This window comes from Anolis carolinensis, chromosome 2 (genome assembly GCF_035594765.1).
Source record: "Anolis carolinensis isolate JA03-04 chromosome 2, rAnoCar3.1.pri, whole genome shotgun sequence".
NCBI classification, from domain to species: Eukaryota; Metazoa; Chordata; class Lepidosauria; order Squamata; family Dactyloidae; genus Anolis; species Anolis carolinensis.
This window is the reverse complement of record NC_085842.1, coordinates 105,805,733-106,082,350: the sequence shown is the minus strand read 5'-3', so window position 1 is coordinate 106,082,350 and position 276,618 is coordinate 105,805,733. Positions and strand designations below refer to the sequence as shown.

At 39.7% G+C, this 276,618-nt stretch overlaps 3 protein-coding genes and 1 non-coding gene across 15 annotated transcripts; 2 read left to right on the top strand and 2 right to left on the bottom strand.

The window, feature by feature from the left end:
* The first annotated feature begins 33,303 nt into the window (after positions 1-33,303).
* On the top strand, positions 33,304-165,601 carry tcf7 (transcription factor 7). Of its 10 annotated transcripts, none has more exons than XM_008104758.2 (13): positions 33,304-34,007; positions 34,138-34,204; positions 35,867-35,973; positions 125,691-125,823; positions 131,044-131,134; positions 138,446-138,532; positions 141,276-141,383; positions 142,182-142,344; positions 144,498-144,605; positions 150,418-150,510; positions 155,537-155,585; positions 156,980-157,052; positions 161,186-161,312. In XM_008104758.2, the coding sequence occupies exons 1-13, from the start codon at positions 33,786-33,788 to the stop codon at positions 161,187-161,189; spliced, it is 1,305 nt and encodes a 434-aa protein (XP_008102965.1). In that variant the 5' UTR covers positions 33,304-33,785; the 3' UTR covers positions 161,190-161,312. The 10 variants fall into 10 exon arrangements, with proteins under 10 accessions (XP_008102965.1, XP_008102967.1, XP_008102966.1 ...); XM_008104754.2 differs by having other exon boundaries at positions 33,309-34,007; positions 161,209-165,601; XM_008104760.3 differs by lacking the exon at positions 156,980-157,052 and having other exon boundaries at positions 33,307-34,007; positions 161,186-161,351.
* LOC134297250 (small nucleolar RNA SNORA64/SNORA10 family) lies at positions 33,700-33,834 on the top strand. The gene has a single exon (XR_010003979.1). It is a non-coding gene; the product is annotated as a small nucleolar RNA SNORA64/SNORA10 family (small nucleolar RNA).
* Positions 140,277-189,391, bottom strand: skp1 (S-phase kinase associated protein 1). 3 transcript variants are annotated; one of them, XM_062970365.1, is made up of 7 exons: positions 189,124-189,391; positions 185,448-185,544; positions 178,924-178,997; positions 177,094-177,237; positions 176,319-176,459; positions 171,398-171,461; positions 140,277-141,346 (listed from the first exon to the last, which is right to left on the bottom strand). In XM_062970365.1, exons 2-6 carry the CDS (start codon positions 185,542-185,544, stop codon positions 171,426-171,428), a joined length of 492 nt encoding a protein of 163 aa, XP_062826435.1. In that variant the 5' UTR covers positions 189,124-189,391; the 3' UTR covers positions 140,277-141,346; positions 171,398-171,425. The 3 variants fall into 3 exon arrangements, with proteins under 3 accessions (XP_062826435.1, XP_008102969.1, XP_003217442.1); XM_008104762.2 differs by lacking the exon at positions 140,277-141,346 and adding an exon at positions 170,401-171,022; XM_003217394.4 differs by lacking the exon at positions 140,277-141,346 and having other exon boundaries at positions 170,401-171,461; positions 189,124-189,281.
* An 11,039-nt stretch (positions 189,392-200,430) lies between these two features.
* LOC100551662 (cyclin-dependent kinase-like 3) lies at positions 200,431-276,232 on the bottom strand. The gene is made up of 19 exons (XM_062969373.1): positions 276,053-276,232; positions 273,464-273,658; positions 272,349-272,527; positions 270,951-271,063; positions 268,899-269,038; positions 263,997-264,085; positions 262,577-262,730; positions 262,174-262,250; positions 261,660-261,858; positions 260,045-260,412; positions 259,698-259,791; positions 256,556-256,718; positions 254,669-254,766; positions 205,213-205,422; positions 203,855-204,028; positions 203,592-203,681; positions 202,671-202,832; positions 201,910-202,028; positions 200,431-201,172 (listed from the first exon to the last, which is right to left on the bottom strand). Exons 1-19 carry the CDS (start codon positions 276,215-276,217, stop codon positions 201,100-201,102), a joined length of 2,862 nt encoding a protein of 953 aa, XP_062825443.1. The 5' UTR covers positions 276,218-276,232; the 3' UTR covers positions 200,431-201,099.
* Positions 276,233-276,618: the final 386 nt, after the last annotated feature.

Genomic DNA, 276,618 nt, shown 5'->3' with positions numbered 1-276,618 from the left:
TGAAAGCTTATGGTATAAACTTCTTTCTCTCAGTCTCAAAGGTACTACATTTCTTTGCATACTGATCCAGATTAACACAGTGATATCTTTGAGTTCATTGAGATGTGAAAATAGGTTCATGACTCTACCATTCTCAAGGGAAAATGCTTGCATGATTGGTCCCTACACATCTTATCTAAAGCCACCAATAAACGCTTAAAAGCATCTTGAATGAAATATTTAGTTTTACATTCTATCAGTATTTGGCAGTGGAATAGGTAGGTCTTCTGATTGAGAGGAAGCAATACTATCTGCACTACTTGTGCCTGCATGTTACAATCCTGTGTGTACTGTATACCATATTTATTCAATTGTTACATGTGCTAAAGTTTTTGCCAGGTAAGGAGTCTAATTTGTGCAAAAAAGAAAGATGATATTATAATTGAATTAAATTAGGAAAAACTTTAAAAGATGCAAGTAATGGTTTCTGACCTCACATCCACACTGCAGAAGTATAGCAATTTAAAACAACCTTAACAGCCATAACTCCATCCTATGGAATCCTAGGATTTGAAATTTGTTGGGGCATCAGCCCTATCTGACTGAGAAAGCTGATGATGATGATGATGATGATGATGATGATGATGATGATGATGATGATGATGATGATGATGAATATCCTGTTTTATCTCCCCAAAGGGGACTCAACATGGCTGTATAGCTCATAAAACTATAAATCCCATAAATCTATATTATTGAGTGATAGCACTCTTCACCACTAAGCTCACTATATTCTCCACAACAACTTTCCCCATTTATTTACAGTATTTATATTCCACCTTTCTCACCCCAAAGGGGACTCTGGGCGGATTACAATACACATATATGTGGCAAACATTCAGTGCCATTAGACATACAACATAAAGACAGACACAGAGGCAATTTAAAATTTTCCAGCTTCCGGCTTCATGAGGGTATGCTTGATTCCGGCCACAGGGGAGCTGCCGCTTCATCGTCCACTTGTGACACTGAGTCCTTGATGGTAGTACTTCCTCATTCCTTTCCGCACACTGCTGGCAGTTTTATGGTGTCATAAATTAGTTAAATTAGCCTCCCCACATAAAGCGGTACCTACAATTTTCTACTCAACAGATGCAACTGTTTTTCGAGCTGCTTAGGTGGGCAGCAAGCTAGGCTATTAATGGTCGAGAACTCAATCTGACCCGGGCTTCGATCCCATGACCTCTCGGTTAGTAGTGAGTTATTGCAGCTGACTACTAACCAACTGTGCCACAGCCCTGCCATAGAAACTGATCCAGTGGCTTGCTACATTTGGAGATGTGATAACCGGTTTCCTTTTCTCTGGTCTTTTTTCAGGGATGGGTGACTCATGTCTGCTTGACACCGTGAAGGACTAGAGAAAACAAAGCAATAGTTCAGATGTTCCTTAAAGTTCAGAAAAGTACACTCCATTTGTGTGTTTGGGGGGTGGGGGGCTCAATTTGTATTTTCAGTATTTGTTGTTGTTGCTATGTGCCCTCAAGTCAACTCTGATTTAACAGTGTCCCTAATGTAAAATGTTAGTGGCAAGATTGCTTCACAAGAGATTTAACATTGACTTCCTCGGAGGCTGAGAGATTTGCCCAAGGTCACTCTGTAACTGAGCAGGGATTTGAACCCTGGTCTCTAGAGTCTTAAGGGGCATCAAAACTATAGAATCAATGCAGCTTGACACCATTTTACTGACATAGCTCAAAACTATGAAATGATGGGAGCTGTAGTTTGGTGGGACAGCAGCATCTTTTGGCAGAAAAGGCTAAAGTGGTGCCAAAGTACACTAATTCTAGTGTAGACGCACCCCAGTCCAAAACGCACTACCCTGTTCTCTCTCCATACTTTCATGATAATTTTATGCCAAGTCCGGCTAAGTACAACATCTTGCCACATCTTCCCAACATCCTCCCAAGGGTGTCTCACAATCAAAACTTTCTTTTCCCCCAACCACTTCTTCATCCGCCATTCACATGGAGATTTTACATGCATAAAGGATTGGTTAGAAACTCCTCTAGTAAAACTGTGTATAACACTACCTGTTTAAATCTATTTTTATGTCCACACCAAAAATCACCACTACCAACATTTCACAATTTGCAATGGGAAACATGCTGGGTTTTGTCTGTGTAGACAAACACATTGGACTGATTACCAAATGGGACTTCAGCACTGCCGACAGAAGAGTTTGGTCTTTAAATGAATTTTTGGGAGGGGTGGAGGAATCAAAAAGCTGAATAATCCCTTTAATTATATGTTTAAGGTCCTGAATGGAAGAAATTAGGGGATACGAAGGAACAAATGTATACTAATTATTCCTTGTTTTGCAGGAAATATATTTCTATAGCAACCACTGTGGTCTTAGGAGAAATTAAATGACTTTTAAAAAAATCAGATCATCAGCAAAGTTACCCAGTAGAGCCACAAACCAATACTCTTCCAAATAAGCCTTTAGATGATGAAGGAGAAACGCATTCATTTTTCCCAGCTGTTGGCCATTAAAGTGATGAAATGGCTTTTTTTCATTCAAAACCACCAAGTAGGGGCTTTCTTATTTGTTATGGGAGAAGGGTATACATTTGAAACAAATAGATGGCTTCTAGGAATGTAATACACTTCATGTCACAATGTAATAAGGTATATGGCAGATCTCGAGTACTAACCCCCACAGAGCCAACAGACTTTGATATTCTCACACAGTTCGGTGTATCTGAAAAGACAGCACATCTTTTAGCTTTGCTATTTGGTCTGCAAGCTGAGCTGGGCATGTAGACCAAAAGGTCCCAGGTTCAAATCCAGGGAGCGGCTTGAGCACCCGCTGTTAGCTCCAGCTCCTGCCAACCTAGCAGTTCGAAAACATGCAAATGTGAGTAGATACCTAGGTACTGCTCCAGCGGGAAGGTAATGGCGCTCCATGCAGTCATGCCAGCCACATGACCTGGAGTTGTCTATGGACAACGCCGCTGTTCGGCTTAGAAATGGAGATGAGCACCAACCCCCAGAGTCGGTCACGACTGGACTTAACATCAGGGGAAACCTTTACCTTTATGTGGAGTACAGCATAGGAATATACATAATGATACCTAGGGCACTTCCAGACAGGGCTTAAACCTGATTCAGAGAGGGTTAAAGAAATCCACTCCAAAGCAGGTTTAAGCCCCCATGGGCACCCAAAACAACCGGGCTTTTCCAGGGGTTGTCCCCATGCCAGCACGGTAGCTTCTGCATTAGCATTGGGCCACCACAAAAACACCCCCAAAGTCCTTAAAATAAAAATAAAATCTTACTGGGCACCATGAGGCCTCTCCTGCAGGCCTCCTGTCATATAGAAATGATGTGTCAGGAGCAGGGGGGCAGGAGCCATTTTTCTCCTCCTTCCCCCTCCACTGCCTTCTAGCGCATCATTTCTATGTACAGGAGGCCTGCAGGAGAGGCCTCATGGTGCCCAGTAATTTTTTATTTTTATTTTAAGGGCTTTTGGGGCAGTTTTGGGAGGGAGTAGACACCCTCCTTGCATCTCCAAGCTTTTGGTAGCCCAAAGAAGCAAGGTGGGTGTGGGGACTGGCCCCTGGGAGCATCTGGGAGGCAGTCCCCCACAGGGCCCATGCCCCATTAGACCCAAGCCTTTCAAGAATGCCCAGGTCTAATGGGGTATTTGATTAATTTGGGACAAAGCAGGGTTTTCCTGCTTTGTCCCGAATTAATCCTCTTTTACCTGAGACATCATTTGGACACCTCAGGTAAAAATCTAACAGAGCCTGCATTTTGGGCCCTGTCTGGAAGGGCCTCTAGTATGTATAACTGACGCTGCTTTGACACACACAACAATAAATAATACAGCTTTCCTTCTCAGGATGCTTAAATATACCTGATACCTCCTCTCCTATGGTACTGCACACATAGTACAAGTTTGAAAGTATCACTGGTTTTGTTTGAAGCAAACACCTGCAGATTGTATTACTAAGGAAGTGGTTGGCTTCAAGACTGCAGTGCTTACTTTTCAGGGTCTTAAGGGGAGATTTAATTTCAATTTTAATTTCAGAAGGCTAAAGGATTAATTTGTTGGGAAAATAAAATGTTGGATGAACTAAAACTACATGATAGCAGAGAAGGCTTCAATGAAGATTGAAGCACTGGAGAGCTAACTTGAAACAAAATGTCTTGAAAGTTCAGCATCAGCTGCATTCATTAAAGCATATTAAGGATTTTGCTGAAAACATTGGTCAAGAAATAAGACATGTGTGCAAAGCTCTACATACACAGATCCATGTTTTACCAGGCTCCTGGGGCTGTCACTTAGGGCCCATCCAGACAGTCCCAAAATGTGGACCTCTCTCGGTTTTTACCAGAGGCATCCAAATGATGCCCCTGGTAAAAATGAATTAATTTGGAATAAACCAAGGTTTCCTTGGTTTGTTCTGAATTAATTAAATACCTCATTAGATCCAGGCCCTCCTGAAAGGCCCGAGTCTAATAAGGTATTGGGCCTGTGAGGACTGACTTCCGGGGTCATGTTCCACGACCCCAGGGCTCTGTCTCCACTGCCATTCTGCACCTTTTGGTCCTGGAGCATAAAGGTGCATGAGTGTACCCACCCTCTCCCCTCCAGCCTCTCAGAACTTAAAAGATCCCTTGCTGCCATAAAGCATCTTATCACATCCTCCTTGCACAAGAAAATGATGCGTAAGGAGACGGGGGAGGCGAGGTGGAATTTTCCTCCTCACACCTCTCATCTTCTAGGGCATCATTTTCTTGTGCTAGGAAAACATGAGAAGAGGATTTATGGTGGAAAGGTAAAGTAAAGTAAGTTTTATAGAGGAAATGGAGAGCTTCGGGGTGGCTTCATGCCATCCTTATTTCAGTCGGGATGACATGTAGCCACACACCCCACACACAAGGTTTGGGTGTGTGGGTGAAGCCAAGAACCCATGCCAAAGTGTGTTATTTTAACTTGCTTAAGCACAGGTTTTAGGGGTGTGTTGAAGTGCCCTTACTGGTATGGAAGAGAAATGAAAATGAGCTGTCAAATGAAGGGCATCCACATTTTCCTTCTTTGAAATCCAAGAGAAAATGGACCTTCATGGTCTGAACCACTGGTTTACATTATTAACAGGGTTTGTCTAATTACAATAAGATAACCAGTAATTATTCTAGAACTTATTGCAGAGTTAAAATATATTCCATATGATGTTAGGAATGCATTATTAGGAACATAAAAGGGATAATTGAAACATGTGCTCTAGGCTCTGTGGCCACCCCCAAATGGAGATATATCAATTATCTTTTTTATTATTTTAATGGTTTAATAAAGATAGTTTCATTATCAGAACTGACACTCATTAATTGGGTGTTTAAAGGAAGAAAATTGTTTGATTTTGTGTTTTAATATGTATAATTTATCATTTTTAATGGAACCTGTTTAATTATCTTAGAAGCTGCCTAGGGAGAAAGGTGGGGCACGAACCAGACAAAAAGATAAATGCAGTCAATTCAATCATTCATGAGTGTTAAGTAAGAGAAGTCCAGTCACTCCATAGTGGAGCCAATGCCTTGCATGTGTAAAGTCTCAGGTTCAATTCTAAGCATTTTCAGGTAGAGCTAGAATAAAGCAACCTGAGACCACAAAGAGAAGCTGCTGGTCAGTGTCAACAGTACTGAACCACATGGCATAAAATGACCTGTTTCAGAAAAGAGCAGTTTTCTAGGTGTGATCTTGGACAATACAATGTCTTTCACATTGAGTATAATTGGTGGGTTATTTTCTCAGCCATTGTTAATAACAGTGTAGAAGTCCTGTTACATACACTGTAGAAACAGGTAATAAGATCTTTGAGGCAGACAGGAAGTCAGTGGTGCGTTCCTATCTCCAGATTTTGTGGTATGTATGCATGAGGAAAGGCCGCAAGAGAAAATGTCCCACAAAGACCTGTGTGCTGTATCTTCTTTCCATGAAGAAAGTGATTTCTCAGTACAATGGCACTAAAGATATTTCAAATTCAAGTACAATAGCTCATAAGCAACAGGAAGCCTCAGTACAAATACTATTTCATCTTTCTGCACATACATGATACTTTTCTAGCCTATTCAAAGAAAAAAGGAGCTTGTTATTGTTCTCTGGCCATACTGTCACCATCCACGAGGGGGTGCAGGAAGCCTAGAACACCTTCTCCTGGCAAGCGACTCTGATTGAGATGTTCTGGGTATCTCTTAGCTGGTGCTATAGGTGGTGTAGTGCGTGCTCATGTGTAGCAGCCACTGGAGCCTGTAGAAAACAGGATAAATGTCAAGAACTCACGTTCTCAGTACTCCATCTCTTCAAATGCCATGCCCGTGCCATACTATTGCTACCAACATTGAGCGCAATGTTAAAACAATTGCAGTGCAATATAAAACTTGAAAATATCTGGAAGTAGAGGCAACAGGCAGGAAACAAGTCTGTTGCCAGGCTGAAATCTTTTACAGTTGTGTAAAAAAGAGAGTTTCAACAGCCTCTAATCTTAAGCAATAACTTGCTTACAACAGAATACATAACATGGACAATAGTACACTGACAAAAGCCTGCCACAAACACATAAAATATGATATAATATAAAATAAAAAATATGAGTTTGTTCATTTTTCCTATGTATGGCAACTTTGGGAACATCTTGTATTATGGGGCAATAACATTAACAACTAAATGAAAAGTACATTTATTATTTGCTCTTCTTCTAAGATTATACATGCAGTCCTAGGCCAGCAATGCCCCTCTACATTCTACACTGCAAAAATGGGATCGTTTCTAAATACATTTCTATGAACTTACAAAAAAAGACTAGTAAAAGAAACCTTCTCATCATAATTATATTCAAAAAATCCAATCCATTAGTGGATATATAAATAAAGAAAATGGCTTCATGGTACACTACATACATTAATACTGCACATATAACAAAAAGAATCTTGTCAGAGAGAGTTTTGAACTCAGAGAAAATGACTTTTGGTAAGCAGATTTATTACTTTCACGTATCAACACTACCTGACTACTGTAAACATTTGAAAGATCTATATCACCTTATGCAGCCCTTTGAAAATTGAGGACAAGGGTCACAATTTGCATCTTTCCAGGTCCTATTACATTTTATCCCACTCCTAGAGTTGAAAAAATATCCTTCATGTCTGAGGTCTAATGCCACTTGGTATTTCATCTAATGTTATCCACGAAAGCTTATATAAAATAAAAATTTAATTATCTTACATACCCGAAGATAAGCCAAGTATTTCAGCCCGTTTTTTTGAGCTGAAAAAGCCTCCCTCAGCTTATAATGGAGTCAAGGCCTGGCAGCGGAGCCTGGAGGCCATTGCTTGCAATATATGATATATTTCTCTTCTCTTCCCCTCGCTTATCGCTCCTAACACACACACAAGAAACGTGTGTTTTTTCCCGTCAAAAGGGAAAGAAGGAGGGAAAGGATCTATATTTCATGTCCTCCTTGTTTGTATGGCTTTCTTTCAAACCCACCCAATTTCCTGGCTTTTTTGTGTGTATCTAAATATATTAACTTTATATGTGCATTTTTGTTGCCTTGGAAGTGTTCACTGGCCTTTGTAAGCCCTACAGATTCATAAATATGTTTCTATATATGCATGTTTCTCCTGAAGTCTTTGCAAATCATATATATCCATTAATCTTATAAAAGCATTTTCCTCTAAAATATTTGTTATGTCTGACAGAGCTACCACACTTTACTCCCCTTTTCTCCATATGGTGGGGGAAAGGGTTGCGGGGCAATGCGTGTTGCAGCCCATTGCCGCTCCTTCTCCCATGTGATAGGGACAGGGTGCCATATGCCCTGTCCCATTCCCACCATGTGATGGTGGAAGGAGGGAAGGCGCATGGGGCGCCATGAAGCATCCCACACGCCTTCCCTTTTGCCAGCAACTGCCTGCGCCACAACATGGCCCCCATGGGCCAAGTGAAGAGGCCCATCATCATCATCATCATCATCATCATCATCATCATCATCATCATAATTTCTATCCCACCCTATCTCCCCATGGGGACTCAGGGCGGTTATCAAGAAACACCCCAAAGCACAAGGGAAAAGGCAATAAGACTGTTTTAATTTATATTGCATTTATATTTCTGCAAGGTGGCAACTGTATGTACACATATGTGCACATAGAGATGTGTGCTAAACTAAGAAATGAGGCAGGGATAATGTCTTGGAAGAGTTAGTGGGTGATACTGGATAGGCAGTCCCAAATGAAGTGTGTGATATGCTTTTATTGCAAGCAAACACTGTAATCTTTTAAAGGTTCCCAGGGTGCAATAAGAAACAGAGTAATCTTAATTGCACAGCATTTTTAGAAATAATACTATTGTAGCAGAATAGCCTCATGTGATAAAGCACTTGATATACTTGCTCATAGTTATACTTTATAATAACTAAAGGGAAAGCAATGCAGTATAATTTAAAATAGTACAGATAATATCTTCAGTTTTTTCAAGCCATGGGTGATATAATAAACTCCAGAGGGTTTAATTATTCCATATCCTGTAATGTCATCTCATAACCCACAATGCCCTTAGATTTCTGAAGCAAATTAGTCCTTTTGGGCTAGCAAAGTATGTGTAATACAGTTAGTTATAACCAAAGGACATCCGCTGAATCAATTATTAAATAGTGGGTCAGCACATAGGTGCAGTTGAGAGTAACAAGAGTCAAGCCAGTGTAATTTGTATTCAAAGACAAAATCAACAGCAACTTTACATCTCATGCTGTTCGGGGTTCTGCATAAAAGCAATGGTTAGAGAGCCGCTTTGAAGAATGCAAATATGTGAGGGGAAGTCATAGGGAGGAGGGAGCAAGCTTGTTTTCTGCTGCCCTGCAGACTAGGACACGGAACAATGGCTTCAAACTACAGGAAAGGAGATTCCACCTGAACATCAGGAAGAACTTCCTCACTGTGAGGGCTGTTCCCCAAACTGTGGTGGAGGTTCCTTCTTTGGAGGCTTTTAAGCAGAGGCTGGATGGCCATCTGTCGGGGGTGCTTTGAATGCGATTTCCTGCTTCTTGGCAGGGGGTTGGACTGGATGGCCCATGAGGTCTCTTCCAACTCTATGATTCTATGATTCTATGAATGCAGCAAGGTTTGAGCAGGGAAAAAGCAATTATGGTGATCCCCAGGTAAACATATCCCAAAGGTTTCTGGGACTGAAATTTTGGAACTTGACCAGGGTTGCCCAGAATAGGGAAGAGAAATTCCAGGAGTATATAATCAATGTCTTGAAATATATGAAGGGAGATGTAACACAGACAATGGAACAGATTTGTTCTTTATAATGTCAGAATGCAATCCTTGCTAATCCAGGATGGATTAGATCCAAAGGTTAGAAATGTTCCTTTTTAAAAATTTACCTCTCTGAATGAGAGTTAACTATGCTGACCAGGGGAGTCCAGATATGGCCATCCAAATAGAAAAAGAAAACTTTCCAAGTTATGCATCTGGAATATCCTGGCCACGTTGTTCAAATGCCCAATCGTCATCTCCCATGGCAGTTACTTTACTCTCTACTCAAAAATGGAAAACAGAATGTCAGTGGACAGCAAAAAGATTTAAAGATGGGCTTAAAGCAAACCTTTAAAAATGTGGAATAAACACCGAGAAATGGGAAGCCTTGGCCCTCAAGTGTTTAACTGGAGATCAGCTGATATCAACAGTGCTATGGGTTGAAGAGGCACAAATAGAGAACAAAAAGGAGAAATGGGTCAAGAGGAAGATGCATCAAGCAAACCTTTGTCAGGGCTGCCTTCCATCTGGAAACCTATATCCTTAATGCGAAAGACCATGCAGATCCAGAATAGGTCTCTAAAGTTACTTACGGGCCCTCTGCCAAACCTCTACCCTTGGAAGACAATCATACTCAGGCACGAGTGATCGTTTATAGTAGTAGAAGTATAGTAGGCACTCAGGAGAGAAGTGTCATTATTACCCAATTACAGTGCCCCCTTGGATCATGCTCTGGGAGAAAGGTGACATATGATTTAATGAATAATCTAACATAATACAATATAATACAATAATAATTCAATTCACATGGTTTCATCTACATGCACCACAAGCACACGGTTAATTTTGTTGCTGCTGGGTTTTTTATTGTCACCAATTTTGTTAATTTTTTCTAATATTTTAACTACCATATACAATATACTCTAGTACAAGCTGAGTTTTTCAGCCCTTTTGGGGGGCTGAAAAAGCCCCCCCCCCCCTCGGCTTATACTTGAGGGTCCTGGCAGGCTTATATTCGGGTCAGCTTATACTCGAGTATATACGGTATATTATATATAGTTTGGTATGAGAGGAGGTTCATTGATGTGACATCATATGTTACTATGTTGGATGACACCAAGCCTAGTAACAGCAATGCAATGAATTTATTATACACTGTAGCCATTCCACAGTACCTTAATATCTTGACAGAGATTCTTTCAGACTCTGTTCTGCTGTGGTTGTATTTAGATATTGTAAGCATGTTACTTTGCAACTCCTGCTGAACTGTATGTATGCTTTTTAATTGGGTATGATTGTTACACATTAAAGTGTGTCTTTTAGACACAGCTTTCTTTTCACACTTTTATTTACAACTAGCTTGGGCACCTGGCGATGCTTGTGTTATTTGAAAAGGGCTTTATTTGTTTTTGGATGTTAGGTAATATCAGTTTGGTCATATATTATGGTTAATCACTCAAAAAGCCTGCCAGTACTTACAGTTAGCCATGTTGGGTCTATGTGCCAGATCCAGATCACGTTGGTCCAGATCACAGATCCATCACTTGCTGGGTTCCGTGTTCTCTGAATATGGGTGAACTATAACTTTCTGATGCCAAGGTCAATCACCCCAAGTTGGCAGCATTAGGTCTGAGTGCCAAGTTTGGTCCAGATCCGTCATTGGTGGGGTTCAGAGGACTCACAGAATACAGGTATAGAGTTAAAGGTCAATCGTCCCCCAAAGTCCACCAGTATTCCCAGGTGGCCATGTTGAATTTGTGTGCCAAGTTTGGTCCAGATCCGTCATCAGATGGGTTCAGTGTTCTCTGAATACGGGTGAACTATAACTCCTGAATGTCAAGGTCAATCACCCCCAAACCCTGCCAGTATGCAAATTTGACCATGTTGGGTTTGTGGGCCAAGTTAGTTCCAGGTTCATCGTTGGTGGGGTTCAGGGTGCTCTTAGATTGCAGGTGAACTATACAACCCAGTCCCTTTGTTGTTGTTGTTTATTCATTCAGTCGCTTCCAACTCTTCGTGACCTCATGGACCAGCCCACTCCAGAGTTTCCTGTCGGCCATCGCCACCCCCAGTTCCTTCAAGGTCAAGCCAGTCACTTCAAGGATATCATCCATCCATCTTGCCCTTGGTTGGCCTCTCTTCCTTTTTCGTTCCATTTTCCCCAGCATCATGATCATTTCCAAGCTTTCCTGTTTTCTCATTACTTCAATTACTTCATCCGTAGTCCCTACAACTCCTCTAAATCATGGTGAGTTCTCCCCAAATCTCTCTAGTATGTTTAGTTGTTGATCAATTCCTCTGTTTGCTGTGTGCCATAGAAAAGGGTAGGAAAGGGTTAAGGGAGAGGCAGTGGGCAGGAGCCCCGGTGGCGAAGTGTGTTAAAGCGCTGAGCTGCTGAACTTGCAGACCGAAAGGTCTCAGGTTCAAATCCCGGGAGCGGAGTGAGCGCCTGCTGTTAGCTCCAGCTTCTGCCAACCTAGCAGTTCGAAAACATGCCAACGTGAGTAGATCAATAGGTACCGCTCCGGCGGGAAGGTAACAGCACTCCATGCAGTCATGCCGGCCACATGACCTTGGAGGTATCTAGGGACAACGCCAGCTCTTTGGCTTAGAAATGGAGATGAGCACCAACCCCCAGAGTCAAACATGACTGGACTTAACGTCAGGGAAAACCTTTACCTTTACCTTATGGGCAGGGTCATGCAAATGGAGAGAGAAAAGAACACTAGGATGTGCTCGCTGTAACCTGCAATGTCCTGGGAAGGAATGACTTGGTGGTTCCTCAGCACTGGGAACTATAGTCTGTTTGTGGAGGCCAGAGGCTGTCTGTGTGAGCTGACACCCGGGCCATAAACACACATACAGATTTTCACTTTTATTATGTGTATAGATAATGTTGTTGATTATGATGATTATGATGTTACAGTAACAAAACCATGCTACATTTTATCAGCTTGGGCCAATTACTTGCTGTGTGCAATATTAAATGGAGGACTGCCACTCTGTGTGTGGGTTTTGAAACTAGATATTCAAGGAAGCACAGAGCTTGTGAGGCCTAGAATGTTTATCTCAACACTGTGCCCTGAGGTGACATTTCCTCTGTTAACATGACAATAATTACCATTGTTCCTTATCATCATGTTTTTTAATCTCATGGCTGACAGTGAGTTTCACTATTCTGATCAAATGAGTAATACGGTATTGAAGCTACCAAGGCTAATTCAATATCTTTCAATAAAAACCACTGTGGTGCCATTTGAAACACTGCTGAATATTAGACTCAATGATTCAGTACATCGGATCTGATCTTCATAAATGCTTACTGAGAGATAAACCTCAATGAATTAAAAGGAAACATGTGCAGGATTACAACCTTTTCCAAAACCAGCCCTATGAAGGTGACTGCTTTCATTCAACCCACTTTCTGAGCAGTTTATTCCAGCAATAACCATATTGAGCATGTCAATTGTGCTTGACATAGAATTACTTCTTTCCAGAGCTACAAAATCCAAACATTTCTTCTTCATTGATTATATTAAAAAATGACTGTTTCTGTTTTTATTAACTGACACAGACATAATTCCTTCCCTTTACAAGAGGTGAAGAGTGCTACAGCTGAAGTCTGAATCTAATTGTTGTTATTGTGTGCCTTCAAGTCATTTCTGACTTAAAATGAGCTCAAGGTGAACATATCATGAGATTTCCTTGCTATGGCAAGAATATTGGCAGAGAAAGATCGGAGAAGAGGAACTTTTATAAAGGGTGACATGGGTACAGACATTCTAGAGGAGATATAGTAACCTCTGCTCAAAATTTGTAAAATCTTAGATATTCTTTATGCTTTCTAAAGTTTCCATGGACTGAGCTCCACGGCCTGGACTAATTAACTGTTTAACTGGTTGATACGCTGAATTCCCATTTTCTTCTTCTGGTCACTTAAGATATTCCCAGGCCAAACTAACAATTATACAATTGATCTGTCTCTTTGATGGGATTTTATTACAGAGGAATTCAAATGTCTTCCATTCATAATCTTCCTTCATATTATACAATCTCACTTTTCCTTTACTATACTAAACTTATTAAAGAAGGGAAATTGGAGTAGCTGCACATGTGTTTTGACTGGTACCTCTTGAAGCTGTCTTTCTCTAGAAGCACTCTCTATCTCTTCAGGACACACTGCTGCCCGTACTTCCTCTCTTCTGCTATCTACACCTAGGTTAAGGCAAGGACATCAAGGCTGCCCAGCAGCATCAGCATCCCAGTCTTTTTTTCTTCCCAGGCTGCCATTTTTTCCATGCCTGGATTATTACATTTTTCTAAGTACCCGTGGCAAGTGGTTATGCTAAGTAGGGAATCTGAGGACACATATGATTATTACTTTCCGAAGACTGGGACCCCAGGTGGTGTACAAATTAAAATGATTATAATATAATTAAAAACATGCAAAAAGCCAATATTACAATAAAATTAAACTATTATTGTTGTGTGACTTCAACTTGTCACTTAAGGTGAACCTAGCTGTGTTGAAACAATTTAAAACATATGCTTTTTAAAATATATGTAAAGTTTACAAAAACAGTATGATTTAAAACTATTCTGCACATTCTTACAGTTATTTCCTTCTATTCTAAAGGCTTATGAGAATAAAAATGTCTTTACTGGCTGACAAAAGGTTCTCTGGAGAACCTTCTCCCCAGCCATCCAGCATAATAGGTAACATATCAAAAGGAAACAAGGGGGCTAAATAATATATAGTAGCTCAGGTAAATGATGGCAATAAAGAAGGTTATCTTGTGTTTGTCTCTGGAAGTGAATGTTCAACATTCTGTCCAAGAAAATGAAGAATCCATTTTAGAAAGCATGTCAGTGTCATGTAATCCCATACTCTATCTTAACTCTGCTGTCAGTACCATTTCCTCTACAGGTTGTAATTTAGTAAATCCATCTTCTGCCTTTTGAAAAAGTTTCCTTCTAAGGGCCTGATATATCACAGAAGGTCAAAGGAGCAGTGTAAGCCTTTTCATTTTAAAGTGACTTGAAAGACAAGAAGAAGGAAGAAACATGATTAACTAGGGGGAAAACGTATTAGGACATTCCATTAAATTGAATGGAATAGCTTTTACCTCCAATTAATTTGACTGTGCTTCGAGGAATAAATATTTATATCCAAATATAAAAAAATGGGAAAATGCTAAGCTTCCCAAAGATGAAAGGCTTCTGACACATAATTTATGTTTTGTTTTTAGCATGGTAAGAAATGCCTCCATAAATGAATGGGTGATCACAGTTTTCCCTCCCCCCAGCTTCCTTTGTTTTGCCCCCAGTGTTTTTAACAAACCCATAATTGATCAGGTTTGTTAAAAATACAACGGGGGAGGGGGGACAGTAAGGCACAGGGAGAAAAGAAAAAGCCTGATCACTCATTCATCTAAGTGTTATTTCTATGTATGATTTTAAAAAACATAAAGCTATAATTGATTAGAGAGCCAAAATAGCCTTAAGGCACGAGATGCCAGCTAATCTTGGAAGCTATGCAGGATCACTCCTAGTACTTGGATGGGAGATCACCAACCAATACTAGGAGATCAAAGCTGTATTTCAGAAGAAGGAAGAAGTCATTATTGAATACATTGGATCTCCATGTGACTTGAAGACACATAGCAATTTGTCACGCTCACTTCAAACGACCAGCATGAACGCAGATCAAAGACAGCTGCTATCAAAACCAATCTTTATTGAAGAACACACGACTTGGAAAAAGTCGAGAATGACATAATGTTTACATACAAGCAATTTTATCACCTTGGTTGCAACGTAACATCACACGTAAATATCATCACCAAACCCCACCCCCTGTATCACATTTCTACTATTCCCACACAAACTACTCATTATAATTGTTATGATTTTCACCCCCGAGTTCCCATGCTCTGCTGCCAGGTGTTTTCATGAGACATTCAGGAGTGTTGATGTTATGGCTCCAATTCCAGGGCTTGCAAATTTAGCCCTGGGAATTGGTCCCATGACATGGCGCCCCCCTTTTCTCCGTCCTCCTCTTCTGTGCTTCCTCCATCACGACTCTGAAATAAATCAAACAAGAACACTAGGTATCCATTTTGTCCAAAGTACCCATATACTTTTTTAATAAACTGCGATGGAATACTGGATGTATTTTCCCCAAACTTTTTGGCAAGGACAATTGGAAAGTCACTTCGTTTATCACATCCTGTATCCTGAAAGGTCCAATAAATTTGGGGCCCAGTTTTCTTGAAGGTAGCCCCAATTTGATGTTTTGTGTGCTTAACCACACTAAGTCCCCTTTTTCCAATTTATCGCCTTCCACCCTTTTCCTGTCTGCGAATGTTTTATACTTTTTGTGTGCTTCTTTTAAGGATGCAGTCACCTGACTCCAACATTCTAGCATTTGGGTTTTCCATTTCCCTGCCCCTGTTTCTTCATTCTCTGCCCACCTTGGCAATTGGGGCAGAGGCTGAATCTCATACCCGTAAACTACTTCAAAGGGGGTTTTATTTGTTGCGGAATGTATGGTAGAATTAAAAGCTAGTTCAGCGAAGGCTAGCCACTTAGACCAATCATTTTGTCTCATATTAGAGTACATGTGAAGGAACTGCCCAAGCATCTGTTGAGTACGTTCTACCGCCCCGTTTGTCATGGGGTGAAAAGCAGAACTTAGGCTCCTTTCTGCTCCTAGCATTTCCAAGAATTTTTCCCAGAATTTTGCTGTGAATTGAACACCCCTATCACTGACCACTCTACTGGGACATCCATGAAGTTTGTAAATGTGGTTTATGTATAATTCAGCCAGTTTCTCTGCCGATGGTAGTTTAGTCAGTGCTATAAAGTGGGCCTGTTTAGAAAACAGGTCTAATACTGTCCATATGTAGCGATGTCCCCTGCTAACAGGCAGTTCTCCCACAAAGTCCATGGCTACACATTCCCAAGGCCTGGTAGGTTCTGCTACCGTTTGTAATAGTCCCATTGGCTTCCCTCCTCTCGATTTATTTCTGGCACAATCATCACATTGGATAACATAATTTTTTATGTCCTTTCTCATCCCTGGCCACCAACAGTGTTTTGCTGTCGCCTTCGTCGTTTTTGTAATCCCCATATGACCAGCGCTCTGGTTATTATGAAAACGATGCAAAATCTTAATCCTCAATATCGCTGGGATGTACAGTTTCTTTTTCACAAACCAAAATCCCCCCTTCTGCTCCCCTTTTTCCGCGTTGGATAAGATCCACTGATCTCCTTCATATGACTGCCTCAGTTCTTTTTCCCAACTATCTTCTTCGTCAAATTTGACAGTAGCAGTGCTCTCCCTTTGAGCCTGCGCTCTCGTACTGACAGCTAAACCCCATTGTCTTTCGGAAAATAACGTTCCCTCTTTTGCTGTGGTTATGTCCTCGTGCTGAGGCATGCATGAAAGAGCATCTGCCAAAACATTCTGTTTCCCTTGGAAAAACTTTAATTGGAAATCGAACCTGCTAAAGTATTGTGCCCATCTAATTTGTTTGGGGGATAATTTTCGAGGAGATTTTAAGTACTGGAGGTTCTTATGATCAGACCAAATTTCAAATGGGATTCCACTCCCTTCGAGGAAGTGTCGCCAGCATTCCAAGGCCTTTAATATAGCTAATGCTTCCTTTTCCCATATGGGCCAACATTTCTCAGTTTCACTGAACTTCCGAGACAAATATCCGCAAGGTTTTAGGTTCCCATTTTGATCTTTTTGCAATAGTACTGCTCCGTATGCACAATCCGAAGCATCACAATGTATTATGAAAGGGCTTTGAATGTCGGGGTGCTTTAGGACAGGTTCTTCTGTAAAGCGTTCTTTTAGGGTTTCAAAAGCCTTTTGGCATTCTGGTGTCCAGCTCAACTTGGCGCCAGGGGCTTTCACTTTCGCCGTCTCCCCTTTCCCCTTTGTTTTCAAAAGTTCTGTGAGGGGTGCGGTTATTTGTGCAAAGCCTTTTATGAATGATCTATAGAAATTTGCAAATCCTAGGAACGATTGCAATTGTCTCCTGGTTTGAGGCACTCCCCATTCTCTTACGTCCGACACTTTGGATGGGTCCATAGCTAACCCCTCCGGAGATATTCGATACCCCAAGAAGTCAATTTGCGTTTTGTTAAATTCACATTTGGAAAGTTTCGCATACAGTTTTGCTTCCCTCAGTTTTTGCAAAACTTCCCGGACTAGTTCAATGTGTTGCTCTCTGTCCTCGCTTACGATAAGGATATCATCCAAAAATATGAATACTCCTCGATATAATAGTGGATGTAAGATTTCATTTATAAGCTGCATAAAGCAAGCGCCGCCGTTTTTTAAACCAAAAGGCAAAATTTGATATTCAAAATGTCCGAATGCGCAGGAAAATGCAGTTTTCCAAGTATCCTCGGGTTTGATTCTTAATTTATGATAAGCTTCAATTAAATCAAGTTTGGTAAACATGCTCCCTTTCTTTAACACGGTAATCAGATCCTTTACTAAGGGCATAGGGTATTTATTATCCTTAGTAATTGCATTTAAATTTCGATAGTCAATGCACAGTCTTAAAGAGTTGTCTTTCTTTCTCCTAAATAACACTGGGGCTCCCAAAGGGGAGCTGGACGGCTTAATGAAGCCTCGTGCCAGATTCTTATCAATGTATTTCCTCAATTCCTCCTTCTCCTGAACAGACATGGGATACACTTTTGGTTTTGGTAAGTTTGCTCCTGGGGTTATTTCGATTTCTACTTCTATATTCCTTTTGGGAGGTAATTTACTTGCCTCTTTCTGATTGAACACATCCACAAAGTCCCTGTATTCAGGGGGCAATAGTTCTTGGTCTATTTCCCCCGCTTCATCTCCCTCGCTCTCTTCTTCTGCTATTTTGCTTATCTCCCATTGCGTTTGTTGCTCTTTAAATGCCAGGCTCTTTCCCCTCCAATCCACTTCGGGGTTTGCCTGTTCTAGCCATGGAATCCCTAGTATGATATTGTATGTGGCAATAGGGGCTATCACAAAGGATATTCTTCCTTCCCATTTGCCTATTTTACATGGGATTCCCTGTATTTCTTTCGTGGATACTTCCCCAGCAGCAACTGATCCATCTAGCTGCGAAAATGCAATTGGGGCGTCAAGCAGCGTTTGCTGGCATTTTAGCGCCCCTGCTAATTCCGGAGTTATAATGTTCCTAGAGCAACCACAATCCACGAATGCTCTACAGGTGGCCCGATTCTCTAACCCCGACAAGCAGATCGGCACTACCAGCATGCGTTTGTCTTGACTCACCAGCCTCTCCGGAGGTTCTGGGGCTCGCACCTCCTCCTCCGCTCGTCTCCCGGCTGCTGGCGTGGGCTTTGAGGCTTTGGGCGGTTCTCCCTTTCGGGCCCAACATTCTGCCGCCCGATGGCCCGTCTTCCCACATACAAAGCATCCCGGCTTAGGTCTGTTGTCGTCTCCTTTGAAGGGGATCCCCGGCCTCCCTCCGGGTCTTTCCTGCTTCCTCATTTCTCCCCGACCCCTCGCCACCGGTCTCTGCTGGCCGCCGCCGCCCCGGAAGCGCTTTACTTGGGACAGGGTGGATTCGACGCGCCCTGCCAGTTGAATCCAACCCTGTAGTGTCTCTGGGTCATCTCTGTGCGCCGCCCAACTAAATACCTCGGGGCGCAGTCCCTCTTTGAATATCTCCACTTTGGTCACTTCGGACCACTCTGGTACCCTTTCCGCGAGATGGAGGAATTCTTCTGCGTACTCGGGTACCGTCTTGTCCCTCTGCTTTATTCCTTTTAGTTGGTCTCGAGCCCTCAATTGCTCCAGCGGGTCTCTAAATCGGTTTTCCAGTGCGGCGAGGAATTGGGGCACTGACCTCAAGCACGGGTCGCGTCTGGCATGTAATTGTACATACCAGCTGGCCGCTCCCCTCTTAAGAGTATTACCAATGGCCTGAACCATGCTTCCTTCGGAGGGGAATGTGTGTGCATTGTCCTCCATGTATCCTCTGATGCCAATGAGGAAAAAGTTCAGTTCGGATGATTCCCCTCCGTATTCCAGTTTGAGCTCCTCTCTCCTAGGCATCCATTCTGCGGCCCGCTGCCTTTGCATGGGTGGTCTGGGGAGGGGTTGCATCAGGTTCCCCTGAGCTGGCCCTTTGATCACTCCGCGTCCCAGCCCAGCGGTCGTTCCCCGCGGCCCTCGGAATTCCGCTGCTGCTGTCGGCCCTTCCACCCATCTGAACGCAGGTCCTGCTGTAGCCCCCGCACTTCGCACTCCTTCGCCGTACGGTGCATCCTCCCCGTCTCCATGGATCTCCGGCTCCTCCTCGCCTTCCTCCACCAACCCGCTGGACCCGATCCCTGGTCCCAGCGGTCTTTCAACCCCGACACCCATTCGGGGGGTTGGGAGTACTGTTGGAGTTGGCGGTCTCAGAGTCTCCAAGGCTCGCTGGCGATCCTCCTCGCACGCCATCCTTTCTCGGAACTCCAGCTCCTGCCAATACTCCTCATCTCCACCGCCGCCTGTTGCCGTTGGGCTCTGCGTCGATGCGCGCTGGCCCCTCTGGCTCCAAGCCTCGTCCTTACTCGGCTCTCTTTCGGCACCGTATCGAGTGGGCTCCCTCTGGAGATTCTCCTCCAACAGCGGCACCAATCTTCCCACGGTTTCCGACAGCCTGGACAGGTTGGTCTCCAAGATAGACAACCGTAGGGCCACGGTCTCCGGCATGCTCCCTCCAGACCCCCAACTGGTCTCTGCAGCTGCTGAGACACCTCTTCCTCCTCTGGGGATCCTCTGGGTAATTCCGTTCGGTCTGGGGTATCCGGTAGAGGAAGCGATGGCTTGTAGCGTTTCCTCTCCCAGCGGCCGAGCCTCTGGCAAGGGCCCCTCTGCTCCTTTCGGGCTTTGATCGCCCCCTCCACTCATTTTCACTTCACTGCGACTCCGCAGGAGGGTGAGAATGGGATTCTCGACTTAAATGTCACGCTCACTTCAAACGACCAGCATGAACGCAGATCAAAGACAGCTGCTATCAAAACCAATCTTTATTGAAGAACACACGACTTGGAAAAAGTCGAGAATGACATAATGTTTACATACAAGCAATTTTATCACCTTGGTTGCAACGTAACATCACACGTAAATATCATCACCAAACCCCACCCCCTGTATCACATTTCTACTATTCCCACACAAACTACTCATTATAATTGTTATGATTTTCACCCCCGAGTTCCCATGCTCTGCTGCCAGGTGTTTTCATGAGACATTCAGGAGTGTTGATGTTATGGCTCCAATTCCAGGGCTTGCAAATTTAGCCCTGGGAATTGGTCCCATGACAGCAATTAATAGCTTTCTTACAACTGATCGTCCATCACTTTTTTATTTCTACTAGAAATGCCATGCTTCCTGTTATATACTTGATTTCTAGACTATATACTAATGCTGCAGCTTCAATAGGCTTATTATTTTCAGTTACAACTCTCAATTTAGATGCAGGGTCAAGGCATTCAATGTCTGTGTGTGTGTGTGTGTGTGTGTGTGTGTGTGAGAGAGAGAGAGAGAGAGAGAGAGAGAGAGAGAGAACAGAAAATAGTTTAATCTTTCGTAGGTAACAAAAGCCTATGATCAACTATTTTCATAACTCTTATTCAAGTAGCAAGAGATCTGTTGACCTCCAATGGTTTCATTCGCTCCTTCCTTTCACCCTTTCCTTAAAAAGATTAATAGAAATCACCTTAAGCCAGGTGTAAGAAAGGTATTGAGGTGTAACTGACCATTTACAAGCAGGCTGCACTGTTTTTATTTCTTACCTTTTTTTAATAGCCGTGTTTTACATTACTCTTTATTCTATCAATTAATTCTATAAAACAAGGCTGCACATGTTTTATTATTCAATATTATTTTAAATTGTCAGTGTTTAAATTGAGAAACTGTTTTTGTAATTGTTTATTGTCTGAAGATGACTTTACTGAGATCCATAGTCTACTTTCATGCAGCTTTACCATCACAAAGAGTTGGGGGGTGCTATTAAATAGATCCCTTAATGCACATCAGCGCACTCTAGTATAAATCTTTGGTTGGCAAAATCAGCTCCATAGAATGTGAATCACCGTGCAGACATGAAAAGCACATCAACATGGCAGGGCAGAGGGGGCACTGCATTCTGCAGATCTTGCAAGTCGCTTGAGGCCACCCTCTGTGGCTCTGAATCACTCTCCGGGTCTCATAAAGGTCAACCTAACTAGCAACACAGTGAAACTGGTTTCTGCTATTCCAGTTCAGAATCAACCTACAGGATCAGTGTAGATGTGCCCCTAATCTCCAGAACAGCAGAAAACAAACTGAATCCATCTTCAATATGAAATTAATTCAAATATTTTAAAATGGCGTTCATATCATCTTTTAGCTTTCTCTGCTCAAGGCTAAATAAATAAAATGCTTTAATGATTTAATCATAATATTTTGTTTGCCTATGTTTTTATTTGTTTTAATTATTTTTTTTTAATTTTTGTAAGGTGCCTTAAGTCTAATTTTGGTGGGAAAGTGTGATACAAATAAATAGAAATACTAGTAATATAAAGAGGGAGATTGTGGATGGAAGGAGGAAGGAGAGAGATAGAGATGATGATGATGATGATGATGATGATGATGATGATGATTTTTAAAAGGCCAGGGCAGTTGTGGTGCTAATTCCTGTTATGTTTCACCCATCTGCAGTTCATAGAGTCATGATGACACAAAAAATAGCAGCTACTTCTGTTTTTTTATGTTTATTTGCCTCTAGTGGTGCAGTGGGTCAGCAGTTCGAATCCAGGGAGCAGGGTGAGTGCCCGCTGTTAGCCCCAGCTTCTGCCAACCTAGCAGTTCAAAAACATGCAAATGTGAGCAGATGAATAGGTACCTCTCCAGCAAGAAGGTAACGGCACTCCATGCAGTCATGCTGGCCACATGACCTTGGAGGTGCCTATGGACAACACTGGCTCTTCGGCTTAGAAATAGAGATGAGCACCAACCCCCAGAGTCGGACACGACTAGACTTAATGTCAGGAGGAAACCTTTACCTTTAATAAATTTCCAGATAATAAAGACAAACCTGTCCACAACCAGAGTTGCTGATAAACCAGGGATGGCCTTCCTCCTATGTTTCAGAGACAATGTGTCTTCCTTTATTTCTCTTGATAACTGCTGAAGAACACCATGAATTGCCCTTAATAATATCTGGTTGTGTGTTTGTATGAGTTATACAGACCTAAAGAATGTCTGCTTCAAGAATAGCTGCTTGACTAAGCAGAGTACATATGTCTGTACAAACACAGGCACACAATTCTGATATATACATGTAAGGATAGTTAAAATTGTACGATGGGAAGGGAAAATCCAGTGATGACACATGCATTTAGCATAGCAAATCTTCTTCCCACTTAACCAAAAAAAAAAAAGCAGAGCTGGCAAGTAGCCCTGGGCCTCCACGCTTGGCAACGACAGATGTCTCTACGTACACAACACTTTTTGGAACAGCATACTGTTGAGACAATTAAGTTTCAAAGCTTCCTTTCTTTCTTTCTGCCTCAAAGCAATTGCTTTCATGACCAGTGTCTCAACATTGTATGTGGATTTTACAGCTTCCTTCATTCAGGTTCTTTTAAAATCCATTTGGCCTTTTCATAAATGACTGCAGAGTGTAGGCACACCCTAGTTAAGTGTATCTACTTTCGGCACATCAAATAAACAAAATCTCCTAAGGCATTTTTATTCACAGACTCCTTTGGAAATGCTGACTCACACTTTCCCTAGGTTTGAGGTCTTTTTCTGCTATATACATAGGTGTATGGAGACTCTGGGTTCAAATTACTTTCTACTTCTGTCAAGCATTTCTTCCCCAAATTCTGTTGTGATCATTTCAAAATGAGGCAGTCAGATTGCTTACCTATGAGCCAAATGGGCCCTTCACAACCATGGATTCTGTATCCATGGATTTAACCATCCACAATTTGAATTTTTAAAAAACTTGATCTTGCTATTTTATATAAAGGATACCATTTTACCACATAACTATATATAATAGGTCTTAAGCATAGGAGTTCGATATCCATGAGAGGTCCTAGAACCAAACCACAGCAAATACAAAGGGCCCAGTCAGGGCTGTAGCCAGAAAAAAAATTCGGGAGGGGTTTTGAAAATTTCGGGGGGGGGGTTGAACCCCTGACCCACCCACCCCCTGGGTTCAGACCTGTCAATATCTGCTTGAGATAGTGCCTGGAGGGACTCTTAATGTTTTACATCTCATAGACTTAGCATGGGGATTTGGTTAACCAGTTAAAATTCATGAGTAAACCAGGTTTTTTTTTAACCTGAAAAATTTCGGGGAGGGGGGTTTGAACCCCTAACCCACCCACCCCCCTTTGCTACAGGCCTGGGCCCAGTCTACTTAGTTCAGATCTTACCTCTTCTAGGAATTCATCAATTTGTCATAAGCAAGTCATTCCTCTCACATTCTTCATTTACATGTTCAGTAGGTACTAGGTAATCAACCTTACAAGGATGTTGTGCAAATATCTATCATACAATGCACACCTACCTCGAAGATGTTACATAAAGACATGTGTAAGACAGGAGTGTAGCCTTTGGACATTCTTGGACTGAACATCCCAGCAGCTGTAACCAGCATAGTCAACAGTTAATAGTGTTGGGAATAGCTGGTCAGCAACATCATTCTGCACAGTGGTGTAGGGTGCCAATTAGTACTATCAACCCAGATACTGAAAATACTTACATTTAGAGGGCTAAAATACCCAGTATCACCTAGCCAGCAAGGATAATGGCCATGTTGTCAAGAGAATTCTGGGAGGTGTAGTAAAATTTTCAAACTCTATATAAGACCACAAGCAACTGAAGCTGACACTAGAAAACGAATAAGGTCATCCCTTGCCCAATCTTTGTGGTGAGTCCAGGCTTAGTGATGCCTAAAGAAGACTTAATAAAGTAAGTGGGACTTAAATTAATAATAATTGATGCTACCCATCCATTTCCCTTTCCATCCAGGCCTCCATTTGAGATTCAGCCATGCCACTGCCCCATCCTGTCCCCTTTCTCCTATCACTGTAGTCGTAATTGGAGGCAACAGTTGGAATATAACCTGCCAGAATGGCATCCAGTCTAGGCATATACATCTCCCTGAGTAAATGCTTATTTGTCTGCTGGAAATGGAATATTTGAAAGTTTGTACTTCAAAGGCTCTCTACAGGGAACTGGAGAAAAAGAGCCACAATGCCCAATCCACTTGGGTGTCATTTGCTTGCTCTCTTCCCCAGCATAAAACTACTTGCTCAGCATAAAAGAAGTCTGCATGTTTGTGGCAGCGATACAATTTGGCCTCTATTGCAAGTCAATTCTGTAGGGAGGTCCCATCTGCAAAAGACCTCAGACAGGGCAGGCACAGATTGGTGAATGCCTCTGTTGAAAGGGAGTCCAGGTTTGAATTTTAAAATTAATCCTATAAAAATGTGGAAAATGTCTGGTTCACTTAAAGAGGTTTTGTTGACATGCAGCAGGGATATAATTAACTAGGAGTTATTTTAGTTTTTTGTACAACTTAAAGTTTTTCTTGTTTTTTGTTGGACAGCAAATTCAAGATCATGCTAATGAGATTCAATGGACAAAACATAAGTGAGCAAAAGTTCCAGGCACTTGTAACTTTATCAACTTTCCTGATTATTGCTTCTATCTTTTTCTTTTTTAAAAAAAACCCCTATATTTCCAAGCTTCCTGCTGCTTTTCATCACAACTGTACTACAGGTCTCTTCACCACTTTTCTAACCTCTTGCCAAGTCTTGCTCAATCAGAGATGCAAGTTCTACCATCCTTAGCAGTTTAATATCAACGTCTAAATATTCCTTATCTTGCATGTTTCACCAAATCCAATATAACTTAAACAAACAAACTTTTGCAAAGTTAATAAATATACTACTCTGAAAAAATCTCTCTTTACATTAAATTGGTCCAAATTATCCCATAGCTGTAATTTTTTTTCATGTTTGCCACCTGTGGGCACTCAATAATTTTTTTGCTTGCTTTCATGTCAATTGTCCATGTATAAAACTAAAGTTGAGATTATGGGTGCATCTATACTACAGAATTAATGCAGTTTGACACCACTTTATCTGCTATAGTTCAACGCAGTGGAATCATGAGAGTGGTAGTTTTACAGGGTCTTTGGCCTTCTCTGACAAAGAATGCTTGTGCTTCCCTCATTAAACCATAAATCATAGTAATCCATGGCATTGACCCATGGCAGTTAAAGTGATGTCAAACTGCATTACTTCTACAGTGCAAATGCACCCATGTATCTAATTCCTAAAGGTGAGTCTGCAATGTCACTTTCTTGTATACATTATTTGTGATTAATCTGCATTCAAGTGGTCCCAATGCTTGGTTGTTAACAGTGCAATCTTATGCATAACTATAGGAAAGTCTTTTAGAGATTGATGGGGCTCATCCATTGGTAGTTGTGTATAACAGCCTGGGCAAGATGTGTTTCTCCAGATGTGGTTGGACTGAACACCAGAAGTCCTAGCCAGGAAAATTAATTGTGAAGAATACTGGCACTTGCAATCCACCAAGATTTGAAGGGCCATGTGATTCCCATGCTGATTTAGAACACTACTCAGTACTAGGTACATAAGCCAGACCAGTTGGCACTGTTTTAGCCACCCCTTGCAAAAGAATATTATTATCCTCATAGAAGGAGTCTTGATGGACCAGAACAAAGGTCTGCTTGTTCTAGCATTCTGCTTCCCACGGAGGTCAACCAGGTACACTGAAGGCAAAAACATCCTGCTCTTCTTGCTGACCAGCAACTGCCAGTCAGCAGCATACTTGCTTCCAAACCTGGAAGTTCCATACAACAGCCACAGCTATCTGAAACTGGAAGGATAATGTTTGGGGAGTGGTATATAGCTCTCAAAGCCCTCAACCAACAGAGAATCTGAAAGTTATAATCCTATCAAGTAAAAGTTCCAAGATTTGAAGATTACCAGAAATTGGTCCTCTTACATGAATTTGCCTCCTCCCTTTGTTGAAGCTATCTAAATTTATAGCCATCACTACATATCTTGTGGCAGAAAAGAACTTAAAAGGAAACCCCTCTTTTCATTATACAACAAACCCCAAAATCAGTGCCAAATACATACCTTTCAAATACATAAAACACATTTAAAACAGTCCAAATGCAATAAAATCAATCTAGATTCCTAAAATCAATTTCATTCAAGGCATGAAAAAGTTATTTCAATGGAACTTAAAGGAAATCACAGTTGCAGTTTAACAAGTGCAGGATACAAAAACACAGGGAGCCTAAAATTACATTTAAGATGAATGAATATAATGACATGCTGAAATTGTCCATGACTAAGCAGTGGAGAGGATGGGACTCTTGGGAAATGCTAAATTAATTTAAATCACCTCTGTAAGTCAGTGAAACAACATAATGAACAAGTTTAGTGCCAGACTAGTTCTTGGGGACTTTTTCCATGCAAATAATACAAATCAGCCCATGACGTTCCATGCAGATAGGATCTGGCAAATGTGCCAAGCTCCCTGTTTTACTTTGATGTTGCTCCAATAAGATAGCTAAGGGTTGTTTTTCTTCTACCCCCCCTTAAAGTATAACCATTTTTATTTTAGACTCTTTGTATGAAAAATCAGTCATTTCACAAATCTGACTTCTGTGTCTAGAGGAACACACTCCCCAACCTTCCCATAATACAGTTACTCTTTTCCTCCCCCTCAATACACTTTTAAATTTGGCTAGAAAGGCATGGAGTAATCCACAAATCCACTGCTCCAATGTAGTCCTGTTGAAATCAACAAGTATTTATAAAGTGCCATTACATCAAGAGAATGTTATCACAGTCAGGGATAGATTAATTTGTTGGACTCTGGTTGTTCAGACCTACGTCCCATATTAAAATCAAGTCTCTGGAACATCATAAGTTCAGAAATGCAACAATTGTTTCTGCTCCACAGCCTTTGGAGATTGTGGATCACAGAGCCCTTTAAGAATCTGATGAAAGCCAAAGCCCCAAATGCATATAAGCATATGTAAACAAAAAAGTATGTACAGTTTCTATTATTATACTGGAAATATATTTCTTATAAGAATGAAAACAAAATTCTCGATGAACTGTCGAAAGGACTGAATTTGTATCTTAAAAATCACAATGTCAGGAAAAATTCAAAAAAGGGAATTGAAAGAAGGGTCTTTTTGGGGGGGTTTTTATGCCTCCCATTCCCACCTTCAGAAACCCATCTATAGTTTTCCCCAGATTCCAGTTTAAGAACCCCTGATCTAGTATCACATAGCTTTCCCACTGTAATTTTCTTTTGAATGATGGGAGTGACTTACAGAGGCACTCCCATATTATTAATTCACTAACAGAAGTAGCCCTCAAGGATAGCACTGCATTTATTCAAACAAGCATAAAGCGTTCAAACTAATAAAGCAGACAATTTATTTTATTATTCTTGCGTCTTAATTCCCAGTGTTGCTGTATGCTTTCTTTCCTAATATAGAAGGTTAGCTGTGCAAACAGAACAATAAAATGTACAAATTGTATCTATAAAATTGACTGGCAACCTATCTATGCAGTAAGGCTGTGGCTTGGCATCCCATCCCACTCTCCTATAGCCAACCACAGTGAAACTTACTTCCAAATAAACATGTTTCGCCTACATTGTCAAATCACTCAAGGCAAGGAGCCATATTATGAAAGGATGCAGCACTGACTCAATCCCTTGTACTTTTCTCCTTCTTGATTCTCCAGTATCTTCAGTCTCCCTTTCCCTTCCTGAAACCACCTCTTTAGGTTCCCAGCAATTGTTTCTTTTGTGCCACATAGATGGAACAAATATCCTAAGTGTCCAACAAATGAGTCCGTCCTACTTCTGCTTTGGCAAAACTTTCAGACACCTTCCATGATCTACCAGCAAATCCAGATTATAGTCCTCCACTTTTCTTATCCTTGTATTGAGGGTTTTTGGTGGTCTTCAGGTGCCTGCAGTGCCCGGTTTGGAAATCAAAACTTTTGGGATGTTTTATTGTATTGTATTTTGCTTGCCAATAAGTCTGTTTTCTTGTATGTCGTGTCAGGATAAACATTTTGCAATTCAAGACCTATACCACAAAGGCCTCATGGTGACAATGGGTGCCTCATTTGAAGAACTGCATGTGATTGTTACAACTTTCATCTACTCATACTTGTAAACACGTCTAACCTAATCCACAAATCCCATGAAATGTAAGAATCAGAGCTAGGAAAAGGGGCTTTTTGGAAGCACAATCCCCACAGCAGTGTGGCTGAACTGCCTATGGGGATTCTGGTATTTGTAGTCCAAAACATAACACACCCATAATGTGGTGTGTCTGGGAGCATCTACACTGGAGAACGAATGTGGTTTGACACCACTTGAACTGCCTTGGCTCAATGTTTTGGAATCCTGAAAGTTGTAGTTTGCTGTGGCAGCAGCACTCTTTGGCAAAGAAGGCTTGGAAAAGGACAACTCTCATGATTCCATAGCATTGAGCCAAGGCAATTAAACTGGCATCAAACTGAATTGATTCTGCAGTGTGGGCACATGCTCTGTGTACATACATGTTCGGCATAGGGCTGCTCTGGATCCTTTTCTCTTTGTCTCTTTTTGAATATAAGTTGTCTTTTATCTGTGCCACTCCGGGTCTTCTGCCTATCAGATGTGTGTCCACTAGTCTTTCAGGAGAAAATATTTGCTCTGTCGGAAGATTATGTGATATTTGTATTCTAAGCCTCACCACAGTGGGTTTCTTTAAATAGAAGCTATACTTTACTCCTAAATTGCTTAAGGCAAAGGAAGCAGAGATGATGTTTATGAATGTTTAAATGCAAATGGCACTGAGAGTGAATGCTATGCTAGCGAACATCAAAGGCTCGCCAAAGACTCTGCATTAATGAGCCTCTTTGTTTCCTGGATCACAGATTACAACAGGTTTCCAACTCATTGCCAAGGTTTTATCTCCATTTGGGAGGGCTGGAAATGGCAGACGACTCTGTGTGTGTGTGTGTGTGTCGCCGCTGTTTTTCACCTTCGAAAACGAGGAGAGAAGAAAAGATTTGGGGTTTTTTTTAAACTAGCAAATATTTATGATTCCTTCCCCCTCCTTTTTCACTTCTTTTCCCGTTTTATTTGCGTATGAAAAGAGGGAAAAAAACACGCTTTCAAACTGTTTAATTTCACAACCTCTGAGGATGCCTACCATAGATGTGGGCGAAACGTCAGGAAAGAATACTTCTGGAACATGGCCATACAGCCCGGAAAACATACAACAACCCTGTTTAATTTCACCCAGAGAAGAATATCTCGCATCGTCTCTGGGCTGGTTTTGGCCAAGAGCTCTCTAGACATCCAGGCAAAAGTAACTTCGCGTTGTTCTGTCCCAGGGAGATCAAAGGGAGTTGCTACGAAGGACTCGAACAGAAGCAAACAAACACAAACCCCGCCTCTTTATTTCGTGTGTTTCCATAAGTGTCATTAATCCGATGTAAATATACTTAGTTTAAAACCAAGACGAGAGTTGTTTCTGAGCGACCAGAAAATAGAGCTTCCTCCCTCGAAGAAGCAAAATCTTTTTTTAAAAAAACCAAAAAACTGGAGATGCTAAAATCAATTGAAATGCTTGAAAGTGACAATTAGGCGCCGGGCTGAGAGTTGAGAAGAAGGAATGAAGGAGGAGGGAGCCCTTTGTGTGTAGCGAGAGCCAGCTTGGTGCCTTGAACGACGGGGTGCATCCACACCAGGCAGGGGCAAAATTCAGCCCAACAGGAGTTTTGGACTTCAACTCCCACAAGTCCTAACAGCTCACTGGCTGTTAGGAATTGTGGGAGTTGAAGTCCAAAACACCTGGAGGGACAAAGTTTACCCATGACTGGTCTACACTGCATTTTGACACCACTTTAACTGCCATGGCCCACTGCTATGGAATCCTGGGAATTGTAGTTTCGCAAAGTCTTTAACCTTCTCTGCCAAAGAGCATTGGTGCTTCTCAAACTACAACTCCTATGATTCCATAGCATTGAGAAATGGCAATTAAAGTGGTGCCAGACTGCATCTAATGTGTAGATGTGCCCCAAGACTCCCATGTAGCTGAGCCTCCTCATCAAGGAGAAATGGATGATATGATCCAGCAGGAAGAAATATCAATGGAACGAGTGTAGTCGAGCCTCCTCAAATTAGAAAGGCTGCAATCATTTCTTATTGATAGAAGTTTCGGAGAGAAAGGGTGGGGAAATCTCCTTGCAAGTACCTTCAAGGAGGCAACGCTAATAACAACCTGCCGGTGTCCAGACCTTCGCCTTAAAACTCTTCTGGGGACAATTTCAATGAACCAAATCTGACGACCAGTATTAAAAAAACTCTAAAATCAGGACAGTAAATAAGGAACAACACTCAAAAACAGAGGAATTCCAGACAAGAAACGATCAGGGCCAGCTAATCACCTCCCAACAAAGGATTCCCCCAGGCAGGAAACAAACAAGCTTTGAGGCTGAAAGGCTATTCAATGTCAATCAAGGTGGTCAATTGCACCATGCACACTTGCCTCAAACATACAAGAGTTCTTTCTCCCACCCTGGACCTTCCACAGATATATAAACCCCGCTTGCACAGACCTCACAACCTCTGAGGATGCCTGCCATCGATGTGGGTGAAACGTCAGGAGAGAATGCTTCTGGAGCATGGCCATACAGCCCGGAAAATTCACAACAACCCAGTTCTGAGAACGCTGAGGTCCTCTTTCCCATTTTCCCATCGCCCCGACGTTAGATTCCTTGGCTTTTTGGAAGTGTGTGAATGCCCTGTTTGTTGACCTTGCAAGGCAAGTTGGAGCAACTCACTGTTCTCTAAAATCCCTTGTCAATTAAGATGCAAGGCTCTGTCTGCGCTATCCAGTTACGTCCGTTCAACATCACTTTGACTGCAGTGGCTTCGTCCTCTAGGTTATACTAATATTTGGCATTTGTCAAAGTGCTTTAATTCTAGACAAGTGTAGAAGATGCACCCTTTCACGTGGATCCCTTTAGAAGTTATGAATGAAGAAAGGCGATCCTGCAAAAGCCATGGAAGGCTCCCTCCCCAGCCTTTGCGCCTCTTCCTCAAGTTGGTGCCCTGAGAGCCTGACTTTCGAGGCGCTGGCGCTTAAGATCCGTTGCTGTGTGCTCGACGCCTGAAGAAAGCCATTCCGCGCTGGGCTCCTGCCACAGGAGGGAAAAAAAGGACACGCCGGACATCCCACCTGAGGCGTGCAGACTCTTTTGGTGGGGCTTCCTTGCTCTTTGCGTGCCTTCAAGCCGTTTCGGGTTTAGGTTAGAAGTGTGGCTGGGATTCCGAAAGGGAGGCCCGTCTTTATGTCGAATGGGTGTTAATGACCATGGCCATCGTTCCCTTGAATGGGTCAGTGTCATTCCTGGAGGGCCAGTGATTCAGTGACTCCCTTGCCTGATTCAGAACAAGGGGCCCATCCTTAAGGCAAGAAGAAGCACTTTCATCCACGCCAATAAATAGGAATCCCTGGGTTGCCGTGAGTTTTCCGGGCGGATAGCCAAGTTCCAGAAGCATTCTCTTCTGATCTTTCGCCCACTTCTATGACAGGCATCCTCAGAGGTTGTGAGGTCTGTTAGAAACTAGGCAGGTGGGGGTTATCTATCTGTGGAGAGCCCAGGGTGGGAGAAAGAACTCTTGTCTGCTTGAGGCAAATGCGAATGTTGCAATTGGCCAACTTGATTAGCATTGAATGGCCTTGCAGCTTCAAAGCCTGGTTGCTTCCTGCCTGGGGGAAATCTTTTGTTTGGAAGTGTTAGCTGGCCCTGATTGATTCATGTCTGGAATTACTCTTTTTTCTGAGTGTTCTTTATCTACTGTCCTGATATTAGAGTTTTTTTTAATACTGGCAGCCAAATTTTGTTTATTTTCATGGTTTCCTCCTTTCTGTTGAAATTGTCCACATGCTTGTGGATTTCAGTGGCTTCTCTGTGTAGTCTGACATGGCGGTTGTTAGAGTGGTCCAGCATTTCTGTGTTCTCAAATAATACACTGTGTCCAGGTTGGTTCATGAGGTGCTCTGCTCTGGCTGACTTCTCTGGGTGAGTGAGTCCGCAAGTGCCTTTCATGTTCCTTGATCCGTGTCTGGACGATGCTCTGTTTGGTGGTCCCTGTATAGACTTGGAGAAGAGAATGATGATGGGGAAAATGGAAGGAAAAGGGAAGAGGGGCCGACTAAGGGCAAGATGCATCCTGTGACTGGCTTGACCTTGAAAGAGCTGGGGGCGGCGACGGCCGACAGGGAGCTCTGGCGTGGGCTGGTCCAGGAGGTCACGAAGAGTCGGAAGCGACTGAACGAACAAACAACATGTAGACTTGTTCGGAGTCGGCTACATCTCTGCTCTCCAAAAGGGATCTCTATTGAAACGCCAGGAGAGATTGCTTCTGGAACATGGCTATACAGCCTGGAAAATGCACAGCAACTTAGATCTCTATTGAGTTTAGTAATGGGACTTCGTTTTCACAGTATATGTATTCCACGAATTCAACCACTAGCGGCTTTTTAGGAACATTCCAAAAAGATTCCCAAAAGTTCGGCTTGACTTTGCCATTTTATATCATAGACTTCTGTTTTGCACTGTGTATCATGGGACTTGGGTATCCGTGGGTTTTGGTATCCACGGAGGTCCCGGAACCAAACCGCAACGGAGACCAGAAACCCATTGCACTAGGTCTTTATAAAAAGCGGTAATTTCAAGGCTTTTCCTCCCTCCTCCCTCCCGCTTTGAGCAGAGCCCAAATGCTAAATTGCCTATAGGTGGATTGCTTGCTTACTCGCTCTTCCAAGCGGGCGAAAGCGAGGGAGTGCGCTGTCTCTTTAAGGCAGGAGCGCGTCGCGGGAGAAAGAATCCTCCGGCCCCACCCCTCGGCTGCCAATCACCCGGCGGCGCCTTTGATCTTGGGGAGGGAGGCGCGGGGCCGGCTCTCCCCGGCGCGCGCACACGCTGCTCTCCCCGGCGCGCGCTTGATTGCTGGCTCCTTTTTTTCCTCCCCAGCAAAAACCCCTCGGGCGCTGCTGCTGCTGCTGCTGCTGTCTCACTCAGAGCTAGTTAGTTAGTCAAACTTTCCTGAGGCGGGAGAAGGAGGAGGAGGAGGGCCAAGCGAGGGGGCGGGTTTCCCTCTCTGCCTGGGTCCCCCTACCTAACTGCCGCCTTTGAGGGGCAGGAGGTGCAGGCGAGCTCGAGTCCCTCGTTCCTCTCGGAAGGCGCAGGAGGGAGAGAGAGAGAGAGAGAGAGAGAGGGAAGAGGGAGGAGAGGAAGACCCCCAGGCTCCCCGCTCTCCTCTTGGCCGCCCCGGCCCAGAAGTTGGCTGGAGAGAGAGAGAGAGGGAGAGGGAGGGTGCCCCCGACACCATGCCTCAGCTCAACAGCGGCGTCGGCGACGACTTGGGCGCCAACGACGAGATGCTGGCCTTCAAGGACGAGGGCGAGCAGGAGGAGAAGAGCCAGGCCAGCGTCTTCCCCGAGGGGGGCGACCTGGCCGACCTCAAGTCCTCCCTGGTCAACGAGTCCGAGGGCGCCCCCAACGCCAGCGCCAACCCCGGCGCCTCCGCGGCCCCGGCAGCCCCCAGCGAGGTGAGCCCCGCCAACGCCGCCACAAAGGCCGCGCTCTCCGCCCCTCTCTGCCTCACCTTCCCCGCTGCCACGCTTCTCGTATTGTTACTGTTGTTGTCATTCCTCTCATGCCCCTTCTCTCTCCCCACAGGCCATCCGGCGCTTGCAAGATCCTCAGCGGGTCTACGCGGAGAAGCTCCCGGATCACATGGAAGAGGGTCAGTTTCGGCATCCCTCCCTCCATGCATTCTCCCCTTTCCACTCCCCGCCCGCCCCCATTTTTCAGTGAGGGACGTGGAGAAGTCTGGGTTTATATTTTTGTTTCGAGGGAGGACAGCTTGGCCTGGGAGGAGGAGAGTCGTGGGTTTGCAAAGTGCATGCAACTGGGGAAGAAGGGTCAGGTGGAGGAGCTTCTTCCACTTTGCAAACCCTTCTCCGTGTTCTCGAAAGCTTCCATGGGTTGTTGTGAGTTTTCCAGGCTGTTTGGCCATGTTCCAGAAGCATTCTCTCCTGAAGTTTTGCCCACATCTATGACAGGCATCCTCGGGGGTTGTGAGGTCTCTTGGAAACTAGACAGTTGGGGTTTGCATATCTGTGGAATGTTCAGGGTGGGAGAAAGGACTCTTGTCTGCTTGAAGCAGGTGCAAATGTTTTAGTTGGTCACTTTGGCTGACATTGAATAGCCTTTCAGCTTCCAGGTCTGGCTGCTTACTGCCTGGGGGAGTCCTTTGTTGGGAAGTGTTACCTGGCCCTGATTGATTCAAAGTCTTTGCTGCCCTTCCTTTCCCTCCCTGACATGAGTTTAATGGGGTGTTTTTCATCGGGATGGAGGAAAGAAGGCAGGAGGGAGGCAGCCAGGTAGAGGTGGCCTCAGGAACTGCAGAGCAGGGATTGTCTGGGAGAGTGATCCGCTTTAGCCCTGGAGCACCTGAGCGGGAGTTCAGGTACCTGGAGCAGTGCAAAGCCAGGGACTGAAGAAAACAAGCCATGGTCTGAATGGTGTTGCTCCTCTCTCCTAGAGTGGACCCATTCAATCAGTTGTATATCCCATACATTCACAAACCATTCAACAGTTGGATGGGTCTGTTGTAGCTGGAACTCCCCAGGAGGGGATAATAACAGCCCAACTTTAAAAAAAAAATCTTGGTGTCTTTAAATTTAGGCTTGTTCATGGGGTTATTTGCGGTGCTGATTCAGAAAATTGCATTGCAGTGCTGATTCAGAAAATCAGCTCTAGATTATTAAATATGGTTTTCTGGGGGTGAGCAGATGGCGACTACAGGATGGCATATGTTCTGTATTGGAAACTAGAGCTGGTGTGGTCTATCCAGTGCAATTTTCTGAATCAGCACCCCAAATAACCAAACAGACTCTGAAGTTGACCCAAACTTGATTTGTAACCTTTATGGTATTAATGTTGGAGAGTGGTCCCTGTTCAAAAAAAGGTTGGGAACTGCTGGTATAGGTGCTCCCAGGGTCAGTTATGTACTTGGGTGGGAGATGCCAACAAATATCAGGTACTGTAGGTTACATTTCAAAGGAAAAAATTGGCAAAACAATTTTTTGAGTATGCCTTGCTTTAAAAAAAAATCTGAAATCCCCATGGTTGCCTGTGAGTCAACAGGCATTTTTAAGGCAGAGACACATACAAGGAACCCATAGCTCAGTTTTTTTGTGGGCAGATTGTCTGTGATGTCTGGCAGTCACCAAGAAATTAATTTCAGGCGAGGGAGTGTGATCTTGTTTGTGGTCCATTTAAACACACGACTGTGAGATGAATAAATGATGCTCAAATGATGTTCCTCTTTTATATTAAGTGAAGGAGGGAGGTGGAAATGCTCATAAGGAGAAGTCCTCATGTCAAACTTGAATCACAACAGGTTTAAAACATCAAGATCCAGGGATGTACAAAGGATCTGCTTACTCTGGGTACCCTTTCGTCATGCTGTCTGATCCTTACCTGCCAAATGGATCTATGTCACCTTTGGTGAGTTGATTTCATAGATATTCTAATATGCCAACTATTTCATATCATGGTACTTAACATTCAGCAACAAGAATGGCCAGTCCTTAATACATACCTTCTCTGTCTCAGAGTCAGGTCTTTTTTGAAATAGAGTAGAAACAGAATGACTTTTCTGTAGAACTTTTCTGTTGGTGAACCAGAATCTCACAAAGCCATCTTGTTGGAGCCGGGATGCAACATAGTTTTGTCAATTCCTCCTCCTGTGGATCACTCCCAGCACCTGCACTCTCATCTACACTCATTTGTGTGTGCGGGGGGGGGGGGGGGGGCTTCAGGTATCAGCTCCCGATACAATATTTGAAGGGCATTTGCAGGGTGAGAGGGAAATGGCAACATCTTGTTTATTCAAGTAAAATAGGAGATGATGAAAATATCATCTAAAAGCAATGCAACAAGACTGGCTCAATTAAAAATAATGTTCTCCTTCTTGGATATATTTTCTTCACTTTCCTCTGTCAGCTTCTGAACTTTTTGTATTGAACCTTAAGCTAAACAGACTTTAGCATTACTTTCAGAATTGTAGCTTTGTGGAAGGGGGCACAATGAGAGCACACACACCCCAAATAAGAATTCTCTCCCCCCAATGAAGTTTTCCTTTAGGCCCCCAATTTTAGCATAGCAGTAACTTAAAAATCCAATGTATCATTTAGAGATATAGTTTAGGCTTCTGAAGAAAAAAGACAGACCAAGTTGCCCAGGAAATGCAAACATAGCAAATGTAAGAGTTCTTGGTAAACATGATTTTCAGTGTCCTCCTCTTTTTAATGCTAGGAATTTGGGGAAGGGAAATTTCAAGGGGGAAGCAAAATCCTTTGGAAGAGAATGCCCTCATTTTGCAACCTCCAGTTGCTATATTTCTTGGTGCCTGTGAAATTAGTGGGATTTACTTCCTGGCAAAAATGCCTAGGGTTAAGGTATTAAAGATTTGTTTACATGCATGCGTATAGATACCAGAGTGACAGCTATTCAGAGAATTTACAGGATCATTCTTAAGCATATTTATTCAGAAGTAAATCTCACTGAATCTGACAGGACTTACTCCCTTGTTAGTGTGTTTAGAGGATTGTCGCTTCATACATCACTAGTCATTTCCCTGTCCCCTTTGAACTATAGGATAATTTTGAATTCTGTTCCAAAGAAGGCAAGTATTTTGTTGGGATTTTCAGAGAGATTGTCTCAATTTTAAGGACTCACTGTCATGTTAGAAATTTGTTTAGTATTTTTTTGCCATGAGATTGTTTCAGATAGGCACACCGCATAAAGTAGCCTTTTGTCTTTATATGCATTGTAACAAATCAGCATTATAGACAATGCTGCCTTGCGTATACAAGCAAAATAAGAATATATAACTAGTTAATGACCAATAGGTGTGAAACAGATTGATATTGTTATGAACAAGTGGGAGCCCATTAAGTTCCTTTTATCTGCTTTATAATTGATATTTGGAACTTGGCTATGGATAGTGGTGATTAAAAGATTACACAGTTCCTTCCTCTCAAATGTATTTTTCCTTAATATTAACCTTAAAAAAGGATTCGTCTGAAAAGTAACTCTTTATCAGTTATTTATAGTCATTTTAAAGGAAATACTTATATTTTTGGTCTACTGTGAAACAACGGCACTAAGTATGGTCAGCATTTGGTTTTGTGTCCATCCTCTCAAATTATAATGCTCTGATCTTGTGCTCACTCATCTGGGAGGAATTGCTTTGGACATCAGAGATTTGTCTCCATGTCTTTGGGGTTGGTGTATTTTGAGTATCTAAAGTTAACTGCAGAAAGGTGGCTGCAGAGTTTTTGCATTTTACTTGTTTCCACAGTAAAAAGTAATCAACCAAGTAAAACATCTTCTCCTGCCCAGTGATGCATAATGCAATCCTATGAATGTTTACATGAAAGTAAATCATGTTTATATGTAGGCAGAGCTTGCTCTCAGGAAAATGTGTTGAACTGCAATATCATTTGGAAATTGCAGTTCTGTGTTCACTTACTTAGGAGTAAATCCCATGGTGAAAATTAGATACAAGTAAACATGTGATGTAGTGGTTTGAGTGTTGAACTATAACTCTGGAGACCAGGATTTGAATCCTCCTTGGCCATGGAAACCCACTGAGTTACTTTGGGCAAATCACACACTCAGCCTCAGAAGGAGGCAAAGGCAAAACCCACTCCAAACAAGTCTTGCTAAACAAAACCTTATCATAGTTTTGCTTTAGGGTCGCCATAAATCAGAAATGACTTGAAGGGATACACAAAATACCTATCTATCTGTAATTGTGCTGTCAAAAACAGTTTTGTCTACTTGAAATATCACTTTCCTGTGCTCAAAATAGGCATTGGATTTTGTTACCGTTTTACTCCCTGGATTCTGTATGAGGTTCCTGCATTATACCATCAAAGGGCAGATACCAAAACTAGCCCTGTTGCCTAGTTTCAAAAGAAATATGATTGCGTGTATTAGTTTGAGTTGGGTTGAAAAATGCAGTGACAACAACTGACAATTTTTTGGGGCAACTGATTTCGGGTAGTGGCATATGAGTTAAAATTGGATATCTGTTGAGCAATAATGTAGATACAGCAATATTTTGATACAAAGTAAAGTAGAATTTTAGATGACTGCAGTGAAATGGTATACAAAGCACCAGTGGTAACAAATGTATTTAAGATGGATTGCCAGAGCAAAAAACAAAACAGTGAGAATGCATTGGACACATTCTAATCTGAAAGTAAAACCTTGTCGGTTCAGGCTGCAGATGTATCGACATTTATCAGAGCTTGGAAAACAGCCATGCTGAGTATGGGATTTTGGAAGTTATAGCCTTCAGAAACAGATATTTTTTCAATACAATGTAGAGTCATTTCCCGAGAGATGTGTTTGAGAAGCCCATGAGTCAGGGCTGAACCCAACAGCTCTCCTACATTGTTTGTCTCCTGCCAGAGTAGTAGGGAAAGGTAGACTGCTTCTGACAAAAGAGGTTTCGTGTGATGTTCTTGGTTAATAGCTGTTGTTAGATCAAAGCAATGCAGGACTGTACAATTGTGACTATCCAGAAGTTGGTATACCATAACTTTCTTTAGCTGTAGACTTTTTAACCTATGATATAACAAATCTGGAGGGCAACAACATGCCCTTCCATGTTCTAGATCTGTCTTAGTCTCTAACCATTTTCTTCCTGTTCTGAGAAATTCTTTAAAAACTACACAATTTTAAAATGCTATTTGTAGTTTGGGACTTATTCTGAACAAAATTTGCACATGGTTGTTTTGCACTGAAAACAGCATTTTATGCTTAGGAAATTATTTTCGGTGCAAAAACATTTTTTCTTCAAATAAATTTTTGTATTCATGTGAATCAATCATATAAAATTGTGAGAAAAAATATATTTTACTTATTTATTTATTTATTTACATACATTCAAGGGGGATCTCTGTTACATATAGTAATGTTCCGGTATAACAAAAAATATATGTCAGTAACAAAGTATTTTCTAACAGTCAAAGGGATGCCAAAAAATCCTCTTCAGCCAGTCATTTGTTAATTTCCAAGAAACAAGTAAATAATTTGAAAGAACATGCACATTCCTGAATATCAAGGAACTTCCTAAAATCGAATTTATTTATGTGACTACTTTTTCCCAATATGTGGCTGCTATGGGACAACTCCAAAATCTATTCATTAAAGAAGTATTAGGAATATCACATCTATAACAATTTACTGATTTAGAAAAACACTTTCTTGAATAGACATTGTGGCCGCAAATATAACCAAAAGAGCTATTTCTGTTGTGGAAAACGTAATGAGAGATACGAGCCATACTAGTTATAGATGTTAAAACCAAGGCCATTGATTAGTCAGATTTGTATTTTTAAATTCTCTATTCAATTCTTGTTGTAAACCTTGCATGTCATATTTATGTATAGATATAAATATATTGTTGGTCTGGACATGGGTTAGCCTCAATTAATATCTCTAATATTAAAGGAACCCTGGATACAATCTGGATTGTAGCAAATGTTTCAGTTTTAGATTTTGCCTTTCACTGATAAAGTACTTTAAACTGTCCTTGCAAAACTGAACAATGCAAAAGCAACATCAAGTATTTGATTTAAGGTAACAATCCCATTATCAGCCCCTAATTTCCATAAAAATTGTGTCATACCAATGTATAGGTTTTCCCATAAAGTCAATTTGACATGAACATATGGGTCAATTTACAGTTGATGTGACAATATTTGCCACATAGTTCTAATTGCTAAAGTTATAAGCAAAACACTGCCTTTTAAAATAAAATGAGAACCAAGAACTATCCATCTAAATAAGAGGGGGCAGAAATGAAGACTGGAAATCTGATCACAGGGGATTGCTTTTAAGTGGATATGCCCAAAAAATAATAAAAGGTAAAATATATGTCCAGAGGATCTGGAATGTGGAGCCTTCCCTCTTCAGTGGGAATTTACATACTTTTCATTGACATTTGAGGGGGAAACGAGCCCTCCCCTCACCATCTCCTGAACGATGCATTTAGTTTTTTAATACTTGCAGGTTATAAGTAGAGAAATTCTATGAATAACATAAACAGTTCTAGACATAACATTCATTTTAATCATGTTTACCTTACCCCACAGATGCATCCTCATTCCCACCCATCTCTCTAAATCTTGTGAAATACAGTATCTTTTGTATCAACTTCCTTACTTTAAGGTTACTCATCTGAGATAAATCTTGAGGTACTTATTATACCTCAATAAGTAATAGAATTTGGGCAGTATTGGAAACTGCTATACTTTAAATGCACTAGAGTCTATCTTTTACTGCCCACTGGCAATATTTCTGACTTAAACCAATCAACTGAATGCCCAATGCTCTGATGACTGAGATGTAGTAGAAAATATATGTATTACTTTATCGTTTATTTCAAGTCTTCATATGTAAGTCTGATTACCTATTAATGAAACATCTCAAACTGTAGTCATGGAAATTAAATCAGCGTCTCTGCTCAAATAGTTGGAATCTTCTTATTTATGAGAGAAGGGTAAAAAGTAGACTTGTCCGGTAAAAACAGCTTATGTGGGGTTTTTTTTTTTTTACATTAGTCTCAATTTAATTTTGAAGTTGTCTGTTCTTGTGCAAAGCCCATAAACAAAAAATAGCACTTTCATGCTATTTATTCAGTTGCTATCAAAGTCATAAAATAGTTTCATAACATCAAAGATTTTGCAAATACTTTTTCTAAGGATCAAGTACAGCCTTTTCCGGCACACAGCTTCCAGATCATAGAAGCAGTCTATGTCTGCAGGGTTTCCTTCAAAATCTCATACCACGAACATATTCTAGCATGATTTGATTTAAACTACAGTTTCTTATAGGCCCTGTAGTCAAACTAATAGCAGCCAAAGGGTTACCAGTGCTTTATCCTCCCTTAAACTTAGCTTTGGGGAATATACTGATAACCCACATACAAGAACAGCACAAAGTCATTAGGAGTACATCAGACAAGAACATCAACATAGTCCTAGCTATGGATGATTGAGCTGACTGTGGCCTTAATCCAGTTGTTAATCTTGAGTAGAGTAGACCTGTTTAATGAATAAAGCCTTACATCAGTGTTGATTAAGTTACCACTGAGTAAGTGGGTCTAGACTGCCGGAACTAACAATTAGATTTTGGTCCTTTTTTAAACAAACTAAATGTCACCTACCTGAGCATGAACCCAATGGGTTGAGGTGGTTCAAAAATCACCAAACTTGTTAGATTCGCTTGTAAACCTTAAGTTAAAGAATGTACTATAGTTGAACAGCTTTGGTTCAGAACACAAATGAACCAGAACACAACAGGTGTGTAGAGAAATGAACTTTTAAAGTTTTATGATGGTTTAATCATTAAAAGTGGCTTGAAACAAAAATATTTGTTCTATTTAGATCTATGTTCAAAAATGTTCCCATTATTTGAAGGGATGAAAATTCAAAGACTCCTCCTTGTAAGGAAATGATTACCACAACTTTGGTTAAGTATGTGTAAGTTCACAAAATGTCCTGCTGAAGCAAACTTGGAGAATTCTGAGGCGAAAGAAAGAGATAATTGATCTGATTGGGGTGCCAATTAGGAGACACATTTACAGCTGGGACCCAGTCAGGATTTGATAAGAAATACACCTGAGTAGAGACATTCAGAACAATGATGAGGAGAGAAAGGTGTCTCTTTCTGATGTACTTATCTGTCCTCCTAACATGTGGGAGCGGACAGAAGAGACAGAGGCAGGATACAAGACATTAGTGAGGACTGATGGATTATTCAAGCCTGGTGAGTATCCTCCAAGTTGTAGGTATTGCCTATGATTGGCTAATTCTCATTCAAGCACCATAGAAAGGGAATCATATCCTATGCACTGCCATTTATTTTATTATTGTCATCTTAAATGAGCTGAAGAGCCCATGCAGCTCCCCTACAAGGCCATATGGGACTCTGGCGTGGGTGGGTGAGATCACCAGATATTAGTGGGAGCATCAAAACTGTTGGAAAGGATGGAATAGTTGACAGTTTATATAATGCAGCTAAAATAGCCTTTGGATACATTACATTCCTTTCCTCTACCTGAAGGGCAGATAGTTGGATCCTCCATATGTTTATGAATTGCATCTTCCATTAATCCTAGTCAACATAGTGGTGAGGAAGGGTGAGAGGTCATAAAACTACAGCTTCCAAGCATTCCTGCCCTAATGCCTCCCCCCTTCGTCCTTTTCATTTTCCACATTTTCCATAGTTAAAATTTGGAACAGAGTGTCACGTTTGCATCTCTCTCAAATGAGATTAGCATGCTTTACTGTAGCGAACCTACATGTTAGCAAAGAGCTTATTCTCTCTTGTCAGGGTTTTCCTGTAAACATATGTAGGAGATCGGGATTAATTTTGTAATCCTTCCTCCTTGCTCCCCTTCATGCCTGCCACCCCATGGAGTGCTTTTTCAAACTGTCGTGGATTCTCTTCTGTTCAACTGCCAAACAAAACATCACTTACAATAATGTTCTAGGCAAGATCAAGGGCATTCAAGTTAGAAGACTGGCAGCACTGTCCTAAGCAGTTTTACTCAGGAGTAAGCCCCACCAAGTCTGCAGGTAAGGGCATGAATGCTGAACATTGTGTATTAGAAAGGTTTCTGAACCATTCTGTTGGGATTTTATGAGACAATCCATTTATGAAGCAACAGATCTTGCCCTGTTGTTAGTTCGGTACATTTTCAACAGTGTTCCATTTTTCCCAGTATGAATCCTGGATTAAATTTTCAGTCAACAGAAAAATCTTATTCATTTCTGAGGTAATATGTTGATATCACATTTAGGATTGCAGGGGAAGGGGGAGGTTTCAAGCAAGAATAAAGGCTGCTGTGCATGTATGCAATATTAAATGTTTAATAGTGTAACTGAAGAGGATTCATTATAGTTGTTTTTTCTTTTACCTTCACTCTTAATTATGGACAACACTGTGAAACACATAGGCTCAATTTATTTTTATAGCAATTCACCCATTGGGTTCCACTTAGTGAAAGGACTGAAATCATAGGTGTCCCAAGGAAATTCCCATGTTGTCCCTGGCTAATTGATTTTACTGGACAGACTACTGAAATTTTTACTGTTGTGTATCCTATAATAATAATTAATCTACTTGAGTGTTCAGAGTCTTTCTTGCAATACTTCTATAAGGGGAAGAGTTTTGTGTTCTTCCACATTGCAAAGGTGTGAGATTGGAGGTCTTTTCCTAATATGTAATTACATAATTATGGTTGCACTTTTACCATTCATGTCTCCCTCATAAAGAATCCAGGGATTTCCAGTTTAGGGAAGGAGCTTTAGAAGTCTCAGCCAGGGAGTGTGTCTGGTGCCTTTAACCCCTGGTGCCTTTAACCCTAAACCCCAGGATAAAGCCATGGCAGTTAAAGTGCAATCATAGCTCTGTATCTATGTCGTGTGATGGGTTTGCGGCTTGCTGAAGACCTCCTAGTAGGAACATGGCACTTCAACCTATAGCAGCGCTTTGAATGAGAGATCTCAAAGAGACCATATTATGAACAGCCTTGGTAAGTTCTTGCAAGCTTTATCTACCTATATCAATAGCCTTCTTTTCCTTACTAAGCAGTAATGTTTTCTCATGATATGCCCGAAATATGATTTTTTTTTAGCTTATTCGTTTTGGCTTTGAGGCCTGATTTGCTCTTCCCATTTGTTTACCTTTTTGGCTGGCTTTGATATCCATAGAATTCTCCTCTATCACTACATTTCAGATGAATTAATTATCTTCCTGGCAGTTTTTTTTTTCATTGTCCAGCTTTCAAACAATTTTAACAGATTAGAAATATGGACAATCTTGACTTTAGTATTCAATTATATATCTTTGCACTTGAGCTGCCCTTCCAAGTCCTAGTCATCTTCTTATTTCATGAGTCCAGTTTCCATTCTGATTTATGACTGAACCAAGGTGTGAAAAAGCTCATTTCAGTATCTTGATCGTCTACTTTGAAGTTGTATAAATCATCTGTTGCTTGGGGTGGGAAAGCAACATTGCTGGATTTTGCAGTAGTTTTGAACCATTTATTTTTAATTACCATCAAGTCAGCTTCAACCTATAGTCGCCCTATGGATGAGAGACATCCAGAAGACAATGTCAATGTCAATTTTGCTAAAGTCTTACAAAAATCAGAATCATGGCTTCTTTAATTTGAATCTATTCATCTGCAGTTCTGTATTTCTCTTTTCTTTCTACTTTCGACCATCCAAGCATTTTAATATTTTTGGAGTCATCTTATGTCCACTTGTTTACTTTACTTTACTTTGTCTGGATCACTGAACCCTCACATTGTGAGAGCTTCAAAATGAGTTGTTCTATGTATATTTGTGATGTTTTTATCTCACCTGCCTTTTCCTGTGGGAGCTTTATCTACCCTTGCACGGATTTCACCTTGAAAAGGGATCAGAGAAGTCTGTTGTAAATGTAGGTAACATGCATCATAAGAATGCTAAATTCTCTTCCCTGCCCCCACCCCAAATGAACTGCAAATTATTAAAGTATATTGTTTTTTAAATGGTACAAATGACTTTAAAACCAAGTTGAGGAATTTCTTCAGTAGGCAGGTCTCCCTTTTAGGTGGTTACAAACCTTAGGGGTCAGACATGTTGAAACCTTCGTCAGATTAAACTATTCTCCTTGGTATAGTGATATAATTAAGTTGAGACCTGAGGGAGTTTTCTGAACATTGTTGCATCTTGTAGCATGTCAGTAGTATACAGTAGCAAAAAGCTTGAAGAAACACTTCTACATTTCTTAATTTTGGAACTGGGCATGTGAGCTACAGAAATGATCCAGGGTTTCCTATAGGTATTTGCTCAACAAAAGTAAACACGAAGACTCGCTTTGGCTTCAGAAGGCAGAGGTCAAATACATTCAGTTTTTATGTTTCTTTTAAAATAAACATTTATGATACAATGTTAGATTGTGGCTTTGTAGAAGCTGGTCTGGATTTTCTTTCTGTTTTGTCTGTTCAGCAGAAGCAAATTTTACATCTTTATTTTATCAAAATCTGCCATCATTCCCCACTGCAACCAATTTAACATGTTAAATTCCAGAATCTCTATCAGGGGTAATACCTTTGTTATAGCAACAAAAGGACAGTCAAATGTGTATAAGCTTTTGGTTGTTCTACCAAAAATATTACAAAAATATCTCCTTTTTGTCTTCACATGTTATAAAAGTAATGGGACACTTTGCTACTCTTTATGAGAAGCAGCTATTTTTCTATAAGAAAAACATGTCAGAGAATAACAGTCTATAAAACTCATCACATAGAGTGTCTGCAAAGAAAGAAAATTGGCGTGAGGCTCTTCATACCCTGGAGTAGAGGAGGATGGTTGATATTCATTTTCCACACTTATTCCACTTCTACTTTCTCATGCAAAATATTTCATACCATATTGCAAGAAAAGCTGTTATGTTCATTTTACCTGAGTCACAACACACTTCAATCCCATTTATTTCAATTAGTAAACCTTTGATAGCTGTAATATTGAATGTAGCCTATAGGTCCTTTTGTTTCTTCCAATTGATTTATCTTAACTTGAAGGCATTATTCACCTTTATAAATCACACCACAGTCTGCTGTCCACCCTTCTTATAGCCACAAAACTGGAATTATTCTTTATTACAAGGCAGTTTCATTTATCCAAATGCCCTGTGAAATATTTAAAACATATAGTGGGAAGATTGGATATAATTTTCTTTACAAAGGTTACAGTGACATGGATCTATGAATAATACAAAATTAATGTGAATTACAGTAAGCACTGAATAATAAGTCTGAGTAATGGCACTCTTATTGCACTTTTTGTATCTCAAATTAAAGAGTGTCCTCTAGCACCGGGCTGTGGCGCAGGCTGGAGAGCAAGCCAGCTGCAACCAGCTGCAATGAATCACTCTGACCAGGAGGTCATGAGTTCGAGGCCTGCTCGGAGCCTATGTTTGTCTTGTCTTTGTTCTATGTTAAAAGGCATTGAATGTTTGCCTATATGTGTAATGTGATCTGCCCTGAGTCCCCTTCGGGGTGAGAAGGGCGGAATATAAATGCTGTAAATAAATAAAAAGCAAGTTACTTTCTATCTTCCTCAGTTTCCCCTTTGTAAAATAAGAATGAGAATGATAAAAGCAACTCATAGAATGCTGCACAGATGAATGTAAACCATTTTCCATATAGAATAGTACTAAAAGTGTGATTAATTGTATTTCTGTTACTGTTGGTCAATTAAGCCAATTATGCAAAGCAGGGCCTGGTTTGATGACTTTATTCAAGTTCCTTTAAGATGCAGTGTTTTGTTTCTTGTCTTTCTTTCATTTTTTCGGCCTAAAAATTTTGTTTGTTAACTACAGTACATATCTGCCTGACTTTCCCTCCCAAGAGGAACATCAATGGGATTTTCCCACTTTCCCCCCATAAAAATTGTGTGAGGGAGGTTATGCTGGGAAATGATAACTTGCCCAAGGCTTAATTGCATTACATTAGGGATGATTAAAATGTGGCCCTGAAACTGCATCCAAATAGGTAAAATAGCTTCCACACACTGTTCAACATTATAAAATTCCCATTTTTTAAAAAAAAAATGTAGGCTTCTTGGTTGGTTTTCTTTCCTTTTTTTTTTTTTGGCATTTCTAGCACTCCTCTATCTACTCCTTGAAGGAGCCCGAACCTGCCACAGCCGCCCACTCCTGCTTTAAATCCACTCTAGTCATGATATTACATCGTATCCCTAAATGTTATTTCTGTTCAGGAACATTTGACATGATGAAAGACTGATTTTCATTCTTGATATTGTAACCAAGAGATTCCCATGAGCCCTCTTTCTTCCCATCCAGTCATATTTGCACATCGCATTAAACATGGTTTATTGAAATATGCAGAAGATCAAATGAGCCTGTGGCTCATGAATCCTCCCTGTCCTCTCCTTACATGCTTTCCTCTCCTCTACTTTCATTTTTGCTTCTTATTACCTATATTTTGTGTAGTCACATAATTCCTATACTGGGGAAAAGGTGGGGTGGTGGTTAACCCCAGCAATTGATAATTTCAACAAGCCAGCATTAGAAGTTCATGGAAGGGAGCCAAATCACTGTCAAGCATTTAAGTGAATGTTTGTATCGTCTATCGCCATAACATGGAAAATATTTCACATGCTTGGAACACATTTTATCTAGCTTGCTCTGCAAGCTTTTATTTTTTAATGATGTGCACTTTGATCTGGATCCATTTTAAATTTTGTAAGCCAATTTGAGTCCTAGAACTAGGAAAACAGTGGGGAGATAGGATGTGGCAGCTAGAACGTAAAGAAAAGATAGCTTAATTATACAGAGCCCCATCAGCTTTGTTGTTTTTTCCCCCCCATGGGTATCTGAACTGTATGTAAGGGGTGAGGCACTTGTCTCCCCTGGAATCGTAAATCTATTTAGAGATTTAGGCCCTTTCCACACTGCCTCATATACTAGGATCTGATTCCAGATTATCTGTTTATCCCAGGTTATCTGGCAGTGGGGACTCATATAATCCAGTTTAAAGCAAATAATCTGGGATGAGATCCTGGGATATAGGTAGTGTGGAAGTGGCTATAGAGAAACCTCTGAAACCACTTCTATTGAGAGGCCAGCTGATATAACCAAACTCCCTGTATTATATTCTCTGCAAATCTTCCAAGATTTGGACAACATAGAAATAGAAGCATAAAGCTACCCTCATAGCATATAGCTTTGCCAAGATCTTAGTTTCAGTGAGGATTTTATAGCAGTAAGTTTGCTTGCAATAATTTGTAAACTAGATATATGAATTATGCAGCCCTTTGGATATAGTTAAATTGCAAGTTTATTTATTTATTTATTTACAGTATTTATATTCTGTCCTTCTCACCCCGAAGGGGACTCAGGGCGGATCACATTATACACACACAGGGCAAACATTCAATGCCCATAAACACATCGAACCGAGACAGAGACAGACAGACAGACGCAGAGGCAATTTAACTTTCTCCTGAGGGGATATTCGATTCTGGCCACAGGGCGGAGCAGCTGCTTCATCATCCACTCTGATGGCATTTCCTCACTTCCTCATTCCAATGTTGTAAATTAGTTAAACTTGCCTCCGCACTTTTATAAGTGGTACCTTATTTCCTACTTGATAGATGCAACTATCTTTCGGGTTGCTAGGTCAGCAATGAGCAGGGGCTATATTTTATTTTTAATTGATGCGTGCTCACCCCGCCACGGGCTGGCCTCGAACTCATGACCTCATGGTCAGAGTGATTTATTACAGCAGCTGCTCACCAGCCTGCACCACAGCCTGGCCCCAAATGTTCTAGGCAACATAGTCAGTGTTGGGTAATGCTGAGAATTGCAATCCAGCTACATTTGCAGGACTGCTCTAGGTTTTCCATATTACAGTATATTCCTCCTTCTTTGCAATCTAGAAACTGCAGTACATTTGCTTACAATATTTTGACCAATGTATTTATTGTATGGAGCCCTTGTTAGCTCAGCGGGTTAAACTTCTGAGTTGCTGAACTTGCTGACCGAAAAGTCAGTGGTTCGAATCCGGGGAGTGGGGTGAGCTCCCATTGTTAGCCCCATCTTCTGCCAACCTAGCAGTTCAAAAACATGCAAATGTGGGTAGATCAATAGGTACTGCTCTGGCGGGAAGGTAAAAGCGCTCCATGTAGTCATGCGGCCACATGATCTTGGAGGTGTCTACGGACAAAACCGGGTCTTTGGCTTATAAATGGAGATGAGCACCAACCCCCGACTTAATGTTAGGGGAAAATCTTTACCTTTAACTATATATTGAATATGTTATCACAGCAACTATGCATATCTGTAGTGAAGGGGACATATAAGCAGTCTCCCCATTCTTAATTTCGTTTTTCTAAAATTCCAGATTTCTGGCTTTCATTTGAAAAAAAAATATTTCTAGCTCTTGTAGAACTTGGGATATGTGGTAAAAATTTGTAGCTAGCTACTGTACTTTGCATTTGTTTTGTAGACATCTAGTCCAGTTCTACAATGTTTCATTATTTCTAGTAAGTGAGTTAGCTGGAGCAATGAATGATACTCCTTTTCTCTGGAGAAAAACATGCTTTTGTTCAGTTTAGAACCATTGTTTCAATCTTTCAGGGAGAGAAGTTATTGCTACACCATTAAAAATTCAAATCTAAGATTTTAGTATGTATAACTATGAGTGGGCAATGTTCATTTATCCCATTCCTCAAAAAGGTAGTAGCAAAGGCAACAAACAAAAACATTTATCCTGATGCTGCCAAAATACCGATTGCAGATCCCACTACTATTATCCACAAAATGTTCACCAAACTTTTTATTATTCTAGTATGCAGACCCTTTTCCTGTCAATGTCTTGTGAAGCTGTAAATAAGGGCATCACTGCCAGAAAGTACCAGATAAATTATTAAAAGCATTTTATATCTTTATTACCTCCATATGCACCTCCTTAAGTTGTTTAAAGCCCCTCACTCCATATAAACACTGGAGTTCATGATTCATCTTGTATTCTGCATTAGTGCTGCCAAATTCCAAGCTTTGAGGATTTTCTTCCCATTGTTCATAGCCTTCTAAATGTCATTGAATATGACACTCAGAATCAAAAGAAGTGTGAACATATTCAGGGAAAACACACAACAGTGTTGGAGCAGCACATGCAAATGAAGGTCATATACCAATATGGGATTTGCCTTCCTTCCCATCCAAATCCCTGCAGGCAGCCTAGTGTGCCTTCATGTTTGTGTTGCTGCTTCAAATGAAGTAGTAAATTCAATCCAGCCGTTGTTCCTGGCCAAAGCAAAGGCATAGTCAGAACATCTTTAGCAATTCTCTTTTGAAGAGCCACCAGCCCTACAGAACAGGCTTTCAAGAGATAAAGGAAAATGCAATGCACATGAATAATTTTAAATCCCCAACCCATATCTTCTTCCTTGAGCAAGAGCAGAACTCCATCAGTGTGAATATGTATCAATGCAGTGTGAATTCTGAGTTAAATTTATCTATTCGAAGTTGAGATATATAGGACAATTTGTAGCCACTATACTTTCAATTTGTTTTGTAAAGACAGCTAGCTATTTCTCCATCTTATGGGAATATAGCACAGTGTGTATTCTCAGCCATGGCCCTCCAAATGTTTATGACTTCAACTGCCAGAATCAGGGACCAATGTCCTTGCTGGCTGGCATTTCTAGAAGTTGAAGCCCAAAAAGATCTGAACCATTGATTTTGTCCCTTCCATCTAGATAGAGGAGCAAACTCCTAAAAACTAATAAAATCCGTGCCCCTCTATTTGCTGGTCATGGACCATAATAAAGTCTTGATTGATTGAAAAACTACTAGTATAAATTATTTAATTACATTATATCCCACATTTCTACTGTTGTCCAAATATATGGCAAGGTTAGGACCACAGGATGAAAATGGGAAAACAAAAAATTAAAAAACGTTATTTTTTAAATCTTTCCAAGAATCTCTAGGGCCCCTTCCACACAGCTGAAAAAATACCACATTTTCTGCTTTGAACTGGAATTTATGGCAGTGTGGACACAGATAATCCAGTTCAAAGTAGATATTGTGGGATTTTCTACCTTGATATTCTGGGATATAGGGCTGTGTGGAAAGGCCTTAAGTCTTCCTGTGCAACTCTATAAGGCAGTCCCCAGGTTTTAAAAAAGCATTTCTACTGTGATTGCACCCAAGGCAGCTTTCAACAAATTAAAACAAAGTACTGCTATAGCATATTTGATACAAAAGTATGAGATGGTTAAATAGTTTTGTTAAAAACACTAAACTGAAACCATTTAAGATGCATTAAAACGTAGTGAAAAGGATAAAGGCATAACATATACCATTCAAAGATCCTACCAACAGAGTAAGTTAAGGGCTAAAGCCATGCCTAAATGAAAAAAAGTATTTTCATGCCAGGGGAAAGAGGTTGGAAAATGGGGGTCAACTGAGCCTCCCATTGAAGGAAACTCTACAACTGGGGAGCAGCTACTGAGAAGATTCTCTCTCCCCCTTGTGTTCCCCAAACATACTTGTGATGGAGGTGGGATGGAGAAAAAGCCTTCCCTTGAATATTTTAAAAGTTGGATAGTCTCATAGAATTCTTCTAAATAACCTCTCTCTCCAGTATGAAGCATGAAAATAAATGGGGAACCATTCATTATGTTTGTCCTGCCTATGCTGTGTGAGTTGATCCGTTTCTGTATAATGTTTGATCACTGCTCCAGTAAGGTGCTGGAATACTTCTAAGGTTGTTTACTTGAAATGATATAAAATCAGATGTTTGCATTCTTATTTACTGTTGTTGTTTTTTACTTTCAATAAAGGAAACAAAACCAAAACCCACAAAGTGTATCCACATTACAGATTAACAAGCTAGAAACTTTCACTTTGAAGAACAAAGTGATTTCTAAACTAAATGAGTTCACAGTGTATCTGGGAAATGGCAACATTTTTGTTCAGCTTAATAGCCCAACTTGAAAAGAACTGAACAGATATTTCATAGTGGGGGAGGGAGTTATTTCAAATAAGATTGCCTCAAGCTGAAGGTCTTGCGTTTTGAATGTGCATGTTTCCAGACAGACTTTTACAGGCAGTGTTTTGTCATTGTGCCCAAATGACGGCAGAACTTGATCTTATAAGAGAACCAAGCCAAAATCTGGTTCTCCATCCCAGTCCACCTTCTCGCCACATCTGATGGAACTCAGGATGTGATGTCATAACATTGTGCCTTTCCACCATCATCAAGTGATGTTAACTTAGAAGGATGCATAAAATCCAGTGACTTCCCAGCCATATGGCCTACTGGTCATCAGCAAGAATTTGACAAGAAAATGGGTGGAGCAAGATTATAAGCAGGACAGATCCTCCCTTTATCCAGAGGGTCGTATCTCACTATACTGTTATGGTGCTATATTCCTCTTTAACTGCAATGGCAATATCCTATGGAATCTGGAATTTGAAGTCTAGGGGGACATTTAGAATTTTCAGTCAGCGAGCTCTTGGACAAAACTTCAGATCCTAGATGTTTCCATGGCAGTTAAAGTAGAATATAGCACTGTAACAGTGTAGTATGATAGGGCTATGGTGAAGTGCCAACCTAGCATGGAGTCACCTAGAAAGGGCTTTCCTGATCTATATATATAAAAGAGTGATGGCATCAGGGCAGCGGACAAAACAACAAAACTACAGGTCCCCCAACCTCGAAATTTGACAACACAACCCATCATTCATGGCTCTAGGTTGATACAACAAAAAGAAAAGAAAAATAAAGTCCTAATTACAGGGAGAGGAATAATAGTTTTTATCCAATTGCTGCCAGTTTGAAGGCTAAGCTCTACCCACTTGGTCTCCTAGCAACCTCCTCAGACCAGGGGACAGGCACAGTTAGGCCTCACTTAGGCCTCTTCCACAGATTATCAGATTTTAACTGGATTATATGGAAGTGTAGACTCAAGGCCCTTCCACACAGCTATATAACCCATCTTATACTATCTGCTTTGAACTGGATTATCTTGACTCCACACTGCCATATAATCCACTTCAGTGTGCATACTAAACATAAAGACAACCATACAACAAACATTCAATGCCACCACTACCTCAACAATTTCTCACCAACACCACCAGACAACGCCACAGCAACGCGTGGCCGGGCACAGCTAGTATTCTATAAATCTGTTACTCTTTGAGAGGAAGGCAGACTCCTGAATGTCTAGCCCTCATGGAATACTCATTGTTAAGGTTTGCCCTGACTATGCTTGTTCCCCTCTTCTGAGGAGAATTACATCTTAGCTTTGTTCAACCACTAGTGTACTCCACAGAAGCTGGGCGGGGAAAAGAGCACAGTGGGAAGCACCCCTCTCTTCTGTTCTGAGACAATGGGATCACTTTGGCCACTGCTACCTTTCCAATGAAATAGCCCCATATTTGTATTTCTGAAATAAATTTTCCAGGTTGCAAAGCTAGATGCACCTATGACTTTCTATCAATTCCTTGCATAGCAGGAATATGTATCCCAGGTATCTGCACTTCTTGTGTAAGGTGAGGATTCTGTATACAGTGTTCCCTCACTAATTGCAGGGGTTACATTCCAGGACCACCCACTATAAGTGAAAATCTATGAAGTAGGGATACTAGACTTCTCCATAGGAAGGAAATAGAAAGAGGGAGGGAAGAAAGAGGCAGGAAAACATGGCACCATCTCCTTCTCTTCCCGCTGCAGTTTGGGCTCCTTCTCCGCCCCACCGCCTGCACCCGATTGAGACCACCGCCACTGTAATCATAATTTTTATGATTTATAACATTTTAGTGTTCATTAAAAACTGCGAAACAGCGAGTCCGTGAAAAACGAACTGCGAAGTAGTGAGGGAACACTGTACTCTTCCTGCAAAAGGTCCTTGAGTGCATACTGGCTGATCAGTTCCCATTGCCTTTGAATGAGACTGTTTTCATTAATTTCAGTGGGGGTTCAGGCCTGGTTATAATACTGTGACTGCCTTGGTCACTGGGTTAATGAGCATGACTGGGTTAAAAAAAATTAAGGAACATTTTTCTGAACTGGTTGTGAACAGTAATAGGTTCATTCATATGGTAATTTTCAGATGAGTGGCATTCACTTTTTGCTCCCACAAGTAGACATCTGTCAACCATGCTCTTGTAAACTGTTGAGTGATGCTATTCAGGGATATGGACCAAGTGGAGTGTTTTGGGGTGGGGAAAATGCCTTATTGAAAAAGAATGAAGGGTTCACGTGCTCGTGCATTTTCCAGGTCTCCTGGGCTATAGGATTGTATGAACTAATGTTCCCCTTTTTGTTATTTCAATATTTCCTCTTCTAAAATAAATCCTGTTTCCTTTTCTATAATAAATTCCATAAAGAAATAGATATATACCATCCAGTATGTCTGTTCTTAACTTTTTTATAATTCTGAATTCAGGATGTATAGTTTTGTGGGAACAGTAAATGGTGTTCTTGATGACAGTATGCCCTATGTACACAGCTGTTTAAATAAACTCTTTGCAGTTACACTTTAATTATAATTCTGAGTTCATTCTTAGTCACTTCCTTTCTGTGAAATTCTCCAGAGCACCCTACCATAACATGCTACCCTATAAATGTGTGGTACTACAAATATCATCATCCCCAGTAAGCACCTTTACTTTGGCTAAGGATGATGAAAGTTGGTACCATGTTGGGATGGGCTACCTTAAGGATCTCTCAGTGACAGATATTTCCACATCTGAACAGTTGGTTGAGTTAAAACTGGGTATCAGTGAAAGTCAGAGCAGATTGTTCATAAGGTAGAAATGTTCAAAAGGGTTTTTGGCATTCTTTTAAGAATTATGCAATATAAATGTTGGTACAATTTTCCCCCTGCAATTTACGTATTGTCCAGTCCTTTCAACTTCCCCTTTTCTATCAGTTTTTATTTTTATTCTCTTTCTTGTTGTTTGTATTGTTTGGCATCAAAGATGCTAAGTAACAGGTCCACATGTTGCTGCCATCTTCCTCTGAGTGCCAGTTCATAACCATTTCATATATGTCAATAAAGCTTAGTAGTGACTTGCAAAGGATCATATGGATGAGTTATTTATGGTTTCCAGGAAGATGAAATGGCCATATCAAGCATCAAATGACATTATGCCATACTGAAAGGGTACATGAAAACCACTATAAGGGTCTGTCTATTAAGTTTTCTCGTGTCCTTTGAAAACCCTGTGTAATACACCCCTCCACTTGTTGTAAGTGCTATTCTAATACTAGCAACACTGCATTCTATTCCTACCACAACCCCACCAAACGATTAATAACTCTTCTGACATCTACAGCATACATTTTGAAATGTCTAAATATTTAACCCCCATGTGAGTCCTGAATGGGAAATACTTGTACAATATGTGTGTGTGTGTGTATCTGGGAGGTAGGAGGAGGATGACCTTTTTGCACTACACAATTATAGCCTTATGAGTCCACTTTAACTGCTGTGGCCACATCTTATGGAAGCCTGGGATTTGCAGTTTACATATTTAGAATTCCCAACCAAAGAATTTGGTGTCTCACCAAACTACTGAGTTAAATGTAGACTACAGCAGGGCTAGACCAGTTTAAGTGAGCAGTAGGTCGGCTTATCAGGGGAAATCTATTTGAGTAGCCAAACAAAGAAAATACCAATGGTTGAGACCTTCCAGCAACCTTGATTTTAAAAAAAAAAACAGACAAGAGGGGACTTGAGCCACTTGTATTTTTATATATTTCAATAGCTTTCTATTTGCTCTTCAGTATATTCCATCAAGTTGAGAGCCAGCATGATGTCATGGTTTGGCCATTGGGCTATGACTTTTGAGACCAGGGTTCAAATTCCTGCTGAGCATAGAAACGTGCTGGGTGATCTGGAACAAGTCACATCCTCAGAGGTAGGAAAAGGAAATCCCTCTCTGAACTAATATTGTCAAGCAAATCCCATGAAAGTTTCCCCTAAGAGTCAATGTAAGTCAGAAACAACTTGAAGACACATAAGAATAACAATTTTCCATCAAATAATAAGACTTTTAAGAAATAGTGTTAAGAAAGATTCACCAGGTAAGAAATAGAAATTAACCAATTACTTTGAAAGCTTTGAAAAGTTAATTTTGAGCATATCTTACATTCTAAAACATGCAGACCAAACAGATAACTTCTCAGGTTAAGGAGATAAGAAGCCCTGGCTAGGTTTTGTATGAACATGACAAATGGAGGTCAGGTAGGTAAATTTCTGACAAACTTATAGGTTTACATACATTATTTCTCCTACCAGAAGTTCTTTTCCCAATAAGATATTCTCTTATCAGGAAGAGAGGTTCCTAGAATTGTTAAGAATTGTTGGAAAATACTTAGAAGAAATTATTTACCTACAGAAGGAAGGAAAAGTCAGTAGGAGTTTATTATATTTAAAACACCTCCCTAATGTGCAGCAGATTTAAGGACAAATTTAACAGGTGCTGATGAGTACTGAAATGCTAGAGGATCTCTAGCTAGCTACTCATTGTAATTATCGTCTTAAAAGTTAAATCCATCCTGACTCTTATTATCTAGTAATTTTATTGTTAAGAGTAACACTGACGTGAAAAGCAACTCAGCAATGACTGCAGGCATATTTCTTGTTATATTGTTTACATGTCTTGTTTCCTTGCTGTGAAAATGTTTTAAGAATGTTTTTAATGGGAGATGGGTAAATAAACATCGTTGGCAATTCTGCATCAAAATTGCTGTTCTGATCAATTCATTTTCAGGTGGTTAAAAATCGTTGGCATTTCTACAATGTCCATTCTAATGTATTCTGAATCTGCAACAAGAATTGACTGCAGAATATTTTAGGTGATTTATGGAGTTATTACTTATTTTTTTCTGTGATACGTTGATCTTTTGCATATTTACATGAGGTTACATTGCTTTTTTAAGGAGCCCCAGTGGCGAAGTGCATTAAAGCACTGAGCTGGAAACTGAAAGGTCCCAGGTTCAAACCCCGGGAGCGGAATGAGCGCCCGCTGTTAGCTCCAGCTCCTGCCAACCTAGCAGTTCGAAAACATGCCAATGTGAGTAGATCAATAGGTACCGCTCCGGCGGGAAGGTAACGGTGCTCCATGCAGTCATGCCGGCCACATGACCTTGGAGGTGTCTACGGACAATGCCGGCTGTTCAGCTTAGAAGTGGAGATGAGCACCAACCCCCAGAGTCAGACATGACTGGACTTAATGTCAGGGGGAAACCTTTACCTTTTTACAGTGCTTTTAGTGGGATGTATTCCAATGTGACCATACATATGACTGCAGTTATTTTTGATATCAAAACCATGACTTTTCCAGCAAAAGTTAAAGAAAGATTATAGATCTGAGAAATTATTTATTTATTTATTTATTTACAGTATTTATATTCCACCTTTCTCATTCCGAAGGGGACTCAGGGCGGATCACAATGTACATATATATGGCAAACATTCAATGCTATTAGACAAACAACACACAGACACAGGGGCTATTTAACTTCCCAGTTTTCTGGCTTTGTGAGGGTATGCTCGATTTCGGCCACAGGAGGACACACACACATAATGCATTTATAATCAACTGGATTTTAATAAGTTGAAATGTCAGCCATACGTCTTTAGAATTTCTTAAAAGTTCATTGTTTCGCTAACATCCCAAAGAAATCTTCCTATGAAAATTGTTTACTCTTCAATATATGTATTTGTACTCTGCAATCTTTTACAAATCTATTCTGAAGAAGGTTCCATTCAGTATGTATAGAATTGCAACCATAACATTTCAAAGCATGTTTATTTTTATATGCTTACTTAATACAATAAAACTCAAAGGTAATTGTGTCCATCTTGCCAATACAAAAGTGAAATAGTGATGACAAAATATCTTACTCGACTATTTCATTTTATCTTGGGGAAAAGTAAATAAATACCATTTGTTTTAATTTTAGATCTAAATGGAGTGTTTTTGCCCATACAGGAAAATTGTATCTATTACGAATGCTTTTATCATTTCAAATCCATAGAATCAAGGCCAGATAATTTTATAATTAAAATTACTTCTCAATGGCAAAATAAGGTTTTTCTTTAGCACACACCACTGCCCTTTCTGTTCCCTGCTAAAGTAAAGCTCTTTAGGTTTAAATTGTTCACCCTCTACATATTTACTCGGGACCACATTCTGTCGTGGTTGCATCTGATGGAATCCTGGGTGTTGTCGTCTGGGGAGGCACTAGAGAGGCTGTCTAGCTGAGAATTCTAAACTCCCAGGATTTCATAGGATGCTTTCATGTTAGATAAAGTACAATGTGGAAGGAGCTTTATTGTCAGGTGAAGAGACCTATGAAAATAACCTCATCAAACACTTTGCTGTTCTTCAACATAACGAATCCCATCTTTCCCTACTCCTGTTACTTATTGCAGCCTGTTCCAGAAAATTAGCAGGTTCATACATTGCTTTGCTGACTCCTAACAATTAATTGCTTGAGTGAGTCATCTAACACTATGAACAATATTCTGTTCATTACACTGGAGGAACGCACTAATGGGACATTGCAGATCCACTTCTGTGAGCAGGAATTTCCAGTTTCAGCATTTGCAATCCATTTTCTCTCTCAGTGCTTGTCTCTCCCTCCCTTTTTCTGTCATTGAAGTTGCACTGGGAGCTTCTTTAACTTTCCTCAGCCCAGATTCTGATGCTTACATATGGTACATTGATTTGTATAGTGTTAACTAAGTAATTTGGCTTACTAAGACAAATTGAGTGATTGTTGAGCTTGATTACTTGTAAAAACTGGTAGTAACTTTCTTAACTTTAGCACTTCAGGCACTGGGAGTTATAGATTACCACTTCAAAAATATAACAAGACACACAGTAATTATAGCACCAATAGAGTAAGTCATTTTTTTCCTAATAAAGTTGAGCCAACTCTGTTATGCTTATAATATTCTGTTCCAGTTCTCTTTCTAGAAAGACACTCATTAGGTTAAGAAGAAAAAATAACAACGTTCTTAATGTAAATTTTGCAGAGGGAAGTAGACAAAAAGAGGCTGGCATCCCAAACAAGAAAAAAAGAGAATTGTTTTACAAATATCAGACATGAAACCACTGGGCGTGCTTAATCAGAAGTATAATTTTTACTCTTTTTGGTGGGAAAATCAAGCATGTGCCCATGGCTGCAATCCTACACATTTCTATCTGACACTAAGTCCCAAACAACTCAGTAAAATTTACTTCCCAATAAAACATGCACAGGATTTCCTTGTGAAATCTCTTGCATCCCAACTGTTTCTGAGGGGAAAGCACTAATATTCAGTTGGATTGTCATAGAAATACTTTTCACACAAGGAAGATGAAATTGTAGGCAAGATCTCTGAAGACGAGATTGATGGACTGAGATTTCAGAGAGCAGAATCCTTCTACTTGCCAGGATGGACCCAGAGGTATTTTCAGGGCCTATATCTTATTATTATTGTTTTGATGGAAAGGAACCTGAAGAGAACCCAAATTAAGAAATGATTAGCTCTAAGTAGCAGCACAAAGGGAGAATGGAAAGCACAAAGAAGCAATTTTTGCCTAGCTTTCTCTCAAGCAGCAATTTCACCAGGATTCTGAACCATATGAAACCCATTATAAATGCTCTTGTAAAATCTACTTCATTCTACCACATGAAAGACAAAATCCTAAAAATAGCCATTCAGAGAGTATTCAAGTCAGTCGTAATTTCAGTGATCATGAAATAGTTGCATAGACATCCATTTACCAACCAATAATTCCATATGTTTGCTATATGCAGCAACAGTAATTTCTTGCATTTTTAAATATTCTGTAAAGATCCTGATAACTCTGCACATTATCACCAATCTTATTCAAAAGCATTTCTTCTTTATAATGACATTTTCCTCAGGAGTTGTTTTTTTCTCTCCTCCTCGAACAATTTTATAAAGATTTCCACATTGTACAATGGTGCCCAATTGCTTTTGTCTTCTTGATACACAGATATCACAAAACTAATTGTCAGCACATGTACCAAAGAGGCAGACGCAGAGTGGAGATAAAAGAATATTTGTCACAAGGATGTACAGCACTCATCTTGTGAACTACCATATGTGTGGATCCCTGAGACAGTTTCTGTGTTCCAACCCCCCCCCCCCCATCCAGTGGAGTATATTTTTGTGAAGCAGGCTGCTGATAAACCTGGAGTGAAGGAAGTGAATATAACATTTCCTACACAAATGGAATGACAAGAGCATGATTCTGTTAAGAACCACACCCCATGCTTCCTATATACCATGTTTCCCAGCAGAATTGCTGAAAATTCTGTGACTGCCGAAATCCTGAGAGGTGGGAACAGATTTTCAGTGGCAATGAAAAGGCAGCTCAGATTCATCCTATGTACACCAATGTGCCCACCACCCACACCACATCCTGGGACATTTGCTACATCCCACCATTCTCCATATCCAATGTCAAACATCAAAGGGAAAAATTCCCTAAGCCTGGTATCCAGAGATGTCCAAACCTTACCCTCAATTGGGTGGAATTATTACTATTACCACTGCTGTCATCTCAGCCCTTTGTTCATGAGCAGATCTCATGTGGCTGAGAGTGAACGATCAACTGCGTAGATGGAGGCAATTTTGTATGGGCCTCTCTCAAGAGGGTTGTTGATTCTCATGCATACACCAGTCCCAAAGCAAACATCCCCTGCCCAGCGATGAAGCCATTATTGAGATGAGATTACCATGATCATGATGAAGGAAGGAAGTTGGACTCCTCTTCCTGCACATCACAGGATTGTTCAGCAAAACTAGGAGGTAGTGGTGCAGTGGTTATTAAATGAGAAGGCAAATGCAGCTTCACACAGTTTTTTATTTTGAAAAGATCTGCACAGCTGAATGCCTGATTACATATATTTTGAAAGATTCATGACTAGAGAAGCATTGGGAAGGTGGATAGCGAGCAGTGACAGTTGTCAACCTCCATGTCAGCAGGACAATGACTCCGCTCCACATTTTGGTCTAAACTTTAAAGAATCTGTCCAAGGTGCTAAACCTATTGGGGCAGGATAAAAATCAGCACCTCAGAGAGGTCCTTTGAACTTCTGAACTAAACCCTGTGTAGGTTCACTCCCCCACAGACATGGAAACCACAGCTGATGTTGACCCCTAACTGCAGGTGAAAGCAAAGACTTTTGGATGTGTTGTGATTTCTAAAGTGTTACATCCTTGTGTGATACAGTGGTAAATGCATAGGTTCAATAGTTCCAGATAAGGTTGTCTCTTTGCTATTGTCACCTATGGCCATCTTGCTTGTCTTCCCTACTTGCACCACTGTCAAGATTAAGACCAGGAAATATCTTTGCCCTGCAGCTCTCCATTGAGTTTAGCCAATGGATATGATTTAGACACTGTAGATGATAAAGTTGATAAAAGTAATCTTGATTCGTGCTTGCCTTGCAGTGTTGGGTGTGTTTGAATACGTTTCAGTTTGTGCAGCTTGAGAATGTAAATAGAATCCTTGGAAAAGTGAGAACCCCTAACATACTGGGTTATTGAAGCAGCCCAAGGGGGACTAGCCTAGTGGGTAAGGGGACTGATGCATGCCTGCCTATTGTAAGGCAGGTTGCAATGATGCCTCAAAGAGACTGCGATGAGGTCATTACTGGGGAAAATTCTCCTTAAACACTACCATATTAGAAAATTATCACCTAATGTCTAATATCCCATTGTTGATCAGTTCTGTGTGTGGTGTCCTCCCAGCTCTAGGGATGTCAGTCTGGCTGCAGGCCTGGCTATAGGACTGAGACGGATTCGGTCAATTTGAGGGATGGCTTACATTGAGGACTGGACAGGAAAAAGTGAACCTCTGCTGGTTCTGATTATCTTAGATTAAGACTAACTGAAATATTGTATCTCATTATGCAATCCTTATTTGAGCCTTAAGATCTAAAGAGAGGGCTTTCTCACAATCCCACTTTTGTTACAGGCCCATTTGATGAGAATACATGACAGGGCTTTTTAGTAAATTTGTTATAAGCTGTCATTGTTCCATTGTTAGGAGAAAGGTTGGATATAAATTAAATAAATAAAATGGTATGGAATTATGGAAAGTGCAGTACAAAAATATTTGGAGGAACATAGCTGCCCATCAAGCCTAAACTAGTGTCTCTCAAAGTGGTGCTTTGAAGGCCTGTGCCTGCCTGCTATCTACAAGAAGTTTTCAGGAAAAAAGGTAACAGTTGTAGCCAATGGCCACAAATATAACAACAGTCCCTGGTACAAGGGGAGTGGGATTGGAACCTACCAGTTCTGCACTTCAAACAACTTAAGAAGCACTGACGCAGAAGAAATATGTATAGTAAGAGGAAACTATTCATTCGTGTGCATAAGAGACAGATGAAATGGTAGCAACGTGGAAAAAGAGGATTGGAAGCAGAGGTTATATTTTATTGGGGTTTGGTGCTCCAGAGTGGCCTGACCCAGACTGCAGTCTCCAGTACTATGTGATCAAGAGAGGATAAGCTGTAAATTATACCTGAATATATTTATAGACACTTATTTCCCTGCCTGTGTATTTGTGCTGGCCAGATTTTGTGGGATTTGCTGAGGTCGGTTGAAAGCAATGTTAGAACAGTCTCAAGCACCATTGTGAATGCTAGTACTCATGGCTCATCCCAAGCCCAGTGACCTTCTGTAGAATGGAAAGAACATGCTTGTACACTTCAACTTGTGAGATGGACATCACTGGTTTCCTTTAATCTGCAAGGCCTGTCATATCAAAAACTGCAAATTCCAGAACGTTTGTATATAAGCAAGAAGGAGGAACTCCTGGTGAGTAGGACAAAGCAATGAATTAGAAGGCAGTGGTAGCCAATGCTGCTCATTTTGCTTCTGGGAGGATTTACCCCCCCCCCCCCCGAGTAAGTATCTAATTCACTCCCAGTCTCAATACAACTTCAGACAAAGTCACCCATATATTAGAGTACAGATACAAAGCAACCAATTACATTTGTTTTACATTCTCTTCAATCCTAAAATATATGACACTAGAGCCTGGGGACTGAATGAAGCTTCTAATTAGTCACTTTGCAATTATGTTACAGATGCTAATTTTTCCTTGTGAATATTGCACCTGGGAAAAAATATTCAAATCTAGTTAGGCCGGTGGGGGGGAGGGGGTTAACTACTTCTCCCTCCATATTCATTATGAAATGAGATTTACAAGAAACAATGAGAACCAATTTTCAGTGAGATATGCATAGCCTTATGGCCTTTTTTGCACACTTCCAGTGACCTTGGGATATAGAGTTCTGCCTTAGCCAATGATTTCCATCGATTGCATTTCAAACAGATAATCTGGGAAAACTCCAACAACCTCTTGGCCTGGCCGCACATAGAACCACATTGTTTCGTATACAACCTCTTATTTTTTTCATCCTTGATATATGTGGCTGGGGCATGCGTTTTTCCACCTTTGATACATGAGGGTATGCTCTAGCTTATTTTTTAAAAAGTCTAATTATTGGTGTTTGCTTTGGCAGCACAGTTTTAATTTATACATGGGGGACCCGTTTAAGTAGAGATTGAATTTAAAATATCCAAATATCCAGACAACCTCTACTCTCTGTAAGTATGGAATGCATTAGCACTTCAATATTAAGAGCATGAGCCATTTACTTTAAATGAAAATGTTTTATTTCCATACCAATTCATGTCATATGGGAATAGAAAGAAAAGTTGGCAGTTGTCTAATGAAATAACAGGATTCGCAAAGAAAACTGCACAGTGTTTTAATAGCAGACATAAAACTCACAACATCCAGAACTTCATTCAGTTCAGATGTAGTGGTGGTGTGCAAAGTCTGTGGGAAATAATGTGGCATTAAGCGATTTGCTGTGGCTGTTTTTATCTTTTTCCAAGTTTATGTTTTAATTTAAATCTTTGCTGAAATCTAGGGTTTTTTTTCAAAAGGCATTGTTCTCTCCTCAAGCATTTTAATCAAGCTGTTGAACTTTTATTGATTTTAGTACCACTGATATATTGATTGAGTCATAAATGACATCACAACAGTGTGTTTACAAGCCTGTTAAAAGAACAGGGGACAAATGGAATCATTTGAGAGAATTGTATGATCTAGTTAGAGTTCTCTCTGTCTGCATGTGTGTCAATAGCACTGTAAAGATTTCAAAGTAAAGTCTTAATTTATACATTTGTTTGTAATAATTTGATGTGACTGAATCTATTGATCCATTCAAGTGGATTTGTTAAGACCACCCAGAAACAAATCCCTGCAGGTTTCCTTTTTAACGAACATTTATTGCCTTCACTGTTCACAAATGAAATCTCAGGGAGAACTTTCAGAATGGTTGCCATATTGTTATAGACTGCTGTGATGTCTGATATTGCCTCACCTTGTTCTCCACAAGTGTTTTGCTGGCTTGACTATTGATGAAGGAGGTGATTTTGCTACCTAGAGCTATTCCAGTAGCTAGGAGGAACATATTGCATTACCATAATACTCTAAAGCAGGGCTTGGCCATCAATGTTTAACATTTACACAAATGACCTGCCACTGCCAGAAGGCACAGAGAGTTTCATCTATGCTGATGATCATGCCATCACCACTCAAGCAGGGAGCTTTGAAATGGTTGAAAAGAAGCTCTCCGAATATTTAGGTGCTCTTACTGCCTATTACAGGGAAAACCAGCTGATCCCTAATCCATCTAAAACACAGACGTGTGCTTTCACCTTAAGAACCGACAAGCATCTCTAGCTCTGAGGATTACCTGGGAAGGAATCCCACTGGAGCATTGCAGCACACCAAAATACTTGGGAGTTACCCTGGACCATGCTCTGACTTACAAGAAGCACAAGCAAAATGTAGGTGCTAGAAATAACATTGTACGAAGGCTGACTGGCACAACTTGGGATCCCAACCAGACACAGTGAAGACCTCTGCCCTTGCACTTTGCTACCCTGCTGCTGAATACGCATGCCCACTGTGGAATACATCCCACCATGCTAAAATAGTGGATGTGGCTCTTAATGAGACATGCCGCATTATCACAGAATGCCTACACCCCACACCACTGGAGAAATTATACTGTTTAGCTGGCATTGTACAACCTGACATCCACCAGGAAGTAGCAGCCAGCAACAAAAGGACCAGGGCATTGACATCTCCGGCCCATCCTCTCCTCAGATATCAGCCAGCACACCAATGCATTAAATCAAGAAATAGTTTTTTAAGATCTACAGAGATACTTGCAGGAACACCACAGCAAGCAAGAATCCAAAAGTGGCAGGCTAAAACCCAGAATCTCAATCAGTGGCTGATGCCAGATATGAGACTCCCCCTGGGCACACAGAAGACTGGGCAACTTGGAAGGTCCTGAACAGACTGCGCTCTGGCACCACAAGATGCAGAGTCAACCTTAAGAAATGGAGCTACAAAGTGGAGTCCACGACATGCGAGTGTGGAGAAGAGCAAACCACAGACCACCTATTACAATGCAGTCTGAGCCCTGCCACATGTACAATGGAGGATTTTCTTATAGCAACACCAGAGGCACTCCAAGTGGCCAGCTACTGGTCAAAGGATATTTAGCATAATGCCAAGATTTCGTTTAATTTTGTGTTTTCAAATACATTACAACTTGTACCCTCAGTTAGCTTCTGACATGATAAATAAATAGGGCTTGGCCAAGAGATTTGGCCACCTTAGGCAAAGAACAAAACAGCGCCCACATCCTTTCACCCTCACATTCCAAATATGAAATCCAATAGCAGCCAAAGCTGAGCTGAAAGCTGTTTCTTCCACATTACCTGAAATCAGCAGGGTAGCTTATGTGGTATGGGGCCTTGTGTCTCACACATACAGCTCTTCCCACTCTTCAGCTTCTACCACTTGAAAAAGTAGGAATGCTTTGTTTCATTTGGAACCGTGCTGTTTAAATCCATACCCTGTTCTTTTTCAAAGTTTATTGAGTTTATTTATTTATTTACCATATTTATATCCTGCCTTTCTCAACCCCTTGGGGGGGGGGGACTCAAGGCAGCTTACAAACAGCATTACATAGTGCCTACAGCATAAAACATGAGAAAAGTACATTAACATTAAAATAAGCATACATAAAAACATATTTAAATGCAACCCAATGTTAAGACATAGCATCCAAAAAGCAAGGTCTAAGGCCAACCCAGAGTCAATTGCAATTTCAAGTAAACTTATTGCACAACTACTTCTCAAAGGCCTGCTCCCAAAGCCAGGTTTTAGCTCTCTTTCTGTAAGCCAGGAGGGAGGGGGCTGACCTGACATCACTTGGAAGGGAGTTCCATAACTGAGGGGCCACCACTGAGAAGGCCCTATCTCCCATCCCCACCAACCTCACCTACAAAGGAGGTCGGACCGAGAGCAGGGCCTCCCCAGACAGTCTTAGACTCCGAGGTGGTTCGTAGGCGGAGATATATTTGAACAGTAGACTGGGCCGGAACCATTTAGGGCTTTGTAGGCTAAGGCCAGCACTTTGACTTGAGCTTGGAAGCAAATTATCAGCCAGTGGAGCTGACATAGCAGGGGGGTGGTATGTTCCCTGTGCTCTGCTCTGGTGAGCAACCTGGCTGCCGCCCATTGGACCAGCTGAAGCTTCCGGACTGTTTTCAAAGGCAGCCCCATGTAGAGGGCATTGCAGTAATCTATGCGGGATGTAACCAGAGTGTGTGCCACTGTGGCCAAGTCAGACTTTCCAAGGTACAGGCGCAACTGGCGCACAGTTTTTAGTTGTGCGAAAGCTCTCTTGGCCACCACCGAGACTTGGGGTTCCAGACTCAACGGTGAATCCAGGATCCAGATAATCAGTGTCTTCCTAGAATACCTGGAGTTGTGAGGCAACCACATGTTCCAGAACCTTGCCCAAAAAGGGGAGATTGGAAATGGGCCTGAAGCTGTCGAATTGAGTGGGATCCAGTTAGGGTTTTTTCAACAGCGGTTTTATTACAGCCTGTTTTAGGCTGGCTGGAATCTTTCCTTCCCGAAGGAACCCCTTCTGGATTGCTTTACAAGCCAGGATGGGCAGGGGTCTAGGATGCATGTGGGCAGGGAGTTAGGATGCCACTAAACAGAAATTCAGTTCAGATAAGACCCAGAGTGCTGCTGCATGGAGATGTAAATCACCCTGGACTGACTTGATTTCTGCTTTCACTTGTGGACTAATAGGGCTGGTGCCCACTCATTAGGTCCATGCTATGAAAGAGGCAGCCCTGATAAACTTCTCTACATATGTATTCTATGTGTGTTCTTTGCATGTCCTCAGCTGAGGTGAAGAATGCTGCCCCATCACCAATGTTGAAGTAAAATTGCATTGCTAGGTCAGATAACTTCTGTAGGTGGAAGAAAAAACCAATTTGTCCTTTTATTTAGCTGGCAAAATGTAATGTACTAGCCTTGTAAATCACATCTCAAGTGTTATTCAAGCCACCATTCTGTGTTATCATACATAACTTGAAGTATCTCTTAGGTAACTTAGATAAATATACCAGCTGCGTCATTTAAATAAATCATTTTTACAATTATTAGATCATTATAATGATCTTTAGTGTAGAGCCACCTTTGTTAATCCTCTGGAAATATCCTCCATCTTAGAAGTTAGCAGCAAGGCTGCTACTTGATAATCCAAAAATTAACGTATTTACCTGCGTTCAGTTATATTGGCTGTCATTTTGTTGCTGGTTTATTTTCAGACTATTATATAATTGTGACAATTATGGTGCAACCATGCAATCTATGTATCTGCAAGCTTAGACTGAGCCATTATGCAGATTGAAGTTTCTATTCCAGGTTTCCCCTTGAGGAGAAGGAACAAATCATTGGCTATCTAGTAGATTATCAAGATGAAGATGATGATTATAATAGCATCTTTAGGCACAATATGAGGACAAGTGCAATTGTCTGGCACTCTCTTTTATGATGTCTTGCTTTTAAATGATATGGTGGGTACTTTGGATATGACAGGTGGAGTTCAGATCTTCAAGCAGGGAAAAGAAAACTGCAAAGATGGCACCCTTTTGCTGAATCTACCCAACCCTGCCCTCTTCATCTTGAAATCATAGACTTCAGGGGCAATCAGGATGCACACATGTGCTTGTGAATATCTCCTCTTGTTTTAGCAATAAGGGGTCTTCACTTTTTAAAAAGGCCTCAGGACTTTTCTTGCAGTGTTCAACAGTGAAAAGAGTTCATTTTTTTAAACTAGAAGTGAACTCCCTTCCCACTTTCTGGTTTTGCTAGCAATGTGTGTGCCCCTTGGAGGGGTATCAAGGAGATTTTTTAAAATGGCTCCCAGGCCCCCTGAAATGGCCCACTGGTGGCTAAGAGTAAAGGTAAAGGCTTCCCCTGACGTTAAGTCGAGTCATGTCTGACTCTGGGGGTTGCTGCTCATCTCAATTTCTAAGCCGAAGAGCTGGCGTCCGTAGACACCTCCAAGGTCATGTGGCCAGCATGACTGCATGGAGCGCCGTTACCTTCCCACCGGAGCGGTACCTATTGATCTACTCACATTGGCATGTTTTCGAACTGCTAGGTTGGCAGGAGCTGGAGCTAACGGCGGCCGCTCATGCCGCTCCCGGGGCTTGAACCTGGAACCTTTCGGTCTCCAGCTCAGTGCTTTAACGCACTTCGCCACCGGTGGCTAAGAGACATATGTTATTTAACAGAAGTTTGAAATCAATTCTTGGGTAATGTCTTTATTAAGACCAAACAAGCCTGACACAGCAAGAACGTTCCTTTAAAAGTTTGAATATAATTATGAAGATTGAGGTTGGCAATTCCATATTCTTCATTAGTACTCCCTGTATGTTTAAATTGTGTCAGGAAATGACTAAATTTTAAGTACAGAAATATGGTGCAAGGAAAAGTTACACTGAACACAGTTCTGCCATCCTCCAAATTTTATAAGCACACATTTCACTCATAGGAGAAAACAATAGGCTCTTAGTTCATTACAAAATTTTTCAAAGAAAATCTGTTTTCATGGGGACAAGCATAACTGGTTTCCATGAAAACAGACATCAGGCTGAAACTGACGTCTGTTCTCCCCAGTCTGCTCTCACACCACCACACTGGATCATGCTTTTTGGTTTCCCAAGAATTGCTATTTGGGTTACATTTATGTTCTTCCTGCCTTCTTTCTAAAACTGGGAAACATGGTGGTTTATAAATTAAAACAAGTACAGAAGTGATAAATATACAGAAAGCAGCTATTTAAATGTGATTAAAGCTTAGGTAAAATTTAAATTTAAATTGCAATTGAAAATATACAAAAACAATTTTTAAAATAATAAAATAGAGCAACCTGTTAAAACATCTTTTCCTCAACATTTCAGTTCTTGAAAATCTGTCCAAATGGAATGAAAGGACAGGAAGAAAGGGGACCTTGTCTGAAAAACACATTGTTATTAATAGCTGTTAATAATAGGTGTTGGAGGAAAATTCTGAGAGTGCCTTGGACCGTGAGAAGATCAAACCAGCCCATCCTCCAGGAAATAAATCCTGACTGGTCACTGGAGGGAAGGATATTCAAGGCAAAGATGAAGTACTTTGGCCACATCGTGAGAAGACAGGAAAGCTTGGAGAAGATAATGATGAGGAAAATGGAAGGGAAAAGGAAGAGAGGCCGACCAAGGTCAAGATGGATGGATGGTATCCTTGAAGTGACTGGCTTGACCTTGAAGGAGCTGGGGGTGGCAACAGCGGACAGGGAGCGCTGGCGTAGGCTGGTCCATGAGATCACGAAGAGTTGGAAGCGACTGAACGAATAAACAACAAAAAATTAATAGCTAGCAGGTAGTCTGTCAACTGTCTGCTTGAATACCCTAAAGACCAGATCCTGTCTGATCTTTAAAGCTAAGTAGAGGTCAGCTCTGGTTAGTATTTGAATGGGAGACTCCCCAAAAATACTAGCTGCCGTTAGCTAGAATTCTGAGGAAGTAACTGGTAAAACTGCCGCCAAATATTCCTTATCTAAGACAACTCTATGAAATTAACAGGTCAGCATAAGACAGCAGACGCCCAGTCTGTCAACTAATAGCCTGAGGAGAGAAATAAGAAACAAGGAAGTTTTTTCAAGGGACTGGCCCCAAAAAACTCAATGGGCTTCTTAACCACTGGAGTCTTGGTTGTGAAGACAAGAAGAAGCTGGGAACTATTTGGCTGCAGCAGGACTGCTTGTTAGCACATCCATTTATAAAAAATATCAAAGCTGCCAGTCATGCGTGTGCTTCTTGGCTTTGAAGTCTTCCCACAGTAAACAGAGGGCACTGGGTGTGGGCATGCAAACAGCAAAGCTACACAAGATAGTTCTCACCATCTGCGCATGTGACCTGCCTGCTCTCTCATGTTCTCTCTTTCTAGGTCCAGGTCTACAAAGGCACAGCAGTAAGCCATAACTGTCATTGTGTTTTTTCTTATCTTGACTCTAATACTGGCCAGTAGCATACATTTGCTTTTCTTTCTAAATAAAATGGTATTTTTCCATTTGAAACTAACCCCTGCTGTCCCCTTTGTTGGTTGCTCTCTTTTTCTCTCTCAGTAACATTTCAGAACATCCTGGATGCAATTATACCCTCAAATTACTGTTTACATTAAGCCAGTTGCTGTGAGGGGAGGCTACAGAAAAGCCCCACATTTACGGGAAGGAGGAGTGCTGCAAACTGTGGATTTGCTGTAAAGTCCTTTTTGCCATTTAGAGGGAGGGAAAAGGTTTTCTGAAAAGTTTTGAGGAAAAGACTTATTTTAACTCATTTCCAGCATGACTCTTATCTTTAACAAGTTTATCACAAACAGAAGATCAGGAGAAGTTTTGTATAAGTATGCAAAAAGTAAAGGCATAAGAGCCCCACTGGTATTGGGGGGGGGGGGGAGGGGGGTAGACAACTCTAAGCTGCTCCTTTTGCAGGATTGATTTCCATTGCCATACCATCCAATATTGTAGATATGAAATCTGGGACAAACATGGCCAAGTCAGAAGCTTGCCAAGATAGCAAGAGTTATTAATAAGGAAGAACACACAAGCCAGAAAAGTTTGTAGCAGTTTGCTTATTGAATCTATTAAGAACTTAAAAGTCTAAGTTATCTTCTCCCATCTTTTCCCCACCACCCCAAGTATATTGAGTGCAAACAACACTGTTAGCTGCAGTTGAAGTTGACTGAGAACAAAGGGAGGAAGAAAGAAAAACTTGTAATATTTTAAAAGTAGCTGAAAGAAATGTGACAGCAGATATAATTAAATGGGATTTTCCCTGCCAAACTGAGACTTTTGGTGGGTACGCATTTCATATCAGCACTGCTGTGTGTAAGAAGAGATTGGTAGTGAGAATAGGGAGCCATTTACCCCAAAGAGAGTTCAGTACTCCATCTCCTTCATATGCCCTCAAGACTTGTGTATCTGAGACCAGATGTTCTCACCAAATCTTTGCTTCAAAGGAACTCCTTCTGCAGTTATAGTCCCACTCTTTTTCTGCTTTCCCCGAGAGAGAGAACATGGTATAAACTGGGAGCTGTGTTCCCTTGGTGGTTTATGTGCCCCACAGTGGGAGGGGAAGATCTGGTTGCCAGGAGCAGAGTTGGAAGACAGAGATAATTGGCTGGAAGCAAATGGAGCCAGCTTATATTAAACTAGGGTTGTTGTTTTTTTATTAACTTGGGGATGCAATTTTTATGAATGAAAGTGTTTGTCTCTTCATCTTGATAAAGGACAGACTGTTTTGCACCATCAAATTTTTCAGCATGTGGTGTATGATATTTAAAGTCTATCAAAGATAACTTATGCAGCCTGAAATTTTTACTTGAAATATGTCTCATACCTGATATACATTTTACAGGCGAATGCAGAGACATTCAAGCAAACTATTGAAACACCTTGTTCTGCTGAATACTTATGAAATATATTGACCTAAGAGAATTGTAAATCATGTTTTCGTTTAGTTGCCTTGATCGTCTTGGCATCATTTTAACATTTATTTAATTTTAATGAATCTTGTCGCCCTTTAAATAGTTGTTATGTGCCTTCACATCATTTCTGACCATCACAACCCTGAAGCAAATCTATCACAGGGTTTTGTGGCAAGATTTGTTCAGAAGAGATTTGCCATTGTCTTCCTCTGAGGCTGAGAGGTTATGATTTTTTGTCCAAGGTCACCCAGAGGTTTCATGAAGGAACAGGGATTTAAACCCTGATAAATCTCATTAAAAGAATATGCCAATTTCAATAATATTATATAGATATTAGCTTGTGTTTAATAAGGAAAAAAATACTGCATCAAAGTTGGAGAACTGTCGCTTCCCCAGAGTTATTACACTACCAATTCTGTGTCTAGAACTTAAGAACATGGCTTTTAAGAATTTTAAAAAAATCCTTTTTAAACACTTAAAGCTGTATTAGGTTGTTCAATTCTTCAGTGGTTTAGTCTGTTTAAATTATTTATACTATTTTAAATTGTGAACTGCTTTAAATTAAACATATATTTTATTATATCACCATATGGAATGCTATATAAGTATTTAAACAGTCAGTTTGTGGAGTTACTCTGTAACCTGACACCTAAAGGAATCTGATCCTTCATATCAACTGAAGCATGGAAATGTCTTCCTCACACTGTGCAAATGCTCTTGAGTATCTCAAGCATAGAGGACAGTCCCACCTCATCAGTACCAGCTAAGAGAGAAGGTGAAAGGCATATGGAGAAAATGCCACAGAATCTAGTGCATCTCTAACTTAGGTCAGCCAATTCCACATCCAGCAAGATCCTTGGTGAGGTGGAAATGTGGAGGCAGCCTATCTTTATCACCATCCACATAATGTGCAGCAAACCACCACTTTCCAAAGTAGTCTGTTCCACTGTTGAATAGCTGTTAGCATAGGTAGCACAGGAAGAGTTATCTCAATGTAAACTCGAAATCTATCATAGAGTTATAGTCTGAAAACATCTGGAGAGCCATAGTTGCCCATCCCTGCTATACACACCCATGCTATTTAAAACCTGTTTAAAACCTGCTTACTGTTCTATTCATGAATAGGCAGCTATGAGTACTACTGTATAGATATTCTGCTATAATGTTCATACTCACAGAAATTACAATATGGTGTGTTCTTCAACAAGTCACACCTGAATGCACATCATCTAACATTTTATCCCTTGATGACCCAAACTGAATGTTCATACTTACTCCAGTGAAAATCATTGCACTCGTCGTAAGGTAAAGTTCTTGCAGAGATAATTCTCTCATCCACACAAGATGAAGTAAAGAAGTAAAATGCATACGTGAACCAGACATTTGTAAACCATATATGGAGACAGCCATGAAGAATTGTACAGAAGAAAACATTTTGTGTACTGATGTGAACTAATGTATATATTTGTAAAGTAGTTATTCCACATGATACTGATTTGGCATAAAGGCATATGTAAGTCATAACCATTGGGAACCATGCATTACGACTTTGAGTACATTCAAATTACATACCTCTATATCTCTATATTATGTTCAAGGTTTTGTTTTACCTGGTGGAGTAATTTAGTTGTATTTTCCCCCTCAGAGGCCCATTCCTACCTTTGTATTTAGGACTGCCAAAAATTTAACCATTCTCCATGCCGAAACTTGCAGCAGTGTTGGCAGTCTCACAACACATTCATTCTACCAAAACCCTCATCTGTTATGAGATGGCTACTCAAGTGAATACAATGCATAAAGTCAACACTAAGAATATGGAGCCAGTATGGTCTACTGCAGTGGTGTCAAATTTGTGGCCCTCCAGATGTTTTGGTCTCCAGTTCCCAGAATTCCTTGCCATTTGATAAGCTGGCTAAAGTTTCTGGGAGTTGGAGGCCTAAACATTTGGACGGCCACAGGTTTGACACCACTTGTCTATTTCTTTACTGTATTTATACCTGCCCTTCTCACCCCAAAGGGGACTCAGAGTGGCCTTACGAAAGGCAGCAATTCAATGCCACATAAAACAGAAATATAATAAAATAAACATATTCGTTAAAACAAATATAAACATTAAAACTAATTATAAAAAGCACACTATCTGAAATCATAGTCAAAGGCTGTTCTAGTTGTGATTGCACACATTCTATCTTCATTTATTGCACTACATTACTGTCCCACAACCATGATTTTAATTGTCTAATGGTTGAATGCTGGTTTAATATTCTGAGAGGCTCAGGTTTGAACCGCCAACTCAGCCTTGGAAATTCACTGGTTGAACTTGGTCAAGTCATACTCTTTCAACATCTGAGAAAGTCAATGGCAAACTCCTTCTGAATCCATCTTGCCAAGAAGACTCTGTGATAGATTTGTCTTAGGGTCACCATGAGTCAGAAACAACTTGAAAGTACACAACAAGAATATAAGCAAAACATGAGCAAAGCTGTTGATAACAGAGTAACCTGAAGGTCTTGCTTCATAGGGTCACATGAGTCAGAATCAACTTGATGGTAGTTAACACCAATAAAGGGAACATTAAAGGACTGAATTAGTTCAAGACTTAACCAATCCTTTCCACACTTATGTGGAAATAAGAGTCCACTGAAAGCAACTGAAAGCAATATGTGTATAGAACTTTGCTACGAGGCTGCCATCCTATGCACTCTTAATTCAGATCAAGTCTTATTGACTTCAGTAAGTCTTACTTCCAATTGTGCACATCAAGATTTAGGCTATTGACTGGTTCTTAGTCAGCACTAAATGTTGTATTTCATTTAACCAACATTCCCTGACGTACATTAGATTTCAAAATTGTGCTCCTCTGTTCTGTATTTGTCAGTAATAGCATTCCTGAGTAAACAAAGCATTTCTTCTGAAGAAAATCTCAGGCTTCACTTTATTAGTAATACTTTATTAAAAGGATAGTGGTAATTAGCAAATGCTTAAACTTTTCTTAATCTCGTGATCATGGGTGGCAAACTAGCTTTTTTGCCAGGTTTGCATGTGCTCAGCCATTTTAAGGTTCTAATTACAAATACTCTAATGCCAGTTCATTTGCCTATGGTAACAATGAGAAAATTAAAAGCCTTGGACATGGCTCAGTGAGTGGGTTTCAGTTCAGACATTAATTTCTGCTGTTAGGCTATATGAAAACTAATATTGGGGTTGGTATAGAAGCATATATTCTTCTGTGTTTTCTTTTCCCCTTTGGCATCTTCCCAAAATCTATCTTTGATACAACTTATTCTTATACTAAAAATCATGGATACATCCTATTCTTAGACTAATATAGTGACACCATTGCTTTCTGATGGTTCAGTGTACACAAATGTGCACAACATCACATTGCATGTAATTATCTTCAGGTTATATGGTTAAGGTGTATATGAAACAAGTTAATTTTGTGTTTAGAGTTGGGACCCGTCTTCAAGATATCTCATTATGTAGGTATGTGGAAATACAGATATCCCAAAAATTTAAAAAAATCTAAAATCCAAAACAGTTCTGTTCCCAAGCATTTTATATAAGTAATAATGAAGCTATATACAATTCTTTCTTAAGATAAAAATATGGAGCCTTTGGTTTACTTTATTTCATTTTACACTTATTCTATGGCATCCTATCCTTTTTTATCTATACAGGCAGTCTCTGAGTTACAAACATCCAACTTAGAAAGGACTCACAGTTAAGAACAGGGGTGAGGCAACAGGAAGTAAGAGAAATCTACTCCTAAGAAGGGAAATTCATTCCTGAATGAGTTATTATGGGGGAAAGGTGTCTCCACTGAAGCTTTCTCACAAGTTCTTGTTTCCACAAAAAGCCATATTTTTCAAAATCCAATTATCACAGGGACAGAAAGTGAGGTAAAATCTTCTGAACAGGGGCACAGACAGCAAAACAAACACCACAAGTGTGTTAACCCTTCCCTATGCTATCCAAACTAATACAGGTAGTCACCAAGTTATGAACAAGATAGGTTCTATAGGTTTGTCCTTAAGTTGAACTTGTATGTATGGTTACATTTTTAAATATAAATCCAGTCATACATACATTTGAGAGAGAGAGAGAGAGAGAGAGAGAGAGAGAGAGAACAAGCGAGCGCTTTGGATAGCACGGGGAAGGGTTAACACCCCTGTGGTGTTTGTTTTGCTGTCTGTGCCCCTGTTCGAAAGATTTCATCACAATTCCTGTCTCTGTGATAATTGGATTTTGAAAAATTTGGCTTGTTGTGGAATTGAAGATGAAGCTTCCATGGGGACACCTTTTCCTCCATGATAACTCTTTCAGGAGTAGATTTCCCTTCCTATGAGTAGATTTCTCTCACTTCCTGTTGTGTCACCCCTCATTCTTGACTATGGGTCATTTGTAAGACGGATGTTTGTAAATTGAGGACTGCTTGTGTGTGTCTGTGTGTTTGTGTCTGTCTGTCTGTCTGTCTGGCTATCTGTCTGTCAGTGTGTGCGTATGGCGTTACCCTTTAAAATGTACTTGTTCCAGCTTACAAACAAATTCAACTTAAGAACAAACCTACAGAACCCATCTTGTTTGTAAATTGGAGACTGCCTATATATGAATCTGTACAGATCTCAGGTAAAATGAGGAAAAGGTTAAAAGCAATTTTGGCTGTTAATATTCTTTCAGTCTGCCTTAATAGCTAATACTTTTTTGTTTTGATTCCACTTTCAGAATAGTTTTGTTTACACAACACATCAAGCCAGGGATGAAAACTCTGGCTTGTCATCAACATGCAGGCTAAATAAACCATAAACAAACTTTGCAGTTGGTTTATTGTGTTTTCTGGCAGCAGCCAGCTTTCTTTCTATGGTTTGTCCCCCACGCACCCTCAATAAGCAGGAGAAAGAATCCGAGAACAAACCCAATATTCTTCCTTTGGTTTGTTGGGAGCAGGGGAAAAGTAGAGAAAAGTCAACACGCTAAACCATCCACAAAATGACATGTGTTTTGCTGCTCCCATTGACGGGCAGTCTCTCTGATTGCCAGGGAAAACTCATTCATGACTAGCCAAGATTCCTGTGGACCTTTGGTTTATGACATCCTCTGAAAGTATCCATTACATCAGTGGACATTTATTACTATGAGAGCTTGCAGTGATAAAGAACTAAATCAGAACCTCTGTCAGGGAAACCATCCTGGATTGCACATTCTTAGGTCAAGCATTTAGAAAAACTGGTTATATTTATTTTATTATTTTATTTATTACATCACTTCTACCCCGCCCTTCTCACCCATCGGGGGACTCAGGGCGGCTTACAGTATAACCATACACATTAAAAACAGTTTTCATCAAATTTAAAAATCCATCAAGATTAAAAATTACAATAAAATTAAGAATAGCCATTAAAATATACATAATTATACATTTAAATATACATTTAAGGCGCTTATAATTAATAAACCAGTTACTTCTAATTAATTCCTTTACCAATAGCAAAGGTATATGGAAAGATCACTCACTAACTTTGTAGTATAACAATAGATTTTCAGTGACCTCTACTTACAGTGATGTACCGCTATTAATGTTGGAGGAGGAATAGCACATGGTTCAAGTTCTATCTCCTTCTGAAATATCTCATCCTGAAATGTAATTATTTGTTATTTTCTGTTGTATTTAAGTCCTGAATGAAGTGAACATGCCAGACTTTCATTTGTAGCGCAGGTTGTAGCATCAAGATTAAAAGTATCTACTACTGTTATTTTACAGAAACAGAGAAAAATGTTGCTACAATGCGTTAGTGCATAGGGTGACACTCCCCACCCCGATCTGTAACTGTGTAAAAGATGCAGAAAAAGCAGTCTGAAGACTCAAACCAAGAATAGGCACTAGAGCAGCATTTTCCAGTTGCTCCCCTGCAGTCGTTTACTTCTGCTGTCCATTTTTCTCTATTGCACAGTCCTTTTCCCCATTTTTATTTACAGAAGCTATATTTCTGAGCTGCATCAACAAGATAGTATCCAGATCGAAGGAAGTACTCTCTAGTCTTCTTTGGTCAAATCTCACCTGGAGTACTTTGTCCAGTTCTGACCACAATTCAAGATGGATGTTGACATATCCGGAAAAGGGCAACCAAGATTATTAAAGCTCTGAAAACTAAGTTTTATGAGTTACCACTGAAGGAGCTGCATATGTTTAGATTGGAGAAGAGAAGACATGACAGCTATCTTATTACTAATAATATTGCAATATAGCCATATAATATAATATACTGTATGTAAACTGCCCTGAGTCCCCTTCGGGGTGAGAAGGGCGGGATATAAATGTCGCTAATAAATAATAAATAAATCTTTAAATATATAAAGAGATGTCATGTAGAACCAGGGACTAGAACACGAACAAGCTGTTTGAAAGAAGAATTGAGTTCATCAATGTGTGTTGGACTTTTCATCTTTAGAAGTCTTTAAATTGGTTGGATGAGCATCTCACAAATACTGTTTCTAGTCCACAAGGAATACAGAAGAAAGGAAGGGAAGGAATGTGGTCCTGCTCTTGCTTGTGGGGAGAAATGGACCTTCATTCCTTGGTGCATCTGAACATCTTTGCTCATGACAGAGTTTGATCCAGTTCATGGTGAAACCAGTCATCTGATGAAAAACTGTTTCTCTAGTTCTGAAGAGTTAGTGCGGATTAGCTCTGAAAACTGGTCAAAAAATGGAAAGGTAAGAGGATCATGATGTGCAAGTTGCTGCCATGAGATCTTTCCAGAATTGGGGTAGTCAAGCAGGCAGAATGTATTTTTCTCTGCTTTTAAAAACAATGGAGGACTTATGGTTCCCCTGCAGACACAAACAAAACAAAACATGAAGCATACTTGAATTCATATTTGTTCTAATTATCAAAGAGCAATGTTGTTGAATACATTGTGCCGCCCTTCCGTTATATAGCAAAACACCTCATTGCTTCCGGTAGATTTTTGGGAAACTATGCAGAGTGTATTTTTACAGCATACCACCCCCTGTATGAGAGTCTTCGCACTGTGATGTTTTGGCTAAGAAATGTGACTTCAATTGTTCTGTAGATATATCTTTACATGCATCAGACTCGTGTTTAGCCACCAGAAAGTCACAGGAAGTAAGCCTACAGCTACAGTGAGATCAAAGCTCCAGGATGCTGCGCATGTGCTAAAAACTTACGAAAGCAAAATCAAATGAGTATTCTCTTTTTGTAAGGACTGAGAAATTTGCCAGCAAAAGAAAGCTGTGGGTTCATAACATCCATGTGTGTGTGTGTGTGTGTGTGTGTGTGTGTGTGTGTGTGTGTAGTTCACTAAGAATATTCTACTTGAGCCACATCCTTTAATACTTGTGTAGTTCTAAAATGCAAACCTCATGCTTGCTCTGATCAAGGTACCCTTTATCTTGTTTTTTTTAAGCAAAACTTTATTTAAGAGAGAGAGTCTGTGACAACAGTACACAGAAGGCAGATTGGGGTAAACTGTCATTTAACAGTAGTAACCACAGTAACACCTGGTATGCTAGAGATTTTTTTTAAAGTCTACAAATAGCATCAGATATGAGGTTACAACAAGACTGAGTATAACTGGTGACATTTAACGGTTTTAAACTGTCCAGACAAGTTCCACAGTAGAAAAAGGGGGGGGGGGGGAATCTATAGAATGAGCAACTGTTGTTGTTGTTGTTGTTGTGGTGTGGAAAAAAACATTTAGTGGCCCATCTCCATAATATAAGCTTGAAATGGCTTTACATCCGCTCCCCCATCCCAAGGAATTTTAGGAAAAGTTTTAGGGGCTCAGCAGAGGGTCTTGACACCCTGATATTGTACGTTGTATCCACACTATACAGTTGTATCAGTTAACAGCCATGTCTTACAAAATTCTAAACTTCGTAATTGGGAGATCAGTCCTATATACTACATCTTCCAGCATACCATTATTTAATCCTTTGATCCCACCATTAATTTCTGAATCCAGGGAAGTTATGCTACCCCTCTATTCTGCCTTGGTCAGACCACACCTGGAATCATACTGTGTCTAATTCTGGCCACCACAATTGAAGGGAGATGTTGACAAGCTGGAATGTGTCTAGAGAAGGGTGACTAAAATGATCAAGGATCTGGAGAACAAGCCCTATGAGAAGTGGCTTAAAGAGCTGGGTATGTTTAGCCTAGAGAAGAGAAGGCTGAGATGAGACATGATAGCCATGTATAAATATGTGGGGGAAGTCATAGGAAGGAGGGAGCAAGCTTGTTCTCTGCTGCCCTGGAGACTAGGACGCGGAACAAGGCTTCGAACTACAGGAAAGGAGATTCCACCTGAACATCAGGAAGAACTTCCTCACTGTGAGAGCTGTTCGGCAGTGGAACTCTCTCCCATGTAGTGCAGTGGCACCTTTTTTGGAGGCTTTTAAACAGAGGCTGGATGGCTATCTGTCGGGGATGCTTTGAATGCTATTTTCCTGCTTCTTGGCAGGGGGTTGGACTGGATGGCCCATGAGGTCTCTTCCAGCTCTATGATTCTATTATTCTAATATCATCTTGAAAGAAAAAAAGGAAACACTTGCATGATTTTTGGACTAGCCTCCCCCCAAATAAAATATTCAGGCTATTTTGCAGCCAATGTTAACGTTAACACATTAAAAGTACTTCCCCCTATATAAACATCTCTGTAAATGGAATGTATCTTAGAATCACATGTTACTTTTTGAAAAAAAGTAATAAGGAGCAATGTCAGAGCATACTTTGATAGAAAAAAACTGCAAATAGTTTTGAGATCCTTGAGTAATGTGCGATGTTTACCCATTGATGCAGTGGTGTCACAAGAAGGCAGCGGGGAGTTGAGGTCAGTTTGTACTATTACAAATAAAAGTAATCTCTTAGGTATTTACACCACTGTAAACTGAATTAAAGTCACATAAAGGTGAATTGTAATGTTGCACAATGCTCAGATATTCAGGAGAGGAGCACAGATGCAGCCAAATCTCTGTGGCCATTGAAGAAACGGAGCCAGTAGTGGAGCTATTGCAAAATAGATCCCATTGTTCAATGGGCATCAGAGGTCTATGGAACTTTGTGTGCAGCAGCATCTCCCAATATGCAAAAGGACACCAGCCAGGATGCAATTCTCTAAGACTGGTACACATCCTGTCAGAATTGTTGCCTTTGAAGAAAAACTTCAGTGATCATTGTTAGCTACAGTTTCATAATAAACAATGTAATGTAAAACACATTACTCACAACGTGGCATGAGCATCTGTAGACTCCAACCTGCTGAGGTATATCTGAGTATATTCCAAATAAAATATTTTAGTCTTTCAGGTGCTGAAATTATCTTTCTTCACATATAGCTAGATATTTTTTTAAAAAAATAACAAATAAGAGAAAAGCTGTTCACTTCTGTCCTAAATATTGCATGAGAGTAGTATCTTACAAATCCATCCAATGCGCTGGGTCTGACCTTTACATGGAGCATGTATTAAAGTTAGGTTAAAGTCCACCCATTTCTGCATGATCTTGCTCTCATATCCTTGTCTGAAATGTGGCTGATAATGTGACTAGATTAAGATAAAGTGAGTCTTTAATATACAGTGCAACCACCTTATCCACAAATTCTATATCCATGGTTTGACTTGCCCATGCTCCAAAACAATACTCCTGGTAAGTGTTTATGGGTGTCTCAAAGTCCTCTAGTGCAATTTTATGATAATGTGTCTACTGTTATTATCTACAGTTTCAAATATCTCCCACAAATACAGGGGTCCTGCTGTAGATCAAGTTTAAAAGAGCTTGTAGGATTATTCACAAATGTTTTATAGTAATTGTATAAGATATTCCCTTTGTTTGTTGGTTTGTTTGTATATTTAAAGCCCTCCTCCTTGAATTCTAGAGGTCCTAAACCATACCCTATTTAGCTGCTGTGTAAATCTGGCACTGGGTAGCGTTTACACATAGCAAAAAGACCCTGATTATACTATTCTCTCTTGAGAAATCCTACTAGCCTTTCCACCTTCTTACTTTTTACCTCTAATGAAGAGCACACTATTTAATTGTTCATTTAGTTTAATATACAGTACAATCCTTTATATCCATGTTTATACATTCCAAACTTCACAAAAGCATGGATAATAGTAAACCCTTTGAACTGAGAACTCTCAGCTCAAGACCAGAGTCACACTGGAGGACCCAGAAAATGCCTAGAAAGGACATTGTATTTATCAGAAGTGGACAAATAAACCCACAGGTACCCATCTTGCAGGTACAAAAGTTGTACTGTAATTTGTTGAATGTAGAGCATTTTATCATTCTGTCTGCTGCTATGTGGCTGCCATGTTTTCTTTGTTGTTGTTGTTGTTGTTTCTAACATTAGGGCCTTTAGTGCAAAGTCTCCTTTACATGTAAAAATAATTAAGCACAAGTGAAGGTTTTTGTCTCCTGCTATTAATGTAGATCTGTTGTGGAAATATCAACCAAGAGTTAAAATGCATTTGTGGAGTCATGAGCAAGGAGTGCTTTACAGTCAAAACAGATTTTGGTTGAAGCACTCAAACCTAAGGGTTAACAGTCACAATTTCCCATCTTGTCTAGGAATCGTAGGAGTTGCTTGTGTGATGGTTTCATAACTTGCTGTGCTCTGTATTCATTGTTTTTTCTATTTCTTTTAATTATTTTTTTCCATTGGGACTAATCTGCAATCTACCAATTATAAGGGACAGTCATGTTCTCATCATAAAATGCTCACAGATCATCATTCTAATTAAAACATGCATTAACAATATTATTTAACTGGCTGATTCTCTGAATTATTAATCCCTAGTGTCCATTTTATCACTTTTCAGATGCAGAGTTTCCATTAAGATAAGAAGACACTAATACACTCTGCTTACTTATTATAGCTGGGAGCTCCTGTATACCTTTTATTCTGCACATTGTGACTGCTCTCTATCTTCCACTGACAACCTCAAATTTAACTGGAATCTCTGGAGACAAATGGCATATTGATTTATGTTTTTTCTAAATTTTCTTTAAAAAAAAATTGCATAAGCATAATGGTAGTGAAAGTGAAAACACTGTTCACCAAACTTTTTTTGCTATGTAAAACCACATTGCTGCTTTTGAAAAAAATGTTTTAATGCTATTGTATGCCTTCAAGTCATTTCCAGTTTATGGCAACCCCAAAACAGATCTGTCATGCAATTTCTTGGCAACATTGTTCCTTTGAGGCAGAACAAAGGCCCAAAATCACCTGGGGAGTTTCCACTCTGAAGTGGGATTCAAATAGTGATCTTTCAGAGCCGTAATCCAGCTCACAAATTAAAATACTTGATTAAAATGAAAATACCAGTAGTTCTCCCAATAAGACCTGCTTGCCATGCTGGTGGCAGGTTGGAGATTGAGGCAAATTCTTTTGAGATATAAGGAGAAGGAGAAACTGTTCTATATAGAAAACTGTTGTCCATGTCAGGTGGCAGCATGGCTCCAGTTTTTGGCATTGTTGTGAAGTTGTCAAGTCCATCAGGATGCCCACCACCATCATTTCCTTGCTATTGCTGACTCTACATTCTTTCCAATCATGAACATTAACAAGAGCAAGGAAAACTAATGACAGCCCCAATTTACCTTACTGGCTGTGAGGCAGATTGTGCTCAGAAGGAGAGGGGAATCACATGTCAAGTGGTGCCCTATTGTGGATATATTTCTCTGTTTAACTGGGTCTGTCCTTCTTCACTGAAGATTTTTGAAGTTAGTTTTCAACATTCATTCAGGCAACACCATCTTCCACATGTTCTTGCAGTCAGGTAGCACCTGGTTGTGTTAGGTGGTTGTAGGCCCCCAAAATTAATTTTTCCAAGTTCATCCCAGTTATGGAACGCCTTCCCCAGGCAGATGGAGCTGGCACAAATGTTTCCACAGAGGCAAGAAGTCAGTATTCTTGATCTCCAAGGTTTGAGATGGATGATTGATGGTTTTATTGTTCCATTCTCTGGATTTGGATGATGTTGTGACTTTAGACTACTTTTAACTGCTGACAGTTGCTTTTTTTGTCTTGAATTGTTTCATATTGCTGTTAGGATTGAATTTATAAAAACAACAGTCAGGATATTATTTTCTAATGGAAAATTAGTATTTAAAGTAAAGGTTTTTCTGACATTAAGTCTAGTCATGTCCAACTCTAGGGGTTGGTGTTCATCTCCATTTCTAAGTCGAAAAGCCGATGTTGTCCGTAGACACCTCCAAAATCATGACTGCATGGAGTGCCGTTACCTTCTCAACGGAGCGGTACCTACTGATCTACTCATATTTGCATGTTTTCAAACTGCTAGGTTGGCAAAAGCTGGAGATAACACTGGGAGCTCACCCCACTCCCCGGATTCGAACTACCGACCTTTCGGTCAGCAAGTTCAGCATCTTAGCAGTTTAATCTGCTGCACCACCAGGGACAGTATTTCAGGACTCCTTAAAGACAACGATCTTAAGCCCACTAATTTGGGAGGATGTCTCATTGAGCTAGGAAATTTACTTCTACAATCTTAGGAGTTTATGGTGAATTGTTGTATTTATTCTCCTTATTGCACATCACATTTGAGTTTTGGGTAGATGAATATTTGATAAATGAGCAAACATCAGACTAGTGTGACATGAGTTTTCAGTAAAATAGGAAGAATTTGTCTACATGCTTTGTAGTAAGGTGAAAAAAAGAATATTTGCTATTACTGTTCAGGAAATCTATAAAGAAATGCAAGTGAAGACAAACAAAATAATTAAAGTAGGCCTGATTACCTGAGCCCCTAAAGCTAGCTTGTCTGCCAAGGGGTAGGTTGTCAGCCATAATTGAGGAAGGGATACGTGAAACAAAAGAAACAATGAAACGGAAAAAAGTGACTTTGGTAAGTAAAAAGGAAGCAAAAGACCTTAGTGCAGAGTTCTAAGAAAACAAGGAAGGGAAAACAGAGACTATTTATCTGCTCCTTGCCTCTTCCACTGTTTACTGGCCAAATGCATTAATGCATTTTACCTCCTACACTGAGATAGATAGTTCCAAGTGTGTCATGGTTATCCACTCAAGTGGCTTATTAGTGGCAACCTGACTGGCATTGTCTAACACTTTGCTGCTCTGGGAATAGTAAAACTACTGGAAGATAATTATCCAAGTTTGGGGGGGAGTGGGTGTTATCCCACCATTTTCACACAAGCTATCATTTCTCTTTTCATAGAATTATAGAATTAAAAAAGACCGCAGTAGTGACCCAGTTCTGCTATGCAGGAACACACAATCAAAGCGTTCTTGAAAACACATTCAGCCTCTGTTTAAAAACCTCCAAGAAGGAGACGGCACCATGATCTGAGGCACCCTATTCCACTCCCAAGCAGCTCTTACCACGAGGAAGTTCTTCCTAATGTTTAGGCAAAATCTTGTTTCCTGTAGTTTTTAGGCTATAGGCCTAAAAGCCCTTTTTAGGAAAGCATTTCCTATGATATGGTGTATATACCTTATATAAACATTTAAAAATGAACTGCTCTCTGTTGATGTGACTTTTATCCAGAGTAGTCTTGACATGTTTTTGTTATTTTAAGTTTTTCAAGGGCCTTCCTGTCACACATACCATACATAATAAGTGGTATAGGTGAAAAAATGTTTACATCGCTGTCAACATTTCAAATGTATAATATCTAGATTCTTTAAAGTGAGAGAGAGAGAGAGAGAGAGAGCACCCGTCATAGACCCTCTCCCCTTTTCACAGAATAATACCCCCAAGACTTCTTTGGGATAAAGGAATACCACTGAAGAAATCTAGTGCTGTGCATATTTACTATCAAAACCCAGTAAATACATTAGGATGTTAATTAGATATGTTTAAGGTCAGGATGCATCTTTGTGGTGTAAGTACACCCTTCAATTCACACAATTGCCTTGGAAATGAAATCTGTGATAGACTCGACTACAGAGGGTTGGATTATACTTAAATCCTGGTGCAGTGGAACTGCTGAGGACTAATTTAAAACTCTGTTCTAATAAGACTACTATTAACAATGACTAAGACTGGATCCAACCCACTGAATTCCACCTTATTCATTATTTTTCCTAAGACAGCTGTGTTGACTACAGGGCATATTCACATCATATTTTCATGTATATATATACATGTCATACCTTGCTGAAGGGGGAAATTGTAGAGACATTTTAATAGTATAGTGCAGCATTAATGGAATAATAGGGATCAGTGGATAGGCGAGATCAGAGAGATAACTACAGAACTTCCTCTTACATCTTTTAAGTGGTATTTTTGAAGGAGGTAGCAAATTCAATTGTACAATGCACCAGTTGACCAGATTCTGGCTTCTTGGCTTGTGTAGGTTGTTTCTTTCTAGCTGTTTAAGTCTCCCATGTTAAGAAAGTAATACACACTTTTAAACGGGGACTTTTAATGTGCTTGGGAAGCAGCCATAATGAGCTGGATTGTAGTGTATCTTTATAAGTTATACATTTGACAACTGTGTTGATGGAAAGGGTTTTCTTCAGGTAAACTTGACTACACAGCCCAGTTCTTTTGCCCAAAGAAATTATTCAGGATATGTTACATCTATAGGATTAAGATATGTGATATGCATCTCTGTGAGCATGTTTTGTCTGCATCCTTATTCAAAGGTGCAGATGCCAAAGTGTTCATACCCAAATCTCATTTAAGAGTATGTGAATTGCTTGATGCAACGTGGCATCAAACAAGAGCTTCCAGTGGTGTTTCCAATAACCTATTGGCTTGTTGACAGAGCACAGATTTTATGTGAATATTCAAGGGCTTGAAGTCTGGTTCTTTCCCTCCCTCTTAAAATAAATACTTTTTGTAAAAATGGATGTGATCTGAATTCAGGGACAAAGCAGACAGAGATGCAATCATTTGTGTCTTTCTGCTTCTTCCTTATCTTGTAGCCAGTCTGTGTTCACAATAGTATGCTTTGCCTTTGCTCTATCATGACAATTAATCATCATAATCAACAATCACTTGTGGCCAAGTACGATTGTCTTTCAAAGGTAGAGTCTTGGCAAGAAGTCTGTGACTATGAAGACCTATTCTGAATCCACGTCGTCTTTCACAGTGTGGATATAGATTTCCAGGTGGAAGGAAATTATGACAAGAGTTTTCTTAATGTACCTTCCTCTCAGCAAGTTGCTTCCTTTTGTCCTATATTTCAGCCCATCTTTAAATCTCCTTTCCTGCCTACTGATATTCCTTTTCTGTTCTTAAGTTAAGAATAAAGTAACTGGGAGATGGTGATCAAACATTTAGACAACATGGCTGGTCCAGAAAAGTTGATGGTGGGGGACAAAAGCCTTGGACCTTGAGTTAGAATGACTGAATGGGCTGGTCCTTAGCTAGGCGCTTCCAGCAGTTCTGCCCCCATCACCGCTCACCTATTGCCATGGGCCTTTTGTTGGTTTGCTTAGATGATGGCTGCATGAATTTGTTTTATGTGGAGATCAGTGCACAACAACTATTACACAGTCTTCACAGAAAAAGGTTATAATCCAATGGCATGGATTGGTGGCATCTTTATTTGCCTTCACAACTGTTATAACATGCACCATGTTATCATCTGCCTGTTTTGCTGGTGTGGACCTCTCTGGCTCATTCTTTGTCTGGTTCCTCCCCTGTGACCTAGCCGCCATGGGCTACCCTGCTGGGAGTACATGACTCACTACAGTCTCACTCATAGGATCATCAAACCCCATAAGCCCATTTAACATGACAAGGTGATGATCCGGCAGTGCATCACTTACTCATAAGGTCTGCAAAGTTTGACATTTTATTGTCTTGATGAAAAAAATATTTACTATGACATTTAAATGCTGTCTCTACCACCTTTTACCTTCCTGCTGCTAATAACAGCTCTTAGACCAATCCAACTGTTTTCACAGTAATGTATTTCTTCCTTCTGTATAGCTGGCAGTGCTTTAGATACTACAGGTATTGCAAAAGATGTTTCCTTTAGGGGTGAAAATAAATTTTGTTGCACTCAACATAGTCTTTATCCATGAAGCATTTTCTCACCTCCTGAAAATTGTTCCATCCCTCGCTTTGAGCAAATATGCACAAAAGAGGGTGTATATTATAAAACGTGTATGACATGTTAATAAGATATGACAGTATGCTACTAGAAGGAGAGCAAATATTATTATTTATGAGGAGGAAAACAATTCTATAAGGTACACCTTAGGGTGCTGAATATATTCAGCTTAGAGAAGAGAAGAACAAGAGGATAGATAAATAAATATAAAAGTCATCCTTAAATGTTTGAAAGAGTGTCATGTGACAGATGGATGAAGTTTTATTTTTAATATAATCCCTAGTTATACCAATAGCAGCAAAATTAGACACTTATTGATTAGAACCAAAATCTGAATTCCACTGTTTCCAACACTTTAATATTCTTAATTTTCCTGGACATTCCTGAGTTTTGGCTGATTTTACTATCTCAGACATCTCATTTGTACTGGTGAGGTCAGGATATGTAGATCAACATGGGGCATGGATGCCCTCTCAATTGCTACATCAGATGCTTCCACTTCTCCCCCTTCCACCATTGTCCGCTGACCCTTTCTCATTCTCTCCTTCCAGCACACATCATCCAAAGATAGAGGAAACTTGTTTTCTGCTACTCCAGAAACTAGGACATGAAAAAATGGATTCTAACTACAAGAAAAGAGATTCCACTAAATATTAGGAAGAACTTGCTGATAGTACAAACTGTTTGAATCTCCCTGTGAAGAGAAAAACTGGGATATAAATAAGTATAATCATAAAAATAATAATTACTCTTGGTTAAAATATTCTGGGATAAGATCATTGCATGGTAAGCACTGTTGGTTTAATCTCATTATCTTCCAACATCTCTATGGTTGCAACCATGAATCACCACCTTTCTTTCCTTCTAACTATAGGCCAGGCACCTTACAAAACATGTTGAATATCCCATAGTGAGTCAGAAGACAAAGAATACTCAAGTCTTTGAGGCTGAATCCTAGTTCCTTCTAAGAAGATGATAACATTGTGTCCCAGCTCTTCTGTGTCAAACCACAGGTGGGGACTGTCCATGAAGAAATACTTCCATAGGGCAATACATTCCTATATGTTAAAAAATCTAGCAATCTCGGGAAAAAAACCAGGCTTGGGTCTTTCTACCTGAGAAGAGTTTTCCACATGTGAGGATTTCTACTAGATTTTCTGCTAATGAGATCAAGGTGTGAGGTAATAGTAGCAGAATATATCCATGGATTCTTTCAACATGCCTAAGTGCCATCTCATTCATGCAATTTGTTTCCTTGGAATTGACTCCTGACTTCTGTTAAACCAAATACATAGTTATTGTGGGTTGGTATTACTGTATAGAGGGATGTTGCCACAGTTGTTTGGCTTATTTATGAACCACTTTAGATTGACTACAACGCAGTGACCAACTGTCAGGTTTTACAGATCTTTTCTTGAACTCTTGGCACCGTAAAAGCCTTGGGTTTTGGATGTCATTGTGAGTGTTCCAGCTCACCCATATTCCGTGTGCCTCTTCCAGGTAGATTCATGTCTGAGTAGAAATGTGCTATTTCCAGGTAGCAAAGGCACTATGTTTATCTGGTGTGTTGGCATTCTGATTTTTGAAAATTCTGCACATCACTCAGATATGCAGCAGAATTCTGCTCATTCTCAAGGTTTTATTGTTTTCAATCTGGGGGTTTTCTCCACATATGTGTATGAACAGCTCACAAGAATTCTGTCTGCGTGGCAAGGTGCAAGCAAATTTACACAGAGACTCTTCCTTTTTGCATGTCCGCTCTTGTGAAGATTACTTATTGATGCCCCAGCCTTTGCTCATCTTTCTTGTTACCTTCTGACTTGATGTTATATATTTCCCGTTGTGTCCACACAATCTGCTTTCACTTCTAATTGCAGAAGGTGCTTTCTGGGATTCAACCACTCCTTGTCCCTGATAAGTATTATCTTCAAACTGAATCCAAGCAAGGCCATTTTGTCACAGAGTTATACAATTCGTATTTTTAAACTGCTGATCCTGCTCTAACCAAGGTCTTCAATATCATGGCTTCCTGATACTTAATGAACAGAACAGATACTAAAGTGCAGCTGTGTTTTGTAGCTGCCACTGTTGTTAATAGTATACATTTTTCATCTAAGATTAAAGTGAGACATGAATAATACAGGTAATTGTTGATTTTCAAGAAGATCTGCCATGAACAAGTGGACTCATTAATAGAATGGATACACATTTTATTCCTCTAGCTCTGTGGCTGCTCTCCAATTTACAGTAGATCAAGGAAGCTTCAGAACAAACTGTGAGGGAGGAAGAAGTCTCATTGTTCAAGTGGCCATTAAGTTGAATGGAGCCTACTGACTTCTCATGGACATATAAGTAATTCTGTAATCTGGATCTAGAAATATGTAACAACTTTCTAATAATGCCTCCATTATAATCTCCTGCTATTCCTATTCAGGTTGATATTAGAACCCTGTATAAGAATGAAATATAGATAAAATGTCTAAAATAAGATAATAAAACCAATTCATGCCACCAAATTACAAAGTCTGGAATAATAGTATAAGCTTCTTGGTCATCCAGGGGAATGCTGCCATACAACACCAGATATTGTGTCTGTTAGAAATTGCACTGGTTGTGGTGTGAGAAATTTGAGATAATGAGTAAACTGGCTACATGGAGGTGCAATCATTGCAGTGCCAAAATCTGCATGAGAGTTTGACTTTGCAATATGAAATTTTGCTTCTGAAGTTATTTGTTTTATTTTAAAAATGGTGTTTTTAAATATGTTCCAGCAAAACTTAAAGGCACTTCTAAATGTCAGAGTGTGTACATATCTGCTCAAGACCCCATTAACCTAAATAGAATATGCCTCTAGGTGACAAGTGTATAGAACTGCAACCTTAATTAATGAAACTTCACTATTCTGTACTCCTCTTCCGTTTGCTATTTTAGTTGTTTGAATTGTCTCTTGGCCCACAATGATTCATTTTGATCTATTCAGTATTTTTTCTTTCTTCAATATTAATTGTATAGCTCATATGTAATTTTATAGATGGCAGCTGTGAAGAATTTGACGTGTATGCTCTATAATGACTTAAGAGAATTTCCATAATAAAAATTCCTTTGCTCCTATTGTTTGACGTACTTATCCCTGAGATACCTACACAGATTACAGGTTACTGACAGATTACGAATCCTAACATACTTTTAATGTCGTGACAGTTTCTTGGTGTCTGTGTGTTTGTCTTTTGGTGGGTGGATGTTAATACATAAAAATAAAGAACTAAAGTCTTAATATTCTTTTCACAAACTGCTGGTGGCAGATTTACTCATTGGGCACAGTACAATAATGTACTGCAGTAAAAATAGGCCTTCTGAAAGCAGGGGAGAAATTAGCTATGCAACCCAATTCTATTCATATTTTATCCAGAGTTCAGAAAAGCTTACTCTCAAATAAGATCACATAGGATTGCAGCCCTAATCACTTTAAATCTAATTTATTCACATAAAGTTAAGACACAAACCTTAATACAGCTAGGGCTTATATCAATTTTGGTGTCAATGGATTGTGGCCATTTGGTGCAGTATAAGACAAACATAAATCTATACAATGCCCTGCTCACTTCTGATATAGTCTCAAATTGTCCCTATTTCAATCCAATTGGGCATGCCACCTAAAACCAATACTATGGGAAATGGGTTGTAAACTATTATGTCTTAAGTAGCTTCTTGAAAATCTCATCTCTTCCATGAAATGGCAATCCTTTAAAAATAACTTCAGATTGAGCTGGTAGTTCTAATATTTCTGGCTTGCCTAGCTCTCATTGCTTGTCGTAGTGTATAATCATTTGTACCAACGAAATGATAATGATGTGGAGTCAGCCAGAAACACCTTTTTATATGAGAATTACATTACTAACCAAGAATGTAGGAGAGCCTGATTACGTGATGCCACTTTGTTGTAGGCTGCCTGTGTAAACTGCCTTATTTTTACATTCTTTCCTCCACTATTGCTAGTTTATGGCTGATGTGTAAAGCATCTTTTAAAAATTATATCCTATTTTTTATGAAATCAAAAGGTCCTGTGGAAGCACCCCTCCTTTTCAAGTCATGATTGCCTGAAAATTATCCATCACCTCATGGAAGGTCTGTTATTTAAAATATTGGCTGAATTTTATTGCTCAACCCAACTGGAGTTAGAAACAGTCAGTTGTACCTTTGTGTTGACTCACCTTTCAACAGTTGATTCCACAGGTCTGATCTGGTTGGGATTAACCAATAGGATTGAGGGTAAATTCAGATAATGTATTGTGACTAATAATGGAAAAAAGGGGGTTAGTGCTCATATCCATTTATAAGCCAAAGAGCCGGCGTTGTCCGTAGACACCTCCAAGGTCATGTGGCTGGCATGACTGCATGGAGCGCCATTACTAATAATGTAGTTATAAGTAATAATCTATATATATATATATATAAATGTACTGTTTGTTTGTAGGACCGAGTTAACAACAAAGCCACTGGGCCAAATCACACCAAATTTGGCCACAAAACTAAACACTTTCCAAGGAGTGACCATCAAAGAAAAAAACATAGACAAGGCCAGAAAAATCCAATTAAAAAAAAGCTATGTGCGTACGCAAGAACTCTCCCACTTATGGCGGCAACTCCATCTGCCATCTTGAAAGCAGTTACTATCGACCAAACTCCCAGGCCAGCCAAGGTGAAGAGGTAATGGGGACAACACAGAGAAAAGGGTGTTCTGTTTGCTATGGGGCAGACACAGGTGGAGGATCTGTTCCAGCAAGAGGAAGACTCCAGGTCCTCGCCAGGCTTCTCCCCCATGGAGTCAGGGTCCTCCTTACCGGGCTCCATCCTCACTGCCTCGGCCTGCCTCCTCCAGGTCGCGTCCACCTCCTTTTCTTTCCCCATTTCCCCCCTTTTCCTCCTCCTCCTCTTCGCCTCCTTCACTGCGTGGCTCCTAGGAACACATCCTCCACCCACGCCGTCCGCAGCAAAGAGAACATGCCTCCCTCCTCGACTCTGCTGCCCTGAGAGAAGAGGGACAATTACCATTATGTTGGGTCAGTCCCCCCCCCTCTCAAAACCCACCACTATTCAAAGTTGGTCGTATTAGGTATTTGTGCAGGGAGAACTACAATTACCATCGTATTGGTCAATCCCTCCCAAACCCCACCAGTTTTCAAAGTTGGTCATATTGGGTATTTGTGCAGGGAGAACTAAGATTACCATCATGTTGGGTCAGTCCCTCCTCAAAACCCACCAGTATTCAATTTGATCATATTGGGTATTTGTGGAGAGAGAACTACAATTACCATCATGTTGGGTCAGTCCCCCTCAACCGTCACCAATATTCAAAGTTGGTCACATTGGGTATTTGGGCAGAGAGAACTACAATTACGATCATCTTGGGTCAGTTCCCCCTCAAATCCCACCAGTATTCAAAATTGGTAACATAAACCACAGGAAAAAAAATAAGGAGAAGGCAGAAAGCAGCCAGGCTTCCAAGCAGCCAGGCTATTGAATGCAAATCAAGCTGACCAAACAAGGATTCCCCTGGAAAGAAAGTAGCTGCGCTTCAAAGCAGCAAGGCTATTCAGTTGTATTCCAGATCACCAAACAAGGAATCCCCCTAGGTAGGAAACAGCAAGGCTTTGAAGCTTCAAGGCTATTCAGAGCTACTCCAGTGGCCAGACTTTGAAGCACTATTAATTACTATTCAATCTGGCCAACCAAGCATTCCACAAGGTAGAAAGTGGCCAGGCTTGCAAGCAACAAGGCTATTCAGTGCTATTCAACCTGGACAACCAAGATTTCCCCTAGATAGAAAGCACCCAGGCTTTGAAATCACAAGGCTACTCTGTCCCATTCAACCAGGCCAACCAAGGATGCCCGTATGTAGAAAGTGGCCAGGCTTTTAAGCTGCAAGACTATTCAGTGCAATTCAAGCTGGTCAAACAGGGATTCTCCTACAAAGGAAGTAGCCAGGCTTCAAAGTGGCTCTGATTGAACGTCCTACTCCAGCTCACCAAACAAGGACTCCCCTAGGTATAACACAGCCAGGCACTGAAGCTGCAAGGCTATTCAGTGCAATTCAACCAAACCAACAAAGGGTTAACCTTGGTAAAAGGCAGCCTGGCTTTGAAGCAGCGGTACTACTCTGTACTATTGAAGTTAACCAAACAAAGATTCCCCTAGGTAGCAAGCAGCCAGACTTTGAAGCAGCGAGGCTATTCATTACAATTCTAGCAGCCCAAAAAACAATTCCCCTAGAACCCAGCAAGTACCCAGGCTTCCAAGCAGCAAACCTATTCTCTTGCATCCTGGCTCACCAAACAAGGATTCCCATAAGAAGAAAACAGCCAGGCTTTGAGGCTATTCATTGTTATTCCACCTGACCAACAAAGTATTCCCATATGCCACAGCAACGCGTGACCGGGCACAGCTAATGTAGTTATAAAATTTGTGATAAAAATATGCATTACTGTGAAATCTTTTTGTTCAGAATTTAATATGCTCTTTATGCCATCGTCAGTTTAAAAGACAAATCACTGAAACTGCTTCTAATATAATTGAAACACCCACCCCTTTAAAGTTTAAAGAATTTATCTGATAAAGGAAAGGAAAGTTGTTTGCATTTTTGGACCTAGATGATCATCAGAAAGGGAATGGAACCTGGGGAAAGAAAATTAGATCTGAATTAAAAAAAAAACCATGGAAGGAAGTTGACTTACAAAGCTCTTCTGTAACAGCCTCAATTCATGTACTGAATATTTTTGTTGCACTCAATGTAAAGAGAGCCATTGTGGCTTAGTGTTTTGAGTTCTAAACTAAGAATCTGAGAGGCCCTGTTCAGTTAAGGAAACCCATTGGGTGACCTTAGGCAATTCTCACTTTCTCAGCCTCAGAAGAAGACAATGGCAAATCACATTTGAAGAAAAAACCTTGCCAGGTAAAAGCTACCACATGATGACCATGATAGGATTTGACTTAAAGGCACACAACAACTCTGTAAATGGAAATAATATCTCAAAAATTATTGACAGATTCAACGTAAACATAGAGCAGGAAAGAGCATTCCACATACCCTGATTAGAGCAGTATGGCCTCCATGTGCTGAGCAGTATGGCCTCAAGTTGTGGTATGGTTGTTGCTCAGTTCAGATCCCCAATAGAGTGGGAAATGGGGAAGGATGGCAGCAGATCTTCCATCATCCAGTAGGAAATCAGCGCTCTTAAAACTGCAGTGCTTTCTCAATTGTTTGGCAGAGTCAGATACATATACCAGTGTGCCTCACATTATCTCTTTGAACAGCTCAAACTACAGCATATTTTTAAAAAGATGGACCCAAATTGAAACTGCTATATCTCTGCAACCATGAACTGCCCATGAATAAAACCCATATGCCTTGAAAGGGTGTAGCATAGAGTTCCAAATGATTGCCGCTGGATGCCTCTCCCAAAGCACAAACTGCCCCTGGCCTCAGCCATTCACAAGATGGCGACCCCACAACATACAATGTAATGAGATACTCTCAATTCATGGGAGTTCTTTTTTAGATTTGTTTTTGGCTCAAAATGCTTAGTAAAAACATAATATCTTGATGACGTATTAAACTGTAACTTTTTGTTTAACCTTTTGTGTAATTGTAACATGTTGCTGTCAGAAATATCGTGCTTTGAAGTTAGCTCCATCATTTTGAAACACCCTGTACATCAACATGCCAGGCTAGGCAAAAGAGGATTTCTGTATCCAGATCACCCTTAGTAGATCAACATTTCTTAACTATAAAAATCTCAGTCTAAATTTATACAGAGCAATTCTCTATGCAATTAGTTTGCCCAGCAAAAAAAATAGCTCTAATTTGATCCCAGAGATTCTCTAAATGCCAAAAATTGCAGACTCTCAGTGTCATGTGGAGGAGAGAAGGAAAGAGAGAAGGGGGGTCAGTTTCCAATGGTCAAACCATATGCTTGCTTGTATCTTGATATAATTTTGAAATCTACAGATTACTCCACAATATCTTCCTCAGCCTTTTCCTTCAATTAAAAAGAAAATACAGTAAAGACAATCAAGACAGTTGAAGGTCCTCAGACTGCGATGCACAGATTTTGCCCTCACCTCCTTGGTTGCCACCCAGCAGGAACAGGCTCAGAGATGTTCCTTGATGGTAGTACCCCATTGGGTGGTTTTAAACCAAAGTAGACTTTTCAAGGGTGCAGAGATAGATTCTTCCTTATTCCACATGCACACACATAAAAGTCCATATGCCCCCACACGCACACCAGGGAATGCAAAGAGTGAAGGGCATGAGATTGTTCTCTGTGCATAACAATGCAATCAAGAACTCCACTGCAGCAACAGCCCTGTTAGTCAGTGCATTAGAAATCTATATTCCATACCTTTGTTGTGGATCTCCAATTTGAAATTAAGAAGGGTTGGGAAGTTGTTTTTTGTTTTGTTTTGTTTTTTTGCCCTGTTGCTGTGGACCATCTCACATCTGGAAGTAGAAGTAACAGATACAGGTGGCCACATCTTTAAAACTTCCAAACTTGGCTGTGGCATGTATTTGTGATGAGAAGAGAGTTATCAGAAACTACAGTTAGTTCAAAGAGTAGTGGCCAGGTTATTAACAGGCGCTGATTACAGGGAGCATACCACCCCCTGTTAAAACATCTCCAGCTGTGTGTTTCTGGGCCCAATTCAAAATACAGGTTATTACCTATAAAGCCCTATACAGTTCAGGTCCAGTCTATTTGTGTGATTGTGTCTCCCCCTATGAACCTTTCCAGGCCTTGAGGTTCCCAAGGGAAGCCCTTCTCACATCCCTAACTCCATCACATTGGTGGGGACAAGGGAAAGGGCCTTCACGGTAGAGGCCCCTTGGCTCTGGAATGCCCTCCCCAAGGAGATTAGGCTGGCTTCCACATTAATGACCTTTAGGAAAGAATGAAAAACATGGCTCTGGAAGCAGGCTTTTGAAAATGGCTAACTGTAATCCAGTGACGTAGGTTTTAAATGGGACTAATATTAATTAGATTTTATTGCTTTTATTGCTTTTACCAACAAGAGTAGGTTTTGTGATTTTTTTTACTGCATTACATATTTTAAGTATTATATAGTCCTATATTTATTATTGTTGTTTTTGAGTTGTAACTAACATGTTTATTGTTTTTGATTTGCTTTATGTATAATGATTTGTTCTCTTGACTCATTTTTTTCCTGAATTGTTTTGTGTGACTATTATTATTTATTGTGTTCTTCCTTGTTGTAAGCCACCCGAGACCCCTTGGGGAGAGGGGCCAGGATATAAATAAAGAATTATTATTATTATTATTATTATTATTATTATTATTATTATTATTATTATTATCCTCATGGGAGCTCCTTGAATTTCCTTGCTAGGAAACGCAGGGAGATTGCCACACTGATTGTTTTCTTTCCTCATTCTGTCTGTCAGCTTTCTGGAATTTAGGAGTAAGAAGAGTCATAAAAGAAAAGCAGCCATTTCAAGGAGAACAAGGAACAATAGAGGAAGTTTGTCCTTGTTTTCTGTAACTGGGGAAAATTAGGGACTCTTGTGAGAAGGAGACAGTGACACTGTGTTCCTAGGTAAGAAAAGGCAAGTGCAGGTGGAAGGAAATTCTACCTGCATCTTGCCTACAATAGTTATCAGAACTGAAGGCCATTACAAGAGCAGAGGAGGGCCAAAGTCTGACAATTCCTACTGTAATTTGGATATACTGAACATTGTCAGAGGCAGACATTTTAACCATCTACTTTATTCAAACCCAGGATTCGTCTTCACACAAAGTCCCTGGGCTCCACAGATAAATTTAAAGTTCACAAACTTTATCAAGTGAGTTCACAAGTCTGTTCTAATGAGCTTCGTTTCTGAGAAATGAAGCTCATTAGACTCAGTGAAGGCTCAAACTATGTTGTGCTTTCACTGTTTAGCTAAAGCAAAATCATGATGTACTTAGCCAAATATGCTCATTTGCATTTTAGATGTTCAAGCAGACAGGTTATTGAAAGGAGTGAATACAGAAAAATGAAGTCATAATCATATTTTCAGTCCTTTGATAGCAGGTGCCTACTTAAACTAAATTCAGAGGCAAAAATCACCATTACACCCAAAATGGATTCCACTGAGAACTTAAAAGGATAATAATAAGAGAAGGGAGATTTCAAACCAAGAACCATAGTTGGTGCTGCAGAAGATCTCTATCTGAGATCTTGAACAGCTGCTGTAGGCATTACAGTAGGCATTACAGTAGACTACTAATAAGCAATGGGTTGATCCAATATGAGTGTTCTTATTTTACGTATAAAAATACAATAATTGTTGTTGTTATTGTTACTGTATTATATCAGTTCTAAGATGCACCCCCTCTGCCCCATATAAACATTTCTAAAAATGGGGTGTGCCTTAGAATCACAGATGTTTCTTTATATAAATCAATAGAGCTTTTTTCTGCTGGTGGTACTGAAATTAATGTGCCTCTTATGATCAAGGGTGTCTTCGAATTTAAAAAAAAAATGGTATCATTAGTGCTGTCTCCCTATGGATCAAATTGCAGAACAACAGATTTCAATACAACACTTAACATTAGTTAAAAGAATATATTATACCAATACATATTAAATCAATGAGTCCAAATTTAACATTCATAATTTAACACTCGTAATTTATAATCTCATTTGGATATCCCTGCTGGAAGAGACTGCTCTTTAATGAAGTTTTAAATTCAGATACCATATTCAACTGGTGAATATCCTCCAACAGGTCATTCCACAATCTAGGGCTGGCTGGAAAAAAAGTGCTCTGGGCGACAACTGCCAACATAGTTCTGATTAGAGTAAATGTCCCCCAGAGAACCTGTGTGTACAGAGCAGATTGTACAAAAGTAGGCAATCCCGTAGGTAACCTGGACCCAAGCCATGCAGGGTTTTAAAGGTAATAGCCAACACTTTTGTTCTTTGCCCAGAAATAAATTGGTAGCCAGTGGAGTGATTTCAATATTGGTGTACTATGATAACTCCTAGATATACCAGTAACCAATCTGGCTGATATGTTTTGAATTAACTGAAGTTTCTGAACTTGATACAGATGTAGCCTAATGTATAGAGCTTTACAGAAATCCAGCCTTGAGGTTACCAGCATATATACTGCCATATTTGGATAAATACTACAGCTTGATATATGAAAATCATATTTATTGCCAAGGCAGGTAGTTGAACATGCTGTCAGCTGGCTGCAGATTAAACAAAAGCCAGAGGATTACTCAGGTATGTGTTGTTACTGATTTGTTGTTGTTGTTTCTGAAGAAAGTCCCATAGATGCCTCAATCCCATTATCAACTAGAGTTAACCCATTGAATCAGTTGTTGAAAAGGGAGTCAACACTTGATTCAATAGCTCTACTATAGTTGGGACTAACCATAGAATTCAGCCAGAGTGCATATACACCCCCCCCCCCCAAAAAAAACCCTGCAAGTTTTTCTTCATATTCTGTTGAAGGGAAGGGGAATTTTCTGACAGAGTATGTGTCTTCTTGCTTCCTTACCTTGCACACATACATGCGCATATATCCTATATCTTTCATAGTAGCTTCGATATAATCAGATACAATGTTTTTCATTTCAGCAGGTTTCGATTGTCAGTAACTGTGTTGGGCTGCTGTGTTAGAAGCACAATAGATCCTTGCCTGCCTTTTACTGAAGCCATTTGAAACATAAGGATCTTGACTAATTGAAAATCAAATCTGCTTTACTCTTCTGAAATAACAGGAAATACGTAGTTAAGGAAATGTTTGAATCTATCTTCACTATTTTCCCAGAAGGAAAGATGTTTCTCAGTACAGTGAGAGAACATGGCCGATGTGCCAAAACACAGCAGTTAACACATTATTCTTTATTTTTAACATGGTACACAACACCAAAGCAAGAGTTTATTATCCTTCTTGAGAATCATATATTTAATCATCTTGCTTGCATAAACTGAGAGACAGCATTCCAGTCTAAAGATTTATTTTCATGGAAGCTGAAGACATATTTATTTTTACATACAAATGAAGACTTGCTGGGAATTATTCACAAAATAGCCAGGTATTATTGATTATTATCATATATTGTCATTCTGTGGTACCTTAAATACAAGAGGTATTTTATATATGACAATATATGGAAGGGGCAAGAAAGATAATCCAAAGAACTTTGTAATTACAGAGTTTGAAGCCCCCCCCCCCTCCACCCCCGGAAATCTGAAGCTGTTCTGTTTCCAACAGATGGCTGTCCAGCCTCAGGACTTTTAGTGAGGGATATACTTATCAGCCCCATAGGTAAATGGTTCCATGGTCAAAATACTCTAATTTTTGCAAATAGAGAGAGAATGCTCACACATACTCAGCAAAAAATGAGAAGAAAGAATGGAAGTAGATAAAGAAACAAGAAACTAATACAGTAGAGTCTCACTTATCCAAGACTCGCTTATCCAACGTTCTGGATTATCCAATGCATTTTTGTAGTCAATGTTTTCAATACATCGTGATATTTTGGTGCTAAATTTGTAAATACAGTAATTACTACATAGCATTACTGCGTATTGAACTACGTTTTCTGTCAAATTTGTTGTCTAACATGATGTTTTGGTGCTTAATTTGTAAAATCATAACCTAATTTGATGTTTCCTTAATCTCTCCTTATTATCTAACATATTCGCTTATCCAACGTTCTGCTGGCCCGTTTACGTTGGATAAGTGAGACTCTACTGTATAAGCAAATTAAATCATACTTCACTAACTATAGATTGGCTGCTCCATTTGGGTGGAGATTATCTTTTAATACAATGAACTAAAATGTTACAAAGGGATTTTTTTTATTTGAGGAAGAAGGACAAAGTTTGGGAGTGAGTCCCATTGAATAAATGTTGCCCAGTGTCCTGTAACATGTATGCGACCAAGCTATAAGGTTTAAGCTAGGTGTGGGAACAGTGTGGCCCACGAGATGTTGTTGGTCTGCAATGCACAACAGTTCTTGCCAGCAAAGACAGTGTTGAAGAATACTGGGAGATGCAGTTCAAGAACATCTAGAGAGCCACACCTGGCTTAAACTTTATAACCTTATCATGTACAAATTGAAGGGGGAGATGCAGCTCCTGTTTTATTCAATGAGACCTATAATTTTCACCATCTGTTAAAGTAATTTCTTTCACAGAAGAGGTAACGTTAAGGAGCTAGTTGGAAAGAGGGCAGTATCCTCATTTAAACATCTCTGCACATGTTCTCAGAATGTATGGAGTGATGAGAGAAGTCGTATACATTAGTCCCACATCTTGCTTGCTATAGCATCAGACTTTTATATGTTGAATGAAAAGCCTGAATGAGGGTTCTTCATGCCTTTGGCTGAATGTACAGTAGAGTCTCACTTATCCAAGCTAAACGGGCTGGCAGAAGCTTGGATAAGCAAATATCTTGGATTATAAGGACTGATCAAGGAAAAGCCTATTAAACATCAAATTAGGTTATGATTTTACAAATTAGGCACCAAAACTTCATGTTATACAACAAATTTGACAGAAAAAGTAGTTCAACACGCAGTAATGTTATGTTGTAATTACTGTATTTACGAATTTAGCACCAAAATATCTCGATATATTGGAAACATTGACTACAAAATGGCTTGGATTATCCAGAGGCTTGGATAAGCGAGGCTTGGATAAGTGACACTCTACTGTATAGAGAATCAGCCCTGCAATAATGGAAAGTCCCTGATCATGTGGAGGATTCCAAATTAATTCAGCTGATATGAGAACAATTCCCCTTTCTGACCCTCCATTCATCACATAGAGGTCTATGGCTGCAGTTGGTGGTGATGAAGATTTTGGGGGCAGAGTCTGCATGCTCAGCTCCATTCTCCCTCTAAACATTCTTGGAACACCTGGATGTGGTGGGAGTGGGAAGGTATGTGCTGAAGCAATCCAACAAACAATTCTCCACATGCCCAGACAAGCAAAAGAAAGATATACAAAGAAGCACATTTGATTGGTTTATTTCCTCTCAAAATCATAGCATAAAGGTTCTGAATGCACCTAGTTTTAGCCAAAGAGCACACCAAGAAAAGGAATCTTTCTATAACATTTCAACGTAGTGAAATCTATTACATGATAGTCTGTTGCAAGTATCCAGACCGACTTCTTGTAGAAAGTAATAACTGTTCATGATGCTTGCAGCTTGACAGTGAAAAGCCAACATTATCATATTTGTCTTGAAGCCTATAAATACTGCAACAAAATACATGTGCTAAAGCAGATACCTTTAGAAACGGAGGCATGATTTTTCTAGTGATGTCCCTTGTTCCTGTTCTTTCTGTGAGCACTACTGAAAATGAAGAATTGCATACCTACAGATTATTTGGGAGAATCTTTAAATTTATATTTCAAGTACCATAGGTAAAACCACAGGCTCTTGGCAAGTGGCCTGTAAGGGCCTTCATCCTGCCGAGGGTTTTATACCACTGATGGGGAAGATAAACCTGTCTCTGTTGCTGGAGTCTGAGCATCATTTGTGTAACCGCTTGGAGGTATGAGCTGAGAAATGCTATTTTGATTAGTTGGGCTTGTGGCTGGTAACACTAGATGCAGAGTTACACATCATGTGAATGTGTCTCTTTTGGATGCCTTCTAATTCCTGGGGCTTTGAATGGAAAAGCATTCAGATCCAGAATGAAGATAAAATAATTAACTTTAATAAGCTCCTGCCCGGGGTGGAAACATCTTAGATGTGTAGTCTGTCTGCTCCTGTGGATATGTAAGCCTGTGTTAATGTTCCTTTACAAAAGCTTGAATCACACTATATTAAGAACCATGCAGACATTATTTTGAGGGTAGAAACACAACAAAAACATCAACAACTCCCTCCCCAGACCTATCTTAATCATTAGGCACCTGCTTGTTATTCTCTTTTGTTTTACAAATGGAGAAATGTTTGGCAGAATACATCATGCAACGTACAGAGCTTTATGAATCCAAGGTTGGAGTTAAAATTGCTGGAAGAAACATTAACAGCCTTAGATATGAAGATGATACCACTTTGATGGCTGAAAGTGAGGAGGAGCTGAGGAGCTTTATCACCAAGGTGAAAGAAGAAAGTGCAAAAGCTGGGCTGCAGTTAAACATCAAGAAAACGAAGGTTATGGCAACCAGACTGATTGGTAAATGGCAAATAGAGGGAGAAAATGTGGAAGCAGTGACAGACTTTGTATTTCTAGGCGCGAAGATCACTGCAGATGCCGACTACAGCCAGGAAATTAGAAGACGTTTACTTCTTGGGAGGAGAGCAATGACCAATCTCGATAAAAAAGTGAAGAGTAGAGACATCACACTGGCAATAATGGTCCGCATAGTTAAAGCAATGGTATTCCCCGTAGTAACCTATGGATGTGAGAGCTGGACCATAAGGAAGGCTCAGCAAAGGAAGATAGATGCTTTTGAACTCTGGTGTTGGAAGAAAATCCTGAGAGTGCCTTGGACTGCAAGAAGATCCAACCAGTCCATACTCCAGGAAATAAAGCCCGGCTGCTCACTGGAGAGAAGGATATTAAAGGCAAAGATGAAGTACTTTGACCACATAATGAGAAGACAGGAAAGCTTGGAGAAGATACTGATGCCTGGGAAAATGGAAGGAAAAAGGAAGAGGGGTCAACCAAGAGCAAGATGGATGGGTGGTATCCTTGAAGTGACTGGCTTGACCTTGAAGGAGCTGGGGGTGGCCACAGCCAACAGGGAACTCTGGCATGGGCTGGTCCATGAGGTCATGAAAAGTCGGAAGCGACTGAACGAATAAACAACAACAACATATATATCAATCACTTAATAGAACTGGATACTATAAGAGGCTATTGCAAGGGGGATGGCATTTCACGGTGAATTTGTAATGTACTCCACTAAATCTGACCACACCACCATGGAGTTTGTGCATGTGTGTATAAGTCACAGTGCTTGATAGGAGGCATCTATGGAGGAACAAGTTAACATATTCATGTTTATAACTGTTTTGAGGCATTGAATGTTTGCCTCTATGTTTTTTGTTTGTTGGAATCCACTTTGAGTCTCCAAGGGGAGATAGGGTGGAATACAACTACTACTACTACTACTACTACTACTTATTATTATTATTATTATTATTATTATTATTAGTATTATTATTATTATTATGTCCACCATAGGATCCATCTGCATACATTTAGGGCCTGCATATGCTCCCTGTTTCTCAGGCATAGAGCATGTACTTGCAGTAATGGAGCATCTCTTTCTATACAGGAATATATATGCTTGTTTTTCTTTATGAGTTAACCAAATAACTTATAAGGAGGACACATAAAAGTATGAGAGGTTAAATGCGCAACAGGTGTCACAGCAGGCGGCACTGAGCAGCCATTTGCCCACCATTTTTGCACTCAGTGCAGATGAGAGAGGCCACGTGTGTACGCGTGCACTCAAAGAGCTCCTGTGAGCCTAGGAGGTCTTTCATGTGGGTATGCCTATAGGGCCCTTGCTCTGGCATCAGACGTACAACTGAAGAACGGCACAACCAGTACATGTAGTGGAAGGATTAAAACTAGCTGTAGTACCCTTCTCTCTGTGCCAATGGCACATTGCTATTGTATCACTTGCAAGTAATATTACAAACATACTTTATGATCATAAAATTATATATTTTTATTGAGGGAGTTCTCACCATCAAATATTCTTACTTGCCTTCCGGGTTCTTTTTCCCCACAGCCCAACAATATGAAATACCAACTCATGGAGACTTTACAGGAAAATGGAAATTCAATTTAATTCCTGCTGTAGTGAAATAACTGGTTTAAGTTCCTAAGGGATGTTGCAGCACTTGACAGGATTACTGTACTTTTTGTTAAACATGATAGGCTTGATAAAATGCCCATGTGTGTATGGTTGGAATAATTCCAGTTCACTTTAATAATTCAGTCTCCTGGTTAGAGATAAGCCTTGTGCATTCTTAGGCTGAAGTTAAGTAGTAAAATGTCCTTCATATTACTGGAGGATGCAGTAAATTGAGGAGAAAGCAGAAGCTAATATTTATTTCTCTTGGCGAGAGTTCTTTGGCCTTTGAAAAAAATAATAATGCATATTTATTTTTATACCTCTAAGTTCTAGTCGTTTTTAGAACACTACTAAATCTGTCGGCACGGGTCATATTGTATCTTTGCTATTTAAAAAACCACCTAGCCGACCAAATTTTATTACAGTACAATATCAGGTCAGGCTGCCCAAGCAATGGCAGCAGTTCTAACCTCCAGTGAAATGTTTACCCATATGTGTGATACTCCCTGGGCTTTGATGGAGTTTTGATGTGTTTTTGTTTATTATTTTACTTTTTTTGCATTTGTCAATCTGCATTTTGCAAAATAAACGTATTGAGTGAGGCATTCTTCATCCAGGAAAAGAAACAGCTACATATCCACTGCATAAGTGAAAATACTTGCCCTGTACTATGCAAAATGTTGAATTTAGCAGTGCATCCTCCTTTCACTTCTCTCAGTATTCTGTCTGGCACTGGCAGGTCAGTGGTGTTGTCACAAATGAACCATTGATACAAGACATTATGGAGGGATATGTAATCTCTCAATCTCCAACCTGAAGTAGTTCAGTCCCAAGATTGCTGTTCTGTATGATTATTCTAAATGTGTAGATGAACTTTCAGAAATGTAATAATCATTGGATCTGTTAACTAGCAATTGTTAGGTATATGATAGATGGATTGTATGATACATACATGGATGTATGAAGGGAAGACTTTTAGTACTATCCTACCAAGTGCTCCAGTAGTGGAGCTGAAGGCAATTGATCTTTGTTTTTTCAAAATACATATGGATCATTAAGGATTATATCTTCTAGGATGGGCCTGTTGAATAGCTGTTCTGTTATTTAAGCCCTCACTTAAGCTTTTGCATAACTTCATCAGTGGATAACTGGATAGTTCACTCACACACTCCCATAGAATGGAGGAATTATAGTGTCCATCTCAGTGTGGAATGGCTAGGAACTTATAAAAAGAATGGATTTTTAAGAAAGAACTCCTAAAAGAGAGATGGTAAATGACGCACCAGCTGCTTCAAGACTGCAGCTCCCATAGCACTTACTATTGGGGAAGGCTTATGGGAATTGTAGGCTAAAACATCTGGAGGATCCGTGGTTTTCCCACCCAGTCTGGAGACATTTCTATAAAAAGCAGGGGGGGGGGTTCCTTTTTTTCCTTTTCTTTAAATAAAATCAGAAAATGGGAGAGTTCTTTTTAGAAACACAGCTTCTAGAATACCATAGCCACTGTGGCCAGTAGCCATACTGCTTGGTGGATCTTGGAGCTGTAATAAAAAGTATATTTTTTGTACAAAACAAATTGCTGAAAGTTCTTGAGTTCGGATGCAAATACAAACCACAATGAAGAATTGCAAAAGTTTTTTCCCCCTGCTGGATGAGATATTTTCCCCCTTTCGCTCACATCTTTCAACTATTTTTGCACTTCATTGTTTTGGAGACACATTTTTTGTATGCAGGAACAATAATTTTTCCATCCAAATATTGGTTTTTGTGCAAAGAAATTAAAATTAATACAAAGTTTTGCACAAATATGTTGGTTTTATTTTTGCATGAACTGATATTTAAAATTCAATTATTTACTCTTTGAAAAGAAAATCAGAATTTCTACTTCTGCTTAAATCACCCCTTGCTTTCAATTATTTGCCTTCCAAGTCAGCCACATTGTAGTATCAACATAAGTAGTTTTAAAAAAAAAACCAAAGCTGTTCCCATGGATAAGCTTCTCTGAACATAAGAATATAAGCCACAGGATTAGTGTAAAAAGAATCCAAATAAAGATGGTAAAGGTGTTTGTTCATAAACATTATGTGTAAATGAAAAATTGTACTTGTGTTGTTTGTGTGCCTTCAAGTAATTTCCGACCTATGGAGATCCTAAGGCGAACTTATCACTTTGGGAGGTGAGGGGATAACATTTGTTCAGAAGAGGTTTGCCATTGCCTTTCTCTGAGGCAGAAAGAGTGTGACTTGCCCAAGGCCACCCAGTAGGTGACAACAACTTAATTAGGAATGAAATTATGAAAATGATGGCATCTTAGAAATTATTCCTTATTCCCTCTTAGAGAGATACTTGGTGTAATCAGTAGTGAATCTTTGTAGACTGAACTTGATGAGAAACATGGAAGCATTTAAAATGTGTGTGATGGCAAGTATTCCAAATGAAGGAGTTAGGAAGTGAAATGAGGATGGGTGGAGTAGGTGCAGTCTGCTGCATGATTAATGTTTTGTGTGAGCTTGCCTTCTTTGCTCAGCAGTTCTCCCACCAATTACTTTAATAAAAAGAGCCAGGCACAAAATGTTTAAGCTCAGGTTGCCTGTGGCTCCATCCAACCAATTTTATTGGAATGCTCACTTAAATGGGGTTTCCAGTGAGCAACACAAAACATGCTTGTTTAATGGGATGAGCTTTTGGTGCTTAGAGGAGCTATCTCCTCTATGGACATGCATTCAAAATATAAGATCCTTGAGCTGAAATATTAAATGGGGAACTGAATCGAAGACCATAACTTACTTGCTTTTGCATATGAGGTGCCCAGCTGTCTTCCATTCATAGTGCAAATCAGACCTTACATTATCAAACCTGTGTTCCATCACATCCAGAGGGTCCCAGGTTGGATAAGGCACATACTTATTAAGGGACCCCAGAACTGGGTGGGGTTTTTTTTTGGGGGGGGGGGGGGCTGCTGACATTAATTTTACCTGCTTACATTTACATATAGGGGGAGGGCAAATCACTCTTCCCATCTGCTATCACGTGCTTAAATATGAAGAGTCTCAGAGGTTCAATGTGTATGTAGAAGCTGTTCACTGTTGCTTACTCCCAAGTAAGTGTGCACATAATAGATTGCAAACAGCCTTTAACATTAATAGAATTGTGATGTTGTATTTCTTGGTGTTGGGTCATTTGGTGCACTTCCTGTTGATAATTCCCAACTATGTGGGGGTGTTGATGGTGCAATTTTGCCAGATCGTTTTAGAGAGACTCAATCCAGTATCCTAGTCTTGGGGGGCTCAAGCATCTCCCTGTCCCTCTTGTTCTAGGGTTATGTACCCATTAGAAAGAGAAGCATGCAAAGGAGAGGCAGATCTTTGCTAGAAGCCAGGGTCTCCAGTCCCATGAGAAGTGCTTGCAGAGTAGATTAGCAGGCAAGAGAGTCTCCAAAGTAAGGTAACGTTTCAGAAAATGTAAAAGGTCTGGTAGCAAAACTGGATTAATTAAGAACCTTTTTTAATCCACATAATATTGGCATTTGCCTTTCACTGCAGGAATCCTTTATTAACATATGCATAAGTTTATGCTTCATTTTATCCTGCTGCTGTCTTGACAGTTAGGTTAAGTGATGTTGAATACATACTTTAAAAAAATTAAATCTTCCCTAATCTGGAAAAAAAAAAGCATCACAGACAAGAGAGGCAAAATTCATTCAATTTCCTATTAATTTCCCTGGTTGTCTAATTTTATGTAAATCCATAGAGCACAGGTTTTATTTCACCCACTCTCATCAGGAGATCAGGATGATGTGCGGAATAAGGGATGAAAATAGGATTTATCATTTTGGAGGGAAATGATAAAAGAATTTGGCAACAAGAGTCATTTTACATTTTAATTAAAATGTTTGTTTTGCTCTGCACAATAAATCTTGCTTTCACTGGAAAAGAAGGCAAGGAGAGAGCATTAGATGCTGAAGAACTAATTCTGCATCTCAGGATAATGACATTCTTCTTCCAGGCAGACCTATGGTATCATGTGGGATTAGTAATGGTGGCATTCTTTGTCAACATGTCATCCTTGAAAGTGAAGAACAAGGGGAGAGCCTATCCTTTTCCCCACTGCAGGATGTCAGTAAAAGATTCATTTCACTCTAAAAGGGATTATCCCTTCTTCTATACCCTGGAGAAGTAGAGAGGGGAAGAGAGAGAATTTATTACAAAAGCTTGGGAAAGGGGGGTTAGCACAGATAAGTATTATTGCCTGGGCTGGGATGAAACAAAACATTGCCCCTCCAAAAAAAAAACCACACTTCTTCCCACGTTCAAGTTGTTATTTCTCAGACAGTATTTCTTCTTCTGGTATTTTGGGTGTATTTTCAGTGTCAATTTTGGGGGCTTCAGGAGTATATGAACTAAAATAATCTACACATGTGACACTAGATGCAATAGCCAAAGGAAACACTGACCTTGCAGTAGGTCTGAACTGCAGGCTGTGTTGTTACAGAGTGCAGAGAAAACTTTAAATGAGCATGAGGCAGAACTTTAAACAAGATATGTGTGTTGTGCTTTTCCTTTGTCCTAGTTAAGTGGTAATATCAAAGTTGTTGCTGGCAAGGAATGTAACTATTGTAGTCTGTAGGAGATTTCTTTTTGTGACCAAAGGTAACCTTTCATTCTATTAGAGATGTTCCATGATAGGCACCGATTCTTAACATAGCCAAAAGAGCATTGCCCACACATGCAAGTGGAAGTATTAGCAGGCACTGAGCAACTTTGAAGTTTACAGAAATAGATTTTCAAAAAACTTAAAGGGTTGAGGAACAGAAAATGCATATATCGGTATATGTGTGTATGTAGCTGTTGGCATTCACAGCTAGGAAATGGGAGTAGAAAGGAGCAGGGATCAAATGAGTGCAGCCATAAGTTTCGGCCAGAGCATGGGACATCACTGCAAGTCCACCCACCTCATGTCAACACCTCCAACCTTCCTTTGCAGGATCCATAAAATGGCTACAAAACACACTAACATGATCCCCATTTTGCTATGGATCCTGCACAGCTCTACTTGTATCTGCACTACATACTTATCAGCTTGTGTCAAAGCTTTATCCTTTGGAATCCTGGGATGTATAATTTCGTGATGTACTTAGCATTCTCTGATACAGAGCTCCAGCCCCTTTCCACAAACTACCAATTTCCAAGATGCCTTGAAAAGACTGGGAATGTGGGCTAATTAAGGATATGTACATTCAGAGGAGGAGACCAGACCTTTCTAGCAGAAATAGTCACCAAACTATAAATCCCAGGATGGAAACAGCAATTATGTGGCATATTAACAGGGTAATGCATACATTATTTCTGCCTATGTGTATTGAAAAGGGGCAGAACAATATTCCCAGTGGTAAGGCACTGAGGAGCAAAAGTGGGGGAAGTAGGGGAGCTCCACTCCCCAAAATAGACATTGGCAGTGATAATGAGCATTTTAGTATGGGCCCTACTCATCACCTGCTAGTGTTATACCATTACCTCCAGTGTTTTGGTAACCGTGAAAATATCTAAAAGAAAAAACTGTACCACATAATGGACTACATTAAAGTTCCAACTAGAATAGATTCATAAGTCAACTTTTAAATAAAATTGACTCAGTGTGTCTCCTCTATTTGAGACTAGCAATTAGGTTTACACCATTGTCAGAGTTATCATAGTAAGTTGAATTCTGTTTGACTCCTCAGGAAATGTGCATATGCAATCACTGAATAGAAAAGTCAGCTTCCCACTATACTTCACGGTGCATTGTTATCATTGTAACATTTGGTTGTCAATGATATCAAAATATGACAGTAACGGAACTGCAACATGAGTGGGAGTAATAAAGTTACATTTGCGTTTTACATAAGCCAATGTAAGCAACATTCCTTGCAGCAGTTGCACTTATTTAAATAAGTAGTGAATCCAGTATGTAACAACCAAGTATCTTATTTGCTTGCCAAGGATGCATTTTAAGAACCTACCCAAGGCAGCAACCCCTCACCTCACTTGGACTTCTATATAATTGATCCAACAGAAACTAGGTGTTAGACATATCAGAGCAATTTGCCATGAGAACATTCAAATAAATAGCTATGTTAGTATGTATCAGTGTACAAAAAGGATCTTGTAGAACCTTTGAGACCACCTGAAAGCTATGTGTAGCATAAGTTTTCATGGGATCAGTCTACTTCTTCATCTTATGAAGTAGACCGAGTCGATGAAAGCTTATGCAACAAATATTGTTTTCATGTGCTATAATGGTGTGAGCATTAGGGAAACACGTGGTCAAAATCAGTTTTAAGTAGTTTTGCAACTACTGTGCAAAAATGTATTAAATGTATCAAACTTTGATTTATTTAGATCATTCCCTCATTTCAAAGAAACAACATGGTTCATTTTTTGAAAAACTTCCTACATCTCTGATTAATTTGATGGAAGCAAACAAAGTAATGTACATTAATAATTTTTTAAGCCATCACACAGTACAAGAATGAGATCTTGAAGAAAGGAGATGCTACAAGTTGCCTGGGAAATTTTTAATACATTCACACACACACACCAATAAAAGAAAAATGCATACATCTAATTTAGAAATCAGGCTCCATCGATAAACTCCATTGGACACTCAAGACAGATGAACTCATGGGGATTTGGTTAACCACTTAAGATTCATGAGTAAACTAGTTTTTTAACCTGAAAATTTGGGGGGGGGGGGGGGTTGAACCGGCTATAGCCCTGATCTGTGGCAAATACAACTCATCTGGATATAATGACAAAATCTGATAATATTTTAGGTCATCCAAATTGTAGAGGTGAGTGAGTCTTAAGTCAAACTCTCAAACTAGGAGAAGGGGGTTCTAGAAGTAGAAAGACTTCAATGATATATGTAATGCAATTCCACTTCCACTTCCAAATTTAACGAATACATTTGTGTTAATGTGTGCATCTGAATTGGGATAATTGAATTAGGGAAATAATTGCTGTATTTTCATAAACTTTAATCATTTGTACTGGAAATTTTTCTATAAACCTCACTGGTGCTACCCCTGCCCCAAATTTGTATTAATTACTACCTGAAGGGTAGCAGGCACTGCCCATGTTCATACCATTAGGCATTTGCCACTGGAGTGTATGTAGATCTATGTTGTATTCTGCATTACACTTTGTAATACAGTATAGTCTCACTTATCCAACACTCGCTTATCCAACGTTCTGGATTATCCAATGCATTTTTGTAGTCAGTGTTTTCAATATATCATGATATTTTGGTGCTAAATTTGTAAATACTGTACAGTAATTACTACATAGCATTACTGCATATTGAACTACTTTTTCTGTCAAATTTGTTGTATAACATGATGTTTTGGTGCTTAATTTGTAAAATCATAACCTAATTTGATGTTTAATAGGCTTTTCCTTAATCTCTCCTTATTATCCAACATATTCGCTTATCCAACGTTCTGCCGGCCCGTTTACGTTGGATAAGTGAGACTCTACTGTATATTGTAAGTTTGCAAACTTGCCCCATTTTTGTTGAACCTATCATTAGGCTTTTTTGGTCACTGTGGAGTTGTGGTTGTAAAAGTCATGTTCTAAAATTATCCAATTTATATCTAGACTGCAAATCAACCAATTTTTATCAGGTTATGTGAGATCTATTATGTGTGCTCCTGAAAACAGATTGTTGGGTGGTTTCAGGGAAATGTGGGCTAGATTTGGCTGAATAGCAGTGTGTTACATAAATGCATGGTTACATAATAAATCGTGTAGTGTTTTTAATTGTATTTGAAAGTGTTTCATTTTTGCGTAAAGCTTTAATTAAGATTTGATTGTATTCTTCATTCAGTGATGACTTAATCTGTGTTCCATTATTGCTTGGTGCCTCAAGCACATATTGATTGGAAAGGTAGATCCCGGAATGAACTAAACAAATAAGTAAATGCTACCACACATCACAACCTAGAAAAACTGCAGCCTGCAAATGCCTTTAAATCATTAACGTTTTGTAGAAGCAGGAGTTCATATTTCCTCCTTCATAGTCACTGTCCATCTTACTTTGCCATTTGATATAGCAAACAAGTGGAACAGAAGAAATGATGACTTCCTTGTCTCACACTGCATTGCTTGTTTGGAAAGTGTATTAGCTTAATCTCAATGTGCTTCTGGTGTAAATTATGGTTGGCAGACTGTGGGGCCGGGCTGTGGCGCAGCTGTTGAGCAGCTGCCTTAAATCACTCTGACCATGAGGTCATGAGTTCGAGGCCAGCCCGTGGCGGGGTGAGCACCCGTCAATAAAAAATAAAAAATAGCCCCTGCTCGTTGCTGACCTAGCAACCCGAAAGATAGTTGCATCTATCAAGTAGGAGATAAGGTACCACTAATAAAAGTGGGGAGGCAAGATTAACTAATTTACGACCTGGTATGAGGAAGTGCCGTCAGTGTGGATGATGAAGCAGCTGCTCCCCCCTGTGGCCAGAATCGAACATCCCCTCAGAAGAAAGTTAACTTGCCTCTGCGTGTGTGTCTCTCAGTCTCTGTTTGATGTGTTTATGGGCATTGAATGTTTGCCCTATGTGTGTTATAATGTGATCCGCCCTGAGTCCCCTTCGGGGTGAGAAGGGCGGAATATAAATACTGTAAATAAATAAATAAATAGAGCACTAGGAAATAAAAGTCTTGCTTCAATTAATTGTAAAACTTCTGGAAGAATATCATTGCAGCTTTAGCATGTCAGATATAGTGTTGAAAGCCAGGTGGCCTAAAATAAAACTGTATGCTTTCACACATAGTAAAATGAGTATGAGCGATCCAAATACCCTGAAGGCACCAGGTCCTGTCTGATCTTGGAAGCCAAGCAAGGTCAGCCCTGGTTAGTACTTGGATGTGAGACTGCCAATGAATGTCAATTATTCTATGCTATCAGAGGAAGGAATTGGTTGTGAGTATTCCTTGCCTAAGAAAACCCAATGAAATTTATAGGGGTTGCCATAAGTCACTCACCTGTATGTAAGCACACAGACAAAATGGCAATGAGACTTCTCTGCAAATTTCTAGAAGCTGATCTTACCCAGGTAGCATAGCCTTGGAACTTGGTAGGCTGGTGTTATCTTTGTTCCCTGGATTTATGTAACAGGCCAGAAAACTGGATTGTCCCCCACTTGGCTTGTTCCCTACCTTGGCATTTGCACAGGAAAGTGCATGTCAATATTGATGATGCATCAGTGTCAAATTGAGAGGAACTCAAGCAATCAAGTGTGAAATAGTTAAGTTTCGCCCCCTCTGATGTTGGAAGAATCGAAACTCCATGAATCACATCAGAAATTTCTTATTTCCCTCCCATACTTTCAGTCTCATATTTTTGTTTATAACAAGAAAGAGTTAATACATTTCAGAATCTATTAAATCCAGTTATGAGCAGAAAAATAAGTTTTTACCAAATGCTGGATTCTGTTTAATGGTGACAGTATGATTGCTGTTTCTTATTTGCCATCACATTGTGTACACGTGCACGGAGGTATCCAAAACAGGAGAGGGGAGAAGTGATCCCATTTTCTAGGATTACAACAACATGTGTTTTTTGGAGGGTTCAGTGATTTCAGTGGACTTTATGCAGCAGGTTGTATCCCATTGTTGGATGGCTGTTTTGATTTAGTCGGTGGGAAGGGAGCTAAGTTTTGATAACTACCTGCCCTTCTTGCAGTCCTAGTTTCATAATCACCGCAAGGTCTCCTTTCTTCTAAAAATAACTGCAAAATTGTATTAGGCAGTGATTTTAAAAAGTTCATTTTTGCTAGGATTCTTTGCCCATAAGAGATTTGATCTCTTCAATTAATTGTTGGGGCAACCACAATTGATTCAAACAAACTTCTTGACCTTTATTTTTCATCTCTACACTCTTATTTTTTCCTATTGAAACACCTACATCTTCCTTTCAGAAATGAAATGCTTGTAAAGCAAAAAAAGGAAACAAACATAAAGAGCTTCTCAGTTCTTCCCCACATAATTGAAAAAGTAAAAGACAATTTTTTTAAAAAACGCAACTTGCTGCAGATATGAACATTGCAACAAGGCTCCATTTCTACAGATTTTCATGACTGCAGATTGAGTGTTTCTGTATCAGAGATAATTCTAAAGTTCCATGTAGGACTGGAATGTGAACATTTTAAAAAGCTTTATCTCGTTACAATTATTGTTATTATATGGATTCATAGCAGAATTTAGGAAGAAAGACTCATACCTAGTTATTTTAAAAATAAGCACAACTGAGCTAATCATTGTTCTCTTGCTGTCTTTGTGCTTAACTTTTTTCCTTTTGCTGTGTTAACAGAAAATATTTAGACAATTATAATTTAATATTTCTTTTTCATCTGCATAGTGGTCAGTTTTTCTAGCCTGTATTCTAAAAGAAGTGTAGTAAACTTTTCCACCTGATACATGTATATCATTATTAACATGTTACCTGTCTTTTTGTTACTTGTGGCTTCATACGCAGACTAAATAGTGTGCTTGTTATATTGGTCATGAATATTTTTTAGTTCTTTTCTGTCATTTGAGCCTATTATACTCCTTTGAACTATAGTAAACGGATAGCAATGGTGTCCATTATCTGTAAGAACCTACCTTCTTCATTTAGAATTTTAGCCTTCAGTGGATCCAAAAGGGCCATTCAGTATTCAGAAGGCAACTTCCACTTAGAATCACAGAATCTTAAAAGTTGGAAGAAACCACAAAGGCCATACAGTCCAGCCCCTTGCTACACAGGAAAAGCGCAATCAAAGCACCTCTGAGAGATGGCCATCTCTCTGCTTAAAAACCTCCAGAGAAGGAGACTCCACTATGCTCCGAGGCAGCATAGTCCACTGCTGAACAACTCTTACCATCAGGAAGTTCTTCCTAATGTTTAGGTGGAATCTCTTTTCCTGCAATTTGAATCCATTGCTTCATGTCCTAGCCTCCAGAGCAGCAGAAAACAAGTTTGTTTATCATGTCATGTGAAGGTTCCAATCACACAATGTGATTACCATGAACAAGTGGAAGCTTTGACTTGCTCTGCATAAGTCACATCTAAACAAACCACAGTATGAAGCAACAAACCAACCAAAAACGGAAACCTAAAACCTAACATTCCTTCTTTGGACATACTATGAAGGCAAACATGAGAAAGCTAACCATAGAATGCAATGCCTACAGTGTCTACAGATTCTGTAACCACTGTTCTTTGTAGCAGTGCTCCACCTTTCAGTCATGTCTGTCTGTATGTCTCTGTCTCTGTCTCTCTCTCTCTCTCTCTCTCTCTCTCTCTCTCTCTCTCTCTCACACACACACACACACACACACACACACACACACAAAATGGTGGGAAGAAAAAATGGTGGGACTGGCTATTGCTTAATTGTAGAAAACATGTTTTGCATGGAGAAGTTCAAGGTTCAATCCCTTGCTTGCAATCCTTGGAATAGTCTTCCTTTCCAAGACCCCAAAGAGCTTATGCTGGTGAGTGTCAATATGGGCCTTTCCTAAATTCTCATCCAGCTTTTGTGGGCCACTCTTTTATAAGGAGGTAGTAAACACCTCAGTTAATTTTTCACTGAAGTATATGAAGCAAATAACAGTGGCCCACATCATATCCACAAAATTGGTTCAGCAACATGGACAGCTCCTTTAAAGTTTAGATTGCAGCCCAGAGTGGATTGGCTCCCTCGCTGACATGGGAATTACCACACCAATACTTTAATCAAGCATTTGTGATCCATTCCTCATCCTAATATTGCTTCCTCATTTTTGCTTGCTGTGATGGCTATTATCAGCCTTCTGCTCAAGAATTGCCATGTAGACTAAGTGCAGCTAATTGGGATGTTACATCTAAATGCAATAGCTATCTACTAAACATTTTTTGCTGATCCAGCAACACCTAGGCTCAATCAACGCATCAGATTAGGGCTCAATTGCGTATATATCTCTTATCGTGCTAATCAAGTACACATTGTCAGAGCTAATCTTACGTCTCTGACTGTAATGTGGTCAGACACAAATAACATCAAGGATACCTCTTCTAAATTGGCATCTCATATCAGGGGCAATGTGGGAAGGAGCCAGCTATAATAAAACCTCAAGCGTAGGTGGTATTAACTTTCCCTTATTTCCTCTTTGTTCTGGCAGTGGGCTGAAGCAAAGTGCCTGCAGCAAAAGTGCAAAAACAGAAAAAGTCCACCAAACTCTGAAATGACTAGATGTTGATCCTCATCCTGATAGCAAGTTGAAGCAACTGATTTGACGTCGCTGCTGCAATATGCTACAAAACGCCCATGTAGCCACCTCTGAGGAGCTGAGATGGAACTTTTAAACTCTTTTAAGAGTCACACTAAAGATGGCTGCACTGATGTAGGCTGTGTGTTTCTGCACAGATGGACACAAACATGAACTTTAAATTTATATCCAAGTTCTGTCCATGGTCCCTCTTAGGCAGATCACTGCCTTCCAACTTAAGTGTTGTAAAACCATTTCCCCATTTCTAGGGGTGAGCATAGATGTGGCCAGTAGTGTGCAGTTATTTTTATAAGGTCAACCTTACATTAGCGTCTGATGAAACCAACGAAAAAAAGAAGATTGCTTTTTTACAGTCCTTCCAGACCTTGCAGACATGTTAGGCACTGTATTTTCTTAGCAAATCCTCAGATGCATTTCAAGAAAACTATAGCTGAGTGGTCTGGTGGCATGTTGCATTGTATCTTTTTTCCCTTCTTATGTCCTGCATTTTTTTTCTTTTATGTTCTATAATTCAGAAAGGAGTGAAATTATCTCTAATGTTTTTCTCTGTGCCCAGAGAGTATGCCCAGTGTTTAGCATGCCTACCACTACATATTTGCACCCTTGACATTAAAATGCTATCAGGGAGAGAACATTATTATAGTGAATACTTTCACATCTTGTAGAACAATTTGAGCTGACAGTCCTGGGCACTTTTTTAAAGAGCTGTTTGGGGGCTAGCATACTGGGAAAGTTTTGAAGATAAAATGACTAATTGAGTTTACCACTGCTTGTGGAGCAAAGAACCACAAGGTGAAATCACTCAGCAGCAGCGACAGTATTTGGTTGGTTATAGTTGAAAATTCATCATATCAAAACCTACTGGGATGTTTTTACAGTTGCTACACTATGACCAAAGACTGCTTCTTGTTGAAGGCTAGACCACATTACATCACAAGTGAAATGGAGCTACAAAGACAATAGTACTGAAAATAACAGTGAATGTGGTCAGTGGGTTTTTTTTAAGGTTCTTCTGGGATGAACTAAGTTTTTGCTTTTCATCACTCTGCTTAGAGAAGGGTACAGATCCTTTTTATAGAAGTTAGGTACAGTTCTCTCATTGACCCTTGGACAACTTGACCCAGGTTTTTTGGGTTGATTTTTGACCACAATTTCTAGACATGAGTATTTAGGGTGTGGTGTTGAAAAAAAAAGTCGGTGACTATGTCCAGGAGGTGTGGAATAGGCCCGCTCATAACAAAATTCATGAAGATCTAATTCCTCATTCACTCCCCAAGACAAATATACTATTTAAATATGTGACCTGTCTATAACATTTAATTCACTAGTAATTCTGTGGTTCATAAGATTCTCTTCTGTCGGCACAAATTTTGCTGCAGATGTGGCAAACCAAAAACTCCTCATAATAAATATAAGCCACATTTTTTGAATATCACTGGAAATCTCCATTATGTGGGTTTTATGGTGGTATACAAAATGACAGTGTTAAACTTGTTATCAGATACCAGGGCACCTCACTCATCATATGCCATCCATGCTGGGTGAGGAAAAATCAATGGTGTCATTTAACCTTGGCTGTCAATGCAAGAACTGGACTTTCACGGACTGAAGTCCTGTGGCACAATGACTTTGAACATCCACACTACTTTTTCTTTTTAGAAAAACTTATCTTTTGAAGCTGGAATATCACAGAGTTAGGAGACCATTTCAACTGTCATAGAAATCAGTCCAGGACTGTTGTCTTTGTCTCTCATATTGGGAGAAAGGTGGGCTATCAATTCATTAGTTGTTTAATTATCCAAACCAATTGAATAATGTATATGGTACTCTTTGGATTGCATCTCTCTGATCCTCCTATTCTAGCTCAGGTCTTCTGGGAGCTGTGGACAAAAAAAGGTACATTTCCCAAATTCTTTGCTGCTTAGTATGCTATGCTATAATTTTAATCTAACAGAACTCCAGAAAGTGTGGTAATCTCCAGAAGGTCCAAGACACACCTGCATAATCCATGTAGAAATAAAAATATATCACATTGGTTATAATATTGTAATGTGCAATATAGATCATGATGTGTTGGTAATCGGATTCAAAAGGCTGTGCAAACTGTATCTTTGGAAAAGATATTTTAAAGTGAAAAATTAAGGTAGGCCATCTGAGTGTATGTCAACAATTACATTTGAAATCATGCCTCAAGCACATATTAGACCACAAATTAACTCCCTTACATGTTTCAGGAGATTAACTGATCTTTTTTAAAAAGAAAAGAGAAAAACCAGTCTGGGCTACTGGTAAATTTTTTTTGTTAGCTGACTTGCTTAATTAGGCTGTGGATTTTGTATTTCTAAGCCTTGTTTTAAATTATTTTTGTACAGTTTTAGTGGCTACGAGAACCCATAGGAGCTTTACATATAATTATAAGAATAATAGTTATTAACTAAAAAAATTACAGTGTATATGGATTAGTAGCCCAAATCTGACTTATATATTGTAAGCATTTCAGCAGCATGCTGGGTAAGATTCTTAAGTAGTATTACAAGCAATGAAAGAAACAGGGTTTTGTTTCATTGTTTTGTTTGGGTTATCAGGCACTCCTAAAGCATAAAATTGTCAAGGAAATTTCATAAATACTATGGCTACAAATGAGTGAGTTGGTGGCCATTTGCCAGCCAAAATAATCAGCATAGAAGCTGAAGCATTTTTATTGGAGCAGTGATTTTTTAAAACATCCTAAAATATGGCTTTCATCTAGCTCTACTGAAGCATTAAGAAACTTTTGCTTTCCTGATTGGAAAGTTGTTCTGTAGGAAATCAGATCATTGCCTCAAGTTCAGTACGGATGATACTAGGTCAGTGGTTCTCAGCCTGTGGTTCCCCAGATGTTTTGACCTTCAACTCCCAGAAATCCTAACAGCCAGTAAACTGGCTGGGATTTCTGGGAATTGTAGGCCAAAATACCTGGTGACCCATAGATTGAGAACCACTGTACTAGGTTGTTATTGCTGACTGTCAGCATCTTGGTGGGTTTTCAGGTAGGGACTAAACCTGGGAACTTGAAGGATCCTACCTACTTTATGGGTCCCATGAGCCTCTATTGCCATGACTGACTAGCATCATTTTCTGAGAATACAATTGCATTATAGTTTATGTATAAAAGTCTTGTCCACTAAAGCACAGGTGCACCTATTGCTTCTCAAGTTTGAACCCTTTTAGTCTAATGCAGGCACGGGCAAACTACAGCCCTCCAGTGTTTTGGGCTTCAACTCCCGCATTCCTAACAACCGGTAAGCATCCTGAGATTTCTGGGAGTTGAAGTCCAAAACACCTGGAGGGCCAAATTTTGCCCATGCCTGGTCTAATGGATACATGTCTAAATAGCCACAGATGTGACCCATCACCTCTGGAGAAGCTACCTTCAGGGAAGAGCATATAATTATAGATGGTTGTTGGAATTTAAAAAGCACCACCACCCTGAGCTCAGGAAAGTTACTTTTTGGAATGGTTAACTTCCAGAATTCCTCAGGCAGCTAGCTGTGGATTCAGGTTTTTTAAAAAACATAACTTTTCCAAGCTCTTAAAAATAACCTTAGTCGAGCAAAGATTAAATTTTGAAAAATGAAGTTCTGTGAATGACTGTTTAGATGCCTGTTTTATTCTGCATTGTTGACATTAGATGTATGAGCAAAACAGTGTACTAAAGTACATGTGAATTTTCGGTGTATGTTCACCATTTTTAAAATGGGATAGAATAAACTCGTGTTTCAAAAAATTAGAAAGCTGTAAAAACTAAAGCACATCTCTACTCAGAATACAGTCATAATTACATGTGGTCAGTGGGCAGGAACTGTTTCTAATGTAAAGCTTTTCAAATAAAAGTATCATAGAACAATTTATGCATGCATTCTTAACTTGCCCCCGAGGTATGAATTGCTCATATTAAGGTCTCTTTAAAAAAAACACGAGTTTCTTGAGAAATTTAAAAACACTCTCACATTTCCCAGGCTTGCAGCTGTCTTTCCCAGCACGCACACACACACACACCTTTGCAGACCCTACTAAGATAGAGGTTCACCACAGAAATTGAATACCCACTGTCTGTTATGTCATTTGAACTTTGTGGTTAGGTTGGGTGCAGTTTTCATTGACTGTGGTGGTACCTGCTTATCTCTTTGAAAAGGAAATAAAAGAAATTATGTGTCTGGTAAATAACAGAAGTGAGATTGCAGGTGTGTGTCCACAAGACGCTTGAGAAGGTGCCAAGCAGTTGAACTAGCAGTTAACCTCCTGTAGTCTGCCTGAATCTTCTGAATGCCAACTCTTAAATCACACTGAACTCTTGCAGGAAAACCTTTCTTAGATTACATCCATAGCAAATTGCAGCACAGCTGAATCTTCCAAGAGAGGATTCAGAGTGTGAAACCATTACTTTATTAGAGGACAACTCCCAGAATCACTCAGTCAAATAGGCCACTGGGAGTTATAATCTGAGGAAGTAACTTTCCCATGCTTTTGTTCAGACTTTGGGGCAGGTTTGTTCAGAATGAGAGAGCATGGGTAGGAGGAAGAATTGTACAGGCCCTTTACTTTACATTTCAAGGTATAATCCATTCTGATAAGAATCTCATAAACAAATTATTTTTTAAAAAACAGGATGAATTTTGGAGACTTTGTAATAGTGTCTGCAGTCAGTGAAAAATCTCTGCTGCATAGGTTTATAGGTCTAAATTTAATTGCTAGTTCCAACTACAGTAGGCCCTCTTATTATGTGAGCTTGTTGAATGCAGTTTCATGTATATGCTAAGAGCTTTGGATACCATATAATTGTTCTGGAGAACCTAGTGATATCTAGAGAAATGTTTTCTCTATGCTTCCAGCACACTTCTATGTAAACTTCTGCTTGAAGTTCTGCCAGAAGTTGCCATACTGGAACACTTCTCTAAGAATTTTCTAGGTTCTCCAGAATGATTCTATGGTGTGTTTCAGTCAAAAGACACCATTGCTTTCAGGTAAGAGTAATAAGGATCCAGATTACATGAAAATCATATTATACAAAGGGTCCTGAATGGATCCCTCACATAATGTTTGGACTTACACTATTAAAGAGCCATTGAAATCTGTAGGATTTACATAACTGTTGTTTTGCCATTCAATGGGACAATTCTGGCTGAAACTTATTTTTATTATTTCAATTATTTATACCCCGCCCTTCTCACCCGAGGGGACTCAGTGGCAAAGGATTCAGGACAATGTCTGCTAAGGAATGTACCATATCCTTTAAACAATGGCCTGGTGCATCACTGTGGTTACTTTTCAAAAGTTGTGCTGCCCTTGGTTCCCTCTTTGAACATAGCAAATCCTGAAGTCTACCAGAGTGCTCAACTACAGAGTATTTTTAAGTTGTAGGCAGTTGGTTCAGAACACCACCTATATGAATTTTCTTAGCATTTCTAGGTATCTTAGTTGATTCATATTATGAATTTGTTGTTATTTATTTATAGTTCACCCTTCCTTCAAGGTGGAACTTAAGGCAACAAACATAGTAGACCCATACAGCTTCCAGTCTTGATGGTCACCAAACCAAGATCTGTTTAGCTTTAACAAAATAGCAAGATTATGGGCCAGTTGAGTTCATGACCTGAAGCTAGAAGCAGTAGAACTCACCATTTGCAGAAAGCCAGAGCCACATGACTTGATCAACTAAGCTGTGCACAGTCACCTAGTGGCTACATTGCTTATGGGGTGGCAAATCTGAACCAGCCTGAATTTTAAAGAGTTATCCAAATTGCTGAATCCTATGTATAAGATAGTATCCATACATTGGTGAGTTCCGACTAAAACCACAGCAGATTCGCCACACCATTTACATGGCACTTGGTAGAAACATCCCTTGTGGTCACATACAGTTGCCTAGCCAAATCTTTAAAATGCTCTATTTTAACTCCACACTGAGATTTTTAAAAGCAGAGTGTCATTAAATACAAAACAGACTGCAATAGATGGCTCATGGACTTCCTGTTTATTAATCTTTCTCTACTCAAATCTTGCCAAGAAAAACCTGTGATAGAGCTGCCTTAGAGTTCCAATAGGTAAGAGACAACTTGAAGATACAGCAAGGATTGTGAGATGATAATGAAAATGATAATAGCAAATGACAGCTATATATGCCTTGAAATGTGAGTTCATTTCTCAGAAGCAATGAATAACTCTAACTTCTCAGTAAATGTGGACTTACAACCTCATCAGACAGAATTTTTCCTCCTCCTAGTGCACTGCTGGCATGCCACAAGGACGGGGTCTACCAGAGCCCATCATATGATGCAGGGCTTCTCCCGCTGGATGGCAGTCAGAGGGAGCCCTGAGGATACAAGTGACTACCCATATCCTCATTGAAGAAGTTGGGGAAAGCACAAGAGGAAGCTGGGGACAGCCAGGAAATGCCATGGGGTGGTAGCCCATGACCGATTAGTAAGGGGACGAAGCTGGGTGCTGCCCCAGGGTTTCCCCCTCTATCACACTTCACAGAGTATTTTGAGATGGGAATGGCACACATGATAGTATCAAGCAGTGTTTCATGGGCTGATTTTTGGGTGTTCTTTCCTCAGTGAACTACTATTGTGTATCAAGGAGCTTGAAAGATGCACCTTTGATGCATAATGGGGGTTTTTGTACCTCACAGTTCTTATTGTTCTTTATTGTGTTCTTTTATGAGTTCCCCTAAATTTTGGAGTGACAGACTGATTCTTCTGTTTCTAGTGAAGTCAGTGTCAATTTAATAGCAGCTGTGGGCGAAACTGGGCAAGTATGAAATGGCAGGAATGCTTGAGGCAGTCAGGAGTGTTGATTTGCCCAATAACAGGATGGCTTCTTTTTCCATCCTTTACACGTTCCTCTGTGTTTGCTGTGATAGAAAAGGGTTGACAGTTCACATTCAAGTCTTCCATTCCAGTTCTTTCTTTTGAGCAGTAGCAATAACAAAAACAACTTCAGTAGAGTCATTATATTATCTGGTCCTCCATTAACAAGGGCTAAGTCAACAACTAGGTTGTGTTCTTGGTTTGTAAACTATCTCTGCCTTTCTGATTGAACTTAAGTTTTTTTTGGGAGGGATATAGAAGCCCTTGTATTTCATTAAGGCCCCATAGAAGAATGGGTTGCTAAGAGTGAACAGTTTCAACCAGTGGTTCCTTAACTGTGGGCCTCCTTATGTTTTGTACATCAGCTTCCAGGAGTCCAAGACAGCTTGGCCACCAAGAATTCTGGGAGCTAAAGTCCTAAACATTTGGAGGACCAGAGTTTGAGAACCACTGGCTTGAAAATAATTTATCTACAGTTGGACTTATCAACCCTAGAACTTCTGAACACAATGTGGTATACAAGCCAAAACCACAATAGATTACTGGTACATCAGATATGACCCGCAATGCGTGGGTTGAAGCAAATGTGCCTGTGTGCTTCCCATGCTGAGCTTTTCTTCAGAACCTGCATTTCCACAGGCTCATTCCGTGCTGCTGCTTTGACCACAAGGGTGGGGCTGACCTCATGGGTCTTTCCACAAAGTCAGCATTACACTGAGAGACAGAAAGAAAAAGTGTGTGTGAACTAATTCTACAGGAAAGACCCACACAATTACTATGTCCACATGATTGTGAGTCTTTGATTGTTGCTCTGGTATTATGGGTCAAAAGGTTTGCATGGTACCATGGGGATGTGTAAAGAGCACCTCAATGTCTCTAACGTAGCAGATGTGTGGTGGCTCCTTACCAGTGTGTACAAGTACGCGTGCTGTTTTCCATTAGCACTCTCAAAATAAATAGGCCACTATAATGTTAGTATGTTATTCTGAGAGCAATGATGAAGGTAATCAGGTTGACACTGGAGTATCATGCCATAGCAACTGTCTAGATGTTTACAAGCAGTCTTACACCAAAGGATCATGCATTTAGGCTATGTCAGTGGCAGGAATGGGGCTTACAGTCTGACAGTGTGTGGACACATACCCTGCAGTTTGGCATGGTAAGTGTACATAGGCCTATTCGAGTTCATTTATCATCTGCAGCATTGAATTAGCAAAGGACATTGGATTCAATACTTGCCACAATATTAGAAAGGCTGAAGTGTTTTTTTCCACATGATTCATTCCAAAGCCTTCTGTGACAATCTGTTGGACAGGTTTTAAGTTGACACTGCTGTAGGCTGCAATATTGGTACGTACTTAGATCTAAATCCAGATGCTTGTCCTAGCTGGAGTAGAGCAATTGTATTAATGGGCCAGATGTAAGTGTGGGCTTCCCAATCAGCATGGGTCTGCTCTAAGTGGGGCTATCAATTTATGTTTTAGCCATTTAGAGTTATTTTAGGATGCCTTTCTCATTTTTCACTCCTAGATTGTAAAGCTCAAGGGCCAGAATGGATCATGTCTCACTTTTCTGACTTATGTTTTTCAGTCCAACAAGGTACCCGTTGGCCAGCCATCCCATGGCGTCCATCCACTCACTCCACTCATCCCGTACAGCAATGAGCATTTCAGCCATGGCTCACATTCACCACACTTGCCAGCTGACATCAGCCAGAAACAAGGTAATCGCCATGCTTCTTGTGTGATGCTGGGAGGTCTGGAAGTAATTTTGGAAGAAGCGTGGGTTGAAAACGTAGAGTGATCATGGACTTGTGGCCTCTCCAGCATTTTACTATATCAGTGGTTGCAAACATTCACTCTCCAGCTGTTATTTATAGCCAAATGTTTTCATTTTGCCTACAATTCCAGTTGCCTTCCTGAATGTCAGAGTACGTGTTGGTGCACAAATGCACTTAATAGAGACTTCAGACTGCCTCTCTGTGTGTTTTAATTGCAACTGCATTAGAAGGAACCATTATAGGCAAAGAACAGTAATAGGAATACTTAACTCCTTGGTTTTCCACTCCAAATTGCCCCCAGTTTGTGGTTTTTCTGCCCAGAGAGTTAAAAAGGCAATTTGCAAGGACACATACATTTTTATCTCATGATGCAGAAGTTGACAGCAGAGTATTTGGGAGCAGTGGCCCTGCATGTGGGAAAACTGTTACATTCTTGTTGCTTTTTTATTCCATGTGTGTGTGTTTGCATCACCTACACACCTCTTTTTATTCTGTTTATTTCTTCAAAATGTTGCTGCACTAATATGTGCGGTTGAATATAATACTTCAATGCATGTTTGAATATAATACATATAATATAATGTGTAGCTGTACTGAAGCACTCCTTTTATCTTGTTCACACAGAAAAAACAGTGTTGGGAAAGCACATGGAAGCCAACCTGGGTTTAGTTATATTTTTTGGTAAAGCACAAACCTTGGAAATGTTCTCCTTTTAGATGACAGTTTCCAGAATCTCCTAAATCAGTCTGATCCATGTTCAGGGTACCTTGGGAGATCTGAGAACTATCACTTTCCAAAGGAACTTTGTCAGTCTGTGTGCAATTATGATGCTATGCATAACTCAGACCTCCATTTATTGCAGTACCACAACGTAAGTTGACAGTCAAAGATGAACTCCTCAACCTGGAAGTTCTTCTGGTCTCTATAACCAAACTGCAAATCCCAGGATTCAGTAGACTGCAGCCATGGCAATTAATCGGGAATCATCACATTATAACTGTTTCATATGAAAGAGCATTAGCTAGCTATAGATTTGGGGGTGGTGTTCCTTGCTCTATCTGAGAGCTAGCAATAGTAAAAAACCAGGTAGTTATGTTTTCCCATGTTTTCAGGAAAGGACAAAGGAAGGAATTCTCCCAGCATGATGTTTCTAAGCAAGTCATTAGCTTAAAAATAACCTAATAATAACATTGGGGGTCATAATCATATGTCTCATGAATGATCATGTGATTATTGTTGGTTCAGAGGAAAATTATATTTAACGCACTCACTTCAGTAGTGAAGAATATTATCACACAGTGTTAAGGTGTGCCCTTAAACTGTCTGTCTAGACAAGGCTGGGGCCAAAAGCATTTCCTTTTTGTTTCAGGGCAGTATTCAAAAACCATTGAAACAAGTGATAAATATGCCCCAGTACTGTTCAGTGTGTTGTGAATAATTTTCCTTTCATAGATCTGTAATTCAGATCTTTCTTTATTGTTTTGAATAATTAAAATAATTCAGAGTTCAGAAAAGCTGACTTTTTTTTAGCAGCCACCTCCCTTTATCTTCCAAGCCAGTATGGATACTTTTTGCTGGCAGATCACAATCTGGGAGTTATAATCCCAAAAAGTAACTTTTCTGATTTCTAATATAAACTAATGCATTTTTAAGTTTTCCAGTGTACATTTGTTTCCCAATTTTTGTTACCTTTTTCTCATATTGAGGTAGGTGTCACATCAGATGATGACAGCACATTAGATAAAAAAAGCCATGCAGTTTATTTATACTGATTTATGCAGTCAGTTTTCCACATACATGGATTTAATGTCAGTGGATTGGATTATATGTGGATTATTTATAGGTGAGCACAGCGAGTGTTGGTGGGAGGAGGCAAGTGCAGTCCAGGCCAGAAGCCAGTGAGGCAGCAGAGGTGGCACCGCACTGGCTTCCCTTCCTCTTGTGTGTCTGTTTCATCTGGGAAATGCCTATGATGCTAATGGCTGGGGCATGTGAGGCTGAGCTGTTTGGGGAGCATGGTCAGATCCCACTGCAGGATGAGCCCTGGACTCCTGCCACTGTCTTCATGGAGATGCCTCCACCTGGAGATGCTGCTTTCATGCAGGAGGAGGGAGAAGACAAGGTGGTACAGCAGATGTTGGAGAGATGCAGCTCCAGGCTAGGGTACAGCAAGGGCACCTTGACCCGGGGACCTCCCTGTGAAGAAAGGGCTTTGACGGTGCAATGACAGCTTCTGCAGCCCATTTAGCAAGCAAGGATGGGTGGGGAGACAGGCAAGGCCAGGTGGGAGAGACAATTGAGGGTGGCCCCATTTATTCCTTTTTGCTCAATTCAATTGCTCTATCAAGAGAAAAAACAGTGAGGGGGCTATTCGTTGAAGGAAGCCCCCCACCCCACCCCACCCCCCATGTGGAGTGGCCAACATAGCAGCAAGCTGTGGGCACAGTTCGAGGAGGCACTGACAGATGAGGAAAAGGAAAGTGAAGCTGTCCCATGAGGTAGCTGCCTTTTCTTTGTTGCCCCATCTCCTCAGGAAGAGAAAAGAAGGGCTGAGGCTTGACACCTGGGAGGAGTCATCGTCTTAAACAAGAACCTGCATTTTGCAAGCCTGTTCCCTTCTTTCTTGTGCCCATCCGCTGACCCAGCCTAAGCATGCAAGTGAGTAAAGCAGAGAGGAAGAGAGCCAGCAAGCATGTTACAATATAGTTTTGTTTTGTTTTGTTTTGGGGGGGGGGTGAGGGCTATGATACTGGCATTTTTTCCACTTTCATAGGGATCCTGCACTCCTAATACCCATAAATGTCAACAGCCAAATGTATTATTTCTTATATGTAACCCCCTATTTGGAAAAGAGGAAGTGGCAGTGGTGATGGTAATGACAAACCTTTGTTATTTATAGTCATAATTTATCCAGAACTTAGTCATAAATTACTGGTAATCCCCAAAGCACTGTTTTCACTTGGATCTGAAGTTATATTATGGTCTACATTTGTGTTGACCTCAACTCTGAAGTTCTCACACTTGTCTCCTCAGAACTAATTGAAATAGTGAGGGCTGATGGTAGAGCTCTCACAGCCTTGCTGCAACTAGAGATGTCTGCAGCACATCATTCAACAGATTTCTCATCCACAAACTTTAGAAACATTACCTCGCAACTACAATCCCCAGAATCCCCATCTCAAATGAGTTTTCTGGAAGTTGTAGTTGACAAAGTAACTTCTCCAAGTGCTTCTCTTCTCATTGTGTTATGATTTCATATAGAGCGTAATTATGGCTTAGGTCAAAGCCTTCTTCCAGTGACAGAAATCAGGTTCCAAAAGAACACCACATGAGAAAAGTATCCTCATATCAAGAATTTCCCCATTTGAATAATATTTTTGCAAGTTACATTCTAAATGTCTTTTTATTGCCCATTACAATTAAATGCAGCAGCCTATGTCTTTTATATTCACTGTGCTCCTTGTACTGTGATGCAGCACCTCAATATAATATGGTTGCTGCTGTTAGGGAAAACTTCTGCAGTGGTGATACATGTGCTGCCGCTGCTACTGCTGCTACTCAGAGTTCCTTGACTCCAAACCTTTGATATGAGTGCGCTTTCGAATAAACAATTCTCCATTTGCATACTGCTTGACCTTCCTTCTAAAACATTTGTATCTGTTCTCAGTGAGGCATACCTGAGAACAAACATACCTTGCAAAATATAAAAGATGTTTTACATGTAGTATTTCTCCTTCTGATTCTCTGGAGTACCTTCTTGTTGTGTGCCTTCAAATTATTTCCAACTTACATCAACGCTAAGGTGAATCTATCATGGGAGTTTCTTGGCAATATTTGTTCAACAAGACTTGCCTTTGCCTTCCTCTAAGGCTGAGAGAGTGTGACTTGCAAAAATCTATCCTGTGAGTTTCCATGGCTGAGTTGGGGATTCAGACCCTAGACTCCAGAGTCATAGTCTAATGCTCAAATACATCATGCTGGCTCTCACTTTTTTAATGTCATAGTGATTCAGAAACAACTTTTATTCTGCACCCATAATCCCAAGCTCCTAAACAGCAAGAAAGCAAAATAAATTAAATATTCTGCCAAACATTTAGATGATACAGAAATAGGTATCAAATTGAAAATGTGCTGATGTCTTAAACCCCAAGAGTATTTTATCGTGGTATAATTATTTAATACCAATGCAATGTTTTCTGAGGGTGTTTGTAAAGTCTCAGGAGATTTTTTTTCTGGGCTCCATCAATTGAAAGCACTTTCAGCACATCCCTTAAATTGCCTACCAGCTTCCAGAATAAATTGAGCCCGAAAGAGCAAAAAAAAATAATCAAGCAAGCTATTAAGAGTTAACAAATTGTAACCTACACAAAATTCTGCTCAAGGCAAACATCCAAGTCTATTAGGAAGTGGTATATGAGGAAAGTTCAAATCCTGTTTGGGTCTTTGGGGAATATAGCAACAAAGTACCTTATATTCAACTGCCTTGAACATGCCCACAGAAGAGTCCCATGACTCTCTGAAAGGCTTTGAAAGTGTGTGAACATACCTCAGAGATTGCTTCCTAGAATGTAATGCTATAAAACAAGGCCCCTACCCTGAAGGGGGGGGGGGTGGCTCCCCAGTTTCATGCAATCACTGGAGTTAAAATTGTGGCTGGTACTATTGATTGTACCCCAGTATGATCCTGTGTCTAAGGCTTCAAAATTCTGACAGAGTGGACTTGAACCAAAGTCACTTCACAGCATCCTTTATATGTCAAGGCTGCTTGCGTAAGAAAAGTAATTCATTTTCACAGACTGGAATTTTTGCTTTTCTTTCCAGCCAATGAATAAAATCGGGTGGTGGGAATTTTAGAGAGGCTTAGGCATTTGCTTCCAATATTATGACTTTATTCATGTGAGATGCCTGTGGGAATCTTCTATAACTGGATATCACAAACCCACATCTGAGCGGGAAACCCAAATCTGGAACATGTTTCTGGATGTGGCCAGTTTGTAGCATCTCTTCCAGATTCTGATGTCTCTTCTCTTTAGGTGAAGTATGGAAAGGAAGCTGATGCGTTCACCTCTCTTGAATGCTTCTTTGGGTGGATTGAGAAATCATGTCAATGTACCTTAAAGCTGATATTAGTTTAGATTTTCTTATGTTCTGATTCTCTTGAAGGTGTCCACCGCCCTTCTCAAACGTCAGATATTCCTGGTTTCTACTCCCTCCCTCCCACTGGGGTTGGACAGATAACATCTTCTATGGGATGGTAAGTATTTGAAGCCTATAACAGAAAAAGGGGGAGAATCCAATGAACTTGTCCAAATTGCATTAACAGAGCAACAATCCCACTCCCCAAAATGCTTGAAATTGTACATGCATACATTTCAGCACATATTTCAGGACACCATGCTAACTTTTATACATTATTGAGGGGTGATGTATTAAGTGAGATGCTCGTTCTCTCTCCTGCTCTCCTACATTGATCAGGGACTGTGTTGTTGAAACCTGACATAGATTCCTTTAATGACTGAACCCTATGCTGTCATTTTGAAATATTAAGACTGAGGAAGCACAGAATAGAACACTGAGGTTAGATTCTTCCCCTAAAGCAAGGATATATATTTGTGTACACACACGCAAATACAGACCAGCAAAAGCAGTGCTGAATCATTCCCTCTATATGAAAATCTGCCCCTGAAACATAAAGTTATATGTAAGGATTCTCATTCTTTATCAATGACAAATAGTTTATCCAACGTGAGTTTGAATTCACATGCAAGAAAGCAGGTCTAAAAAGACATACACACACACACACACACATACACACACACACACACACACAGCACATTGTCATTATGATTGAGGGGTGTGGGGTCGGATGTATTGTTACCTTACGTCATGTACTATTAGCAAGTTATTTTTCCCTCATAAGCCTGTCAAAGAACAATGTTCTTCTTTTTAATAGGAATCTCTACCACAGCTGGCAAAACTGTGTGAGTGTATGCAACACACAGTTAGATATCAAAATTAGTGTTGTGGCTTCATGTAATGAAAACGTGGAATTTGAAGTTTGTTGGGGTATTTGGTATTATCTGCCTAATTTCAGGGGAGCAGATAAGAACTTTTTAGCAGAGCATTATAATACATCTCAAAACTATAAATGTCAAGATTGCGTACGATAGACAAAATTCAAAGTGCCATGAAGTTAATATAATGGTGTGCTGTAGTTAAACTCATAGATATGTTAGGTACATGCCCTAAGGAAAATACAAAAAATCAAAACAAAAACAAAATGCAGATAAGTAAATATTTGATTATGAATGGATGACAATTATCTACTAATTCAACATATGCAAGTCATTTATTGAGGACAGGGGGACCTGAGGCTCCAAAAATAGCTGAAGAAAGAGAAGTAGTATACTAAAAGTACACCTTACTTCAGCGAAGGAAATCATAAGTGGGAACAGTGGGAAGCAGAAGAGCAGTTTGTTTCTTAATTTGATGATAATGACATTATCCTTTGGTATGTTTCTTGCTTATACAATAAAGAGAAAGATTAGCTCAACTACTATACCAGCTGGAAACTTTGGGCCATCCTTTCTCAGCCAGTTACCTTCTGTATTGGATTATGACTCATATCATCCCCAGAAGCATGGCCAGTTTCCAATACATTAAGGATCAAAAATTGGGAAGGGTTGCCTTGGAACATGGATCACAAAATAGACTCTTCCCTATAGATAGTACAAAGCATTTCTTCATTTTTGAAAATTTGGTTTTTATTATCTTAAACCCCACTTAGATATTCTAAGTTTTGGTTTCAGCAAGACTGACCTCAGTCTAGGTGCAAGCTTGTGTTGCTCTTGTTGTGACATTAAATCCTATCTTTCTTCTAGTGAGTTTAAGGCAGTAAATGTGGCTCTTCTTCCCTCCCACTTTATTGTCCCGGCTACCCAGTGAGAAAGGTAGGACAGCCTAACAGAAAGAAAGTACCATAACTAATCCAAGGTCAGCCAGTGAGTTTCACAGCTCAGTGAGTGCCAGAACCTGGATCATGTCTGCCACTTTAACTTCCACACCATCCTGGCTTCCATAAACACACTTCTACATCTGAGCTTGGAACAGTTGCTTTGAGGATGCTGGCTGGAAACTTATAAAAAAACCCCACACCTTTCCTAGTTCAGTGCCTTGCCTGTCAAACAGGCTGCATTCTGTGACATACTCAAGTGTTAGTTCACCTTACACCTGTGTATGTCTCTTTTTGATTGATGCAGAGGTTGGAATTCCCTTACTATCTCTGCACTGATCAAAGGCGCAAGCACAACCAGCTTACTGAAAGGTGATGAATCCCACATACAGTAATCCTGTAGAAAAGATTTAATAATCTGCCAAGACTTCTGAAAGACTTGGGTAGACTTGATGGTTCTCTATTGATGTAATTACTTTGTGTCTGGCTACAAGAACATAGCCAGATATTTCTCTGGTCCCTCATCACTCCCACCAGGCACAAAACAGCCAAAGAGGGATAACACTACTCTATAGGAGATCCAGGGGGCGATGAAAGTTCAGCTGAAATATACCCTATTCTTTTAAATGTAATGCTCATCCTTTTTTGGCTAAATTACCTCACTAGAATTAGGGTGTGCATTAGATTCACATAATATGGTAATTTTAGTGCCGAGCCAAAGCAAAAGGGGAAGCTGCTTCAAGTACAACTGGAGTTTCTATTTGAGAGATGCCATCTTTTATTTGATGGCCACGGCTGAAAGTTATGCAATCCTGGACTGTGTAGTTTGGTGAGGCACCAGCATTATTTAGTAGAGAAGACTTCTAAATCTACAGCCCCCATGACTCCATAGTATTTCGTCTGGGAAGTTAAAGTGGATTCATTCGACAGCATAGATGCACCCCAGGGTTTTCTTTTCCATTGCTGGAAGGTTTGGTGTTCTAACACAATTGTTTATAACAAAGGACTTACAAGCAGGCCGCCACTGTAATGTGCACCTTTTTTGGCCAAATTACAAAGAGTGCACTTTTTGCCATTTCGCATTACATTCAGCAGCAAATACTTCTCTTTTTTTTTTTTTTGGTTTCAAGGTTTTGAAAACTGAGATACGCATTAGATTTAGTGGCACCTTAGACTTAAGTAAATACAGTAGTTCTAAATGCACAACTACTACAACATGCTGGAACATATTTCAAGATTATAAATGCATTCATGCTTAAGAGTTTGAGGTAAGCAGACACATTGTTCGTACCCTACAAGAATTGTATTTGTGGGGGGTTTCTTACACATAGATTTTATAACCACTCTTCACTACTCTACATTAGTCAAACAGATCAGGATATATGGATATAAATCAGACAATAGGAATGAGAATACAAAAAAAAAACAAGTTGCAGGAGTCTTCCTGGCCATTCCATCAAAACAGCAGTCCTTGAATGAAACAAACTACAAAGGAAAATTAGAATTACAAAAGAAGATTGGAAAGATAAACAGCAGATTTGGAATATAGCCACAAACTCCAATACTTTGACAGTGGATGGAATAGAGACAATAGTTTCCTGATATACGCCACATTTTATAGCATCCCAGCCTCCTGAGGGCCTCCTAGGCCAGTTTATCACATCTTCTTTCTGGCATCACACTACACTCCAGTAACTCCCCCCACCATTCATATGTTTATCTTCTCACCTTGGATTTAGGCAACATCTTTCCTGCCTTTGTATCACAACAACTATATCGCCTCATCGCCATATCCACAACTTTTGCATTTCTGTTGCTATTCACACAGACACCTTGTTCATAAAGGTCTGTTCCTTGGCACTTCATTCCTTCCATCTGATGAAGCATACATCTATAAAAGTTTATGCTACCAATTATTTCTCTCAGTCTTAAAGCTGCTACAAGATCTCTTTGCATACTGAACCTTGAACAGTGTTTCAGGAACCACTAGGTGTGCTATTACCGTACACCTTATGATCCACATCCCCCCCCCCTTTTCCTCTGATGGATTAGAGACTTTATATGTGCCAAACAACTTGACCAGTATTTGACCAAAATTAGCCTGCCATTCTCAGATTTGTGATGGTAGACACTGTCACATTACCAGTTCTGAAATAAAATTCTGCTCCCAGTCCAAGTCATGGGATTTGGTGGGGCCCATCTTGATCTCTGCTTTCAACAACAAGATGTCTTGGACTAGCTTTTGATTGCAGTTTTGTAATTCTTCTTAGTCCAAGCTTTGTCACTTTGTTCTTTGAGTGGGAGAAGGACTTTATCCTATCTGGGTTCCATGCTTGTACAGTGTGTGTTTCAATTTTATGCTATCTGCTGTCATAGACCTTCCACAGGCAAGCATAACGGGCGCCCTCTGCAGAATTAATCCAAAGATAATTTATTTTTTCTTCTACCACCCTTTGCAGAGGTTTTAAAATTTTAGTAGGTTGAAATTTACTTGGGAGAGGAGAAGGAAAAGGAAGAGGGGGCCTTCAGAGACCTCCATCTTTCCCTTAACCTATTCTGAAATGCTCAAAATTTTCATAAGTTTCACTGTTCTGGAATGAGGCTGACTTCAAACACCAAGCTGTCTCAATACAGGAAGCAGCTTTTCCTTAGCAAGTGGCCTTGTAAGAAAGTGCTCGGCAGGAAAAGCCTCTGTGGCTGCCAAGTATTTTGGAGAAGAGGCCCTGCAATACATCTCCCTTTAATTAGATGGAATGACAGTCAAGGGATATAAAAATGACTTACAGTCCAGTCTGGTGAGCTTGATCCCTGAAGCTTAGCTGCTAACACACCTTCCCCTAAATGCCTTGTAAACAGTGTAGTTTGCATAATATGGGCTGGGTAACAGCCTTGGTTATGCTTCATTGTTATTTTTCTTCCTGGCACCAGGGCATAGCTTCGTGTCTGGGGCCTCGGGGTCAAGAAGTAAAAATGGGCACCCTGTGTGCCGCTGCCAGCACCTTCTTATCAGGCTAGAGATTGCGAAGAGTGCAAGAAAAGACAGGGTGCCCATACTACCACCATTCCCTTTGGCCCAGCTGCCAGGCACTGCATTGGGCTATATTGTTAGTTTCAGGGGTAATAAACGCCAGAGAGATAGTCCAGCTTCGTTTCACATATTCAGCAATCATGGATGCTTTTGTCAGTGAATTCATTTCCATGTCAGACACATTTTGGTGTCTGACACATTGTGCTTTTCCTTTTTATATTATTACTAGCTGTGCCCAGCAACGCATTGCTGTGGCAAAGTGTGGTGTTATGGGAAATAAAGTATATGCTATTTTTTAAAGCATGTGACTATACAATATTTCTAGTTGCCCCTTTTTTGGTCTGTTGGAGGCAAGTATGAATGCTGCAATTAGCCAGAATGATTAGCATGTAGTGGCCTTTCAGCTTCAAAGCCTGGCTGCTTCTTGCCTGGGGGAATCTTTTGTTGGGAGGTTTTAGATGGCCTTGATTGTTTCCTGTCCGGAATTCCTGTTTTCTGAGTGTTGTTCTTTATTTACTGTCCTGATTTTAGAGATTATATTGTTCTGTTTTATTATACCACAGCGATTTTATATATTGTATTTATAACCTTATATTATTTGCTTTGAACTGGATTATATGAGGTCCCTTCTACACAATTGTATAAAATCCACACTGGATTATATGGCAGTGTGGACTCAATAATCCAATTCAAAGCAGATACTGTGGATTATATGCCTTGACATTCTGGGTTATATAGCTGTGTGGAAGGGCCTTGAGTCTACACTGCCATATGATCCAGTTCAAATCAGATAATCTGTATTTTATAGGCAGTGTGGAAGAGGCCTAAGTGAACCCTGCCTGTCCCCCTGGGCGCTATATTGGCTGAGGGAGTTGCTATGACATGAAGAGGTTGGGGCCTAAAGGGGGTGGGGCCTACCCTTCTGACTGGCAGCTAGGGGGAGAACGGCTCTTCCTCATCCTCTATAATTTGGACTTTATTTTTCTAGGTTTATTTGATTGAAAGACATAGATTGGATGACTATATCTTTTGTGGCCAAATTTGGTGTGATTTGGTTCAGTGGTTTTGTTGTTTACTCCATGGGGAAAATGCACATTACTTTTATATATATATATATATATATAGATTGGAATGTCTTGACATATAGAGTAATGAATATCACTTGGGAATTAGTTTTGACTATATTTTCACCCCAAGGCCCTAAGGCCCTACTTCAAAGCCTGTTTAGGTTTCTGGACAAATTGTAGCACTTGGCTGGTTCTTGGTATATTTATATGCAGTCCAAAGTGCTCCACTGTATTTTTCTGTTTTGCACAGTTTTAAGCAGATGGAATTGTCCGTAGCAACAGTAACAGTTGCAGAAAACCCAAACCTGTTAACTGTAGTAGAATTTGCTCATTGCTTGCATTCCCTGATTGTTTTACAGTGACTCCAATAATCCCTTACTACTGTTTTTTTTATCCAGTATCTGATTCCAGATTATTTGCTTTGGACTGGGTTATATGAGTCTACACTGCCATATAATCCAGCTCAAAGCAGATAATCTGGGATCAGAAACGGGATTATATGACAGTGTAGATGGGGCCTCAGAGCTCATAGTTGATGATAAGGGATATAATGAGAGTTGAAGGTTAACTTGTAAAAATAGCTAATCTTGATCTAAAGGTCGTAATTTCTTCTCCAGTCAGTTTTCAACTAGAGTTTTCTTTTCCATATTATTCCTCCAGTTCATTCTTTTTTATATTATCAAGTGAAAATTGTTATGTTAGAGCTTGGACAATATTTCAGGTATTTTCATGACAAGGCTTCTCCTTTTAAAGGAAATCTTTTAAGGAAACCTTACTTTGAACAAGCTTTCTTTCACCTGGCAAAAATAAACTCCGATAACCTATTAATTTGTGGCTCATGTACCTCACTTTCTAGGTACTTGAATAATGTTCTTCTTACAGCTGAGAAGAAACTGAAATGCATTAATTCAAATGTAATTTGAAATTTCAGTTTCAGACTATTGCCTTATACCTTAGTATGTCAGGGCATGCATAGACAATAAGGGACTTAATCTGATCTCGCAGAGATACCACCATTAGCTCATGGGATTATTCTTTTAAGCATGTTTGTGTGTGTGTTCAAAGGCCCTTAACTCATATGTAATCCAGCCTGCACTGCAAGGCTGGTTTAAAAGTTATATTTCCAGCCTTAATATTACAACTTCCTCCAGCCTGATTCTCTCCAGATTGTTGGAGCTACAATTCCCTTCATCCCTAACCATGGGCCGCACTGGACTGAGGCTTGTAGCAGTTAAAACGTAAAATATCTCAAAGGCACTCTTTGAGAGAAGGTTATAATAATGTAATCAAGATAGATAAAATGTAAAATGATTTGAGTGGAAATTCACTACAATAAATCAGACACTTTCAGAACCATCAGTAATTGAAAGCTCAACATCCTAAATTGGGACGGAAGCTTCTCCTCTCCCCCAAATAGAACTCTTTGGCTTTTGCCAGATATGAGTCCGCTGGATAAGGATGTGCAGGAAAAACTACATGGATGTAGATGCTTTATGGACTCTTTCTTCCTGCTCCCAGGCAAAGCCAGCCTGTCTGTCCTTTCCAGTCATGTGGATTTAGACAGCCCTATACATCGGCGCTCTCAGCTGGGGCTACTTTCTCTAGGTAAGTATGAGCTGCTGCCTAAGCCAGGAGAAAACTGCTCTGCTTCTTCTTTCGCAGTTGAAGTACTGCAAGCTTTCAGTGTCTAAGGAGAGGCTCTTTGGCTTCCTTCTGGGTGGCAGCAACAGGGAAGAAAATCTACGGGTTTCAACATATGTTGTTTGCTTGTTTTTTTTTGTTTTGTTTTTAAAGTAACAAGCTTCCAGCAAAAAGGAACAAAGTGTTGACTTTGGTCAACAAGAGCAGGGGGCAAGAGAGAGAACCCACGTGAAGATGCTGCAGTGGCTGTCTTCCTGTGAGCACCCACACACACCAGTCTGACACTCCCATTTGTCTCTTTATTTCATTATGGCTGGAGACAGAAGTAGTTTTTGAGAGAGCTGAAAGTGCTTTGATGTGAGATTTTTGTCTCCCATCATGCAACAAAAACTGTTGTCTCTTATTTAACAGGGTGGGTTTGTTTGTGTTTATGGGGGTGGGGGGGTTAACTCTTCAGACTTTCAAATCAATGCAAAAACAAGAACTGGGAAACTTTGTTTTCTCAGACTTGCACTCACAGAATCCTCCAGTCAATATGGCCCAAGAGAATTACTTTTTGAAGTTGTGTACAATTTCTCAAAGGGCATTTCCTAGAGACATAAGAATGAGGATGAATGCCGGCCTCAGGAGTCCTTCCTTCATCGCACTTTCAGCTCTCTCGTTCTCACCAAAATAAATAAATGAAAATGAAAAATAAAATATTCAATTTTTTTCCTTTGGAACAGGATGCATAAATTCACACAAGTCCTGAGAAATGGACACCCATATTACTATAATGGTGATCCACAAATCACAAGGGGAGAATTGTGTTGTGTTTTATGTTAAACCAGAGAACCAGATCAATGGAGACCATCATAGTCTTGTTTCGGCTCAGTGTCACTAGTTTGCCTGTGTGGAACTCAGGTTGCAACAGCTACAGATTGTAGCTCAAGTCTGAATGCACCATAACACAAGACAAATGACCTTGGATATTTATCTTCTACAGCCATTTCTCCAGGAGGCCATATTACAGTGCCCCATGCCACACTTTTGTAAAGAAAAAAATGAACTCGCATTCACAAGATGCCCATTGTTTCCCATTGGCATAACAAAATCTGGCCAGTTAGCATAGAGTTGAACACCCAAACAAATGATTCTTGTAGGCTGTGAAGAACCTTTTAGAGGCAACTAGAAGCAACTTCCTTCCTTTCCTTTTCACCAGATGAGACCTAATGAAGGAGCATATATGTGCAAATGCCGTTTGTTGCATTTCTGGCTTTGGCTTCTGCTATGTGTTGTCCTAATGAAAATGTTGAACCTGTCCCTTGATGAAGACATTCTGGGATTGGTTCCTGAGACATTAGTGGAAGGGAAAGCACATTATTAAAACTATTATAGCCTTACTGTTGTTACACTAAGTGTTCAGTCTGCCTGGAGCATCTACTCCTTGTCTGAGACTTATTATTTAAGATAAATGACTTTATAGACCTCCTTGATTGCCAGATGGTTTCATCCTTCATCATACAGGCATTGCTACTTGTGGAGGAGAAAGAGGCAGGTTTTGCAGACAAGAACGCACACTTTGACAGATAAGCATCAAGCTTTAAGTCATGCCGGTAGATTAAGATCAAGCATCGTTTCTTTTTGTGCCAACAGAGTTAATGAACACAGGGTTGTCTTCCATAGGCAAATCTCTTTCTCTCAAGCTCCAGTCATAAAGCTTGGTAAATTGGCAGCATCATTCTTATTTATTGAAAGTATTTTCAATGATGGCTATATAAACCATTAATCTTCAGGATCCAATTAATGATTGCAGTGATCAGTGATCCTGTTGTAATCAGATTTTCTCAAAAAAAGAAAAAGCTGTTCTATTTCTTTCTAGACATGTGATCATCTAACGTGGGCTGGTATATCATGCCAAGGTTCGACTGTTTTGCACAGAATTCACAAGATAAAATTCTTGTCCTTGTTCTAATGGGTTTCACCACACTTCAATGTCATTAGCAATATGGATTATCAGGGGAAAACCTTTACCTTTTATTGCCTCTCACATCAAAAAAAAAATCCCCAAAATTTTAAAAAAGAGTCTGCAAATGTCCCTGCCCTCTTTTTGTTTTCTTTGGAAATGAAATCTGATGTGTATGCAGAGAACTGTTAAGTACAGCTCTTTAAGTTTAATCAAACACCAAATTAAGGCCTGTAGCCCTTATTTAACTACAGGCACTGGTAAAAAGAAGATACCGAGTCAGGCTTAGCATTGCCTGACTCAGCATTGACATAGGCTTCACCATAGAATCATAGAACCATAGAATAATAGAGTTGGAAGAGACCTCATGGGCCATCCAGTCCAAACCCCTGTCAAGAGCAGTCTTGGCTGTCCTTAGTTCAGTAAGAATGCTTTGCATACAGAATGTCAGGATACTCTAAGATTCTGAATTATGGATTGAAATTTGGTTCGCTAGTGATTAATATTATCAGGGAAAACATTTCAAAGAGTGCCATCTAGCGGGCATATCACTGTAACCCTTGCTGATCTGTATTTTAGGAATTGTTATCTCACATTTAGCTATTCCAGCTCACGCAAACCATGCCTGCTACTGAACGATCTTCAATATGGTCCACCCTGCTACTTTTAGAATTACAGTACGTCCATTTGCAATAGCAATCCAGAAGGTCTGTATTATATTTAAGTATGTTCAGGTAGTCACAAGCATGTGTTGTGTTACAGGATCACACATCCCTTGATGCTTGGCTCTGGAATGCACACAACAGGAATCTCACACCCAGGCATCACATCTCCTGGAAAACAAGAAATGGATCATTATGACCGAAGCATGTAAGTGAGTCTTGATAAAGTAAAAAGTGAAACTCCAACTATCCTCTTTGTACCTTCCAGGGGTGTAAATGTGAGTCTGGGGGGAGTCATTTTCAGCAGAAAAGTAGTGGATAGAAGGCTGTCACTGGCTTTGACTTCTCACTTTCTCAAAACCATGTTTAAGGATTCACACAAATCCTTAAACAGTTAGAATAGGCACAGCTCATCAGATGTTGTTGGACTTCCAACACCTGTCAGCCATGGCCAAGAGTAGCCCAGTGCTGAGAGATGATGGACGGTGAAACCTAACAGCATCTAAAGGATCACCACTTGCTTATCCTTGATGTAAATCCTCTACATTTCTGCACATTAGAATAGTAACAGTAGGGTGGACCTCATCTGATATTTTAATAAATCCAAGGTGAGATCTGCCTGCTGATTCAGATCAAAGGATCCAGTGTCTCACTTTGTGTCCCCAGCAGTAGTCCTTGGACGTGATCCATGCTCATGGCTGTGACCCAGATCCTACTGTTATTCTTGACTACAGTAAACCCATTGAATTTATTGGATTTACCTTTTTGTTGACTCACCATTCAACAATTGACTGAATGAGCATACACTAGTTGGAATTAACCAGCAAGACATCAGATTTGATCCACTGTGTTAATATGTTTAAATATTTTAAAACTGAATTTGTTTGCATACTGTGAAAAACAATATTTAGCTCATAGGGATTGTTATTAGCAACCAATGTTTCTGACGACTGTGCTCAGATGAATGTCTGATTATGTCACCTGTTCCTTTTCTATTTCTGGCCAGGAAATCACAACCAGAACCAAAGAGAGAGAAGGAAGCCAAGAAACCAACCATTAAGAAGCCATTGAATGCTTTTATGTTGTATATGAAAGAAATGCGGGCAAAGGTCATTGCCGAATGCACCTTGAAAGAAAGCGCCGCTATCAATCAGATTTTAGGAAGGCGGGTAAGAGCACAAAAGCAGGTGATGGTGCCATTTTGGTTTCTATCCAGGAGCTGCTATAGGTCCTCCCTGGGGAATGGCTTCTTCAACATTTCCAAAGACTATGAGCTTGTAAAATCAAGTGACTTTGTTCAGTTTACAATTTCATTGAGTTGGGAAGGATAGTAGAGTTCAAGCATGGCTGGCTTTTCATATTTGTGCCGTAAATTTCCAAATAGTTGGTTGGCAGCTAAAATCATTAGACCAGACTATAAATGTGTCTTGCAGTCCATATGTGACTTGGAAGGCATTCTGAAGCTTCAAGGACCTCTCAGCAACCCCAGAGCAGAATATCTGCCCCAAATCTCCCCTCCCTCCCATGAGAAAATAATCTTACCACATTTTGATGGGACTTGGCCATTTCACATCCCAGAGAGGACTTTTTGTGAATATTTATAGCCCATCATTTTATCATGAGCTTTCAGGGCAGCAAACAAAAAGAGAATATGAACAATTCCAACTTAAAAGCAATAATTTTAACAAGAGAAAAATATATGGCAGGGGGTGGACTGGATGGCCCACGAGGTCTTTTCCAACTCTATGATTCTATGATTCCATATTAAACAGTTCATTTTGCAGAGCCAATTTCACCCTGGATCTGGGATACACTGACATCCGCTGCAGCACGCTTTTTGGCTGAGCTCAGACTTTCTTGAGACTTTCTGTAATGTGCTGTATACTTTTAGATGTGTGCTGCAGCAAATATTGCAAATTTGTGTTTTGTGGCCACCACGGCCTTGAATCAGCTTCAAACTGCATCATATGGTCAATATAGAAGGGCCCACAGTGATCTGTTGTGCATTTGTGTAGGCCACCCATTATAATGAGTTACATAAACCACAAGAGGTATTGCACCCAAATTATTCTTTCATGCTCCCCACCCAGATTTTTAAAAAAGATGTTGCATTGCCAAGGAATTCAGAATGCAACCATGAGCTTTTACTAGTGATCTGCAATCATTTCTAGACAACAGCTTAAACCAGTAAAGTGCTATCTGCTTCTCAAAGGACCACACAAAAAAGTGAGGTGGGCATCAATTATTTTCACTGCATAGATGGAAAATTTGGTGTGGGATGTTTGGACCTCTTAAAGGATTCTTATGCTTTTATCATGGCTGTGCCAGAATTTTGATGACAGATAACTCTGGTCCAAAACGGATGAACCCAGTGAGGTTTTTTTAGACCTACAACTTTCTCTTCCTTTTATGGTCACAGACCACTTAGCCACACAGATTTAAATTTAATCTTAAAGACTTTACAGTATGATTTTGTTTTTTAGATTCAGAGTACAAATGTCTAACTTTTTAACATGGTTCTGTTTATTCTGTAAAAGGCCCAAGACCACTAAAATAAGTGCATGCTTAGTTCACTGTTTGTTTCTCCCTTTTTCCATCACAATTTTGAAGCCTCCAAGTTAATGTGCTGAATGAGATAGCATTTGCATTCTCATTTAGATAGTAAAATATGCTGACATTTACCTAACAGCAATTTATACTGATAAAAAATGAAACTAATAGATGACTTTGACTAAAATATAAATCTGTAGATTTTGTAAACCAGAAACTCTAAAAGATGGTTGTTTCTTCAGCATTTTCCTGAACAGCTGTTACCAAGAAAAACTGCAGGAAAAAGGGAGTGAGAGGGAGAAAGCTGATTATTCAAACTACTTTTTCTAAAGCCATGATATATTATTTTCTGTTTTCTTCCTGTATAAGCAGGGGTTTCTTTTGTTTGGCTCTGGAGATTAGGAACATATTGCTTCTAGGATCATAGTTAAGTGATATTTGCAAGTCAAACAGGTGGGAGGGGGGAACGTGGGATTTTTTTGGTTTCTCATTCTTTGCCCGTACTTTATGCTGACCACCAACAAAGAAACCATGTGACAAGAGATTATAGTTCGAATTTTCTAGAAATATGTTATCTCCATTTTTGCTGCTTCTTATTTGATGGAATCGTGATTCCATACATGTTGTTTGGGCATGATGGGAATTGGAATTCATGAGTATTTGAGGGACCACATTTTATCCACTTTTGACATAGGAGATCCAGCCTAGCATTTGCTCTTTATTGATCAGAGTCGTGATAGTGAAATGCAGTTTCCTGTGGTTTCCCTTTCAGTGGCACGCATTGTCACGGGAGGAACAAGCCAAATACTATGAACTGGCCCGCAAGGAGAGGCAGCTTCACATGCAGCTCTATCCAGGCTGGTCTGCAAGAGATAACTATGTAAGTACTGGGTGGGGTCACTGATCCGGGATAATCCATCTGGGGTTCATTTTTGCCTTTCAACTATCTCAGTTTTAGCACACCAGCTTTCACTGTCTTGCCTCAGAGATAGTTTTAGGCAATGCAAATTATGGGGCACTGTACCTGAGTTAAGTCAGACACATCAGAGGAATATGTGTATCGGTTGTCAGGTTGTCCATTGTTTATATTAGAAGTGAGTCAAGAGAGGAGGCCTGGAGAGGTTTTCACTTATAGAACAAAAGTTTCTTCTCCCAGGTGGGATTAATGTTTTCGGTTTTTTGGCATGCATAGCAAATCTTGTATGTTAATCAGGGTTACTGGCTTTCTCCTCTAACTTGACTCAGCGTCCCATCATACAATGCAACCAACTTCTTGGACACATTCAAACACCAACTGTCAAATTGGTGTCTGTATGTGGTCACAACTATTTTTAGTTGTTCTCTAGACAGAAAGTTGAAAGGATAAAAAAAGTCACCAAACAAAATGAAGAACTAATTATCACTTGTGTTGATAATTTTGTGCATGTTTTTCTCCTATTTGTTACTAATCCTTTTCCCAGTCAATTTCCCTCTCTTCATTATTGCTATCATCATCAGTTTTAGTTTCTAATATTTACTTGCTATTTCTTCTTGATAATTAATTTAGTGTAATTTATTATATATGTTAAATCAGTTATTCTTTCCAATCTTTTGTATAAAATACCTTTATAGTCTCACTCTCCTCTGGCAGCTAGCCTTTCTGCTATAACTCTACAGCAGTCTTATATTTGTTCCCCATGTTGATTCTCATCTATTCAGTTTGCCACTTTTTCCTTTCATTTTTTTCTTATGAATTCCACTGCTTATTTTGTTTTGTCTTCTTCATGTATCTTGATTTGCGTGCATTATCCTTCCCTTAAGTTGCTACATATTTGTTTTACCTCGCCATTCTTTGGCTTTTCCTGATTCACCCACTATGTTTTTCACTGTTTCATGTTTTTGTCTTTTTTTTTTTTCATTTGCTGTTCTTTATCCTAAAGTGTACTTACTTCTTCCTTGCTAGTCTTGACACAATATCTGGACTTCCATTTCTCCCTTTCAACTTTTAACTTCTGATCTCTTCCAAACTGCTCATTCCCTCTCCTTTTGTCCTTGCTTTCCCTAATCATATTATCTTCCTCCAAACTCTAAGCCTCTGGACAGGGTCCCCCCCCCCTTTTTTTTTTTAACATGATTACTGGAGACTGCCAAGTTTTCAGGGGTTTTTTCTAAGTGGTAATAATAATACCTAAAAAGAACCAATTACACTATGCAACACAATTTTTGTTCCTGGTTTATAAATGTCATTTCTGAATTGGTTCTATCATAAAAACATGGAAAAAGCTTATTGAACTGCAAAAGATTTGTTTTTGCGATCTTAAAATGGCATATTTTCATCAAGGAAAATTACAAATGAAGTGCCTAGATTAACGAAAATAATAGTACCACTTTCAGCCACAAAAAATGAGGTTTCTGGAGTACAACAACTACTTTCAAAATAAGTACCGCACAATTAAACAGGAAATAACACTTTCAAACCAGGAACATAATGTTTTTTCATTATTTTGTTACATAGTGTTATCATTGTTGTTAGAATAGAGACAGGCGTTCTCTTGGTTAGCGACTGTCAAACTTTAATCCTCCGGATATTTTGGACAGCAACTCCCATAAGACTCAGCCAGAGGGGCTGATATTCATGACTCTTAGGAATTGACATCTAATATATGGAAGTGCATCGCTAGAGAATCACTGCTCTGGGATGCTTGAGTGGATGGATAAAGGGATGGGTATGTGTTTACACCAGGGTAAGAGTGCAGCGGAAGAGGAAAACAGCACAGACGGCAAACTCTATTCTATAGACTTCTGAGCAGCTTGGAAGTTGGCAGAGCAGCTTCCTCTTTTGACAGAAACTATATCTGATATTCCGTATCTCTTCTCATCACTACACAACTACCGTGTTTCCCCAAAAATAAGACAGTGTCTTATATTATTTTTTGCTCCCAAAGATGTGCTAGGTCTTATTTTCAGGGGATGTCTTATTTTTCCATGAAGAAGAATTCACATTTATGGTTGAACAAAAAAAAAAATGAACATTTATTATATACTGTACAGTGGTTTTCATCACAAACCAACATAACCAAACCAGACAAACTGTGACTCCTGTCAAGAATTTCTTATTACAGTAGAGTCTCACTTATCCAAGCTTCGCTTATCCAAGCTTCTGGATTATCCAAGCTATTTTTGGAGTCAGTGTTTTCAATATATCGTGATATTTTGGTGCTAAATTCGTAAAATCATAACCTAATTTGATGTTTAATAGGCTTTTCCTTAATCCTTCCTTATTATCCAAGATATTCACTTATCCAAGCTTCTGCCGGCCCATTTAGCTTGGATAAGTGAGACTCTACTGTATTACCATTATTTCCATGTACAACTTGTATGTACATTTGCTGATCCTGCATGCTCTGGTGTTCTGTTTGGCGGGCATGCTTCCAAACAAAAACTTTGCTAGGTCTTACTTTCGGGGAGTTTAAGAGTTTGGACTCCCTATTTATTAGCTTAAGATAATATCCACTTAGCTATCATCAAGGAATATTTTCTTCCTCCAGGTGTTAACAATGTAAAGTAGACAGAAAAGCAGCCTCATAATGGGCAGATGGATGCCTTCTTTTTAATTTATGTGAGCTTGAACTAGATTTATGGTAAGCAGAAATAAGGCACACGAGAGAAATAACAATGTGGAGAAGGCAGAGGGTTTGCAGATGGGCTTTATCACAATTCATAATAATAACCTCACCCATATTTGTGTTATAACTCTTAATTACTGAGTTCAATTAACTTTAGAAGTAGTCTTTGTAGATGATATATGGTTTGACATGTGCTGGCAGAATAAAGCAACTTCTTCAAGTGGCAGATGCTGAGGGAGCGTTGTATGTTAGAACCCCTACAACCATTCACCCAAAAAGACCCTGCCCATCTTCATCCTTTGGAGGACTGAAAAGTGTATGCCCTAAAGTAAGGGTGGGCAAGTGCAGAGAAGGACAGGGGCCACTCTGGACATGACCAGAAGTGATGTCACTTCCAGATTCATTATTGTCTGATTTCCTATAATTTATGGTGGGATGTCAACGGTATTTTTTCATCAAAATCATTGAGATAGATGGATGGATAGATGAGAAACAATTGGGAGGAAAAGGGATCCAGGGGCTTCAGGGTGACCCCAAGGGTTGTATATGGCCTTCCAACCACATTTTGCCCTCCTGTTCCAGAAAGCTTGCCTAAGAGATCTTTACGAGAGGTGCTACCCTCAGTTGTAGTTGGAAGAACATATCCTATTTCCACTAGTGAAGTAAGCTCCTGCTGCCAATTTGCTTTCATACACAAAATGGAGAAAAGTTCCATGTTGTCCATATCTAGGGTAACAAAATGTCTTCAGGCAGCTATTTTGGCCAAATACTGGCTGTGGCAAAACTACATCCGGATTTTAAAAATCTGGCCGTGCCTTTTTCCTCCCTTCTAAAAGCCTGGCAAAAGAACATGAGAAAAACGGGAGTTTTGGAAGCTGGTTGGATGAATAGATTCTGGCATCCCCACCACTTCTGAATCCCTATGAGGATCTCTATTCCATTCTTGCTCATCCACCAAGAGGGCAGTGAGGGCCCTAAGCTGAAGGTAGCTTTTGCTGGTCATAGTAGTTGAGGGGATTCTCTAAGTTACCTTTCCAAAATTGAACATGTCAATGCTCTGATCTAAAGTGCCACCTAGGCCAACACTGATTTGCTTGATTTGCTAAGCAGACACTGAGCAGCCTCCTACCATGTTCTCTTTCCTTCCATTAATGTGAACTGGGCATACTAAGTTGCCCTTCTCACACACATACCCTACTATGGGAACTGCTTTCCCTTCTGTGGTGCAGCTATGGTATTTGAAAGACTGCTATATCCTGGGTTCTGGGGACGTTTCATGTAGCAAGGTTTGTCCTCCATTTTTAGCAGATGAGCATTGATTTCTCATGCAGTTGAGTGGAATATGGAATGAGGATTCACAGTGTTGAAGTCCAGAGACTATTTTATTGATACCATGACATCATCTGTTACCTTGGACTCCCCTTTTCCCTCTTGCAATTCACCATAGTAGCTAGTGGGAAACTAGTTTTCCTAACAACATTGCATCATTGTGAACTATCCCTCTGGTAATCCTTGGCATGCTGTACTGCAGTTACAGATTTGTAACCTAGAGTTATGGATCTCTGACCCCTCTGTATCAGCTATATTGCATAATCACAATCATAGTACTATTGCCACACACGCAAAATCACCACCACTCCTAGAATCTCACTTTAAACTTTGGAGGGTCACTCTGAGCACTGGAGATCTTTTTTCCTTATGTTTGGAGTGTATTCACTTCTGCCGGGAGTGATACTGCAACAATCAGAAACAGATCCGTCTCATGTCTTAATTGCAGCATTGTTTGCTGTTGGAAACATCATCCTTCTTATGCCCCAAGCAGCAAATGAACAGAGCATCCTCCCAAACGTGTTGAGGAAAGTCAGTACCTTGGTAGCCTAGGTTTGCAAGATTCTCTGGACCTGAGCAAGTAGCAATTTTATCTCTGTTTACTCTTTGCCAGCAGGAGGAGGTTTTTAGCAAATAACTGACGTATCAAAATAAACAAGATCAACATAGTGTTCTTTCCTTTCTAGGTGAGGGAAACACTCACAGTTTGTAATCAATTATAACTGAATACATTAAAACTTTTTGAAGAGTTGTTCACTCCCAAATATTTAACTTTATGAATAACCTGGAAGCCCAGTATCTCACCTAAAGATTTTTGTTCCTCTTTAGTCATATTCTTAGATCAACCGTTTTATCTTGGTTAATTTTAAAACCTGTAAGTTCTCCATACACCTTCAGGATAACATTCAAAGTCCCATCAGAATCCAATGAGTCTCCTAAAAAATCACTTTGACCCTTTATGCAAGTACCCCTTTCTTCAAATTTTTCAGTTTAAGACCTTTAGCACAATTAAAAACAACAATGTTGAAGGAGGATATCCCCATCTAATATGTTTCTATATTTTTTATAGTTTAGTCAATTCCCCATTAATCAAATCTGCGGTGGTTAATCAGTTTCTTCCAAATAGCATCTTCTCTAGAAAAGCTCTCATAAAAATCCAAGGCACATTGTTAAAAGCTTTTTCAGCATCTAAAAATATCAAAGCTATAAGTAGAAACTTGTAGGTTCAATCTGAGCCATTTCCAGGTAAATTATTTGCAGTGGCAGGCAATGAAAGGACATCTCTGCTTCAGAGCAATAAGAACAATGGTACTATGAGGTAGATTCAGAAGTTAGAAAGTTGCTCTTTTGCACTGGAGTTCCCAGATTCCTTCACCCTGTCAGCTTGGGTATTTTGGGACAAAAGGTAACTTTCCTAAGCTCTAAATGGCTGTCTGACAAGGTTTGCAAGACTAGCCCAAATGCTTTAATGGTGATGATAATGTCAAAAGCACGGAAGCAGCTGCTTTGGGCATCTCTTTGCATCCTCTCCACCCACACATGAAAGGAGATGGTGGAGAAGTTGGAATAGGAATGTAGACCAGCTTATATTCAGGATGTTTTCATTAATGAGCACAATGAGAAATACCCTAAAGTCCTCTGCTGTGAGAATTTCTCAATTCCTGACTTCCTAATGTGAGCATGTGCTGAGTTGGTGCATTTTGTTTCTGTGCTCTTCACCACTGCTTATTGTTAACACTTTACCCCCTTGCTCTTCAGTCTTCTTCAGGCTCTTCATCCCGTGATCACACAAAGTTTAACTCAGGGCCCCTGGAATTCAGCAGTACTTCTGGGCCGATTTCTGCAGCAAGGGTAAGAGAATTCTGCAGCGAATGTCATTCTGCATTACGGCAGTGAGAGTCTGTCACCACCTGCCACTCGTGCATCCACCTAACCCAGCGTTGGCTGCAGAATTCCAGGAGCCCTGAGCTTTTCCATGGCCAGAGAATTGCTCATTGGCTGTGGAATTTGTTGATTTGGAGGAGGCAATCAATAGGTGATATGTGGGGCTTCTAGGCAGCTAGAATCTATGTCAGTGGAAGTGGCTGGTCCTTCCATGCCTACATGTTCCTTTTTAGACAACTCAGTAATTTTTTAAAAAATCTGATTGCTCTTCAAAATCTCTGGAGATTGGCAGTCACAAACAATGGTATCATTCCCTTTCTCCAGTTGTTTCCTTTTGTATATGGCATTCACAGAAAGTAGAGAGTAGGCTGCAATTTTATCCCCAAATCTGTGACTGATAATAAGATAATTTCTCTTATTATTCCTGACCTGTGGAACACAGGTTGAGGAAGACAACTCTCCACAAAAAATAATAACCCCAAAGAAAATGAAGAATTATAGATAAAGCAACAGAAATAACATGTCCATGACCTAGATATAATATTGGTCTTATGTAAGACTTGACTGATGATGGAAGTGAGCACTCAGAAATAAGGGAGAGCTGTTTCAGTATAACCACATTTATCATATATCCCCCTTACTGTCTAAATGGCTGTAACTGCTACAGGGTTAGTATTCATTTTCATTTAGACAGAGCACCAGATATAAATAATGACTGGTTTATGCTGCACAGGAAAGTTAGTATGAAAATAGATTCTTCTGATTTTGTGCACATCATTGCACTAATATTTTTCTAATAACATAAGAAATATTGCCATGCTTCATCAGTTTTAGGGTCCATCAAATCCAAGCATACCGTGTCCTTGCAGTGGCCAGCAGAGAAGCAGGTTTCAGACAAAATGGCATTTCCTATTGCTTGTCCCAACATCTAGAAGTGCTCATAGGTTAGAAATGTTTGTGTCTGTCTTGTCTCTCAAAACTGCTACCACTGTATGTACCAGAATGTTATCTGCACACCCCTTTTGCTAGGAAGGTGCTGACAGAAAACAAAATAGGCTCTAGGAGCATTCATGATGAATGGTTAGTCACATTCCCATGTGCTCTAGGCCACCTTTCTTTCTTTTGCCTTCCACATCCCCAAGTGCACTATTTCATGAATGTGGTGGATGAGGCTACGTTACTTTCCACCTGTGCCATACATGAAGGGAAAGCTTTTAAGAGAGCTGTTCAAATCTTCCCAGTACTAGAAATGCTTGTGTAGGGCCTCTGTCTTTCTGCCTACTGCACCTTCCTGAGATTTATTTTTCCCTGCTTCACATTCACTTGTATTTGTTCCCTAGAAACAACTACAGTAAACATAAGAATCCCATGGCCAGTGTTATACTAATCCAGTGTGGGATATTGGCATTTCTCCCTCTCACCCACTGCCTCACTTGGGGAAGCAGCTGTGGTGGTAACGCTTCCCAGACTGATTGGTGCCAGAGGGCTTCCTTAGGAAAGCTGGGGTGGATGCAGACTGGAAGGGTTGGTGAGTCTTTTCCTTGCCTGCTGCTGCCCGTCTATCCCCCCTTAAGTCTGTTGAATTAGCACTGCTCTTCAGGTCCCATCTCACCTTCCTCCCTTTCAAACTGGCCACTGCATCTCTTGTGCCAAGCATGAAAGGAATGGTGCAGAACAGGTGAGTGCAGAACTGAGTTTTTCCTTCATCCACCAACTTCTCCCTGCAATAACTGTTTTCACAAATCAGATCAGTGTTCCTATTGTATAAGAAATACTAGGATTGTAAAAAGCAGCTGGTAGAGATGAGCTGAAAAGGACAACAATCAAACTACAGGAGGGCCTGTCTTCCTGTAGCTTATATGCTGCCTTTCCATTCCTGATTTGTGCAAACATGACAACAGATAAATGGAATGTATATCTGGGGCTGTCCACAAAAGCAAATGAGAAACCTCCCAGCCTATGCAAAGCTAACACCTTGGTTCTTGAGATGCTAGCTTTTCATATTCCAGGATTTTTGATGCAAAAAAAAAGTATCAAAATAGGCAAGACTCCCTCTCTCATCATTTAGCATTTGTTGGAAGATACTACTACCACAATGTGTGTACATGTTGCCAGTTAATTTATGGTGAACCCATGAAATTTATTAGGCAAGGAATGCTCAGACATGGTTTTGCAAAGTCCTCTCTTTGAAATATAATCTGTAATACCTGGCATTCATCAACAGCTTCCCATCCAAGTACTAACCAAAGCTGACTCTGCTTAACATTCAAGATCAGACAGGATCTGAACCTTTAGGATATTTTGGCCCCTACCACAATGTACATTATCTGAAAACTTGAACTAATGTCCAATATCCAAGAATGAGAAGCTATTCAAACACGTTATGCCCCTAATATTAAGTCCACCATAGGGGTGTTTTCCAGATACAAACTTGTGGAAACCCATTTGCAACTTGAGTGCCCCAGTATGTGTTTAATACTCATTTCCTTCTTACAGCTGAGATGCAGCTTTGTGTCACATCACAATAAAGACACAAAGCATGTACATTAATAACAGCCACAAACATTGTGTCCTAATTGTGGTGTAGGGCAGCTGTGTAGTAACAAGGCCTCCCGCTGCCAGCAAAATCAGCATTATATGAAGAGGAGTGTGAGGAAAGACCGTCTGGTTTGATTTTGCTTGCTTTCATCAGGGAAGTGGGTTTTGTGCCTCAGTGATGACAAACATATTTGAATGCTGTTTGAAATTAAAATGAAACAGTCTTTGTTTTGCTCTGGCATCACAGTTCCTTCTCTGGAAGTTAAGCAAAGGCTGCACCCTCAAACACATTTACTGTGGACTAAGTTGAATTCAGATAGACTTTCTTCTAACTGAATATGTCTTAGGAGCAGGATGCCCAAACCTGCTATTTTATGCCTCAGAAAGACACTGCCAATAATTTCAATTTTTATACCTGAGGATAACATTGCCATGGCAAATGCTGCTGTCAGAGACATACATGGTTAAAAAAATGATCATGGGGAAAACAACCAAACTTTTTTGACATAGATAACCAGTTCCATATGCTATCCCTCAAATGTTCACATTCTCTACTTTCTATGTGCCGCTTTTTCTCCATCCTATCTTCATATTCACCTGCCCAACCTTTCCTTGTATTTCAAAAAGAAGTATTTTCAATAAATCCCAGTTTCAGGTTTTGCCCTGGGCATTCTTGTATGTAGGTTACAGGCCATGAGTGCCTCACCACAAAACTGAGAAGGTGAAGCCAAACTAGTTTCCCCTCACCATCATCTTTTCTGTTTCAAATCAGTTTGAGAGTATTTACACATTTGCTTGGAGAACTGTCACTATGGGCACAAAGACCTGGTCTTTGCAAATGGACTCACTCCCAGGGTATGGAGTAGGAAGCCAGGTTGTTTCCTCAACACACAGGCATTCAGTGTGGAGGCAGCAAGCCACATTTGCCCTCACATGGGGCACTAACTTACAAAACAAAACTATGGATCTTTCTTCAATCTTACTGAAATTTAGGGAAGCCCTCAGCCAATTTTTCACAAAGGCGGTGATCCATTTCAGATCTTTAATTAGCTGTATAAATACTGGGCCCAATAGGGCCTAAGACTGAACTATCCCCTGAGATCAGTGTATGATTTTAAATGTTGTGTGGAGACTTGGATTATCCCTTTATCAAATAGTAGGCCAATACCTGTAAGCTAAAGGCAAGAAAGGGGCTTGGTTCCTGTAGTTTCATTCAAAAGATAGACAAAGGTTCTAATACCTGATAATGACTTCTATTACAGAGTGTAAGAAAACATATAGAAAAAATAATATTTCTGTTCCCATATAGGGGTAATGCTACCTTCGAGCCCAACTGGGAGAAATGTAGAGAAAGAAGTAGACAGACAGACCTGGTTTGCACAATGGAAAACATATTTCTGTATCATAGACTTAGAAACAGGTTACTAGAGAGCTCTTTTCTCTGGATGTCCACCACTGATACAACCAATACTTGATTTAACATGTTTTAATTTCAGCCATGACATAACACAGCCATTTATTGGATAATGAAGAAAGGGCATCAGCAGAGGCACAACCAAACTATGTCTCTATAACTGAATACACAATTATGTCATCCTTTGGGATCTTTGAAGATCCTAGAACAGTGGTTCTCAACCTTTGGGTCCCCAGGTGTTTTGGCCTGTAATTTCCAGAAATCCCAGACAGTTTACCAGCTGTTAGGATTTCTGGGAGTTGAAGGCCAAAACATCTGGGGTCCCACTGGATGAGAACCACTGCCCTAGAAGAACCAGCTGATGTCGTATAGGTGAAACCATCTATAGGAGCATAATTGGACACTGCTCTGCTGCCACCCCACTCTCTACTGACCACTAAGGGACCAAATTGGGGAAGGGGTGCAGAAGGTAGAAGGTGGGTTGGATTCTTTGGTAAGGAGATGTGCAGGCACCTTCACTTTTATCTCTATATACTTTTGAGATCCCAAAACTTCTTCCATCGCTAAAATCATCAGAACCATAACTTTCCAATAGCAAGGCTAACTCATCAGTTGCTTAAAAGGTTGTGTGGGATCTGGCACCTTGCTGGTGGTACTGCTGGATGGGCAAAAGGCTACATTAAACGAGGTTTGGATTACTTCTAGATCATCATATGAAAACATTTCCTTGGTGGTGCCTTTTAAATAAAGGACTGGGAACCATTGGTGTTAAATTATGTGTTTTTGCGCTGCAGGCCAGGGAATCAGCAGCCTGCGGGCCAGGTGTTTGCCTCCACTTTAAGGGTAACACCTGACACTCCAGAATTCACAGTGATTAGATTTTGGATAGGTATGGGGGAAGAAGCATGGGAGCCACATTTTATTCCCACCTCTAAACAGCCCTCTGACAAAAGCAGATGCCTTTGAGTTATGATTTGTGTTCTTAATATCTCTTTCTTTCTCTCTCTCTCCCCCACTCCCCTCCTCTCTTTTTGTTCACAGGGGAAAAAGAAAAGAAGAACAAGAGAAAAGCAGCAAGATTCAAATTCAGGTAAATCCACTTGTGCAAAACCCAGGGTACTTTCTGATAACTTTCTGCTTGTTTATATTGGTAAGGGATTAGTTGAAACACCCAAACAATAGCTATAATCTTTCTCTAGGATTTGCATCCATGACCTAATGTGACTTCAGTAATCCTTATCTACGTTAATACTGCCTTTGATTTCTCTATAGACAGACCACTATTAATGCTATAAACTCTAATGTGTTTCATATCACATGACACATAACAGCTATTTCTTCTAGCTTTACTCTTCTCTGCAACTGTGTGTCTTCTGTTCTTTTGTAATACCACCAACAATCCAGTTAAAAGGCAAAGTGTTCATATTCAGTTCATACCTAGTTATTGTCTGATGCATTAAACTTCAGTCCCTTCATCTTGCCAAAAACATTTATACCTTATTTTCCAAATGTATGTAAGTTCAGTGGTCTCTGGAATATATTTCTTCCCTTCCAACAATCCTTCTCTCCAGTCAGTAAATTAGCATGTCATGTCAATACATGCCAATCATCTCCAAATAAGCTATTTCTCTCCATGAGTGAGGCTATTACAGCAGTCAGAATCCCCGTGAAAATTTTATTGTATCTGAGTTTTATCATTTTATTGTGCAATGCTCCAACATAATTTGATAGAATCAATCTAGATCAGTTTAAAAAATAGGCGTAGATATTTCATTCTAGTAGCAAAAACATTTTGGTATTCCGTTAGTGCCAGTGAAAATGGCAGATGCAAACAGAATCAACCCCTTTCAACTGCTGTCCTCAAGTCCATATACTAAATGACATATCATTTAGTCCATATCATTAATGCCCATGTTGGCATTAGACTGCATCCATGCAGCCAAAAGCTAAGCAGATTTTTTTTTCTGATGCATGTCTTACTGAGGCCAGTAGAGTTGATTTTCAGTTAAGTACACAGATCTGCAACTGTAGTCCCCTACTTCAGGAGATCATTTGGCTATCAAGCAAAATTCTCTTCATCATGGGCTGGAAGTCTGATGGTCCTTAGCAGAATATATCTTAATGAGATTGCATGGTGTATGTGTGTGCATACACACACATGCGCGCACACACACACGCACACACCAGTCATTTTTATAAAGTACATTCTAGTACTTTATACCAGAGAGCAGTGTCCCAACCACTGCATTTTGGGTCGTCCTCAGTCAGGTCATTTTGATTATTTACCTAATGTGTCCTTTGTTCCAGATGAGATACTGCTGCAGCCGGCAGAAACTTGTTGCCAAATAAGGTTTTATGTGGCCTGTTTAGTTTTGCCTCCGGCAGTTAAATTGATGTTGCGTCTTTTCTTCTTCTTCCTCCTGCTCTTGCTGCTGTTTGTGCCTCTGCCTTGCCCATTCTCCGCCACGCATGCTCCTTGTTCAGATCCTGCCTCTCCTAAGAAATGCAGAGCTCGCTTTGGCCTCAACCAACAAATGGACTGGTGCGGCCCATGCAGGTGTGTATTGGAAACCTTTGCTTTCCAGGCTTGTTCCTTAGGCTACAAATTGTTCTTCTGTGTGGTTTTGGTTTTTTGTGCACTGTTTCTACAGCTTCCTTTGGGCCTAACACTACTAATTGCACTCTTTAGACTTGCTTCTTGTGGCCTCCCTAGCTTTTTCACATTGCTCCTGTTTTAATATTGCCTCCACATGCTTTCTTCTTCTAAGACAGGGGAGTGAGAATAACAGTCATTCAAAATATATAATCGTTTATGTATAAGCCATTGAGCTAGAATTTGTGTATGTCAATTAAATCCAAAGGTGTCACATGTGCCTGGTTACCCTTGTCTCTAAACTTAAACAATGTCAAACACAAGGTGTGTGGAGGAAATAGTTGCATCTATGTGCAGCACAAGAAGAGGGAGCAATCTTCAAAGAGTGAGGAGTATAAAGCAATCATGTTTAATTTGATGGTCAGTGAACTGGTGCTATTGGCTGCCAGGTAACAACTATAGCCAATGTACACACCTTCAGTACTGATCATCAGCATATTGGAAAAATAAATGGTCAGTCCCCCTTGCATCAGATAGCTTGTGAAGAACTGGTGGAGTACAGGCTAGCCTGAGATTTCCCCCCGTTTAGATGAAGAGCCTAGCTAAATCTAAAAGAAGGTGAAAGCTAATAAGACTGTCCATTTAATCCTCTAATGTCACTTCTCTCATCTGTATTTTGCTCAAGGATGAGAAGGTGATCATAGAGAAATCAGTGGTTTTCAACCTAGAATCAGTACTAGCTATGTGCAGTCTCATATAAAGAAGTAGTGATGAGGGTAAATTATCTCACATATCCTGAAGTTCCCTCAGTGTGGCCAGCTTACTCTTCTGGAGGAGACATTCTTGTTCCTGGAACAGGAATTGTATGAGAGTAGATACAGGACCTTTGGTTGCCTCAACTCTTTTGGACCACAGCCCTCTTCATTCATAGACTTTATTGGACATTCTGACTGGCCATTGAGGATACTGAAGTCCAAAGCCAGATCTCTCCCCCCCCCAAACTATATCACAAAAATTATGATTGTGGAAGTTTATGTTACATGAATTAATTATGAAGAAAAAGGCTCATTTTGCAGCTGTTGTGACTTGGATAGAGCCACTGGTGAAGCAAAAAATGTACATGATAGCCCTTTCCTACTGCAAGGCTGCCACCCTCCCCAAATACTGTGTTGGGAGTCTCCTCATCATCATAGATGGCTTTGGGCCTATTCAAGAGCAGAATCTGACTCACAGCAGAATTAAAGGCATTGTTTATTACTGACATGAAACCTGCTCTCTACTTCTTGCCTTCTTAGGTTGGTGCCTCATCATCACAATCCTATCCTAATCAAGGTAGCTTTAAAGCCCACACATTCTCCCATTAAATTTGTAATCATGTAGTCCATTATCTGCCTGGCATAAAAAGGTTTGTGGAAAAGTGCCAAATGGACTTCACAGTCCCTCTAAAAGATTTACCTTCAGACTGCCTAGTTTGACACAGTGCCCACCTTCCTGCAGAATACAGTACTTATGGAGGAGGAGTTGTGTCATAATTAATTAAAACTAAGAATTTCTTCTCCATGAAAACCATTAATTCAATATTTCTTAATAGTAGCAAATATCCAAGACTAAGCTGCTGCCGTCCAGTTAGCAAAAGGATCAATGGCATTACTTTCCAAATGTCTGATTTACAGACTAAAGAGCTCACAAATTCTTTGCTTTGTGCTAGCATGGCTTCTGTACTAACCAAAGTAGCTGGAATGCCCCTTAAGAGCTTTTGGTGGCTTCCTTACTTGCTTATTTTCTCATCTTCTACAAGACTACATACTGATTCTCTTTGTACTAATAGGCCAGCTCCAGATTAATAAGATTATTTGAGTTGAGTGCAGTCTATCACTGCCAACAATATTCTCCCCAGTATTTTCCATTCCGTAAGCTCAACAGATGGACCACACGCCATACAAACTTTGGCACTGGCACCAGGCCCAACTAAAGAAATGAAGACCACATTGGTGTAAATCATTTGTTAGAAAACTTGGTTCTCTTTCAAATTCTTTGGCTTCTCATATTGTGTGGTAGAAAAGCTAGAGTCCAGAGTTCATCAAAAAATGTATTCAGGAGTTACAAAAACCTTAACCACATAGCCTAGAGCTATGATCCAATCTACTTAAACTTACACTATCCATAAAGTTTTTTTCTGCATTATGTATTGCCAGAAATATGGGTATGATAAATGGAGTATGTTTGTGCATATTACATATTCCTAACAGCCAACTCTCCTCTTTATACATTGTGTAAGTTTCTGTTTTACCTCTTCATTTTGGTTGATCAATGATGTGCAGGAGTAGACTTCCCCTTGGATGTTGCTAGTCACTGCTGTAATAGTAGTGTGTGCCTCTGGCCAATCAAGATAAAAGGAAAATGCATCTCTTTGAGGATATCCACCCACAAGAAATGCTGCTGTTGCTTCCCACTGAGAGAGAGAGCAATCATCTTGCTGTGAACACCACAGGAGAGAGGATAAATAGGCACCTTTAAAGTATTTGAGCAGTAAACCCAAAGACTGAAATGAGAGTGTGGGTTCCTACCAAATGCCATTTCATGGTGTGCCTTCCTTTTTCAAAGTGCTTATGAACAGGAGGAGTCAGGTATTTTGAAATATAAAAAGGTGATGTAGAAAGAGAAGAGGGAAAGCGAAAGCTAAAATGCAGATTAACATTTAATGATAAAAATGAGAATCCAGTGAAAGCTGAGATGGCATGCCAACCTACGTCAGTCTTTTTGGCATGCCGTACAGCTCTTCTCATTCATTTTTCTGGCAAAATGGCAATTATTCAGTCAGTATTTTTAGCCAGAAACATTCGCCCCCTTTCATTTTTATGTAAATCTCCATACCTCCAAAGGTATGTTACCTGCAAAATATACTCTACCTTTCATGACATGGGGGGGGGGGGGGGAGATTTTTCCTTGACGCCGCCTTGAGTCCCCTCGGGTGAGAAAGGCAGGGCAAAAATGTTGTAAATAAATAAATAAAATAAATAAACTGGTTGCATTTTTACACATTTTTTGGGGAATAACTCTACTGAGTACAGTGGATGACCTCTATGAGCATTCATATAATTGCTCTGCAAAAACTGATTCAAGGAGAGACCATTTGTTGGCTTTCTTCTCTCAAAAATTTTCTCCCCAGTAGAACAGCTGACATCCAGACCGGTTACTGTTTGCACATGCACATGTGGAGATGGACACCAACACAGAGAGAGCAAAGCACATTGACATCGAGACATCCACAGTTCTCAGTTGTGTTAAAACAGACTGAAACTCGGGTCTCCTCTGTGCAGAACCATTTTGAGGAAAATACATTTACTTCTACAGACGTTTTCATTTCATTGTGGATTTATCTGATATCGGAAACTAAACAGGATCAGCCAATGAATACCACGTGCTATAGTCCATATTTCATAGGAAGGAAGTGACAAAGTTGCTTCTTGAATATTTATTGCCTAATAACACCCTGTGAAATTCATGGGGTTACCATACATTGACAGAAGGTAATTAAAAGCACATATCTACAAGGACCATCTCTTGACTTACAAACTGGATTGTTACTGATTTTTTTCTTCTCACATCTGTCATCCAGTGAACCAAACTGAATAGTTAGTTACATGGGGTGAATCTCTTAGGAATAACTAAGGCATTATTTTTATCTCAGCTGATGTGCACAACTTCCCCAATTTTAATTTGGGGGACGACAACAACTCACTGCATTTTGGAGTAGACAACATAATTTCTTCTTTATCTATGAAGTCCCGGAGTCCCTGCGTACTGGCCATCAATGATGACCTGATGGGAGCTGTAGTCTAAAACATGAGGCCACCAGGCAATCTCTTCTGTTTGAATGTCTACATATGCTGCAGTTATACTGCCACCCAGTGGTAAAAAAACTGCCAAGAGATACTTGAGAAATGTTTCTAAAAATTGCAAGTGTCATAGAAAGATGGTAAGAAAATCAACTCCCCTTCCCCATGGGTTTACTATATTCCAGGCATAACTGTAATGAATACTGCAATGCTTTCATTTTAAGAATATGACCCTATAAATTCACCCTTTATTTACAGATAACTCTCTTCACTGTTCTTAGGAGGAAAAAGAAGTGCATTCGGTACCTACAAGGAGGACGCTGTGCCAGCCCAATTTCTTCCGATGGAAGTGCTATAGATTCCCCTTCTTCCCCTTTGGATGTGCTTCAGGGCACACCTTCCTCTTTCCCTCCAGACAAGCTTGCAGCCCCTGTGGATTTGACGCTCCAAAACCAAGCAGACCCTTTCCCCCTACCTGCGCCTATCGAAACTGCTAGAAGCACATCAGGACTTACTTCAAAATGCTCAGCGATGCCTCGTATACCTGCTGCATCTAGAGAATCCTCAGGGTACAGTGTACTATCAATAGGATCATAGCACCAGCAGAGCAGCAACCATCAGCAAGGCTCATCCTGCACTTTTAAGAGTGGTTTTGCTACCTAGAGAAGCTACCCAAAGCCAACTCCAGCCTCCCATCGCACCCTCCAGCTGCAGTCTCCAAGCCAGGTGAAAGCCAAGTCAATATTTGGACAACACGGGTGCACTGAAAGTGCTTTTCATTGAAGCAGGGATGGCAGACACCCCTCTTCACAACGTAGGAATGAGAACTCAAACTTGATTCTGGTCAGTACGCAAATTCTATGCTTCTTCTACCAAACAAGCTAAATGCAAAACAGCACATGCAAGTTTGTAAATAGTAGCCTGAGAGGTGCTATACATTCATTTTTCTTTCTCAGTGATAAGTTTCAGTCATTCAGTAAACATATAGGGATGCCAGAACAGCTGAAAAGCAGTAGGCAAATGTAAAACGTGGAATATATTACTATGCTTCACAAGTAGGAAGAACTGCTGATTCTAAGCAACTGTTTTTTTCATAGCTGTAATAAGATTTGGATATGCCAGCAGCATAGAAATAGGAAGTGATAAAAGCATGTACTGCCTGTTTTAAGGCCTGGCAAGTATTCTGTTTATATACAAAGATCACAAATACCTAGTGGCAAGAGTTGTATGCATTCCACCCATTTATGGTAACAAATATGGTAAATATTTGTGGTAACAAAAGCTGAATTATGCCATGTTTTAGGTATGTGAAAGTTACTTATTCTGATTCTGCTAGTAATGGGAAGCAAAATGTTACTGAAGCCAATCAGAGATGGAGCATGCCAAAGTCAAATCACAAATAATCTTAAGTGATCTTTCTCTGAAAGGTTCCCAGGACTTACTTGCCATACTTTCAGTCTTATCCACACAGCACCATGCTGTATGATGAAATTTCTGACAGAGAATGTGACCAAGCCTATTCACGTTATATTGTATTGCTCTCCCCCCATGTTGTTTTATGTATTTAAATGAAGTTACCTGAAGATTTCACCCTCCATAATTCCTAATCCATCGTAAATGCTAGGCAAAGCTTATTGTAAAGAACAGCTGAGATGTTACTTACCTGATGCATTCATCAGAGCTAGCACTGTTTTCCTCAAAGGATAGTGACAGGCACTCCCCTGAACAGTTCATGCATCTTAATAATGTGCATGGGAATATGGAGCTACTGGAGAAAGAATTGCAAAATGCAAGACAATTGTATTGTGTGTTGATGGGAATGCTCCATCCTCAAGCAGGAACCAAGGACCCAGCCACAGACCTCAATGTAAGTCAGAGCTTATAAACACAGATTCCATGAACCTAAAACACAGAATAACTGCCTCCAAAGCACTAAATGAAACTGCATACAGTGACTGGCCAGTAATATAATGCTGAACCTTACTATTGTCTTTCGTCAGGGATTTTCCCCCTTGACCAGACTCAGACAAATTGGCACTATTCAACTTTCTCTACATTGCATAGAACTGACACCAAAGAACAGTAAAAACAATAGTCATACACTTGAATTTCTGAATTTAAGTTTGGATTTTTCTGGCTTTCCATTACAATTCTATTTCAGAATTTTATTTTGAAACTGGAACCAATAGCAGACATGCAAATGTGTGTATTTGTACTCCGCTATTGTCCTATTATGATAAATGATAATACTTTCTTAACACCATGCTGGTGTTAGTTATTTCATATTTTAGCAGTCATCATTTTTTTTCCTTTTAGAAAAACATATTATGTGAAGAAGGCAAAGCAGCTAATAGAACTAGAAACTGCTTGTAGTGTCAGCATTACTTTCCCATTTCCACATTTTGAATACAAAATACACACTGTACACAGTATTGTTGTTATGACATGGAATAAACAATCTGAAAGCACCTTTTAAAATAACCAAATTATTTTTGTACTTAGGACAAAAGGGCAAGAGCCTGAACTATTTTTTTTACATATTGAAACAGGATCTCTTTCACCTTAAGACTTGTTTGCACTAGCGTATTCCCCTCCCTTTAAATTTTAAAACACAGTCCTAGACAATGTATTGCTACATAAACACTGCGCAGTCATAGAGACATGCATCTACAAAGTCAACGGGAGGTTTGGATTTGAGGCTGTAGTTGGCCTATCCAGGCTACCATGAACAATTGAAATACCCTGATTAACTCATTTTTTCAGAGACCAATAGAACATGCACATTTTAAGCATATACATTTTCTAGTTAAATATTTATATAACATACAAATCACGTCATTTTTATGTAAAAATATTTAAAGTGTTTCTGCTGCCTTTCTGAGATGTAGCACATTTATGTTCCCTTTTTGTCAGGGCAGATCTTTCCCTTTAGTATATATACGCATATGTGTGTATGGTACAGCATAGGCAAAAAGGACTGCCAGTTAAGAGGTGAAATATATTCCCATTTTGACTATCAACGGGAAAACTATGAGACCAGTTGCATTACATCCATTTTATTACATACTTGGGGGGAAATCCTTGAAGCCACAAGATAAGGAATGTAGCATGCAGCTAGTAAGTCTATAGCAGTAGGGTTCCCCACTTTTCTTCACTTGGGAAACATAATTTGTAACAGAATGTTGTACAGCTGCCTTAAAAATGTAAATTTTTATATTAGGGCAAAGACTTCAATGCAATTGCTCCAATTGTTGATTCTTACCTATATTAGGGGAAGGTATATAGAAAATTTAGCTTTGCACACAAAATTTAAGATATATGGATAGGAAGTATTATGCCTATACAAAGTAGAAAGAAAAAATACAGGGAGCATTCGTCTCTAAAATTTAATTTGCGGTCAATACAGTCCTTTTGTTATAGATAAATGAAATGGGCCAGTGTTATTTAAGCAAGTACTCTACAAAAGTCTGCAAAGTTGCTACATAAGAAACTTCAGGAAAGAGGTAGAGAGGAAATACCTAATCATCCAAACAATTCAACATAACAGCAAGAAATGGTTCATCATCCTAACTTACATGAGTTTCAGGCCAGAATGTTGGAAACGCATCTCATTTTTTTTACCGTTTGAAATGCCAACTTGAAATTTTCAGCTGACATCTGGCAGTTGCATTGGACAACTTAGTAAAAATATGGTTGCACCATGGAAACAAACTGTTAATTCTATATAGCCCAATGTAATGAAAATTGCTAAATTCCTATTTGGAGAAACGTTATTTGTTGACTAATAGGGGAGGAAATTATGGTGAGGTAGGAAGAACAGTTCCTTACATTGCTTTCATTCAAGCAACATGAGAACTAAAACAGAATAAGCAAGAAGGTTCAGTATTAAGTCATTTGAATGAAAGCAAAACTGGGCCTCAGAACTTTTATTTTACCTGCAAAAGAATTGGTATTAACATAATAGTGTTTTGAAACTCTCCTACAGGTGCCACTAAATGTCTCTTACCTTACCAGGATCAGGGATTGCCCTCTCCTCCCAAGCTCAAAGCTACATATAAATTCTGTAAAACCTTCTCACCCCAAGCCAGAACAATCATAGATCTAGGTTCGTTAGGAATAAATAGCTCACTCCTCAAAATAGTGTTGGTTAGGCAAGCTCTGTGTTGATAAGTGAAAGATTTACATTTTTGTCATTAGGAAACCCAGTTGTTTTTACACACACTAACTCTTACAAATACTCCTTTAAGCAACCAATACACTCTCCTTCCCAAAAAAAAGTCACTGAAATGCCAAAAAGTAGATTTTTAGATATGCTATATGAAGTTTTTTTGTTTCAGTACATTTATGTCTTTTTTTAAAAAAATGAAAGCTTTGCCCTTCATGTTTTATTCCAGTCTTTATGTTCAATTGCAGTTCTTTTAACATACTTGATTTCCTGAAACCTGTCTGAATGTACAAGTCATGGAAATACCACTTTTAACGAGTCACATAAAATCGCTATATGTATGTAGCAGGGAAAATGTCTTTCATTTGTTCAACTATCAACTGTTGTAATTTTTTTTCCTGAGCTTGTATTTTTGCTTTTATGTTCAAAATTTCTTTATGGCTTTATAAATAAAAATATTCCAGTCTGTCTATTCAAAAATGGACAACTGGAAAATATAATCCTATAAACTAAGTTGTTACATGCTTCTTTATTAGAATACCTTTTCCATATTACAAAGTATCACCATTATGTGAACACAGAATATGTAACAGGCAGTCACCTGTTAATGTCATCTAGAACAGGCTGGATCCGGGACTTCATCACACACAACTACCCCCTCCCAACCCTCCGGGTTTCTAAACACTTCTAAAAGAGTTCAGAGATGAAATACCAGAGCCCATCATACAACATAAACAGACTTCCACCTGTCCGTGATGCTTCATCAGTAAACTGTTTTAGAAGCTTTTAGAAACTGGGGGGGGGGGGGGGGATCATCTTCTGAGCTCAGGATTCGTGCAGAAACAGAAACAGCACTTATTTACACGTGTGATGGGATCTGTCAGATTGCTCATGTTGAATTATTTTGGTGCCGTGGGGGAATGGGTGTTCCTGTGGGTGGTGTCCTACCAAGCATCGATGCCCCACTTATCTTCCAAAATCCTGCTGCATGATCCTTGTATGGAAATTTTTAATGAACTTATTCAGCAAGAGTAGCACAATTTCTAGAGATCTCTACTTTGCTTTTACTTATTTTTTTTCTTCACTGTATTCTTGACGTACGAAATTCCACTTTTGCCACCTTTTAAATTCTACCTTAAATTTGAACAATTTTAAGTGCTCATATCACTTTGTTTCCAAAAATAATGATTCAGTACTGATACAGTAGAATCTCACTTATCCAAGCTAAACGGGCTGGCAGAAGCTTGGATAAGCGAATATCTTGGATAATAAGGAGGGATTAAGAAAAAGCCTATTAAACATCAAATTAGGTTATGATTTTACAAATTAAGCACCTAAACATCATGTTATACAACAAATTTGACAGAAAAAGTAGTTCAATACGCAGTAATGTTATGTTGTAATTACTGTATTTACGAATTTAGCACCAAAATATCACGATATATTGAAAACATTGACTACAATAATGGCTTGGATAATCCAGAACGTTGGATAAGCGAGTGTTGGATAAGTGAGACTCTACTGTAATTACATTTCGTTGTTGCATAAAAATGTACTTCATACTCAAATAAGCAGACGGGTATTACACTTGCTAGTGCACTACCTCAAAAAATGGATGATTTCAGGAGAAAGGCTCCAAATTAAGAGCGAATGATGAGTTATGAGAAATGGTATAATTTTCTTAAATGTAGTGGGACGAAACACCATGGTAAGATATTTCCGACCACTTTAAGAGAATAATGGGATGAAGTCCTCAGTGAATCTATTGGAGACTATAATTGGACTTAGCCAAAATGTAACTCTCCAGTTCTAGGTGGAACAGCAACTTCTAACATTTTTTAACATTGAATCGACTGTTCAGCATTGATGGGGACTGTAGTCCAGCTACAGCTAAAGGGCCATATTTGCCAACCTCCGATTTAGCCCAAAGAATTAAGATAACCTACTTTTGGGCCAGAATAAAATTTCTGTTCTTTAAAGATGTGAACCCCAATAACATTTCTGTAGGAACTTAATTAATGCAGCACTTGAAAGAACAGTTTCATGCTTTGAAGCCTATGTTGATTGCTGTAATCGAATACTGGGATGTGTATGTCACAAAGGAATAAAGTTGTTTTTAAGAAGAAAAAAGAGCAGATGGAAGCTGTGCTTCTCCAGCAATCTGATAGAAGTACTTCCTCAGTGATTGGAGCATCATACTTTCTACTTACCGGCATCCCACCACCTCATACCAAAATGTACTTCCAAACAGACCAATGTTGATGTAAACACATGTATATTAGTACTAGCTTTGCCCGGCTACGCGTTGCTGTGGCTTATGAGAATCATTTATTGGCCAGGTGGAATAGCACCGAAAAGCCTTGCAGCCTCAAAGCCTGGCTGTTTTCTACCTTGTGGAATCCTTTGTTGGGAAGTGTTAGCTGACCCTGATGGTTTCCTTTCTGGAATTCCCAATTTCCCTGCTTTCAGAGTGTTGCTTTTGATTTACTGTCCTGGTTTTAGATATTATATTGTTCTGTATTATACCACAGTAATTATTTCATATTATATTTATAATCTTATATTATCTGCTTAGAAGTGGATTGTATGAAGTCCCTTATACACAGCTGTATAAAATCCACACTGAAGTGGATTATATGGCAGTGTGGACTCAAGATAATCCAGTTCAAATCAGATAATCTGTATTTTATAGTCAGTGTAGATCAGGCCTAAGTGCACTTTGCCTGTGCCCTGGGCACCATTTTGGCTGAGGGAGTTGCAAGGATATGAAGGGGGTGGGGCCTAAAGGCAGCAGGGGGGAGCTAAAGGCAGCAGAGCCTACCTTTCTAACTAGCAGTTAGGGGGAGAAAGGCTCTTCCTCATCCTCAGTAATTTGGACTATTTTTCTAGGTTTTTTTATTGAAAGACATATTTTGGTTGACTACGTCTTTTGTGGCCAAATTTGGTGTGATTGGGTTCAGTGGTTTTGTTGTTTACTCCATAGTAAAATGAACATTACATTTTTACATATATAGATAGACTAGCTGTGCCCGGCCACGCGTTGCTGTGGTGTTGTCTGGTGGTATTGGTGAGAACTTGTTGAGGTAGCGGTGGTATTGAATGTCTGTTGTATGGTTGTTACTTTTTCTGTCAAATTTGTTGTATAACATGTTTGATGCTTACTTTGTATAATCATTACCTAATTTGATGTTTAATAGGCTTTTCCTGAATCCCTTCTTATCCAACAGTCTCACTTATCCAACGTTTTGCCGGCCTGTTTATGTTGGATAAATGAGACTCTACTGTATATTTATAATCTTATATTATCTGCTTAGAACTGGATTATAGGAGGCCCCTTCTACACAGCTGTATAAAATGCACACTGAAGTGAATTATCTGGCAGTGTGGATTCAAGATAATCCAGTTAAAAGCAGGTAATATAAGAGTATAAATGAGTAATATAGCTGTGTGGAAGGGCCTTGAGTCTACACTGCCATATAATCCAGTTAAAATCAGATAATCTGTATTTTATAGGCAGTGGGGAAGAGGCCTGAGGCCCAATTGTGCCTGTCCCCTGGGCTGAGTAGGTTGCTAGGAGACCAAGTGGGCAGAGTTTAGCCTTGGAACTGGCAGCAATTGGATAAAAAACAATTATTCCTTTTCCTCTAATTAGGACTTTATTTTTCTTTTCTTTTTGTTGTATGAACGTAGAGGTATGGATGAGGGGTTGTGTTGCCAAGTTTAGTGTTTCTGGGATGTGTTGTTTTGTTGTTTTGTCCTAGGCCGAATTTTTTTTATCCTTTTATATATAGAGAGTCCAGCCAAATATGGTGCTATTCTGACATTAAAGAGTCTGCTTGGTTTGGGCAGAAAACCAAGTACATGCATACACTGTTATTCGAATGCACCACTTAGTCCCCAGGCTTATACTCCATGCAGAGAACTATGCTCTATTCCCAGATTTTTAAAATGTCCATTTTCAACAGAAAGCTTACCAATTAGCTCTAGCAAACATGTTTTTCTACTTCCCAAAGCATAAAGAAGATGCATACAAACAAATCCTCAAGAGACCTTCAGGGGATCCACAAAAGCTGAAAAACGTCATGAGCTCTTACAGTTAAAACAAGTAGTAAGTCAGATGGACAGTCAGACTTTTGACTCTAAAGAAAATTGATTCTAGAGAAAAACTGTGTGTGGAGAAAAGGTGGTGAAATAAAAAATTCATGACTCATGTGTAAAGGTATCTCTCCACCCCCACCATAGTCAAGGCAACAGTGGTGTCATCTGTGTATAGAAAGTGAGTGTGACAAGCACAGTTTCAATGGTTGGTGAGATATAGCAGGTCTCATGAATCTAAACCCCCAACAAATTAAACACCACACCCAATCCAAGGATTGCGCTGATGCCCAGGGGAAACGAGAAGGGCTGAGTGGAATATGGATTGGCGGCAGAGACCCCAAATTGCCAGTTGGAACATCCCTGAGTGCATTAAGGTTTCCACCATTAACTCAAATTACCCACAAGAACCCATCACCAACTACACACTGCATCAGAGCCTGTCTCAAAAAACAGAAGTCGAATGCCAGGTACTACCACTCCCATTATCCTCCAGGAGAGCAGTTCAGTAACTTCCGAGTTTTGCTTTAAGGCCTAAGCATTTATTTATTTCTCAATTTTCTACAGATTTGAAGACATTGGAAAAGCAACTTTAAATAAATATTTAATGCAGTTTAGGTTTATAAATCTTTTAAGTTTAGGTGGGTTGGGAGCAACAATTTTTTAAAAAGAAGTCCATGATAAATAAAAGGTTAAGTACCACTGTCTTCTTGGTCCTCATGAGCAGTAAGTACCATAAAAGGGGGAGGGGCGCAATGCACACAAACAACTCAATTCTTTCACCTACAGTGAGAACGGGAAATGGATAATACTGCTGGATATATTATGGCAAGACTTCAAGAGACATTTTGGTTATAGATCTTTCAGCCACCATTGCAAAACAGAAATGGAGTACCCAAGTACAGAAATCAAAAAGTGCAGTTTACCCTCAATGTTTCCACAAAACTGAAAAAAGTACCAATATTTTAAGATACCTCCCCTCCCAGGAATGTATGAACAGTCTCTGCTGCTGCAAAAATCTCTTGCACTGGTGTTGTTCTTCTCTTCACTTTTCTCTTTTTCATCTCCTTTCCTGGCCCATCTGACTTTTCTGCCTTGGCACCACAAGTCTTTCTCACTCCAAGGCCTATCCTGCCCCCCCCCCTCCCCATTTTGCAACCACTTCCACTTCTCAATTGTTTCCCCATATTAAATGTTGAAAGGTCACCATAGATCTTTTGAAGTTAAGAATATTTATTAAAATTTATTCTACCCTAGTGTACATACAGAAAATGGAATTCAATACAAGCTTACTGCATATCATTCCCCTAATCCCTACAAGGGAACTGTAAAATCTGAAAGTTATTCAGCTACCTACAAGTGGTTTTTCCTAGACAACCATCAAATGGCACATCACCATACTGTGTATATGCAGTGACAAGTCACAGCAATCTGACTGCCTGTGTAGCACTGCAGGCTAACAACTTTCACAGAACTATAAAACATTTCAAAAAAATATTGGACAATAGTGTAGCTTGCCTAATAGCAGGCACTAATATTAACTGTCCGGAAAAGGTTAACTTTGGTAGTTTGGTTTTGATAGCATAGTGATATTTATTCTGTTGGCATTGGAAATAATTTCCATTAACAAGCATAACCTTTGTTATTTGGCTATAAGAAGGGTTTCAATATGTCTCTCAGTGCCTCAGCCAAGCCTGTATTATGCCATCAGAATGAATCTTTAATGAACAAAGTTCTCAGGGTTTGTTAGACAGTTGGGGCACCAACAAGAACCTCAACAATTCTTCCAATGAGTTTTCCGGGATATCCTGTAGTTCTTAGAAGCCACTGGTGATCTATGAATAAAATAGGCTTCATTAATTCTGTTTCAGAAAACGTTTGTAAGTGATTTTATTTACAATGTCAGATGTTTCTGAAATCCTACATATTTAATCTTACAGTGACACATTTAAAAGCATGGAAAGACTAATTTCGCAGCAGTGCTAATTGCCATACAGAGTCCACACTTAGTTTTGTTTTATTCAGAGCAGAGGAAAAGGAATCAGATTACACTGGTAAAAACTAAACCATAGGATTTGAATCCATATTTCAAACATTACACATGCAAGAGGAACAACACCCAACTAGTACAACTTCATTTGCTGTTGCAGTTGTCTAATATTAACAATTATAAACAAAGCAGTGCAACCAGTATTTGGAACGATCCTTACAGTGTCACTGGGTGTCAGGCACAAGACTTCACTTCTCTTCACACCACTGGTTCTCTTTGCGCACCTAAAAACAGAGATAATGTTGAGGATTTAATTCATATTTTTCAATGTTTCAGAAGCTGTCTAAAGCAACAAATGAGGACGCCTTATTCAAATACTCATTCTATAGTATTGTTGTCTAAGATAGGAAATTGCATACTTCCTGTACACGTTCAATTGAAGCATTTAACCAAATAAATTACTTTGCACTAGATGAGAGCCAATAATGCTTAAAAACAAGAACACAATACAATCACGTGTGATCCACCATAGGCATTCCTCTGAAGAAGCAATTAAGAGTTAAACTAGAAATGAGTGAGTTCTGTTATGTGATGTAATTAATTCATGCTACCATGAACATAAACCTAGGAAGACTTAGGCAATATAAATATGCTCGAAACTTTAGCTGTTGGCTGCCCGCATTACTAGTAATTTTTACATAGAAATATACCACAACCTAAGCCAGACTTTGCCAAAGTACTGCACTTGTAGCAACGAAGCCTTGCCATGAACTGTACAGGTTAGCCTGAAGGAGAAAACCAAAGAAGTTCTACAGAGTTTAGTGGGATTCATTTCCATGCAATGATGGCATGAGACTGAAACATTTATCTATCATATATACGGTCTATAAAGGAAAAACAAATTAGCAGTCAGGAGCATCCCTATCCCTCCTTCAATCAGTACTACCTTCAGGTTGCCCTGGCAGCAGCTTCGCTCAGGTGGCTGCTACTAGAGGAGACAGGTTGATTTGTTGTAAAGATAACCACAATTGCCTAACAGGCAGGCAGGCTAGCTAGTGACAAGAAGAGGCCCCAATGCCTTCTCTCCTTTTCCCTACCAAACACAACACAAAGCAATAGTGATCCAATGTTGTATGTAATTCAGTAGCTATATACACTGGCATGAAGTTTTGCCCTTCTAGCCAACCCTCCCTACAGCGATGCTATTCCCCCTGCCACCCAGCTCTTCATATATCAGCCTCCACTCCCTTCACTGGCAAGCAACATGGTTAAGCCTATCCAGTACTCACTGGCATACTTTAGGACAGCCCATCCCAAGGTGCCCCCCCCCCTTCAAGATTTTTGTATTTCTTTATATTGCTGAGTTTCAATCATGGAAAAGTCTGGCCATATGAGAAATATTCATTTTGGCCATATGAGAAATATTCATTTCATAGCTAGGGAAATCGGATTTTTTTTTTACTTCAAACTTTGGGGGGGGGGGGTAGTTCAACATGCAACCCATAGGCTGTAAGAGTATTACCAAAAGCATGAAACCTCATTTTGAGCTCTAGTACAGAAATATTTGTTAGGTAGCTTTAAGCACATCATTCTGCTAGTGTTATCTATCCTCCACTGAAAGTTTAGGAATAATAGTCTACATTAGTGGTTCCCAAACTTATTTGGCCTAACGTCCCCTTCCCAGAAAAAATATTACTCAGTGCCCCCTGGAAAGGGGGCGTGGCTTAGAGGGGTGGGCGTGGTTCCAGCTCAAGAGGGCAGGGATGAGCCTCTCTCCAGTCCAAGATGCAGGGCTGGGAGGGGGAGGTGGGCGGGGCCACAAATGGGAGGCCAGGACAGGGATGGGCAGAGTTACGAGCTCTGAGGCAGGGCTGAGCTTCTATCCCTGTCCTGTGGTGCCTGCCAGGACACAGGGGGCGGGGCTAGAGGAGAGGGCGGGGCCTCTTCCCAAGTGCCTGATGGGGCTGGACCTCTATATCCTGCCCCCGTGTTCTAACAAGCGCCTCAGAGGAGGTATACAGAGGCTCTTGGAATGAGGCCCCACCCCCACCCTTAGCCCTGCCCTTTAGTCCTAAAAGGCCTCTCAGGAGAGGTATATAGGCTCAGCCCTGTCTCGGGCTCTTGGAAGGAGGCCCCGCCCCTTCCCTAGCTCCGCCCTCTGTGTCCCAACAAGCACCTCAGGACAGGTATAGAATTCTCAGCCCTGTCTCGGGCTCTTGGGAAGAAGCCACACACACTCCTCTAGCTCCACCCCATGTGTGTCCTAACAGTTGCCTCAGGTGTTCAGCCCTGTCTCCGGTACTTGGGAAGAGGCCCCGCCCCTCCTCTCAGCCCCGTATCCTAATAGGTGCCATCACCGCCCCCTGGATCGCTCTAGCGCCCACCGGGGGGCGGTAGCGTCCACTTTGGGAATCACTGGTCTACGTTCTTTGTTTAAATGAACAAGGGTCAATATTTCGATAAATAATAGAACCAAAATCTATGAAGAACAGCTTGGAAAACTGGGTATGTTTAGATTGGAGAAGAGAATACTAAGAGCTACAGTAACATTCCGGTTATCCGACCTCCGCTTATCCGACAGTCCGTATTATCCAACAGGAGGACATGGAAGGACTTACTGTATTTGAAAAAGTCATTTTTTAAATTGTACAAAATGCATAAGGTTGTGGGTGAACTACAACTCACATCATGCCAGGTAACCCCAAGAAACTCCACCAATGCATACTTAAAGGTCTCTCCTGTCCCCTTCGCTTTGCGCTGGCCGGGTGCGCAGGCCTTAGCCACATCCCCCAGGACGACAAGCAGGGGAAAGGGAATGAAGCAGATTCTCCTAGAAATGAGGGCCCTCCTTTTCTTCTTGCCCCCCTCCCCAATTGTTAATCCCCTCCCAAAAGCTTGCAAACCAGAAGGAGATGAGGTCTCTGAGATCTTGGCCAAGGGCTTCCCAAGGATCTAAGGGAAGGGGCTCCTGGCCTGGGGTGTGGGGCCTGCTTTGGCGTCCATCTCCGCCACCATTGCTGCAACCCAAGGAAGAAGAGTGAAGGATCAGCTTCCTTCCTTCACGGGGCTCTCCATTCGCGTTGCAAGGAAGAGGCCAGGAAGGAAGGCAGAGGAGGAAAGAAGGGAGGGCGCCCTTTGGGGATGGCGTGAAGCCCACACCGACGGGCCAGGAACGAAGGGAGAAGAGGAAGGATGAAGTGGGGTTGGGAAGGAGGCCCTTTTTTAGTACGTGTTTAATATCCCTCCTTATTATCTGTCATTTTTGTTTATCCAACATTTTGTCCACCCGTTTATGCTGGATAAACAAGACTCTACTGTAACAGTATTCTTTGAAAATCTAATGGGACATCAGGTAAAAGATGAAGATTGTCTTCAACTTCTCCAGACACTAGGACCTAAACCAGTAAATTCCAATTACAAGAAAAATAAATTTGAAGCTTTAGCTTGGCAGTTTTGCTGGATTAATGTCACAGGAGATCTTTTCTACAACTGTGTGACTCTATGGCTAAACAGATTTGGGTTTGACCTCTTCTGTTTTTTCAATTGTAAACAGCTTTAAAGTCAAAAACTTCCTAATAGCAATGCTAACCAGACTCAAACAACACTGGGTATGTTGTCATAAGTACATGCTCCAACCACAGCACTGTGCTGTTTGACCAAGACTGAAGAGAAGGAAGAAGTATGTACTTACATTTAGACAAAACAAAAACCTTGCTTATAAAAGCATTCAAATTTCACATGGTTTACATTCAATCACGAGGAGGAGCGTGAGACCATGCTTTTTGGACTCAATTCCAGAACTGGCTAAATTCTAAACTAAATAGACTGCTACCATTCATAGGTTCACATACACACCAAACAATCTTTATGGTGAAAATTTCTATTAGATGCAGGGAGTCTATGAACCAGATGTGGATAAATATGGCCTCCTGGAAAGAGGAATATTTGGGGGTAGGGAGGGCTTGATACAGATCTAAGAGACCATAAAACATCCCTGAGGGGCTACATATGTCTCATCCCTGTAACACACATGCTGTAGACCTCCTGCATCAGCCTTTCACTTCCAACTCAGAGCAGTGGGACCTGGTGAATGAAATAGGGCCAATGACCATAGTCCCTCCATCAGATGATTCTAATAGTGTATGACTTGAACATACAAACTGGACTTCAATGTTAACAGTCTATGACGAGTGTCCCTGTAAGGTCTTCTCTACAAACAAATCGAGTTATGCTTTGTCAAACTCTAGTCAAATGACATAACCGAGGTGCCATGCAGTCCTCCCTGTTTTTTCAAGCTGTCTTGATTGAAGAACAAATCTTTAATACTGTGAATTGTTGATATAAGCTAGACTGTGTGCTCAGATATTTATTACGATGCCAGAGCAGCTGACTGACATGGGAACGACTTCTGCATGACAATTGTCTTACTGCTATAAAATCCCTAAATAATTCTGTAGAGTTATGTGAACTTGGTCCAAGACTGCTATGGAATTAATCCAAAGGCAGTTTTGACACTACTGTACTCTAAAACAAGCAAAATGTCCTCATAAACTTGGCATTTGCTATTTTAAAAAACTTATGCATATGCTTTGAACTTTGTTTACCATGACACTTAATTTGCAGTTACCACAGGCAACCTATTTAGCCATGCACACAATATATCCAAAGATACTATATATCATCTTGGAAACTAAGCAGGGTTATCCCCGATGAGTGTACTTGGATAGGAGACCACTATAGGCTATAATTCAGACAAAGGAACTAGTAAAACCACTTCTGAGTACTCCTTCCCTAAAAGAACCCATTACGTCAACAGGCAACTTGAAGGCATACATACACCACTTATTGAGCACTTATATAGCATTTTGGTTTGGTATTTCACTATCTTTAAATAATGTATACAATGTTTTACATATGAACACACACATACAAACACCCCATTAATATTATAAGTGTTGTGCATTAATTTACTTTTAGGATAATTATAAGTACCCCACAAAGGCTAAAGTAATTTGTGGGTGGAATGTTATATAGAACAACATTCTTGTTATGGAAAGCAACAACACCATAAATTTGTTATTTCACTGGCAACACATCCTGGGGCGGGGGAGCATACATAAAATATTAAGGAAACACTTTACCTGGGCTTCCTCTTCTTCAGTGAAGTCATTCTTGATATTGAAGGTCTTGCGGATTTCTTCTGGTGTTTTTCCCTTAATCATATTTGCAACAGTTTTGCATGTCACATCCAACAAGCCTTTGATGTCTAAATAGTTTGCAGCCTTTAAGAAAAAGAAAGATGTAAAGTCATGTACTTACTAATTTACTCCAAAATACACTTCATTACAAGACTATTAGGTATAATAGCAACCAACAGAAATAGTGTATTTCTGTTGTCTGCAATCTTGTAATATCAACATAAATTATAGGACACACATGCATCAGTATACTAAACTGAAAGTTCTTGCCAGCTAATGCTCAAAACCACTTTAGGAAACAACCAAAAAATGGCAAGAAAGAGCCAGAACTCAGGGAAGCCCAACAAAACATGGCAATGTCTGCCACAGATGCCAGTTCACTCATTTTCACTTGTGGACTCAGAGGGACAAACTTCATTGAGCATCGTGTTCTCCAGTTGCAAACTTGTGCTTTTCAGTTTATTTTACCTGCTAAAAGCGAATTTCTGCGTATTTTGCATAGACATGCTTCACTTTTAGAACAATTATAATAGTATTTCAACATTGCCCTTTAAGATTTATAAGAATGTTTTACCAAGAAGGAAATGACACTGCAAAACAAAGCTGCTATGGTAGATAAACATTTCCATAGCCTTACACATCTTGTTGCACTTCATTATTTGACGAAGTTCAATATGACTCTGTAGCATATAACAGGATATATACAAAATCCACCTACCAAAATTAGTTCAAAGAGAGTTCCTTGGTCTACTTTAAGAAATTCTTGGTCCCACACAGGGATGTCATCTGTTCGTTTCTCTTTGTTCTCATCATCTTCAGGGGGAGGTGGATCATCTTTATGGTGAGTGCACCACTGGATGACCTTTAGAAATAGGAGTAAATTATCTTTTTAAAGTCTCAGGGCCGTCATGTTTAGGAGGCATTTGTCCATAATCACTGTTGAGTACAGTAACATTATTATTGGAAATTTGTGCATGTTTTACTCATTTAAACAGATGGAACTGTCATTATCAAGAATTCTACCTGCTACAATTCTCAGTACTAGACTCTCAGGAGGGCAAGAGCTGAAAAAAACACAAAAAGCACAAATTTGCATGTGCTACGAAAGAGATTTTAGGCATTCATCTCTCAGGCCCCTTCTACACAGCTGTATAAAATCTACATTGTCTGCTTTGAACTGGATTATGACAGTGTAGAGCAGTGGTTCCCAACCTTTGGGCCTCCAGGTGTTTTAGACTTCAACTCCCAGAAATCCCAGCCAGCTTACTAGCTGTTAGGAACTGTGGGAGCTGAAGTCCAAAACACCAGAAGGCCCAAAGGTTAGGAACCACTGGTGTAGAGTAAGGGCCCTTCCAGAAAGGCCCTAAATCCCAAGATCTGATCCCAGGTTTTCTGTTTATCCCAGATTATCTAGCAGTGCAGACTCATATAATCCAGTTTAAAGCAGAAAACCTGGGATCGGATCCTGGGATATAGGGCCTGTCTGGAAGGGCCCCAAGATAATTCACTTCAAATCAGATAACATGGATTTTCTGCTTTGATAACCTGGATTATCTGGCAGTTTGGAAGGGACCTCAGTTCCAATATTATATGCCATGCGAGGAGTTAGCAGCTTCAGTGAAACCCAAACATATAAAGAAGTACAAAAATCTTGCAAGGAGGAGAGGACTCCATCCTTGAGGAGGAAGGCACAAAGCGGATCAGTGCATACTGTGTATGACAGAGCAATGGCAAGGTTCATGTGGGAATGGACACAAATATAAAAAACAGAGGAACAAAAAAAACCTGAGAAAAATGTCTTATCTAAAACTTAGCTGTTATCCAGGACAGGGCTAATTAAATCCTGAAACATCTATATGCCCAAGTTGTCAAGGACATCAGATGGGAAATAATGCAGGTTTATAAAATTATTATATTATTATATGTTCTATGTCCGTGCCAACGAAGAAATGAAAGTCATATGCTAAACTCCGATTCTAGAAATACTCAGACCACTTTATTTTTTCTGAAGTAGCATATATCAGCTATATTTTACTTAAATTAGGAGTAGATGGGAAATCCAGTCTACACTTCCTAAACCTACTGCACTAAATGAAATTCATTTTGATCACAAATCTATATTTTTCTGATGTTTGTAATCTGCACATGGTTAGAATTATTTTAAGTTAATTTTAAAGAAAAAACCTTATGTACAATGTGTAGTTTTGAAAAGATACAGGAAAACATTACCTTTAAAATATGTACATGAATACTCAAAAATCTTTGTGTGGACCAAAAAATAACTTGCAAATCTAATGCAGAAAAAGCAGAGAATGAACAATGAAAAAACAGAATATGAGGGATATAAAAGCCTAACAGATTCATCCATCCTTAACCTGAAGTAATGATCCACTGGAATATAATATCCAAATTGTATCCTATGCAATGGAAAATTCTGCTGTGTATATAAGAAATTTGAAGAAAAAGAGATCTATACTGAACATTAACAGTTTGAAAGCTAATACTGTATAAGTCAGTCACCAACAATGGAATACTTTCAACAATTTACCTTTTTTAATATGGCTGCATTAACATTTGGAAGAGGAACAGGATCGTCATCTCCTTCATCATCCATCCCCAAATCTGGGAATAGAAAGAATCAAATTTAGATAAGTGTGAACACTTGCATTTTATTCCACTGAAATGCAGATGGTACTGAGACCCAGTTCATGATTTACACTTACCTATATTTTAATTTAAAGGTAATTTCCACCAAAGGTTTATGTAAAAGAGACTCCCTGCTGAGGAGAACGGAAGCAATGGTTTGTGGGACTGGCAGAATGACCCGAAGGGGGTGCTATCTCCCTGGGGCAAAGAACTCCTCAAGCCCACTGACTACTACTTCTTCCTTTTGGTCCACGTGGGAACCAGTGACATTATACTCATATTTTGAATTTATATTGTAATTGTTTTATTTAATTTGTTTATTCTATTATGCTTATATTATTGATGTATTCTGATTGTTGTTTATGTGATTTTAATATGTTGTAAGCCACTTTGGGTCCCAAAGCGCTTTGGGAGAAAAGCAGGATATAAATAAAGATTTATTATTATTATTATTATTATTATTATTATTATTATTATTTAAACATTTGTTAAGATGCCATAATAAAGATAGAGAAAGCTTGTTTTCTACTACTCTAAAGATTAAGACATGGAGCAACAGATTCAAATTGCAGAAAAGACAGAAATTTAGAAATTCCATCTAAACATTAGGAAGAACCTCCTGGCAGTAAGCGCTGTTTGGCAGTGGAATATGCTGTCTCAGAGTGTGGTGGAGTCACCTTCTCTAGCGGTTTTAAAGATGGGGGATGGTCATCTATCGGAGATTGTTTGATTGTATTTTCCTGCATGGCAGAGGGTTAGACTGGATTGTCCTTGTGGCCTCTTTCAACTCCATAAACCTATATGATTACTGTTAGTAATTTGTTTTTATCTCTAGACAGATAATTTAAAAATATACAAATATTAAATCTATGGTACTCAATAAGAACATGTTGTATTTTAGTTCATTTTATTTGTGCATTTAATACTGATTTGCATATTTACACTAAGCAAGAGTAATAAATACATTTTCCCAAAGACTTCAAACAATGAAATTTTACATTATACCTTACATCTGGAAAAAAAAGGATTGCAGTTAATGAAAGCTTTATCACACCGGAAACTAAGGTACTTGATGTGCTAAAAGACTTGGGTTTTTTTTGCTGCAATAGACATTGGTTGACATCCAACTGTAATGCAGCAAAGTATAAAGCTCTGCCAGAATTACTAACCTGGTCTTCCCCATTCTGTGGCTGCACAATATCTATAGGGTGCATAATTATCACCTGATCTGCAGTTGAGCTTGTTGTGCAGTCAAGGCATTGTGCAAGGAGGTATTCAGCATCTCATTCCACATCACCCCAATAAAGTATAAGCGGATTCTCTTCAGACAACTTACAACACTTTGTATTGCTTGAACAATTAACACAGGGGGCCTGCTGCTGTGTTTTGGCTGGTAAAGTCTCCTTGCAAAACCAAGCAGCCTGATCATACATCTTTTTACATGGAAGTAAGTATCTGTGTCATGGAAAGTAATAAGATTACAGTTCATGTTGTTTAGTTTTCGTGCTACTTTTTTTTTTTTTTTGCTCTAAAGAGAAGAAAAAAAACTACTGCTGTACCTCACCAATTACACATCTAGTTTTCAGCAATTGCTTCGCAAAGCTTTTTTTCTATTCATTTAGCAGTAGCTACAGTAAAATATGCTACCCCCTGGCAAAACTTTCTTCATGAACATTGTCCTCAACTGTCAAAGGCGACAAACCAATTAGGTAAACAGTTTCAGCTTCTGATTATTGCTATCCTGGAAAGCATGTGTTGCCAGAACTAAATGTCATCATCCTGTCACTCCTATGGACGTTGCGAAATATAAGCACCACTAAACTCAATGTAACTTAAACTGTAAACAAATATCAATTCCTCTGGTCATCTTCCCCACTCAAGATGGGACACATACCTCACGTAAGAATTCAATATAACTCAAATGGCAGCATCATATAATAGCCCAAAGGAATCTCCTGACCCTTACAAGCCCTTGGATAACAAAAACCATACCAACTAAAACATAAAAGGCCAAAAAGGAAGACAAAGAGTCTTAACATCCTTTTTACATGTGAGCAGCAACAGAGGTGCATTCAACAATGCCCATTATACCCCCCCCCCCCAGAGAAACACAAACTTATATTCATAAGGAGAGAACATGAACCCTCGGTCTTTCGCTGTTTACATGGAGAGGAAATGCAAGTGCCAGTTCATGGGAGCATGAGATCTCACTGTGATTTCAGAGGTTATCTACTCCAACCTCCTTCAAATTTCGGAATCCACTGCTACAGATATCCCCACTATAGAGTTTCAAAAGCAAATGTTGAGGAGAAACCTAAAGAACAGTCTTATCATCTCACACGGAAAAATAGTTTTAATCTCAGTGGAGCCTAGTTTTAATGCAGAATAAACTAATTCAAAACATGACTCCTCTTAAAAAGTGTCTTTCTATAATATCAGAGTACCTATTTAATCAAGGCAAAATAGCTGCATTACATCTACATAGGGAACATGTCTTTATGATGTAAATATAACAATTCTGAAGCTTGCCGCCAAGCAGTTTATAATTTTAGAAACATGACTGAGGGCCCTTCCAAACAGGTCCTATATCCCAGGATCTGATCTTAGGTTTTCTATTTATCCCAGATTATCTGGCAGTTTAAGGCAGAAAACTTGGGATCGGATGCTGAGAAACAGAGCCTGTCTGGAAGGGCTCTGAGTTTACATCAATATGGCTATCCATGCTGTACCATTATGTCCGTTGTACTGAGCCTAAATACAGATTAGCCTAAAAGAGCAACACACTAACATTCTACTATGAACAGAAAGCTATTCAACAGTGCTTTCAAACATCATATTCATCTGGCTAGATTAAGAGCATTAGAAATACCTAATATCTAATATAGGCACCAAGGTGGCAACAATAAAATAAAAACAATACAATTAACACATAAAAACAAATGTAAAACAGGCATTCCCCTATTCCTGATTATTTTCACTATTTTATGTCTGACCAATTTGATTCACCAGGCAAAACAAACACTAAATCGATATAAAAATAACAAGTTCTTCATAAAAAATACCACCATATAAACGAAGATTTGAAAAATTCTAGGAAGCAGCCTTTAAAGAATTTTCAAGCTTCATTTCCAAGGATTATAAACAGTTTGCTTTATATACAGACCATCTGGTTAAATTCTACAGTACTTTTTCATTTGCTGGTGATCAGAATTAAGTCTTAATCCTGCAAAATTTAACTGATTCCAAAGATTGTTAATTCTAGCTATTCAATGAAATTCCCCCTCAAAACATTTCTCACTTTACAAAGGCTCAAAAAATAAACAGAACGGGGCTAGTGGGTATCCATCACTATGTTATATTTACAAGCTCAAATATTGAAAAACTACACTAGTTAAAATATCCTCACTACATTTTCACGTGTGTGTACTTTTCCAATCCCAGTTAAACACAAAAATGTCATGACTCTGGTATTGGCAAGCACATATGTCATCTAGTTTTAGTGGCTTCTATGAACAACCTTCTGTTCAAGCTACTGCTCTCCAGCTCTGACTGGATATATTATTGATCATTCAAACTGCTTAGGTTCCAGATTATGGATTGCTTCTGAGAAATCCTTTTGAGAATTCAATTTGGGAACAATAAATTGTCAGAATAATGTACAAATAGAAGTCATTCTGGCACTTTTACTTTAAAGGTTGAAAATGACTACACAATGGTAGTCATATCTTTGTGTTACATAAAATATGTGTCCCGTGAATAAATATTCCCCCATCTGTCCTGACATTAATAAAACCAAATTCATTGCACAGAAAGAATGTTTGATTGTGTATTTTAACAAACCATTCTGAATTTTATAAATTTTAACCTGTCTTCATCCACAAAAGCACAGCAAAAATTTCTAGGGCTTCCCAAATTAGAAAATAAAATTATCAAAGGGAAGGAACTCCCAAGCCTTGAACGTTTTGGTTCTAAAATAATGTAAATTGGTAAGGGGTTCACCACTTTACTAACCTTAGGGCCCCAACCAAAACTGCAGCCAGGCCTGTGGTGTCTCACACTGGCGTGCTTTAATATACCAAAGAAACTTCCTTCAAGAGAAGGAAGTGGAGCACATTAGTTTGGCTGCTTTTTAGTTCTGGCACTTTATCTTATATCAATCACAAAGGAGCAAAGCAAATTTTTTGTCTCCCTTTTCTGCCCTGGTTCTGTATGGACAAAGACTGCTTTGGGTGTCCTGGCCAGACAGAGGTTAAAGAACCCAGGTTTACTGTCAACTTTGGAACTGAGTAATGGGTGAGAATTTTATTTACAGTATATATATTCCGCCCTTCTCACCCCAAAGGGGACTCAGAGCGGATCACAGAACATACATACATACGTATGCGGCAAACTTTCAATACCATTTATATACGGACAAGACAGAAAATTGTACATAGAGGTATATATAGGTTTTTCCCATCTTCAGCATCTTGGAGGCTTGTGCTCGGTTCCGGCCATTGAAGGGCCGGGGGGGAGGGGTGCTGTCGCTCTATCTCCCTGCCAAAGAGCTTTGTTTGATTATATTGATTGAATTGATTGAATTGCCAGCATTTTACTGGCATTTCCCTATGGGTGCCTTAAAATTCCTCCCCACTTTTAAGCGGTACCTATTTACCTACTCACATTTTGCTTTCAAACTGCTAGGTAGGCAGAAGCTCGGCTAAAGACCAAGAACTCACCCTGACCCGGGCTTTGAACTATCAACCTTTCAACTGGTAAGATTTACTGCAGCTGGTGGTTTAACCTGCTGTGCTAAAGCCTGAATTACCACGCAACTGCTGAAATTATTCCCTCAATCCATTCATAGGACCCATGGTTGAGAGAAAGAACCGTCTTGCCTAAGAAAACCTTATGAAATTCATTGAGCTATCATATTTATGAGAGGGCAGCAAAAATACCGTATTTATACTATTCTAATGAATATCTTTTTTTGGCTAAATGACTAGTTTTTGGTTTCAGGGTCTTGAAAATTAAGGTGCACATTAGATTCAATGGTGCACTAGATTCAAGTAAATAGTATAAAAGTCCAGAAAGGTTACCTTTAAATGGCATTACAAATATAGCATTAAAGATCAATATTACTTTAACATTTCACTACACTGAATGCACATGGTGGAACTTTTCAACAATTCCTCACAATCTACGCTTCTTACTGAATAGTCACATTTTGTGTGCACCTTACTTGATTTTTTTAATACAGTGTGTTGTAAGAGTATGTGGCCTAAGCATATTACCTGCTAAAAATTCTAACTATGATAGTAAAGAAAACAAATGTATGATATACATAAAGGGAAAGAGCAAGGTATCAAGAACCCATTTGAACCCATTACTCCAAGTGCTGCCCTGGAGACTAGGACTTGGAGCAATGGGTTCAAATTGCAACAAAGGACATTCCATCTGAACATTAGGAAGAACTTCCTGACCATAAGAGCTGTTCCGCAGTGGAACTCTCTGCCTTCGAGTGTGGTGGAAGCTCTTTAGAAGCTTTTAAACAGAAGCTGGATGACCATCTGTGAGGAGTGCTTTGATTGTGCTTTGCTGCATGGCAGGAGTTTTCCAACTCTGTGATTCTATGAACTGAAGCAAAGGCTTTAAGGCTAATGTTTATTCTCACTTGGAACAAGGTTTTACCTTACCGACAGTCATAGGAAAACTGCAGGAAAACGCTATACCTTACTATAGTGCCTGAGTCTGGATTCTATGGTGGCAAAACAACCATGAGTTTCTGATACTCAGCAGGGCAGTAGTAGCAACAAGAGGCAGCAGTTGGGTCTGAGTCACCTATTCCTTGAATAACTGACGTGCGTTGACATACACTGAGGCAAGGTGGGTGTGCTGGAGTAGCCATCCACCTGTCCCAACAACCTACTTCTCTTGTTACCACTGCTGTTACTTGCTGCTTCTTTTCTCATTGCGATCATTGAAGAAGACTTATTCTTTTTGCTACTATCAACTTCTCTTTCAGTTTTAGCATAAGTAGTCCAGCAGAATTCAGCCTATAAGCTTAAACAGAAAAAGGATTGTTAACATCCTGAAAACTAAGACATTAATTATGACATAAACTTTCATGAACAAAAGCTCACTGCATCCAATGCACAATAGCTGGCAAATATGGTGGCCAATGGCTGGTTGAATCAAGTGGATGCAAATCTGTGAATACTGAAGAACAGCAGTATACATGTATATACACAATATTAACAATACCTATTTGAAAGAAGTTAGCAGTTTACTAATATACTATATACATATTTATATACTATACATCACAATCTTTCAGTTACAATTTCAATAGTACTTCACCACAACTTAGGAATTAATCTATTTCTACTGTGATAATTTCTGAACCACTTATTTCCATTGCATCAAGTATCATCACAATGTTCTTACCTTCCAACATGGTCTTTATGGTTACAGACTGCTTTGCAATTTCAACATCAACTTCAAATATTTCTCCATCAGAACTCTGCAGTTTAATTGAAGGCATCTATAAAAGGGAAATAATAGCCGATACTCTTAGTGGCATAAGCTTACATGTTAGTCCTGCTTCACATTTACTGAAATACTGATATGTCAAGTACAAGAGATTTAAAATTGAGGGTAAACTGAGATTTTCCAATGTTGCTACACACATAGCATTTTGAAGTACTCTTGACACCATGTACAATAATCTTCATACCTCTGAAAAGCAGAGCAATATTACAGTAGAGTCTCACTTATCCAATGTAAACGGGCCAGCAGAACGTTGGATAAGCGGATATGTTGGATAATAAGAAGGGATTAAGGACAAGCCTATTAAACATCAAATTAGGTTATGATTTTACAAATTAAGCACCAAAACATCATGTTATACAACAAATTTGACAGAAAAAGTAGTTCAATGCTCAGTAATGCTATGTAGTAATTACTGTATTTATGAATTTAGCACCAAAATATCATGATGTATTGAAAACATTGACTACAAAAATGCGTTGGATAATCCAGAACGTTGGATAAGCGAGTGTTGGATAAGTGAGACTCTACTGTATCCCCAAAGTGCAGCTACAGAGCTGACCATAGCAATCGTTGCTAAGTCATCTATTGAATTAATGACTAAAATATTTTAAAATAATTTTACATTGGGTTCTGCTTATTCTGTGCTCCATACAATATCTACAGAATGTACTAGAATAAAGTAGGTATATTTAGATAATATTGCAGATAGTTTTATTTCAAAACTTCATTTTAGGTTTGAACAAAATAATCACTATAGGAACACAAATTGGTTTTCTCTACCTGACTTATCTGTGACACACTGATGCCTGCATAGTACACTTTAAGCAGTCCAATGTTACCTGCACTATGGATTAGTCACCTTCAAATAAATAATGCTTGAGTGACAGGAATCAAAGAACTATTTGGGTACGTTTGCAAACATTTGATTCCTGGCAAAAACTCTCGACTCCAGTCATCTTGATTTTGTACTAGGCAATCATCCAAGATATGAATCTGCAGTTTTAAACAACGTAATGCGTATTTTTCTCAGCATCAGATAATGCTGCATCATAATTTGAATTTCTATAATTTGTTAATATTTCTATAATCTGACTGGTTCTAAAACAGACTTTTGCTTATATACTTTGCAGGATATCTAGAAGTTCTGAAACTCCTAATTAAAGTGACTTTTTAAAAATACTGAAGACATGCACAAATTATGCACCAAATGTTGGATCATAATTATTTCTAGCCTGTGATAAAAAGTATTTCCTCAAATACTGAGCATTACAAGAACATTACTATTTTTGTAGAGGAATGTATTGGGTTCATGTCATAAGAGTAAATACCTCCCATAGCCTTTGTCAAAGGACATTTGCCAACTGATATTTTACAGGCCTCTTTTTACAGATAAATGTTTTGAAACTAATAGATGTAAAATATTCAACTTCTTAAAAAATTCTGATTTCAATATCTGTAAACATCTACCAGTGATTCCCGAACTCCAGTCCTCCTGGTGCTTTGGACTTCAGCTGCCAGAACCTCTGACTACTGGCCAAGGTGCTGCGGCTGCTGGGATTCGAAGTCGAATACACTTTAGGAACCAGAAATCACTGACCTAGTCACACAATGATTATGCCAGTGAACAAATCAGTCAGTCTTAAAAACTGTGGAGCTTTTTAATGAAGTTTTAATTGCATTTTACTATATATATGTTCCATTACACAAAATATTTTTAAGATTATATTCACATTTTAATTGCTTTGTTTTTAATTGTATTGTGTCATGTGTACCGTTTTGCCATGGAGAGAAAGGTGGCATAACAACTAACAAATACATTGAAACCTGACTGTGTGCAGACTCTTGTCAAGAGGACACACTGAACCCAATAGTAATGTTTACAATAACTGATCCAGATGGAATGATTCTAAACAACTAACTCTCAATCCAACCAACTACCTCATTGGTAAATGTAAATTATTAAAATTTTGTGTTGTCACAGGCTTTCATGGCTGGAATCACTGGGTTGCTGTGAGTTTTCCAGGCTGTATGGCCATGTTCCAGAAGCATTATCTCCTGATGTTTTTCCCACATCTATGGCAGGCATTCTCAGAGTTTATGAGGTGTTGATAACTAGCAAAGTGGTGTTTATGTATCTGTGGAATGTTCAGGGTGGGAGAAAGAACTCTTGTCTGTCTGAGGCAAGTGTGAATGTTTCAATTGGCCATCTTGATTAGCACTGAAAAGCCTTGCAGCTTCAAAGTCTGACTGTTTCCTGCCTGGGGGACTCCTTTGTTGGGAAGTGTTAACTGTTCCAGACTGAAACAGCCAGGCTTTGAAGCTGCCAGGTTATTCGATGCTAATCAAGGTGGCCAACTGAAACATTCACACACCTCCAGCAGACAAGAGTTCTTTGTCCCATCCTGGAATTTCCACAGTTATATACAGTGTTCCCTCGCTACTTCGCAGTTCATTTTTCGCTCCTTCGCTGTTTCACGGGTTTTTAGTGTTTGGAAAGGGAGAAATATAGAGAGAGGGGGTAGGGTAGGGAAGGGTCGGAAATAAAAAGGGGTTATTTAGCTTCCATTCTTCTTCTCTGCTGGTGTACTGTATACTGCAACTGCTAAAATAAAGTACAGACTGCATTGTAGTAAGTGGTCTGTGGTTTGCTCTCCTCCACATAGAATAAATAGTGTCCGTACTTCACTTATTGCGGGTGGTCCTGGAATGTGAGGGAACACTGTAAACCCACTTGACTAGTTTCCAACAAACTTCACAACCTCTGATGCTTGTCACAGATGTGGGTGAAACGTCAGGAGAGAATGCTTCTGGAACATGGCCATAGTGCCCGAAAAACTCACAGCAACCTATTACAATTCTGTTTATTTATGTATCACTGACTGAACGCAATGCCATGGTTTTTTTAAATTAAAACTCTTGCCATTTAAAAAAAATAAAAAATGTTAAGCAGTTCCAGATTATAGGCTTAAAGTGACTACACAAGTATTCTCTGTAGTAAACAAGACTGTACTCCTGGCAATAACATACTTGGTTGGCCCTGAATCTTCCCAGCTACACAAAGCAAGGAAAACTCAGGACTCAACCCCTTCACGGAAATACTGGGCAGGGATTACATCACTGGCGAAGAAGCGAAGCTGCCTCTCTTTGAGCCATTTTACGATGCTACTGAAAGGGAGCTGATCACAAATAGAGCAAGATATTCTGTACGCGCACGCACTTCCCTTGATAGAAAGCGAGAAGATGGGAGGCAAGAGCACATTCTTCTCTGGGGTCCCAGAAAAAGGACAAGAAAGCTGAGAAGGCCGAGGTGGAGAAGGGAAAGGAATTCCGGCAAAGCTCCTAAATCACCCTTCTTCCTTCCTTTCCCCTTTCCCTTCCTCCTGTCCGTCGGAGGCGTCCCGCGTCGGGCTGAAGGGGAGGCCTCTCCCTTAGCAACCACCTGCGCGGAGGCCCTCGCCTCGCCAGGCCTCCCTCCACCGTCTATTCTGCTCCCCACCTTCCCTAAGCCAAAGCCCTGTGGATTGAGGCCTACTCCCAGGCCAAGCTAGGCCTCGGCCTGGGCCTCGCTCACCGTGAACGCAGCTGCGGCAGCAACGCCTCGTAGCTCCACCCGCCTCGACACTCAACCCGAGCGCGCTGAGGTCGCGCGCCGCCGCACACCTTTTATAGTCCTGGGGGCGGGGCCCAGCCGCCGACTCCGCCCCCTTCGCCTCCGAAGAGTAGGCGCCTAATGGAAGAGCCTGCGCTGAGGAGAAGCAAGACAAAAGACGAGGAGAGCGGAAGACGGGAAGAAAGGGGAGAGCCGGACACTTCCAGATGTACTGTTTCCCGAAAAAAAGAGGCAGGCGCTGGAAAAGCACGGGAGAGACAGAAGCCCTTCACCTCTTTGGGGTCCTTGAGGCAGAATCCGAGGCGTCCTACGTAGGAAACAAACGCTCCCAAGGAAACCGTTGCCTCGCATTGGCGGATACTCCGGCGCGCGTCATAAACGTCAGGTCCACGCTGATATCCGCGAGCTCGCTTGCTTGGTCCTGTGGCTGTTGCCCCTCATTTGGGCAGGGAGCACGTGGGTTTACTCGATGTTGCCAGGTGAGAGTATAGCAGCGGAATCAGTAGCATCCAGATAACACCATGTGCAAAAGACTCAGACCAGGCAGAGGAATTTAAATGAACAAAGGAAACTTTACTCTTGATTGTATAGTTGAAATATAAACAGTTCTGCAATCATACAATGTCCATGTAGTTGCATAAGATCAATAACTAATCAACCAGCATCAATATATACAGCATAGTAGCTAGAGAGCCTTTCTTTCCAATGCTCTCTCTAGCAAGCTCAAATCCCCAACTGACAATCTCCAACTGTCAAACCAGCCATCTGCCAAAACAGATACATTGTTGTTTTAGGCGTGGCTTAGCCTCTGCAAAGCTGAGCTCTTTTGCAGAGATCTTTCTTTGCAAACTAACTTTTGCAAGGATTTCTTTCCAAGGGATTTCTTATACACACATACATACACATTAGCAATTTGGTGTAATACTCGATCGTGTTCATCCCACAGTATTTCATTACCCACGTTGTCAGGAATCTGGAATGGGCTCTTCATGCCACGGAAAGCCACGCTTTTTAAGAAGCCGCCCCGAAGTTTTGTTGTATAAAGAACCTTCCATGGCCCAGATACTCTCAGGCACCTGTGTTGGAGATAGTCACCGTCTCAATCCTCTTCTGGCTAATTGTCTGTTTATAATTAAGACAGTGGGAGGGGCTGCAGATCATCTGACTGGTTCAATGGCGGTTTAGAATGCAGTTTAAATTGATGGCAGTTGAGGAATGACAGTTGAGGCTTGCGTTTGTTTGAGTTCAGAACCCAATGTTAGAAATTAGAAGTCAGTTGAGACTTGGAGCCCCCAGTGACGCAATGAGTTAACCCAATGGTTCTCAATCTGGGGTCCCCAGATGTTTTGGGCCTTCAGCTCCCAGAAATCCTAACGTTGAGGTTTGAGTCTGTCTGAATACAGAAACCAGTGTTAGAAGTCAGTTGAGGCTTGGAGCCCCTGGTGACACAATGGGTTAAATCCTTGTGCTAACAGGACTTCTGACAAGACAGGTCAATGGTTCGAATCCGGAGAGGGCGGGTAAGCTCCCTCTATCAGCTCCAGCTCCCCATACGGGAGCCAATTCTCTCACAACAGAAGCGACTTGCCACAAGGATGGTAAAACATCCCCTGGGCAACGTCCTTGCAGGCAGCCGATTCTCTCACACCAGAAGCGACTTGCAGTTTCTCAAATCGCTCCTGACACAGACAAAAATGTTGAGGCTTGAGTCTGTTTGAGTACAGAAGCCAGTGTTAGAAGTTAGAAGTCAGGTGAGGCTTGAGTTCCTTGGAAGTAGACTGTTAGTAAAGACAGCTGTATAGAGCAATATCGTTTTGAAGAGACTGTTAAAGACTTAATAAGTTAAAAATACAAACTAAAACATTTTAAAGCTTAACCTGACAAGAAATGTAACTATATTTAAAAACATGAAGTTGTGAGTAAAGCACACATTATTTTAAAGACGTCTACTTGAATCATTGTCTGCTGAGAGCATCAAATAGAAAAAAGATATTTATGCGCCCAGTGATCTTCCATTACTCAATAAACTAAAGAAACACTCCTTAAACTCTGCTCCCAATAGGTTATGATCCTAACAGGTCATAATCCCCAATAGGTTATGATCCTAACAGGTTATAATCCAATAGTCCAATAACCTGATCCCCTCTGATGTTGAAGGCTTTGCAGGGTCAGCTCTCCTTAGTACTTGGATGACAGGTGGAAACTGAGAATCCCAGGGGCTGTGGGCTCTTTTTCAGAGGAAAGGAATTTATTTATTTCATGTCAAAAGCATTGCATAATAAATAAGTTTAAAAGTGATAAAATAAAGAAATCACAAACAGCTAAATAGTTTTGGACCAAAAGCGAGCAACAGCAACCGCATTGTCCGTAGCTTTAAACAACTCCTCCTCTGTGCATGAGGCAGGGCATTGTGGGCATGCATACATATGAGGAGTTGTTTGTTCAGCTCCACAGTCACACAAGGTGGAGGATTCCTCCAGGTAGTGCCATCTTGCCAGATTGTCTTTTGATCTGCCCACTCCACTTCTCAGTCTATTTAGGGATTTCCAAGTTGCCCATTCTTGGTTTGCCCCTAGAGGCAGGCCCTCATGGGGAGCCATCCAGTTGGGATTGCCTGGTTTAGCTGCCCAGAGAGACACCCTTGCTGTTGCTGGAGGAACATCATGAGGAATGGTGGTTCTCATGAAGCCCTTCCTTGATTTGAGTCTGGTGGGAGGAGGCTGATAGTCATGCAGTGGGTGGCTTTCATAATGTTCGACCTTATTTCTCTCCCAGTTAGCAACAACTTCCCGTCGTACGTCAGGAGGGGCAGTGCCAGCTAACTTGTAGTTTATCAACAGGTGTAGGTTTAAGGCATCCTGTGATTATTCTGCATGTTTCGTTCAGTGCTATGTCCACCTGCTTCTCATGGGCAGACTTGTGTCAGACAGGACAGGCATACTCTGCAGTTGAGAAAGACAAGGCCTGGCTGATGTTCTTATTACTTGTGGGTCTGCACCCCATGCACTGCCAATAAGTTTCCACAGGATGTTGTATGCAACTACTTTGTGCTTGGTGTTCATGCAGTGTTTCCTATATGTTAGTGTTCGATCTAAGGTGACACCAAAATATTTAGGATGGAAACAGTGTTCAAGGAAAGGAATTAATGGGGCCTAAAACGGATGCAATTTAAAGGCATGTCACACACACATTTTGTTCCCGTTTGAGAGTGCTGCTACTTCTGGCCACACCCTCACAGGTGCGTTATTTCAGCAATACAGATATAGGTTAAGCCTCCCTTATCCAGAATTTTGAAATCCTCCCAAAGTATCCCCATGGGTGGCTGAGATAGGGGCACTTGTACTTTCTGATGGTTCTGATGGTACACACTGTCATGATACAGCCGCCTCTTAAAGAGCCACACACATAATAAAAGTTCTTAAATGTTTATTAGATGATGTTTTAAACTCAAAAACACTTAACTGCAGTGTTTCTTTTAAAAGGTAAAAGTCTTAGTTCAAAAGACAAAAAGCAAGATCAAAAGGATAATCCGGATTATCTGGCTTGATAATCCGCATCAAACATAACACAAACGCCACCAAAGCTGACGCCACGTAATGCTGTGGCTCAAAGAGCTAAAGAGGAGCTAAATGCTCCCAAAAGGCAGCAAACAGAAGTGTAGTCAAAAGCCAGGCTGAGTTTCAAAGACCAAAGGAGGAAACTAAAGACACCAAGCCAGGAGCAAGCACAGACATAGTCAGGAGTACCAGGTTCAGTAGCCAGAAACGCCGAAGTAGAAATGCCAAAGCAGGGACGCCAAGGCAAGTACCAAGCTGGAAACACTGAAGCAGGCTCGCCAAAGCGAACGTCAAACTGGAAGGCTGGAGCAGGAAAGCCAATGCAAACGCCAAACTGGAAACGCCAGAGCAGGAACGCTGAAGGCAACGCCAAACTGGAAACACGGGAGCAGGAACGCCAAAGCCAATGCCAAACTGGAAACGCCAAACTGGAAACATTGTTGTCAGGAGCCGAACAGGAGTCAGAAGCCTGGAGCACCGAAGCAGGATTCAATCCGGATTATCAGGAAGTTGTACAGCCAGGACCCAAGGAGAACAGGCAGCAACAAAGCAATGTCCCCAAAACGACACCTTACCTTCTGCAAGGCAATAGCTCTTGAAACTCCACTTTTAACTTACTCATCAGAGTCCGATGCTGATGAGGCCTCCACCCTGTCCTCATCATCCACAGCTGATCTTGATCTCATTTGTGGACCTCGCCTCTCATCCCTCATCCCTCCATTTTCGTTCAAGACTTAGATCTCCACATGTCCCAGGAGTATGAGAGGCTTTCCAATCCCCTGATGCAGCCCCATGAGCTGGCTCATCAACCACATTTACTTGAGTCCAATCAACATTTTCCATCTCACTCCCAGACCCATCATTCCCAGAGAACCCCTCAAATGTCTCCTCATCTGTGGGAGCAGTGAGTATATCCCGGATCTTTTTCCTTTCTCTTTCCTCATCCAACTCCTGCTCCCAAGTAGATCTTTTAGTTCCTCTACTCTCTGTGAAACCATCATCCTCCAGCATAGACTCCTCATCACTAGAAAACCCATAAAATGTCTCATCCTCTGAAGGGGCCGTAAGTATTTCCCGGACCCGCTTTAATTGTTGTTCTTCATCAAGCACCTGCTCTCTATTAGCTCTTTTTCTCCTTCCAGCTGTTTCACCCATTACTGCCCCTTGGCCCAACTACAACACACACACTTTAATGGGCCAAATTATTAAGCATTGTGTGGAGTTAACTTTCAGAGTATGTCACTCCATAGTATATATATGAAATATTTAGTGTTTAGACTTGGGTCCCATATCCAAGATACCTCATTATGTATGTATGTAACTCATGGGGTTGCCATAAATCAGCAGGTGGCTTAAAGGCAAAGACACACAAATAGCCTAAGGAACCAGATCCCTTCTGATCTGGAAAGCAAAGCAAGGTCGGCCCTAATTTCATGGGGTCACCATAAGTGTATAGACTTTTTTTTAAGAGAATACTCTTTATTCTTATGAATTTTCCTTCAAGAATAAATCAGTGGGGCATCTTATTGACAGGCCCTCATGCTGCATGTAAGGCACTTGTCCAAAGGATTCCTGCTGGGGATGTATTTCACTCCGCAACCATCAGAGATGAGACGTTCTTCAGCCACCATTTCCTCAAACTCATCAGCATTGAATTTGGTGAAGGCCCATTTCTTGAAAATGTGGATCTTCTAGCGTCCAGGGGGAGCCTCCGATAGCCTAGGGGATAAAAGCCTCGTGACTTGAAGGTTGGGTTGCTGACCTGAAGGCTGCCAGGTTCGAATCCCACCCGGGGAGAGCGCAGATGAGCTCCCTCTATTAGCTCCAGTTCCATGCGGGGACATGAGAGAAGCCTCCCTCAAGGATGGTAAAACATTAAAACATCCGGGTGTCCCCTGGGCAATGTCCTTGCAGACGGCCAATTCTCTCACTCCAGAAGCAACTCTGGTTGCTCCTGACACGAAAAAAAAAAGCGTCCAGGGAACTTGAACTTGGCTCTGGGCAGAGCTTCAATAACATGTTCCTTGTTCTGCACCTTGGTACGGATGGATATGATGACCTGGCCTATGTGGACATGAGCTACGGTCCCAAGGCTTGCCAAAGGCTCCACGCATCCCAGTCTGGAGCCTATCAGCTCTAGCACAGGACAAGTCTATAGACTTCTTGATGTCTTATGTCCATACAGATATTTTTATTGCAGTTAGGGCCATGAATAGACAACAGGATGACTATGCATCCCAGTATGGAAGTGGAATGCCTCAATTTATCAGATGTTAGAGGAAAATGCAAGTGAGAGAGTATTATGTGAAGTCCTTCTCTACTGGATTAAGAGGCCTTTGGCCTGATTCCACATAGACGTTTATTATGCCCAACAGAATAGACACATAAAGTCCATGCAGCTGAAGCTATTGTGCAACCTTTTCATATTGCCTGGATCCAACTGGCACCTGATACCATTCAACCAGTATTCAATGTGCTTTGTTATTAGCCAAAATTATTGTAATTTCACCCAGGGAGGATAATCTCGGTATATTTCAAACAACTATTGGCCCGCAAACAACTATTGGCCCGCATAGCGTCTGCGGCCAATAGGCCATCGGAGTTGTTCCGAGTTGTTGGGGAGCTCCTGCGGCCTCCTGAGGCACAGGGGCTTCCCGATGACTCGGCAACTAGGTGCAGCGATTTCGCTCACCATTTTGCAGGCAAAGTTGCTCAGATACGCCTTGAGCTAGACTCCAGTTTAATTGTAGTTCCAGAGGAGGTAACCGAGGTACCTGTCTGTTCGATCTTATGGGATTCTTTCCGGCTTGTTCTTCCTGATGACGTGGAGGGGATTCTTGGGTCTGTGAGGGCGACCACCTGCGCTCTGGATCCTTGCCCCTCCTGGTTGGTCAAGCTGGCCAAAGATGGGTTGTTGGATTGGTTTGTGACCATAATAAATGCCTCTTTGGTTCAGGGGTCAGTTCCATCCTGCTTTAAGCAGGCGGTAGTAAAACCACTATTAAAAAAGCCCTCGCTTGATCCATCTATTTGTAACAACTACAGACCAATTTCCAACCTCCCATTTTTGGGCAAGGTGCTGGAGCGGGTGGTTGCCAAGCAGCTCCAGGAGTTTCTCGATGACACTGATTTTCTGGACTGCTCGCAGTCTGGCTTCAGGCCTGGGCACAGTACCGAGACGGCTTTGGTCGCCTTGGTGGATGACCTCCGCAGAGAGCTGGACAGGGGGAGTGTGACCCTGCTGGTTCTCTTGGACATCTCAGCGGCTTTCGATACCATCGACCATGGTATCCTTCTGGGGAGGCTCTCTGGGATGGGGCTTGGTGGCACTGTGCTGCAGTGGCTCCGGTCCTTCCTGGGGGGTCGTTCCCAGATGGTGAAGTTGGGGGACTCCTGCTCGGACCCCTGGCCATTGACCTGTGGAGTCCCGCAGGGGTCTATTCTATCCCCCATGCTATTCAACATCTACATGAAACCGCTGGGAGAGGTCATCCGGAGTTTTGGAGGGCGTTGCCATCTCTACGCAGATGACACGCAAATCCACTACTCCTTTCCATCTGAATCCAAGGAAGCCCCTCGGATGCTGAACCAGTGCCTGGCCGCTGTGGCGGACTGGATGAGGAGGAACAAGCTGAGGATCAATCCTGACAAGACAGAGACCCTCCTGGTCAGTCGCGCGTCGGATCGGGGTATTGGGTGGCAACCTGTGCTGGACGGGGTTGCACTCCCCCTGAAATCACAGGTCCGCAGTTTGGGGGTCCTTCTGGACTCAGCGCTGACGCTTGAGGCTCAGGTGTCGGCGGTGGCCGGGAGGGCCTTCGCACAACTCAAACTTGTGCGCCAACTGCGACCATACCTCGTGAAGTCTGACTTGACCACGGTGGTGCATGCCTTAGTTACCTCTAGACTGGACTACTGTAATGCACTCTACGTGGGGCTTCCCTTGAAGACGGCCCGGAAACTACAACTGGTTCAGCGCTCGGCGGCCAGATTAATTACAGGGGCGAGCTACAGGGAGAGATCTACTCCCCTGTTCAAGGAGCTCCACTGGCTGCCGTTCACCTTCCGGTCCCAATTCAAGGTGAATACCATCATTTATAAGGCCCTAAACGGTTTGGGACCCACCTACCTTCGTGACCGTATCTCCTATTATAAACCTGTTCGATCCCTCCGCTCATCCGGGGAGGCCCTTCTTTCGCCACTGCCTTTATCCCAGGCCCGTCTAGTGGGAACGAGAGAGAGGGCCTTTTCTGCTGTGGCCCCCCGACTGTGGAATTCATTGCCCTCTGAGATCAGGCAAGCCCCCACCTTATTGGCTTTTAAGAAAGATCTAAAAACATGGCTTTTTCGATGTGCCTTCGGGGAGTAAATGTTATATACCTTTGATTACTCCCCTTGGATTTTATTCTTTGGACTGTTTGGACTGTTCCATCTTATACCCCTGTTCTCTTTATTTATATGCCTCTCTCTCCCGAGTTTTTAATTAAATGTTCATGTGGCCCGCCCTGTCTGCTCTGATCTGTGTTGTAATGTATATTATTATTTTTGTACTATTATATTGTGTTATGATATATTGTTTTATTTTGTTATATTGTATGGTGTCTGGGCATGGCCCCATGTAAGCCGCCCCGAGTCCCCATTGGGGAGATGGTGGCGGGTTATAAATAAAGTTTTATTATTATTATTATATTATTACTAATTAAAACTCTTTTTAAGTTTATGATCTTTTGATTTTTCTCTCTCAATTTGAATACCTCTTAGCTGTAAGACACTACTGATTACCAAATAAAAGGTAAATCTTTCCACTTGACATTAAGCCAAACAAGTCCGACGCTCATCTCCATTTCTAAGCCAAAGAGCCAGCGTTGTCCGTAGACAACACCTAGGTCATGTGGCCAGCATGACTGCATGAAGTGCCGTTACCTCTCGCCAGAGTGGTACCTATTAATCTACTCACACTTGCATGTTTTCAAACTGCTAGGTGGGCAGAAGCTGGGGCTAACAACAGGAGCTCACCCTGCTTCATGGATTCGACCCTTTTGGTCAGCAAATTCCACAGCTCAGCTGTTTAACCTGCTGCACCCACATATGAAATATGAACCCTTAAAATAGAAATTTTTAAGTGCCTAGTTTTATTATCAGAGAAAAAATCCCACCTATAGATACAGAAAAAGAATTCCATCAGGCCCTTCATCAGTATCGTCTGAAGCTTGTTGGCTGAAGATTTCAAATAAACAAAACCTTGTATATCATTTTTTGGAAAGAGCGGATTTTTAAAAGAAGGAATCCTATCAATATCCTGTATTCCTTACACAGCTCTCAGCAAGACAGGGAGGGGGTAATTCTTTCTCTCTGGCAGACACATGACAGTAAAATCCATTCTCTAAACAAGCTATTAGTATTTAAGTGATGTTCCCTTCTAAATGCAAATAGCAGCTTCAAAGGCACTCTTTTTGCCAGGAGTGGACATAGAGAGGGAAAGATCCAGGGTCCTGAAACTGTACGTTTTCTCGTGGCCATTATTTGCACAGTAAAAGGGGCAGGTTTGCTTGCCTATAACTGTAGTTCTTTGAGTGATCATCTGTGAACTCACACAAAGGGGTTCCCTGTGCAGTGCATCTTTCAGAACCTTAGAGCCATGCAAAAACCTTTTTTTCTGGCAGTAGCTCATCCACTCAGTGCAGACTGTACCAGTGTGCTTCCTGCCTAACCCTCACCTCCATGGACACCAAAGTAGTAGCATCCAAGAATCTAAAGGAAAGTCATGACAAAGTATGGATGAGTGGGGAGCTGTATGAATTCAGAGATATGCTTTAATGTTGCCCTCTGCCACTCCTTGTAAATAATGGTACATTCCATCAGATAGGTAAAGGTAAAAGTTTCCCCGACATTAAGTCTAGTCATGTCCGACTGTGGGGGTTGGTACTCATCTCCATTTCTAAGCCAAAGAGCCAGCAATGTCTGTAGACACCTCCAAGGTCATGTGGCTGGCATGACTGCGTGGAGCGCCGTTACCTTCTCGCCAGAGCTGTACCTATTCATCTACTCACATCTGCGTGTTTTCGAACTGCTGGGTTGGCAAAAGCTGGGGCTAACAGCAGGAGCTCACCCCACTCCCCATTTCAAACCGCCAACCTTTTGGTCAGCAAGATCAGCAAGAACCATCAGATAGTCCTCCCTAATACATGGTTGTATGTATACAAACCAAATGAAGACAATTTTATTAAAATATACCTGAAATATGTTTGGATTCCCTTAAGTTTTGGATTACATAGTATTAGTTATTGTGTAGAAAAAAGATCAAACTTGAACACTCTGGGGCACCTCTAGCTGACTGCTGATGAAATGCTAAATGTATGAGAGGCTGGTGCTGATCCCTGCAAATCCAGCTCAGCCTCTCAAGTCTTAACATTTCAAATCTGACAGAATATAGATTTTTCTTGGGGAATAAATTTAACAGTTTAGCCAGTTCAACTCTAAAAAAGAACACATCTTATATAAGCCCTGCGACTTCATGCACAATAGTAATATGACATAATATCCAATCTGTTTCCAATCTAATTCGTTTTTGCATTGGCTTTATTTAAAACAGATCCTTAATGTACTAATGTATACCCTGCATGAGAGCCTGCATGTGCAGGAGTCAGAGCACTGGAAGTGCAATAAACTTTGGAGACCAGGGATCGAATTGCCACGTAACCATAAAAAACCACTGGATAACAGAAACAATCTGAAGGCACATAAACATAAACTTACCAGACAAAAGTGACAGTTGCATGAATTCCAAAACTAGAGAAAAGTTACACAGTCAGCTTTGCTCTTTAACGTATTAAAAAGACACTGTTTAGCCTAAGACGCAGTATGTTTTGCTCAGCAATCATTAGAGTACCAGAAAAACCTAATTTGGGGGAAAGGGTAGTGCAATATAGGGATTGCTACAACCCCTCATGCTTTCAAATTTTTCTCAGTAACTAACTAGCAACTATGAGCTAGAATTAAAAAATATGAGCCAGAATTAAATTTCTATTATCTGAGACATTTTTCCTTAGAAACTAGTGCTGCATGGAACTTTTACTATGTGAAACAGCATGTTTGGTGACTAGGACAGTTACACAAATGTTTAATATACTGGCAACACAGTATTTGGGGTCTTATATACTTGTTTCGTTGCTTCCTCTTCACCTCCAATCTTTAAACAAAACAATGGATAAATGGTGGGCAACTAGGGACCAATGCCTTTTCCCATTAAACAATAAGAGTTGCTATAATAATGTGATAACTAAGACTGAATTATGATCTTTAATGCCATTTCAAATAATCTGAACAGTAAAGCCTTTTTAAAAGTAGCTTGTTGAAACAAGGCTGAAATATAATTTATGTATAAAAATTTGAAGTGACAGCAATGAAATATAAGATTGCCCTTTTCTCAAAATTACCATCCCACTTATATAATTTGTGGGACAATACTAACAGGCAAATGGTTATCGATGATATATTTTAATCAAACGGGGTCTTAAAACTATTTCTCAGAATTCTTCACATGCACTTATGTTGACAACAAACTTAAGACTGACTCAGCTTCAAAACAGCCCCTAAAATACTGTCATGTGGCTCGAGTTGGATTCTTTATAGAATGAAAGAGACGTAATAGGCAATTTTAATTGAAAAGGGTATGTGAATGAAATACATGTAAAAGTAGACAATCTTCAACCCTTTTAAGTTCACAAGTTTATTATGAAAAAATGCTGCAACACTCTTCTGCAGCAACGTCTTACAGAAAAAAACAGCTCTTTTCAAAATAACTCACTATGATGGACAAATACATGGGGCGTTGTGTAGAGGGAAAGTGTGAAGGAAGAATGCAGGTGGAACAGTTCAGACAAAACAATTGTACAATTAAATTAAACAGTTTTCCCTTAAAAAAACAGTTTCAGAACACAAATAAGAAAAGTCGGTCTTGGTACTTATTTAAAATGTTCTTTAAGCTTCAATGATAGTTAGCTATTCTTATCTACAGTCATGCTGGAAAGCTACAGCTAAATGGAAAGTTAATCGTATTCACGAGGTGTTCAATGTCTACATCTGAATGTTTGCAATCTCTCAGAGAAAGCAAAAGTAACTACAAGTAGAGCTATGCCAGAAACTGGTTTATTGACCAACAACGTTGCTTCAGCATGCAATGAACTGGTTCATTCTAAAGTGGTCACAGTCGCTGACAAGACAAGAGGCTTTGTATTTCAATATGGCACATCTTTTGGTCCATGTGAAAACAGGTTTCAATGTTAAATGTTTTCTGACATTTTGGAGTTACTGTTGCTCTTCCCATATCCTTTAGGTCAACTTATGGTTCATGGCAATACTGTACAAGAGTAAAATCTCATTACAGGAAGTAGTCTGGAGTGCGACGAGTGACATGTGGTTCACCTCTGCGTGGCGCAGGATCAAACTGCAAACTGGAAGACACAGTACATGTTTAATCAAGATTTCTCTAGTCTGCAACAATGTTGTTATCACTGCCCTGATGCCCTCAGAAATAGTGGCTATTTCATACACTTTACTCTTCCACTCTAGATCTAGAGATTACATTTTCAGAGTGTATTCATTTCTATCAGTGCTAACTTGTATTATGTTTATCTAAGCTCTCGCTTTTAGATAGAGGTGTGCAAAGTGCAGCCTCCTGGGCTCATTTTGTGGCCAAAAGGGTCAAATGTTTTATCTCAAAGTACCCAGATGTGCCCTCTAGTGGATGCAGGGAACATTTTTCCCACATACATCCTAGCACTTTAAAAACAACAGGTAATTAAGTGGTGAAATTTGGAACTTCATTAGGAAAAAAGGGCCTCCTCTGAGTGTAATGGACATGCAAGACTATCCTACTGGCCAAAAGAACATTAGGACATCTAGATATATTACAACTTCCAAAATTGCTGTTGACTATGCTGGCTGTGGTGATGGGAATGGCAGCCCTTCTCCACCTCCAACAATGGAGAGAACGGTTACACTTTATTTCTTTGCACAGAACTGCAGCCTTAATCTTTTAAGTGACAAAACCCCCTCCAAGCATACTTTTTATTTCAAAGGCAAGCAACTCCTTTTGAAATATCTGACAGGAACAGGTTGGACAACTTTGGTAATGGCACAAAAGTTATTTTTGTGAAAAATATTCTAATCTGAGCTTTAAAACACTTACAATGAGTATTTCAGAGTATCATCCAGTTCCATGATTGCAGCTTGGTTACCACAACGGTAACAGTAATTTGGAGCACTGAAAATTGTTACTACATTCCGATCATGGCACCAATTGTATCCCTAGAAAAAAGAACACAAACATATTAGAAAAGGTTACTTACTATAACCAAGAGTGGGGAAAATATAGCCCCTAAAGCTTTTTGTGGCCCTTCACATCTCCATATTCCTGGGACTGAAATGGAAAAGCACTGCTCAATAAAACTACTGCAAAGTAAAACAAGAAAAAATTGTATGAGGTTTTATTTAGAAATGGGAGAATATTTCTCTTGAGTTAGTTACCTCATTTCTGATTTCTCAAAAACATAACTGATCTTTTGTCTTGTGACAATGTAAGTTGTAACACTGAAATAATGGGCCAGGGAAGAATAAAACTCAATACTCAAATCAAGAGTTTGATAGGCTACCTGTACCTTCCATGGGCCATACAAAATAGGCTACCTGTACCTTCCATGGGCCATACAAAATTGTCTTTAAGAATCATAACCAATAATTGTATTTTGAAGCTATCCCAGAATTCTGGGGTTGGCTTTTTGGAAAACCTACCCACTGCAATTGTCTACTCCAACATTGTAGACACGGCATCAGAGTTGAATGAACCAATTATCTGAAGAGGACTTTTGCCATTCAAGCTTACTAAAGGGTGCATAGACATTTTTGCTCCAGAAAAAGACCAAGCTTCAGGCAACTCCATAACACACCTACCTCCATTACCAGCTGATGAGCTCTTGAAACCAAGGTAAGGCCATTAGCATGGTTGAAAGTTTCTGAAATATCTTGCCCAAAAGTGTAACCAGCTCCTCGAGGTGAAATGCCCCAACCACCACGATCATCAGGGTCTGACCACAGCAAATCGCACATTGGACCCTAGAAAAAAATTCAGCATTACTATTTAGCCCCGAGGAGAGCCAATTTCAAAATGAAATACCAAATGGGATTTGGACTGATTTTCATCTTACTCTTTTCTTAACCACCCCTTCCCACACTACTTACACTGGCCTCAGAAAAAAATGAGCACACTCCTGTCCAACACTATTGATAAATTAGAAACCCAGCACTCCTATACACTTTATGTTAGGGTACAGGAACCACAACCCTTCGGATATTTCTGAAACCCATTTGCTAGTATGTTAGCATCAAAAAATGCTCAGGGATGGTGGGCGTTATACCCCCCTCCCCCCAACCATCTTAAGAGCACAGCCTCCCTGCCTTACAGGCATTGTTTTCTTCCAAATTCTAGATCCATTCTTCAAATCAACACCCTAATTCAGCAATGAACAGACTTTCCTGTGCAACTCGTCAGACACTAACATATTCTTTTTTCCTCTTCATAAGTAATCAGTTGTCTAGGACTGGGTGAGGTAGAGAGTGAAGAGAAATGGTTGGTACTTTCTCTTTGTCAGAAGTACAGAGTATACTGAAAGTTAGGTAAACGTTATCAATTTGAGCTATTGCTCTGTGGACAGGAACTTGAACCTCTCTCTCTAAAGTTATTATCAATAGAAAGAAGCAACATTCGTCTTAGCTGCCTTGGGTCCCTATGTTTGGAAGAAAGGTGGATAAAAGTGAAGTAAATAAATACACAGAAACCCAACACAAAAAGTAAACACAAACGTGTTATGTTACCTCATGTGGAACTTCTTGTAGGCGATCAAGTGCTCTGATATGATCCAGTGTATCTATAGACGGAGAGAGGCCACCGTGTAGACAGAAAATCTGCAAGACAGTACAACTTTTAGAACAGCATGTTATAAATTAGCCTAAAATACTACTATAGTTGGCTGTATACATTTTATTGAAAATCACAGTAAGTTTTTGTGGGTTTAAGAATTGTCAATACAGTATCAGAACATCAACTGCTGGCAGAGAAGTCATTATTTTTAGCATACCTGGCCATCCACCAAGGCAGTTAGAGGAAGATAGTCAAAAAGGTCTGTGAAATATTTCCATACGTTAGCGTTTCCATATTTCCTTAAGCACTCATCATAGAAGCCATAAACTTGTGTGATTTGCCTGCTTTCATGGTTCCCTCGAAGGATAGTGATGCGTTCACGATAACGGACCTGCAAAATAAGATACCCGGTATAACTTAACCAAGTATGTACTATATAACAATAATGTTCACTGACACTTATTATCCCTTCCATTAACATATCACAGCCTTTCTTCTGCATAATAATACCCTGTTTCCCTGAAAATAAGACATCCCCGAAAAATAAGACCTAGTAGAAGTTTTGGTCAATTGCTAAATATAAGGCCTCCCCTGAAAGTAAGACCTAGCAAAGTTTTTGTTTGGAAGCATGCCCGCCAAACAGAACACCAGAGCATGCAGGGTTGGTAAATGTACATACCATCTGTACATGAAATTCTTGATAGGATTCAGAGTTTGTCTGGTTATGTTGGTTTGTGATGACAACTACTGTACAGTATATAATAAATGTTTATTTTGTGTTCAACAATAAATGTGAAATCTTCTTCATGGAAAAATAAGACATCCCCTGAAAATAAGACCTAGCGCATCTTTGGGAGCAAAAATTAATATAAGACACTGTCTTATTTTCGGGGAAACACGGTACATATACAAACATTTTGTGGGGGTTATGGCTATGAAGAGATTAACTAAGAATTAGTCCATTTCAGAACCTCATAGACATGTTTAATTAATTCAATGATACATTTATTAAAAAAATTAAATCCCAGAGTTAAACATTGGCAGATGTTTAGGATCTAAGGATATTAACTTTCCTACTTTACTATCCTGATGTCTTTTTGGATTATACAGTTAGATTGTACATTTTGTGGTTTCTGTATTAGTGTAGATCCTCCAATTGCATTTGTAAACTTTTATTACGGTCAATGACCAGCTCATATCAAGGGCACCCAGTCCCGTACATCCATATGAAATCCGAGAGGTTATATACTTCACAATTAATAAAACTCCTATAAAACTAAATCATTGACAAAATTTAAAGTCTAGGCTAAAAACTTCAATATTAATAAAAACCCTTATAAAATTGAATCATTGACAAAATTTAAAATCTAGGCTAAAAACTTCAATATTAATAAAAACCCTTATAAAATTGAATCATTGACAAAATTTAAAATCTAGGCTAAAAACTCCAATTGCATTGAATTATAGAGGACAGGACACCAAACTATTATTATGTTCATTACGATCATATTTTGCAGTAATTCAGATATACAAACACCAGAATGCATGCAATACCCTGAAAGGTTTTATTATTACCTTGAGAGCTACCAGAAGTGTTACGGTTTCCACAGAGTAATATCCCCTGTCAACATAGTCCCCCATAAATAAGTAATTTGTATCTGGTGATTTGCCCCCAATTCTGAAAAGTTCCATGAGATCATGAAATTGTCCATGGACATCTCCACAAACTGTTACTGGACATCGTACTTCTTGTACATTGGATTCTTTTGTTAAGATTTCTTTAGCCTGCAAAAGAAAAGAAAAACTTGGCTTTAGATTAAACAACTCTGTTTCCCTAGCATTATCACCCATTCTTTCAAAACAGTCTACTTGTGCATCTTTCCCTCTTCAGTTTTTACAAAATACATTTGAAATACCAAACATACAGTGGCAAGAAAACTTTTGAACCCTAACAATAACATTTTCCAGTTCAAACTCTATCTCCACACTGTAAATATTTAGATGTAACCTGAACTCAATTCTAGTGAATACCATCAGCTATGAATGCTTAAACTTTCAACAATGTCATAAAATGAATTCAAGTGAGAATCTCTCATCCAGGAGAGATTCTCCTGGAGGGGAAAAAATCCTGAGGAAGGGAGAAATTCCAAAAAAAAAAAAGTTCTAAACCTGAGAAACAGAACCATACTGAGTGACAATGAATTAGTCACTATCACTCAGCCTAAGCTATTTAACAGTCAGTGTGTCAGGAGAGAAGGCTGACTCATGTACACTATACAAGGTTCCTTGAGGGAAGAGAATGACATGCAACTATAGCTACGCTGGCTATTTTAGCCATAACTTTAGCAAACCATCATTTTGACAAGATAATTTGTCATGCAGCCACTAATTAGCTAATTTATATAATCTTGAATACAATTTAATTAAGTTATATGCCCAATGTCCTATACTGAGCATCTGTTGGAGATGAAAAAACTATCTAGATCAGGTGCAGAAATCATATGACATTCCAGATTTGTCACACTACAACATCATTGATTAGGCTAGTTACGGCCCCTTGAATGTTCAGTTGAACAAAATCCAGAGGGCCTCATGAGGCAAGACCACCACTGCTTTAGAAAGTTGCATCTGCACTTGTAAGATTAGACACAAAAGTATCACATGAACAACTTTACAAATTAATGTTTGCTTCATATACAGTCCTCCATATCCATGGAGTCATCCACCCACAACTATAACATTTTTTTTTTTAAATGTCCAACTAAACTCTGTTCAAGGGAAAAGAGAATATATACTGATTTTAAAATGTTTTAAAATACAGGTAGAGTTTCACTTATCCAACACTCACTTATCCAGCATTCTGGATTATCCAACGCATTTTTGTAGTCAATGTTTTCAATGCATTGTGATATTTTGGCGCTAAATTCGTAAATACAGTAATTACTAGATAGCATTAATGTGTAATGAACTACTTTTTCTGTCAAATTTATTGTATAACATGTTTTGTGCTTAATTTGTAAAATCATAACCTATTTTGATGTTTAATAGGCTTTTTCTTAATCTCTCCTTATTATCCAACATATTCGCTTATCCAACGTTCTGCCAGCCCGTTTATGTTGGATAAGTGAGACTCTACTGTACTTATTATATCATTTCTCACATCCAAAGATGTTAGGACAGAATACTGAAATATTCAACTACCCATTGGCACTGGTAACCATGCCAGAAGATAATCCCAACGCTATTATGAATGGTCCCAACACAAAATTTCTGCATTCTGTTTAGGCTAAGAAACACGTATCTGCCTTCTAGTACCTTAAAAAAAGTAATGCAATAGCTAAAATGCATAAAGGGTTGAAAGAGAAATATCAAGGAAGACTAATAATTACAATTGGTTGGATCCAAAGAGTACATCAGTGCTGCTTTTTCATGGCTCTAATCGAGCTCATTTTCTCTTATTTTTAGTAAGTGTTTAACACAAGTGACAACTTCGCTAATTGAAAGAATAATCAAATAAATCAGAAATCCACGCCTCTCTATAGAATAGCAAATATGTCAGACTAAAGACATCTTTCTAAGCTTGGGAGGCAATTTGCTGGGAGCTAAACCAGTTCTATCTAAGACATTAGTATCTCATGATGCAAAATCAGTCATGAAGATGGGAGCAGTAATCAATATAAATGAGAACGGACATGGCTCTTGGTTCTCCTCCCCCAATACAGATCATCTTCTACACATAATGTGGGTGAAGGCAAATGCACAAGGCTTCAACGAAGTACAAAAGCAACAGGAATTGAATTGTATGGGGTACTAGAAATGGATTGCAGAAAACAAACAAGGTGTTAATTATGCTAATTACACCTGCTCAGACCTATTAACTGCATTCAGAAGCAATGATTTGCCACTGCAACAGCATTAGGCAATTGTGAATTGTGTAAGGGCTAATTGTCTGACCAGAAACATTTGCAAGTCATATGAACTCCTCAAAAGCTAAACCATGAAAAAATAGCCAGCAGTCCAGATATGGTTTTGAAAAATAGTTAGCTTTGGCATTCTGCCAGCCAAAGCTAACTTTTAAAATTCATGCTGCACCACAGTACAAGTAATTTCTCTGTCCACTACAGTATTATGACAACATATTATAGCAACTCTTAGGCTTCTGCATTCCTTCTACATTCGCACAGAAGGAAAGTTCAGGGTTTGCAACAAGCTGCCATTCCCATTTTTATCCTAATACAAAGAACATCTGTTTTCACAAGCCATTAGAGTATCAAAACCTGGTTTCACATTGGCAAACTATGGTTTATAAAACCAATTTCCTGTCTTCAAATGAAACACAACTGCAATGTTGTCACAATCCACACACAAGTCATTGCCCACAGAATACACAGAGCCTGGACTTATGGTTTGTTGTTGCAGCCGAATGAGAACATTCTCTATCATTATGCAATTAGCATAAATGCCAACTTTCCACACTTGTAATTTCTTATACAGTGATACAACATTGATTTCAATAACTTCGTAAGGTTTTGGATGGACCACTACTTTTACAGCATAGTTAACTCACCCACCAAAAAGTTATTCAGCGTTGTATTCTACCAGGGACAGAAATCTTAATCAGCTTTAGAGGAGATAAGTCAATTTCTCTGCCATTACAAATGACAAAACAATGAAAGGAAGAAAATGCAGTAATTAGTACAATTCTGAAGACAGAACCGAAAAAGCGAAACTGAAACAAACAAATACAAAAACAAAAGGCATATTCTCAAGCGCAAGTAACAGATATAGAATTGCCACAATGAACTAGTACTTGGGGTTCTTTCAATGAGTTAAGTTCCAAACTACACAAAGTGACAAACTTAACTAATCATATAAATCCAACAGTAAGTACTGAACTCCAATTCATAGCTTTTCAGAAAATTATCTGGGGCACTGAATCAACTTGTTTCAGTTATAGAATAATGATTTTACATACATTTTTCAAATGAAATAGATTGCAATGAAGCCAACTCCACCCTAGCCTCATTACTCAAATGTACTTTTTACGCAATATACTCATAGAAAGGCAAAGGAGACTACACCAAAATTTGCATCTCTGCCCTTCTCACACTTCTTTCATCTTCTCACCTGATTCAGTCTTATGTTAACTGGGGCACCTGCAGAAACCTGCCAGAGAAGAGATCAACTCTTCTCAGAGTAGTGATAGGATGTGCCCAGGGATGTTATTGTTCACTGAACACTCACCTGATTTTGAAAGCCAAGCAGCAATGAGCCTACTTAGCATCTGGATAGGAGACCAGAAATCTCCAAGTAAGCTTAGAAAACAATCCTGCCTACAAAACTAGAGGGCTGCTTCCAGTCAGATCTGACAACAGTAAGCTTCGTGAATCTGCCAATATAATGCAGATTTCTATGTCCAAATAGATTTTATTTTGGTGAGTTTCTTACTTTACATATAAGCAATGATTGAAACTGAGAGCATCCTTCTTCTCTGTGGTGCTGACCAAGAGACAAGACACGAGCAGGCTGCAATGCCCAGAGGACTCATCTTTTCAGCCATTTACACCTTGCTTTAATGAGTTACGTGAGATATAGTCCACAAGTACTATGTTATGTTAATTTTATTATAAATGGAACTATTTCTTCTCTGTCTTTACTTATTTAATAAATACACTGCAATGGAAACTATAATCAATTTAGGTCTAATGCCTAGTGTAAAACTTAACCTCATTCATGCACTGACTGGACTGCTTAGTAAGCACAGTGACCTATATTCTGAAGAGTTAAAGAAAGCTCTAAAAAGGGGCTTATCTTTTTCCACATGCAAAAGCCATAAGCTTGGATTCCCTTGTGCTTGCTCTTCCTCTGAAAATGTAGACAAGGACATAACACAGCCTGTCCTACCTCACAAGGTATGAGATTAAAACTTACAATTATCTACAATATGATTTAGAATGTGTGTATGTTGAAAATAATACCTGTACAGTATGTCAAAACCTGGCAATGTCTGAATGGAAACCACAGCAGTAATTTGCATGCCTTAGAACTGACCAGACAAGCTACAGCTGATAGTTGAAATCCAACATCTAGATAATTGCAAGTTGATGCAAAGATAAATCCCCAGCTTGAATACATTCTATTAAAAATTTGCAGCTATGCTTTAAACCAGCACTACCAAATATATATTTCCTATGACACAAAAATATTTTCTACAAGTACAGGTTTTACCACTGCCAAGCAACTGCATACTATAACTCAAATTTGTATTAAATATTATCAATTTTACTACATAGGGTTTTTTTCAAACCTCCACCTTTTCCCAAAAACAAAGAATTTATAAAACAAAAAATCTGGCAGAGATCATACAGGTAAATACTGCTATTTCATTTACATAATTCTGAGCCAGGGCACATTTACTGACTACAGAGAATTTATTTATTTCATGTCAAAAGCATTGCATAATACATTTAAAAATGATGAAATAAAGGAAATCACAAGAAACTAAATAGTTTTAGACCAGAAGTGGGCAACAGCGACCACATTGTCCTTAGCTTTAAACAACTCCTCCAAACGTGAGGCAGGACATCGTGGGCAAGCATACATATGCGGAGTTGTTTGTTCTGCTCCACAGTCACACAAGGTGGAGGATTCCTCCAGGTAGTGCCACCTTGCCAAGTTGTCTTTAGATCTGCCCACTCCACTTCTGAGTCTGTTCATGGAATTCCAAGTTTCCCATTCTTGGTTTGCCCCTGGAGGAAGACCCTCATGGGAGGCCATCCAGTTAGAATTGCCTGGTTTAGCTGCCCAGAGGGACACTCTTGCTGTTGCTGGAGGAACAACAAGAAGAGTGGTGGTTCTCATGAAGCCCTTCCTTGATTTGAGTCTACTGGGAGGAGGTTGAGTCATGCAGTGGGTGACTTTCACAATGTTCGACCTTATTTCTCTCACAGTTAGCAGCAACTTTCCGTCAGGAGGGGCAATGCCAGCTAACTTGTACAGTTTATCAACAGGTGTAGGTTTAAGGCATCCTGTGATTATTCTGCATGTTTCGTTCAGTGCTATGTCCACCTGCTTCTCATGGGCAGACTTGTGCCAGACATGACAGGCGTACTCAGCAGTTGAGTAAGACAAGGCCTGGGCTGATGTTCTTATTAATTGTGGGTCTGCACCCCATGCACTGCCAATAAGTTTCCACAGGATGTTGTTGTATGCAGCTACTTTGTGCTTGGTGTTCATGCAGTGTTTCCTATATGTTAGTGTTCGATCTAAGGTGACACCAAGGTATTTAGGATGGAAACAGTGTTCGAGCTCTTGGCCTTCCCAAGTAACTTTCAGTTTCCTGTTGGCTTCACGGTTACGTAGGTGGAAAGCACACACTTGTGTCTTGGAAGGGTTAGGCTAGACAAAGATATCAACTATATTTTAAATATCAAGTCAGGCTTGAAGTGCGAGCTCAGTAGCTAACTACTAATGAATGACTTATGGATCATTTTAACCCAGTCTGCTGACTGCAAACCTGTCAGCTATGGAGATTTGAGCTGGACCAACGTAAAGTAGGAGATGAATACTCACAAACTGTTGTGAGGGCAACAAGGCCTTCACTGCATTTTAACTCTCCAAGGATGTTTCTCCATGTGGCTTCTACTAAGTCTACAAGTGATGTGGCAAGTGGCAATGCTATAAAATGTATGCTATGATTTCTTTGTAAAGTGTTAAGTATCTAAACTTGAAAGTTATTAGTTCTACCATGGATGTAATTAATATATGTGCCCAAAAAGCTATCAAGTCTTTCCATTGTTGTTGCTGTTGCTTGGGGACATAGAAGGTCTACCACAAGGCTACTCATTCTGTGTCTTGGAGGCAGACTTGGCTATATTTGAATTGGTAGTTGTGAAACAATCTTATCACATACAGTACTTAGTTATGCATCACTATTTTAAGCATAGTATGCTCGTTGACAGTGGGGTTAGGAAACATCAAATGATCTTAAATAAGAGCAATCATCTATTCAGTTAAAAACTACTATGTAAAGACCTAAAGTAAATTCAAATGATTACATCTTAATTCACTGACTTGGATTTTAATTTTGAACTCCATGACGCAGTATTTTTACCAAAGTTTCAACCACAAAATGCATTTTGTTAAAACAAAGTGTACAAATTTATAACATTACACAGATCTTGGATCAACTGGCTTTATGTACAGAACGTCAGAACCAAAATAATTTGCTACAACTGAAGTATCGAAATGAAGTCACAAGGAAAGGCTTTTACTGTTTACTTCAAATGCTCATAATAGCATCTAAATAATTTATTTAAATCTTATGTGAAGCCTGGAATGGTATAATTCAATTTCCAAGCAGACCTCCATTAGCATCTTGTGAAATTTTGATCTGTTGAGGATCTCTTGTTTGCATGGAGGCAAACATGCACAGAAAGCTAGGCCAAACTCAAAACTAGCAACCAACATAACATAAAAACCATCATAAAACAAAATAAACAGCCAAATAATCCACAATTTGTTATGAATACACATATATTTGACAGAAGAGCCATACAATTCTGTATAACTAAAGGTCAGCTTGGAATTAATTTCAACACTAATAGAAGACTATAGGCACTATAAATAAATCAACACTACACAGGAGTTTCCCTATCAAAAGTATTCTTGGAAAAGTGAAAAACTGCAAATAATAAAATTGCAATTTTTTAAAAGATGAGAGAACACTTTTCTAGGAATGTCTAGTTTCTCCAACAGGACTGGTCAACTTCCAATGGAGAGTCACACTGAAGTATCTTCCAGCAGAATCTGACCATGGAGTCGCTCTAGAGAACCTAGAGATTCCTAGAGATAACATTTTAATCAGATCTGCCAATGCGGAGGGTTGACTGTAGAATGGTTAAAAGTATTGTTTAAAACTCACTGCAGTCTCAAGACGGAGACAATTATACGTTATAACTCAGTTTTATATATCACCTATCATCCTCAATCACATTCAAATACTGAGGCTGAGATTTTTTGTTTGTACAGTCAGCCTTCTACACAGCTCCAATATACAATACATAATAATTTAAGATAATGCATCTTAAAAAAACTGAGTAAAAGATAAAACCCTGCATTCCTGTACAAAATCATAATGGCATATACTAACTATCAATAGCTGAGCATAAATATACCAGTTCATTAATGTGAAACAATTATTATAAATAAATAATGTAAAACAATGTCAGCAAACATACCACAGACAAAAACAGGTCAATTATAGATTAATATAGTGCTAACCAAACTTTTTGCTAGATAACCTCAGATATTTGTTATCTGTATATTTAAATAAAAACACACTATTAGAAAAGCAATAATCTGTACTCCAGGCAAATTTGAAGAGTGCTGACCGGGAAATTATAATTTTAAAAAATGGCTAGTGAGAAAACACCATTTCATCTACTAGCAATTCAGCAAGTAGTAGGGATCATCTATAGATTATATATAATGTCCCTTACCCACATTATTTGTTTCAATACATGATATCACTTCCATAAAGGTCCAACAGGAAAACCAGATTCAAAGGTTAATCTCTTTACCTCAAATCACTCCTATTACTTATCTAGACTCACCTCTTAAGTACTTTGCCTTAGATGTCTAACTTTTCTTTACACTAAGGGTGACTCCTCCTACACCCATCTGTTATTTGTTGCTTTGACTGATCAATATATGCTGCTTTTATTGAAAACGATCCTTTATCTTCTTTCTGAGGAATAAAAAATGTTCAAGCACACTCTTATCTATTGATACTAGGAAAAATATTTCTATAGTATCTATCACCATAAAAATAACGTGTTAACCATTATTTTTACATATTGCTTTTCCTCTTACTCTCCTCCCAACCAACTTGTTTTTTTTTGAGCAGATGCTCTTCCTAATGGCATGACTTCATCTTTCTACAATTTGTCAAAATGAAATCACATTTCCTAAGAGTTGTGGCAATGCACATTTTATGTTGATCATCTCTTCTAATACAGGGTCAGGTGGTAAGCATTGGCAGGACTGGAATTAAAGTAAGAGTTACTATGAAACAAGAGGGAGATGCCAGGATACCTATGGAAACATGATTTGCAGAAGTACAGGAAAGTATACCCAGAAAACAGTCCATTCTCCACTCTGTGCAGGAAAAACAATCAGCCTACCATAGTAAGGCCTAAGCATGGTCAGTGACCATGAAGTATTATTAGCGGGATGAAATTATTGGGAGTGGAGTGAGAAAAAGAACAAACTGGAATACTGGCTGGATCTGATCACAAGCACTCTGATGAGGAAGTGGAAATATATGGTAACATTTTGTTAGCATTCCTATTTGATTTTGAAAATAAGATAAATAGCTTATTTTTTATATTTATGATACATTTGAAATAAACTGGGAATGCTCCATGTCTGAAGTTTTGAATGCAGAAATTCAATAAATACAAGCTGGAACATGCCCAGAGGAAGGCAACCAAAATATTTAAAAATCTGGAAACCATGCCCTATGAGCAGCAGCTTAAGATAGTTGGATATGTTTAGCGTGGAGAAGAGACAGAAAGTGACATGATAGCCTTGTTTAAACATTTCAACAGATATCTTATTGAAGATAGAACAAGCTTGCTTTCTGCTGCTCCAGAGACTATGACATAGAGCAATGGATTCACACTGCAGGAATATAGGTTCCACCTAAACTTCCTGATGGTAAGAGCTATTCAACATTGGAATATTCTGTTTCAGCATGTGGTAGAGTCTCCTTCTCATAAGATTTTTAAAAAGAAGCTGGGTAGCCATCTGTTCCAAGTGCTTTGTGTATTCCATGTGGAAGGGGGTTAGACTGGATGGCGCTTGTGATATTTTCCAACTCTTATGATTCCATGATTCTTCACTATGATGGTAAAATTCTATTTTAATATGTTTTAAAAATCACTAACCTATTTTCCTTCACTTAAATATTAAAAATCATCCCAAATATCAAGGGTGGTCAAAAGCTAGATGTATTGTCAAGCCATTTCTTCCAATGAAGTCATTTAGCAGAAATCTTATTTACAACACTAGAACATATACCAATTCTTTTATATTTAGAACATAAATTATTCATTGTTGTCTAAGTCAAACACCTTCCTCATTACCGACACACCTCATACAATTCTCAGCACCAGGAAAGGTTGTTAATGAAGCAAAGGAATGCACAATTAACCAATTAAAACCATATAGTCCACAGTATGAGTTGCCACACCACTTGGGAATAGGTTTAGGTCACACATTAAATTTTATTGACTTCTCACTCTTGTTTTGGCACATATTTTTGTGCCAGACCCAATTTAAATACTCTAGGAATGCAAAGGTAAAAGTTATCACTGCCATCTTAACAGCCAACTTTTTAATAAAAAAAGCTCCCTCATGATAGAATTATGAACTACAAATTCACATTCCAAAATACACACATATAAGCAGGGCACTGGAGTAAAAAACAACTTTGATGGACTCTGAATCAGTAGGAATGTTTTAACTCTGACTCCACCTTCAAAATAAATCTTTCAAGAATAAATGACTAATATGTTGCAAATTTGCTTTCATAGAAATTTGGGAGTTTTCTTGTTCAGGAATAGTAATCAAATAAATTTTATTTTCTCTCAGTCCAAGTAGCTTGGTGATGAATGTATTGCTGATTAAATCCCTTGCGGTACCATTTTAGAACAGTAAATTTGATGTTACTAACTAATGTACATTTACCATTTAAGAACTGTCTCACTAAATTCACAACCTTGTATATAAGCCACATAGACATAAGGCTCTCTGGATACTCTGCACAAAAAGAACATATAGAGCAAACACCAGCACAGAATGCAGGGACAAAATAGATCAGTCAAAATGCAGTCAGTTAAAGCAGCAAACTTGGTAACATAAGATTTTTCCTCTCAGACATTACCATTATGCCAAATCATAGGAAATAAATCTCTTTCATCCAACCTGTACAGTTTGAGTACCATCTTAATTCATAGTATGAATAATGCAAAAATACTGTACACTTGTCTAACAGCCTAGACAGGCCCATCTTATGGTACCACTGCAGACATAACAGAATAACAAAATACTAATCTTAATTACTAATGTCCAAAACCACACTGTATACTAATAACAGTGCAAATTAGTCAGCCATCTCTTCAAACTTTTACAAACACAGCATTTTAAAAAAAACTGAACAGGTCTATAGACACTTCCTAAGCTTTGTAACAGTCTTCCCATACCTTCTCTAAAAATGGTCATCAAATACCTGCTATCAAGCTAAAAGCTTGCACTACTGTGCTAAAGACTATATAAGCAGAAGGTAATTCTGATGTAAATGTACAGTACGCTTGCCTGATTATAGAAAGGTGCAGAAATTAATAATGTTACCTGAAAAACATAAAACAGTGTCACCTTCAATATTTTATGTCTAAAGAGTTCCTTAAAATCTGGCATATTAGCTGTAAGAAAAGGTTGTCAGTCCCCTTCCCCAAGAAACAAAGTTAATATTTCATGAAAAAACACAGAAATTATTCCTCCCTTTTAATACATTACTTTCTGAGGAGAAAGAATTCAGCAGTCATTCTTTCACTCTCCTCCAGTGAATTTGTGCTCCATTATGTGTAACTGCTAAATGCGGTGCAAACCTGCCTTCCCTTTAACAGAACAGGGCCAGCGACTTTGGTTCTTCTGCGAAGAGGTTAAGTATTATTATTGGAACTAACACTACAAATGTTAGCGCAAATTGTTCAAGAATGTATTATGCATATATAATAGACTCCCAATTATCAAGAACTCAAGCAACCCGCAAAAGACTGAAGAATACTTTACATTTATAATGCAGTAAAACATTAAAACTGTGTTACATTAAGCTTGCCTTTACTTGTCTTAATTTGTTTTCATTATTCATACAGAGTTTGTAGTATGATATAGTATGGGGTATAGTATTAGTAGTTAGGCCTATTTACTCTCAAGAAATCAGAAACTAAATTTTTCTATTATCTACCAATCTCCATGGATGCTGGTTAACTGAGAGCATAGAGTATGTATGTGTAGCTTTTCTTTTTTGTAGGTTCTTTCTTTTAAATATATGTGTGTGTGTGTGTGTGTATAAAAATAGAAATTTTAGTACCAAAAAGGGGGTTATTATTATTGCTATGATTTTCATTTTTTTGCCGTTTAAATTCAGAAAACTAAGGGCACAAGCCACCATGACAACACTACCTCAGGCTCAAGACATCATATTCCCAACTACTGCATTATTCAAGAACGTACATGTTTATGAATATATTTCCCCCTATGAACCATCTCGGAGATTTAAGATCATCTGGGGAGACCCTGCTCTCCGTCCCGCCTCCTTTGCAGGCACAACTGGTAGGAATGAGAAACAGTGCCTTCTCAGTGGTGGCCCCCTCAGCTGTGGAACCCCCTCCCCAGTGATATTAGATCAGCCCCCTCCCTCATGACCTTCAGAAACATGGCTCTGGGATCAGGCCATCAGAGAATAACTATAGTGCAATATATGGATTTGGAATTACGTGCAATGACTACTGGAATGGCCTGGATTACGATTGCAGATCGTGTTGTCTTTAATATCAACTATAATCTTATTAAATGTTTTAATATATTTTAAATGTTTATTTTATCTGTACATTGTTTTTCACACACTGAATTGTTGCCTCTGTGTAAGCTGCCTTGAGTCTTCTTCAGGGTTGAGAAGGGCAGTATATAAATATAGTAAATAAATAAAGAAAGCATGGTTATGAATATATAAACGTGTGCATGCATATAGCTATTCTTTGTCAAACATGCAAATACAGTAGAGTCTCACTTATCCAAGCCTCGCTTATCCAAGCTTCTGGATAATCCAAGCCATTTTTGTAGTCAATGTTTTCAATATATCATGATATTTTGGTGCTAAATTCGTAAATACAGTTATTACAACATAACATTACTGCGCATTGAACTACTTTTTCTGTCAAATTTGTTGTATAACGTGATGTTTTGGTGCTTAATTTGTAAAATCATAACCTAATTTGATGTTTAATAGGCTTTTCCTTAATCCCTCCTTATTATCCAAGATATTCGCTTATCCAAGCTTCTGCTGGCCCGTTTAGCTTGGATAAGTGGGACTCTACTGTACAAAAATACTGAATACTAAAAAGGTTGTGATGATTTCCCTCGCCCTTCTGAATCCTTATTTCCATTTTGAATTCTTCCAAGTAGACAACACGGCCTCAGCGTCAAGCCACCATATTCTCCACATTAATATCTAACACGGCGATGGTATATAGCAGGCATGGGCAAACCTGGGCCATCCAGCAGTTTTTGACTTCAGCTCCCACCATTCCTGACAGCCTCAGCCTCCTTCCTTTTCCCCCGAGCGGCTGTGGGGAAAAGGAAAGGGCCTGAGGCTGTCAGGAATGATGGGAGCTGAAATCCAAAACACCTGGAGGGCCCAAGCTCGCCTATGCCTACTATATATCTATATATCCAAGTGAGTACGTCTCCTCCTTCGGGGCAAACAATACAAGCCTTGGGCAACTCAGCGCCCCTTTCTGAGTCCCAGCGGCCTCTCTCTCAAAGGTACCCTCCTCTCACACCCAGAGCCGAAGACAAGGCGGCTTTTGAGGGAAAGGCGCCATTTTAGGAGGCAGAGGAGGGCTGAAGAACGTGAGCCGGGCGGCAGGGGGCGCTTTGCTGCCGGGAGCCGGAGCCTGAAGAGAGGCCGTGGGGAGAGGCCCCAGGCTCCGCTCACTCCCTCCCTCCGCCCAGGGCCTGCTGCTCACCTTCTCACAGAGGCTCTTCACTTGCCCCTCGGAGAGCTGCTTGCACTCGTTCAGCTGCTCCACCCACTGGTCCAGCTCCTTCGTGAAGACCTTCTCCTCCATTCTTGACGCTCACACAGCCGCCTCTCTTCCTCTTTCCTCCTTCCTCCCGTCCGCCTCCTCGCCGGCACCCTCCGGCCAGGCCCAACCCTGTGTCGTCCCCCCCTCTCCGCCTCCTCCTCCGGCAAAAGCGAGGCGAAAGAAGAGGCAAGCCTGTCTTCCCGTCACCACGGCAGCGCCTCCCCGTCCTCTCGCGCTCCCCTCGCTCCGTGTAATGGCTGCCGCGCCTTGACGTCACCCGCTGAGTTTTCCAACCTCCTCGGCACCGCCGAGCAAAGGCCCGCGCCTGCGCAGCCTCGCCTCCCGGGGAAGGATTTGCGCATGCGCGCGGTGCCCCACCCTCGACCGTCATGGTGAGAAAGCCGGCGTCCGTTCCATTATGCGCATGCGCGCCAGCCTCGAGTGCAACTTAGAATCATAGAATAAGTAGAGTTGGAAGAGACCTCATGGGCCATCCAGTCCAACCCCCTGCCAAGAAGCAGGAAATCGCATTCAAAGCACCCCCGACAGATGACCATCCAGACTCTGCTTAAAGGCCTCCAAAGAAGGAGCCGCCACCACAGTCCGGGCAGAGAGTTCCACTGCTGAACAGCCCTCACAGTGAGGAAGTTCTTCCTGATGTTCAGGTGGAATCTCCTTTCCTGTAGTTTGAAGCCATTGTTCCGCGTCCTAGTCTTCAACTTCATGGTTGTGTGTTGTCGAAGGCTTTCATGGGAGGGATCACTGGGTTGCTGTGAGTATTCCGAGCTGTATTCATGTTCCAGAAGCATTCTATCCTGACGTTTCGCCCACATCTATGGCAGGCATCCTCAGAGGTTGTGAGATCTGTTGGAAACTAGGCAAGTGGGATTTCTATATCTGTGGAAGGTCCAGGGTGGGAGAAAGAACTCTTGTCTGTTGGAGGCAAGTGTGAATGTTGCAATTAATCACCTTGTTTAGCATTGGAAAGCCTTGCAGCTTCGAAGTCTGGCTGAATTCTATTTGAGGGAATACTTTGTTGGGAGGTGTTAGCTGGCCTTGATTGTTTCATTTCTGGAATTCCCCTCTTTTCAGAGTGCTGTTCTGTCAGGAGATAATGCTTCTGGAACATGTCCATACAGCCTGGAAAACTCACAACAACCCAGTGATGTGTTCCTTGGGAGAAATGGAGGGGGTTGGCCTGGGCTGTGGCGCAGGCTGATGAGCAGCCAGCTGCAGCCAGCTGCAACAAATCACTGACCAAGAGGTCATGAGTTCGAGGCCAGCTCGGAGCCTGCGTTTGTCTTCTGTCTTTGTTCTATGTTAAGGCATTGAATGTTTGCCTTATATGTGTAATGTGATCCGCCCTGAGTCCCCTTCGGGGTGAGAAGGGCAGAATATAAATACTGTAAATAAATAAATAAAATGTTTGTTGTTGTGTGCTTTCAGACTGATGGCTATCCAAAGGCTATCATGGGTTCCTTCTTGGCAAGATTTGTTCGAAAGGGTTTGTTCATGCCCTTCCTTTGAGGCTGAGAGTGTGTGACTTGTCCCATTGGGTCCTTATAGCCATATGGAGATTTTAATCCTAGTCAAACCGCTGCACCATCTTTGTTGGTCCTCCCAAAAAGGTTTAGTTGAAAGGAAAATCTGTATCAGAAAAAAATAAAGTTCTACACATAGAAATCACCTTTTTAGAATTACGAACATCAAAGCCACCTGACAGGAAATCCTCAATATAGTAGAGTCTCTCTTATCCAACCTTTGCTTATCCAGCATTCTGGATTATCCAACACAGTCTGCCTCCTACCTGGATCCACAACTGTTTCTCCAGGCAGCAAGAACTGAATTTTTTACGGATTTAACTTCTGACAATGTTGTTACTGCAAGTTCATTTTATGCAATTCTATGTATTTGTAGTCAATTTGTTACTAGCCAATGTTTTTATATTCATTGTTTTCAATACAATGCGATGCTTTGGTGCTAAATTCATAAATACAGTACTTACTACATAACATTACTGCTTTTTCTTGTTGTAAAACATGATGTTTTGGTGCTAAATTTGTAAAATCATAATGTAATTTGATATTTAATAGGCTTTTCCTTAATCCCTCCTTATTATCCCTCATTTTTGCTTGTCCAACGTTCTGCCGGCCCGTTTATGTTGGATAAGTGAGACTCTGCTGTACTTGTACCTCACAAACCTTCAAATCCCATGATTCCATATGATGCAGTTAATGTGGTTGTTATTGTTCATTCAGTCGTTTATGACTCTTCGTGACCTCATGCACCAGTCCACGTCAGAGTTCCCTGTCGGCGGTCGCCTCCCCCCAGTTCCTTCAAGGTCAAGCCAGTCACTTCAAGGATACCATCCATCCATATTGTGCTAGGTTGGCATCTCTTCCTTTTTCCTTCCATTTTCCCCAGCATCATGATCTTTTCCAAGCTTTCCTGTCTCCTCATGATGTGGCCAAAATACTTCATCTTTGCCTCCAATATCCTTCCCTCCAGTGAGCAGCCGGGCATTATTTCCTGGAGGATGGACTGATTGGATCTTCTTGCGGTCCAGGGCACTCTCAGGATTTTCCTCCAGCACCAGAGTTCAAAAGTGTCTATCTTCCTTCGCTCAGCCTTCCTTATGGTCCAGCTCTCACATCCATAGGTTACTATGGGGAATACCATTGCTTTAACTATGCGGACCTTCGTTGCCAGTGTGATGTCTCTGCTCTTCACTATTTTATTAAGGTTGGCCATTGCTCTCCTCCCAAGAAGTAAACATCTTCTAATTTCCTGGCTGCAGTCTGCATCTGCAGTGATCTTCACGCCTAGAAATATAAAGTCTGTCACTGCCTCCACGTTTTCTCCCTCTATTTGCCAGTTATCAATCAGTCTGGTTGCCATAATCTTGGTTTTCTTGATGTTTAACTGCAACCCAGCTTTTGCACTTTCTTCTTTCACCTTTGTGATAAGGCTCTTCAGCTCCTCCTCACTTTCATCCATCAGAGTGGTATCATCTGCATATCTAAGGTTGTGAATGTTTCTTCCAGCAATTTTAACTCCAGCCTTGGATTGCAGAACAAACATGATTTGTTCTCCGTACAAGTTGAATAGGAAGGGTGAAAGTATGCAGCCCTGCCGCACTCCTTTCCCAATCTTGAACCAGTCTGTTGTTCCATGGTCTGTCTTTATACAGATTTCTCAGGAGACAGACAAGGTGACTTGGTATCCCCATACGACCAAGAACTTGCCAAAATGTATTATGATCCACATAGTTGAAAGCTTTAGAATAGTCAGTAAAGCAGAAATAGATGTTTTACTGAATGAGTAGCTTCCTCCATTATCCAGCGGATATTGGTAATTTGGTCTCTCGTTCTCTGCCTTTTCTAAACCCAGCTTGTACATCTGGCAACTCTTGCTCCTTGTATTGTTGGTTAATGTGGTATTGAAGTGTATAAATGTATAGTGTGGAAGAAGAGACCCAACTCATTTTAGCATGAGCTTTGGGGTTATCAATCCCATTTCTTCAGAAGCACTATTAATACAGTAATATTAGAGCCACAGTTTTTTAAACATAGGTGCACCATTGTGGGAGTCCAAATTGTGACCCGGGCAACAGATCTTCCAGGAGTTGCATGAGATGACAGGTATTGTTCTGGTAGCTGATGCTGGCACTCCCAAGTAGTCTGTTGGTTTCATGTCTGACAGCAGCAATCTGTTCACAAAAGTCAGTTTCCATGGTATCGAGGCCTCCTCTGAGAAGACTCCTTTTGTTATACCTGCCATAAGGAGGACCTGTATAGCATTGTGTGCCAAGAAGCCATTATCTCACTATGCCTCCTGTAATGGCTTGGAATTAGTGAATATATCTTGGTTCAGCTGATTCCCTTTCCAGTCATCCTTTGATGTTCTCATTTTTACTTCTTATTCAAAGACTACAGTACTTTGAATACCTTAAAACTATATGTGCAAGCAGGTTGAAAGATTCTGTAACTTGTTGATAAAGTCCTTTGTAGTGCTGCATTTGGGTCTTGCATAGAGACTGTGCTAGTTGTCCAAAGTAAAGTGCAGAGGGCCATCCATTCTAGAAAAGCACCATATAAGTTTTCAGTTTGACTTGGGTATCTATGGTAAGTCCAAACAGTGATGTTAATTTTCTTTCCCTCCCTTCTGTAGTTTTTAACTCAAATGCTACCTTCCATTTTTTAAGTCATGTATCTCCTCGATGTATACACATCCTTGATATATAATGCTACTTTTTATCCTTTCTTGTTTGCTTTGTTTGAAAGCAGTCGTACCTCCTCCTATTGCTACATTTCAGTTGTGAAACTCATCCCACCAGCCTTCAGCGATACGTATTCAAAGATATTTGTCTTCCTTTCAAGTTCATCAATTCAATGAATGGGTAAAAGCAAACTTTTCTGGCTATTGTATTACATAAGACAAAATTAGATTCCCTCAAAAATTCCAATCAGTACACATATTTCTTTATCTCGTTTGATACATAAGTTGAAACCATGATGCTGGCCAATCAAAGAAATGTCAGCTTCCTTAGGTAAGTATGTTGGACTACCATGCCTTCTTCAGGCAACCAATTGCTATAAAAAGTTATAACACTATGTCTTTTAAAAGTATTTTTATTAAGTACATAACACAATCTGTGAATAGGTAATAGTTATGCATATACACATTATATATAATGGAGCATTATAATACTATGTAACATGATTTTTATTATAAATGCCATTTCTTAATTGGTTCTATCATTAAAAGACATGGGGAAAGTTTATTAAACTGCAAAAACTTTGTTTTTGTAGGGCATCCTGCAGCAAATTTTGCTATAGTTTTTCAATAAATATAGAGTCTCAACCAATTTGACCTAGTTTATGGCAGCCACAAAAACAAAGTTTCTGGAGTATAATAACTACAGTAGAGTCTCACTTATCTAACATAAATGGACCGGCAGAACGTTGGATAAGCGAATATGTTGGATAATAAGGAGGCATTAAGGAAAAGCCTATTGAACATCAAATTAGGTTATGATTTTACAAATTAAGCACCAAAACATAATGTTATACAACAAATTTGACAGAAAAAGTAGTTCAATAAGCAGTAATGCTATGTAGTAATTAACGTATTTACAAATTTAGCACCAAAATATCATGATATATTGAAAACATTGACTATAAAAATGCGTTGGATAATCCAGAACGTAGGATAAGTGAGTGTTGGATAAGTGAGACTCTACTGTACTTTCAAAACAAGTACTGTACAATTAATCAGGAAATAACACTTTCAAGCCAGGGACATAATTTTTTTCTAATTTTGTTACATGGTGTAATCCCATATCTGGAGGAGCAGATAAGGATACAGTAAATCAAAGTATTAAGCAATTCCTGAGCTACCTTTCAAACTATAGTCCCATCAAATCAACCTATAAGATGTGACTCTATAGCAAGTTGATAAAATCATAAATTATGGTAATTGAAAAACCTATCTTTAAATGCATCAGGAATTATTTGGGTAACAAGGTGAGAAAGCATCTCTTCAGTTGACTCATTTTGGACAAGCTGCTGTGATTATCTTCCCTGACACTGCTAACTTCCCTCTGTTGTCACCAGTGAAGCTGTTTAAACAGAGGAGTTGACCGTTCTCTGTAACTAGCTCCTGTTATTAATTTGGCCGCTGATCTCTGAACCAACTGAAGTTTCCGAACCGTCTTCAAAGGCAGCCCCACGTAGAGTGCATTGCAGTAATCCAACCTGGAGGTGACCAAGGTGTGGACCACCATGGCCAAGTCAGACTTCATGTGGTATGGTCGCAGCTGGCGCACAAGCTTTAACTATGCGAAAGCCCTCCCGGCCACCGCCGACACCTGAGCATCAAGCGTCAGCGCTGAGTCCAGGAGGTCCCCCAAGCTGCGGACCCACGTCTTAAGGGGGAGCGCGACCCCGTCGAGCGCAGGTTTCCACCCTATGCCCCGATCAGCCACACGACTGACCTAGAGGACCTCTGTCTTGTCAGGATTAAGTTTCAGCTTGTTCACCCTCATCCAGTCCATCACAGCGGCCAGGTCAAGGATCTCAGGGGCTTCCTTGGAGTTTGGTGGAAAGGAGTAGTAGAGTTGAGTGTCATCTGCATAGAGATGGCACCCAACTCCAAAACTCCGGATGACCTCTCCCAGCAGTTTCATGTAGATGTTAAAAAGCATGGGAGACAATATAGAACCCTGCAGGACCCCACAGGACAATGGCCAGGGGTCCGAGCAGGATTCTCCCAGCTTCACCAACTGGGAACAGCCTTCCAGGAAGGAGAAGAGCCATTGCAAAGCAACACCCCCAATACCCATTTCGGAGAGCCATCCCAGAAGGATACCATGGTTGATGGTATTGCAAACCGCTGAGATGTCCAAGAGAATCAACAGGGTCACACTCCCCCTGTCAAGTTGTCTGCGAAGGTCATCCACCAAGGCGACCAAAGCCATCTCTGTACCATGACCGGATCTGAAACTAGACTGTGATGGATCCAGATAATCGGTCTCTATCAGGAACCCCTGAAGCTGCGAAGTGACCACCCGCTCCAGAACCTTGCCCAAAAGGGAAGGTTCAAAATTGGCTGGTAGTTGTTAAGAACCGACGGGTCGAGGGACGCCTTTTTCAGGATTGGTTTAACAAATGCCTGCTTTAAGGTAGATAGAAAAAGTCCCTGATCCAGTGAGGCATTTATTATCCCCATGAACCAATTTGCCAACCCTCTGCTGGCAAGTTTGAATAGCCAAGATGGGCAAGGGTCTGAAGCGCATGAGGTCACTCTCACAGCTCCAAGGATCCCCTCAACGTCATCAGGGTGAACAATATGAAACGAATCCATTAACACTGAACAAGCAGGTGCCTCGGTCACCTCCACAGATACTGTGTTAAGGCTGGTGTCTAAGTCAGAGCGTATCCGAGTGACTTTGTCTGCAAAGTGATGGGCGAACTCGCCACATCAAGTTGTCAGGTGGCAAGGGGCAGCACCCCATCACAAAGGTGGAGGAGCTCCCCCACCACCCGAAACAACTCAGCTGGTCTGTTTGTTGCAGACGCTATGCGGGCAGTCGAGAAAACTTTTCTGGCTGCCTGCAATGCCATGGAGTAGGCCCTAAGAAAGGCTCTAGCCCGTTCTCGGTCGGATACGTCCTGAGATCTACGCCAGATGCACTCCAGTCTCCATCTCATCCGCTTCATCACAGCCAGCTCCTCAGAAAACCTGACTCTGCGAGATGATAGGGGACGTTCAGGGGCAATCGTGTCTACTGCCCTGGCCATTTTGGTGTTATAGAGATCAACCAAGGCTTCAACAGGATCACCAGCCACCATGACGGGAAAATCCCCAAGAGACATCAGGAATCCATTTGGATCCATTAGTCTCCTGGGACGGACCATCTTAATCAGTCCACCACCCCTGCAGAGGGTTTGAGCTGTGGTTAGTCTAAAACTGACCAGATGATGATCAGTCCATGACAGTGGAAGAATATTTTGCTCTTCCACACTGATTTCTCCTCCATCCACAACAAAAACTAGATCTAACGTGTGTCCTGCCTGATGAGTTGGTCCACAAATCATTTGGGACAGGCCCATGGCCGTCATGGCAACCATGAAATCCTGTGCTGCGCCAGAAAGGGTGGACTCCGCATGGATATTGAAGTCTCTCAGCACCACAAGGTGCTGAGGCTCCAACACCAAGCTGGAGACCACCTTGGCGAGCTCAGGCAGCGAGACTGCTGCGTCACAGGGTGGTTGGTACACAAGCAGAATCCCCAACCTGTCCCGGTTTCCAACTCTCAGATAGACACAGTCAAACCCAGAAGATTGTGAATGGGGCACCTGGTCAGAGAGATGGAATCTCGATAGACCACCGCAACCCCACCTCCCTGCCCCCCAGAACTGGCCTGCTGGTGCACCCCGAAACCCGGAGGACACAGCTGGGTGAGGTTAACCCCTCCCAACGCATCCAACCAGGTTTCGGTGATGCCTGCCAGATCCTCTTTTTCATCCAGGATTAAATCCTGGATGGCCATTGTTTTACCATTGACTGATCTGGCATTTAACAGCAAGACCTTGAGTCCAGGGGGACTGTCATGTAGGCTATCTGACCTATCTCTCCTCAGGGTCGCATATATTGCATTTATATTGCATGTGTTTGTGTTGTCCTCTTGTCATTTTATATTACAACAATACTTCATGCTTTGAAAAAGATAACAAAAGTTTGGGAGGAAAGCTTCCACTTACTTTGGAAACTTGTGAGAGGTCAAATTTTATAACCACACAGACGTGTTCTAGGGAATATTATGCATGATATCATAAAGCATCATCCAATCATACTTCCGGTAGTGGCAAGATGGCGGTTGCAGCAGAACGCTGAAGCTCTCTCCCTTGAGCCAGCGTTTTGACCTTCTCATTCACTCGGTAGAGCAGTGGCTCCCCCCCAAACTGCCAGACGGAGGTAGAGGGGTGCGAAACCGAAGACCCTGTGCCTGTTATCAGGAAATGGTGACAGCCGGGGTAGGTGGGCAGAGTGAGAAGAAGGTACCCTTTCATCTGATAGGGGCAGAACGCCGCCACTATTTTAAATACAAGAAATAAGGGAAGAAAATCGCAAAGAAAAAGTGAGGCTGCTCTGCGTCCAGTGGGATACCTGACTGGGAAAGAACGGGAAGGAACCAAAACCCCCAGAGTGGTCTAGACTCTACAAGTTACAAGCTCCGGAGGAGTAACAGAGGACACAGGTTGTTTGGCGATTGGAGAACCAGTGGAAACGAGAGAGGACGGCGGAGGCAGTAGCAGCAGCTTCGGGGGGGACTTGGTGGCCTCGGGGCTGAATAGGGAGAACAGTGGAGGAGATCTGGAGTGAGAGCTGCATGATCTGAATGAGCTGCGGAGGGAATCCAACCACGCGTCAAGGAGATAAGAGGCAGAAGGGCTCACCTGAAGGCAGTAAAGAACTGGGAAAGAAAGCTTCGCCACATCGGTGAGAAGGAGGAGGAGAGAGAAGCGAACAAGCAGGGAGCGGAAGACGAAGCGCCGCCGCCCCGTGTGAGCGTGCGTGCGTGCGTCAGGCGTGCGGCAGTGCGTGCGGCGGTGCGTGCGGCAGTGCGTGCGTCAGGACGGCGGCGTGCGTTGGGGCGCGCACGCGAGCGGTGGAGAACGGTGGCGGATGCAAGAACGAAGCGAGCGGCGCGGGTGGGGTAGGACTAGAATAACAATACAATAATGCATCATCTTAACATCTGAAGAACAATTAAATAATTCTAAATAACTGAAGAAAGGACGCAGAAAAAGGACGCGGAGTATTCCGGATTGGAAAAGGGATAAAGGGAAAGAGGAGTGGGGGAAAAAAAAAAAAGAGAGAGGAAAAAAAAAAGAGGAGATTTACGAGGGAAAAGTGAAGGATAAGAGGCTGTATATTGTGAAGAAGTGAGGAAGCAAGGAAGGCATGAGGGACTGGTAATCTAGTGTCCAACTGTATTGTAGGTCTACATGTAGTGTCTTGTATAGTGCTGTATGTACTAGATACCTCATTCATAAGGATTGCTCAACTGTTCCAAAGGTGAAATCTGTAAGTCAAGGTTCAGAGGGCCGGATGAAGACGTCATACTGGGAAGAGGAAAGGGTGTAGAAGAGTAGAAGATTCCCTCTCGTTTAGTTCTGTTCATTAAGATTTATACATTTTGATTTTGACTTGAAAGGAGGGGAAAGGAGGTATTTGCAGTGCAAGGATGAGTGCAGCAAAGAATAAAATGGATAAAGATAAGGAGAAAGAAAAAAGAGGGGTCGGGAGGAAAGACTCACTCACTGACGACTACAGTATTAAAGATGTTATGTTTGAGATCTTAAAATTACAAACAGAGGTAATTAAAATTCAGGAAAAACAGGATATACAATTTAATAGAGTCAAGGAAGAAATGATGAATATGAGGAAAGAAATAAAGGAAGAGATACAAATTTTAGTAAAAGAGGAAATCAATAAATTGAGGGAGGAATTAGAAATAACAAAACAAGAGGGATTGGTGAGAGCGAAGGAAAATATAGTGATCCATAATAATTACACAGAAATGAAGAATGAAATGAAAACAATCGAGAAAGAGATAAAGGCAGTTAAAAACCAACAGGAAAGTATTGAAATAAAAGAAAAAGAATCGCAATTAAGATTGCGAAATGTGCAGGAATCGGAAAGTGAAAACACCAGAGAAATATGTATTGAAATAATAGCAGAGATGATTAAAAAAACAAAGGAAGAAACAGACGATGAAATAGAGAGGGCGTATAGGGTATATTCCAACTATTCTAAAAAATTCAACACACCTAGGGATATTGTGGTTCACTTTAACAAGAAGAGGGTTAGAGATGAAATCCTGTCATATAATTCAAAGAGACCTACATTGTATAAAGGGGAAAAAATAGCAATTTTAAAGGAATTTCCAATTTCGGTACTGGAGAGAAGACGAAAATATTATTTTTTAACCGATGAATTGAGAAAAAGGAGTATCAAGTTTAGATGGGACAGAATAGAGGGTCTGATGTTAACGTGGGAAGGGCATAGAAAATGGATAACAAGTGAAAAAAATGCAAAGATTTTTTATGAGAAATATTTGAATAAAGACGGAAAAGAGGACAGGAAAGAGGAATACCAAGGCAAAGGAAAGAGTGAGGAGGAGCAGAGAAGCGACTGGTCTCAGAGTGATAGGGAGGAAACTGGGAGACAAAAAAAAAGAATTAGAGAAAAATCACCGGAAGACTTGATTGACTTAATAACTCTAAACAGGGAAGTAAAGGATAAAGGAGAGGAAATTATTAAAGATGATGATGGCACAAAGAATTAAAATTTATTCAAACAACGTGAATGGTTTTAACTCACCGAATAAAAGAAAGAAAATTTGGCACCATATCAAAAAAGGAAAATACGATATCATTTGTCTTCAAGAAACTCACATATCACACAAACATGTGGCACATTTAACACAAAACAGCCTGGGGAGAACATATTATGCTTCGGGTCCCGAAAAAAAAAGAGGAGTGGTGACATACGTAAACAACAAGATACTATCAAAAATTGCCTTCAAAGATCAAGAAGGCAGAATATTAGGCATCATGATAGAAATTGGGGGCAGAAGAACATTAATATGCAATATATATGCTCCAAACGGCTGCAAAACAAACTTCGCAAACAATCTACAACAAAAGATTCTAGAGCACGAATATGAGGACTTAATTCTGTTAGGAGACTTTAACGGTGTCTTAGATACTAAATTAGATAAGTCAATTACAAAGGGGATCACCAAGAAGAAAGATAGCGGAAAGCTGCCATCGAGATTTATACAATTAAAGATGGAGCTAGGACTACAGGACATTTGGAGACATAGAAATTGTAGAGAGAGGGACTACACGTTCCTTTCACATAGACACTCCACCTGGTCTCGGATCGATATGATCTGGGGGACAAAAGTGATAACCTCTCTAGTAAACTCTATAAAGATTTTACCAAGGCTGCACTCTGACCATGCGCCTATGGAAATGATAATAGAAGATAAAAGGAACATTAAGAAAGAGTATAGATGGAGATTAAACGAGTTGTTATTAAAAGACATATCAGAGCAAAATAGATATAGGGGGTTGCTGGCTGAATATTTTCAATTAAATAGGGAGGAGGATACCAACATAGCTACCATCTGGGACGCAAGTAAAGCGTTTATCAGAGGACAGTTCATTCAGCATAATATCAGAAAGAATAGAGACAAAAGATTAAAACAGAAAGAACTGGAGGAGGCAGCTGCTAGGCTAGAAGATAAGCTAAAGAGTAATCCGAAAGATAAAGAAATAGCCTTTAAACTAGAAACTCTGAAGAAACAGCTAGATAACCAACAATTGGAAGAGATAGGGAAAAAAATGATCTATGTAAGACAACAAAACTTTGAAAACGCGAATAAAGTAGGAAAGTGGCTGGCATGGAAAATGAATAAAAAAAAACAATCACATTGTATTAATAAGATTCAAGAGGATAACAACATATATTTCGAACGGAAAGAAATAGAAAAACAATTTATCAAATATTACAGGAACCTATACACAGAGGACAAAATCCCTAAAGAGAAGGTTACACAATACCTAGGAACGCAAAATATTAAGAAAATTACAGAAAATCAACGAGAACGATTAAATAAGAAAATAGATATAGAAGAAATAGTGAGAGCAATTCAAAGATTACCCAATAATAAAGCCCCCGGGCCGGATGGTCTAACAACTATTTACTATAAAGTATTTCAGGACATTCTAAGCAAACCGCTACAAAAGGTAATGAACAATATTCTGGAAGGGGAAAAGATTCCACAATCCTGGGAAAATGCCAACATAGTTCTAATACCAAAAAAAAATACAGATAATGTTAGAGTTGCGAATTTCAGACCGATCTCCCTGTTAAATGTAGATTATAAAATATTTACGAGTATACTGGCGGAAAGATTAAAAAATGTCTTAGCAGAAAGAATTCATGAAGATCAATGTGGTTTCCTGCCCGGAAGACACCAAAGAGACAACATTAGAATAATAATGAATGCAATCGAGTATTACGAAAAAAACAGACAAAGAGAAATGGCATTTTTATTTTTAGACGCCGAGAAGGCATTCGACAGCGTTAATTGGTTTTGCATATTAGAGATTCTCTCTGAGATGGATATAGGATTTTACTTTAAAAACGCAATAAAAAAGATCTACTCAAAACAGAGTGCCAGGATTATAATAAACGGGGAACTATCAGACACGCTAGAAATAAAGAAAGGAACAAGACAGGGGTGCCCTCTCTCCCCATTACTATTCATCTTAACATCAGAAATTCTACTGGATGCAATCAGGAAAAACAAAGATCTGAAAGGGTTGAGAACCAAAAACATCATTTTCAAAACACGTGCCTATGCAGATGATATTGTATGTTTGATTGAAGAACCAACAAATCAGATTAAGTTATGGCTGGAGACAATTGAAAAATTTGGGGAAATAGCCGGGATAAAGATAAACAGAGAGAAGACCAAAATATTGACTAAGAATATATCACAAGCACAGAGGGAAGAATTACAAAAGAAAACGGGGATAGAGGTAGTTAAAAAGGTTAAATATCTAGGGATTGAATTAACAGCTAGCAATACCCAAGTGCAGAAAAATAACTACGATAAAAAATGGAGAGAAGTGAAAAAGAAAATGGAAAGATGGGATGCATTAAATCTCTCACTATTAGGAAAAATAGCCGCCATAAAAATGAAGGTTTTAGCCGAAGCGCTATTCCTATTTCAAAATTTACCCATTCTGAGAAATAAAAAAACGCTTAGTGACTGGCAGAAAGAGATCAACAAATTTATATGGGGCAGAAAACGTGCAAGGATAAAATTTCAGTACATGAAGGATGACATCAGGAGAGGGGGAATGGGAGTTCCTGACCTCCAGATATACTATGATGCAGCGGTACTAGAATGGGTTAAGGAATGGGCTATCCTGCGGAAGACCAGGATTTTAGCATTAGAAGGCCAGGACCTGAATAAGGGATGGCACGCTTATCTATGGAAAAGAAAAGGTTTCAAAGAAAAAAACTTCAACAACCACTATATTAGAAAAGCATTATTAACAACTTGGGAGAGATACAAGCATAAATTTTACAGGAAGACTCCATTATGGCTTTCTCCGTTAGAATCAGAACATATGAGGGAGATCCCTAGGGAAAGATGGCTAACATACAAACATTTAGTACGAGAAGACAATCATGGAATAAGTATAAAACCATATGAGGAGGTTAAACAATTAGAGCCATCTATAACCTGGCTAAATTACTGGCAGATCAATGAATGCTTTAAAATTGATAACCAAATAGGATTTGAGAAAAATGATACAACCTGGGATAAAGTTCTAAAGCTTGAAAAGAAAGTGATTAAAGTGTTATATCAACAGCTTTTGATCTGGGAAACAGAAGAGGTTTATGTTAAGGACAATATGATCGCATGGGCGAGGGAATTCGGACACACTATAAATTTCGAAGACTGGGAAAAATGTTGGCAAAAGAAACTAAAATACACATACTCAACAGCTATAAAGGAAAGTTGTATATTACGCCAGTAAAACTTGCAAAATTTAACAAGGGAAAGAGGGGGGAAGAGTGCTGGAAATGCAGGAAAGAAAAGGGAGATCTATTCCACATGTGGTGGGGATGTAAGAAGATCAAAAGGTTCTGGAGGAAAATTAAGAAAGAGATGGAGATTATACTACAAATAAAATTCACATTAAAACCGGAATATCTGCTACTAGGGTTAACCGACTTTCACATGGACTCAAACAATGAAAAATTGTTCATATATATGATAAGTGCAGCCAGAATTGTGATAGCGAAAAGTTGGAAAACGACGGAAATTCCATCGCTAGAGCTATGGACATTGAAACTAATGGACATACAAAATATGGACAATTTAACGCAGATAATCTCACAAAAATATCACACAAGGACAAAAACGAACTGGAATAATTTAAGTAGATATTTAAAAGAAAAATGGAACTTGGAAATATAGGGAAAAAGGTGTTTATGTGAAGACATTCTGGGGAGCTAAGAAAATTTGGGTCGGGAAAGTGAGGAAAAAAAAAAGTAAGTCATAATACACAGGGCAGAGGATCTGGAAGGTCATTCAGGAAGGAAGGAAGGTGGGGGGGATTCGGGTTGGGTTTGTTGGTCTCTTTATTCGTCTGGTTTTTCTTTTTTTTGTTTTTTTTGTTTTGTTTTTTTTTGTTTTTTTTGTTTTTTGTTTTTTTCTCTCTCTGACTTTTCTATACAAACGTTTCCTTCCACTTTTATTGTATCACGAAAATTATAAATAAAATGCTTAAAAAAATAAAATAAAAGTGAATAACAAGCAAGTAGAACTAGTTTTCTGCTTTCAGGAAAAGTTTAAGTACATATGACAAGGCATTCTGGAACACTGCCAGGGTGCAGCAACCTTTGTTCCCCTAACTTTGTTATGCAATCAATTTTCCACATTTGTAAAAAAAACAAAACAAAAAAAAACCTTCTTTTCCTAATTGGCTAGAACAGGTCAACAAATTTAGTAAATTACAGGTTGCAAAATTAACAGGGAGAAAACCTAACAGTCTAGGTTTGCTCATGAGATTAACAGAAATGTTTTTAATAAATTCTTGAAATAGAAAAAATACAGCAAGAGCTCAACCTAGTCTAGACAGTTTAAATAGATGTGATACCCAGACTGGAACTCTGATTTATATTCTCTCCCATTATTTTTTTAAAGTGCTGATTAAATATTTAGGATATTTATGTGAAAACTTTTGGGCAGATCATACATCAAATTCTGATATTCCTGCTATCCCGTCATGGAAGGTAGATCGTGGTTAACTATTGTTTAATTATATATATTAAAAAAAAGTTTAAGCAGCTAAACACATGGGAGGAGATCATTAGAATTTTCTAAGCAAATTTCCCAATAATATTTGTCTAGATTGGTCACCAAAAGATTATTGACTCTGGCCCTTACTTTAAAAAAAAAAAGCCCAATATTTTATCTCCTGAGCCCGAAGCTTCATGAAATTTATGTCAGAAAAAATATGTTATGGTGGTTCAAAAAGAGTAGATCTCTTCCACAGCTTTACTCAAAATGGCTCGCTGCGGTATCAAACCTGGAAGGAAATGTTTTTATGGGATGGGAATTTTGTTTGAAAGGCTTACAAACCTTTCAAACTGTTACTAATAATCAAAAACCCCTGGTATACTTTGAAGAAATCCAATCAAAAATAAAATAAGATACATCTCCTTGGGGTTTAGGGGAAGATAATCAGGCAAGGGCTTATCTTCCTTAGTCATCTTGACCACATTCATTGTAAAATGTGATGTGTGCTAGTTTTAGATTCCTACATGCCAGGTTTTAGAATAATATTTCATTTCATATTACATTTCAGGATGGTTAAAATTAGACTATTACTTGAATTTTAAAAAGGATAGCTCTCTTCTGATGTGCCAATGCAACATGTCATGTAATTCTCATCTAGGAGTGAATCTGGCAACTGCCTGCCTTTATGGAAATCAAAACATGTCGTGCCCTTGATTGCAATCTTGTAATAACTCTTTCCCTTTGCCTTACTAGTGGCAGGTGGTGGTTTAAAGTTAATTACAGCTAGTTCAAAATAATGAAGATTCATATATAGAATCATGAAAATACTTTCTCTCTTACACATGCATACATGGAGGCAAGAAAGGAGAATGAATCATTGCTGAAGAAGTGGATTATACAGAATGGAAAAATTCATGCAAAGTTGAACAGGCTCTTGTATAGTTCCTTCTTCGGGAAAACGTTTGACTTAATATGATAGTCTAGTTGTGGAAGTTAAAGTATATACTCATTGTACACTGTATCAGAAATTGGAGATAAATGCTAAAAATTGTACAAATTAACCAGAACAACATGTTTAGAAACAGTTGCTCGTGAAATGTAAAACAGGAAAACAGCAGATAACTTCAAGGTTCAGAAGGCAATTTTGCCATAAACTGCATGTTTTAAGCTCATCGTTTTAAATATGGCATATGTTATTACAATGAGACCCCCCAAAACCATAGAATCCATACTTGCAGCAGTGGGAGGACTTCAGTCCAGGCACATTTTGCTCTGAAAATGAAGCATTGTCTTTGCCACCTTGACAATTTTCTGGCAAAAGAATCCAGACTCTGAAGATAAATGAGTGAGATCTTCTCTACTGTGAAACCTTTCTCAGTTGTTATCCTGGCTCCATCTACACTGACTTTATAATGCAACTTTGAGACAACTAGAAACCATAACCACAAAATGTATACTGCCCGTATGTACTGCAGAAGACATTTAGAAGTATACAGCACATTAAAAAGTCACAGGAAAGTTCAAGTTCAGCCAAATAATGTGTGCCATGAGATGCCAGTATATCCTGGATATATAGGACAAAATCGACTCTGCAAAATGTGGAGAGCATTGTAGACTCCCTCCCCTGCTGAAGGACAATACAGACCCCAGAACAGGGGCTCTAAAAGTGCCCCCATGTCATGTAGTAGTGGAAACCATGTAGGGAGTATCCATACCATACAATTGTAGCAGTTTGGTACCACTTTAACTGGGTGGCATCCTACCACTTGCTGACTTTCACTTTTGAAAACTCACTGTGTTTTTATTGCATTGCCCTATATTTCCATTACACAGCACTTGAATAGAACATTGTGTATTAGCTAGCATATCACCTAGAATATTAGAAAAAAAGATTCTAGGACTCACATTTTGAAATAAGATCTGATCTGGATTTTCCCCCTCAAAATCCAAGGACAAAGATGACAGGACTGCAATGACCATAACATCCCAGTTAAAGCAGTAACAGGTGAGGGATGATGTCGATTGCAGTCCAGTCACATTTGAAAAGTCTTAGTGACCCACCCATATCTCTGATTCCTGATATGAGATGAAAGAAATGCACTCTGGACATGCCTGGAGAGCCATTTTCATTTGTTTTTAATCCTGCCATTCCAGGAATAAGTCCTGATGCTAAAAACAGATGCCAGGGTTGAATCTTGGCAAGGCCTGGTACATACATAAGCCCCTGCTGCTTCCATTTTGAGTGCATTGTTAAAATGCCAGTGCATTGCTAATCTGTCAAAAGTCGCTTGGCTCCTATAATTCTCTGACTGATAAACTGCATGACATCAGGCAGACTTCTGTTCCCCGATCATTCATTTGCAGAAGCTTTTTCAACATTGAATGGATCATGAGGATAAACATGCAGTTGCCATGGAGCTAATATGATGCTACCGCTTGGGGTTACAATTGAATTGCTGTCATGCACCAGGGCAGCGGAGCACCAAGAACCCAACACGGAGGCCAATAAAACTATCTAATATCTTTATTAAGGAATTATATAAAAGTAATAAAATCAAGTGGAGAATATAGTTCAGAAGCAGACCTTTCAAATAAGGTCAAATATAGTCCAGAAATGTATTGTCCAATAAATGATATTAGAGTTCAAAGGTAAAATCCAACCGAAACACACACTATTTGCCAAGCAATAGTGTGGGGAACTGTCCAAAGTCTTTCGAGGCTTAAGGTAAATCCGAAGGGAAACTGGAAAACAAGGCTTGAATCTAGGAAGCAAGGTCCGTGGTTTAAAACAAGGCAGGTAGTCCAAAACTTGTCTCAAGAAGCATAATCCATGGCTAAGAACGAAGCGAGGCAATTCTTGAAAACTTGGAAAGGCAAGGCAAGGAAACTGGATCGCGGACTTGGCAAAGTCCGCACTAGGCTGGGAACATGGAATTCACTCTCGAAGCTGAGCTGTTGTCTCCGCAAAGAACTAACAGAGCCCGATACTTTTATCTGGGTCTCATTTCCCGCCAAACGGCGTCCAGCGATCCCTTTCCCTAGAGAACAGGGAACGAAAGACCCAGCTTGCAGGTGTAAGACTCCCTGGATTTTCCCAGGGGAAACATGGCTAATCAGCATCTTGCTTGGCAGCAATACGGGCACTCCTCCGAATTCTCTCCCTCGCTCCCCTATCCGCCGAGAAAGACTGTTTTCTCTCAAAGGGAGGTGAGTATTGACCAAGGTCAGTTTTAATTGATTCTTGGACAAGAACTTCAGGCAGCTGGAAAGACTCAGACTCTGGCCGTAAATCTGGAGAAAACTCCATGTTTTCATCCTCATCTGTCACAATGTTACTAGGCACAGGACTACAAAGCCCATGAGGCATCACAATTGCATGTATTTGGCATACTTCACATGGCTTGATCAATCATAAAATCCTACACAGGGTATCTTTCTCTTACCTCTCCCCTCTCCAAATACTGCAAAGGAAATCTGACTTGGCATTCTCTACCCACACAGAAAAGACTGACAGCTTGTTCTGGCTGTTAGAAATGTAAGCACCTAGAACGGAAGTTGAGACTTGCTGCCAATTTTTTTTAAAGAAAGCACTTAGGAGCTTGCCCTGATTAGGGCATAAAAATAACTTATTCGTGGATTTAATTTTAAATAAAAAATTAATATTTGTCATTGTCATAATGCTACACTATTACCGAAATCAGCTGTTTGCCACAAAGGGACTGTGTAGGTCCGTTGCTTGGCACGCCATGCTGCCTTGAAAGCCAGGAAAAATAGGATCAAGTTTGAAGACAGTAACAGAAATTTTATTCATCTGGCCAGATGAGTGTAAGAACAGCGTAATTGCTCCAAAGAACCGACATAACATATAATACAGTGCAAAGCATTTTATCCCCCCTGGCAGCCATTCAGAAGACCACTCCCTCCCCTGTTTGGCTCAGGAATGGTTGAGCTAGGATCTGAGCTGTCATTGGCTGGCGACTCTGTGTGATGTCAGAGGTGGATAGAGTCTCCCTTGCGGTGGTAAAAATGGAGAACGTCTACCTCAACTTATTTTGGAGGCTTGTAAGATACAGCAGGGGTGGGGGCCTTATGTAGTTGGTTTTTAAAGTTGCTTTCACACAAAAAATATCAGGATAGAAGAAACATTGTTTGGATATCAGAGGTACGATGTGTATGTGACCATGATACCTAAAACTATGACTCTCACAAAACTCTGAAGTTTTTGACCAATTTGGAGTAGCCAGGACACTATCAGAAATACTCTAGGAATGGAAATGCCCTTAGAATGTTACTGTTTAAGGGAATCACATTCATTTGCACTCACTTCTCATTATACTGCATTATATGGCAGTATAGCTCCAACCTCAGTTATTGCAATGTTTTGAGCAGAAAGCTAGACTATTTATACCAGGAATGAAAAACCTGTGGCTTTCCAGGTAATGGACTATAGCTGCTAGCATTCCTCAGAATTGGCAGTGCTGGCAGGGAATGTTGGGAGTTGCAACACAACATCAGTTACGCCACATCCCTTATTTACACTCATTACTAGCCTATAGCCTGTATACTTCTGAACATTTGTCCTTTAAGCACATGTAACATTAAACTAGCCCAACACCACATTGTTTATCTGCACTTACATATGGAGGAACATGCCCTCCAAGTTGTTGAATCATGTTTTAATTTGGGAAGAAGAATAGTTCCCCTTCACTCCTGTTCCTCTTTGTTCTCTAGGCAGTGTAATGCCAAACATCATTGTCTATGCCTTTCTGTTATAAATAGGTGGGAGTGCAATTATTGTGGGTCTGCATATAGTTTGCATCCTCATGTAACAATATAGTCTAATTCACTGTTCTAGTAAAAAGGAGAAGTGCTGTAACAATCAGAAATTATGCATGACACATCACTGTTTGGTTACTATAGGATAGATTGTGGGTATATCTTTTCTCTTTTGGTAGCAACAGTTTCCAAGTAAGTTTAATGAAGCATGTTGCCTGAGGCCAGGACTGGAAACACAGGGATAATCCAGTGTTATGAGCTGGAGCCACCCTGTGTGAACAGTCCAATAAAATCAGGCAAGCAGAAACTCTTCACCCACTTATATAATGCTTACTGTATAATCATAATATTTTGAACTTTTAAGTGTTTAAAGGGTTCTGTGAAAATAATCACAAAAATTCACAAAGCAAGCCTGCGAGATAGGCCAATATTATAATCATTGTATCAGAGATTCAGGGATGAGAATCTCAGAATGTGGCATCTTTTTTTTTTTTTTAAACTTTATTGAAAGTTTCTGAACCAGGTATAATTAAAAGGTAGAGGAGTTTGGAAAGAGGGGACATTGGTTTGGGAAAGGGAAGGTAGGAAAAAGTGAAAAAAGGTGAGAAAAGGGAAAGGTGTGAATATAGGGGGAATTTTTTTGGTGGATTTTTGCGGTACTTTTGTACACAACAAGTGTTATATACTGCCTAGGAAACTGAGCTTTGAATCAGAAAAATCTTGATTTCAAAGTGAATAAAGCAGCATGTAGAAGACTGTAAATCAATGTTTTAACTTTTGAAACCACAAATATACATGGAGGTAAAATTCAAAGCCACAGCCGTGTTGGTGAAGAATATCAGTATAAAAAGGGATCTTGTAGCACCTTTGAGACTGAGAGAAAGAAGTTGGTAGCATAAGCTTTCATAGACTTCTTTTTTATTTCTTCAAATATTTTTCTCTACAAGGTCTGGAATACAAGATATCAGAAGTTGCTTGAATTCCACTCTACTCTGTTTGCTAATAATCTCTCTAACCTATACTCAAAAAAGAAGCATCATGAATATATTTTTAATCACAGTGTTTACCAGGATAATAAGGCTATTAATAACTCCAAATTTTCCAATTGGTTTAGATTGTACACACTTGACCACGAAAGGGCCATCTATCTGACTAGGCTTACAGTTCCAAAACTTTGACAAGCCTTCACAGCCCTTCATTTTCAAAGTGTGCCCACAATGGTGATTGGTGACAGATACTCAGGCACCCCTCTGGCTCTTTTTGTATTTGTGGGGCCCTGGAAATTGAGAATTTGCCTCATTTCTTATTTTCCTGCTCTCTATATTCTGAGCCAAAAACTGAAATCCTGGAGCCTATTCTGTATCTTCTTCAATCCAACATGATTCCAGAAAAAAAATTATGTCTCTTGGCTGACACTAACTCTGTAGTTTCTCACAAGGTGTCTCTTTTTGCTCTGGCAGCACAGAAAATCCAGGCAAGATTAATTTCTGATATTGTAGAGAACTGTTTTGGGGGAGCTCTTACCTAATAATAGTGTGGTTGTCTATATCCAAAGTGTTTCTTGCTTAAGTTTTAATAATACTGAATTTTACTTGGTTTTTAACTATGCAAGAACTAGTTCATATAGTATTTTATGTAGTATTTTAAGGGTTCATCTTGACATTGATTTATGTAGCATTTTAATGGTTTACGTAGTATTTTAAGGGTGTATTTCATATTGTATGTAATAATCTGTTTTTTATATATTTACTTGTTTGTCCTGTATGTGGAAGACCTATGGTCTAAGCGTTAAATAAACCACCACTACTACCACTTCTACTACTATTACAACTTCAAGGATATGTTTTCTGAGCATCTGCCCCCCCCCCCCCGTGCGCACACACACACACACACACACACACACACACACACATTCAGATTAATACTTTCAGGGTGCAGTGGGAATTGTGTGGCCTTCTAGATATTATTGAATAGCAGTTCCCAGCATTTCTTACCATGGAATGTGTTGACAATAATTTCTAGAAGTTACAGTCCAATGATATCAGAAGTGCCACATGATTCCCATTCCTGATGTTGCCCAGTTGTATGAATGTTGACTTAGACTCCAATAAAGCTCAGCATTTCATACTGCCTTGTAGGTTAGCCTTCACCATTGGGTATGCTGAAAAAGTCCACACCCTTGTTTTAGGGGGCACTTTATCTCAGTCAGAAGTAAAGCAAAACCATTCAGTTAAAGCAGTATGGAATGCATAAGTTATAATTAAGTACAATGTGCCAACAGAATTTTGAAAACCATATAATTGGAGAATTTGCCCTGACGCAGCAGGACTCCAATGCGTACAGCTCCTTGGGTCTATATTGTTACAGCTTCAGGATAAAGATTTTTGATAACATAGCATTATGAAGAAGCTTATTGTTATGTGTCATCAAATGAAATCTGAATTACAATGAGAGTTTCATAGAGTTTTGTGGCAAAATTCATTCAGGAGGGACTTGTTGTCGCTGGCTGAGAGAGGGCAATTTGCCCAAGTGGAGTTCCATGACTGGCAGGAATTCAAACCCAGGTCTAGTCCAAAACTCAAACTGCTATATCACATTGGCTCTCTTGTGAAGAACTATAGTGACAATTAAGCAAAGCTGGGGACAAAAAGGCAAAATTAAAAGATGGGAAGTTCACAGACATCGAAATATACAGTGGGAATTGTGCAAGCATTTCAGAAGGAAAGGCATATAAGGTGTTAAACCCTCAACCAGGAATCACGTATCCCTAAAGGAGTTCTGTATTCATGCTACAAACTTGGGTGTTTGCTGGTGAGGACTTTGTGTTCTTTGGAATGTAGGTAATGGGGAGCACCATGCTCTGTGGACAGTAAACAGAACTTGCCAGCCTGTTTCAGGACAGAGAGAATGTCTACAACCTGAGTCTTCAGGGGAATGAGCAATGAATCTAAGAACAGATAATGAGGACACCAGATTGGGAAATAAGGCACACCTCCAAATGATCAAACAGCATTCTTTGGAGGTATGATTAGATGCTGGAGTTTGCAGGAAGGCCAGAATGGGGTGGGTCATTGGTTTCAAAATATAGTTGCCACCTTTGAAAAGTCTTTCAAAGTGAATCCTTAACAAACACATGACACATTACAGAAAGAGGCTTAACACCACTCAACAAGGAGATTTGGTGGAGTGAAATCCTGTACCAACCCTGGAATATAACACCCCAATGCACAATTACATTAATCCTTAAGTTATATTTTATGATGCAATTATAAATTATATAACATATATTGCATGAGTATGTGTACACAAGCATGGCACAGGTGAGGGAGACTTAGTTGAAGAACTGCATCTTGTAGATCTTTTGTCCCATAATAAATGTACTATTGTGGTGGATTGATGTCACCAAAAGACAACTGAAAGGAATATAAAGTATCGAAAATCAAGCATATGACCTACATTGGGGTTTTTTTGGCATTCTGAAAATTCATGTGTGCATCCATGGCTTTATCTACTCCATCTAAATTCCAAGTTATACCACCCTGTCTTCCCAGAAAGAAGGAAAAACAAGATGGGAAACAGTGTACCCCAAAGTTATATATATGGTATGTGCATGTGTGTATTCAATTAATGTATTAATGTATTCTGCTAATCTAGTACTAACAGAATAGCTCAACTTCCATCAAGAATCACTACCAGTTGAGTCAAAAGGGCAGTAGGAAATCAAGCTGCTGCGTTGTATTTGATCCCAGAGACACCAAGTAAAATTGTATCAGCAGGGCTGAATTTATAATGGAGTCAAATACACCACAGCATAAGAATGTTGCAATTTCAGCTAGGGCCACAGATAAAGAAGTCCGTGCCCAGTGAGCTTCCACTAAACCCAATCAGCCAGGACAGAGAACAAGCACTCTGGGTTGAAAACAAAGCTACAGAGGCTTATTATGTTTGGCAAAAAGATATGCAAGTACCAGCAAGTACAGTAGAGTCTCACTTATCCAACACTCGCTTATCCAACATTCTGGATTATCCAACGCATTTTTGTAGTCAATGTTTTCCATACATCCTGATATTTTGGTGCTAAATTCGTAAACACAATAGTTACTACATAGCATTACTGCGTATTGAACTACTTTTTCTGTCAAATTTGTTGTATAACATGATGTTTTGGTGCTTAATTGTAAAATCATAATCTAATTTGATGTTTAATAAGCTTTTCCTTAATCCCTCCTTATTATCCAACATATTTGCTTATCCAACATTCTGCCGGCCCGTTTATGTTGGATAAGTGAGACTCTACTGTACTAGCAAAGATGTTTTATGCCATTCTGACAGCTATTCAGGCTTCCCATGCCTCCCCCAGATTGACTGAGAAAGCGTGCCAGCTAGGATTCACACAGGGATTGGCCAGAAGTTTCTCTTGATGTCACAGACAGAAGGAGGAGATCCCTGTGACAGAAAAAAGAACAGCTGATGGTTGGTTAGTTTGACGGTCCAATTCGTTGCAGAGACACCACCTGGGTGGGCACAAAAAACTGGGGAAAATGATGACATGGGTATGCAGATGATTCCTTGATTAACTAAAGTGTCCAGTTTCATGGAGACAAAGGTGCAAGACCCAAAAGACAGAGGGTGACAATCCCAAATAACCAGGGTTTGGATGTCTATTCAGAAGATTAATGTATTCATATTTGTGTTTAGTCTTCTCTTCCGTTAGAATGACAAGCCTCCAGTTCCTGGTTAAACAGGAAAACATCTTAGGCTCATCTTGTTGACAAAAAGGATAATCTGTGTCACATACATACACAAAGGCTTTGATTTTATCTGGCTTCAGAGATCGCTAAAAAGACCTTTGTTAATTATACAGTAAAGTCTCGCTTATCCAACCTTTGCTTATCCAACATTCTGTATTATCCAATGCAGTCGACCTTTTAGTAGTCAATGTTTTTGTAGTCAATGTTTTCAATACATTGCGATGTTTTGGTGCTAAATTCATAAGTACAGTAATTACTACATAACATTATCATGTATGGATCTTCTTTTTCTGTCAATTTGTTGTAAAACATTATGTTTTGGTGCTTAATTTGTAAAATCATACGTAATTTGATGTTTAATAGGCTTTTCCTTAATTCCTCCTTATTATCCAACATTTTCGCTTATCCAACGTTCTCCTGGCCCGTCTATGTTGGATAAGTGAGACTCTACTGCAGTGATTCCCAAAGCGGGCGCTACCGCCCCCTGGTGGGCACTGCAGCGATCCAGAGGGGCGGTGATGGCACCTATTAGGTCATGGGGCGGGGCCAGGGGAGAGGCGGGGCCTCTTCCCAAGTACCAGAGACAGGGCTGAGCACCTGAGGCACCTGTTAGAACATAGGAGGCGGAGCTAGAGGAGTGGGCGTGGCTTCTTCCCAAGAGCCCGAGACAGGGCTGAGAATCTATACCTCTCCTAAGGCGCTTGTTGGGACACAGAGGGCAGAGCTAGGGAAGGGGGCGGGGCTTCCTTCCAAGAGCCCAAGACAGGGCTGAGCCTCTATACCTCTCCTGAGAGGCCTTTTAGAACTAAAGGGCGGGGCTAGGGGTGGGGGCGGGGCCTCTTCCCAAGAGCGCGAGACAGTGCTGAGCCTCTGTATACCTCCCCTGAGGCGAGAGAACACAGGACTGGGGTATAGAGGTTCAGCCCCGTCAGGCACTTGGGAAGAGGCCCCGCCCCCTCCTCTAGCCCCACCCCCTATGTCCTGGCAGGCACCGCAGGGTCTGCTGGAACCTCAAGCAGCTTTGACATTGCGGAACTCTAAAAGAGGGGAAAATGTTTTTAAAATAAAAAAAAAATCATATTTGTTGCTTAGAGTCTTGTTGTTCACAATCTTTTGGGAAGGAGGCACCATGGCTCGATAACAAAAATACCCCAACTATGAATTTCTGCCATGGCATTATCTGAGAGCTTCCTAGTGCAGTGCAATATTCTTATTGTACCTTATGCATTAAAATCCGTATAACATAAGAATCTAATAGCTATTACTATTAGCTATTGTGAGATTATTTAATGCCCCTGACAGAAGGGAAAGAAATGGCTCACCAGAGAGCTATACATTTAACAAATCATAAGACCTCCATTAATCTGTATAATGACCATGATATTTTACAGAAACAAATGTGCAGCAATTTAGTGTCATGAGTCAGCCTCGCCTCTGGCAAAATGGGTGTAGTTTTTTTGACTTCACAAAAATGTTTTCCATTTTTAACAATGTGAAATTCTATCCTGTGACTGATGTAATACTGTATAGGAAAATCAAGAAACAACATGTTCAGAGTAACTCATCTGATCCTCCACTTAATTGTAATGCGAGTTCCACAATGTGCCATGAAAGATGAACAAATGCTAAATGTTACTTTGAAATAAAACTACAACATGTATTCCAATTAGTGAAAAAATGAGAGATTGATATAAAAAAGCAGTAGACTGGAAAGCAGGAGATTCAAATGCCAAATGACACCTGCTCCCTTTTCCCCAAAAAGGTCTTATGGTCCCTGTCTTGTCTAAATGAATCACAGATGTAAGTGCTACTGAATTTTATGGAATTTTCTATCAAATAAGTGTGTGTATATATAACTGTGGCCAGGAAGCTAGGAACCTAAATGTTTTTACTCAAGAAACAAGGCCCCTGTGTTCCTTTGTTTTGGCATATCTGACATTCTCGTATTCCTGCTTGTGGTGATAGTTCATTGTTTCTGCAATATTACTATAGCATAATCTTTTTAGGACCACTGAGCTGACATATTTAATCATACACTCCATCTAGCCCACTTTTGTGCTCACATAATAAATATTAGAACAGAAATATTAAATGGTTGGATGAGTTAGTCTGCCATCAGCATCACTGGCAATAAGTAGGTCCAGGCCTATTATATGACAGGGGAAGGAGGAGAGTCTGCTACTGTTTAACAAAAATTCCTCCTCCTTTCACACTTCCAGGATGCATCTGCATGGTAAAAGTAATGCATTTTGATGCCACGTTAACTGCCATGGCTTAATGCAATGGAAGTCGGGGATTTGTTGTTGGTTGAGGAACCAGCACTCTCTGGCAGAAAAGGTTAAAGATGTTTTAAAACTACAACTTCCACAATCCCATAACTATGAGCCATGGTAATTTAAGTGGCACCAAACTGCATTAATTCTACAGTGTAGGTTCACCCCATCTTGCTTTACAGCCAAACTCCTACATGACTTTGCGACATCAGATAGAGTGGTACATTACATTGTTTAATAACATTTCCTAAGAAACCATTTCTATTTGTGTTTATTAAAAATATGAGGCAAAGGATTTCATAGTACACTGTAAACATGGAATACTTTTTGTTTATGTATATTCAGTTGTAAATTGTCATCAACTTATAGGATATCATCATAATTAGTGGGGTATTTCTTAGTGGAAATTACCTGTGCATTGAAAGACTAATTTGTTTCATAATGTAAGATATGCTGGGATGGTCCATGTTAGTGATTTTCACTATGTATCCATAACAAATATGGACAAATTAATCAAGAATCCCCATTTAGGCATTCTGCTATTCCCAGCTCCCTTAGCTCCGTCTGGCAATTTTGACACACTGACTTATAAAGGGCTTATAATTTAATTGCATCTTTGTACTGCTTGTGCTGTTCAACAGCCTCCCTTGTCCCAAATTCTGTATTTTAACTACAGACAATGGGTTCTTTTGGTTTGGTTTTCTGATAAATTCCCCAAAGAATTCTGTAATAATGAATGGCCACATTGTTCTGAACTAGGGCTTCACACAAATTAGGTGGTGCCCAATAGTCTTTTGGCTCCAAAGTTCTCCCTCCTAGTTGGTTAATCCTTTTTCAAAATTAGATCCCATTAAAGATTTTTCATATCTAGCGGAAAAAAATTACCAGAACAAGACTTGCAACCTGAGTTTTATGGCCAGACTCTGGATTCTTAATGAGAGGTATGGCAAGCATGACTGACCTCTCATGCATCTGGCAAGAGATAACAATCCATGCCATTGATAAGATGGAAGAGACAGCATGTATTCAATCTTCTGTTTCTCACTGTCACCCCCACCAATTCCCTCCCCCTCCTAGAGACACATTCATATTTGTAAAGGGGTCCCTTACCCCTGCATACCATCATATTTGAGTCATTGGCTGCATTTGGAATTGCCTATTTGCTGTATTATACTGAATCTGAGACATTCTTATTCATTATAATTAATGGCTACCAGCCTAGTGCTTCTTAACGCAATTCCCTGCTATTCAGATCTGCTGTAAAGTTTAAAAGCAGAAACAAGAAAATTGCAAACCATGCTAAACGAACTGAATGGGCCTTGCTATAGTTATCTTTATAATCATTTCTAGTCACCAAGCATCAATAAGAAAGATAGCAAAGGATACAACATTGTCATTGTGTTTCATCGGCTACTACATATCTTTATTTGCATGCTGTTTTTCAATTTTACAGTATAAAGAAAGCATGTGTGACTTGATAGCATTTCATAGTGACACTGAGACTATCTCACCCTTAAGAGTCTGGAAGCTCTTCTAGAGCTCCTAGCTGAGTGAGCCTACAGACTCAGTGGGGAAGCAATCCAAAGGTTCCTTTGGAGAGCTGAACTCAGGATTCTCCCTCCCAGATTCTTGATGGGTGAGCAAATCTTGTTTCATTTGTGCTTATACTTGAAATTGTAGAACTTGGCTCTGGAGGAATGTCATTGGATTATGGGAAATTTAAAAATCAAGATTTTGCCATACAAAGAAGCACAAAAAAGGGGCCTGAGAAACTCTAAACAGGCACTGAACACCCTTAAAGAGGCAGCAAATATGCCTTAAAATGACTGAACAATTCTAAACACCCTTAAAAAGAAACTGAACTCTAAACAGGCACTGAACACCTCCATTCTGATGAAAGCACATCAGAATAATGTTCCTTGTTCACAGGAAATAAATTATAAATTATTTTATAATGTTCCCTGTTAACCAGATAATTCTTTCCAGTTTGGATTCTATTGATTTTATATTGACTCCTAGCTTTGTCCATATAATGAATATAAATCTTTATGCCAAATCATACTGCTGATCCATCTGGCTTGTTGTCGAGCCACAGCACCCCTCTCCCTAATTATTTTTGGACATTAATGAGACTTCAAGCAAGATACGATATATGGTTTTTCCTTTATTTTTAAACCTTTTCTGCTTTTTCAAAGTTCTGCTATACCAAAGCCGCTGGAGGCTCTGGGAGGACCCAGCAGCAACTGCACCCTGAACTATATTAAAACTAAAAGCCTTTAATAAATGTACTAAATGATATTTCCTGTGTCACTTGTATTAATTGTATACTGTATCAATTCTTAAATGTATAAAACTGCATCAAATGTACCATGAAGGAATCTGTTTCCCCAGTGTTCCCAATTTACATAAGCTTATGAGATCGGAGATGGCTGAACTATTAGAGAGGCCCCTCCAGCTATGTCTCAGATTTCATAAGACATTTTCTTTTGTATACGTATGAAAGACAGATTATTCCCTTATCACCAAATATGTGCTTATACTGTTTACCTCTTTAAATGTGACTGGTGGCTTATAGTTCCCACAAAGATGAGCCTTCTGAGAGGGCAGCCAAGCCTCTGGTTATTCAAGATTACCTTTTGTTTTCCGGGTCTTGCACCTTTGTCTTCTCAGAACTGGACACTTAAATTAATAAAGGAATCATCTGTATACCCACATCATCATCATCATCATCTTCCGTTTCCATGGGAGTGTCTCTGCAATGGACTGGACTTTTAAACCAACCAATCATCAGCTATTCTTCCTGCCACTGGGATTCCCACCACCTGTCTATGATGAAAGGGAAACCCCTGTCCAATCCCTTTGTGGATCCCAGCTGGGCGATTTCTCAGCCAATCAGGAGGAAGTACAGGAAATCTGAATAGCTGTCAAATATGTATAAAATGTCTTGTATTTTTCTATGAAGAAATGTTTGTACATTTTAGAGCAGTGACTCGGTATTTGCATCCCTTTTGGCCAGATTGTAATAAACCTCTAGCTTTCCTTTTTACTATCCATGATAGGTGCAGGACAGGCTTTAAACCACATATTGTAATCAGCTAAATGTGAATTGTGTTCTATATTCAAAGACACTGCAACATATATATTGATAGTATGAATAAATACCATCTCCTTTTTATTGTCCTCTGCTAGGGTAAAAAGCGAAAAATATACACAGCATAACCATTGAAAGTTTTTTTTAAAAAAATTCAGTCACTTTATGATAGATTAACTTAGCGTGGGGCTGCCTTTGAAGACAGCCCGGAAGCTTCAATTAGTACAACAAGCAGCAGCCTGGCTACGGTGGTCCATGCCTTAGTTACCTCTAGATTGGATTATTGCAACGCACTCTACGTGGGGCTGCCTTTGAAGACGGCCCGGAAACTCCAACTAGTTCGCTTCCGCCTCCGTCACAAGCGCGGTTGGTGGGGACGAGGGAGAGGGCCTTCTCCGTGGCGGCCCCCCGACTCTGGAACGCGCTCCCCAGGGAAATTAGGCAAGCTGCCACCTTGGAAGTGTTCAGGAAGAGCCTGAAAACCTGGCTCTTCAAACAGGCCTTTGAAGAAGTACCGCCCACTGTTCGCTAAACCCTGGTACTAGCGGGTTCTTCTGACCAGTTGTTTAACTCCTTGACATAGCCTCAGTGTTCACCCCAGTTTAAGGCTCTTCCCATGACGTTGTAGCACCTTAATCTTCCTTCTTGTTTACAAGTTCCACTCAGTGCACTTTGCCCAGCACATTTTATGTTTTTATTGCTGTGTCTTTCATGTGTTTTATAATGATCGTGATTTTTAATGCCTTTTAAATTTACTTGTGTGTTTTTGTAAAACTGTATACTGTATGCTGGTTTTATATCTGCAAGCCGCCCCAAGTCCCTCTGGGGAGATGGTGGTGGGGTACAAAAATAAAATTATTATTATATTATTATTATAACTGGAGCGGCGTACAGGGAGCACACAACTCCTCTGTTGCGTCAGCTCCACTGGCTGCCAATATGCTACCAAGCCCAATTCAAAGTGCTGGTCTTGGCCTACAAAGCCCTAAACGGTTCCGGTCCAATTTACCTATCCGAACGTATCTCCTCCTATGAGCCTATAAGAACTTTAAGATCGTCTGGGGAGGCCCTGCTCTCAGTCCCACCTGCCTCACAAGTGCAGCTGGTGGGAACGAGAGATAGGGCCTTCTCAGTGGTAGCTCCTCGACTATGGAACTTCCTCCCCAGTGACATCCGGCAGGCTCCATCCCTTCTGAGTTTTAGGAAAAAGGTGAAGACCTGGCTTTGTGAACAAGCGTTTAATGAATGAATTATGTTGGCTTTGACTCGGTCCAGATTAAGGTTTACGTGCAAGGTTTTTGTGGACAAATGGTTTAAGTATTTTATTGTACTGTTTTAAATGTATTTATTGTATTATGCTAAATTGATTGTTTTAATTGCCTATGTTTTATTTTTTGTACTGTATACGGCATTGAATTTTGCCAGATTGTGAGCCGCCCTGAGTCCCTTCAGGTGAGAAGGGCGGAATAGAAATGATGGAAATAAATAAATATCAGTAAGCTTCTCTGATCCCCTGCAAAATAAAATAGAAGCAGTTTAGCAGGATGTCACATATGTACCAACCAATATGAAGAAAAGTAGGGCAGTTGAGCTAGAAAGTGGTTTGTAATTCCTGATGTGCCAGCTGGCCTTTAATAACCAGACTGTTAAAAATAATACAGTCAGCCTCACACAGTTACTCCCACTTCTTTGGCAGAATGGTTTCCAGACATCCGGCAATATAACAGACATTTTTCCCCCCATAATAACAAAATCCCACTGACAAAATGCACTGGAAAAGGTTTCCAAAGATCTCTTGATGGTCATCTTGGTCGAGGTAGAAAAATGTAGAAATGGATGGCAGCCCTCTCGCAGCCCTCATAGTCACTTCACCTGTTCCATAATCTACATGCATAATATGCCAACTATTATTTGCTTTCTACCCTTTCTGTTTACAGAATAAATGCCAATTGTATAATTGTATAACTGCACCTCCTTCAACACCCAAGGAGGCCTCTTTTACTTATGAACCAAACATGTACAAGGTGCTGGAATTCCAATGTGATCACACACTATACCTTTTTATATTACTCAGAGTGAATGGAGATTTTTGTTTAAAAAATCTCTGAATGTAGGGAACCAATCTCAAAAGATTACTGGAGAGTGGAGATTTCATCCCAATGTGCCCCTTGCTCCTATAAGTACTTCCTTGTAGAACATTCATTTCCAAACTTGCAGTAATACATTGTACTACCTCATACCTCTGCCTCTTCATTCTGCTATGGATGTAAACTGGACCTAAGAGAATGTCAGAAGGGCACTATCACATATAAGAGTATCCCATCAAGTTTGATTTCATTTGTTTTGAAATACACTTGGTTCTTTTATTGTTTCAGTGTTAAAACATTGGTTACACTATTCTTAGGGTCCTTTCACACAGCCATATAACCCAGAATATCAAGGCAGAATAACCCACAATATCTGCTTTGAACTGGAATATCTGATTCCACACTGCCATATATCCCAGTTCAATGCAGATAATGTGGGATTTTATTCAGCTGTGTGCAAGGGGCCTTAGATTTCTGATAAAGTTTTGCTTCTTTTAAATTGCAAGTTCAATAAATTAATGACTATGCAATGCATTCAAACAAATCAATAAAGGAAAGCATAAAAACCTCCTTAATGAGATTTTTTTTTTACAGTTGGCATTAGTCCAATCTGACTGGCAAAGTGAGCTTGCTCTCACGATAGGTGTTAGTTACCCTCTCTTTATCTTCTTCCATTAATCAGGAGACAGCTCCTATTTTCTTGACTTACCTTAGTCTTCCAAATTCAGAGGTTTTACCCAAATAAAACAAGTTTTATTTATGAAAATTTACCATGAAAGCTCATTCTGATGAAATGCAGAGAAACAATCCAGGAATGTGTGGATCCTTGCACCATCCTGGCCAAGAATGGGAAACAGAAATCATGATTCCTCTTCCCTCTCCTTGATATACAGTCATCCCTCCACATTTGTTTTGACTTCGGCAGATTTGATTATTCACAGGTTGGATTAAAAATGTTCTCTCTGGGAACCTCTTAATCAAGATCTAGAAATTTCCAGAGAGATCTTATCTCAGGTAAAACAAAAATAACAATTTCTTTATTGACTGTGGAGGTATGGCCATATAGTGTTGCTTTTCCATTAAGATTTAGGTTAAAAACAGCTACATGGAATAATATTCACAGGTTTAAAACTGTCTTACTTGTTCATAGCAGGGGTTTTTTTCAAAAAAAAATTAAAACTTAGATTATATAGGGATAGATAGCTCTTCTGCATCCCTTCAGAATGACTCTTCAAAGTGAGTGTCCACTATTCACTCTCCAAGTACTGCAGGAAAGCAATATGGGATATTCCCATCCAGTATTTTATGTGCAGTTTGTGGCTGCCAGTGTTACACCACAACTTGAAGAATTCTATGTCCAAACAAGGCCCTATTTTATATATGTTGTTGTTGCACTCTACAGTGTTGTGCTGCATACTACTTGAAAGCTTGCATTTGGATACATGGTGGGTTGACCACTACATGCTGAGCTGAATGAGGCCACATAGTCTGGGCTGTGGTTTTATTGTAAAAACTCATCAATTTATTTTACGGGTACTATATAAACCAAATAACAACTCTTTTTTTCTTAACTCTTTATCCTCATCCCCCATTTTTTAAAAAAATCTCATAGCTTTCTAAATCTGAATATAGGGAAATGTATTGCCTATGAAAATGTATCTTACAGAACCCTATAAATAATTCAGTTCACTTGTTCTGGCTTTATATAGATTATCTTACCTTTGATTAAGTTCCTTCATAGATCTCTCATTTCCTGTAGCAAATACCAGGAGGTATGTCCCCAGAAAGAAGGGTAGGCAGGTAAAATGCCTGCTTAGCACATTTGCATTTTGGTAGGGAAGACATTGATGGCGCATATTCTACCAGACAGAACAAGCTCCCAAAAGGCTGAAGCAAAACAGCAAAATCTTGTTTCTGTTTTGCACCTAGTGAACTATCAGGGTCAAGAATGGTAAACTGGTTAAGAACCAGCACGGGCAAGGGAGTCAAGCGGTCCTCCAGATGTTCTTGGGCTTGCAAGCCACAGCAGCCTCAGCTAGCATACCCAACAATGTGGAACACAGGAGGTTGCGGTTTAGCAATATCTGGAAAGCTCCATGATTTCCATCCCTGAACTAGAATCTATGAGAGTTGAAGATATGTTTTCTCTGGGCCCCCAAATTATCTTCCTGTCATTTCAGGAACCTTTCTGCTAGTTTCTCTTCCAATTTCATCTCTTGCTGCTAGGAGAGGCTTGAGCTATCCTTCAAGCAACAAATCATTACAGCTGATATTACAGTGTTCTCTCAGTTCCTTATTAGTACTAGTAAAAACAAATAATAGTTTTATTCTCATATAATGAAAAAGTTCAAGGCTATCCCACAGGATTTGACAGTTTAGGGGCACTCTGGGATCACTGCATATGTTTTGCATATAGTAATGCAAAGAGTCAGTAATGCTCTCCTGGTGCCTGACTTCAGTGATTCTGTATGTGTGCATTTGCATTATAATGTCAAGTTTCTAAAAAGTCCATAACTGCTTGTGCATCTAGTTGCACTGGAGCACATCTGGCATTTTTGCATTATCAGGTGATGCACTGTTTTTGTCCTCTTCTTCCAAGTTTAATAAACACACAAGACAGATGTCATGCCAGTCTCCCCACCCCACCCCATGTTATGAAAGATTGGTGCATAATTCTGCCCATGTCTTAATTTCACATCACACTATAATGTAAAACGATCCATTCGGTGACTATCACATTTCAAAATACTTTTATTAGAGGATCTACACATGGCATGCAGTTATCCATGGAACTTTTTAATTGAAAAGTCATTTGAAAATCAAATGTCTCATTCCAGACATTCTACATCTTCCCAATATGCATGCTGGTACACCGACAAACTTGGCTTGTTTTCATTCGTTTTGTATATTTCCTGCATTTCCTGTGTTCTAAATATTATATTGAAAAAATGTTATTTGACGGAAGCCTGTAATCAGAACTCACTCTCTCATTCAAGCAAAACTATCTCCCTTCAAAAGGCAAGACAAAACAAAAGCCTATATGCAATGAACTAAAGCAGTGTTTCTCCTCCAGGTGTGTTGGACTTTAGCTGCTAGAAATCCTACCCAGCTTGCCGGCTATTAGAAATTGTGGGAGCTGAAGTCCAAAACATCTGGAGGAACACAGTTTGAGAAATTCTGGACTAAAGAATGCAAATGTTATATTAATATCTAATCAACAGCAAATTTGAGGAAAAAACAATCCTAAATGGAACAGGGAATGTTTGTTCCTACATCCTGCTAGGTTATGCTTGCCTGTGATGCATTCATGGGGAAGCAGCCTTGCTTTATTAAATCCTGCATTCCTTCAAATCTCTGGCATTAGTTATGCCAGTTCCAAGTTAGTGTAGAAGATGGGGCTGATCAAATCCCATTTCAAAGGGATGGAAGTGTTTATATCAATGGATTACAAGCTGATGTATGGCTACAGAGTTTTCTGCATATATGAATGGGGCCTGTCGGGAGTAACCACCTCATGGATTTCCTTTCCATCTGCACAGAAGGATGCCTACCCCATTTCAAACCACCTCACTGGCTGGCTACCTGGGACAGCTAGGGCTGCACAGTTATCATTTTGTTTTAGTGCTAAAAAAAAATAGCTATCTCTTTTTTCACACACAATTACAATCAAACAGAAAGTTAGGCTTGTTTAAGTCCAATAGCTTCCCTGGGGCAAACATTCAACTCTACCTTTACATTATAGGAGTCATATGTTAGTGCAGCTGAAGAAATTTATTTTACCTCTTGTTTTTCACGATTCTGATCCACATTTAGTAAAGATGGTATTTTAGATACTTCAGATTTCTTTGGCTCCCTCTTCAGCACTCTTACCTGTTTAACTTATATTTTTAAAAAGAAAATTATTTACAGATTTCTATTCTACAGCAAATGATCCAAAAAGTTTAATTCAATAGCTAAGGAAATGGACAAAATCATTACTTCACTGAAAAATTTGTGAAAATAATAAATATTGGTTATTTTTGTCTCAAGAGTTCCATCTATCACAGAAGCTTTCACATCTAAATCTGAAGTCTTGTAAACAGTTTTCTGTGACTCTGCAAGGGATGTATAGCTTAAAGAAGCGATTTTCAACAACATGATAGCTAGCAGAAAAAAGGAAAAAAGAGCAAGAATTGGGGACTGTACAAAAATGAAGTCCTCTTGGAAAAAGTAGACTTTTCTTAAGATGCTAAAAGACTATTATTTGGAGCCCACCTGTGCTGCCATATAATGCAGTTTAAACATATGTCTTTTTTTTTTCTTGTAAGGTTCAGATCATCACTATCTTGTCATTCTTCCATACCTCAAAACTAACATCATCCACAGGTTACTTTATTACTTTTTAATAGTTAAAATATTTTTTGGTACATGAGTTTGTATATAATCTATACTTTGTCATTATGAAAGTGTTATTTCAAGCCTAAACTTCTGGCCAATGATCTTCACTGAAATAACATAATTAGATCTGGAGGTTTGGAGCACCTTTAGACTCTACATGAGAATTTCTTTTCCCTTTACATGACAACCTAGATTAGAAACTAGAGAGATTTTACAGATATGGTATGGGAGTCGGAACTGCAGAACTGGAAATTATCTTAAGGACCATCTAGTCCAATGCTTTCCAGTGCAGGCATTCAGGCTAAAGCAGGCTGGAAGGTGGCTATCCAACCTCTGCTTAAAAATCTCCAAACAAAGAAATTCCATCAAGGCAATTTATTATACTTTTGAACAAGTCAGAGGTGACTCTGTTATAAATTTTACCAAGTCACAAATTACAACACGTTATCTTTAGGGCTAAAATATGCAACAGATAGGACATCCATGACTGTATTTTTTTAATTAAAAAAAACCTTTTACATAAAAAGCAACCTAGATGTGTTAAAAGAACTGGGGGGGGGGGGGGGAGAATTTTTTTAAAACCTTTCCATCACAAAAAGGAAAAGGGTGCTAGTTAACAAGCAGAAGCAGTATTCAAACAATATTTAAAATACAAGTCAGCTTGTCAGAAACAAAGCTGCAGAGGAAAACAAAAGGCAAATCGTGGGAACTGTGTTCTCCAAATTGCAATGTGAAGCCAGGTTTTCTCTCCTGCTCCTACACACTCAGAAAACCTGCAGTTTTTAGCTTCATTTCTATGCAGTCATTGATTTGAAAGGAAGAATCTTGCTCCAGCTGACTCATCAAATTGTAGCAGGCTATTTTGGAACCCTTTCTATGAATCCTACACATTGGTATTTAATCATAATTTCAGATTACAGTAGAGTCTCACTTATCCAACATAAATGGGCCAGCAGAACGTTGGCTAAGTGAATATGTTGGATAATAAGGAGAGATTAAGAAAAAGCCTATTAAACATCAAAATAGGTTATGATTTTACAAATTAAGCACCAAAACATCATGTTATACAACAAAATTGACAGAAAAAGTAGTTCATTACACATTAATGCTATGTAGTAATTACTGTATTTACAAATTTAGCACCAAAATATCACAATGCATTGAAAACATTGACTACAAAAATGCGCTGGATAATCCAGAACGTTGGATAAGTGAGACTCTACTTTATCTCTTAACATTCATGGCCTTACTGTATAATTTTAAAAAGATCTGTAGAAAGTAACAACATACTTTCCATTCCTTTCAGTTCTTTCTGTTGCCCTGTTGTTGCGAGTTCTGGAAAGTGAATGTCTCTCTTCTCACATCTTGAAATGTTGCGTTTTTTTCTGTTTATGTTGACCATTTGATCAATCTGAGCAGCTCTTTCATACAGAGAGACTTTCTCCATTTGATTCTAAAAATGGAATCATTATGTTTTCAAGATAACATCTGTGCTATGGTTACAATTTTACTTTGCCTTTATCTAATTAATTCTGATCTTAGCACAACTTACTAAAATCTTTTAAGACTTATGTTTAAAGTGATATGTTATACAGTTTTGTTTAAAGTGGTATGTTTCTGTTCAATATCTGCTACTAAGACTAAATCATTATCCAGAAGAACTATTAGAAGTTTTTACTTTTCTTTATCCAATTGTTCTCCCACTTTTATGTAGTATTTTTTTTGTTTTATTTTTTGTTGTTGTTTCAATAAAAATTATTTTTAAAAAAGAAGTTTATTTGATACCTTTGTATATTCCTCTGAAGTGTTCAACCACCTGTTTACAAATTATAATATGTACTAAGGAAGTAATTGCCAGCTCTGTTATCCACCAGACAATTCCCTGTTACAACACTGGTAGGGTTAACGCTTGTAAGCATTACGGCACTATACACTCACAGTGGTAGACACTCAGGCCAGATTCACACTGCCAAATAATGTAATTTGAATGTCATTATATGGTCACTGTAGGCCCATATAATGCAGTTCAATACAGTTCAAATTGCATTAATGGGTCTACACCAGTGCTTCTCAACCTGTGGATCCCTAGGTGTTTTGGCCTACAACTCCCAGAGATCCCAGCCATGTTACCAGCTGTTAGGATTTCTGGAAGTTGAAGGCCAAAACATCTGGGGACCCACAGATTGAGAATCATGGGTCTACACTGACTATATAAGGCAGTTTAAACTGCATGATATGGGCAATATAGATCCAGCCTCAGTGGTCAAAGATTGGAAGCAGCTGATGTTCATGGAATAAGGGATCAAAGCTGAGATTTAGTATCAGGAGCAAAAAGGGGTTTGAATTGTGAGAGTTGAAGTCCAAAATACCTGGAAGGCCGAAGTTTGCCCATGCATGGAATAAAGGATTAGTCCATCTAGGTTTGGGGAGGGAGAGATCCTAAAACTGTATTCCTAAATAAGACATTTTAACTAGCATGCCAGAATAAGACCTAATAAATGCTCTTTTCTCCTCAGGAAGACTTTGGGTCAAAATGTGTCCACCAGATGTTTCCCCTCCTTGCACTGCCAACCATCTGAATGCGATCTTCTGTACTGGTTTCCCCCTAATCTTCCATCCCTTTCAAATTCCCCTTATTCCTTCTTGTTTCCCTATTCTTTCATCTTTTGTCTCTTTAACGTGTATTACCGTTAGAGGTAAACTAACAGATGCAAAACTAAAAACTGTATATGGCTTCATACATAAAGTGCCTTCAAGTCACCTGCCAATTCATGGTGACCCCATGAATTTCAGAGGGTTTTTTAAATCAAGGAATAAACAGAGGTGATTCTGCCTCTGAAATAAAGTTTACAGTGCCTAGTATTCATTGGTAGATTCCCATCCAACTAGATACCTTAGCATGAAACAGCACCTCACACAAATTGTCCCAGAAAGATGAAGTGAAAGAGCCGCTCTGATATGTCCTGTCATAGTAACTAAAGAAGGTGGAAGATGAACTATTTGCTATAACACACTGCTGGTGGGGGTTTTTTTGTTGTTGTTAGTTAGTTACGCTTAACAAACATGGTTTAATACATAAATACAGAATGAAATACATGCCAGGGACCTGAAACAAGGGATATGAAAAGGAACCATGGGAAATAGAAGCTATTAAAGCTGTGATTGAAAAGGGGTGTGTGTATATTCTTTTATTATTAGGGAAAATAGCAGTTATTAGTTTAAAAGAAAACAAATAACAAAAATATATCAGCCAACTTTTATATATGCACTTATTATTTTTATGTATCAGCCTAAATTAAACTTCATATTTCATTCTATAATCAGGACATATGCACCCATTCCCGTCAAGATAGCATCCACATTGCAGAATTAATGCAGTTTGACAAAGCTTTAACTGATATGGTTCAATGGTATGGAATCCTGGGGTTTGTAGTTTGGTGAGGCACCAGCACCCTTTGATACGGATGGCTAAAGACCTTATAAAATACAACTCCAATGATTCTCTGGCAGTTGAAGTGGCGCCAAAGTGCATTAATTATACAGAGTAGATGCACCCCTTGTTTCACTGAAGGAACTGCTTCAATCCAGAGAACAGCAGCACTGGATTCCATCCTTTTTTGGCTGGGCTGTGGCACAGGCTGGAAAGCAAGCCAGCTGCAACAAATCACTCTGACCAAGAGGTCATGAGTTCAAGGCCAGCCTGTACCTGCGTCTTGTTTCTGTCTCTGTTATATGTTATGGCATTGAATGTTTGCCTTTATGTGTGCAATGTGATCCGCCCTGAGTCCCCTTCGGGGTGAGAAGAATGGAATATAAATGCTGTAAATAAATAAAATAAATAAATTTATTTACTGGCATGCTTATTGGATGTATATCTTATTTTGATTCCAGGATTCACGGAAGCTTTCTAATAATTTAAAAAAGATCCAGCTAAAGCATTAAATTTCCAAATTCTAAGAAGAATTAAATATAAATATTAAAAACAATTAAAAATACTTAAAGCATATGTAAAATATAGTTTCAATAAAAAAATTAAAAAACAGCACACCATTTTACATGCATTGCAGCCCCATAATTACAATTCAAACAACTGCCTTAATACACTTTATAAGCCTTCATTTTCCTGCTGTTGGTATTTTTCCTTGTTTATTTAAGTTGTGTCCACCATTTTTAAGAAATACCAAAACATCTGCAAATTGTTCTATGGGAAATACAATGTTTACTAGTTCGGTTGCCTCACATTATAGCCGACACCTTGGAATCTTGCTATTTGTAATGAACAAAAAAACTAAATGTATATAAAAGACATCAGCATATTAGCACCACTGACTTCTAAAAAACATAACTGAGTATTTGAAAAATTATCTGATGCTAACAATGCCATGACCACAAACTCTAAATGTGTCATTTAAAAGACACAATTTACACTTACTTGAGCTATAGCTCCGTCTTCCTGACGGTTATTTGGACCTACTTGTCCAACTGTTGGCCAGGGACTGCGTCTTTTTTTTGCTTTTTCGGGAAGTCTGACAAATAGACAGAACAATTATGCAATAAATCCATCATCAAATTAGAACAGAGTACTTTGTTTCTAAAGTTAACTTTAACTATAAAAATAAAAATAAAGAGCATGCTACCTTGGTGTTATAGTTGTGCTCATATGATGTTGAGTTCTTCAGTAAGAACCCACCCAGATTGTATCAAAATGTAGTAGCTAAAGTGCTCTGCTCTTTAATGTTACTTAAAAACAAATTGAACATTCAGATTTACAATACATACCTTGAATTAGGACACACAAAGTGTGAACTGAAATTTGTAGTAATATTTCTACAATTTGGGTGGATGCGGGGCATTGTCATAGACGGTGTTTGCGGAGGATCCTCCTTTATCCCACTAGCATCAGCCCCAACGGCTGCCGGGGCAGTGCCATCACTGCCGGTGGATTTGTTCTCGTGAGGAAGATTTAAAGTATTCTGAGACAGAGTGACCCATTGCGAGGGTGCGTCTTCTTGTTCATTCCTTTTAAGCTCTGAAATTTCAGATTTCCCCCCTTTCATCTTGATACCTTTGACTTTTATCTCCTTTGTTTTTTTGTCCTTTTCCATTTCCTGGAACAAGTAATGCACATCAACCATAATCACTTCTCTCTATTCAATGCCTGTCAGATCCTACAAAAGCCTGCCCATGGGAAAATATTTTTGGCTCCAATAAAAATAGAATTGGAATTAAATGTCTGCCCATTATGCTTTTTAAAAGCAATATTTATTTATTTATGGCTCCCTTCTCCTCTCCTTCCTCCCCCTTCCCCAGACTCAGTAGAGTCTATAGTAAAGGTAAAAGTTTCCCCTGACATTAAGTCTAGTCGTGTCCAACTCTGGGGGTTGGTGCTCATCTCCATTTCTAAGCTGAAGAGCTAGCATTGTCTGTAGATGCCTCCTAGGTCATGACTGCGTGAAATGCCGTTACCTTCCCGCCAGAGCAGTACCAATTGATCTACTCACATTTGCATGTTTTCGAACTGCTAGGTTAGCAAAAGCTGGGGCTAACAGCAGGAGCTCACCCCACTCCCCGGATTTGAACTGCCAGCCTTTCAGTCAGCAAGTTCAGCAGCTCAGCGTTTTAACCCGCTTCGCCATTCAGATCTTTCCTGGCTTCTCTAGCTTTTCTTTGACATCATCAGTAGGAAATCTCATTATACTCTTCCTTCTTAGATATCCTAGTTCCCCAACTACAAGTGAATCTACCAGCCTACTAGATTATAGTGTAGGAAATAATCCATCTAATGTGGATGTGATGTGCACACCCAGAGAATAGCACATTGGCAAAAGGGTATATCAGGGTTTCTTTTTATGAGCCAAATTTATGCAGTGTGATACGTAGTTCCTGGCTACCAACTCAAACATTCTGGTACCTTTATCTTCACAGAAGCACAAGCTAGAAACAAGCTTTCTTTATGGCAACTGAATGGCTAACAAGTTCAGTATGGCATAAGGTTTTCACAGACCCAAGTCTAGTTCATCAGAGTCAAGATAAAATAGACTTTGGTCCCTGGAAGATAATGCCATGATAAATTCTTTAGCCTTTAAGGCACCATGGTGGGATGACTCCCATCACTGGAATGTAGCCATTGAGGGCTATGACCTCTTTTACAGAAACAGAAGGGGAGGGGGTAGCCTTATATGTCAAAAACAGTTACGCCGCAGAAGAGATGCAACCAACTTGAAAGCATCTAGATAAGAATCAAGGGAATTGGGACTCAAAAATATCTCATTATGGGCGTCTACTACAGACCTCCGAACCAGGATGAAGAACTCAACGAAGGCTTCTGTCAACAGTTGACCAAACAGGCACAAAGAAGAGATATAGTAGTCATGGGCGATTTCAACTATCCCGATATCTGCTGGAAAACAAACTCGGCCAAGAATACAATGTCCAACAAATTCTTCGCTTGCCTTGCAGACAATCTTATGGTCCAGAAGGTAGAAGAGGCAACAAGGGGATCAGTTACTCTCATTCTCATCCTAATAAATGTGGAGGACCTGATCAATGCAGTCGAAGTGGTCGGATCCTTAGGAGCAAGTGACCATGTGCTCCTGCAGTTTGTAATACAAAGGAAGGCCGAAACTAAGACAAGTCAAACCCGCATTCTGGACTTTAGGAGAGCTGACTTCCAAAAAAATGAAGGAAATACTGAGTGGCAATCCGTGGATGCCAATACTAAAAGACAAGGGGGTTAAGGATGGATGGAGTCTTTCAAGAGTGAAATACTAAAGGTGCAATTGCAAACAGTGCCAACAAAGAGAAAAATAAGACAAGTGCAAAGAAGACAGAATGGATGTTCAAAGAACTTCTAACTGGGCTAAGACTCAAAAGAGACATGCACAAGAAGTGGATAGGGAAAATCTTACCCAGGCAAGTGCAACAGTAGAGATATACTTGATACAGGAAGGGATCCACTGAAAACTTGTCTCATTTCAGAAAACTGCTAACAGAAAGTTTAATTAAACCATTACTCTGTTCTGAGAATGCACATGTTGAACAACATGGGATTTATTTCTAAGAAAACTCATTAGATAATTTATAGCACCTAAACACTAGTTTCTAAATCACTACAGATAATGTGGCTGCTGGCTGACAGGTGCTGAACAAAGGCCTAATGTATGTGGAAATAAATGCTTTAATATATTGTTCGTATAGACAAGAAAGTGATGACAAATAATAATAGTTTTACCCAGTTTGGCTTGTTACAATAGTAATGTATATTCTATATATATAGCAATATTACCAAACAGTCTAAAAAGAGTTGCTTACCTTTACAACAATTGAGCCATTTGGAGGAATATTAACATGAACTGTTCTCTTTTCATCTTTGATTTGCTCAAGTTCTTTATTACTGTCTCTGAATTTTGATAGAAAATTCTGCTTTGTTTCTTGTAATAATTTGCTTTTCAGCTCTGGTAAGAATCTGATAATGAAAAGTTGAATCACATCAAAAACCAAAGGCTCCTGTCCCTGTATCAACTCTCTCCACCCTCAAAATCATTCTTTATTGTATAGTAAACACTATATACATGTGTGTGTGTGTGTGTGTGTGTGTGTGAGAGAGAGAGAGAGAGAGAGAGAGAGAATATATTACAAAGCAGAAAAGAGATTATAGGGCGAAGCTTTGTGGCCAATACCTGAAAGTACCTTTTTTTAGCTTCAGTTCCTGTCATAGCAAACTATATTTAGCAGAATTACAAATCTTGCCAATCACAACACATTCGTTCTACATTTCAGTTATGACTTTGAAATCAAGGCCTTGCAGAATAATTTGTTTGCAATTGTATGATATTCCATGCAAAATGCTTATTTCTCACTGGGAAGTACATTCCAATTTTTAAGTTATGTTTCATTCATAATAAATTATGTAACTCACTATTTATTGTATCACAAAGATCAAAGATTCCTTCTTGTCACAATATAAAACATTTAAGATTTGAAAGGGAAAGAACAAATATCTAGCGAGATTTGCAAAAGAATTGCTGAACACGAATCATGTGTACATGTTTGTTGTTTGCCAAAGAAACTCAACCCACACATTTAGTAGGCCATTTAGTTAAAAAAAAAAAAGACTTCCACAAACTAATCATCTTTCTGGGTTTTCTTTCAACACACCCAAAGCAAAGAATCAAACAAAATTTGGTGCCTCCGGGCAGCCAATCCTCACTCCCGCAAAACCATCACAAAGTGCCCAGGATATGTGCATGTTCTGTGCAATGTCCAATGTCCACATGTGGATAGGGAGAAGAGCTAAAACAGTGAGCATGGCAGTCTTTACATCACGGTGGACAAAGTGCAGCACTCTAGATGCATATTGTTCAATGAATTAATCATATCAGTTTTATACTTATTTATGCAATGCTTTCAACACAAAATAAAAAATAATCATATTTGGCCAATAATCATTGGCCAAATATCAACAACATTTGGACAGATAAAATCACATATTACTGCATTTGAAATGAAGATTTTTCAGTCTGAAACCTAGAATGAAAAGCAGATTTACTAGAAATTAAACTGTGATGTGAACACAAGAAAATATAGTGCTTCAGCTACTACAGCTAGGATATTTTGATCCTCCACTTGCTGCATCAGCATGCTAGCAGTAAATGCCCATTTGTCACGCAAAAGGCCACTCATTCTGAAAGGCTTCAAAGCAAAATTGAAAACTTCAGCTTAAATTGCTTACTTTTCAACAAAACCATCTCTGGTGAAATATTCATGCTGTAGTAAATCAGCAGATGACATCCTATCTGCAGGATCCATTTGTAAACAAGCCTAGAAAATAATGGAATTATTATTTTAGAAGGCAGTTTTTTTTTACAAATGAGATATAATATTTTATGACAGGAAATTTGATGTAATAAAATATGTACTATAAATTATCTCTGGGTTGTTACATAAATACCTATTTGTGAAATCATTGATGCCAGTTATTACTTACTTCCCATTATTATTTTTAAATGCACCTTTTAATTTTGTTATTATCTTCAAATAATGAACAACATAGCTATTGATAGGGCTCGAATTCCTTCTAAAGAGGATTTGTATAGAACTAGCTTTGCCCGGCCACACGTTGCTGTGGCTTATGGGAATTATTTGTTGGCCAGGTGAAATAGCAGTGAATAGTCTTGCAGCCTCAAAGCCTGGCCGTTTTCTGGAGTAGCTGGAGTAGCATCCTCAATCAAAGAGCCGCTTTGAAGCCTGGCTACTTCCTTTGTCGGGGAATCCTTGTTTGGCCAGCTTGAACTGCATTGAATAGTCTTGCAGCTAAAAAGCCTGGCCGCTTTCTACATAGGGCATCCTTTCTAGGCCTGATTGTATGGGACAGAGTAGCCTCGTGGCTTCAGAGCTTGGGGGTTTTCTATCTAAGGGAAATTTTGGTTGGACAGGTTGAATAGCACTGAATAGCCTTGCTGCTTGCAAGCCTGGCTGCTTTCTATCTTGCAGAATCCTTGGTTGGCCAGGTTAAATAGCAATTAATAGTCTCAGTGTGGCAGGTATGAATGCTGCAATTAGCCACCTTGATTAGCATTTAATGGCCTTGCAGCTTCAAGCCTGTTTGCTTCCTGCCTGGGAGAATCCTTTGTTGGGAAGTGTTAGCTGGCCCCGATTGTTTCCTTTCTGGAATTCCCAATTTCCCTGCTTTCAGAGTGTTGCTCTTTATTTACTGTCCTGGTTTTAGAGATTATATTGTTCTGTATTATTATACCATGGTAAATATTTCATATTACTGTAGAGTTTCACTTATCCAACATTTGCTTATCTGTTCTGGATTATCCAACACAGTCAGCCTTTTAGTAGTCAATGTTTTCAATACATTGTGATGTTTTGGTGCTAAATTCATAAATACAGTAATTACTACATAGCATTACTGCACATTGAACTACTTTTTCTGTTAAATTTGTTGTATAACATGATGTTTTGGTGCTTAATTTGTAAAATTATAACGTAATTTGACGTTCAATAGACTTTTCCTTAATCCCTTTTTATTATCCAACATATTCGCTTATCCAATGTTCTGCCGGGGTGTTTATGTTGGATAAGTGAGACTCTACTGTATATTTATAATCTTATATTATCTGCTTAGAACTGGATGATATGAGGCTCCTTCTACACAGCTGTATAAAATGCACACTGAAGTGGATTATATGGCAGTGTGGATTCAAGATAATCCAGTTCAAAGCAGATAATATAAGATTATAAATGGGTAATATAGCTGTGTGGAAGGGCCTTGAGTCTCCACTGCCATATAATCCAGTTCAAATCAGACAATCTGTATTTTCTAGGCAGTGTAGAAGAGGCCTGATTGAAGAGGCCCTGGGCGCCATTAAATGGCTGAGTGGGTTGCTAGGAGACAAAGTGGACGGAGCTTAGCCTTCTAACTAGCAGCAATGGGAAAGAAACAGTTATTCCTCTCCCTCTAATTAGGACTTTATTTTTCTTGTTTTTTTATGTAAAAACACAGTCTGGATGACTATGTCTTTTGTGGCCAAATTTAGTGTGTTTTGGTTGTGTACTTTTGTTGTTTAAGATAAGGGGGAAACTATCAGAACATTTTTATATATATAGATGTGGACTGATACAGGCACTTATTGGATAACACGTGTAACTGATGATAGTTCAGTTCATCCTTCTCCACTCTGCTGGCCTACAGATGAGTTGGACCATAACTACCATAATCTTTGATCATCCATTAGGACTAGGGCTAGTGACAACATATAACACTGCTGCTCCATAACTTCCATGTGTCTAGAAAATGGCAAGCATGCAAAAAAATATGTCTAAAACAGTACTATATATCAAATAGCTGGTTTGTATTGATCAAGATACAATATTTCTGGGTACTACAAGTTAACTTCTGATTAGCCAAGAGATAGTTGGCAAAATGATATTATTGCATTTTAAGTTGTTTTCTTTTTTATTTCTTTTTTTAACGCCTGAATATTTTCAGTGAGAGTATATCCTAGGACTCAGTTCAATGTGTTTCAAACAAATGGTTATCAATAATAATAACTATTTGGGGGTTCCTAAGCACAAAATGTTTCTGTGTGATGAAATTTAACATGAGACAGAACTGTGCAAAGAACAAACTGACACTGCCATAACATCTCAGCTTTTTGGCCAACATAGAACTGGTTTTTTAATACTATCATTCTGTCAGTCACAGAAACCCTCGCTTCACAGACCTTTCCCTGAATGAATGAGAGTCTTAATTTCCTTGAAACTAAGCCTACTGATGTTAAAGAAATTATAGTTAGTAAGGACACTTTATTACTGCAAGGCTCATTACTTCTTGCTGAATCAAGTACTTTAGACCTTTGTTTAAGTATGAATGATAGCAGTGCAATACACATTACTACAAGGGTGCCTGGCATTGCAGTTGCCATTAATAATTTGTCACATTTGTCATGGAACCTTCTTTAACACATTCATAACTTCTCAAATTCCAAGCTCAGATATATACACTCTGTCTAAAAGCATGTTTATAAAACAAATTCTTCAAGAACACATTCAGTAAAAACAAATAGGATATATCTTTTTATGATGAAAACATTACATAGGAAGACACTGTTTAATCTGCCATGAACAAACAACTTGTTAACATTGTTTTCATTTTGATTTAATTTGAGCTTGGCTAATGGAGTATGTTTCATAATTGAGACAGAACCTTCCAGTGAGAGTGCAAATAGCAGAGCCAGAGCAAACACCAGTCCTACTCTGGAGCCAAGATACTCCACAGCCCTATGGCACAATCACAGCAGCTGCAAATCTTGCTGTAGTTCTGCTCTAAGCAACATTGCCCATGAGAAGGAGCAGGCATAGGCAGAGAAGATATGCCGATGCAGCAACCCAGATCTACTGGAGCAGCCTTGATCATGATTACAGAGATGATGTCAAGAAATAGGAGTCTGGGGGTAGGGCAGGGATCAAATATATGTGCTGTCACAGAATGAGTACCGTATCACATTGGTTGTGTTCACTCCAAATAAGGTGCACTGCCACATACAATATTTGCACTTCATAATAATAAACTTTCAAGGCAAATGTTAAGAACTCACTAGGAACACTTAGTGAATGTACATATGCAAATTTAGTCACCGTTAATTTTATTGCTGATATAGCTAGTCAACCCTGCCTGCAGGGTTGATGCATATGATAAACCATTTCTAATTTAACAGACCCCTCAAAATGATTAATGGCGACTGAATGGCATTCTTACATCTCAGTTTTATCTAGCATTTTAAAATTTTCTTTCTTCCTGAAATTAGATTCTAATGGCAAGTTTCCCCTGAAAGCAATTTATTCAGGATAACATAGTCAGAATAATCTGCATGCTGAAATTCGATGCTATCGTGAGGGAAATCAGTTTATCATTCTTTAGCCAATTACATTTTCCTAGCTACAGATTTTATCACCAAGTAACATTAAAATGCTGCTTTTTAAATACTGTAAAAGAATGAAACACAAATTTGAAGGTGGCCCCCTTTGCACTAGCCACCATTTCCTAGAACCAGCAAATGAAAGGTAAATTCAATTACAAAAATGATATCAGACATAATGCCTCCTCAAAACGAAGAGTGCAGCGCACTAGCAGAGTCGTACCATGATTAGAACATGTCATGCCAATCTACATTCAACCTGACATAGGAAGGGGGGGGGCTCCTCTATCTCATGGTTACTTACCCGGTTACTCCTCTTTCCACACTTCTTCTCTACAAATAGTTGCTCTGCTTGGGCTAGTCTCACTCATGCAGACAAATAATCCTTTCTCTCCATACTGTCTCTCACAGGTCATGCCAACACAGCCAGGCAAAGTGTACACCCTGCCACACTGTTTGGAGTAGCCAGGCAGCTCCCTCCCTTTACTGCCCCCCTCCCTCTCTGTCTCTGGCAGTGGTTGCAGTCTTTTTCATTTGGTCAGAATGGATGATAGCAGAAAAGGCAATATAACTTTTAATGCTTTAAAAAATTCAATTCATACTGACTGCATTTTGAAACCAGTGAGGATAACCAAAATATTTAGATTTGGCCATCTCAGTATTTAAACTGGTCATTCAGTATAGGAAAACCATGCCACTAATTAAAATGACATATTTTAAATTAAAAATAAAAAAAGTGTAATGCTCCTTGTCATAATGTATGTTTAGCATGGCCTCCCGATTTTTCTTCTAATCCATGACAGAAATTGGAAACTGAACATCATTCAGAAAAAATTTTAAAGCTCACAGTCCTACTATAATTTTTTGAAATATGTGGCTGGACAAATACTTTTAATAATCAATACAGCTCCCTGCCACACTACACCATTTCAACACTACTATTCCACTTCAAGTTTAGTGGGGCTCAAGAGCTGTCTGGCCCTTCCCCAAATTGCAAATCCCAGGATTCCATGGTGGTTAAAGTGGAACGATAGTGCTATAAACAGTGTAATGTTACAGAGCCAATAGTCTCTTTTCTTTGAACATGAAAATGGTGATGGGGCACAAGATAATTAGATGCACTGATTTTCAAGTTATACACACAAACTATGCCAAGCTACAAATAATTATTATCAGTAAGCTTGATACTCAGACCTCTTCTGACATACATGAACCATATCTGCAAGAAGTGCATTGAGCTTAGGATACTTTTTCTTTGCACTTTTAGGGTGCTGAACTTCTGGAAGGACCATTCCTGAAAAAACTGGGCTCCTTATAAAAATACTCTGAAGGTGAGGTGTCAAATTGCCTGAAATAAAGGGGGAAAAAACCCAAGAAGCGCATACACATCAGAAAGTTGATATAAGGTACATTCATTTACACTAAACTTAACTATTCATCGTGCTACCTCAGGCACACATATTTAGTTGCTGTAGTCATAAAACTACACACATTTTGGCATTCTGATTTTACAATCCAAGTCAATCAAATATGTTTTCCTCACAATTGTGTCACTAGTATCTTGGAAAACATCAATATCCTTCTAAGTCTGTGCCTTAATTATGAAATGGCCACAAAGTTTCCTCACATTTAGCTATTCATCTCTGCATCTATCTACGTAGGAAAAATTCCTTAAAACTAGGAAGAAAAAATTCCTTTCCTTGACACTCACAAAAGTGCAACTGTAAAAATGACTGGGCAACTATTAATTAAAGGTCCCAGAAAATGGTTTGCAAAATAGTGTGCTGAGAAAAAGATGTATATCTAAACATCATCAAAAGAGACTAATACATTTATTTATACAAAACAGTAAATAATAACAGATAAGTATACCAATAGCATTGTTCCACTCATTTTAAATTCATTTCTAAAAAACTACGTATGACCACAAGCACAAGAGTTATTTTACTAATAACAAACTAACGCTGATGAATATTGATGCATACATCATTTAGTACCAACCATGCACACTGTGCATTACAGAGTGTAAGTAGACAAACACCTGCCCCAAGCAACTTATAGTCCAAAATTTGACAGGGATGAACAATGAAAAAAGGGTAGGCAGGGGAAAGGAAGAAACTAACATGCACCTTGGAGTTGTACATTCTTTTAATAACACTTGGTTACTACAAGGACAGAACCCTTATACGGGAAAAAATAAAGATATTAAACTTATGTGAAAATTATACAACTGTTTTGTTAGTTGTAAAAGTTCAGCAAAGCCTTTGGCTCTTGATTTTAAAGAAGCCTTAGATGTTCGATACTTTATGCAGTTCAGGAAAATTTGTCTACAAATGCTATCTAGGTATTACAATCTGATTTTGAGAGATGGAGGAAGACAAAAACAAGATGCATGTTTACTTAGCCAAGGAAAAACTAGAAGAGATAACAGGATGTGTATCATTTGACTTTGAATACACATACAGTGTAGAACGAATAGTTTACCACCATTTTAACTGCCATGACTCAAATGCTATGGAATCCTAGGATTTGTAGTTTGGTAAGACACCAACACCTGTAGAGGTTAAAAACCTTGTAAACCTACAGCTCCAACGATTCCATAGCACTGACACGTGGCAATCAAAACAATATCAAACTACATTAATTCCACAGTGTAGATGCAGCCTTTAACATTTTAATCCCAAAGTAAAAGCAACTATGGCCCCATCTGCACCTGACCATTTCATGCAGTTTGAAGCTAGCTGCAAACTGTTGCAGCCAGACAACAAACTCCCACAAAAGTATTGGCGGGGGGGACATCAATGTGCACCAGTGCTCTGTGTTTTGTGTAATCACCATCCAGGCCTCAAACTGGTTCGAGGATTTCCAATGTAAAACCACTTTCTTCAATACTAGTTTGAAATTACTACATTAATGAACAAAGTAGATGTGCCTTATGATTGGGGAACAAAATGGATTGGAGTACAACAAGATGAAGGTAAATTAATCATTTTCCCCATGACATTGTCCTAATCCAAAAGTGTAGTTTCTCCAAGCAAAGGGCTTTGGAGAACCAGGTCCTGGGAGCTGGAGAGCCTTGTGGTCACTGAAACAAAGATGGAGCAATGTAACAAATGAATGAACAAACAAACAAACCCACAGAAATGTAAGATCCAAAACCTGAGTGGAAACTTAAAGACTTAGTTTCATATTCAGAGCTGCAATAGACTTTACATTTTACAACACTGTGTCCCAGAAATATCATCCACAGCAGTACTTACCTACTTTGGTCACAATTTTATGAAGAAGATCGAGGTCAGAACTGCTGGGTAGGTATGGGTTACCAGTGGCCATCTCGATGATCATGCAACCTAAAGCCCAGATGTCCACAGGTCTAAGATCAGGAAATGAACAAAATGTTCAACAATACAATGACTGAGGCTGCAAGAAAGTCTTATTTCAGTGAAATCTTTTAAAAAGAAAAACATTTCAAGAGTTGCAAATATACAATTTGAAAATGTAAAAGCAAGAACAGTTAAACCAAGACCAAGAATACAAAAAGTTACATTTTATAATCCAGTCACATTCACTGAGTTTAGAGCCCATGAAAGTATTCTACCAATAACCTATTCAATTTTGCCTTCTACAGTTGGTTAGTATAGGTATGAGATTTAGAATCATAGAATACCTGTCAAAAGAAACAATACATCTGGAGGGGACACACTGTGCAACACCACAGCTCCACAATCTTCTTTCTCCTTCTCCCTCTTGCTGCCTGTTCACATGCTCTATCTGGTTATAACAGTAGCATGACTAAAGAGAAGGAGTGGCAGTTTTCACTTGCTTTGTTCTCTCTTTCCTTCATGGAGACTGGCTATACAGAAAGTGAGTGAGCAGTGTAAACTTGGGCAGAGAGCGAGAGCAAGAGAGAGCAAGGGAATGGCCAGTGCTGAAAGTGGCAAAAGTGTGTGGTCTACTTAAAAAAACAGAACCCGAGAATTCTCCCAAAAGTTGTACCTGACATTGCAACTGGCCATACGAAAACAACTTTATTCCTGGGTTGATGTGAGTTGTATGCCTGCCACAGATGTGGGCAAAACGTCAGGAGAGAATGCTTCTGGAACATGGCCATACAGCCCAGAAAACTTACATCAACCCTGTGATTCCGGCGATGAAAGCCTTCGATAAAACCTTATTGCTCTTTGTGCACAATGAAGTACGTAATAAGTATGAATGATTTAAATCTGCTCCACTGAAATCAATAACATCTGCATATAACATGAGTTTAAGATGAGGCTGCAATTCCTTTTTTTTAAGTTTTGGTTCCATATATTGCAAAGGTAAACTGTCTGTCTGTGTAACTAAATCCAATACAGCATTAATAACTCTCCTCCAAATCAGTGGGAATATGTACAGCTTCATGCAAGTTATTGCTGGATATTTTATTAATCTTTCCCATCAAAACAAGAGCTACTGATGAAATGTGTGTCAGAGCGCCATCTATTGTTCTTTGCTGTGCCCTCTCCACAGCAAAGTATATACATATTTGTTTTTCAAATGTTTCTATGTAAATACAATACTCATTAACTATAGTAACAGTAACTTACAATGCAGTACATTAGAATTACTATAGTGCTATACAGGACAGGCTCTTAATATAATTTTTTTAAAATACATACTTCCCATAGGTAGTGTCCTTTAGCACCAGCTCTGGAGCTCTGTACCATCGTGTTGCCACATAATCAGTATAAACATCACCAGGAGCCGCTAAAGTCCGAGCAAACCCAAAATCACACAGTTTTGTAATTCCAGTCTGTGAAACTAGAATGTTTTCAGGTTTAATATCACGGTGAATTACCTGGCAAAGGGAAGATAAATTGGAATTTGGCTTAAAAACACATTTCAAAAAAGGAATAGTGAATTTATTACCCAAATGGCTTGTTAAAGCAGGGGCACGAGTTCTGTCCATCAAACATGCACGTCAACAGACAGGAGAAGCTTTTAGAGGAGAAAAAAAGCATACCACTCTGAGAATGTCACGGAAATTATCTTGCTGGTGGTTGAAGCCATGGTCCGGGTCACTGAGCAGAGCTATGATGTGTGCCTGGCACAAAATCAAGGATAACACAGCACATTGTCTTATACAGCACCAGCCCTGTGTTGTTAATGCTGACTGGCAGTAGGTATCCAGGATTTTGCGTAGAAATTTAGCCACTTTTGCCTGAAGATGCCCAGTATTGCATAAAAGGGGCCTTTTGCATGCAAGCTGTCACTGAATATCATTTCTATATCAATTTAGCCAGTGGAAGAATTCAGAGTCGTGCAAACTATACATTGTTTAACAGTTTAATACTGACCATATAACATAGTTTCAAATCGCATTATATGGCAGTGAAGATGGGAGTCTGAGTAAAGAACTCAATTTCCCAACCATCTGCCTTGCTGGGGCTCTTTTCTTTTCCTGGCATTCCTGTCCTTGGGTGGGAAGGTTGGAGATTTAGGGCTTTATCAGACTAGTGTATTAAAGAGGGCACCCCTGCTTCTTAGCATCTTCTGCCTCCTGCATAATTCTGGAAAATGTAGTTTAGGAAGGTGAGGACCTCTAGCTAAGAATTGCAAAGGCCCTGCCCTAAATTTACAAGAATTCTGCAGGAGGCAATTGATGCCTGCTTTAAAACGCTAGTCTGATAAAGCCCTTAAATCCAAGGATCTTTAGAAATCAAGTGCAAATGACACTAAAGAAGTCACATGAAATTAATATTGTTCGATTTTTCTCCAAAAAGTAGATACTTACATTGTTGCTGTGGAGATAGACTATTGCTCGAAGAATCTGATACAGATATCTCTTAAGTCTCCTGTTATCAAGACCATGAGAGTAATGCTGTAGCTCATCTAAAATTGTATGGTCAATAAATTCAAACACTAGGTGGATTTTCTTTTTCTGTCTGAAGACTTCAATCAGGTTGACCAAGTTTTCATGACGAAATTGCTGTTGACAAAAGACGAAATAAAGACTTCTATTTTGCTTCCCTTTCTTAATACTGTCCATACGATTCTATTTATCTGAGTATATTCTGAGGTGATTAATAAAAGATAGTCACTTTTATTGATATGCATGCTATTTGTTTAATTTTTTTTCATATCAGGAGCAACTTGAGAAACTGCAAGTCGCTTCTGGTGAGAGCGAATTGGCTGTCTACAAGTACATTGCCCAGGGGATGCCTGGATATTTTGACATTTTTAGCATCCTTGTAGGAAGCTTCTCTCATGTCTCCACGTGGAGCTGAAGCTGATTGAGGGATTGGGTTGGATTCGAACTGGTAACCTTTAGATCAGCAACCCAACTTTCAAGTAAGCAGGCCTGCCGGCAAAAGAGTTTAACCCACTACACCAACGGGGGCTCAATTTGTTGAATAAAAGTATTTATTACGAAAATTAGTTTATTTATATGACAATAGAAAAGTACATGCATGGTCGTTCTGTAGTTTGCTAATTATATGTAGGAATCTTTCATCATATTCAATGCAATTTCTGGCTACATCATCTATCTCATGCATAGGCAAATCCTGAATTTGTTTGTCTGGATGTCATTTCAATTAAAATTAAAAATATTCCATTCAAATTACGTTTGTTCATTTATGCACATTATTCATGCAAATAGGTCTCAATCGAATGATCATTCACTTTATTAATCTCACCTCTGCCTCCAAAAGACTAGGACCTAAGGTGGATTATGATCATAAGTTTATGATGATCTTATCACTTTTTAGTCTCTTATATTTTAGTAGATTTTGTATTTGTATATTGATAACTTACAGGCCTGCTTAATAATGGAATTTATATTCATACACACATAAAAAAAGAGATAAGACTCTCTTTTTTCTCTCAGCATGCATATTTCGATTAGGGAACAGGTCCTTGTGAGCGATGTTGGAAGGCAAAGGGGATTCTCTGCAGAGATCTGTGTGGAAGTGGCATGACTTGCGGTGGCAGCAACAGCAACAACATGGATTTTTCAGAAGTGGATCTGGAATTGCTGGGGGGTGGGGTTTCATGGGAGACATGCAGTAAACTGTGGGAATGACAAAAATTCTGCATCCCTGACCAAGGCTAAGATTCCAAACCAGAATGTCACAAACTATGTCTTTTTATTTGACAAAAACAAGAGCTGAGCCATTACGGTTGCATCTCAAAACTGAACCAGTTTGAAATACTTGCTGTACCCTCCACTAAGGTCCCATTTACACTGACCATTAAATGCAGTTTTAGTCAGCTCCAAACTGTGGTGGCAAGACAACAAGTTTGCACAGAAGCACGTAAACAAAAGATCTTAATTTTCTATTAGTACTCTACGGTTTCTGTAATCACCAAATAGGTCTCAAAGTGGTTCCAATATTTCCTTATGGAATCATCAGCACAGTGAAACCACTTTCTTTAGTATCAATTTGAAAGTGCATTAAATAGTCTGTGTAGATGTGCCCTAACTCTTATGTATGGCCCTTCCACACAGCTGAATAAAATCCCACATTTTCTGCTTTGAACTGAAATATATGGCAGTGTGGACTCAGATAACCCAGTTCAAAGCAGATATTGTGGGACTTTCTGCCTTGATATTCTGGGTTATATGGCTGTGTAGAAGGGATCTATGTGTGTTAAAGATCAAGATGTCAGCTTATTTCTATAAAGCTCTAGCCCAATCTACTTGTCCGAGCGTATCTTCTCTTATGAGCCAGCAAGATCCCTAAGGTCATCTGGTGAGGCCCTGCTCTCGGTCCCACCTGCCTCAGAAGTGCGGCTGGTGGGAACGAGGGACAGGGCCTTCCCGGTAGTAGCTCCCCGGCTGTGGAACACCCTCCCCAGAGATATTCGACAAGCTCCAACACTTTTGGACTTCAGAAGAGTCCTAAAAACATGGTTATGTGCTCAGGATTTTAATGAATAATGGCAAAGATGACACGGACTGTCTTATGGCTAAAGCTCAAGGTTTTTGTGGACAAATGGATCTGACTATTTGTTTTAAAATTGTTTTAAAAATTTTTATATTGTATTTAATAGTTTTAATTGATTTTATGTTCTGTGTAATTTTGATCTTGTGTAGGCATCGAATTACTGCCATTGTTGTAAGCCACCCTGAGTCCCTTCGGGTGAGAAGGGCAGGATATAAATGTTGGAAATAAATAAATAAATATAAAGTAGCACAGTGTAAATTTGCAAGTATTTTAGCAAAACAAACCAATGTAAACATAATCAATTTGCTTAAGTTTGTGTGTTCAATAAATTATAATTAAAATTGTATAATTAATAGTTATAATTAATAACTATGCTTATTGATTTTTAATTTATTAGCAAGGCACTGTTTTTCAAAATGACAAAAGATACAAACCTTTAGGAATTTTATCTCTCTCATTGCAATTTTGTTGACAGATTTTTCTGGCTTCTCATAAAATATCTTAATGGCAACTATATGTCCTGTTTCCTTGTGTTTACATTTCATTACCGTTCCATAACTTCCCTCTCCCACTTTTCCGAGGATCTCATACATGTCCATACTCAAGTCTGAAATCTCTTCAAGAAAGAAAAATACATCATTTTATACTATTCACATTTTGTTCTTCCGTAAATAACTAAATCAGGAAGGGAGTTATTCCGATCAAGAAGAAAGCTTTGTTGGGGGGGGGGGGGAATCTGTTTTATGACAAATAAGGAAGGTAGATGCTAAAAACTGTAATATGTATGATTGGGGTTTCTGCCATGCAAGCACTACTGAAAGAAATTTGAGTTCTGTATATCAAGCTCTCCTGAGATTGTGGTGCAATCCGTCTCTGCTAGGATGAAGCTGGTGTTTTCACAGGACTCTTAACACTTAACAAATAACACCCCATGTTAAATAATTAGGGTTAGATTGTATCATGATCAATCACTTGCATTTTTGGTTGAACAAACCTGTAC

Coding starts and splice junctions, on each gene's coding strand:
- tcf7 (XM_008104754.2), top strand. CDS start 33,786: ATGCCTCAGCTCAACAGCGGCGTCGGCGACGACTTGGGCGCCAACGAC. Junction 34,205..35,866: donor CCCGGATCACATGGAAGAGG/GTCAGTTTCGGC, acceptor GAATCACAACAG/GTTTAAAACATCAAGATCCA. Junction 125,824..131,043: donor TGACATCAGCCAGAAACAAG/GTAATCGCCATG, acceptor ATTCTCTTGAAG/GTGTCCACCGCCCTTCTCAA.
- skp1 (XM_062970365.1), bottom strand. CDS start 185,544: ATGCCTTCAATTAAACTGCAGAGTTCTGATGGAGAAATATTTGAAGTT. Junction 178,998..185,447: donor CATAAAGACCATGTTGGAAG/GTAAGAACATTG, acceptor TTCTATTCCCAG/ATTTGGGGATGGATGATGAA. Junction 177,238..178,923: donor ATGCAGCCATATTAAAAAAG/GTAAATTGTTGA, acceptor CTATTTCTAAAG/GTCATCCAGTGGTGCACTCA.
- LOC100551662 (XM_062969373.1), bottom strand. CDS start 276,217: ATGGACATGTATGAGATCCTCGGAAAAGTGGGAGAGGGAAGTTATGGA. Junction 204,029..205,212: donor CACTTCTGGTAGCTCTCAAG/GTAATAATAAAA, acceptor CTTATTTTGCAG/GTCCGTTATCGTGAACGCAT. Junction 202,833..203,591: donor TACAAGAAGTTCCACATGAG/GTAACATAACAC, acceptor ATTTTTTTCTAG/GGTCCAATGTGCGATTTGCT.